Source organism: Rhinichthys klamathensis, unplaced genomic scaffold (assembly GCF_029890125.1).
Source record: "Rhinichthys klamathensis goyatoka isolate OS25496 unplaced genomic scaffold, OSU_Roscu_1.1 h1tg000375l_1, whole genome shotgun sequence".
In the NCBI taxonomy this organism is placed as follows: domain Eukaryota; kingdom Metazoa; phylum Chordata; class Actinopteri; order Cypriniformes; family Leuciscidae; genus Rhinichthys; species Rhinichthys klamathensis.
In genome coordinates this window covers 305761-573418 of record NW_026606882.1, presented here as the reverse complement: position 1 = coordinate 573418, position 267658 = coordinate 305761, and the positions used below count along the sequence as shown (strand labels likewise).

The 267658-nt window shown below is 38.5% G+C and overlaps 15 protein-coding genes and 1 long non-coding RNA gene across 23 annotated transcripts; 12 read left to right on the top strand and 4 right to left on the bottom strand.

Moving 5' to 3' along the window:
* Positions 1-4413: 4413 nt before the first annotated feature.
* On the top strand, positions 4414-22596 carry LOC130069647 (disks large homolog 3-like; the record flags this gene model as incomplete). Its single annotated transcript, XM_056233655.1, has 11 exons — positions 4414-4590; positions 4692-4767; positions 5243-5272; positions 6855-6954; positions 8640-8681; positions 8885-8935; positions 18508-18609; positions 18724-18896; positions 19032-19141; positions 20889-20980; positions 21158-22596. Coding segments are annotated over 11 exons (1060 nt in total), but the record flags the coding sequence as incomplete, so codon positions are not given.
* A 1512-nt stretch (positions 22597-24108) lies between these two features.
* On the bottom strand, positions 24109-34989 carry tex11 (testis expressed 11). Its single transcript, XM_056233679.1, has 29 exons — positions 34889-34989; positions 34594-34709; positions 34323-34407; positions 34043-34122; positions 33773-33853; positions 33506-33625; positions 33263-33343; positions 33055-33140; positions 32352-32409; positions 32062-32157; positions 31883-31964; positions 31716-31794; positions 31465-31616; positions 31242-31327; positions 29575-29712; positions 29386-29488; positions 28502-28626; positions 28266-28351; positions 28110-28163; positions 27987-28027; positions 27840-27914; positions 27674-27744; positions 27437-27553; positions 26546-26618; positions 26286-26435; positions 25601-25709; positions 25356-25476; positions 24851-25018; positions 24109-24499 (listed from the first exon to the last, which is right to left on the bottom strand). The coding sequence occupies exons 1-29, from the start codon at positions 34914-34916 to the stop codon at positions 24428-24430; spliced, it is 2733 nt and encodes a 910-aa protein (XP_056089654.1). The 5' UTR covers positions 34917-34989; the 3' UTR covers positions 24109-24427.
* Positions 34990-37046: 2057 nt separating this feature from the next.
* Positions 37047-84037, top strand: kdrl (kinase insert domain receptor like). The gene is made up of 30 exons (XM_056233654.1): positions 37047-37536; positions 46745-46841; positions 49049-49245; positions 50824-50948; positions 51908-52073; positions 52226-52362; positions 52521-52692; positions 52791-52908; positions 53150-53319; positions 54460-54616; positions 56238-56358; positions 59398-59506; positions 60534-60821; positions 61184-61330; positions 61449-61577; positions 62560-62666; positions 63380-63515; positions 64191-64295; positions 66541-66654; positions 66781-66869; positions 66960-67113; positions 67719-67816; positions 68389-68511; positions 68917-69028; positions 71350-71449; positions 75689-75794; positions 76928-77049; positions 78846-78924; positions 79031-79131; positions 83555-84037. Exons 1-30 carry the CDS (start codon positions 37467-37469, stop codon positions 83730-83732), a joined length of 3927 nt encoding a protein of 1308 aa, XP_056089629.1. The 5' UTR covers positions 37047-37466; the 3' UTR covers positions 83733-84037.
* Positions 84038-93933: 9896 nt separating this feature from the next.
* cdx4 (caudal type homeobox 4) lies at positions 93934-97414 on the top strand. The gene is made up of 3 exons (XM_056233664.1): positions 93934-94692; positions 96312-96457; positions 96564-97414. Exons 1-3 carry the CDS (start codon positions 94260-94262, stop codon positions 96801-96803), a joined length of 819 nt encoding a protein of 272 aa, XP_056089639.1. The 5' UTR covers positions 93934-94259; the 3' UTR covers positions 96804-97414.
* A 1419-nt stretch (positions 97415-98833) lies between these two features.
* chic1 (cysteine-rich hydrophobic domain 1) lies at positions 98834-104753 on the top strand. The gene is made up of 6 exons (XM_056233665.1): positions 98834-98995; positions 100148-100202; positions 101108-101263; positions 101690-101746; positions 102188-102247; positions 103374-104753. The coding sequence occupies exons 1-6, from the start codon at positions 98853-98855 to the stop codon at positions 103422-103424; spliced, it is 522 nt and encodes a 173-aa protein (XP_056089640.1). The 5' UTR covers positions 98834-98852; the 3' UTR covers positions 103425-104753.
* A 1585-nt stretch (positions 104754-106338) lies between these two features.
* On the bottom strand, positions 106339-129452 carry lnx2b (ligand of numb-protein X 2b). Of its 2 annotated transcripts, none has more exons than XM_056233658.1 (10): positions 129238-129452; positions 119103-119652; positions 117621-117814; positions 116297-116493; positions 111941-112342; positions 111649-111783; positions 108979-109153; positions 108640-108883; positions 107986-108144; positions 106339-107392 (listed from the first exon to the last, which is right to left on the bottom strand). In XM_056233658.1, the coding sequence occupies exons 2-10, from the start codon at positions 119495-119497 to the stop codon at positions 107257-107259; spliced, it is 2037 nt and encodes a 678-aa protein (XP_056089633.1). In that variant the 5' UTR covers positions 119498-119652; positions 129238-129452; the 3' UTR covers positions 106339-107256. The 2 variants fall into 2 exon arrangements, with proteins under 2 accessions (XP_056089633.1, XP_056089635.1); XM_056233660.1 differs by lacking the exon at positions 129238-129452 and adding an exon at positions 120534-120835.
* A 13342-nt stretch (positions 129453-142794) lies between these two features.
* Positions 142795-146997, top strand: slc25a43 (solute carrier family 25 member 43). Its single transcript, XM_056233669.1, has 5 exons — positions 142795-143160; positions 144564-144805; positions 144973-145145; positions 146255-146389; positions 146697-146997. The coding sequence occupies exons 1-5, from the start codon at positions 142889-142891 to the stop codon at positions 146910-146912; spliced, it is 1038 nt and encodes a 345-aa protein (XP_056089644.1). The 5' UTR covers positions 142795-142888; the 3' UTR covers positions 146913-146997.
* Positions 146998-148441: 1444 nt separating this feature from the next.
* slc25a5 (solute carrier family 25 member 5) lies at positions 148442-150947 on the top strand. Its single transcript, XM_056233663.1, has 4 exons — positions 148442-148644; positions 149703-150189; positions 150270-150410; positions 150493-150947. The coding sequence occupies exons 1-4, from the start codon at positions 148534-148536 to the stop codon at positions 150648-150650; spliced, it is 897 nt and encodes a 298-aa protein (XP_056089638.1). The 5' UTR covers positions 148442-148533; the 3' UTR covers positions 150651-150947.
* A 3016-nt stretch (positions 150948-153963) lies between these two features.
* si:rp71-46j2.7 (uncharacterized) lies at positions 153964-161353 on the top strand. Of its 3 annotated transcripts, none has more exons than XM_056233667.1 (16): positions 153964-154201; positions 154805-154916; positions 155231-155444; positions 155729-155871; positions 156774-156933; positions 157037-157092; positions 157187-157377; positions 157465-157572; positions 157665-157790; positions 157957-158064; positions 158173-158331; positions 159778-160372; positions 160477-160540; positions 160627-160802; positions 160895-160983; positions 161098-161353. In XM_056233667.1, the coding sequence occupies exons 1-16, from the start codon at positions 154019-154021 to the stop codon at positions 161191-161193; spliced, it is 2580 nt and encodes an 859-aa protein (XP_056089642.1). In that variant the 5' UTR covers positions 153964-154018; the 3' UTR covers positions 161194-161353. The 3 variants fall into 3 exon arrangements, with proteins under 3 accessions (XP_056089642.1, XP_056089641.1, XP_056089643.1); XM_056233666.1 differs by having other exon boundaries at positions 157665-157805; XM_056233668.1 differs by lacking the exons at positions 153964-154201; positions 154805-154916; positions 155729-155871 and having other exon boundaries at positions 155295-155444; positions 157665-157805.
* A 2620-nt stretch (positions 161354-163973) lies between these two features.
* ube2a (ubiquitin-conjugating enzyme E2A (RAD6 homolog)) lies at positions 163974-168006 on the top strand. Its single transcript, XM_056233653.1, has 6 exons — positions 163974-164184; positions 164402-164482; positions 164876-164901; positions 165327-165416; positions 166667-166755; positions 166911-168006. Exons 1-6 carry the CDS (start codon positions 164141-164143, stop codon positions 167037-167039), a joined length of 459 nt encoding a protein of 152 aa, XP_056089628.1. The 5' UTR covers positions 163974-164140; the 3' UTR covers positions 167040-168006.
* Positions 168007-168270: 264 nt separating this feature from the next.
* Positions 168271-174928, bottom strand: nkrf (NFKB repressing factor). 3 transcript variants are annotated; one of them, XM_056233652.1, is made up of 3 exons: positions 174878-174928; positions 173639-173763; positions 168271-170849 (listed from the first exon to the last, which is right to left on the bottom strand). In XM_056233652.1, exons 2-3 carry the CDS (start codon positions 173745-173747, stop codon positions 168634-168636), a joined length of 2325 nt encoding a protein of 774 aa, XP_056089627.1. In that variant the 5' UTR covers positions 173748-173763; positions 174878-174928; the 3' UTR covers positions 168271-168633. The 3 variants fall into 3 exon arrangements, with proteins under 3 accessions (XP_056089627.1, XP_056089625.1, XP_056089626.1); XM_056233650.1 differs by lacking the exon at positions 174878-174928 and adding an exon at positions 173990-174259; XM_056233651.1 differs by lacking the exon at positions 174878-174928 and adding an exon at positions 174022-174136.
* Positions 174929-176335: 1407 nt separating this feature from the next.
* Positions 176336-182494, bottom strand: arr3b (arrestin 3b, retinal (X-arrestin)). The gene is made up of 14 exons (XM_056233673.1): positions 182385-182494; positions 181081-181114; positions 178989-179019; positions 178805-178865; positions 178611-178655; positions 178328-178521; positions 178183-178242; positions 178017-178093; positions 177794-177929; positions 177572-177656; positions 177348-177420; positions 177058-177195; positions 176798-176902; positions 176336-176512 (listed from the first exon to the last, which is right to left on the bottom strand). Exons 2-14 carry the CDS (start codon positions 181086-181088, stop codon positions 176431-176433), a joined length of 1095 nt encoding a protein of 364 aa, XP_056089648.1. The 5' UTR covers positions 181089-181114; positions 182385-182494; the 3' UTR covers positions 176336-176430.
* Positions 182495-189033: 6539 nt separating this feature from the next.
* inppl1b (inositol polyphosphate phosphatase-like 1b) lies at positions 189034-213010 on the top strand. 2 transcript variants are annotated; one of them, XM_056233657.1, is made up of 28 exons: positions 189034-189523; positions 190320-190489; positions 194239-194302; positions 195909-196047; positions 196587-196725; positions 196865-197005; positions 197108-197195; positions 198196-198285; positions 198398-198520; positions 198613-198727; positions 198820-198920; positions 198995-199097; positions 199194-199390; positions 199532-199649; positions 199816-199912; positions 200779-200917; positions 201147-201246; positions 201375-201463; positions 201657-201738; positions 208641-208727; positions 209490-209597; positions 209739-209827; positions 209937-210024; positions 210242-210397; positions 211016-211097; positions 211219-211977; positions 212145-212260; positions 212421-213010. In XM_056233657.1, the coding sequence occupies exons 2-28, from the start codon at positions 190353-190355 to the stop codon at positions 212525-212527; spliced, it is 3654 nt and encodes a 1217-aa protein (XP_056089632.1). In that variant the 5' UTR covers positions 189034-189523; positions 190320-190352; the 3' UTR covers positions 212528-213010. The 2 variants fall into 2 exon arrangements, with proteins under 2 accessions (XP_056089632.1, XP_056089631.1); XM_056233656.1 differs by having other exon boundaries at positions 189036-189523; positions 211219-212026.
* A 4571-nt stretch (positions 213011-217581) lies between these two features.
* p2ry4 (pyrimidinergic receptor P2Y4) lies at positions 217582-220110 on the top strand. The gene is made up of 2 exons (XM_056233671.1): positions 217582-217730; positions 218242-220110. The coding sequence occupies exon 2, from the start codon at positions 218244-218246 to the stop codon at positions 219336-219338; it is 1095 nt and encodes a 364-aa protein (XP_056089646.1). The 5' UTR covers positions 217582-217730; positions 218242-218243; the 3' UTR covers positions 219339-220110.
* An 8127-nt stretch (positions 220111-228237) lies between these two features.
* On the top strand, positions 228238-249989 carry LOC130069658 (uncharacterized). 2 transcript variants are annotated; one of them, XR_008803787.1, is made up of 5 exons: positions 228238-228306; positions 228424-228631; positions 229767-229945; positions 248751-248873; positions 249647-249989. It is a non-coding gene; the product is annotated as an uncharacterized LOC130069658 (long non-coding RNA). The 2 variants fall into 2 exon arrangements; XR_008803788.1 differs by lacking the exon at positions 229767-229945.
* On the top strand, positions 236172-238304 carry sox3 (SRY-box transcription factor 3). Its single transcript, XM_056233670.1, has one exon. The coding sequence runs from the start codon at positions 236463-236465 to the stop codon at positions 237360-237362; it is 900 nt and encodes a 299-aa protein (XP_056089645.1). The 5' UTR covers positions 236172-236462; the 3' UTR covers positions 237363-238304.
* Positions 249990-267658: the final 17669 nt, after the last annotated feature.

Below are 267658 nucleotides of genomic sequence, written 5' to 3'. Positions count from 1 at the left end.
CCCGTGCGAATAGGGCTTAAGATGATGAATATATGACAGCCCCAATCATAGTTATTAATGTCGTACGTAGCCATTTGAGCTGCATGCTCTGAAGCTAAAGATGATCACCGATGTGCTTTACTACAATGTTAATACTTAACCAAATGCATCCTATATGAGATAAATCAGATGTATACATATACACAAAATAAACATAATATTACAATTTACAATTGCACTAACAAAAAGGCTGCGAATGCACAAGCGAACTTGACTGTGCTAGTCATGAAGGTGTACATCGTGGGTGCGCTCTTCCCTATGCGCTAAAAGACGGGCGTGCAAAGTTCACAACATTCTTTTACAGTAGTGTTATCATTATAATTTTATGTAGCCTATATGCCAGACTTCCGCTGCACGTTGCACTTAACTGTATTTTCCTTTTTGAAGTGATTCCAATCATTTTTCAAGCAATTTAAAACCATCATGGCGGACAGCACACATCTGAAGTGGTTTAGCTTAAGGAATTAATCCATTATTTATCGACTTTAAGAAATCGTCCAAATGTTCTTATCAGGTCGATAACAATAACATTATAAATGAACATATATCAGCCGATACCAATATGGTGGCTGATATATCGTGCATCCCTAATTATTGGTAACCGTCGGAAATATTTTTTTACCCTAAATAGTTTTACCAGTGTTTCCAACCTTATTGTACGTATTCCATACTCATTCAGTTTAAATGAAGAGAAGTGCTTGCTCTGTTGTTTTGAGGCACACTGTATCATTATAAAGAAGTCCATGGGACCGTAACCAGTGTCCCTGGACATGGCAGTGAGAGGAAAATTAATTTAAGAAAAACGAAAGATTGTGCAATGGGAAGGGGGAGATCCTAGAGAATCTACAAAACAGATCTAAGCGGAACACCTAGCTCAAGGTCCAACAGTTTAGAGTCCAACCACCTGTCACTGTCTGAATGAACAACGGTAGAACCTTCTACTCACCTTCGTGGTAGAAAATGCAAGAAGACTCTTGTTTTGATGTCTGTTATGCTGCCTCTGGCACTAGGTACCTGGAATCTTTGAATGGCACCATAAAATCATAGATCTATCAAGTCATTGTGGAGAAGAACATTTAGCCCTGTATTAGAGATCTGTACTTCAGTTACAGTTCATGAGTCCTTCAGCAGGATAATGACCCGGAACAGACTACAGTAAGCACTCAAGAATGGATGAAAAGAAAACATTCTGAGGTGGCCTTCTATAGCCGCCTTTCCACTGTACACGACAAGTGGAAGTCATCCATATCGTAATCGTGGATGCGTAATCTTTAGATCTGACTTGAGCTTTGAAATGTGTTAAAAAAACGTTTACTTTGTAATGTTTAAATCCAACAAACACAACAAACTTGAGCGACTATGTCGTATGCGACTGGCCGACCGGATGTGATTTTTCAATCAAATCAATGTGTGCGAGGTGAAATTTAATTTCTACTTTTTTGTTTAACTTTATCAGAAACACTTGATACTTTTAAAAATGCATGGTTATTGATAAGTCATAAATTATTAATTTAATATTTATTATTTTAAATGTATCCAAATGTTTCCTCCAAATTTGTTGGCGGTCATTTGTTCTATATGCATAGCTGTTTATTGTTTGCATTCAGACAGTGTGGGTAAAGCCAGGGACACACCAAGGTCCACACCGTTGGCTCTAGTCGGACGCTGTCAGGTTTATTTTTGGCCGATTCAACATGTATAATCGGCACATTTTCAAAAGAAGTGGTAGCAGTCTAGTAATGCGTTTATTAAATAAATAATCTGTCTAATGAATGTGTGGCCTGCTTCTGATGGTAGCTTGCACCTAAAGTGAGCTGTGCTTAATGAAGCATTCAGCTGCTCTGGGTTCATGAGTCAGCTGACCACACGTGTTAATGGTAGGTGTGAGATCTCAAGGCATTTTCACATTCCTGTGAATGCAGTAATGAGATAAATGTGTGTCAAAATGTTACAGGCATGTCAGTCAGCACTTATCCCACCCTGCACGGCTTTATCTTAAAACAGAGTCCTGATGTTTTCCTCTAGCTGTGCAGCAAACTATGTGTTCGTGTCTCAGTGGGCTTATAATTAGTATTTCCTAGGAGAGGTATGTTGAGAAACAGGAAGGCCTGCTCCACTGGTTTTTCTCCTTTCATTTGGATTTACCTGTCTGACAAGGTAAAGACATTCAGCTTTAAACACAATGCCTGACTGTGTTTCTGTTCTCAACGTCATCTGCCATCTGGTTTCCCTCTCATGATGATACTGGGATCCTCTATCACTATTGTGGCCTTGAGTGCTTAACCACAGGTTGATCTAGGGGGACTGACTGCGAAGGGCATACCCAGCAACAATATGAACAATAATGACAATTATTACTTGTATTCAGCAAGGAATACATTTATCAAAAGAGACTGTAAAGACACTTATAATGTTAAAAATTAAATGTTTTTATTAAAAATAAATGCAATTCTTTTGTAGTCTTTGTTCTATGCATCAAAGAATCCTGAAAAAAAGTATCATGATTTCCACGAAAATATGAAATGGCACAACTGGCTTTAACATTGATAATAATAAGAAATGTTTCTTGAGCAGCAAATCAGCATATTAGAATGATTTCTGATGGATCATTTGGCATTGAAGACTGGAGTAATGATGCTGAAAATTCAGCTTGGCATCACAGGAATAAATTAAAATAATTAAAACAGAAGACAGTAATTTAATTGTTATTAAAACGTCACAATATTACCATTTTAACTATTCTTTAACACATAGCCTAAATGCAACCTTGTACCGACCAGAAACCTTTGAACAGTAATGTTAAAAATAAACAAATGAAAAACTAAATAAATAATCTTGCAAATTATTTCTCAAATGCAGGGAACTACACTAACATTTTCCACTGGTGGCACTTGCGCTACTAACTTTTTCAGTTACTAGCGCAAAACATGATTTGGTCGCACAAATTATTTATATAGTAAGCCGCTCTGGATAATAATGACCAATAGTGAAACTGTATTGCATACAGATGTGCTTTTTATTTTACTCTCCATCTTTTAAAACATATGCCTTCTTGTTTTCTTTAAAAATGGTTGGGATAGATTTACTGCAATAGAAAATACAGTAGCCTACACAATAAAGTGCTAAATTAATTTCTTTTGGATTTCACCATGCTATGGTTGGCACAGATGGGTAGACTTCTGAACTCTTAAGGAAAAGTAAAATAAATATAATATGTCATTGTGAAGCTTCAATGATTCGTGTTTGAATTGTTTTGACGCAGTTACAAATTTGGACAGTCCTGCAATTGAAGGCCCACAGAATTTACAGTAGGGCTGCACGATATTGGTAAAAAAATGACATTGCGATATTTGATTTTTCTGCGATATATATTGCGATATAAAAACAATTTCACCAGATGACTTGAATAGCTCTACTTGGAAAGAATGAATCATTCTAGAATGACTCTTGAGTTCAGTGTTGGACAGATCAGTTGTTATTTTAACCATTCATTAAAGTGAATCGGTTCAAAGGAGTCAGTTCGCGAATCGGACGTGTCATTAACGGACCACGGCACACGTTGTGTGATTATCCAGGCAGTTTAGGACATCGCACAAGATTTGTCTCAACACAGAAAACATTTCATCACCAGATAGATTTTTTGTTTTGTTTATTGAAAGAGTGGTTTATGCCATCTGAATGTGTGGAAAGCTTTTCAGAGAAGATGAGGCAACGTTATTTTAGCACAATTCACAACCAGTGGTAGTTCAGAAAAAAAAAAACTTCGGTCTTCCGACCTTTTACCATCGTGTATTCTCAAAGATATTCAGTCAACTCAATTCATTATTATGAGCGAGGGAGGGAGAGAGAGCGCGCGCGCGACTGGGGCTTTCACTCTCTCTGCTCGTTCTCTCAGTTAAACAAGCGCGAATCCGCGAAGCCAACTTGATGTGTTGAATGCTCAGAGCGCGTTATAAAACGTATTCTTAAAATACACATTTCTGTTTTAATAAATGCTCATAGTAAATCATAGCATATTGCCTAAAACATTAGGTAGGTACAAAAATAATCAAACGGTGATACATTTGCGACCCATTAAAAATTAGGGTCGCAGTGGCATTTCAAAAGGTCGCATATGCGACCATTTTGGTCGCAGTGTAGTTCCCTGAAATGGTTGCTATGTCTTTGGTAAGAAGTGTACTGTAAGTTGCTTTCAATGAGGAAGCATCTGCTAAACAAATTGAAACAACAAAAAAGATGCAGATGTCCAGTGATGTATGTGTATCCCCACACCCATCCTTTACTCAAACACAACAGATGTTTGACAATGAAGTCTGAACATCCACTCCTCTAGCACACTGTTGATGTACGACTTGTTTCATTTGATTTTCCCAGGGCTCTTTTTGACTACGACAGGACCAGGGACAGTTGCCTCCCTAGCCAGGGCCTGAGTTTCTCCTATGGGGACATCCTGCATGTCATCAATGCCTCCGATGATGAGTGGTGGCAGGCACGGCTGGTTACACCCCATGGGGAGAGTGAGCAAATTGGGGTCATACCAAGCAAGAAAAGGTACAGTACTGCCAACAAGCCAAGATACAATTACAACATTTCCCCTGTAGTAATGGACTGTGTTCACTGCCAATCACACATTTTTATTTTTTGATCCACAGGGTGGAAAAGAAAGAACGTGCACGATTAAAAACAGTCAAGTTCCATGCAAGGACGGGCATGATTGAGTCCAACAGGGTGAGTGAGTCTTCGTCGTCCTCCTCCTGCGAAGGAGTCATGGGAGCTGCCCCACTTCCCCTGAGTGTGGGAATTGGTGGCTTCTCACTGTATCCTGGAGGCTCCTTTCTCACAGTGACACACAAACAAAAGCATACAACTACAAACATGTACTGTGCCATTATAATCAGCTGTGATGGTTAGATCAATGCTCCTCAATCCTGGTCCTGGAGGCCCCCCAACACTTTATATTTCTGGTGTGTTTCTCACCACACACCTGAATCTATTGCTCTGCTCATTAGTAGAGAACTCCATGAACTGAATTGGCTGTTGGGGACCCTCCAGACCCAAGACTGAGAAACACTTTTATGTTTAGATTCCCACTCTTTTATTTGTAACCTAAAGGGATAGTTCACCCAAAAATGACAATTGTCATTTATTTACCTTCATGTTGTCCAAACCTGTATGATTTTCTTTCTTTCATGGAACACAAAAGGAGATGTTTGGCAGAATGAACGACATACGGGTGAGTAAATGACCAAATTTTAATTTTTGGGTGAACTGAACTTTTGAGGGTGAAGTGTGTAATGGACTGGTCAGGATGCTCAAACAAACAGCAATGTTTCGAACGTGCATAATGTTGCACCAACAAATGGTGTACTTGTACACTACCGGTCAAACGTTTGGGGTCATTAAGGTAATTAAAGACATTTATAATGTTACAAAATATTTCTATTTCAAATAAATGTTGTTTTTTGAACTTTCTATCCATCAAGAATCTTGAAAAAAAAAATGTATCACCATTTCCACAAAACTATTAAGCATCACAACTGTTTTCAACATTGATAATAATACAAAATGTTTCCTGAGCACCAAATCTGCATATTAAATCCATAACAGTTTTTCTGACCCCAAATTTTTGATTGGTAGTTTAGTTGACTGCACATTAAACAGTGAGGCAAAAACGTGTTTTTAAAAAAAGTATTTTAAAATTACACACTTCACTTTTACATTTTTTTTCCTATTTTTTATCATTAACACCCATGATTTTATGCTGCAATTAGTGATGCACCGATCATGATTTTTCATGGCCAATTCCTTTTTTTTTTTTTTTAAGCAAATGTATTTGTTGTATATCTGTAGCCATTAGAATTTAGAGGCAACCACTGCATTTTAATCACGATCCAAACAAAGAGGCTACACACATGTAGCATGAGCAGTTGTTTTTGATTTTAAATAGATGGTATAATTTCCAGATTTAAAGCAAAAACAGAATGGTCTGACTTTAGATTTGTGAAATTCTGCTACATAAGACACCTACATAAAACAAAAACAGTAGACGGACGGAATGAAAATGCAAATTCACTGTGATCTGTGATTCAACAGTAGCCGTTTCTTTGGGTACCGCTGAACACAAAGCAGTGTTGCACTTATAAACACTACTTTATACGGAGGTAGAGGAAAAGAAAATGCCATCGAAACATTTCTGAAGACAGTCAGTTCCCTTCAGAGATGCATATAAACCCCCTCCCCCAATTCTATATTTATATTTTTCTTCCTATATTTAGAGTATTGTGAACGGTGAGCTTGCTCTGCCTGGTACAATATTTGCTCTGTTGGCGTGTCTGTGTTCTCTTCGTTGCATCCGTCTTCAGCGTGTCCCGTCTCTGGCCTGTGTTAACATCCTTTTTGCATACTACTTAATATTTCCACACGAATGACATTTTCGAAAATGATTACATTGCAGTTTGTGTAGAATAGAGATCGGCCGAAATAAAACTAAAAACCGCCCAGTTCCAATTTATGGCCATTCGACCGGTGCATCTCTAGCTGCAATTTGAAGAAGATATTTCACATCTCTTTTATTGTTCAATTGCGTATTCCCTTTCACATTCAGAGTTAAATTTAACTTTTTTTTTTCTGAATGTAGCTTTGCATCCAAGATACGTTTACATTCATTATCCCCACTTACATTGTTTGTGCAATCACACGTCGTCTTTGGTTTTATTTTTGCATGTGTGTTGTGAATTACATTGAAACCCATTCTGTTTTTTGTGTTTGTTTCATTCCTCATCCCCATTCCCCACCATCGGCTCATCTCCACGCAGCCAGTCAAAGTGAAACGCAAAAAAAGCTTCAACCTATCACGCAAGTTCCCGTTTTACAAGAGCAAGGAGAATATAGTGCAGGAGTTGGTGGAGACCGAACGTGAGTATGAGCGTGTGACAAGGGCTCTGATGCTGTTCTTCATGCTTCATCCTGTCACTGTCACTCACCCTGGAGATGGCTTCTGATTGGCTCTTGACCTTTCTGTGAGAAAACAGAGCCAATCGGGGCCTCTCTGGACTTTGTCTTGCTCTGAGGGGGACCTCAGCACTTCTCACAGGTGTGAGGCTGCACTAACACTCAAATGCTGTGCTCAAACATCAATCTGTGTCAGAGCTGTTTAGAACTGCTCCCTTCAGCAATTGGACTTAAAATGTTGTTACCGATGACTCTGTATGGAAATCCCCTGTACTTAAATTACAATCGGACAACCCAGATTTTTCAGCGCACAGCAAGGTGATGTTAGTAACCCTTCATCCCTCGAGAGTGCAACATCTCTCTTCTACTAGCCTCTCACTAACCTCTTTCTTCTTCCTTTCTGCTCTCTCTCTTTGTTCTTGCTTTCACCTGTCGGGACGCTCAGGACTTCCCAGGGTTAAGCGATGACTTTTATGGATCAAAGAGTTTGAGTAAGTGTGTGGTTCCTTTTGTCAAGCAGCTGTTCCCTAAGCTAACTGAACCGGCTGTGCCACACACCACACACACATTTTATTCTTTCTTTCTGTTCCTCCCTCTCTCTTTCTCACTCAATCTCCTCTCTGGCTTAAGATTCATCTGCCACTTTTAAAAAGTCAGTGTTAATTGCCATTCGCAACTCATTTTAGTGACGCATTTCCAAGTGAAACAGGATGTTTAGCAACTAAAAATGTTGGGCTTGATTGTATCAATCGAGTATTGATTGGTGAAAAGTGTGTGTAACATACCATTATGGGGCCAGACTTAATGTGAGTTTGATAAAAAATAAATAAACTGCTTTAATAGGTATTATCTATTAGTTAACATAATCTAATTATCTGTATGGCTTAAGTGATATCAGTGGAAAAAGAAACTTTTGAAATTACATTTTGAAAGATTACAAAGACATTTTTCTCTGAGATAACACATTGAAAAATCACACACACTAAGTAATGTGCATTAGTGAAGTAAATTCAAGTAAGATAAATTTTGATTTCATATTGAGTTGACTTTAAACGCATAAATCATTCACACATAAATATTCTTAATTCAAAGATCTGTTTACCATATGATACACTAAAGAGAGAGTGAATCAATGGCAGACCTCTTCAGTACCCATAGTGTCTTCAGAACCAGCTCATACTGGGCAGGATGAGTGCATGTTTAATGTTTTAAGGATTCTAGCACTATCATGTTGTCACTGTATCTAAGGGATGTTTGTTATTTGATTCCTGTAAGGAACCCAAAACTGGCTTGTTTACTTTGGCATGAGGAGCAGTATCACTGTCTGATGAACCGAACACTGGCAAGGTCATAGGAAACGCTCAGCACAGAATCTAAGATCGCTGGGGTCGTAGGAAAAGGAAATACTTAATTTCCTATTGCTGCCTCATCCTACCATTTCCCTTCTAAGGAAACGGCAGCCATTTAAGTGCCCAAACGTTCTCTGTGTTTGTTTTCCTCTCTTCACTCAGCCTTTTCTATTCTTGGCATGATGATACGGGAGGGTGTATAGTTTCATCCCGAGCTGTGTTTCATGTAGTATTAATCTTACATATGGCTGAAAGTGTGCATTGTGACATTTCTAAACCTCCCTCATCTTCTATCCACAGAGTGTTTGACATCCAACACCAGTGACAGCGAAAGCAGCTCTAGTGAGTGGCTCTAAACATTCATTAGCCTATGCTTTTCATTACTTACTGCATTAAATCTGTCCCAATGTAGTCTGCTAAGGTGCAGAATTCCATTTGATCAGTGTCATGCTGTTAACCATTTAGAGCTTGGACAAAAAACAACAACTAATTCATAGATACCTTAGTGTTTCATATGAATCATTTTGTCATTTCTCATTATGCAGAGGGTCAGGAAGACACAATTCTATCGTATGAGCCAGTGATTCGACAGGAGAGTAAGTATTCATAAACAACATTCTGCACTCTTTTTTATTTTCATTTATAATATTTGAAATGGTTCCAATTTAGTTATTTCCCAATCTCTCTCTGACCCTTAATCCTAGTTTACCCTACCCACATGACAAAACAGCAAATTCCCCCCAAAAATTTAATTTCTGTATTATTCACTGCCTTGCATGTTCAGTTATAATCTTGTTCTTGCGTGGTCAAGCTACAGTGTCCATTTCACTGTACAAGTATACATGACAAAAGTTGGACTAAGAAAAATTCATAAAGAGACAAATTATTGTTCCAGAAAATTTTAAGTACATGTATACATGCTATGAGCCAGATTTACTAAATGGGGCAAATTAGCATGAGAGCGCAATTCCACAAAAGCACCAATGGGAGTGGAAAGTTCTGCGTGTGATCTACGGAACGATGCACAAATTAAAGAACTCAGACGCAGCCGGATCATTTAAAAAATGACCAACGCAATCTACCAAGAGCAGTGCAAATTTGCGTCTGGTTTAAGTCATGCTTTTTTTGGGATGGTAAATATTGGCGCAAATTAACTAATAAATTGACTAGCAGCACAAACCTTAGTAAATCACCTTGCATGATTGATTTAATACTCTACTCCCCTAAAGTTTTGTGTCTGAAAGGGAAACTCCTACAAATACATATGCAATGAGGTCAGCCGCAAAAAGAACTGTCCACGCCTTTTCCATGCAAATTTTTCACTGCGTGTCTTTAGTAAATCCTGACAGTGTTTTTTTAACGACAAAACAGGATTTGCGCTGGTGCAAGCTGTTAGTGAATCTGTCGCTTTCTGTATTTGTTGAGGCAGTAACAAGAAGTATATGTGCCATAGGTTAAACTATCTTTCATTAGGGTGGGGCAAGGTGTTTAACCCTCTGGGGTCCAAGGTGTTTTCGGGGTCCTTGAGATGTTTTGGCATGCTCTGACATTTGTGCTTTTTTCAGTTGCTTATAAACATATTAATGGCACAGGTGAAATTACACTCTATATAGCACACACAGGGCTACCATAATATGTGAGCAACATGTATGTACATGTTTGTATTTTTGAGAGAATATTGTTTATGCGTGGTTATTGAAAAAAATAAAAAATAAAGTTTCTAATATAAGGCCACAAATAACATACTAAATATCTGTCCACAAGACTTTTGACTAGTGGATGTTGTCGCCTAGAGTATTTGCTTCAAATTGATCTGAAAATCATTCTGCCTAATCATTCACATAAAACAATAGATTGTTTTAAATTGTGAAAAACATTTTTTTGTTTGCAAAGGCAATATGCGGATGGGCGGATCGGCCCAACCCTGCTCATGAATAATTAGGCAGTTCTCACCTGAGCAGACTGCATACTAATGAGCCTTTCATTCAGGGGTGTCACACAAGAAAGAATGCAAGGACAATATATATATAAATAAATAAATATTTATACACACACACACACACATATATATATATATATATATATATGTGTGTGTGTGTTAGAGGTCTGCACGGGCTTTAAACTGAAGCCCGAACCCGGCCCGTACCCGCGATCATTTAACCCGACCCGACCCGACAATTACATTTACACATTAAGCCCGAACCCGACCCGAACCCGAGGTCCATTCTGTTTCTCACAGCAAATACCATTTTTGCAATATGCTATGTTGTATTTAATGATTGCTTGACATATTAAACAAATACATGTAGGCGCAGCGGCCCTATCAGCAGGCAGCACAGCAGTAAGAGAAAAAACTTACCAAGTAATTTTTTGCTTTATCAGACTCATGGTTTGCTTGTTGTAGTCTGCTGTCTCTGTCTGTATTGTGACTGAAATAGCGCGCGAGAGCGGTAGCACATGCACAAAACAGTTTTGTGATATAAATGATATGATAAAATAAAACAAATAATTAAAAAAATTATATATATATATATATATATCATTATCATTATATTTGAGAGAGAGAGCCTGTGTCTGACTGTGTGTATGCACATATTGTACATCTGCGCACGTATGTTCTCTCTCTCGCGTGCCGGTCACCACAACACAGCAAGCAGGCAAAGCACACGGCACGCAAACTATATATAGCCTATTTAGTTTTTCTTAGTTAAACCCGAACCCGACCCGAACCCGAGGCTGTTCATTAAACATTAACCCGAACCCGACCCGAAACCCGCACGTCTTTCGGGACCCGTCGGGCTCGGGTCGGGTAGCAGACCTCTAGTGTGTGTATATAAAGATTTATTTATTTATATATATATTGTCCTTGCATTCTTTCTTGTGTGACACCCCTGAATGAAAGGCTCATTAGTATATATATATATATATATATATACATATATATATATATATATATATATACAAACAAATGAAAGCCAAAAGCACATTTTTAGTCACACCTTTTAGCCATCCACATACCATTTTTAGCCATCCACCGCGGTAAAAATAAACCAGTCTCATTTCAAAGTCGTTCACGAAATGACCGCCAGGTGGCGCAAAGGGACATTTAGCAAAACGTAACTGGGGCTAATGTCTATTAACAGTAGCCTAAGGATGAAATACTACAAGTTATGGTAATTTCCAAATAAGCCTATACAAATTGTTGGTCATACAGATAAGATATAATCTTTTAAAACTGTAAAAGGCTAAAGTAGGCCTACACTCACAGGCTAAAGACAAAACGTTTATTCGCTCATGTGAGAATCAAACGTTTGGATATTTCTCAGTAACAAAATTCATAGCCGAGCGGTAGAACTTACGGTTCATCATCAAGATGACACAGGTTCAAATCCCGCACATACATGGTCTGCTGTAAATTTTATATTTATTATTGCAGAGAGATTTGTCTAGCTCTAAAACTCTGTTACACCATACAGTTTTTTTTTATATAGGCTATATATATATTTTTTTTTTTTATTCCAGGCTCTCACGCCACACCCCCGATTTCTCACGCTGAAGTGTCAACCCGGTCGGTCAAATTCCTGAAAGATATAGTTTATCTATAGATCTACCTGTTGAGCCACTCGTGATCGACTAGTTATACCGCGAATTAGTTAAAATATCCCGTAATCTATCTAGAGCGAGCGTGCATGCAAGACAGATATTGTGCTCCAAACCGTGCGCGCGCATGGCAGAGAGGTCTGTTCCCTACAACCTAGAGTTTTTAAAAACATGGTTTTAAGTAAAGTGTGATTTGCCAGGGGGGACTGGGATTTCCTTCTGGTCTAAACATCCCTACTTCTGCTGAATTATTTTAATCCCCACACCCCTCCCTCCACAGCTAATCAATGCTATAGGCTACTTCACCAATATCAAATATATAAAATAAAGATATGCAACAGGCACGTTTAAACGACAAACAATAAAATCAAAGCCAGCGTTTCAGTTGTTCATTAGTTCCAGTGGCCTTAATGCATGCACGGCTTTTCAAAATTTCACAAAGCGTGTTGAGATTATTTTGAATGAAATATTGAAGTTTATAATTAAGTGTTTTGGCACACCACGCCGAGTGGCCCTATGCATTTTTCTAAAGTCGGGTTTATTCTGGCATCGTGAGTTAGTGTTCGACAAACGCGGCGGCGCGTTCATTTAGATAAATTTATTTATCTCATTATTACAGCTAAAATAACTTAATAGGCGACTCCGTAATTTTTTGGTCATACAGATAAGAGTAGAGTAGCTTACATCGTTCAAAACTGTAAACTTGTATTCATATTAGGCTAACGACAAAAACAGTATATCTGTCCTATCTGTCTCCGGGAACTGCGCGTCACAAAAATGAACCGAAAGCCACTTCAGCTCAGTCACGATAAGAAATCGGCTATGTCTAAAGAATTTAAATGTCTAAATATTTAGGCTAATAAATGTTATCTGATTATGTAGGCTAATCCATATGAAAACGAGAGGTACAGAGGATCTACTCAAACATGCGCTTCCCAATGAGAAAATGACAAGACAAGGGTGAAAATCTCGCTCTAATTAAATGTAGGCTAAATCGCCCTGAATTAAAATGTAAAAACATAATAATGTATTTGTCGAAATGTTGCGATATTGTTTCATTTAAGTTCATATTTATTCTATAAATGTTATTTAATTTAGCAGCATTACCACGAAGCACCGTGTTTCGATATTTATTTGAATACAAAATAAAATAAAAACTTAATTCACAAATTGCATGCCTGGTTGTAAGGATCCAAAGATCCCTGTAGACTTTAATATTAAGTTGAACATTTTGTTCATGACAACAAATTAACAAGCGTTTTTTCAGATTATATTTAGTTTTGCTTGGAAAAAGCTGGCCCAAACCAGTTTTATTTCATTAATTATTGAAATAATGAAATATTTAGTAATAAACTTTTATGACAGAAATATCACTAGGCTACATGTAACTTAAATCATTTAATTCCTTCATTATCAACACTGTCTAGAATAGCGATTTAAGTGTGAATTGCGACTTCTCTTTGTGTTAAGTCAGCCTCAGACTCCGATAGCCTGTGGGGGGTTGGAGGGACATTTGCTGGACAAAGGTGTTAATGTTCCTCTTTCATATGGAGAGTGTCGGATAGCCAGCCTGATGAGCAGGCAAAATTATTGTAAGGATAAATCTGTGTCCAAATGTAGGCCCCATATCTTATTAAATTATAAATATTGTAGTTTATTTATTGTAGCCTATTTTAAGTTTTTTTTCACACAAAATTTCAATTGAAGTTATTGTAAGGTGAATTCAACAAGGCATGCTGTGTCTTTGAAGCAACAATTAAAGGCTAAATAATTATCATGCATTGATCATATCATGCATGCGCAGCGAGGGAGACTAAATAAATTTGTTAAAAAGAGTTCCAGCGCGAGAGAGGCAAAGAAAAACGCATGTTTTTAATTTAATTATGTTTCTTTGGACAATTTTCGTTTTGTACTGTTTTAATTGTTTAATTTAGCTGTAATTTCTTTGGCAATACAAATTTAAAATGTCGCAATAATAAGATTAGCCTAGTGTTTCTTATTTTGCATCGCAAAAGAAATAAACTCTAAACCCGATGCAACCCTGTTTTAAATAAAAAAAACTGTCCCGACACTTTATTTAAACCTTGAAATGTTCGAACTTGGTTTCAAACTTAACCCTTGTGCATTGTTCAAATTCACTACCCTTTCGTTATGTTCGTGGCTGAAAACAGCCACTACTTTAAACTGCTGTAAAAATGTATCAGATAAATATTTTTTTCAATTTTTTTTGCATAAATCTATTAATCAACCTCAGTCCTGTTCAAAACTACTAAATGTTTAAAAAAAATTCAGGATTTTAACTCTTTAATTGCCAAATTCATAAATGATGTCACTGATTTGGGGAAAAAACACACAAAATTACTTATTTTCAATATAAAATAAAATTGTGGACTGGATTTTTTTTTAACCTTTTATCACAGTCTTGGACATGTCAAAGATTAGAAACAACATTGGTTTTGATGCATTGTTAGTTTTTGTGCAGCATCAGATTTGAACTTTTTCTCCCTCATTTACTGTTCGTGGCTGTTTTTGCCCCATTGACTTCCATTATAACCACATTTTTTGATTGCAAAGCCATGACACCATATAATCATGCATTTTTGATTGTTGGTGGTTTTCCCTGTTGGGAAGAGGTAAAATGAGTAATTTTTACTGTTGATAACCAGGTGTCACCATTAACCCTTTAGATAGGCCTGTGCAAAAAAAAGCTTAGTTTCTGGCTTTTACATGGAGTTATATGGAGTATAATAGCATATTAAAGTGTGTGTGTGTGTGTGTGTGTGTGTGTGTGTGTGTGTGTGTGTGTGTGTGTGAGAGAGAGAGAGAGAGTGTGTGAGAACTCACCTTGATGCGTCTGAGAAAATCAAAATATGCACCTCAGCTCTCAGAACTACATGGAGTAAACAAAAACAAAGTAAGTGTATTTATGCATCTGCTGCCTTTTGATGGTGAGAAATGCAGACTAAACAAAAACAAAGCAAGTGGATGTAAACACTTGCATGCAAGCCTGCTGGTCATTTGATGGTGAGAAGAGCAGCAAGCAACATGAGAAAGGGCTTGACTTGTAGTGAAGTTTTAGAGATGATTATGCAGCCTGACCCCTCCAGCGAGCTGCAGGATGTATTGTGTTCTCCCTCTGACACCACAGACTCAGGAGAGTCAGATCGTGATTTGGATGTGGCATCCTCATCATCCTCTCTAGCTTCCACTGAAGGCGAGGAGGATTCGGAGGATCCTGGATCTGGGTGGATTGGGAGAAACGGCGAAGTGTGGTTTTCCACCAACACGGAGACAACTCCCTTTCTTCAGCCTGCCAGAGGCGTGACTCCAGGGCCGACGCGCTATGCCCTCGCAAGGGTCCAGAACATGGATTTTATGATCGCAGTGGTCATGTGATTTTTAGAGCTCTACGGCGAGCTGGTCTCTGCTCTCTTGGTCTTGGTCTGCTGATTTCATGGAATCTTGAGAGGGACATGGTGTCTCTAAAAATCGCACGACCACTGCGATCATCCCACAGGCAACGTGTGGACTCCCCTCTGGACCTGTAGACGCCGGCCAAAATCAGTAGCCCCATGTAGGCATGGAGATCTGTGGAGTCCACCCTGGTCCAGTTTCTCATTGTGCGGCGTCCATGGAGGTTGGTCATGCTGACAATGAGGTCAATCATCTCCTCCGTAAAAAACAGATTGAACACAGAATCCATGTTCTGGACCCTTGCGAGGGCATAGCGCGTCGGCCCTGGAGTCACGCCTCTGGCAGGCTGAAGAAAGGGAATTGTCTCCGTGTTGGTGGAAAACCACACTTCGCCGTTTCTCCCAATCCACCCAGATCCAGGATCCTCCGAATCCTCCTCGCCTTCAGTGGAAGCTAGAGAGGATGATGAGGGTGCCACATCCAAATCAGGATCTGCCTCTCCTGAGTCTGTGGTGTCAGAGGGAGAACACATCCTGCAGCTCGCTGGAGGGGTCAGGCTGCATAATCATCTCTAACACTTCACCACTAAAGCCTTTCTCATGTTGCTTGCTGCTCTTCTCACCATCAAATGACCAGCAGGCTTGCATGCAAGTGTTTACATCCACTTGCTTTGTTTTTGTTTAGTCTGCATTTCTCACCATCAAAAGGCAGCAGATGCATAAATACACTTACTTTGTTTTTGTTTACTCCATATAGTTCTGAGAGCTGAGGTGCATATTTTGATTTTCTCAGACGCATCAAGGTGAGTTCTCACACTCTCTCTCTCACACACACACACACACACACTTTAATATGCTATTATACTCCATATAACTCTATGTAAAAGCCAGAAACTAAGCTTTTTTTTGCACAGGCCTATCTAAAGGGTTAATGGTGACACCTGGTTATCAACAGTAAAAATTACTAATTTTACCTCTTCCCAACAGGGAAAACCACCAACAATCAAAAATGCATGATTATATGGTGTCATGGATTTGCAATCAAAAAATGTGGTTATAATGGAAGTCAATGGGGCAAAAACAGCCACGAACAGTAAATGAGGGAGAAAAAGTTAAAATCTGATGCTGCACAAAAACTAACAATGCATCAAAACCAATGTTGTTTCTAATCTTTGACATGTCTAAGACTGTGATAAAAGGTAAAAAAAAATCCAGTCCACAATTATATTTTATATTGAAAATAAGTCATTTTGCGTGTTTTTTCCCCCAAATCAGTGACATCATTTATGAATTTGGCAATTAAAGAGTTAAAATCCAGAATTTTTTAAAAACATTTAGTAGTTTTGATCAGGACTGAGGTTGATTAATAGATTTATGCAAAAAAAATTGAAAAAAATATTTATCTGATACATTTTTACAGCAGTTTAAAGTAGTGGCTGTTTTCAGCCACGAACATAACGAAAGGGTAGTGAATTTGCCCACAGAGTACTGCTGAGTTTTTGAAAAATTTCAAAGCATTTTCCAAAAATATGTGTCAAAATAAGATATGTCACCAAAAATCATTCCATTTGCTGAAACACGGAGAAAGTTATGGCCAAATTAAGACTCAAAAATACCCTGTAGTGGCTGAAAACAGCCACAACAGCACACAAGGGTTAAGTAATTTTAGTGTTCTTTTACATTACACAATAATTTAGCAGACTAAAGACGAGCTTCTTCATTTTCATTTTCTGACGCAATCGGCTGACAATCTTCCTTCATCAGTTTTTGTCGTTTGTGCAGCGGCTGCGGTTCTACAGGAATGTAACAAATTTATGTTGTAATGATAATTAAACAAAACTCTTGACTTTAAATAAGTAAACAGTTATAAACAGTTAGCTATTTAAGCATCAAGGTGGTAAAATATAAACGCTGTAGGGCAACATCGATTAACAACATGTATGCTACATTGAGATTCGATCTCGGGTCGTTTGAAGCTCCTCGAAGCTCGTGTTGTTGCGTTAACCACTGAGCTATCGTCTGTACGCTGTTTAAGTTGTAAAGCCTCATTGATGTAGCCTAAATGTTTTTATTGCAATGTTTTATGTTGAAATGTTTTCATTATTTATTCAATTACATTTCAGTAGCCTAATTTCAGTATTGTGATTATGAATTATTTTAACTACGTTTCACTTGTTGAATTCTTCTGCTACCAGCTTTCAATCGCTCTGAATCACCGCGGTGCGGCAGCAGATTACGCATTAGAGAGAATAAACCGGAATAAACGAACACTTTTCATAGTCTATGATTGTAGCGCCTCTTAGCGGTAAAAGGCAGCAAATACACCACACATTTTACCACCGCGGTGGAACGGCTGATGTGGGCATTGTCATGGCTTGCCGACATTTGCGTTTGAATAGCGCGCGTCCTCCGTGGGCGTGTCAGATTAACGCGTAATGAAGTGTAATGAGCTGGGGAAAAAAATACTGACAGCACTCTCTTTTCATACAGATTGCATAAACTGAGAATATTTGTTTTTTATATAAATTACTTCATTTAAAAGAAGAGAATTCAAGCTTCATAAAGAAAAATCTCGTGCCTGTATGACAAGTAATCGCGGAGTTACAGTTAATCTTAGGACGCGTTTCAGAATGGACTTCACTGACAGAGAGAACGCAGAACTCGCATCATGTTTGTTTTTCTTTATTTGGTGAAAAGCACAACACTTTGTTTTTATTGTGAGTATCCACAAAAAAAATAGAAACTTAACAGGATCGATTGATGTATAACATTTGCCTGTATGACAAAAATCGACTGAGTTATTTGAGTCTCTTTTGCACTGATAAGAAAAAAAGCGAGACAATCGCGCCGGCGCGATAGCCGACCCCAGGGGGTTAATAAACAAAAGGTGGTAAGCGTTTTAATATGCGTGATATGTGTATTTCATCTGTTAATGTGATCGATTTCTGAATGACTCATGTTTACTTTGTAGTTTAGTTTTCATAAATGGTCTGGGTGGCCTGGGAAGGGAGCTTTATGTACATAGTGCATAGAACACTTGTTTTTAAAAAGAGAAGGGAAAATCCTGCATTTCTATGACATGTCCTCCATAAAGCCAAGAAATTATTCTCAAGGCTGGAAATTTTTGACCAAAATTGATTTGGCTTTCCTTTCAGTCCATTACACAAGGCCTGTGATTATCCTTGGTCCAATGAAGGACAGAGTAAACGATGACTTGATCTCGGAGTTTCCTCACAAGTTTGGATCCTGTGTTCCACGTGAGTGTAATAAGAAAAGGCCACAGAGGCTACATGCAAAACATCTTTATCATGAAATGTTTTGGCAATACTTGTAAAAGTAAAGTGACACAAAAAGTATGCACGATTCCTCAGATACAACTCGTCCTCGGCGAGAGAATGAGATGGACGGGCAGGACTACCACTTTGTGGCTTCAAGGGAGCAAATGGAGAAAGACATTCAGGACAACAAATTTATAGAGGCCGGCCAGTTCAATGAGAATCTGTACGGAACAAGCATCCTGTCTGTCCGGGCAGTGGCTGAAAGGGTCAGTGACTCGCTAGTGTAAACATGCCAGAAGATCTGAACTCCTGTTTAATCCTTAAATATTTTCCCTGTGGCAATCATTGTGTGCAGTGAAAGTGTGACACAGGATGAAAGGGTTTCTTTAATTCTCTTGTAGGGGAAACACTGTATCCTGGATGTGTCTGGGAACGCCATAAAGCGACTGCAGCAAGCACAGCTCTATCCAATCGCCATTTTCATCAAGCCAAAATCTGTGGAGGCACTGATGTAAGTGTAAGATTTTGTATTCAGAAATGACATTAAATTGATAAAAAGTTATTATATATTTATAATTAGGGATGCACCAAAATGTTCGTTTCGAGCCAGGGCCATAATAATTGACCGAATCAGTGGCGTTTTATTATACATTTGTCTGTTCAGCGTCTGTTTCATGCATACAATGTGGATAAACTACAACAGTTAAACGTGTCAGCTGTGTGGACTCTAGGGTTGGGTTGACCATTTTAATCAATACTGGTATTGATTCTTAAAACTCAAGATCGATCTTTTAGTTGATGCTATTTTCTTTTGATGCATGAACAAAACTTCCTACATTAAACATTTAAAGTGCCTGCCATCCAATAATGGCAGTAAGCTTTGCACTTTGTTTTAATATTAAACAACAGTTAACACATCATTTAGAAAAATCGTTTTGGCGCTCTTTAACACTGCGTAACGAAACTACTCGCTGTAGTTTAAGCGGCATTCTCAAGCACACATAAACCGATCATCTCTTTCTTTACTACTAGTTAGAGCACTTAATAAACATCAGAAGGTATGTAGAAAGATGTAGAATGTCTTACTGAAATGTATCATGTAATCTCAATGTGTTTACAAATAAAGCACACAATATGTTCCGTAACGTTACATTTACCTCAAGAAAGCCATTCAGGGGCCGTTTACACAAAGTTTTCCGTTGTTAGTTATTAAAACGGTGTTATGCGATGACGAATGCAAAATAACAACTTTTCTGCTTTTAGTACATAGTTGTTGAGTGAATGTACCCTCAATGTCCATATCTCGTTAGTTAGCTAGAAAAAATAAATCCAGAGAGCAGTATTTTGCTAAATATATATACAGTATTACATATTCATTATATTTTTACTTAACCTGTTAGTGATGTCTTCATAAACCTGTCTTGAAAGCAAATAATTACAGCCACTGTTTACGGCCGGGACACACCAAGTCGGGCAACGCCAGGCCGTTTTTGAGCGTCGGTCGGCTTCGTTTCGGTGTGTTCCGCACCGTTGGCTCTATTTAGAAGCCGCCTGGGTTTTTTGGGCCGAGCATGTTGAATTTGCGTCAGGCTATCGGTTAAAGAGAGAACTCTGATTGGCTGTTCAGCTTAGTGAACGAGAATAAATGCGAAAGCGAGCAAAGAAATCTAGATACAGACAGAAGGCTGTTATAATCATCTTACCTGAGCATTCAAATGCACGAATATTTATATAATAACACGAGCCTACTGGAATGAAGACAGTGATCAGCGTGATTGATATTCAAAAAGGAAAGCAAGCGCAATTTTTTTTTTAATGGTTTGTATACCTGCAGTCCTAGTTTCGGTTTCCCTTTTTAAATGATGAAAATAGACTATTGATACCTGCTGAAATTGACAGATATTTACTTGCATGCAGGCGCAGAACGCACGTGTTAGTTGACTGTCGCCTTTAGGCTTTGATGTGTTCAAGCGCAGCTTTTTTTTTTTTTTTATTTAAGTTTTGATTGTTAAATAAATTTGATTAATTGATTATTAAATAAACTTTCATTTTCTGAATTAAAAAGTCTTATATTAATACAGTTATACAAAAATATATTTTAAAATAAGTAAAAAAAAGTCATTTTTGGTTTTCATCCAAGTTCATCCTGAATTTTCTGTTTTGGCCCAGAATTTTCATTTTAGTGCATCACTATATCTATACTGCAGTATGTGCTTATGCATTGTGAAATAAGTAATGCACTTCTTTGTGTTCAACAGGGAAATGAATAAGAGGCAGACATATGACCAAGCCAATAAAGTCTTTGATAAGGCAGTGAAGCTTGAACAAGAGTTTGGAGAGTTTTTCACAGGTAACTTTGATTTGATGTGATTTCTCTTAACTGTATTCAGGGGAAATCTTTTAGTCTAGCCCCTGTTACTGTTTAACAAGAGTTATCAGTACAATAGTATGATTATTGCCCTTCTCTCTCTCTCTCTCTCTCTCTCTCTCTCTCTCTCTCTCTCTCTCTCTCTCTCTCTCTCTCCAGCCATAGTCCAGGGTGACTCGCTAGACGAGATCTATAATAAAATCAAGCTGATCATAGAGGAGCAGTCAGGCCCTTACATCTGGATCCCATCCGCAGAGAAGCTCTGAGCTCGCTGACTCCATGGAGCCCTCCGCCTGACCCCCTACACCCCCTTCCACCTGACACCTTTCCTTCCCTTTCACTGATATGTTTCATATCAAGTTTTAGTGTCATCATTATGTTACCCTCAAATGAAAAACGTCTTATCACCATTACTGTGACTGTGCACACCCCTGCATGAGTTTCTCAGCAATTCCATTCAAGATTGGAAATGCCATTCCTAAAGAAATTTTTTGTCATGTAAAACAAAAAAGGGAAACCTGAGCGAATCCTTTCATGGCTTTCGGATGGACTTGATTATGAGGATGAGAATGTCTTAAAGTGAGAACGGGGAGTCGGAGATGGTGACACAAGTGGAAACCTTGTATATGTTCATTCGGTTTCATTGAAAAAGACATTTGCGGATGCTGTGCGAGGTTTTCTACAAGGACTAGATACAGATCAAGCCTGCTGATGGTACCGTCACTACTCATATTTATAAGCGGAGAAACTTCAAAACTGACGGTGATCTTCAGTACTCACAAACCAGCTCGCTTTATTCGATTGGCTGCCTGGCCATGGCCAATTTGTATGGCGACACGGTCGGAGACGGAACAAAATGGAAAACGGGGTTCGAGTCTATACATTTATATTACTGACATCACATGGAAAAAATCCTATGGAGAGATTTTATTACATAATATGAAATGATACGGTACACATTTTACACTTCACTAGATTTGTCTACTTGGAGGGCTGTTAGATTTCATTTACTTGTCTTTGGGTTTTTGTGTTCTTTCTTTCTTGTGGTTTTAGCTGCTCTGTATTAAAGATGGGGGTAGAGAGGTGTAACTGGGCTCTCTGCAGAGCACCAAACTGCCTTACGATGAATAAACGCTTCTGTAAAATTCCTGTCAATCGTGGTGGGGAATGACACTATTCAACCGATCAGTGCTTAGCAGGAGACTCGATTTTAGTGCTATTTGTGTGAGTTTCCCATCATCCTATTGGAGGCCTAACTTGTGAGTGCAATAGACTTAAGTGTCTTACCTCTGTGAAATTCTTTTTTGCGAATCTTTTTTGTCTTAAGCGAAATCCAATTTTGGCCGCCATTGGAGTTGTTGAAAAGCAGACAGCCCACTTGCACTTCCTCTGCCTTCCATGACTATACTCTCTTCAGACTGAACGGTAACAAGGTACTGTCCTGTTAGCTGCCCTGGATCGCAGCCTTAAAACGGGTAGAATCAAGACAATAATTGTATTGGATGTCCTTCTTGATATTAAAGCGTTAGTGGAGCCTGAAATTGACCGTTTTCCCCAGAACTCGACGATGGTTTAATTAAATCTGTTCTTTGCTATGACAGCTTTTAAACTATTTTTTTTTCTTCTTCTTTATTTCCGGGCTGATGTTTACTTCACTGTGTTGAGCCTTGTGCTGGGGCGAGCTTGGCGAGCTCAGGAATCTGACGGATATCTTTTTTTTTTCTTTTTTTTTTAAAAGCAACAAAAGGGCCACAATCGTGTTGTGATCGTGTAGAGCAAGTATGAACTCAAAGGGATTTCCTCTCCTCTAACTAAACACCCAGACATGCTGATATATTATACTTGTGTATTCTAAATATTTAGTACTTGTTTTTTTTTTTTTTATACTTTGTAAGCACTATGTCTGTGGCTGCCCTTGGGTTCAGCTGGAGAGAATGGAATCGTGATGGAATGGGACGGTGCTCAAGGATACATTAGTACAGTACTTCCTTCGATCTCTATGCTCCCTCAAGAAGGCGCTTCTTTCTTTCTGTATTGAGAAGTCTGGATCCCGCGGAAAGCAAGGGATGTTCTTGGGCCCACTCTCACCCCCTGCCCCACAGGCATTTTCTAAACAGGTGTGCTCCTGTGCACCTGCCAAGCGTCTCGAAATCAGCTGTCATACCTGTGTCAAAACAAGAGTTCAGGGAATAATCGAAGGGAACAGAGCCATTTATAAACTGCTTACAGACTGTTTTAATGGGTATGATAGCTGTAAAGTGTAAATATCCCCCCCTCACTTGTGCTTCATGCATGTGTGATACAACTGGGACAAACATGTTTTATAAATCACAAATGTCAGGTAAGTAAACTTTGAATTTATTCTGAGATTAATTTCCATACAAATGTGCCGTAATGTTGGTATTTCTCTATAGAAAAAAATATCTACAGCTGCCTATCGGAACTTTTTTTTTAGCGAGTCGGGAATCAGCTTCCCTACAATACGGCCTGTCTACTTGTGATATCTTGTGGAAATTGTCTGAGTGTATAGATGAAAAACAAATGTAAAAATATATATATAAAAAGACATGCGGACAGCAACCCGTAGAGTGATATTAAAGTAAACCAGGAGCATAAATTACTCATTTATCGTAGATCTGGTCCTCCGAGGTGACTAGCAGAACAGCGGCTGACTGTTCGCACCATTGATGCTGGTCAGCCGTGTTGGTGAAGCCCAAAGAATTTTAATTCATTGTACTATATTTCTAATGAAGTGGATTAAATCAGAGCAGCTCTGGCGTACTAATGAGGGTCTCTGCTCCAGAAGACATGAGTGTGAAATGGGGAGGGAAGGGGTCTGGTTTGTCTTTTTGAGTGATTATGAGTTGTTGATGTGACAGCACACCTGTGCAGTAAGTGCTTGCAAATATGAACCCTTTGATTGTACAGTAGTGTCCTCCCCATGATTACAGGTGGTTCAACCTATCAGGACACAAGGAAAACTGCTCTTTTATATCCTGGTCAGGAGGGAACACAGTCCTACCAATTATTATTATTTTTTTGTTTAGTTTTATTTCTTTTTTTGGACTGGACAAGAGTTTATTTGTTTGGAAATAAACTATGTGACTCTGTTACGATTTCAATGCATGCATTTTTATTTGTTTTTGTATCGCAATGCAGTTGTTTTGACTTGAACTAGTCAACCAAGGACAGCTCAAACAAATAACCGAATGACAGGTAATAAAATAATACTGCCAAAAATGATATATATTTCAGATTAAATGAATACAAAAAAATCCATTTTTTGAACATTTCATAACTGTACGAACAAACCTTCAGATGCATTTTACAGCTCTTAGCTTGTCAAAAACATGCACAGACATTCACACTACATATTAAACACGTGCCGTTAGACCTGAGATCTCCATCTGCGATTGAAGCTGCCATCATTCATTCTTCAATAATATGATTCTTCTTTGCTTTATCCAGCCTGCCCAACACCTCACTGTACAGACCCGCCATCTGGGGAGTCACATTTCATGTATTTTATTCACACCTTGGTGCATTTTCTTTTACTAAACAACATGAACAAAAGGTTTTTAATGAATATTATCTTGTGAATTCCTGGAACCCGGATGCGGAATTATTGCCAAATGACACATTTAAACTCTACTAGCTGAGCTAAACCTCCCTATTGTATGCTGCTCGAACTACCTACATAGCTGTAACTACTGCTGCTATAATTAAACCTCCAAATGAGGTGACAAAAAAAAAAGAAAAAGCGCTTGCACACCTGACTTGAGGCAAGAAGAATATGAAAATGACATCCATCACCTTGGGTCGAGTGCTCAAACAGCTGTGGAGCGGCGTTACCTGAGTCTGATAGCTGTCCTGCAGGGAGCCCAGGTACCGGAGGAAGCTCATTCCCAGCCCGCACCACCTCTCTGCCTCGGGGTACTGGGCCAGACTGTACAGCAGGATTCCCGTATTCCACGCTCGGGTCAGCAGCCACAGGATCTCCAGCTCTGGAAAGTCCTCGGGCTGTGTGAGAAGAGAAGACACCTGTTTGTGATGGTTCAAATGGAGAAATCAGATATTTAAATTTAAACACTAGCTGCAAAATTATATAATGCAACTTCATATTGATGCTTATGCAAGCTTTCTGCAACACTAGTCCAAGATAAAGGATACGGGCAATATTTTCAAATTAGCATCCAAATTGGCAGGAAGAAGCTGGTGAATGGAGCATCTGCTAACTGAGGCATAACTAAAAGCCCATTGACAGAAACAGGAGATTCTTTCAAAGATGGGGATAATTGCAGGGCTGATCTGCAGCGGGTCGTGTGTGACGGTTGCTGAGTCAACGTAACCAACTCACTGCAGTGGCTATGATGGAAAGAGCTTGCTCATAGTAGCCCCACACTTCCTCCAACACACAGGGCTGCACCTCGGACACACCGCTCGGCAGGGTCAGCTGAATCAGGCTGTGTAAACAGTTACTGTGACACACACACACACACATGTATAAGGTGTGTGTCACATGAGGAACAATTTGATGTCTTTTTTTTATCTATCAGTGCGGTAACATCATTGTGTAAGTAACAAACACTCGGCTAGTCTGACCTGCAGTGTGTGAGGTCGACCTGTGGTTGTTTCCTGTGAAGAGACAGGGTGATCCTCAGTGCCTTCTTGCACAGAATGGGGAAATGGGCTGGTGGTTCCATTGCCAAGGCTGTAGACACAAAGTACAGGACCATCAGAGCATATACTGTCCTTTCATACTCTACCTTTCCAAAGTTTGGGGTCGTAAAGATTTTTTTAATGTTGCTGAAAGAAGTCTCATATGCTCACCAAGGATGCATTTATTTGATCACAGCACAGTAAAAAGTGTAATATTATTACATTTTAAAATAATTGTTTTCTATTTGAATATATTTTAAAATGTAATTTATTCCTGTGATGCAAAGCTGATTTTTCAGCATCATTACTCCAGTCTTCAGTGTCACATGATCCTTCAGAAATCATTCTAATATGCTGATTTGATGCTCAAGAAAAAGTTTGTATTATTATCAATGTTGAAAACAGTTGTGCTGTATATTTTTGTGGAAACTGATGCATTTTTTTAGGATTCTTTTTTGACCAATTTAATGTATACAAGTATTAATTTCTTTCAAAAATGTTTTTATAAAAAAACGTACAGACCCCAAACTTTTGAAAGGTATAATTACATGCAGTCGGAATTTCACCGTCCATAAATGATTAAAATATGTAATTCTTTAAAATGGGGGTTATGGTTGGAGAAGCTGACCTGCGATCATTTCTAACAGCTTGGGCTCAATGTGATCCAGCTCCAAAACTGATTCGAGCACAGATTCAAGTTTGGCATCATTTAATTTGGCCCGGGCTTCAAACTCATAGAGCAGCAATAATGTGTCTGTTTTGTCTTTAGGGGAAGAGCCTAATTGAGGAAAGAAAGTACCAAAATTCTTACAATCCTTGTTATTCTGGAAAAACGGGGTATAACTTACTTCTGTATTTGTAAAAGAATAAAAATAGTATATGTGACACCTGATGCTCTGATGGTCATCCAGATCTCTTTACAGAGCTGGATGTGCTCTAGAGTCTGGGTCAGCAGCTCAGTCTGAAAGCACAGCAGATATTATACACTGCGCCCTCTGCTGGTTAGTCGTGGTAACATTCAGAGAACATAAGTGCTTTTCAACCAAGTCTACTTCTGCTTGACATGAGAGCAAAAATGCTTGTTTTCATTAACAAAATCTAGGGCTGTCAATATATTAAAATAATCAAGGGTATTATTTTTGTTTTGTAATAATATTATTTTTTATGTACATATTAAATGTTATATAAAAATTATATTTACTTTTTTTTTTTAAACATTAAAATCAGCTACAGCAAGATATTTCTTATTTTAATTCCCCTACTCAACAACTGTTTTTCTTTTCTTTGAAGAATCAGATAAAAGGACAAAAGTGTGATTTATATACCTGGAAAAAATAATGTAAATTAATAAATTGGGTAAAAAATCCACTGACTGGGTAGAAACTGTGAGTAAAAAAATAATCATTTTAAAAATCCTTATTTTATATTAGAATATTAGGTATTCTTATTTTCCCCAATATTCAGAATACCTTGAAGAATATTCAGCTCCTAAAAGTTCTAGAATTCTTACATTTAATTTATAGAAACTAGGTCCTTTAAATATTGTTGTGGACAATGTGGGCCCAAGTGGAGGGTTCGTAGCAATCTTAGAATTTCAAATAGAAACTTCCAAACCCTTGATATTATTGTGCATTTAAACATACAACTTCAGTCCACATTCTGAATTTGTGTAGTGTCAAGTTTCATACTTCATTCTTCATCATGTCCTTAGAAAGCAAGCAAAACGCCTCTTACCTACTGGTTAATGTTTAGTCAGGTGAAAATGAATGTGTGATCCACCTGTTGCTCAGTGTGATCCGAGCTCCTGCAGATCTCCAGAGAGGCAGCAGCAGCCATCAGCAGACACGTCTTCTGCCCCATCAACACAGCTCGGTCTGGGGCGCACAGCTGTGACAGCTGCCCAGCCAGACAGCACATCAGACATCTCACTTTAACTACACCCAACTCATGTGGATTCGTCTTTAGATGGTTATAAACTAGCCTACAGCCTCTAAGAGAAACTGTACTTGAACTTACCTGGAAAGAGAGCAGGAAGAAATCCTTCATCCTCATAGGACTGTGCTCACACTGCAGGGCTGAGTTCCACGCTGAGAGTTAGTAAGACAAAACATACACAGCCAATCAAACGGAACCACCGAATAGTTAAATGTGTCTCAACAGTAGGAGGTTTGAGAATAAGCACCAATTCTCCTGAACCAGTTGGCCTCTTCTGCTCCCTGGCCTTGTATACGGCTGATTTGTGATACTTTTTGTAGAGCTGTAAATGCAATATGCATACATCAATGCAGAGAAACATAACAGCGTAATGAAAGATTATGGTTAAACGTACCTGTCTTTAGGTACGTCAAGAGGGTGTCCAAGTTGGCATTCCTGTTTTAATAATAGATAAGAGTGTGACACAGATACACAGCTTTTGCTGAATGTCAGAATTCTGCACCATTGATCTACTAACCTGTTTTCCTCACTAATGTTTTCCATTGTTGAAAGAACAAGTCGTACTAAACACCTAGGGGAGAAAGATAAAGAAATGATGTTTCTGTACCAAAGATACTTGTGCTCACTGATATAAGCATTATGTGCCTAAGCTCACAGTGAATGTGTGACTGACCTCAAGGCAGTGAGGATTTGAGCAACATCTTGTGAGTGTTCACACACACACTCTAGGGCTTTGATGGCTGTTTCCTGCTGCTCGTGCTGTGGTGAAAAATCACTGCTGAAGTACATTCGAGGTACTAACAATTATGTGGCATATTAACCTCCCCAAATGCACAGTGACTGCTGTCTTGAACCATTATTGTGGAGGAATATACAGAATCAATAGTGAGAGAACAGTCACATGCCAACCTCAAGGGCGATCTGCGCTGCCAGGCTGAGGAGGTTTGCTGCAGCGTTCTCGGTCACTAGCAGTCTGTACTCACTGGCGACTGGAGTCTGAGCCAGAGCGCCTATCTCTCTCAGAGCCACAGCAGCTTATTCACACACATTAAAGATAGACATTCATATCAAATGATCAAAAAGTCATTTTATAGTGATTTCTGGGGGTGATTTCCATTTGTACACTACTGTTAAAATGTTTGGGGTGGGTGGGATTTTTTTTCTTTTATTGTTTTCTATTTGATTATATTTTAAAATGTGATTTATTCCTGTGATGGCAAAGCTGAATTTTCAGCATCATTGCTCCAGTGTCACATTATCCTTCATAATCATTCTAATATGATGACTTGGTGCACAAGATACATTTCTTATTATTATCATTGTTCAAAACAGTTGTTGTTTGATGAATTCAAAAGAACAGTATTTATTTAAAATAGAAATGTATAACATTATAGATGTCTTAACTGTCTTTTAAAAAATAAAAACTTTTGGCCACAAACTTTTGAACAGTAGTGTATGTAAGCTATCAGTCCTTGGAGTTAATATATTAAAATGGTTATATATATATATACACACACACGCAAAAATAAAATAAAATATATATATATATATATTATATATATATTGTACAAATTAAAAAAAGGTATTCAGGTATTCTACACATGTACAAAGATCGGTATGCACCAGATCAATTAACTACAAAAAATGTAAAATTTTATTAACTGACATGACATTTCAAGGCCTGGTGGAAATCAGAGCTGTAAAACTCTGATATTTCTAGGGTTTGCATGATCATTTCAACCCTGGCTATTTTACATTGAGACTCCTGAGACACGCATATTAATCTCCATTACCTTTCTCTGTATTGTTCATCATGACAGCGATCTTGTAGATGTTGAACTGTGTAAAAATGTTGTTTGGATCAATCCTTGCTGCCTCTTCTACAGCCTCTTTTGCCTTCAAAACAACAAACATGTAGTAAAAGTGCTGTACATAAACTTGTGTGCATGTAATGAGATGTCCTTCATTATTTTGCCAACTACCTTGTCAAGTTGTTGCAGGTTCAGGAAACAGGAGGTTCGGTTTCTTTGCAGTTTAGCAAGGTTGTGATCCAACTCACCTGCTTTGTAGAAACTCAGTGAGTAGTTATACCACTCCAGAGCTTCAGAATAATTATTGGCCTATGGAAGAAGACAACAAACACGACAGCTGTCTGACAGAAATCACAACTACTTGATCATGGTGGAAACATACAGTACTATTCCCCTTATTTCGCAATGCAGACTTCCAATTCATTAGCTGCTAACTACAAGAACAACAAAATGCAGTAAACGGTAAAACTATTTGCGCTATGAACCAGTGTGTTTATAATAATGATAAAAAGTTAAAATAATATGATAACAAATACAAGTTCGCGATATAAAGCTGCATAACGGACTATTTTTGTACAGGTAAAATAACTGCAAGCAAATGACACCGGAAGCCTTGCACATTCAAGTTCTTATTTTTACGCTCTTACGTTAAAAATAACGTGGATGTAAAGAAAACCGTACCCACACAAAAACACATTTTCTATACTGATTGTAGGCGAAAATATTTTTATACAAACTACCAAAAAAAGTTTGGATACAGAAAGACTTTTTTACAAAAATATTAAGCAGCACAACTGTTTTCATCATTGATAATAATAACAACTGCAGCCTTGGTGAGCATAAGAGACTTCTTTCAAAAGCATTTAAAAAAAAATTGTATGGACCCCTAAACAAAGATAATAGTACTCTGATTGTTAGTTATTTAAAAAGAGCTATGCAGAGGGAGAGGGGAGGTGTACACATTGGGTCTCATTCATGAAACACGAGCAGAACGAATTTTTGTGTAAATTGTGTGTAAAGTGGTTCTGGCGTAAATTTTCGGATTCATTAAAATGTTCGTATTTTCCAAATGTTAGTTGGTACACAAGAAATCTACACCTGCTCCCAGCCACGCGTAAATAGTGCGCTTAACACCCGAACGTTTTGCTCATTAATAAGGCTGCATTTTAATTCACCTTAATAGGGTACATATTTGCACAGCATTTTGAAAAAATATTATATATAGTAATTACATACGGTTTTTCTTATTATGAGAGCCAGTATAGCATCTGCGATGGTGGTCCTTCTCCAGTTTGAATACTATTTTTCCGAAGTGAACTAATTCGTTTTTTGCTCTCAAGCTTAATGTCGAACCATTTTCTTCTCACTTCTGGGAATGTTCGATTAACAGATGAAACTCCATTAACTGCATCTGTAATATGCTGCCAAGCTTCCTTTATTTAGGACCCGATACGCCACTATGTACGCTTGAAAATAAAATGTGGCGTTTTGAATGAACTTCTGATAATAAAACTTCAATTTCTGCATCTGAGAATTTTTTTTTTCATTCGCATTCATGTCATAATATGATGCCCATATATAGTTGTCAGTCGGATTTAATGGGCGGGATTTATGGTAATTGAGAATGAGCGTGCACGCGCATCCCATTTACGACTGATTGGAGTTCATTAACACACACACACATTTCACTATCACATCTGACGTTTACGAAGTATTTGTGAATCAGGAGAAGAGTTTTCGGGAAGGTCTATTTACGCGCAAATCACTCGCATATTTACTCGTATATTTACGAATGCTTCATGAATGAGACCCATTAAACGTAAAACTTCATGTAATACTTCAAAGTTTTTGGAAGCTCTATCCCACAGCAGAAGGTGGAGAGATGATAGAGTCTGTGGTGCTAGTTGTTTTCCAGTGTAATGTCCTAAAAAACAGTAAGTAAACACACAACTCAGTTAGAATTGTTTAATAAAACAACATGAAACACATTCTTGGTGACAAACATAGAATGAAAACTACTCAGTTACTTCACTGGGTAACAAAATAATGAGTTTTGAGTACCAGTGATAGCATCCTCGATCTTCTGCTTGGCCAGCAGCTCTTTGTCCCGCTGCAGCAGCAGCTCTATATGCATGAGCAGAGCAGAGCCCAGTTCAGGAGACGACTCAAAGTGCTGACACACCCTCTTCAGGAAGTCAAAGGCCAGAGGCTCCCTGAAACAACAACATGTTCAAGTAATGCCTGTTCCTTTGAAGCACAGATTTCAAGAAGATGATTTTTTGGTGCCTGTTTAGAAAGATAAGAGATCATACCTGTTCTCGTTCACAAGCAGTTTTACTGTGCTCAAGCACACTTCCAGAGGAACCTCACTGTCCAGTAGCTCGGACATCCCTGACAGGACGTGGGAAAGGAAGGGAAACATTTGTGGGGTGGGAAAATACTATCCACAAACTGATTTCAGCAGTGTAACTGGGCTCACCAGATTTTACTGCATCATCTGGGCTACAGCTTTTCACTAAGATACGAATCTTCAGGTAGAGGCCTGACAACTGCATATGCTCCTGACAAAAAAAGAAAAGCAGTAAGGTGTGTGCTGCCTATAGACGAAACTGGTGTACTTTGACAAGATCTGGTTGCACTAGAATAGAAATGCTTTACCTTATTAGCCAAGCTCACAGCATGAATAGCTTTCTCCAGGTACTTCTGACAGTCCCACTCCAAATAAACTGTTGCAAGTAGTCTCAAGACTTTGGCCTGGAGGAATGGGAAATAAGATTACAATGCATTCAGTTAATGCAAAAAAGACCACACTGAAAATTTATATTTAAATATTAAATAAACAGACAGTTGTAGGATATGGACATTAAATGTGAATGTTTGTGAATATGTTTTTTTACTCATTTATTTTTTGACCCCACAGTATATCGGTTTTGACTTATATTTCTTACTTGCATCTCTGGTCCTGGTGAGTATTTCACATTCATCTTGCCAATATCATAACTTTGGCTGAAATGCATAATAAGTATATATGTTAAGTGGAAAGAAATCTTACAAAACAAGGAAAAATGTCTTAATGGTAGGGCTGTAAAATCGATTAATCGCATCTAACATTAAAGTTTGTGTATAAAAGTGAAGTACACTACTTCAATGACATTAATACTAAGTATATTGTACTATTACAAAAGTTTGGTGTCAGTAAGATTTTTTTTAAAGTAATTAATACTTTTATTCAGCAAGGATGTATTAAATTTATCATGTGACAGTACAGATATTTATTTTGAACAAAAGGTTTCTATTTCAAACAAATGCTGTTCTTTTGACCTTTCTATTGATAAAAAAAACATGTATCACAGTTTCCACAAAAATATTAAGCAACACAACAGTTTTTAACATTGATAATAATAAGAAATGCTTTTGAGCACCAAATCAGCATATTAGTAGGATTTCTGAAGGATCATGTGACAGTGAAGACAGGCTGCTGAAAATTCAGGCTTGCCATCACAGGAGTTATTTTAAATTGTAATAAAATTTTACAATATTACTGTTTATACTGTATTTTTGATTCTGTTTATACTGTATTTCTTTACAAAATATAAAAAAATCATACCAATCCCAAACTTTTGAACGATAATGTATATTAGATATCCCTACCTGAGCCAAAATGTGCTCTCTTCATGCTTTCCCTGACTGTAAGTGACAACCCCAAAGTTGTAACAGATGAGAGAGAGATTTCCAGTCTAAAGGAGATTTCACAAAAAGTGTTTTTATTTCCTTTTTATAGTCTGTATTTTCTGAATCTCTCTAAATCAGAATAAACCAATGACACCACTAAACATGCTGACGACAACAGTTTGTTCACCTCTTTAGGGAGACGGAGAAGCATTTCTTTACATCGCTGCATGCATGACACTGCCTCCTGATGTTGCTCCTGAGAAACTGCCTATACAGAATACACACAAGATAACTTAAATTTGAGGGGAAAAAAGGTCAACATATTTGTGTAAATTGTAAAAAACAAAAAGCCCTAAACTCTCTCAAAGAAAATGTTAGAAGAAATTTTAGGCTTCGTAGTCACTGCACATTGCTGAACAGTTCTGCTCACAGATTCAGCTTGATAAGACAAAATCCGCAGCAAGTCTTTCTCTATGTCTCCCTTTGGTGTGTTTATATCTTCTGCACAATCTCCATGGGAAGTTAGTCTGCTGTAAAGAGTCTCCAGGCTCTGTGAAAGTAGCATATTCTTTGTTTCTTGTTATTACAGTCCCTAAGAATTTGAATAATATTACGGGTATTTTTAATGTTCCAGTATCCAATGACTGTATCTTTTTTATTTTTGACATACATGTAATATCTATTTTTTCATACGTACATTGACAGCCATGCTCAAAAAAACATCAGCAAGTTTGGGTTGTTTACAATCAAGCCATGTTCTCCCTGTTTTACTGGCCATCTGAGGAACAGAGATTTCAGTGTTTTACTGATATACAATAAAATATGGCAGGAACATGCACAAAGGATGGAAATTAACAAATCTACAGTGTCTTAACATGAACCCCTTCATCAATCCCTGTCTTATGCATGAATGGTAAATTAGTATAGGCTAAACAAATAAAACTGCTGGAACAAGTGAGTGACTAACCAGTATCTGTTTGCGAACAAAAGTCTCAGATGGGTTATTAGGCCCGCATAAATACAGAAGTCTGCATGCCACATGACGCACTGAAACATGAGTTTGTAGTGTATCAAATAATTGACATCTGTGAAAACATCTGGAGATACACTTTAAAACTTTCTTTTGTTAGTATATTACGAAATAAATAGTGACAGAAAACAGACAGACAGACAGACTGACTGACAACCAGATCCATTAATAGACAAACAGAAAGATAGACTACTGAGAGACAGACAGACAGATAGACCTTTGGCCTTTTGCCCTTCTGTAATAGTTGAACCAACACGTTTGGTCACAGCCCAGTTCCACAACTGTATGGCGACTTCCTCCAACTACAAAAATGTAGTCAATATCAATATCTAAGCATAATTACCAGATTTCAATGGAATTTATATGTTAACATAAAAAGAAGAAACATGTTATGTCGAGAAAATTAAGACGTGATAGTGATATAAGACATAAAAAAATAACACATGATCTTTAAGGGCTTCCGTAGATTTCAACTGAGGTTGTCATACCTGTGAATCCTGTAGTTGTGCTGCGCCATCTAGAGTTAATATTTCTTTGAAGAGCGCCTCAATCACTTCATCTAAATTTGAATCGACCTGTCTGTGGAGAAGCTTCTCTGACAGACCTGTGAAAGAGAGTCTATCTTCAAACACGAAACAGCTTCACTTCATGGCAAGGTAAGTTGAAATAATTCAAACAGATGATACTAAAATGACTAATAATATCAATAAGAGATTAATTATTTTGTTTTAACCTGCATAACTACCACATATCTTCATACAATACATTATAGGCTATTCTTACTTTTTACATCGACTGCAAACTGCTCCATATTACTCTCCGTTTTGTGTATTTTAATACACAAGTAGAGTCACGTAATTTAAAATATATTGTGTCAGTAGTTTCTGTGTGACCGTGACAGAAAAGCTCCTCTCGCGACCGTCCACCGCCAAAAATGCGCGCGAGAACCCAGTATGACCTCGCGCGCTGCACTCCGAGTGTAATACTGCTGTATGGCCACAAGGTGGTGTCTCACACACGGTTATATATAATTCACCTCTCCTTCAAATATTTCAGATTCAGATTTAAGCAGCTTTATGGGCGTGGTAAATCAAAGCTTATCAATACAACAATAAAGCTAATTTAGTAACATTGTAGATTACAATTTGCTTTGTGCAAAATATCGAATAAATATAAAAATAATATAAAATGAAATATCCTAAAGGACAGATGTAAGTAATTATTTCATATAACTGAAGAACTAGCCTACTAGTCAAGAGTACATGCTGCTATATATTTAGAATTCTCAACTCTGTCCTTGTTGAAAGGTTTGAACCGTATGGTATAATAGCATTGTTTAAGCATGATATCCATCACCTTGTGGTATTAGAACCTCATTCATTCACCCCAAAGAAAGCATGCGTTGATGATAATGCTGGGGTTTTTGTTTTAACAGGGGAGGTCATTGTTGAGCTGAAGGAAAGAGCTCAAGCTGCGTACACATAATCGGTTGTGAAGTCTCTTATTGTGTTCACTGCTCTAGATTCAAAAATAAGATGTCTTAAAAGCCCACTCCTCTCAGTGTGCGGCTTCCAGCAATTGTTTCTGCCTGAGTCTTATCTAGCCACCGCGCTGGCCTGAGGGAAATGTGTGATCAGTTCAGAGGGCTTGATTGCACAGGAGAAAGAAAAAACAAACATGATCCTTGTGACAAGTGGTCAGAGAGATGCACAAATATTTCCTAAAGTCAGCTACATAAATAATATTAAAATAACAGACATTTATACATTTGTGCCAGATTTAAAAATAGTTCTACTTTGGTAGTGAATTCATTAGTTGCTAGATAAATATTATTTTGTAGTAGATTCAAGAAATACCTAAATCAGATCTCTGTTGCCAAACCATGAAACATCACCAGAAATGTCTTGGTTAAAGGATTTTCCTCAAAACGTATGCATTGTTATATAAGATTTTAAGCTTCTTTAAATAAAACAAGAATACAGGCATTTTTAATTATATAATAAATAATCATTTACATATAAAATAATGCAGAATAAAATGATTTATTAAATATGAATGGCTAAATATATAGCCTAAACCTCATCAAAAGTAGAGATAACTAAAACTGAACATTAACAGCTACCTTCACTTTGAGTCACAAAAGTAACCGGTAAACTGTTATCAGTTACCCTTTAATCACATTATCCTCCAATCAATATTGAAGAAAGAAATCCACACGTAACATTATACCTCATCAGTAGCAAACTGTATTAAACTCTACTGTATTCTGACACAAGACTTTTTGATTTCTGCTCTAACAGATTGACCATCTTATTCTGTGCATTTAAAGTGATATAGATGGAAGGACATGAATGGACAATGTGTTGCCAAACGTTGCGGGGAGCGTGTCCTCATTTGTAGCATCAAAAAGACAAACAGTCTGTGGTGCATCCATTCACCATGGGGTGTTGGAAGGTGAAAAGAAGTCCCGTGATTATTTACATGGATATAAAATTAGCTGCACATCCTGTTTCTGGAGTTAAAAATAAACCTTGTAAATGTTTTTGCAAGGTATTTTTCTGATATGTTATCAGACAATGCCTGTTTACCTTTGAACCTAGATATTTTAGGTACTCTTCCCGGGGGGTCGATAGAGTTTGGTTAAAATAATGCAGTTGAAATATGCCTACTTGCGCAGCGTCTTGACATTCATAGAGCCATTTGGGTGGGACATTTCACTGAGACGAAATACACCTTTCATTAAAGCGGACAAAAAGAGCACAAACATTTACTTCAAGATATTCTGTCTTGTAAGAATCTGAATTAAGCAATATCTTAATTGAGTTAAGTTAAGGCAGGAAAAGTGCGCGCGAAGTGCACTAGGAGTATCGCTGCAGTTACTATGGTGACGTTGCGTCCTTCCGTCCTTGCTTCATATAAAGCCTTCAAGAGGAAAACCCCGGCAGAAAAGCCAAAGGCAGTGGGGTGGTTTATCAGTCGGTTGGCATTATAAGTTCTTTTCATTGTTATATAATTGTTAAACCTTTATACAGTCTAGTTTTTGAAATTTCAATCACTCAGTTTTAGGAAGGAAGCGCAAACGTCGCACCTGCCCTCGGGAGTAGTTTGGAGTTGCTCCACTCGTGTTTGTACCGGGGCAGAGGCGCAGTACCGTCCGATACCTTTACCATCACTGAGAGACTACGAGACGTGTTTTCATTATAGAGGCATCACTGAAAGAACAATCGCTGACATAACGGGAACTAAACGCATATAACTCGACATCAAGAGACATTTCAGTCCAGGTGGACTACAACAACCACATCAAATATAAAGTGACAGTTTACGGAATATCTTTCGGCACGTTATTTTAACTGGCGAAATGACTTCTGTTCAACCCTCAGTCAAAGGCTTCTTCACTTTTCAGCTGCTCTTTAATTTCTTCTCAAGTGGTAAGTGTCGCTTTTTGTAATTTTTCTGCGCTTTAAGTGAAGCTGCACGCGATCATGTCTTGCTTTCTTTGGGCTGCTGTTGTACAGATGCGGCTTGAAGTTCAGTTCTCATCCTGATCTGCAAAGTAAATGGATACTGTAGAAACAAATGCGGATGTAGGCTAATGATGAAAACATTTTAGTGTTGTTCTAGATTCAAATTACATCACTTATGGCATTGAATTAATATTTAGGTTTGTGGCTTGTTCTGATGTTATTTGAAAGTTAATTTTAGAATACTATACAGTATGAGAAATGTCTTCATTAAAATGTTATATTATTTAAACTTGAATGCCATTGACCTTCAGTCATGAGTTCATTGCACTTTTTAAACTATTTAGACTTTAATTACTGCTGAGGAGAAGAAACTGAAAACACATGAAATCTTGTAGAAATTGCATTTATTGTAACAAATTAAATAGATGGGGACAAATATGTTGGTGCACTGATGAAAACAGTTTTCATCATTGTATTAACATATGATGAGTTTTTAAAATAAGGTAGCCTACTTGGATGTCATTTCTCAAAACCCAACGAGCTGCCTACCTATACTCAGATTATTATTATTTATTTTTTGGGGTATAGCATTTTGGAGATCATATGTGGCATCATAAATCTGTTCGGGGTTCCCAAATTTTGGGCAGCTGGGTTTTGAGACTCAACCATCAGCGCTCTGCACTCTGGCACTAACTAAAGCGCTCATTTAGCAAGCAGGAGAGGCTTTATCCTTGCTGGGGCTTAAATGATTTTACTGACATTTACTCAATTATGGGGACCCCAATCATATGGTAAATTTTGTTTAATGGTCCACAGCTAGTTATGGAAGAACAGTAGGTCAGTGTCAGTGTATTCTGACTGACAATTGTCAGTGTCTTTGAATAACTCAACTAGCCCCATGGGACTAGTTTAGTTATTCAAAGAATGAACACATTGTGATGGAAATATCAGGTGTGTTTTTTGATAACATTCAAAACAGTTTATTGTAAATGGGTTGTTTGGGCACATCTCCAGTTCTAGTGTTGTTGAGTTTGAGAAGAGAATATGTGTTTACAAGAGAAAGTATATTGTTGACACTTGGCTGCTTGGTTTTCTGGCTGCAGCTCTTTATAACAAGATGGATAGTAAAAGGTGGATGCCATTGTTCGTTGTGACATTACAGTTGTGCACTACAGATACAGGTCTTCCTCCTGCTGTCCAAACAAACAGAAGCTCTTACTCTCATCCAAACAGAGGAAATACTGCTCCCCCCATGACTTTTTGGGTCTTCAAGCTTTGTCTACAAGGTCTCCAAGTAGATTTCCTTCGCTGTCCTCACGCCGAGCGTGGGAAAGACACATGAAGGAAGCGGATGGAGAGGCAGGAGGCACCCTGGAATTGTTCTGGCAGTAGAGGTCACGGAAATGTGACACGCTACCTGAGTAAAGATTCCTTCCCCAGACTTCTTGCTTGCTCCTCTACTCCAAATGTGTGTCAGTCGTCCCACCTACAGACAATGGTAGAGCGGAAGAGCATGCCATTATATTTTATATGTCAGGGGTGTATGGTTAATCCATTAGTCAGAAATATGGCATGAAGACAATAGCTGTTTGCCACTTCTGTCATGTTAAACTATTTGTGGTGGGGCATTGTGATTATTTCAGATGTTTGTATCAAACATTTGTTAGCTCAACTATGTGAAATTATCCATGTGATTTCTTAAGTATTAACGATTCAACTTTCTAGTTTATCAAATTGAAACTGTTACAGTGCATAAGAAATACGAGGTGAGTCAGAGTCCCTAGTCAAACTCAGCACTAGATCTATAAGTTGAACTTTACACGTTTAGAGAAGTGAAACACATCTTTACTTGACTGTTAGAAGTTACTTACTGGAATGAGACGGAAGTATGTTTTAGAGAAATATTCAATAATCCCACTGTGTAGATATAACGCATCTTGAAACGATCCAGATATTGCCCAAGGCTCTGTTTAAAAACTTTGCTGGACCATTTAAAGGTGAAAATACTCCAGGAATTTTACACATCTGAGAACCCTCCACATTGCATTACTTTTCAGAACGCACTGAATACGTGTTAGCGCACTCGTACTGGCAACTTTAACATCACAACTTTACAGTAAAAAAATATTTGATTACTGGCTTGACAAATTAGGCCTGTTTCACGTTGCATGCATAAGCAGCACATAGGCAAAGGATACAGTAACTGCAATGCAGGCTCACTTTGTGCTTTCAGACTGGATGCATTTATGCTGAGTAACAGAGATAAAGTCTTGAACCAACGAGAACCAACGAAGCAAGCTCAAACGTCCTGCGCAACACAATAATGAACCTCATTGGTTTGCAGGTCAAGCGAACATGCTTGAGCTTCAGTTTAGCACAACTGGTGTATGAGTTGATGAATGTTTGTGAATAAAAGCCTAAATTCAATCTGTTCATCATATAAAGTGATTGTGTCTCTTCAGAAATTGTTTAGTAAACCACTCAATTCCTATGGATTAGTTTTATGATCTCTTTATGAACCTTTTGAAGTGTCAAGGCCTAGTTGCGTATAGCTGTCTATGGAGGGACAGAAATCTCTCAGATTTCACCAAAAAGATCTTCATTTGTGTTCCGAAGATGAACGAAAGTCTTACAGATTTACAGAACTATCCCTTTAATAGTTAAATCTTATTTCTGTCACAACAACTCTCTGGGCCCTATTTTAACGATCGAAGCGCATGGTCTAAAGCGCAGGGCGCAAGTTCACTTTCAAAATGGTCGGCGCTGCACCTGCACCAGGCGCATGGTCGAAAAGGGTTGTCCCTATTCTCTTAATGAGTAATGGGTGTGTTTTGGGATTTACTTGCGTTAAACCAATCAGAGTCTCATCTCCCATTCCCTTTGAATGCCAGTTGTGCTCGCGCCATGGTGGATTCGCTATTTACATGAAGGAATTTAATAGTGGAAATACCGAACGCTTCTCCAGAGCGCAAACGGAACTGCTCGTGCGCAAGGTAAAAGTGCGCAAGCAGATAATCTACGGGACAAGCCGGATTCACCATATCTTTATATACACAATAATAATCTTTTACATTGTTATCCTTTTATTTTAAATATTTGGCATGTTTGTGTGCTGCTGTGTGTCCCTGTGTGTTTAATAAGCAGAGTGTACGCGCGTTGTGGACCCGCCTACAGGCGCACATTACTAACGCGCTCTTTAAATAACAAAAAAAATATATTGCGCCATTGACTTTAGACCAGGTATCAGTTAGTCAATGGCGCAGTCTATTTCTGTTGCCTCAAAATAGCAACGCGCCAACAATGCACCTGAACACACCTCGTTTTCAGACCAGCACGCCCATGGGCACAAATGCATTTGCTATTTAAACAACGTGTCGCAGGACGTGAAAATGATAACTGCGTCAGACTGAAACTAGCAAAAAACACTTGCGTTGCGCCGGGTGTAAGATAGGGCCCTCTTAGTTGTTGGTTATTGCTGCTGCAGAGCAAGTATGGGACTTGCTACTGCCAATACGCGACACACTGCTGTGAGCAAGTAAGACATGCTGCTGCTGTACAATATAACACATGAATTACTTGTAGCAAATCTATACTGGTGGAGCTGGGGAAGCTGGAGGGTTTCTGAAAGCACTGCAACTGCTACAAATGCTGGCCAAGTATTTGAAGGATGAGCAGCAAGCTCATTGGCTACTGATACAGTTCAGCTGTACCCTATAGAGAATGATGTAATTGCAAGATTGAGTTAAGGACCTATTTGTCTGCGCCATCTAGAGTTTCATGACAGAATTTTGTGTTTACACAAAGAAAGTGAAAAACATTTTAATCTAAATGATAATTAATCTGGACAAAACAGAACCTAAACTGTAGCTGTTTACTGCCTACAGTGTGTGCATCAAGCCTGACAGACTTTATTAGACAGTGAAATGTTAATAGTGCATTTAAAAATATATATTTATACACAAATTCTGTGCATTACTCTACAGTCAAAATAGTTTCAGAAACTCTACTTGCACCATCTCAGTGTTCTGCGCATCCTGGAAACTATGAATATGGGTAGCAAAATAATTGTTTGAACACTAGACTGTGTAGTGCCTGGGTTGAACTTGATTACATTTCTGGATTACATTTTATTTTTCAAGCTCAGGAAGAACTGTAGTGTTCCTACTGAACAGCAGCAGTGCATGTTGGGAGAAATACAGTAGGTAGGGGTCAGCCAAGTGCAATTCAAGCTCATCCACTCATCCCACAGAGGTGGGGTAGCACACGAGTATAGACTGTGCAGTGTGCTTTCTTGCTTGCTTTCTTTATATTTGCAATCTTTTTTTCTCTTCTTTTTTTTTCTCTCATGAAACATTAAAAGTACTGCATTAAAATTTATGTTGACATGTTTCTCTTCTCTCAAACTTGTCAGAATTAGTAAGACTGTGTTTTTTGTCATTTGGTATTTCATCCAAGTTGACTTCTCCCTTTGAAACACAAATGTGATGGCTGCCCATGTTGTGTTATATTGCAATTTCAAGGAGAATCTCCTGCATGAAGAACAGCAAAATCCCCTGAGCTCCAAAACATATTGTGGGAGCTTATGGGATTCAAATCCACTTACTATTTCTAGGGTTTGTCATATTCTATTGTTTCAATATTTGACCAGATATGACCAGAATTACCACTCAGTTTAGCTAGATGTTGTTTGTTTAATTAACCATCTTATTTTTTTCGTATAGGTTGAGTGTGTTCGGTTTTTGACTCCACCTTACATAGACCAATCCAGGAACTAATAAAATCTGCATTCTCCATTGCTGTTGTCTTAACCTAGCGACTTGGCAGGGAGCAGTAGTTGTAGCAGAGGGACTTGCAATAAGAGAACACTTCAATGAATGAGAAGGGCAGGCAGCACAGTTGGAGGTGTAGTAGCGACTTTTTTTAGTGGGTGGTCTTTAGTTTTGTGAAGAGTTTACTGTTAAGTCTGCTTTTTGAACGTGAATTTGCTCTAAGTGTTGTTTGTGTGACAGTCCCGACCAATGATAATTAATCATCAAATAATATTATGTAAAATCTTTATAATCAGAGGCAGAATAATCACCTTTGTCTGACCACATGAATTATAGTACATTTATAAGCAGACATATTATACAATTTTATTACACGGCTCTCTGAAATGCTTGATTTTGATTGGTTATTTGTGTAATTTTACTGTCAAATATTTTCTTATACATTCCATGCTTCTTGTGACATCTCTCTCTTCTCACATAATAATAATACTAACAAACTTGTATTATTCCAATGTCATTTATTTACTTGGTAAACAGCCTTAATTATTGGTATAACATACAGATGGACAGTCATTACCGCAAAACAAACAATACAAGACCTGATCTGTCTGGGTTTATTTTGGCAGTAAGAACTAGCTGACATTACCAGACATATTACATGATTTATGATGTAAGCATAGATGACAGTCACAGTTGTTGTTAGGACAGTGTGTTTTGTTATGTGCCATTTTTTTTTACGTCCTGGAGGTTCGTAATACAATAGATCATACAAAACATTATGTTTTTGTCAAAACTCATAGTCAGCTTAAATAGACATGTATAGACATTTTACATGTCCCAAAAGGGTACTTTGTCTTCTTTCGAAAAAGACAGGAAAGAAATGAATTTGCGATTGGTCGCGTTCAAAGGTTCCCTTATGTTCGGTTCTGTGCCCATGGAGATGCTTACTATTGTTTGACGTTGTTTTTATTTGTCAAGAAGCCTTCGTTGCTTGTAAAGCTTTGAAATCATAATGGATTTTGCAGCAAGGTTAAAGGATTCATGAATTACTATTGTTGTGTAAGCCCAAAAAAAGATTCCCCCTGCCCCGTCCTCAGAGACCGCTTTACTGGCACTGTGCATCACATGGGTGGACGGGAAGCACAGGCAGTCTTGTACCAGCCACAGAGTAGGGAATTCCGCATATTATGACCAATGCTTACTGGGCAGCGACAGGATTTCCTCTGTACAAAAGACAGTACACAAGTAAATTGAATTGCATCTGTATAAAAAAAAATCTCTAACATCATCTGACTTCATAAGTTCCAGATTTTTTAACATCCACCAGGGACCAATGACACATTTTGGTTCCTTGTTGGTTTAAATGTTTCCAAGACAATGCTGACATTATTTTTTATAATCTTTAGAAGTCAGCTTTCCATGGAAAACCCACACATCATTTTGATTTAATTTAGAGATTGATGCGCCTCCCATCTCACACTCAAAATTCAAACCAATCGTCTTTGTGAAAGTTCCTCTACTTATTTGGACTTGAAGATTCTCTTGTTCCCTCACAAAACTACAAACATCTATTAGGATGCCATGATTAACTGATTGCATGATTGTGGGAGGTCAGGAGGAACAGAGCCTTCTGACAGTGACATGTCGTTTACTTTTTTCGCACGAGAAAGGCTAATCATGCTGAATATGGCATCAGTGCTGTGTTTTCTTCCATGCTTCTATGGTTGTCTTTTATTTTTAATAGGCTTTAATGGAAACCAGGTCCCAGGCCCCTTGAAGCACCACAACAAGCCTCATTTTTGGCATTTTTCAGTCTCTGTGATGGAGGAATGCTGTACACAGCTGTCGGAGAGGGGGGCAAAGTGCCGCGCTGAGGTCAGCACTGGGCAGACATCAGGGGCAGGTGGGGGTCTGTGTGCTGTGGGAATACGTGGGTGTACAGGGACAGAGACAAGAGGTTTTTATGAGAAAGTGCTCTTCTTAAGTGGGCTGCTGGGGGCCCCTGCTGAACAGGGCAGCTGTGAAGACAGCGAGAGTTGTTGGGTTTTATAGGATGTGATTCAATGTATGTGTTTGCGTGAAGGCGTACATCTGTGAATGCGGCTTAGAGGGAAATACGAATATTTTGGATGTCAGCAGGAATTAATAATTCTCAATAAAATGTATCTGGTATCAGACCAAAGCTACTGTGCGGTAAACACATATTTCAGAGCGGTCAAAACCAGATCGACTCACTCTGACTAAATATCTCTCTTTCAGTACAGTGGGAGCAGCATCATCTTCTAACTCTGATGTAACAGATTAAGATGTACAGTGTTTCTAAAAACATCCCGACGAGAATGAGTGATGACTCTTAGAACATATGTTGAACATTTTGTCCATATGAGATTTAGGAAATAAACATTTCATGATGGATTGTGTTTGTCTGAGACGGGAGGTGGACCAGCATACAGTTACTGTCTGACACTTAATGTGTTTTATTTCATGTGTAAATGTAAATCTTCTACAACTCTCAGAAGATGTCCAAATATCCACAGAACAGATGTGTAAAAAAAGAAGAAGCTTCCAGCTCAATAAGAGAGTCACCAGAGGGGAGGTTATTTTTTGACTAGGACAGCTGTGGTTATGTCTGGTTATGTCTCTTCTGGGCAGAGGGATAATATCAAGCTGATAGAGGTGTGTACTTTGCGTGAAAATCTCTGGCTACATCCGCTCCCCTTAACTAACCTTGTACTGTGAAACAACAATGATGTTGTAGCATACTAAGAGGAAGTTCATATTAAGTGGCAGTGTTGGGGTGGTAAGTTCATTCTGGTGAATGGAGCTGTGTTTTTAAGCCATTTATAAAAACTAAATTTTGCTATTGGTCAGATAATGTACTGATAATGACTTCATGGTATCCGGTATGAGACTGTAAAGTAAGGTGGGTGTAGATTAGAAGAGAACATAATGCAATTATCATCCTGATTGTAATACACAAATCTTTTTAAAAGATCATCTTGTGTTTTGAACGCTGATGCTGTATTACAAAACTTTCCGTTCTAAAATCTTAAGTAAAAGTCTGACTGTTCTGCATGAGATTTTTACTCAAATACTTACCAAAACTATTGTTAGATATTTACACCTCTTTTCATTTGGCGACTTAAAAACGTGACACTCATGCATGAGGCGCTGAAAAAGTCAAGATATCCGTGAAGAAATAGAAAAACAATAAAAACCTTGAAGCTGTCCACAAAAAAAATGTCTTTGCATTCCACTTCACTGGTTTTGAATGTGAAAAAAAAAATGTAAATGTGCGCTAGATGGAAGTCTTTCACATTTGCGCCACATCTGCTTTTTTTAGTGTCTTATGCATGAGCATTGTTTTTTTGTTTTTTTTTTGATTCCGTGTGAGACTGAAAAACTGGTAGCATTGGTGTGCTGGTCCACCAGCATAAACCAGTCTGTACCAAAATACCCTAATCTGGTCTTTTTGTCAGACTAGGTTTCCCAGAAGACGGAAAACGGAAAATCAAAATATCTTTTTTGCCTGGCGACACAAATAACTTGCATTACAGTGCCACAGCACAAAGCGGTCAGGGAGGAGGTTCAAAAGAAGGAAATCACTTATGAGATGACTGTCAACTGTCCTGGGCAGCAGAGGGAATGATACCACTTCCTGTCCCCAGCGTACTCATGGCTCCTATCATCAGCTTTACCTGGCCCCAGACCAGCAGTGAACCTTCACTGTAATAATAGCACACAGAAGAGATCTCAAGAGATCTGAGTTAAATGAAGCTCCTTATCAGAGTATAAAAAGGTGGCATTATGCAGAGGACTGACTGATGTGAAGGATGTGTTTAAGGACATCTGATTCATCTGGGTCTGCCTTGTTCTCTCACACACATGCTGACAGAGGTGACCCCTCTGTGGGGGGCACAGCTGTACATCTGGCCTCCCTCCTCTTGTCCAGAATGTGTACACATGCTCAGACACACTGTTTCCACATCTCTGCCAGCTTAAACCTGTCCAGCACAGACTAGACTGCTTTGAGCTGGATTCTGGAGCTCCACATGGAAGCCGAAAGGCTATTGCATAACATTCTAATTCAGAGTCTCTAAATATCACACTGGAATGTTCTTATAAAGTTGCATCTCGTAATTGCTTAGTGTTCTGGTTTTGGTCCGCTTAACCATAGATTTACCCTTATGCTTGTAGGTGTATTACAGTTCTCCAGGGAGAACTGCAATACCCATCTTGTATGGTTCAACAAATATTCTGTCATCATTCACTCACCCTGAAGAGTGACTTTTTAAGTGGAAACTTGTTAGATTTGACCACATTGTAGCTTTGTGTTTTATGCACTTGTGATGTTAGCGTGTCTCTGATTGACTGTGTGTTGTGCTGTATTGTGTTTTCTGTAGGGTTGGTAGAGGGATCTCATCTGCCTGATCCACAGCTGCTTCCTGCCGAAGACACACACCTTCAGCATGTTGGTGGCACACTCACGCTCATCTGCAGGTACTGTGCCCATCTGCTGTCCTATCTCACACAAACACACACAGAATGTTCTGTGCCTCTAATTGTATTCATTTGTTGTTGTTGTACGCTACCCATCCACAAAATATGTAAAAAATAAAATAAAAAATATTATACTAGTAAGCATTCCAATATTCAGAGAGAATAAATTAAGCTCAATTCATAATAATTTAAAACTACCAACTTTTTTTAATTAGCCCTTTGAAAACCAGCTTACACCTATGTTAATTTCCATGTTGCTCCAAGCATTTTACTGTGACTAGTGCTGGTTTAGTGCTGATGTGACTTGTGGATATTGTCCATGGGTGATGTACAACATTTCACTGCAATTTCCTTTTCACTCTTATTATGATTACACGGGCAAATTATTGATTAATAAGGATGTGTGATTTTTTTTTGATGTAGTAAACTTGTTCGGTAGCACACCTGGTACACTACATTATTGCACTTGCGATGCGGAGCGCTCAGGTAAGAGTCCCATGAAACAAGTCAAGAAGCTCCACAAAAGAGTTAAAGCCTCATAGGAGAAAGCTAAATTGGCATGGTTTCTTCAGCAAATACGTTTTTATCTCACATTTGCTTTAGCTCACATTGTCAGTTAGGTTTAGGTTAGGGTTTAATGTAGGGGGTATGTTCATTTCATTTCGTTTTCATGTAATGTAGTGCCAGTCACTGGACATTACACTTTTGCAATGGAGAACAAAATAATAATACTTATAGTGCCTCTTGTGGATCTGTAACTTGTGCAGCGAAATGTAACCGGAGCAACGCGTTTCATTTTTTGCAGAAAAACTCATTAACCGTCATGGTCTTTTTGGTGAAACTGATCGGGAAAGCTTTGATGTTTAATTTAGTTAAGAAACCTGGTCAGCACCAAAATCTCATACTGGGGCCCAGTATCCAAATCACAACATGCTGTTCACCCAAAAAGAGACATTCTGTCATTATTTGCTAACCTTCATGTCGTTCCAAACTTGTATGACTTTCTTTCTTCTGTGGAACATACAATAAGATATTTTGAAGAACAGTGGTAATCAAACACTGGAAATATTCCACGCAGACATTTCTCATAATATATTTTTTGAACAGAAGAAAGTAAGTCATACAGGTTTGGAACGACATGAGAGTAAATAAATGTTGACATAATTTTCATTTTTGGGTCAACTATTCCTTTAATACTGTATAAGAACTTAAGCGGGAGCTGGTATGTATCCAAATACACTGATCTCACACCATCACTCTTCAAAACTAAACTCATTTGGTTTTGCTTTAACATGGGATGACAGGCCTCAAAGAAAAGCAATATAGGCCCAAAAAAGCCATCATATCCAATTGTTGCAGAAAGAAAAGTGGATGGGGGCTTGTGAAACATACACATCGTTTAGACTTTAAGAGAGCATTTCATGCTATTGCAGTCATGCCAGGAATGCTGACCCCGAAGAAGCTTAACTAATGTAATGCTTCCCTACAAGGTCATGTGAGCAAAAAGCTGATACTGTCTTTGGCTCTGGACAGATTTAAGAGTGAAGTTGCATGACCCATCAGTCTAGAAGCAACAGTGGTGGTATGTGAGATATCTCTGATTCTCCACTGGGATCCTTTTAATGTGCCTTTTTAAAAACAAGCACTGTTTGAAACATGCCATTTGGACACTTCTTTCAATAAATACCTGTTCCCGTGTGAAAGTTGGACACTATTGAATGAATGTTTAAAACTGAAATGAACATGAGAATATGTACAAGGAATCTGACATGCGTCAGACAAGAGTCATTTTCAATAATTCAGAAAGAACTCTTGAAACTTTTAAGACAGATGTAATCAGGAACTGCAGAAGCATCAGTCGATGGAGGATACTTGCTTTCTTGGGTATAAACCCTCCTTATGCATAATTCTAAAGTTATGCTCAGGATGCCAGTAAAAAAAACATCTGCAATTGATGTAGGCTTGTTGAATTACTGTTAGGATTATGTTTGTAATTTCACAGTAAACTGAAAGAGGCTGCAGGATGTGTTTGTATGTCATTTGTGGTATAATTTTCCTGATTTTGTATGTCATGAATAGCTAAAAATCAAAAGCAATAGCAGCAGACACTCTACGCAGTGATTATTTAATTTGGCATAAGCCTGCTTGCCTATGAAATTGTACTTATTTTTGGTGATGTTTTGTTTCTATGGTGTGGTGTACATTAGAGGATCAACTTCGCTGCACTGGAGGCTGGCTAACAGAAATGTGTCATCTGTACTTATTGAGTCTTGTGAGGAGAGAATGCACAAGCACTGCAGCAAGCTGGTCATACACAACCTGAGGCACAGTGATACTGGCTTCTACACATGCAGTTATCATAAGTCCAGCGATCATGAGGTGTCCACATATGTTTTTGTTAAAGGTAAGATTAAGAATACTTTTTTTTTTCTTTTTTTATCATAGACCAAGAGATTGTAGTAAAACAGTTTCATAAAACAAAGCTTGTCTTTGGATAAACAGACCAAAGAGCTATTTATTTGGCATAATACTCATGTACATTACTGTTTTTGGTTACAAATAGAATGATCCTTACTGGATGAACCAAGAAACTTGGCACTTTGCTTCCAATTATTTGCCAGAAGAGAAATTCGATGTCTTCTGTGTGAAACACGACCTGGAAAGACTCCAAGCCATTAGAAAAGCATTATATTAAAAAGGAAATTATGTAATGAGTGGCCCCAGACCTCACCGAAACTACAACAAAGCCATAAACCTGTTAGCCGGGCAGTGGAGCTAGTAACTATTCAGCTATGACTCCACTCACTTAGAAGAATTGAATCACTGAGAACTGGACTGTATGTGCAAGACAGAACCAAACTGTCATAAGACTAGGAAATAGAAAATCAGTGACACAAAAAGGAAGCCTTTATATTATATCCTGCTTAGAGTCTTCCTGTGTTTAGGTTGTTAACATTTTGAGCAAGTGCAGTAGCAGAGTTTTATGAACGTGCCTCAAAAATATACACTACTGTTAAAACGTTTTTCAAGTTAATGCTGTTCTGTTGAACTTTCTGTTCATCAAAGATTCATGAAAAAAATGATTCATGGTTTCCACAAAAATATAAAGCAGCACAACTGATTTCAACATTAATAATGAGAAGAAATGTTGATTTCTTAAGGATCGTAACACTGACGAATGGAGTAATGGCTGCTGAAAATTCAGCTTTGCCATCACAGGAATAAATTACATTTTGAAATATATTACAATTGAAAATAAGTTATTTTATATTGTAATATAATAATAATATATTTAATGTATTTTTTTTGGTCAAATAAATTTAGCCTTGGTGAGCATAAGACTTCTTTCAAAAATAATTCAAAGTCTTACTGACCCTAAACTTTTGAATGATAGTGTATTTCCAAAAAGAGCTGAGATAACTTTAGCTGTGAAAATTACAACAAAGCTCACCAAGTCTCTGGCTTACCTGCTGTTTTGTTTAGCAGACCTCTTCCACTTCAGCCTGCTGCATGTATTGCCAATTTAGTACTTGATAGTCCCCTGGTTCATCTCACTATGTGATTCCACTGTTTATGTGAGATAAGTTTATTTTTAAAAAAAAACATATTTTATTACATGTCAACACACACAAGATCTTGTTTGTTTGATCACGCCAATCTCACAGCATAGCTGTACGGTAACATCCCCTCCTGCCAAGCTGTTTCTTTATCCAGCAGTCTGTGTGGCAGTTTGCTGTTGAAAAAGAAAAATGATCTGACTTGATCTGTGATATTTATTTGCTCCTCTAGGCATTGCCAGAAGAAGTCAAAGAATTAATTGTCAAAATATTAAATGCTTTTTTAAAAAGCCATTCAAAATCATACAGCTCATGAATATATTAATGAATTATTGTATTTGTGATTGGTAAATTAGCTTTGTGTGAAGCAAAGTGTTATTATTTTGTGCTTACTATATTATTTAATGCTTAATTTTAAATCACAGATCCCAATCATCCATTTGTGGAAGCTTTCAGTTCACCGGTCACGCTTTTTGCGTATCGGAACGAACCCTTTTTTGTGGTCCCCTGCAGAACAACGTCCCCGAACCAACGTGTTTTCCTTGAGACTGTGAGTATTTTAAGTTAGTGCCACTGAATGTAAATATATTCATACATAATTTACCGCTGCATGTGGTGGAGGTGAATGTTTTACCTGTTTACCATACCTTAAAAGCCTTGACATGAAAAATAAAAGGATGTTTTGTATGATCTGACATTGAAGAATGCATGGTACCATGGGCGTTTTTGAATTTCTCACACCCATTTAAGCCCTTAGCATGCATATATAGATAGAGACAGTGTGCTTTAGACTCAGGGAAGCTCAAGGAGGCCTGAGGAGTCTCTCTGTCTGCTTCCTGTAAGAACAGGAAGTTCGTGTTTGACTGTTGTTTTTCACTCAGAATAGAAACTCAGGATATTAATAAAACACATTTTTTCTGTTCCAGCTAACTAAAAAAAGACTAAATACCAAAAGTTTGTCTTTTATTTTATTTTATTTTATTTTTCTATGTTATATCTAATGGAACACCACCACATCTTGTTTTAAGTATACAAGCAAGCAGCCTCTTACATAAGTCACGGAAGCAGTAGATTCTGTCCTTCAAACAGCATTGGCAGCGAACTTCAACAGTAGTGGGGTTTTTTCTTTTCATAGTGGTCATGTAGTGGGTCTATGGTCATTTCTCACAGTCCTATGGATAACACTTCTAAGCCAGATGGCACAGATAGTCATGTGACCTTCCTGCCATTGGAAGATCTGTGGTATTCGTCCTTCCTGTTTCCTTCCTTCCCTTCTTTCCTAGCAGGGCACTTGGACCACGAACAAACAAAATAAGTAAAATGGGGTATACAACTTAACTATGATCAGTTTCTCACAGATAAACTTAGCCCTGTTTTACTCATTAATGGATGGGCTACTAATCATGTGCTGTAAAAGCTTCACACAATTTGTTTTCTTCTTCACAGAAAGAACATTTACTTATTTTTAAAGATAACTTGTTAAATAAATCCTCTCCTTTCACTCTCTAGATGAATCCCATGGGAGATCATATAAAAAGTAGGATGGAGGATCTTTGGGATCCAAAGATAGGTTTCACAATCCCCTTGAGACCTTATGACAGCTACCAACTGATTACATGTGTGACCAGAGTGAATGACACACAATTTTCATCGCTCTACATCCTCATAAGGCAAAGTGAGTCATTTTAATTGCTAAAATGCATAGCTCAAAGGTAGCTAAAGAAAAAATCCCAGTTACGCAATTACTTTTTGAAAATCTGTCATTGAAAATTACAAAAGCTTTTTTCATGACATAACCTAGATTCATGTCCTGTTCTCTGTGCCTAGCTTTGGAGCTGAGAAACATTGGCATCGAACCAGAACGACCAAAAGTACTAGTTGGTGACACCCTGGTCCTCAACTGCTCTGCAGAGACCACTTACAATGGCAGAATTGAATTTGAGTGGCAGTTTCATAAGAGTCGGGTGAGTTATTTGGAGCCCTGCTAAAAATGCTTGAGTTTTACCTAAAGACTCACGGTATTTGATTAATACTGTACACATTCAGATCAACTACCTGATTTAAACTAGTGTTATGTAAACCTTGGCCTGACAACCTCTGAACTTCCCCTCTGTGTTTTTAGATCAATCGCACTCACCAAATGAAAATAACAAGGGACCCACCTGGCCAAATCATCGTCATGACTAAAGCATTAATTGTACCTAATGTTACAATGGAGTACAAGGGCACATATGTGTGCATAGCATCAAATGAAGAGAAAAGGCTTCATGTTTCAACTAAAGTTACTGTATACGGTGAGGATGTGATGTTGTGCCACTATCTTAACACATTCATGCTTTTGTAGAACAATTTGAATTCATTTATTGGATTTTTTGTATGTTTGTCTCTACAGAACATCCATTCCTCAATGTGACCCACAATAAACGCAAATTCATTTCTGCTATAGAGGGTAGAAAGGTGCAGTTTGAGCCACGGGTCAATGCCCTGCCTGCACCCGACAGAGTGTTGTGGTAAATTCATCCTTTGCATTTTAAAAATAAGAGATGTGACTCAAAAGCCATAAGAAGAATGTAATGTGTCGTAACCAACTAAATGTACCAGTAATGGATTAATTGTACAATTACTAAATGTATCCTACCAGTAATGGATTAATTGTACAATTATTGTATTGGTGAGTTGTTATTTTTTCTCCTGCCAATTTGTAAATAACAATTGGTGAGTTGTTATTTTTCCTGTTGCCAATTTGTATAGGTACAAAGATGGAGTTGCTGTTTCAGAAAATTCCACATGTTATGAGACTGTGGGCTTCAACCTCACCATAAAACAAGTGAGGCAGAAGGATGCTGGGATCTTCACTATCGCACTGTCAAACCAGGAAAAGGGTCTCTACAGAAACCTCAGCTACAAGCTGGAAGTCAGAGGTAATGCAGAGAAAGCCAGTGTGAACTGCACATGATTATGAGCTTCTGATGGTTTTCTATTCTTCAAACAATATCGAAGCAAATAGGGCTGCTCCAAATAAACATAAAAATGCTAATAAAAATAGGAAACAGCCACATTTCTGTACTGTTTATATGAACAGCAAGCTTAATGAGATTATTGAAAACTTAGCTGTCAGCAATTCATTTGTGTTTTTTTTTTCTTTATTATTATTTATACTTTGACTATTGAAACGGTTTTGTTGCTTTTAAACTGTGATTTGTTTTTTATCTGCACTTCATATATTGTCATTTATATTTTAAACCTATATATTGAAATATGTGCACACATTTGATACTTTTATATCGATTTATTTTATACGCATACTTTTATATCGATTTAAATGTCTACATTGTTTGAATAAAATGTCATTATTTGATTAATTGGGGAATCGAACTAGAAATTAAAGAATTTGTTTTTGTTTTTTACATGTGAGTGAAGACAAACTTATTCTTCAGCAAAATTGCTGATTGCGTTGGGCATTATGGGTTTTTTTTAACTCACAAAGAAAAAAAATCTAAGAAAGCAGAGGAATTGATATGCTCTTCTCTGGCAAGAGCTGTGGAATGTGCTGTCAGAGCTGAAATTTTAGTAATGTACTGCCCAGATTTACCCTGAATTTTTTGAAAACTTCCATCCCACAATGTACACAAGTATAATTACCTCTTCTAGCCTAATATAAAATATTTATTTCAATGCTTCTCTGCCCTCAACCTGAACTGAAGTATATGACATCATCACAGAGCAAAACCAAGGTCAAAAACAACGGAAACAGAATTTAGAGATTTCTGGTTGCAATTAAGAAACTATTTTAGGCATCATTAATCAAATGCAGAAATCCGCCTGATGCTAAATCTTCAAACATGCTGTTTTTCTCCTTCATAAGCACAGACACACTTCATTGAGGTCTATAAAGGCAATATAGACCTCTCTTATTGAAGTTTACATAAACTTCAATATTTTTACGTATTGGAGTTATGAGGTGAAAGTTTTTTAACGTTAGCCAGGGATCTGCAAATGATCTGTATTCTTTTCTAAGACTGACCATTTAAATGACTAATGTTCTGTCAATATGCACACAGTGAAGCCAAAGATCTATGAGGAGGATGTGGCTCCAGTGGGCCCCCAAACTTACAGATATGGGCAGAGGCACAAGCTCACCTGCACTGCATTTGGGATTCCCATGCCAAACATTACCTGGTTTTGGCAGCCTTGTGACCCCAGCACTGATCTTACAGAGTAAGTCAATAACACACACAAAAATACACATATTCAGATTTGCTTTGAATCAACAGGTCTTCTGATTAGTAATTCCACATTAAATTAAAAGATTGCATAACTTCAGGTCACATTTCATTACGTCAAAGGAGAAATATGGGCTATATTTTTTTCTTGTTATTTCCACAAATTTTGGCTTGTGGTTCCATAAACAGTCGTCACCCTCCTGCACAGCATATCTCTTCTCTTGGTGTTAACATCAATGATGAATGTTGGCCTTTACCCATAGCTTTCATTATTCAAATGAACTGCATCCGTTTCCTTGACATTGGTCCAAAATAAAGCATGCCTATTGGTGAAAAATAGCCCCAGAGCTACATTTTGCAGACACTGGCTCTGTAAATGTGAGGACAATTTATTGGTCTCATTCCCCAAGCTTGCATTGTGTTGAAAGCAAGAGTATCCCAGTGTAAATGCCAGTCTTTTAGTGAACCTTTATGAATGCTATGGATGTCTCCTAAAGTTGGTGTGTCATTACAAGAGTTTCTCGTAATTGAGAGTAATTATTTGTCAAAGTTTACTGCCACATTTGCGACAAAAATACGTCAGGCTTTGTCAGGCTAAAATACCACTTTGGCTGTTTTACATATAATCAGTGATGGCAGTAAACACAACAGCTCATAATATAGATAGTGAGAAGGCCTGATTTTCAACAGCTAATGAGCGAGGTACATTGGAGGGTAATTGCAATGCCCTAGTTGGATGAACAGACAAACCCTTTCCTCTTTTATTTTAACATAGTAAAATGAATTAATTTCTTGAGCAGTGACCAAAAGAAAAAAAAGTGGCTATGTTCACACTGCAAGATTTGGGAGTTGTGGGAGCAAATCCCTATATGATCAAAATTTAGTTACGATGTGTACATGGACATTAATTGTCCATAAATCAGTGTTTTGTTGGAAGGGTCCATCGTTTGAGATCGCATTACTGCGCTCATGAAGGTGAGATGTTATCAGTTACCCTTGTTGACCGTGGCGGTCTGGGATCAGCCTTATCTCAGCCGTCCAGAGAGTGGGGGTGTTTCCTTTGAACGGTGACGCATTACTCAGCCCTTCCTGTCACGCTGCGGTTTCCTCTCCGACCTCGAATCTCATTAATCCGATTGTTCCTCCACTCAGATTGATGCAAAACAGGTCTTTTGTCTCCTGTGGCTTCAAGACATAAAACACATGACTTGATACATGGTCCTGAAATGCAGATAAAAGAAACACACATTCATTAGGGTCCATGAAACCTTACTGTCAGTGGCAAAAGATAAACATATCTGAAAGAAATTGTCTAAAAGAGTTAATTTGCCCAACAGATTCCTAGTTTTTTTTTTTTTTTTTTTTTTTTTTTTTTTTTTTACTAAAAGTAGAGGGCCTTCACTGAAATCCCATGGCCGTACGCCTTGGTATTTCCTTGTGGACAAGTACTTCCTGATTGGATGTCAAAAGGCAAAAACTTCCTCTGTAAACTCCAGAGCAGTTTCTGACGTAAACGGGTCAGAAATGCCATTCCTTATTACAATTGCAGGTTCACAACAATTATGATTTCTCTAAATATATGTTGTTGTTGTTTTTTTGTTTTTTTTGTCTGATAGGTGCAGACTTTACACTGATCCTCTTTCTGTTGACGACGCCACTGAATCACACAACCATTATCCTCATAATCTGATTAAGGATATCAACACCAAGGTTGGAGTATTAAAAAGTAAAAACAGGGTAGGTATTATGTGCAATTTTGTCATTTATTAGTAAAAGGTTTTTGCCCTTAAAGATGCATTCAGTATTTTCCCTCATTAATTAAGATTTATATATAAAGAAATGAGTAATATTTTTGAAAAATATGTTAAAACATGTCCAATCGCATGAGATTTCATGAGATTCAGTAGATTAATAAGAAAAGATGTTTTATTTTACATGGAGCGGTCATGTCATTGCAGCTGTCATGTTGAGATGACATGACCAAACAAAATGTTACTTATTTTATCTTGGTAAAACAACTTCTGTCATTGCGCTCAGAGTGGTTAACTGGGAATGCTGCATTTGTACAGTGGAATCGGTAACCGGAAAATGCTACAGCCACATCCCTAGGTGTTAGTGTACTGTCCGAATGACTGCCATATTGCTGAGTCTACCTTTAAAAATTGTTAGTTAAAAATGTGCAATCTGAATGTAAATGGAATAGTTAATTGGAAATGTATTCAAACTCTTATAACTCTTATAACCAAAGGATTTACATAATGCTGAAATTGGGTTGCTAATACAGATTAATGACTATGTCAGCTTAATTTTGGACCAAAATAATAGACCTCAAAATACTGCAGCTTATACGATATGCTCTTGCAAAAATACTGATTTAGAAGTGAAAGGGAACTATCAAAATCTGATGTACAGCTTACATCTGTCTTCCATTTAAACCTCATAAAGTCTATTGAACATTCACATCACCAAATTGCCCTTTTAGAAATCATTTTGAGAAAATATCTCTCAATATAATAAAAACCACAAAAAAGCAACAATCTGCATTGTTTCCAGACAGTGCAATCTGCATCAATAGTCTTTTTGACTGAAGTACTAATAGATTTGTGAGGAATGACATTCAGTGTGCGTGTGACCATGTGTGTGTTCTCCCCTAATGGAACTAATAGCTGAGGCTCATTTAGCTCTGCTGTAAATTATGCCACGCTTCAGTCACCTTCAGTGGAGGACAGAGGCCAGTAAACAGGGCAGCTGCTGCTTTGAGTGGTGCCTCAGGACTGAATTTATACCGATATATCAGACCATCTTACTGAGCGCACTGAAGCCAGTAAAGTCCTCATAAACAGAACTTTCTCCCAAGACTATTCATGCACTGAATGTTGATTGTTTCAGGCCTGTTTTCAAATACATGAGATGACTTTAAATACTACAGGGCAGTCATTGTGGTCCCTCGAATGTGTTGACATCACATAAACATCTGTGGGAAAAACCACTAAGAGCTAAGGACCACAATATAGTTCACCAAGGCCTTGTTTTCATTTGACCATATCACATCAGGGATTAATCCAGACTGCTACAGTGTCACTAGTTGTTTGCTTAGTCAGAGCTTGTATGTCTGTCACTTTGTCATCCTTTGCTTGTGCTGCCAAAAGTTACAGTGAACACTGCAGACATTATGAAAAACATTCCAGGAGGCCTTATTACCAAAACCACTCACCCAAACCTTGGGTGTTGCAATGAAGCACAGGTTTTCATTTGTAGCATTCCTCTACTCTTCGGTGTTACTGTACATGGAGGTCAAGTCTAAATGCAAACCATCAGCTATAAGCTATGAATGATTTTTAGTCACTGCAAAAAATAAAAGCTAGTCTGGTGCTTTATTTACAGCAAGATTTATGGGACAGAATATTCTCACAGTAGGAATGTCATTTGAAACTAATCATGCCTGCCCTCCCTTGTGCAAGGAGTTTCGTTCTTACTATGGAATAGGTGTACATTTTTACGTTTGCTGCATTTACAGGCTCTTGTGACAAATAGATGATGCTTTTCAGGGGTGAAGCACAGCGGTCAGTGATAACAAGGCCTTTAAAAGGGTGGGATTTGTTTAGAGTGAATTCCTTTCTGTCACCTCTTATAAATTTCCTTGCTCTGTGTAGAAGGCCTTGTAACCACAAAATGAGAAAGGGTCGACAAAGCAGGAAGGTCACTCTGAATTTCTGACTAGGTCATAAGATTGAGTCAGATTTCAGTTTTTAGTAGGTTTATCCAAAACATTGTGTGAATAATGTGTGTTCTGTAATGAGATTAATAACATAGAATAGTCTGTCTGCATTGGAAAGTATGCAGATCAGTTTAAATACAGCAGAGCGCTATTTCAGTGCCTGGGTAAACTGGATTGGTAATGTAAATAGAGTGGAAACATGCCCAGTTTCTCAGGTATATTTTAGTGCAACGTGCCAATAAAAATCAGCTGCATGTAAGACTAAACAACGAAATGCCATTGCTCTACAACGAGTCCTCAGATTTACATTAACCAAGCTCCACACCTCATTTCTGTCTGTCCAGCAGCGTAATGTGTTGTGTACAAAAGAAATCCTAACCTTATAAAAATTCTTTTGCGTTAATTATGACTTTTCTGTCTTTCTTTACAAACTATACAGAATTTTTTTTTAATAAAATACGTTGTTCAGAATGTTGTTCAGAGCCAATGTGCTTAAGTTTCAAATAACTCTTATAAACAGTCTGTGAACCCCAGGAAGTAAACTGAAAAATGGGTATATTGCTCCAGAAATACACCCAGAGTGTTTCATACCTTTGATGTGACGGCCAGGAAAACAGATGTCGTTTGAAACTGAAAACAGAGCTCTGGAATCTGGTCTTTTGCCAAAAATCTGCATTATTATTATGTCTACATAGGCTATTAATGAGTTCCACTTGAATATTGACAATATTAAGCCTGGTATTTTAAATGTGTATCAGGAAATGACATGGAACACAGGCACACCTTCTGTGCTGTACTCTCAGTACTGTATTTGGCCTCAAAAGGCCAGATGTAGCCTACTCAATGTGTGAGGCCGAGGAGTGTAAAAAGGTCCAGTTGTAAATTAGCCCTATGACCCTCCTGCTTATAGGAAATACATTTCTCAGACTCAGTTTAATGGCATAGGTTGTCAGTACTACTGAGTTACATGATATTGTGTTATTCTTGTTAAAATAATATTTTGTTAGTTTCTCAAATGACTGATTTACATTCCTAATGATCTTTGTCCACTCCCTTAGACTATAAGCACCCTGCTGGTGAAAACAGCTAATGTGTCTGGGATCTACTTCTGTACAGCAAGGAATGAACTTGGGAACCGGACCATGAGAATCCCTTTCTATGTGGATGGTAAGTGGTCCATTTTGCATTTTACAAATGCCATCTTTATTTTAGTCCAATTGCTAAAAGTCTATAATTACTGTGTTTTTATTCAACGTTGAATTCTGGCTGACTTGTAACTGCAGTCTTGTGCCTATGGTTGAGCAGTATTGGAGTGATTTTTGGTGAAAAAAAAAAAGCTCCTCTAGGCAAAAACATGCAACTCCGCTCCCTGTTCTGTTTCCGCTCCACTCACATACTCTGGAATGGACTATGGTACTGGAATACCAATCTCTGTTTTATAATGAATCACTTTTATATGTTGCTGACCAGGGTCAAATGTTTCTGAAATAAGAAACCCATTTACTAAGTTACGTAATGAAGAGTGTGTCGGCTGTCAGACTATTCAAAGCTGTTTAGATTAGAATGATGAGAAAAAATGAGCTGGAATGAACAGCAGCAGAGATTGGGGAAGCGTGAAAAATAAGAACTGTGCAATAAAAATGGAGACAGGAGATAAAATGGTGGATGTCAAGTGGCAGGTCTCCAGAAAAGAACAAAAAACCCCAGAGAATTTGCTGTGCTATGCATGAGGTGAACATGACTTTGTGCACAGGAATGCTGGTCAGAGGGATGAAATGGTAATAACAGCTGTCTCCTCTGGTGGGACGTATATTGCTGTGAATAAACAAGCGTTTCGCCGGCTTCCTGGAGGCCTGGCCTTAGCCTGGTTCTTATTGTAATGCTTCAGGTCAGCCATCGCTGCAGCCATTCGCCAAAAACGTGCTTCCAATTAGGAGTGATGAAACAGGAAATAACTGCAAATTTGACATTCCTGGCATGGCAGTGTGCAGCTTTGTGTGTAGTGTGGGCTAGAGTATGACGATCTCTTTCAACAGTGCATCTATAGCGTAGTTTCAGGTCCCTTATGAGTCATATGTTTTATGAGTTGGTCATGCTTTGTCTCATTGCCAATTTATAGATTATGCATAACAACATGTCATGCATCGTTGAGTTAATCTTTTTCATCCAGCTTCTTTTCTTCTATCTTCACTAGATCACCCACAGCCATTTGAGATTGAGCCCTCTACAGCTGTTGCAGGAGATGACATTACATTGACCTGCAGAGGCACAAGATACCTCTACGATAGGTTGAACTGGTATGATCCACTGGGCCACATGGTGCCCAAAGCCGAAACCACTCTTCAGATCGAGCCATACGCCATATCGTTGTCCATCAAGCTGCCCAATGTCTCCAGAAACCACACACTGGGTTATGAATGCCAGGCTTTAAACATGAACTCCAACAAAATGGTCAATACAACATCTGTTTTAACTATTGATGGTGAGTTTCATCTACCAAGCACCAAAGAGATCTTTATGTCTTTGTGTACTTTACAAAAGTACTTTACAATTGAAATATTACATTTATCTATTCAATTAATGTATTATATTTTACACATATATTAAATACATTTTATGCAATAATACGTATTGCAGTAATGAGAATGGGAGTTTTTTGCTTTCTGATAATTGGGAGAGCGAAAGTTAAATGTGCTGAAGTGTCATGAGAATAATGCCACAATAATGTTGGGGTGAAATCTCTTGGCAGTTTTCATCCAATTCCCCCTGATGCATGAATTGCTTACATTGATATTTACAATCAAAAATGATATAGAAGTGTGGCATGTTCTGTGTCTGACACAGAGAGGCAAGGGCCCTGGTTGATGCAGAATCTGACCAATCAGGATGTGAACAGCAGCAGCACCCTGACACTGGCATGCCTGGCTTATGGTGTGCCAACACCCTATATCACATGGTACAAAGACGAGACTCCTGTCACAGAAGGACCAGGTGAGAAAGCACTAAATGTATATATGTGCATTCATAAGTGATCCTCCTATCAGACCTGGAACTGTTCTGTATTATATATGGTGTATGTTTTTAATTCATTTATCTATAATGCTTCCAGGAATCACTCTAAAAGATGATGGCACTCTGATCATTGAGCGGGTGAAGAAGGATGATGAGGGCATTTATGAATGTCGTGCCAGCAATGCTGGAGGGGAAGCAAAAACCAGTGCAGTCATTACTGTAGTGGGTGAGTGGGTGTGGTTTCTAGTGATGATGACCAACTCTTCGCCTGCCTTTATTTCTTTATTCATCATTCATATTATAAGGGCATAAATTGTGCACTGTAACCATACAGATTGTCCTATTTTAGGACTTTCACTTCCAGTCAGACATTGTAAGGATGATTCAAAATCTCACAAGCACCGTTCTCAAAGATTCCATAGTAATGTAAACAGGACAAATAGCCTTTTTTGGCCAGACTTTGAATAACTATCAAATGACAACGACACACTAAGGCTGACAGGAATTCCATGCAAATTCCAGATTTTGATGGGGGTCTGGGAGTTAAAGTCAGGGTCCTCTCACAAGGGAGTTGACCTCTACATAGTCTTTGAGGACACTCATTAATGATCGAAGCAACATCTCTTTAAACATGGGCGGGGTGAAGGAAAGTTTAATGGTAAATTAAGATTCTTTCAAAAAAAAAAATTGTCCCTGCACCCTTCATCTCAATAGTGAAATTCTGTTACAATCTATATCCTCTTACAAGAAAAAAAAATCGGCTTGACATGATCCAACAAACCCAGGTCAAACACATTCATTCTAGGAGAGCAGATTGTGCTTTGAATTCTTTCTTCTTTTCTCTTTTGGAAATCAACCATTTGAACAGTTTAGGAGAATGAGTGAAACAGACCCTATCCAGTGAAACACTTCACAAACAATGCAGTGTGCTTTCATGTAGTGTGTACACACTTTGTCAGAGAAAATTAGAAATGGAAATGAAATCATTCCTAAAAAAAAAACAGATCAGACTAAAATTTAGGGGAAATGCAAAAAAAGCAGCACTGGATGACAAATCCAGTTTATATTTAGCAAAATGTGGTTTACATGTAGAAATATTGTTAAAAACATGATTATATGTAAAAAATATCATTTGAAATAATGGCAACAATTTGTGATGAATATATAACAGATGGTTCTCATTGAAATCATGGTGTTTCTGCACACAGGAGAAGACGGTAAACCAAATATTGAAGTGATCATCTTGGTGTCTACTGGAGCAGCAGCAACATTCCTGTGGATAATGCTCATTCTCTTTATCCGTAAATTAAGAAAAGTAAGGAATTTAGGTTACACTTTTTATTTAAGCTGTCCTTGTTACAGAGTAATATTCATTAACTACATATACTTACTAAAGGGTTAGGATTAGGAATAGGCTTTGGTTTGGTTGCTTGTAATTATGCAAAAGTTACCTTTATTACTATAGTAAGTACAGTACATATAACGTGTAATAAGGACACTGTAAAAAAAACAGTATAAACAGAAATATTGTGAAATAGTGTTACAATTAAAATAGCTGTTTTCTGTTTGAATATATTTTCCATATATATTACTCCAGTCCTCAGTGTCACATGATCATTCTAATATGCTGATTCTGTGCTCAGGAAACTTTATTATTAGCAGTGTTGCTTAATATTGTGTGGAAATCACAATACATTTTTTTAGGATTCTTGAATAGAAAGTAGACTTTTGTTAAAAGTATAAATCTTGCTGACTACAAACTTTTGAACAGTATGTTTACTCTGGGAATTTAATGTGCTACACGAATGCTGATGTACAGTTACCTGCTCAACTGATTTATTTCAGTTACTCTATGACAAACACGTAGTCATGGTCTTCTCTCAAAACTCTTAATGATCTAATTTGTGTGAAATTATCTAATCATGGTCCAAACAGTCATGCAGCTACATAGGAATAATGACAAAAGCCCAAACAAGTTATATTTTGTTTCAGTATTCTGATTTAAGAAATATTTAATTATTTCACCAGCCAAGTTCAGCAGATTTAAAGACAGGGTACCTGTCCATCATCATGGATCCCGACCAAATGCCCCTTGATGAGCAGTGTGATCGCCTGCCCTATGATAGTAACAAATGGGAGTTCCCTAGAGACCGCCTCAGACTTGGTGAGTTCAAATATCCTTTTCATTCACTTCTATTAACCAAAAATTGTAATTTTTCTGTTAAAGCAAAGCATGTGATGTAAAAAAAAAGAATGAATTCGAGTCATAACTAAATAGAAGGTTACTCTTTTAAGTATAATTTTTTTTCTCAAATGTTTCTCGTAAATGTTTTTTAACAAATAAAAATAGACACAAATTAGATAGTTGCTGTGATAAAGTATAAAATCAATATAGATGGCATAGCACATATGACTGTTTTTAATTTTTTTTATATATATATGAATTTGAGTTCATATTGAAGTCTCTCTCCCGTGGGACTAAACATGTAAGGAGCCAAATGTACAAAGACAAACTTATCCATACACAGCTTAACACAATTGCCTTTTTTATCTTTAATTGCCTTAATCCTCAGGCCTATTGTGTTAGAATGGTGGGCATCAGGGTCGTGTAAGTTTTCCATGAAAATATGCCTTTATGTATCAGCGAGCCGCTTCTGTCGTTCAGTCTTAACTGCTCCATGAATTCTCAGTGGAGGGTCAGTCAGGCAGTCCCAACCTCACCAGGCTGTTTTAATTACGGCCTCACATCTTTCCTGACAGGGCATTCTGCCTGATTTATGAGCCCCCAGGACACGGCAAGCTCATGTAGACGCTCTCTCTCTTTTTCTCTCTCTGACAGGTAAAACTTTGGGCCACGGAGCATTTGGAAAAGTTGTAGAGGCCTCTGCATTTGGCATTGACAAGATTTCTACTTGCAAAACGGTGGCTGTGAAAATGCTGAAAGGTAACTGTAACATGTTATGTTTTAGTGGGCTCTAAAAGTCATTACAAACTATCATTTATATATGAGTGTAAATTCTTTCTTTCTTTTTGTTTTTGTTTTTGGTATGTCGCCCTTAATGACAGCAGCACTCAAGCTGCATGAACTTCAAAAGTTTGTGTAAAACCTGATGATCATGTTCTCCAGCATGATTTGAGAGTGATCCAAAAAGCATGAAAAACATCTAACCGTTTAACACAATTTACTTATTCGATTATTGACTTCTAAATAGACCAGATCACCATAGCGTTTCTTTTTTTTTTTTTTTTTTTTAGCTTTAAACTTGAGCTCTGTTTATTTTAATTCTCAGATTTTAATAGTGGTTTCAGACTTTTAGACCCCATTGTATAATTCAGATCAGATCAACAGAAACGCAGTGCAAGAACATAAAGTCCTGGAATGTAATCAACATTCCTGTAAGTTATCTCACATCACAAATTTGCTCTTTTAGACAGATACGCTAAGCCTTTTTATGGCAGTATTGAATACATTGATCCCATGTATTGAATGCAAATGTAAATCAAAGATTGAAAACAGAAGCCTGTCCATGTGGATCTTTTGGTTGAGTTCGTATGAAGATATTTGGCAGCTGTTAACGGTATTGCATGCTGCATTTATGTGATTGACCACAGATATGAAACATTGGACAAAAGCATACGTAAGTGAACTGTGCAAATACTCTCGTAGCATTTAGCAATGACTCCTGAACAGATGTTTCTTAGATCGCTCTGAATCAGAACCAACATGGTTCATCTGTTCTAATTGGTTAATGTTTGTTATTATTTTATTGTCACTTTCCAAAAATGTACACTATAACGTAACAATATTGAATCAACACACAGAATTACTGACATGCATTAAAGTAAAACAAATATTTTGGTCTAGAGGACTGTATTACCATGCGGTTGTTTTTGTCTAAACTCTCCCCATCTAGTCAACTGGCTGTAGCGTTTGTTTGGTGATGGTGCATTCTTGCAGAGTGATGAGCGCCGCTCTGGTGGTGGTGTTTTGTCTGTTCTTGATGATGATAAATCTGTCGACTATTTAGATACGCATTGCCACTCTTGTCATTATATGAATCTTCCCTGTGCATCAATCATAGAATGAGAGGCAAGACTGATGCCGCCTCATGCAGCACAGGTCATTTCTTAATAAGAAGCAGATCTCCTTTATTTGAATCCCTTCAAATGATAAAATAAACTGCCTCCAAACATTTTATTTGCAGAGTATGTTGGCCTTGCTAGATAAGCAGTCACGGTTTCATTATTTGCATGTTATTATCACCAAAAACTTGACAATTTTAAAATGCAAAGGGAAAAAATGGTCTGTCCTCAGTTTGACATCATGAATACTCTTCATGCTGGGTTAATTCCTTCTCCTACTTTGAAACAAGCAGTGCCAATATTCCTCTCAGTAAAAGTCTCTGTGAGGTGTCTTTGGTATGAATCATCTACGAATTACTGCACAACGATGGACATAGCTCTCCTGTGTCACTTTGATGGGTCTAAACCACTGGAAACCTGACGTGTTAAAACAACAGCCTCCCAATCTGACTCCATGACCTCAAAAGGTCACCAGGATAATGTTCCTGACCACATATTTCCCTAGAATGATGTACAAACTACTGAGAACTTGGAAAAGTGCTGTTTCTCTCAGACAGTTTATAATAATGTTGTCTCCAGATGTTGAACTGTGCGCTATAGTTTATGGTGTGCATTATGTTGTCTGTTTAAGGTTCCTTTAAACACGATGACAGGCTTTGAACTTCAATTTTATACTTTCCCGTGATTTCCGTGTGTAAACTTGATGAATATCCTGATTATCAAAGTGCTGCTCAAACTCCCATTCAAAAATAGATCATAGATTTAATTATTTTAAATAAATTATATTTATAATATAGTTGATAAATTTTTTTTTTTTTTTTTTTTTATAATAATTTTTTTTTTTATTATATAATTTATCTTAAATATAGTTTTAGTATTTTCAATTTTAAGCCACAATTATGTCAAGACATTAATGAAACAACAGTGATTGAAAGGTCGGCCTTCCGACAGGAGACCAGAAACACAACAGCATGCTTGAGATCACCGTGACATAGTTATACATTTTCCTAACATTTCAAACAAAAATCCTTTCTGACCATGTAAGACATTCCACTAATACGTTTTTTCCTCTTACCCTGTCCTCCAACTTCTTCTTCACTCAACAGTGGGAGCTACAAACAATGAGTGGAGAGCTTTAATGTCTGAACTGAAGATTCTGATCCATATTGGTCATCATCTCAATGTGGTCAATCTGCTAGGAGCCTGCACAAAGCGTGGAGGTAAGAAGAAGTTGACAGAGAGAATTCAACCTTGGTGACATGAGAAATTTGTGCAAAATTTCAACTTTTTCTCTCTCGCCCTCTATCTCTCTTTTTTTTTAAAACATTTGTTTGGTGTACGCTCAGGTCCGCTAATGATAATCGTGGAATTCTGCAAGTATGGAAACCTTTCTAACTACTTGAGAAGTAAGAGGGGTGACTTTGTGGTTTATAAGGTAAGCATTAATGTCTCTTGTTAATTTAAGCAGTGATTTGACATGATGACTCATGATATTGACCGGAGCATGTGATGATAACGTCCACAGTCTCAGGACGGTAAGGCTCTGCGTTCCAGCTCCGGGTGTGATCTGAGCGAGCTCATCAAGCGCAGGTTGGAGAGCGTGGCTAGCACCGGAAGTTCAGCCAGCTCCGGCTTCATTGAAGATAAGAGCTACTGCGACTCGGAGGAAGAGGAGGAAGGTAGCGACTGAGTGTCTTCCTTCCCCTCTCCCCTCCTCCCTCTCAACCCCTGCCTCACCTCAACCCCACCCTCTCAACTCTCAAGGCTCCGCTGATTGTTTTTCCCCCTCAGTCTGATAGGTTGCTTCCTCAGGGATTCATAAATACAACTGATATTTTGTACGAGCCACTGTCACCTACTGTGTACAGAGCTTTTTCTAATTTCCTGCTCCAAGACCAGAGCTAGTCTGCTATGGGTACATTGGGTCGTGCTGTCCCATGCCGGTTATTTCTGGTTTGATAAACTGTTTACTCAGGTGGATGACCCACCCACAAGCCGCTTACTTGAGTATCATTGACAAACTGCACATCGCAGTCTGCTCTAAAAAAAGGAAGCCATGTTTCATTGTGTCTCCCTATCGGATGTGTCTGAAGTAAACAGGAGAATTACAGACTTAAAAAAACTGTTATTAATGGATTAAGAGAACATCAAACTTGATATGCAGCATATATTTGTAGTAGAAGAAATTCTTAGATATTCTATTTCTTTTTTACATACCAAAAATTGCATAACAAAACAATGGTTTTGATTTAGCTGCTAATACTATTTTACCCTTGTCTTGCAGAGCAAGAGGATTTGTATAAGAAAGTGCTTACATTGGAAGACTTGATTTGCTACAGCTTTCAAGTGGCTAAAGGCATGGAGTTCTTGGCTTCGAGAAAAGTAAGAGTCACGCTTTCACTGCTCAGGATTTCATTCTGCAGCTCTAACCTTTGCAATGAATCATTGCATTCTTATTTTGTTGTGGCAGATCATTTTAATACAAATTTCCTTTTTAAATAATTCTTTGGCTTTTTGTTTCATAGTAATAATCAATCTCCTTATTTTGGCAACTTTGAAAAGTTTTGTCTCAAAATCCAGAAAATGAAAACCCAAATGACTTTATTGATCCAAAACACTCATTTACACACATCCAGCAGATGAGATGAATTGCCACATACTAAAGATGCAGTTTAGCGTATGTAGTTTAATCTCACCTCAGGTCAGAGTTTCCCCGATGGCAGTCCCACGTGTTTTACATTATCACAGCTTTCCATCATGTGGTCCATCTGACAGCACAATGCCACACATGGTTCAAATAAGACACAAAACGCATCTTCACTACAGCCCTTTTACCTAGTCAAGACACAGAGAGTTTAAAGAACATATAATTAAATCCTGCTATTACAATAAACTGATAGATGATGAAGTATGTAGAACATAATCTAATAGGATCTCTCTTTTATTTCTCCAAGTGTATTCACCGCGATCTGGCCGCACGAAACATCCTATTGTCTGAAAACAACGTTGTGAAGATTTGCGATTTTGGACTTGCAAGAGATGTATACAAGGACCCAGACTATGTCCGTAAAGGAGACGTAAGTGGGGAATATTATCCAATTAATTCATATCAGTCATGGATACATGGTGCAGTGAGTCTGTATAATGCACACAGTGTTTAAAATCTACTTAGTGTGATGGACACAAATGATAACAGTCCAAAAACCACTGACACTGTGAATGTTCATCTGGAAAAGGATAAAATAATTCTGTTAATGCCAAGAGTCTTTGGCGTGCTGTTAGTCATTTTATAAGCCCTGATAATATTATTCTGGTCAAAGGATCTTTTCTTGTGGTCAAGTTTGAGCCAAGACGTCACACAGAATGTATAATCAAATAGACAGCATTTTATAAGCTGCACGTTTTTGAATGTGAAATAATATTGGGAGTGGTTCCTTTACAGGTGTGAGTGGCACTAACATGGACTGCGTATCTTTTCACAGGCCAGACTTCCCTTAAAGTGGATGGCGCCAGAGGCGATATTTGACAAGATCTATACTACTCAGAGTGACGTGTGGTCTTTTGGAGTGCTCATGTGGGAGATCTTCTCTCTTGGTAAATACCATTGCTGTCCTAAGAGTATAACTCACAATCCTCTTTATTCATCCATTCATTGGAGACCTACACAGCACTGTTGCAACAGTTCAGGAACTTAATTCAATTAGAAGAGTTTAAAAGGCTTTCTAATCCTTTATTCTTACTTTTTGACTATTATCACAAACAATCTTGATTTAATATTTTGGGGAGATTCGATTATGAAACAATCAAAAAATAACTTTAAGCTTTATGAATTCAGGCCCTCAGTTCTTGGAACAATGTTTTCTACCCTGATGTTTTCCATGAAACAAAGTGAAGCTTTTTTCCCCCCTTCCTTTCTTCTATAGAGACGTCTCTTAGACTTTGTTTGTTTGCTTTACTGGTTCGGTGCGTTTTACACCAAAGCAAAAAGCCCAGACAGGATTCAGCACCCACCAAGTTAAACACATGGAGTAGGAAGGCAACTCAGCACATGCTGTGCTGCATCCAAATGGAAATAAAACGAACTCAAGGGTCCTCAATCAAAGACACCTGGCACAAACTAGGCTGCTCATAAGGGTGCCCTGCGTTATCAACCTCCTCCAGATGTAGAGGGCAATAACTGTCAGCTGCTGTTAAATTTTACTTTGGGACAAAATGGAGTGCGTTGTCAGCTTGAAAAAAACAAAACAATTTTCATTCCACTAGTGCAACAACATCTGTGAACTTCAACGTGGTGTTTTTTTTTTTTATCATAAATAGAGGTGGTAAAATAGAGGAATCATCTCCCATTTGATCAGGTTTCATTCCCAACTGGGAATGTAAACCACAGTTACCAGGCAGCATTTAATGTAAATGTCTGCTCCCCGTCCACAAATGTACTATAATATTTAATGGTATATTGTACAGTGTAGCTGTGGCCCCTTTGTCGTTAAAGGCTCTGAGCAAACAATTTTAATGTCACCATTCATATATGTATGCATTTATATATCTACTATATAACCACTATTGACATTTCTACTTTTATTGCTTTAGTTTCTAATTTAATATAAACATTTTCATTACAGATTATTGTGCTTATTTGACCAGTAATAATGCAGAAATAAAAAATGGTGCATCATCTTAAATATTTCTTTGCATCATAACTTTTTTTGGAATAGTGTCAAACATTATAAATAAAAATTCATAATACTAAGCACTAAATTATGTATTTTAATGACTATCATTCTAGAAGTGTGCGTGTGTGTCTGTATGTATGTATGTGTGTATATATATGTATGTATATATATATATATATATATATATAGTTGTATATAATATAGTTGGTTGTATGATGTCAGGGATGATATTTTTTGTGACATGATTTTGGAAGATAATTATCTAAAACTGTCTTACCTTTTCTTAAAATACTTTATTTTATAAGTTTACCTGTCTGCGCTCAATTGCCTTTTATTCTAAGTTTGAAATGCATATTAAATGAACCAGAAACCACAGTAAAAATCCCCCAACTCTACATTCACACTGTTACTGTAATGGATGCAATGAAATCTGTGGGAAAATAGTGGGGCACAATGAAATAAAGCAACATTTAGGAAAACAGAATATAAATAATAAAGTATCAGCGATATTGAAGTAATATGACCTTAACTGATGATTCTGAGCTGTCACTACCACTGAGCTGCACTGACTTAAGTTGGTGTCAAATAGACTAACACGAAAAGTTTAGAAAAATTATTATTGCTACTTGATAGTGTCCGTGGGGGAAAAGTTTGCACCGCACCCAAAGTACACCCTCATGTTTTCTGTTGTGGATTTGAATTTCTTGTCCCTGTTTTTCTAGGCACTCCACATCTACTGCACTATATTTACAAAGTTGCAGGATATTTCGAGTGCTGTTAATTTATTTGTTTTTAAAGACTACCTAATTTATGTCAGAAGGGGGTTTAGATCATAGTTTAATGAAATATTGACCCTTTCTGGGATTCGTTGTTATGATCTGCATATTTTAGTGGTTATCAGATATTATTCAAAGGATTTCAGTCAAGTAAATGAAAATATTGTTCCATGAATCATGGTTTTTGCAAGTGTGCAGCAAAGTCTCAACAGTCTGCAAGTTCATGCTGTCTTAATAATTTAGTGTTTCTGGAGAAAACAGCTTTGCATAGAGTTTCCAAGTTTAGTTGACTATCCTCATCAGCCCCACTGATGCAGATTATGCCGAGGTCTTTCCATTGATCTCTCTATATGCTCCCAACCCACTTCACAGTTTAGTGAGTTTCTTGTCAGCCCCTTTGAAGTGGCCAGAGCTCTATTTCATGGAAAAGTCTTGATAACCCCATTATTCTCTTTCTTCTCCCCAGGTGCCTCCCCTTACCCTGGCTTACACATTGATGAGGAATTCTGCTGCCGACTGAAGGAGGGCACGAGGATGAAAGCTCCTGAATACTCCTCCTCTGAAATGTAAGAATCGCTCTGCTTATGTCACTAATGTCAGACAGTCATAATTTGAAAGGGATTTGTAAACTATGCATGCATTTGTAATTACTTTTCTAAGCATTAGTGCCACAAATACTACCGTATGTGTGTTTTTTTGTGAGAAATGTTCGATATGTTAGGTAAACTATTGTGTAACATAAAATTAATAGCATAAACACATCAAATATCCCTTTAAAATTGTGATTTTGACCTGTCCCACCTTGACTGTATGCAACAATTACAATGTGACGTTGTAATTTTGAAATAATATGTTGAGTTAATATTCAATTTATTGTTGTAAAAGCCATTTTTAATTTACAAATTGTAGTGTTGATAGCATTCATCAGTCTAAAAACAAGAAAACATAATTTAAGTATAACAATTGTATTACATTACATGTCTGTTATCTGTTCTGGCACATGCCACTATACCCAAAGTACGGTATACATTGTTTAGATATTTATTTCATGAAATCTCTCTAAGTAAATTACTTCTGTGTGATGTCTGGACTTTTATAGAAACTTTAAGTGATTTTATTCCTACAAAATTCTGCAGGGTTATTAGCTTAAACCTGCATTCTGGGGAAGAAAAAATCCTTTCCTATCGATACAGTTGAAAAGAGCAGAAGTATCTAATTTCATTGCTTTGACACAAGACTGAAGCCTTAAATGGAAACAGATCGATTATTTACTGAGTAGAAGAAAGGGAGCAGCTTCTGATTGGCAGCTAGTTTATAGTGCAGTTGATGTGTGTTAGGTATCCATTACTAACTTACACCAATGTAGCTGAAACTCAAGCTCACATTAAAGGCTTCGGTCTACCTAGGCAGCGTGGGGTGGCCCAACACAGTGGCAGGACCCCTGGGCATCAGACAGGGAAACCCACCGTCAAGATACTCCCATTGTGGTTACAGGGTTAGAGAGCGAGCCAAACCTAAATCTGACAGTTTTCAGATGTAACAAGATATGAGAAAAGGGGTCATGGTATCAGTTTTAAACGTGGTAAGGAAGTGAAGCGGACAACTTCAAATTAGTGTTGCTTAAAAAAGGGTGCAGAGAACTGAATCCCCTCAATCTGAGAGAGAATATTCACTGCCTGTTCTCAATAAGAACCCCTACTGCTGTCTACGAAGTGCTCTACTCAATCTTCGTTTCAAAACTATGGGCTTATTCAGGAGGGTAGTTTTTCATATCTGACATTCTGTAACTGTATTATACCCTCTGTCTTAAACATTTGGAAACCTGAATGGAGCACTTATTTTTAAAACTTACTGCATAATGCAAGTCTCAAATTTGCAATCACACGCCGTCTGCTTAATTGAACATAACAAGAGGTCATGAAAGATGGTGATTGGAGATGACCTACAAAATGCAGTCCAGACCTCAGACCTGAATTGAATGCGGCACTCGTGAATACAGCCTTTCTGGTGCCAAGACCATTTAGCTTCAAAGAACATGTCAACTAACATTGCAGATAAGGGTCAATTTAATATACTGTATCATTTGAGTGTTGTTTTGAAGGAGGTAGCACAGATAACACTGCTCTTCAAGAAAGCAGATATGTTGATCAAGTTACGTACTAGACTCAGGGTAAACATTACTTTACTCCTGACCCTGAGAGTGACCCTGACCCAAACTTCCCTTCAGAATTCAGAAATCAGATCATCCGTCCAGACTGATTCACCCATTTAATGATGAACTGGTTCCCACCAGCCCACAGGCTCATAATAACTATTCAATACATTGAACTAAATGCTATTGGCTTTCATTAATTTCATCTTCAATTTATCTCCATGAAAAGCATGCCATAGGTGTGAGCACAGCTTGATGGGATAAATAACATCCTGGTGTACCGTTGATCTCAGAGGAACCACTATTCACCAATTTTCTGGACTTCCTGTTAGTGTAAGGAGTCGCTCCATCTGGATTCATTAAAATAACCATTCTAAAGTCCTGCTTCCTCCTGCTACTCTCCTACGCAGCCCACGAGAAGAATACTATCTCTCTGATGACTACCGAATTCAACCCCTGATGAATATATATGGTGATTAGTGTAAGGAAGTAATGAGTCATCAACTAGTACAGTAATTTTTCCATACTCCAAATTGCCCTATGTTGTGCTAATCAGACGAGATCAAAGAGTTTCATGGTTAACAGGCTTTATTTGTATAAGGACCTGTGAGTGCAACACCACAGTATAAACAGGATACAGCTCAATCATCGCCCGTGATCATTTACTCAAATGACGGGTCGGTGCATTGACGCCCCTGTGTTTCACAACTGAACCTTAGCCTTCAGATAAACTTAACCATTACAGACCACTGCAAAATCCAATAAAGGACCCCAGACGTCCCTTGTGGGCAGAGATGCTGACAGCTCGTGTAAAGCAGGAGGAAGTTCCTCTCAGCACAAACTCTCACCCTGAGAACGGTGCTATGAAAACACTCAGCCTCACTCCTCGTGTCACGCACGGAATATTATGATGAGTGTAAATAATTGGATAAAGCCGGATTTGCAGACTAACCTAGAGGTCAAGGCAAAGGGTGTAATTCATGAGGCTTTGTGTAGCTGCTGAAGAATTGCAATTTATGATAATGGCGTATTGAACCAGGGTATCCGCGGGGTCTTGAAAAGTATTAAAAGGTGATAAATCAATTTTGGGAAAATTAAGACCCTTAAAAAGTATTAAAAAGTCTTATCACGGCTTTATAAAGTCTTAAATTTTGAAAGTATTTTTTCTAGGGATGCACCGAATATTCGGCCACCGAAAATAGCCCAAAAGTGCATTTTTGGTTTTCGGCCGAAAGACTTTTATCACCGAAACAATACGGCCGAAATGTTGTGATGACGCAAACAGAAACCGCGACCTGCACGTGCTTGTCTGAAGCAACATGTCTGCGGTGTGGACGTATTTCAGTATATCTGAACCCGCGAGGAGACGGAAGCCTTGTTTATACTCTCGCCTGCCTCCGCAGCGCGAGTCTCCACAGACAGCGCGCGCACCACTCCAAACGGTCGAGGCGTTTATACTTGACGCGCTCGCCGTTGTACTTTTCTTTGAAACGACAGGGGACGACTCAAGTAACTGTCCTCTAACCATCAGGAATCGGTGTAAAGAAGAAAGATAAACACGTGACAATGTTTATTTTTTAGTACCACCACCAATACAAAAATAATCATGTAAAACCCAGTAAACCCTGAGATTATTACTTGTGACATTACAACAAAATATGTATAGGAATATGTACTAAATTAACGCTCTCTTAAATATTTTCTAATTTCACTAAACATATTTCATTAAGTTTCGTGTACATTTGTATTAAACATGGACCTTTGTTCATTAAAATGGCTTTTTATGCTAGTGTATGCTCATTTTTAAAATGTAATCAACTAATTTAGACGTGCAAACTGGGTGCTGGTGTGATGAGAAGTTCATGCTCGGCTTTGTTTTTATGACAGAACATTTAATTTTAAAACCTTTCTGCAGGCCAGCAGATTATTATTTAATGTACACATGAGTGGGGTCAAGTTAAACATTTTAGTTTGAATTTTATTTTATACTGTGCATTGTGCTAAATAAATATTTGCATAATTTGGAATTGATTTATTCTTTGAAAATGTTAATTTATGCAATTGCAATGCCTTGATTTTAGTAAAGTTTGTACACAGTCATAACCATAAATGCAATGGTACTTATAATTGGCATAATTTCTTTCGGTTTTTCGGCCTTGGGTTCCTCTTTTTCGGTTTTCGGTTTCGGCCAAGAATTTTCATTTCGGTGCATCCCTAATTTTTTCTGAATTAGCTGTCCAACAGTTTGAGTCCCAAAAACATCGTAAAAGTGTGTGAATTTAGTCATTTTTATTTTTTTTTAAAACGAAGAACTGAGGCACATGTCAGCATGATTGTTGTTGAGGGTGTAGCAAGCAAAGTTTTGTTTTGTTTTTTAATAAACTTTGCTTTGATTTACTATCCCAGCCTATTTGATTTTTTTTTTTTATCAGAGTGGTCTATAGTCTTTATCACAAACTAAAACTGTTAAGTTAAAAGTATCACTGATGTAAATGGTTACAGCTTGAAGTGGCGGTGAGGTATTAAAAAATATTGAGAAGGTCTTGAAAAAGTCTTGAAAAGGTATTAAAATTAACTTCAAGATTCCTGCATATACCCTGTGAACACAATGTTCAAAGGAAGTTCTTTATCATGTGCATGTTTCTCCTCATAGATATCAAACCATGTTAGACTGCTGGCATGGAGAAGCATCCCAGAGGCCCACTTTCACAGAACTGGTAGAGAGGCTAGGAGATCTGCTCCAGGCTAGTGTGCAGCAGGTACGATCTCATTCACTTCATTATCCTTGAATGTCTTTCCCATAAACTGTACTTGAAAGTTTAAAGACTCCGACCACAGCAAAACCACAAGGATTTTATGGGATGAGAGATGCACTACTATTGCACAGGAACACCATGGCAGACTGTCACTGCAAACTGCTTTTAGCAGTTAGTCACAGATCAAAGATTAATGAGTTATTAATGTGAGTTCACATTAGCGACTGTAAATAAAATTTAAGACAAGCAAAGTCACTCATGAAGTCAAATACATATATACACTAGTTTAGGGTCGGTAAGATTTTTTTAATTCTGAAATATTATTGAAATTTAAAATAACTGTTTTCTTTATATATATTTTTAAAAAAAAGTATTCCTGTGAAGACAAAGCTGAATTTTCAGCATCATTACTCCAGTCTTCAGTGTCACGTGATCCTTCAGAAATCATTCTAACATGCTGATTTGGTGCTTATGAATAATTTCTTGTTATCAATGTTGCAAACAGTTTGTAACATTATAAATGTCTTTACTGTCACTTTAGATCAATTTAATGCATTTAAAACTTTTAATTTCTTTCATAAAAATCTTACTGACCCTGAACTTTTGAAAAGTACTGTATGTTTAAGCAAATAAAAGCATAGACATAAAAATATTACATTGACATACACACATGTAATTGTATTCCCAATTACAAAATGTATCTCATTTACCAAGCAAATTTAAATACTGAAATTGTGAAACTTTTTTGTGAATTCCAATGCCTGTACTAATCAACACGGTATCCAAGCAGAAGAAATGTAAAAATCCACCAAGGAAAGGTAAGGAATGGATTGAATTTATAATATGGCTTAAGGAGAAGATATGGTCTCAGTCAAAGGCTACAATACACAGCACTGAGATCAAAACATATCCTAAGCCGTCTGAATTGGAAGGCATCCAAACTCCCTCTCTCACATAAGGAATCAAGCTTAGTGTACTGCCTGGACTGTCTCTAATAACATCATCTCCATAAAACTTATTCACACATTCCCCTGCAGATTTATGTACAGATTCCTCCAGAAACCTACAATACCATATGCAGGGTGATGTCACAGTTTTAAAATGTGCTGAATTTTTAAACACTTTGTGTCTTTTAGGAGGGAAAGCATTACATTCCAATCAACACAGCCCTGTTGACCAAAGCAGACCCCTCAAACCCGAGCCCCACAAAGGAGACCTCCTCCAGACCTGTCTCTCTTAGAGACTCCGGGATGGCTTGGTAAGATAGCTTTATCTTATCCATTTAGTAGTTATATGCTCAGACTGATCTGTATTTGTATTTCTGATGTTAAAAATCAGTCGGTATGTCATTATGTCTGGGGCGGCAGTGGCTCAGTGGTTCATGTAGGTTGTCTACAAACTGGAAGGTTGGTTGGTGGTTCAATCCCCGGTTCCACCTGACCAAGTCTCAAAGTGTCCATGAGCAAGACACCTAACCCCAGCTGCTCCCGACGAGCTGGATGGCGCCTTGCATGGCTGACACCGCCGTCGGTGTGTGAATGAGTGAGTGAATGGGTGAATGTGAGGCAATATGTAAAGCGCTTTGGTGGCCATTGGGTCTGTGAAAGCGCTATATAAATGCAGTCCATTTACCATTATTCATGAGGACTATTTCAGAAATGTGTTTTTTGTAGATAAAGTTCTACCAACATTTTTCTGGTTTCCATACAGTACATTTCCCTCTTCTAACCAAACATGAACCACACTTCATCCCAATGGCCTTCATTTGAATGCTTTAAAGCTGCATTCTGTAACTTTTTTGGGTTAAAAATTATCCAAAATAAATGTTTGACCAAGTACATAACCAGCCAGTGTTCAAAACTCTCTGCTTGCCTTAGCTCGATTCAAAACGGTAAGCTTGTAATAATGTTTTTAACTCCAGTGGTACTGGTGGATTTCCACGGGAAATTCGAGCATGTCTTTGCGTCATTACGTCACATCTGTACACATAAAGAAGAAGTCTCGGCTAGTTGACTATATTGTGTGTGAGGATGTTGGAGGTGGAGATTTATAGCCTTTTCTCACAGTACTTGATATAATTAAACTTATCAATTTGATGGCGGATCCAGAAAGGTTCAAACAACAATCACCAGTGGCAACTAGAGATTCACCCGCTGTAAAATGCAAAAGACTTCGGAGTGACTACAGAAAAAAGAGACTGCAACCGGACCATGCGAAAACAAGGATACATATCGGAAGGGCATTAAATGTAGTCACGCAATGCTGATGTAGTTAACATGAACAATTTGAGAACAAAGTATAATTTGCATGGTTTGACGTGATATGATAAGCGATCGTTAGATTTAATCAGCGCAATTTACTGCAATGCTTTTTTCCCTTAGTTGGTCAGAACAAAAGTGGATGTTATTTGTTCAAAAGTGACATTTTCCAGTGAAAATTCGGATGTTGGTCATACTTTCAAAAAGTAGAATCTGTGATTCTGAATGACAGTATCCACACTGGCGCGGTGACTGACAGCCGCACATTCTCCTCAAAACATTGGATTCGTCCACGCTGTGCCATGCCGAGGCAATACCCACGTAAAGTTGATAATTCCGCGAATAACTGCAATTGTAGATTTCGAACAGAGATGGCGACAAAGAGGAAAAACTACTGACTGCAGCTTTAAAATAAGGCAAAGGGTGAAGGAAACACTAATTGTTTCTTACTAGGAATGGTCCTCGTAGCATTAAGGGCCCCTCAAGGAATTTCCTCTTGTACCACAAATGCAGTTTCAGGATTTATGCCTACTTAAGATAGTATTTATCCAACTCTTTTCCATGAATCCTTCAAGTATAGAGAATAGTATTGAAATTCTTATTTATCCCTAAATCTGAATTAAAGAGTTATCCCTGCTGCGTAAAATTACATTTAAAAGTATTTTATTCAACAAAGTATTGACCTTCTACATCCCTCTTACTTTAGTATGTTTCATGTATTTGTTTGAATCTGCCAGACATGATGTCATGAGAAACTTTCCATACTGATCTTATGTGGATTATTTTATGCTTTCAGGAACATCAAGATCCGCCCAGCGAGTGTGAAGACCTTTGATGAAGTTATCCTGGAGAATGGAACCAACAAGATCCACGAGGTGAAGAGCTTGATTTTCCGCACATAAGAAATAGCACTTCATTTCCACATTACGCAACAATGCAAAAATGTTGTGTCTGTGGTTAAGTCATCTTGGTTGTTCACAGGGTGGGCAGTCAGATAGTGGGATAGGTCTATCTTCAGATGACCTGAAGACACTGAAACGCCTGGAGTCACTGGCCCGACCGCAGAGTTTCATGGCCCGAGCGTGAGTACAGTATATTCAGTCCTGTTTAGACCTTTTGCCTGGCCACGTCCAGAACCACAGGAATGGGTAGGGCTGCCGGCGTATGCCCTAGAGACCCTCCCACTGGGCTGGAATGTAGATGACACAATTGTCATACAGTTTCTCCCCCAAGCTCCACACGACTCCAGTCACTACCCCTTTTCTTTGAGAGACGTGCCTGCACGAGAATCTCTCAAACAATGGCACAGTGGAGAGATATTGCCTAAGGTGACAATCTCAACAGCCAGACAACAAAAGCAGGGCTGGGCGTGTGACTTGTTAAAGCTGGCTGCAAGGTCTGGTGACTAGCATCTTTGTTTGTGCCGCCTGGGCCTCTGACTCCATCGCTGAAATGGCAGGGCTACAGATATGGCATTTTGCCATTTCAAATAATAATACGCATTGAATTATGGCTTTATTTTATTTGAGGAAGTAATTGAAAGAATGAGTGCTTAATAGTGTTAGAGACTCTAATATATTCCATTTAGACTCCTAGTATTTTTGCTACAGAATGTATAAAACTTAAATATATGGACTGACTGATGAAATAGATGATTAAAACATTGTCAGTTCTCGTCCTCGACCAGCCTAATGATTTATTAACTGCAGACTAAAGTGTGCTGGGGTCTGAGACAACATGACTTGTTCATAAAAGTGCCCCAGGGCAAATGGTGCTGAAAACTAAAGCGAAGGGGGTCTTTTAAGTTATTAATGGAAAGCCATTGGGCTGGATTAGCCTTGTTTTTGTTAAACCGTTTGAGATCTGAGACGCATTTTATGGTCTTCCAGTGTAGCAAAGGCCAGGGTTAATCTACTAAGGTTATCCTCTAAATTGCATTCGGGGCCTCATGGACTATATGGCATCCTAATATTTGAGGATGACAGTTTGCACCACCAATTGCAGCTAGACAAATAGTGATAATCTCTTACTGATTGAAGGTTTATGACTCAGACCTGGAGAGGCAAAGTGGTTAACTAATTGGTCATGCTGTTTAGAAGTGTTCAATTTAAACATGCAATTGGCATTAGATTAGAGTAGTTGGATAGTGGTAACACCACAATGCCAGAGCTATATTATATGATCTTCATCTGGAAAAGGATCTTTCTATATCATGTTAAAAATAAATCTACACTACCGTACAAAGGTTTTGGGTCAGAACTGTATATATATATATATATATATATATATAAATATATATATACACTCACCGGCCACTTTATTAGGTACCCCATGCTAGTAACGGGTTGGACCCCCTTTTGCCTTCAGAACTGCCTCAATTCTTCGTGGCATAGATTCAACAAGGTGCTGGAAGCATTCCTCAGGGAGTTTGGTCCATATTGACATGATGGCATCACACAGTTGCCGCAGATTTGTCGGCTGCACATCCATGATGCGAATCTCCCGTTCCACCACATCCCAAAGATGCTCTATTGGGTTGAGATCTGGTGACTGTGGAGGCCATTTTAGTACAGTGAACTCATTGTCATGTTCAAGAAACCAATTTAAAATGATTAGAGCTTTGTGACATGGTGGAAGTAGCCATCAGAGGATGGGTACATGGTGGCCATAAAGGGATGGACATGGTCAGAAACAATGCTCAGGTAGGCCGTGGCATTTAAACGATGCCCAATTGGCACTAAGGGGCCTAAAGTGTGCCAGGAAAACATCCCCCACACCATTACACCACCACCACCAGCCTGCACAGTGGTAACAAGGCATGATGGTTCCATGTTCTCATTCTGTTTACGCCAAATTCTGACTCTAACATCTGAATGTCTCAACAGAAATCGAGACTCATCAGACCAGGCAACATTTTTCCAGTCTTCAACTGTTCAATTTTGGTGAGCTCTTGCAAATTGTAGCCTCTTTTTCCTATTTGTAGTGGAGATGAGTGGTACCCGGTGGAGTCTTCTGCTGTTGTAGCCCATCCGCCTCAAGGTTGTGCGTGTTGTGGCTTCACAAATGCTTTGCTGCATACCTCGGTTGTAACGAGTGGTTATTTCAGTCACTGTTGCCCTTCTATCAGCTCGAACCAGTCTGGCCATTCTCCTCTGACCTCTGGCATCAACAAGGCATTTCCGCCCACAGAACTGCCGCTCACTGGATGTTTTTTCTTTTTCGGACCATTCTTTGTAAACCCTAGAGATGGTTGTGCGTGAAAATCCCAGTAGATTAGCAGTTTCTGAAATACTCAGACCAGCCCTTCTGGCACCAACAATCATGCCACGTTCAAAGTCACTCAAATCAACTTTCTTCCCCATACTGATGCTCGGTTTGAACTGCAGGAGATTGTCTTGACCATGTCTACATGCCTAAATGCACTGAGTTGCCGCCATGTGATTGGCTGCTTAGAAATTAAGTGTTAACGAGCAGTTGGACAGGTGTACCTAATAAAGTGGCCGGTGAGTGTATATATATATATATACTGTCATGCTCAAAAGTTTACATACCCCTTGCAGAATCTGCAAAATGTTAATTATTTCAATGAAAAAAGAGAGATCATACAAAATACATGTTATTTTTTATTTAGTACTGTCCTGAATAAGAATTTGTCGTTACCGGGAAGATCCACGGCCACGATTATGGTTGTTCTTGAGTCCCTTGTTTTTCCTGAACAGTTAAACTGCCCAATGTTCTTCAGAAAAATCTTTCAGGTCCTGGAAATTCTTCAGTTTTCCAGCATCTTTTGCATATTTGAAACCTTTCCAGCTGTGACTGAATGATTTTGAGATCCATCTTTTCACACTGAGGACAATTGAGGGGAGAGGATTGAAGATTATATATATATATATATATATATACATATATATAAATTAAGCTTTTTTCAGCAAGGATTTAAAGGTCTTAAACTAAAGACTTTAACATTGTTACATAAAATAGAGTAATGGCATAGAGTAGAGCCATCACAGCAATAAATAATTTTTTGTAAATATTTTAAAATAGAAAAGTTATTTTATTTTGTAATAATATGTCATAATATTATTGAGTTGGTGAGCATAAGAGACATCTTTCAAAAAAAAGAATAATTGTACATATTTTGATGATGCCAAGTCAACATGTCATTATCACAAAATAAACCCTGACAAGCGTTTTTTATAATTATAAAATGTATTAATTTTACCTAATAATAAATAATTATCTTAAAGCTTCTGCTAAGAAAAAAATGTCCACTACATTTTACAAAACTTTCAGCCTACTCAGCGCCGTTGCTCCCACCATGCCCATCACGCGCTGTGCGTAGGGCACCAAGTGCTGAGGGGGCACCAAAAGTAGCCTAATGAAAAATAAATCATCATAGTCATAATAATTATAATGCCAATATTATTTCAGTATTGAAATATTATTAGGCACTTTTTAGGCATGTATATAACAAAACAGGCGGAACAAGAGTATTTAATTGCTCTAGAAAGCAACGATGTAACATAAAGGAATTATACTTAGGGCACCAAAATGGCTAGCAGCAGCCTACTGTAGTAACAAGATGAATACTGTAACAATATTACAGTGATATTAATACTAAAGTTAATTTTCACTATAATCAATAATTGAGATGAGCGAGTCCATAGTGTGATATGAGAGACATGAAAGTACTGCCAATACAGCATTGCTCTGGACATCAGCGAATATTAGGAAATATTAGACCGTTGAATGCTGTAATCAGAATTGAGTATTCCAGAGACCTGTGTAGTAAGTTTTAATAACACCACACCCCCTCCTCCTCTACATTACAACATAAATACAGCAGCAGGGAAGATTGCAGAGCTTGGTTGTCTCTTTCTGCTATGATTGATGAGCCAAGATTGACTGCAAATGAACAAAATCTACAGGTTTTCATTAAAAACACTCTGTTTCGCCTCTGTCAGCACTCCCCCATCTTGTCACGTCCAATGCCGTCCACATCCTAGCCCGATATGATAAAAAAGCTGGGCACAGCCTGCAACCATCTAGCAAACCCATGCACAGGTTGCCATGGTCACAGCCATGGGAAAAAAAGCCACTCAGTGTATGTAGAGAATGATGTATATATTGTAAAGAGGCGGCCCCTGCCAAGGACCTACTCAATCATTGTCACCTTTGACCTTCTACAGCTTTACTGCTGTCCAAGAGTCTCCCTCCACATTGTCCCTCTGGATTCCACCTGATACTCCCACATTTAGTATGCACATATGTGGAGTGCTTTGCACTGACTGTGTACAGACCCCAATACATGCCAATCTGTTTCCTATAGATATTTACTGCAAATTACTACCCCTTTAAACTAAAAGCAAAGCTCTCCATGGTGTCTGACCCAATGACCCCGGATGAAGATGTTATTGAAACCCATTGCAACACACAGAGCAAAGTTTGCATACACAGCACAACAAAATAATACTATTCATTAAAACCCATTTGCTCCTCCCACAGGATGAAGAGCAAAAGCAAGGAGTCCGTTCTGCTGGAGGGTGAAAAGGAGAAATACCCAGCGCTTGTTCCCTCACTGGACCTGAGTCTGGAGGACTCCTCTCTTGACCCGGAGCTGGAATGTCACAGCCCACCTCCAGACTATAACTATGTGGTCCGTTACTCCACACCACCCGTCTGAGTTGGTCTGCACTTGTAAGCCACCAGAAGTCTGATTGGTTGGGTGCACATTCTATCAATTTCATTTTTTTCTGTTCCACTTTATTCTGATATTGGAATGGTCATCAGAGTTTCACATTTCCTCTTTCTGTGCATCTTTTCAAGGTAGTGTATGAGTACATGAGTACAGTGGACTGCCACTCATATCACTGTGGCAGTCTGAGATACAGCTACAGACCACCTCAGGTATTCCTGCTGTCTACTGTGAACAAAAAGCACATTTTATTACAATAACGGCGCTGTTTTCCCCAGTGAAATGGCATTCTTCTTACAGAATGGTGGCTAATTATGAAATCATTTGTTCAGTGGTTAGAAGGAGAAGACAAAGGCAATCTTTATTTTATTTCTAGATAAATATTTTATTGAAATGAAAACTGGAATTTTGGTTATGTGATATTTTATTTTTATTTTGCTAAAATTATTATTTCAGAGCTTACTAAAGCTCATTCTTTACTTTTTTAGGATAACAAATATTTTTATTTAGAACAGATTTTACTCGCATTTCACGCAACTGTCAGACAAACTCAAACAAAGACCACAGATCATGAATAATTGAATGTGCGGTCTGAAATTCCTTCCCAAAATTCAATCTGATATTGCAGGACACATTGATCATCAACACTTAGGATGCACATTGTGTTTCCATGTTCCAGTCTGAGGCCCAATGAAGCTAAAATGAATCACTTTTGTTCCTGCATATAGTATTTTTTTTATCTGGCAGAAGATCATAGCGTTCATTCTGGTTCTTTTTTTATTTTATTATTAGTCAAGCTTCTTACATATGGCAAGACAGAGTGGCTTATGGGTGCCTAACATCCAGTCTATCACTGTGAAAGTGGCTTCAGAAGCCTTAGCAAGTAAATTATTCATGCACATTTAATAGGAAACATTTGGTTAATTATTGATCAAATTTGGACCACAATAAAAAGGCCTTGCTCTGTTCAACAATAGTTACACTGCATTGTGTACTTTCCATATTTATGTTGTTTACACTACTGTATACATAACAGCACGTAATATGTTGTGCAGCTAGTAATCAGAGGAAGGTATTCTGTTACTAATTCAGTAGTCTTTTGTGCTAAGATACTACTAAAGCTTGCAGGGCAGGCTATAATATTTTCAACAGGCTGGTCACTATTTAAACGGACATGATAATTATAGTAAAAGCATGTGCACACATGTAGGTGCTATCAGTATTAACTTCTTAACATCTGTATGTAAGTAAACCAACACTATGGGATGGAATAGGTGTGAGATCATTGCATTGGTTAAACCAGATTATATTGACCGTTGTAAAAGCGGTTTGGCCCGTGATTGCTGAAAATGATTGTTTTTAAGTCCCAGTACTAACATTCATTGCTGATGGACTGTCTTCCAAATAATGAAATGTATATACTGCCAAATGATGCTTTCAATAATGTTGTTATGTTGACTGGTATTTGTGAAGTAAAATTGTATGCACTGATATTTTCTACATATATATATATATTTTTTGTATTATAACTGTATTTTAATATTAACCAAGCATAAATAAAGATCTATATATTTATATATAGCACATTTTCAGAGTCATGATTGCATTTGTACTAGTACATGCCTGTATTTTATGGCTAATACTTCTAATAAATAAAAATGCACAGAAATAATTCAATGACACTGTACTGTAGTTTTCTTCCTAAAGCATAATTTCCAATAGGTCCAACTATACATATTTCCAGTAACATTTTGCTAACTATTCTAAGATTGTTGGTGGAGATGGTTAGGCCGTGTGTCATGTGCTCTCTTCCTCCTGCTTCTTGGCCACAGAGACACATTTCCTGAGCGGGCCGAGGTGACGGCAGTCTGTCTGTCACCAGGACAATACCTCTGTGAGCAAGAAAAGGAAGGGCTTCTCCATCATTCCCATCACAACAGGACTCCAAACACCAAACTTCCTAAGGGCCAACAGTGCCCCCCAGCTTTGGCACTAAAACACCAGAGCTGGTTCTGCTTGTCATAATGAAGATATACAGTGTTTACAGTACACTTGGTAAAAAGTCACTGATTGATTGAAGGCTGTGAGACATGTAAACTAATTCAGGAATATGAAGTATAAACAAACAAGGGAAGGATGTTGGGAGGGTTAGGGGTCATCATATTCTGGCTGCGAGCACAAACGTGGCATTCACGCACACCTCATATTTTTCCACACTCGCAGGAAGTACATACAGTCTCTGAGCTCGGTAGTTAATCAGAGTTCTCAATTTCCTTTGCTCTAAATGGACATGAATATTACTGCTCAGTCATCATTTCCATGAGCATAAGTTCCAGTTTATTAACATAGAAACATAAATAACATTAAACATTAAATTAATATTTTTGTATATACAGTCATGGTCAGATTTATTGGCACCCCAGGTAAATATGATCAAAGATGGCTGTAAAATAAATTTGCATTGTTTATCCTTTTGGTATTGCATGTTTTTGGGATTTTTTTGTGCAAAAATGTAATCTCATAGTAGTAAAACAATTGAAAGGGGGGGGGGGGGGGGGGTGTTTTTCTCCAAAACACGCTGGCCACAATTATTGGCACCCCTAGAAATTCCTGTGACTAAAATATACTAAGTAGATTCCCATTCATATTAATTTTTTTTTAGCATACCAGGGTGACTAGGAACATTGTTCAGCCATGACTTATTGTTTCACAGGAGTATAATTATGAGGACACACAAAGGGCAAACTTCCTTAATCATCCATCACAATGAGTAAAACCAAAGAATATAGTTCTGATGTGCAGCAAAAGATTGTTGAGCTTCACAAAACAGAAAGTGGCTGTAAGAAAATAGCTAAAGCATTAACAATTCGGAATTGTCAATTCCCATTTCCACCATCAGGGCAATAATTATGAACTTCCAATCAACTAAAGATGTTACGAATCTGCATGGAAGAGGAGGACGTGTGTCTATATTGTCTTAATGTATGGCGAGGAGGAAAGTTTGAGAGGCCAAAGACTCTCCAAGGATCACAGATGGAGAATTGCAGAGATTAGTTGAGTCAGAAAGCCTAAAAGAAAAATCGAACAGCCTACATCCCCACATGTTGTTTAGGAGGGTTTCAAGAAAAATCCTCTGCTCTTATCCAAGAACAAACTCCAGCATATTCAGTTCTCAGACACTACTGGAACTTCAAACGGGACTGGTTTCTGAAGTCAGATCAAACACACAAAAAAGAGCTAAAAAGTACCCCATTCCCATTGTTAAATACTGCTGGATCTGTGAAATTTTGGGACTATTTTCTGCCGGAGGTCCTTGACATACCAACAGATAAAAAATCAAAACCTGGCCACCTCTGCAAGAAATCTTATAATGGACAGTTGGCTCTACCATCAGGACAATGATCCAAAACAAACATTAAAATCAACAACAAAAAATGGGTCACTGAGCACAAAATGAAGCTTCTGCCATGACCATCCCAGTCCCCTGACCTGAACCCATAGAAAATGAGTGGAGTGAACTGAAGAGAAGAATTTATGGAGGAATGGTCTCTGATCTATTGTCAGGTGTTCTCAAAACTCATCAGGCATTATAGAAGAAGACTCAGAGCTGTTATCTTGGCAAAAGGAGGTTGCAAAAAGTATTGAATAAAAGGCGCCATTAATTGTGGCCAACGTGTATTGAAGAAAAAACATTTATTTCATAAAGAGATTTTTTTTTTAATTAAAGATCAAAAGGATTAACAATGCAAATTTATTTTTACAGGCTTCTTTTTTTCATACTTACCAAGGGAGCCAATAATTTTGACCATGACTGTACATTTTATGTTGATGCATTGATTGCATGTTCATCAACCATTCAGGGCTGTTGAATGCTTGAATCTAATTTGTGGACAAATTTGCAATTATTTTTAGGGAAACGCACGGCTAAAGTAGTTTCAGTGTCTGAGGTAAAACCAAAACGCGCCCCCTCATTAGCATACAGACAAATAAATGTGAAAATAAATACATGTGGAAATAAATAAATGACATTAGTGCGATATTGCCATGACGGAGTGTGAGGTTGAAGATATGCCACCGCTACGTTTACATTACGATGGACTGTTGTTTTGCGTACCTAGTGCAGCAGGAATCAGAATTCACTGATCACGTGACGAGAGTAAGTGATCAGATAACTGACAAGACCATAGCAGAGGATTCCTTGCACAACAGAGCCTTAGCTTCTGATAAATGTCCTGATAAATGAGAAAACTGTTATATTCATTTTTATTTATACTGTTTTTATTTCTATGATCAATTTGTCAAAAGTTGTAGAAGCTCATAAATCATGTAGCCTACAGTTCTAAGGTCTGAAGAGACTCATGAAATCACAGGAGAGAAGCCAGTCAGTTGAGTTTGTGGCAAAACCTTTTACAGTGCTTGAGTATTGTTGTCTTTTACTGCACATGATAATTCATAAGTACTGAAATGATATCCATTACAAGATGATTTAAAACATTTCAAATGCCCCCGCAGACTATTTTTCTAGTCATGCATTTCGTCGTTGAGGATTTCTAAAAAATACGGTGTAAAAATCTCATCTCGTCTCGTTCTCGTGAACTCAATCTCATGTCTCGTCTCTCGTCTTGTGAGCTAACTATCTCGTATCACCCCAGTAGACATAAATACATATTTACATACACAATATATACTGTATACATATATACTGTGGAAATAAATAAATGAAAAAAAAAAAAAATTATAAATACGTATACTCATTTATTTGACATTTATTAGTATATTTATTTATGCATTTTTTTTCTTTTATATATTTATTTATTATTTTGGCAGCTTTGAAATTCCATACTTACAACCTATACAACAGCAAAACCTACAACCCCACTGACAAATTATGTCAATGCTATTGCCACACAATTATGTTTTATTATGTACATTCCGTACATAATAAAACATAATTTTGTGACAGTAACATGGACATAATTTGCACATACTCTCTTTCTCCCACTCAAATGAACACAAACATACAGAACGGACACACACTTGCATAAAAATGTGTTGTCAGCGCTGCTCTGAAGATTTTATTTGTAAAATAGCACTAAAATAGCAACTTAAAAGCCACATAGCATTTCCCACTAGCGAGGTAATAACGCTGATGTTCTTGAAGCATTTAAACATACAGTTTCACTATTTGTTGAGACGCTTCTGCTGAACACACACAGGTAATTCACATATGCTTCATCTATCTCTCTCTCTGAATGAAAAGTTATGTTATTAATTAATAGGTAATGACTGCTAAAAAATTGGTATTAAAATAGAAAACAGTTATTTTAAATTGTAACAATATTTCACAATATTACTGTTTTTATTGTATTTTTCAGACTTAATGAGCACAAGGAAACGTGTGAAAAATCTTAACGACTTACCGGGTCTGCATCTTGAGACAAAACAATGACACTGACATGTTTTAAGATATGCAAGTTGCTTTCAGTTAAAACAGTATAATATAATATGAGATTGTAAATTGTAGTCTTTTTATAACTTCATAGTTTATAATGGAATCTGCTAAAATGATCTCTGAGGAAAACATCATGCATCTAATTAAAGGCTCTCTCCTATTGGGACCATTTTGTTTTTCTTGTTCAACAATGTGTTAATTTACTTCCAGAGTCCCTTCCCAAGGAAAACAGCCCCTCGGTGGCAAGATGCTTCATTAATCACTAAAACAGAGGTGGTATATTGGAGCCTTTGGGAGTCTGCCAAAACTCATTCATGCAATCAGAGACAAAACAGAATGCCTTGAAATCCTATCATACCCCATTCTCCTTCCTCTGTACAATTCCCATTAATGGAGTGGTCTTCCCCTCCGCTCGCACTTCCCACGCTGTGTTCTGGTGAGGGAGAGCAGGGAATAGCAGGATCCGGGTTGGGGGGAACCACATCCGTACCTCTCACCTATAGCTGAGACAATGGAGTGGACTTAATTTAACACAGATTATGCCTTTTGCCCACCTTTTCCCAGAAAGGTAGCACTGAAAATACAAAAAGCCCCAAATATGTTAATAAACTCCCATGACGCCCAAGGGCAGGGTCAAAGAGTTCTGACAAAATCACACAGACTATTTGTCTTAAAAATAGTTGTCTTAGACTTTGGCCTTCAGATCAAAGTAAATTCCTTTTGTCCCCACAGAGCTCCAATGTTTAAAAATAAACTATTTATAATATGTCAAGAATTCTGACATTGTAAACAATTCAGAAACATCTGATACAGCGCTATGAGAAGACTCAAAACTGCTAAAACGAAAAATGGTCTAAAAGATACTCTATGCTATTGGATATAATAGCCAAATATGTTTTATGTTGTAAAGAAAAACAAGATGGGATTACTGATGATGATAAACTCATAAATGAATTAATCTTCAGAATGGAACCAGTTTGAGTACAACCACTGAACTGATCGTGGTATTTGGTTGTAACTGAAAGAAAGCCCCAGAATAAAACAGTCCATTTGGACCAAAAAAATAAGATCTCTCCAGTAAAATCCATGCCTTCGTCTTCCCATGCACATGTAAAGGTTTTATGCAATTGCTCTGATTTCAGACATGCTGTTTTAGCGGAACTGTTCTGTTTTGGAATTTGTTGGATGCATACATTTCAGTGTTTATCTATAGAATTAAAAAAAAAAAAAAAAAGTTTGAGAAGATTCTTCACCCAGACTTTTTATGGCATAAAAAACTAGAGAATGACTGCACCAAAGGCTCTCTGAACAAACATTGTGTAATGACTTTGAAGTTCTTCTTAGTATCATGACCTAATTCTCATTGTGGAAATGAAAATGAGAAAACATATGATAGGTACATAATTGTAACTATTTTGAGCACTGTCTCCAAACCATTTGGGACACACATGTTGTTATTTTCAAGTTTCCAGGAAAGTTGTAAATCTGTCCCACTGGTAGCATTTTCTCCTCAGATAAAACATTCTTCCTTAAGACAGCCAGGGACGAGATCTCACTCGGCTGAATCATTTCAAAACCTCTTCCCTTTCTCTGAAGTTTATTTCCATCCATTGGAGACTCACAGACTTTCAACAGACTCGCATAACATGATGATAAAATGCTAACAAATAAATACTGAATAGTGAATAGCTTGGACAAACCAAGCGAGTGTGATTTCTTGAATAAAGCTAACCATTCTGGCAGACCACTGTAGGCTTTCTTTAGTATGGTATTTTAGTAGGCTAATTATCATGCAGAGGCTTTATTCTAAACAAACATTGCACAATATTTCACATAAATTAACAGAAATGTGATTAGTCTTCAGCTGTTAGACACGACGCAAACAACCAGTACATTACCTAGTGAGTACTGCCCCCTAGAGGTCTTTCTGTAATGGTGCTGATTATTTATAATAAATGCTGGGGATAATTCTTCATTTAATTTAATAAAAGAAAGGATAAAAAAGGAAAAACGTTTTGTGCCATTCATATATGTCAGAAAATGTGTCCTAAAAATGTGTTCGTTCAGCAATACCTTTGAATTCAGACTGAGTCTCTCTTGCAGCTGATCGACCAGCAGAGGGCGTCGCTGTGCTGTGCGTTGAGTCTCCAAACCAACCTGTCGCTTTCTTAATTGCGTACACCTGCATCAGCAGCATGTGCGCGCGGAAAACCCAGATCTGGTCTTCAGCTTGTTATGGTAGGATATGACCACATATTCTGCAAAAAAAAGAAATCAGTATACAACATCTATCCATATCGTATATTACCATAGGTTGTGATATTTAGGCTGGAGACCACTTTTTTTGGCAAATTGTTTGGAGCAGCATTGAAACGGTCTATTATCTAACAAAAAGTAATGGTTTAACCACAGACTCATTTACTATAGTGTGAGTTCACAATAGCAGAACAACTGGAAAATATAGGTCTCATAATTGATTGCCCGGGCAATCAATTATGAGACCTATATTTTCCAGTTGTTGCCAGTTTGAATGACTTATTGGTTTCTCTGATATTTAACAGTGTTAGATATCAGAAGTCATTCAAACTGTCTTTGTCATTCTGAAATTGCGGATGTGTTCATGCTTACATCTTGCTGATTTCATAGGCTTCTATAAATAATATCAGTTATTTATCAGAATATCAGTCACCTAACAAAAACAACAACAGCTCAAGCTGATAGGCTATATCTGATATGTCATATGACATGTTTTCCCCAGTATGGGTATGGACCTAATTTGACATAATCCTAATTGATCAATCAATTTTTATTTGAAAAAACAAAACAAAAAAACCTGCTCTGTTGTTAAAGTAGGCTAGGCCATCGTCTCTAGATATATTTGTTATAAACTGCAGCAGTTTTTATTATCAGTCTCACTGTTGCTGAAACAACAGTTCAAAGTGAAATGCAGTTCCTTACTGTGTTCAAATGTCAGTCATTATCACAGAGGAATCGCATTAAATGTTGATATTTACTTTAGAAGTGTTGTAGCATAAAAACGACTAGCAAAGACGTTTTATCTGTGCACCATCACAAATCTGCCAAAAACTCTCATACTTTTGCATAGCTCTCTATCATTCAGACAGGATCTATTACAATCATGATCCAGAATTTGACATTTAATTTGAACTTTTTTTAGTTCATTTAATTATATATAATTTGTTTTCCATGAAGTCTGAAAATCATTTGATTTATTTAAAAAAACAACACACAATCATTTTCAATCATTTTCAAGGAGGCATTCCATAAATCCATGTCTCATCTTTATCCAAGTCTTTATAAAGTGATATAACTGAACTGCAGATGACTATACTAATTTAATTTGAGCAGTTTGCACTAAACTTTTGATAAACAAACAGCCAAAAACCAGTTACAGCAATTTAATATTTAAAATAAACATATAGGCCTAATAAAAGGGGTTAATTTGAAAAAGCTATTTAATAGTTTTAAGTAGAGCATAATTATGTCACACCATAGGACGACTAGAACTATTTAATGTAAACTAACTACCAATATAGATTTGAACCTAAAATATGTTGAAAAGAAGTTCCATACTTGAATAATATAGCCTAAGCCAACTGAATAAGCATGGCCTACCACATAATAGCCAAGTATGTGGTAATTTAATGCATTTTATATGTGCCTTTTTAAAATGATAAATAGTTTCTGTGTAGTGAACGGATGTAAAATAAATTCTGGTTGCACGTAAACCATGTGAAAATATCTGTAATAACTCGAATCAAAACACTCATTTTGACTTAAAATGTGTTGTCCTTTCTGACATCTGAGACAAGACATTCAAGCCTGAACAAGCTACTGTCTGTAGTTAATGATTAAAATTCCCAAGAAACCTCGCAGTAAAATGAATTAACAACTCGTTAAATCTTTCGACTACATGGCGACACGCACGACACACTGTCGTCGCATGAGTACTGTAGGTGATACCTCGCATTTCCATAAACCGGAATTAGCTGTGAAGTGTGACTCGAGAGTGTCATGGTGTGAGGGATGCGGAATGTGAAAAGTTCGCCTTACTTCAAGACACCTTCTCCCGCTTTGCACCTCTTTTACAAGAGTATCCTTTAACAAATACGCATGGACTCTGGAGGCGAGAAAGTGGCATGGGTACTATGCAGATGTGACGTTCCCATATCCACAGGTTTAGCTTCATTAGAGAGACAAGAGCTGTAAAACTTCAAGCGACCATTAATGGCTGAAGGATGCTGCATGCCTATAAGCACGTCACGGCTTATTTCACTTTTATGATTAACAGTTTTTTTACAATAAAATTGACAGTCGTTTATTATTATTATTATTATTACTATTATTATTAATAATAATATAACTAGGCCTATCGTTATACTTGTATAAATAAATACGATACAATTATAATATAGCCTATAATAAAATATAGGCGTAATTTATTACAATTTATATTAACAAAATAAATACATATATATTCAAAGAAAAATAGTTTAAAAAAAAGTTTAGTACGTTATTTGCTTATTTTTTTGTCTTTTTGAGGGGTTTTATGAAGTCAAAACACGTTTCAAATTGGCTGCTTTGAGGATAGAAAATAATTTTGAAATGAATATGTTTCTCAGATTAATGTAGGCTACTGATTCCTAAAGTCACATAGAGTAAGTATTAGCCTATTCAATATTGTTGAATTTTGCAGAAGGGGAGTCTGAGGTGATGCAGAAACCTGGCGCTAGGGGAATCTGTGAGGACTTGCTGGTGTTATTGGCTGATCATTTGAATGCAAATCGAGAGGTTTTGAAGTCGAGGCTGACGTCAGGAGGGCTTGGTTATACCTTTGCCACCACCACCACCTTGACAACAGAGTCACATCATGTTTGATTGAAGCACGTCAAGGACTACGTCGCGTGACCTGGAGATCATTTTGGACTACCACCCTTGAGAATAGTAAAAGTTTTGAGTCAGGCCTGGTTAAGTGATATTTGGCTTGATGCATGGCTGGCATGTTGCCTTAAAAAAGTTATTTTAGGGGTTTCTTTCGAATCATGTACGTTGGATACCTTTTGGATAAAGAGGGAAGCATGTATCACCAAGGAGCTGTGCGACGATCTGGCATCAGTCTTCCACCACAGAATTTTGTCTCCACATCCCAGTATTCAGATTTTACCGGATACCATCATGTGCCCAACATGGACACACACGCACAGTCATCAGGGGCATGGGGCGCTCCTTACGGCGCGCCGAGAGAGGACTGGGGCGCATACAGCCTCGGACCTCCAAACACCATTTCTGCACCTATGAGCAGTTCATCCCCGGGACCAGTTTCCTACTGCTCGCCTGATTATAATGCCATGCACGGCCCGGGATCAGTGCTGCCTCCACCACCTGAAAACATTTCTGTGGCCCAACTCTCCCCTGAGAGAGAAAGGCGTAATTCCTATCAGTGGATGAGCAAAACCGTCCAGTCGTCATCAACCGGTAAGGGCTAACAAATGTCTTTCAAATAAAAAAAAAGTAATTAAGCTATCGGAAAATATGTAAACTGTTCAATATTTCCAAGGTTCTGAAATCAGTCATTGAAAAAGTGAAAGTACAAATCTACGCTTAGGCCTATGATCTATTTTCTTGCTGCTTTAAAATAAAAATGGCATTATTATAATTTAAATCTGGTAATCAAATTTCGATGCACAGGTTCTACTAAAAATGTAAAAACATTTATAGAAAAAATAAGAACGAAAACAAAAAGAAAAAAAGAAAGTCTAAATATTTGCTTTCAATTATTTTGGTTACTAGCCTAGCTAAAATAATAGAAAAAATAATCATTTACACGAGGAGAAATTGTGCGAAATGCAACAAATATTTGTGTAACAAGTATCAATTATACATTGTTTGCTTCAACTAACTGCACATCTGACAAAATATTACGAAATGGTAGGTTTTTTTTTTTTTTTTAATACAAACTGCCCTTGTCAATTCTTTGCGAAAAACGCGTTCCGTTCCAGAAACGGATTATCTATTTAATATTAGTAGCCAATATTTGTTTCCTTAAAAATGAACGCATGGGAAATACTTGTGGCAAAATTTAGGTGTTTGGAATTGGCGCCAGGGTCACTTGTAATGCTAATTTGCGACTCCCGTAAACAAGATGTGAGGTCTACTTTTCCTGTTACATTGTCTCAGGTTTTGAGGGTTATCTGTCATATTCAGGCGGCGACTTCTTTCAACACCTTCTTCACTTTGATATGCAGCATCGCGTCTTCCTCTGTCTCTGTTCTTGAGGGTTATATTACCTCAAAGAGTGACAAACTTCACAGCAAATAAAGTTCTCCTGTCTCCGGCGCATGTTAAAACAACAGCGAAAAAATCTCAAAGAAAACAATCGCCTTACTGTAAACGCATTTTTATTTCTACAATTGAAATAAATTCATGTTTTGGAAATGACACATGAAGTTAAATTGTCATATTTTACATTAGATGTTAGACAAAGTGTTCGCAGCTAAACCTATATTATAAAAACACTAATTAATTAGCTATGTGTTCGTTCATAGTTTATTTTATCTGTACATAAAACAAGTGCAGCATGCTCGACTTGAGGAAAGGATTTTTGATGTTATCTCCTTGTAATTCGTTGTAAGACGTGTATTGTCTCTTAACACATCAATGGCGTTTGGGTAATGTCTTTGGGTCTCTTTGTTCTGCAGTTTGTTCAGAAACATCTCCTCAAAGAAGACCAGAAGCTCAATTTGAATATCTAGCGACGTAATAGTTTAGGCCTATACAATTTACTAAATATTGGATTGTGATTTATAGTTGTAACATATTAACATAGTTGCACATATTAATGATTGTAAATGGAACAAAAAAGTAGTCATTTAAGTCAATGAAAGAAATATATTTTTTTTTCTAAATTTAGCCTACATAAATTATACAATGCACAAGTTCTTCCTCTGCGTTAAAAGATTATTAATAGCTATATCATGGTCGGCGCGCATTTTACGCAGAATGCACATTTTACTTTATTTCACAATTATCAACTTTTACGACATTGTATGCATCATTTTCATGATTAGCCTATTCGTTCATTTCACTTTTTTTAGGCAAAACGAGAACGAAGGAGAAATATCGAGTGGTGTATACAGACCACCAGAGACTGGAGTTGGAGAAAGAGTTTCATTTTAATCGCTACATCACAATCAGAAGAAAATCAGAATTGGCAGTAAACCTCGGGCTTTCAGAGAGACAGGTAACATTACTTTCATTTAGATTTTCACTTATAGAATAGGATTTAGGCCACCTAACTAAACAATTCGAATTATTTCTTTACACAACCGTATGCTTTGCCTTCACAGGTAAAGATCTGGTTTCAGAACCGCAGAGCCAAGGAAAGGAAATTAATCAAAAAGAAAATGGGTCAGTCTGACGGAAGCGGAGGATCAGTCCACAGCGATCCAGGTTCTGTCAGTCCCCTACCGGTACCAGGGTCACTGAGTCCTTCAGATATCCACGGTTCTCTGTACCCACCCCAAGGAATGAACGCCTTACCATCTATGAGGAACATAGGCCTACAGCAAGTTACTGTCACTCAGTGAACTCGAACTTGGAACGTCCAACTTTAACTGAGCACTCCAACACGCTGAAAGGACAGAACCGAAGCGGGCCACTCACGTGGTCAAAAAGGATTACTTTGTAATCAACTATTGCATGACAAGCATCGAGGCGCGTGTTGTGGATTACAACAGAGAAATCACGTCTTAAATGCAACGAAATGCTGGAGGCTCTTCAAATATTGTTTTAATAGTTAGTTTTTAAAATTAAGAAATAAAAAAAACATACAAAAACCTTGTTCGTCTGATCCAGAGACTAAATATTTTAATGGTTTGTTTGTGTTTCCTCAATTAAGATATAAATATCATTTTCTGTATGTGGTGAGTGAATCTAAATGTTTGTAAATAAAATGAAAAGTAACTACAGGTACAGCGTTTCTCGGGATGTATAGTGATCCTGACTCTGGAACTGTTAGACATTTATTGTCTGTTTAAACCAAATGACCTGCGATGGCAGGCTGTTTTATGCTCCAGTTTGTGTCCAAAGCGCACGTCGTTCACTTTCTTTTCACAGGGGTGATGTGCAGGTGTCACATACCTGAAATGGGTATAACGTTTGATTCCAGCAATCTGTAAATAAAATGTTTTGCAATAAATTTGATCGTGTCGTGATATATCATTAAACGAATTCAAATATTATATGCTCATCTGGTTAAGGCACTCTTGACAGACAGCAGGCATTATATTTTAAACGTGAGACGACCATAAACTCGTTTTTTGGGCTTTAATATGGGGCGGAGCAACCTATAGAAAGGGATTTTAGGCCAAATTTATGTACGAATACCGCGTATTTATTGAAATTGGATTAGTTTTAATTGACCTTTTTTATTTCGTATGAAACATATCAAAACAACTGTTTGATTACAGTTGCGATTCCCCTGCCTTGCATTTATTGGCACATTAATGGCACATTCTGCAAATAGGCCTACATTAGCCTATGTCCCCATGCATGACTTTTCATTAGAGGCACAAATCCCTTCAATATGAGACTTTTTTTGTTCCTACAACAAACTATTACTGTTTAACATCCAATTAACCCATAGCACAAAAAATGTCTGTAAACATTAAAATAGGGATTTTGGCCAATAGGCAATATCTCAGCTCAAAGGTCTTGACCCTCTTGACAGTATCCAAAAAATAAAATCATAGGCTACTACAATGCCATTATTTTTAAAAAAATATATATATTTAATTCATATTCAGTAAATAATTGGAGTAAAAAATAGGCTATTGCATGGCAGTTAAGTGAATAAAATACACCTTTTTTTTTTTTTTTTTTACACATTTCAGTGTTGGTTGCTTTCATCAAACTCAACGATTCAACCAGTTACCCAAGAAATAAATAAAGGGTCAAATAGGCTATTTTCCTTCATTTAGGCCTGGAAATATAAATGATTACAAAACCCAAATTTGTCCACAAACTACCTACAAGAGAACAGATTGATTTAGACTAAATTTGCAATTATAAACATTCTGGTGTTTTGAAAATGTTCCCCTGGTTTCACAGACAATGCTTTAGCCTATATCAGACTAAAGTATGTTTGAGCTGTTTTAACTGAAAGTAACTTGCAGTGACATAGGCCTATCTTACATTGTCAGCGTGCCATTGTTTTGTTTTAAGATGCACATATAGGGTAAATGTTTTCTTCTAAGACACGTATAAAAGCTACTTAAATGTCCTAGAAGAACTAAGGCCTAATCCTAGTCTAAATCATGTCTGTGAAACCGGGGCGTATAGGCTAGTCTATTTAATTTAATGTTTAATGCTAGAAAACTATAAAATCGCACATATCGGTGATAAGATGTCAGTAGACAGATTGATAAGCAATTTGCATTTTGTTGGTAAACACCTCACTTACATCAGTATTTGTAAAAAAAAAAAAAAAAAAAAATGATCTAGTTATGTTCAGGTCAGGAGGACCTTATTTTGTACCATATTCGTGTAGTAGACCTACTGGGCACCGCGTGCGCTGCGATGACGCTGCCTGAACAGCACCAGTTTGATGATGTCATCGGCGCTATGCCAGAGACGTCATGAGCGTCCTACTGCCCAACATGGCGGACTTTGATACCATTTATGAGTTAGAAGAAGAAGATGAGAGAATTGTGAGTGAAGAACATCTCGTCAGATACTGTCCCGAGCCTGTGGTTATGCGCGGGGCTGGTCACATCACCGTGTAAGCGTATGAATGCGACAACAGTGCTGTTGTTCACTGTTAGGTCATGTCTGTTTGTGTAGCCTCCATGCTAAGCTCATTGCATGTTTTTGTCGCCAAGTTGTGGAATCAAAATACACGTAGGCCGTGCTTCTCCAGCTGTATCCTGACAGTGATTTTAAGCGGAAGAATCATCCCTAGTTACCCGAAGTCTTGTTGTTAGCTCAGAGATTTATGGTTTTATTGCTGTCCGTGGATAAAGGCTGCCCCGTAACCACACTCAAACTCATTAGGATCTTCGTTTTAATTTCATGTTGTGTGTAACTGTACAGTACATATGCTGAGGTAACTTAGATATAATACTTTAATTAAATCACTTTAGTGGAACAGCACAAGTACCTCGTCCTCTGCAACTGTCAGTTATGCGCAATTTCAGAAGTCTGACCACTTTAGAGCAAGGTTTGAGGTAATGAATTAATTAATGAGATAAACAACAGGATATCTACACGAAACAGCAGTGCAGCACAGCCTACTACTGCACTGGATTATAAACAGACATAACCCAATACAGTTATACAGCTTTTAGGATCCTTGGCAATTCAAGTCAAATGTAGAAACTGAACTTTTCTCACTCTGTTGTGTCTATGTGCTGCTTATCAAGTCTTTAATAGGTCTAATTCAACTGAACCCAACGTTAATCCAGCTATTTTTTTTCTTACTGTCACAGAGTCTTTGTATGGAGCTTTGGTGAAGCATAATTATTAGTCATGAAAAGGAATAATTGTGACATACCAAGTCATAATTATGAGATAAAAAGTCTAAATTATGACATACTAAATGGAAATTATGAGATAAAGAACATGACATCAAATGTTGATTTTTTTTGTTATTGACATTTGTCAATTGATGTCAATTTCAACTTTTTGTAAATCCTAGTATGTCATATTTTCAATTAAATAAATAATTGTGACTTTTTGTCATAATTTCAATTTCAGCATCTCATAATTATGACACAGTATGTCATAATGTTGACTTATTTTTATTTTATTTCATAATCATGACTTTATCTCATTAATGATTTACCAAAGCTTGCTATTTTTTCTTATGGGGCAGAAATTGGCTTCTGTACTTTTGCACCATATTATATAACCTTTTAAAAATCTGTGTTTGCAGGTTTGGACTAAGCAACAAGTTTGAGACAGAGTTTCCTTCTGTTCTCACAGGAAAGGTAAGGATTTCTAACTCGCATCTACAAAGTAAATCATACTGATTGGTGTGAATAAAATATATTTCCCTGTTGACCTTTCCCCTTACACCATTATTCACCATGGTATAAGCTTTTGATTAATACAGAATCCCCTGATGAAGTCTCTTAAATGCTGCGTGTTTGCCACAGAATCTGTCAATAAGTAAACCGTCCAGGGCTCCAGTAGGCAGGGATCGCAGCGCTGGGAGGACACAGCTCCCAGTGACAAAATAATGAAAGAAAGACTGTGCCGTTCACAAGAATGGGAAGCTTCCTGGGTCGGACGCAGAAATACAAAAAGGCTGCAGGGGGAAGAGCAGGCCGAGGGAAGTGCGGGGCAATAAAACGGAGCTCCAGTATTGTGACCCAGGGTGACATGTGATGGATGAGGTCAGGATTATGATGACTGAAGGGTGCAGATCAGGCCTGCTGGGCTTTATTCCGAGTTCTTTTGCTGTTTGCAAAGAGACCTTTGCATCCTGTCATAAAAGATTACGACCCCGGTTTTATGGCGTACATACCCAGAGAGGAATGAGCAGCCATTCAGGTTGTTTAGACTGCACAGCCACAGGCCACGGGCTTATCTCATCTTTTTGTCCTCCCTTTGCCCTGAGAGTGTCAGAGCTCAGTTGGCAAGTTACAAGCGTGCAATTGCAAGATCACCGGAGAGCATCTGCAAACATGGATGTTTTTCTTTAAAAAAAATTCCAATGACTTTTTATGGAATTCCTTTTATTTCTTCTCAGATTTCTTAAATGAATATTTAGTTTTTATTGTACCATTTATATTGTATGAAATTATATTTGGAACATTTTATTTATTACTGACAATAAACACTTCCTGACATATACTACAATCTCTTTTTGTTTCTCACCCATTTACTCTAGGTTGCTCCAGAGGAGTTCAAGACGAGTGTCAATCGAGTAAACGCATGCTTGAAGAAGAACCTTCCGGTCAATGTGAAATGGCTGCTCTGCGGCTGCCTGTGCTGTTGCTGTACGGTGGGCTGCAGTCTGTGGCCTGTCATATGTCTCAACAAGAGAGTGAGTCCTTCCTCAGACATGTCCCGTCCTTCCCCCATTAATCCATGTCAATTACTTATTGCCCATTTGAACACCTAAGAAATAAATAAACCTACTCATTGAGGAGGCAAGAAACAACTACATCAGTTTATTAACTGAGTGTGAATTTGATATATGTCAGAAGGCATGGCTGCTTGAATTATATGCTTGGGAAGGGTGATGATTTTACAGCTACAAATTTTAAGTTATTGGCCATGATGTGCAGCTTACAAGGTGCTTAACTACGAGCTTCGGTCCATAAATGCCTCTGAAGTCTTCATGCCCTGAGAGTTTTATTGGCATTTGTTAAACATGTGTTTGACAGGTATTTAGCATAAAACCCTGTGTGTGTGTGTCTATTTTTGTTTGTGTATAATGATTTGTTTATTTGTGTTTGTGTGTTTTCAGACGCGGAGATCCATTCAGAAATTGTTAGAATGGGAAAACAACAGATTATATCACAAGGTAAGCTCATTGCAGAACTCATAAAGATAAGAACAGCAGACCATCTCCAATTTAGCTGCCATGTTAAGATGTGTTTAAGTCTTGGTGTGTGGTGGATAACAATCATTAAAATGGCTGCTAACATTTGACCCTGTCAAATGCTTGTTGCCCTTGCAGTCATTTTGGTCTGATGCATTGATATAGTGTAGAGGCTGACCAGACTATGGAAAGGTCAGCAGTAAAAAGCCACGTTCGTTTTGTTGTGTCTCGAAGCTTTGATTGGCAGCCAGTAGCGGCACAGACACGTTAAGGAAACTCCTCTAAGCACTGGCCACCGCTTGACCTCCGCTAACCCTTGTGTGTAAAGTGTGTCTGAGCATCCGAAGTGCTTGAGTCTATGTTGAATATCTACTACCACACACGGCTTTATCTAACCGGTATCTTCCTGCGTCTCGCCTTCAGCTGGGGCTGCACTGGAAACTCAGCAGGAGAAAATGTGAGAGCAACAACATGATGGAATATGTAAGTTCATGTTTTTTTGTTTTTTTTTGATAACAGTTATTAAAAGGAAATAAAGATTCAGTTTTATTTTCATTTCAGGGCTCTAGGCTGCTACCAAAATGAAACGTGATACAATAATTTAAAATCTAGTTGCCATTGGATACTGTCAGGAAAACTTTGTGTGTGTCAAATATTGACTCATTAGAGTGCGTCAGTGTTATCATGCACTCAGTGAAAATGTTTCAGCCTCAGAGCTGCTTGTCAGTTTGTGAAAAGAATCCTAATCATAGTTTTATTTCAATCAATTCTAAAAATACTCTTGGTTATGTTTTGAAATATGAGATCCAATTTTAAGGTTGAATCAGCTGTAAGGGAACATTTGTTTTAGTGACTGTAATCAACTAAATCTACTGTATATATTTTTTGGGGGGGTTAAACAGGCACAAATATACTTTCAGAACTGTGATATTTTATGGCACAAACACAATCCTGTTCATTAGAGTGACGGCATCAAATTGTAACTAAATACATGTACTAAATAAAAAATAAAAAACTAGTTTACGCTACCATGCAAACGTTTTTTAAAGAATTCTCAGCAACCAAGCTCTTATGTTCAGCAGTCATTTCTTCAGTCACATGATTCTTCTGAAATTCTAATATGCTGATTCGGTGCTCAAAAAAAAAAAATCTTATTATCAATGTTGGAAACAGTTGAGCTGCCTAATATTGTTGTGGAAACTGTCATATATATTTTAGGATTGTTTGATGAATAGAAAGTTCAAAATAATTTTTTTTTCTTTACTGTCACTTCTAATCAATTTAATGCATCCTTGATAAATAAAAATATTAATTTCTTTTAAAATATCTTACTGACCCAAACATTTTGAATGTTATATAGTGTATATAATTCACTATTATAGTGATTTATATAAGTGTCATAATCACAGCAGTGACTGCTGTCAAAAGCTAAAGTAGGAAGCTCTGCACATAGTGAACTGAAGCCCTTCTGAACAAACATCATTCATATATAAATATTATTATTTATTTATTTTTTGTCTCGAGACCTACAGACCATAAGGTTGTAAATCATGTGGCTGGTGATTATTATTAGGTGTTCTTTCTTAACTATGTCTTTTTATGTCTACAGGTTATTCTTATAGAGTTTGTACCAAAATATCCTATATTCAGACCTGACTAAAGGACTTCTGCTGGATCCTCGTGGAAGGCCCTTCATTCCTCTCCTTAGTGCCTTGTATATATGTCGTATTGAGGGTCTTCACTGGGTTTCTACAAAGACCCATTTTCCCAGTACCTTGTACAGTAGAATTCGCAACACTGTCACTTTGCTTTAGAGCAGATTTTGCACATTTCCTGATGTAGTAGAAGCGCTCCAGTGTTGCACTCAGACGTTTTGTTATATATATATAACAAGAGTGATTGGAAGAAAGCAAACTCTGATACGGTTTAAAAGTGCATTTACCCCAAAGAGCTATCAAGTCCTCCCCACATACTATATTATGGTATTGTTGTTAAGAACAAGGCACCTTAAGGTGTGAATTTGCCTTATGTTTACGGTCAACCGTTTTTAAATCAGACGTGTAAGTGCAGGAGTCAGAAGTGTGTCGTGTGTTATTGTTTTCAGTGTAATGACTAGCATTGGGGCTTTTTGAAGCTAGTGCAGCAGACATATGAACTAGCTTAGAGTAACAGTCAGCACCTTGATCTTCTGGCACTTTTGCGATTGTCTACTACACGGGGAGTCAAAAAGCTGACTTGTAAATACCATGGACAAGATGTACAGTGTAGTATGCCATGTTTACATTATGTAATTTTTGCTGGTTATTAGTTTTTTGCCAAGATATTATTGTAGCATAGTTTGTTTATAAGCTGTCTCTGTAACTTTACAGTTGATATGGTCCTGTTACCCAGTAAGCCATAAAATATATGTACAAGATGCCACTCGAGTTAGAGCTGAAAATTGCACTTGAGCACACAAGGACAACCATATTGTCCTGGAGGTTTTTGATATTGTTTACAATGTCATTGTGGTGTGTTTAAAAACAACAACATTTGCCAATCAATGAAAATTTGTTACCAAGAACAATGTGTCATTCTTTTCACACAAAGTGAAATTCAAGTTTTTGTTGGAACATTATTTGTACCCTGTATTTTTTCCTTTGTTTTGTTTCTGTTGTTTCAGTTCCTCTTCATCTGGGAGTGTCTGTTCATGGATGCTGTATGCTGTTGTTACGCTCTTCAGTTCACTACAGACGCAGCATTGTAAATGTAGTGGTTAAAACTGCCCCCATGTGTTTTCTATACCTGCACGACTTCTTTGCTCCATATACTGTAGACATGACTGCATTAGTCGAGTGCCTCTGTAGATGGTTTTAAGAGGAATGATTATTTGCCTAGCAATCTAATGGAGAGAAAGGAATCTGCTCTTAGTGCTGGTTCTGTTAAAGTATCTGTAAATGTTTGTCCCTACCAACTCTTATGGAAAGCTTCAATAAATTCCTGATTTTGATGTTTTTGAACATTCTCTATATGCATATGTATACTGTTGCCATATTTACAAATAATAAAATAAGGGAAAACAACACACACACGACCAACAATTTACTTTTTCCACATAATTTTAACCTCCAGTAACAGAATACGGAAAATGAATGGCCACTATATATACATAAAAATGTGTGTGTGCGCGCGCAAGATCTTGTTGATAATTTAATAATTAAATATATTTGTTTATTAATAATAATTAAATAATTTAAACTATTGCTGGTAATTCTTTTTATATTCTTGCAAAACAAAAAAGGTTTTTATTTTTAAGGCTTAATTACTTCGATTACTTTTACTGTCGTTCTAATAGACATAAAATAAAACTTAACTGACTCACAGCACAGATCCTGAACCAAAAGTACAACAAAAAGCTGTAGAAAATCTTTATAGCTTTTAAGTATTACATCAGAGATGAAAGAATTCTCACATATTCATTGATACATGAAATTTAAAGATGTGATATATTACTATATGTTCAAAGATAGAAATGACCCATTGGTTTACATACATCAGGGGTGTAAAGAGGTGAGTGTGAAGAACAAACTTAACTCAGCATGAATGATTCAGATACAAACGGCTGTCCACTGTCACTGGTGTTTTATGTATTTTAAGGTTCTAAATCTAAGGTATTAATTGAACAACAAATTTGCAAGAATATTAAAAGCTTGGGCTTTATATGGCCTCTAGGGGGCAGGCTAAGACACAAAGAAGAATGTGGACCAGTCTAAATGAAAGAAATGTTCACATTTGGTCTAAAATAATATCTAGGAATGTCTTCTGCATTTGGAAAATGTACATTTTTAGCCATTAATATTATTATTTGGTTATGATCTGCTCTGAGATATGTAATCTTAAATCCAATCAAGTTAAACCAACATGTTCTTTTGTGTCACAGATGGAGTTCACATTCTCAGCAGGTGCTTGGTGACTTCTGCACATCTTCAAACAGACCATCAGTTTATCATCATGACGACAATATAATATCTCACATCAAATTCAACAATGAACACCTCACACACATCATTCATGTTATTCTTTCACAGTTGGCAACCTATTGCATTCATTTAGCCTGTCAGCAGGATTTAAAACTATTTAATCCTTGGTTCATAGTTCAAGGCTTAAATTCAAACTGTGCATGGCTGATTTATATCCTCCACAGGTCCCTTGTGTGACTGCACGTCGTTCGCTCGCCCGCCCTTCAAACTGCTCAGATCGTGTGATCCTCAACAGGGCAAAACCACTGTTATCGCCTGAGAATCCCAGAGGGACTATAATGAATGATTTGGAAGATGAGTAAAATATGGGTGTTTAGCATTAACTCTTGAATAACAGAATAAAATCTACACAGTATAAAACCAAACAGGGTTAAAATGTACTGTAGGTCTGGCAGATGCACTGTAGAATTAGCCTCAGCAGATGGTATGCACATTTATATGAAATATTTGGAGATCTAAAAGTGCTAATAAAATAACAGAATACAGTTGGAATCTATTAGGGCTATTATGGATCAGTAAGAAGATTGAAAACAGCCACTGCTTAGAACAATGACGTAATAAAATAAAACAAAATATTTTATTCTGTCATTTTTATAACCCTTTCACATTGCTTTGCTAGTCCAAAGAACATAATTGAAATTCACTAAAATGCATTAAAAAGTAAAAGGGTTAAATGTACAGATATCAGATGAAAAAAAAACAAAGCATTCAAATAAACATTCTTCAGATGATGAAAGGCCAAAGATAACGAATGGCATTTTTGGTATACAGGCAATTAAGGCAGGTGTAGATAAGTGTGTTTGTACACATTTATATCCAAGGCACCTAAGAGATACATTCTTTAAAAAAAAATGTCAAACGAGCCAAGCTGTGGTTTTAAAAAACAGTCCATACTAATCACCCCAACAGCAACTACATAGTTTTACACAAGTGTAACTATTCTCACAACTTATAACAACACAGTAAAAAGTGCCGTTAGAGCGGCCATCAACATAAGACTGTGATATGGTCCAACTCCAGGTAGTCAAAATAATTACTCATATTTATTACCTTACTACTGACCACTTGATGTCAATCATAAACCATCTTAAAGATTATTACTGGTTATATATGGAAACTAGAAGTCTTGAAGTTCCATACTAAAATATACCCAAGCAAAGGGCATGATAAATATCCCAATTAAAACTTATTTTTAAACAGTAAGTCAAGCTTGTCCAGTATCCTTAAGTGCGGTTCACACTTCTTTCACCATCACAGCTCAACAGAAATCTTTGTGAAACACTAAATGCCTACAGTGGATTAAATATCAACCTTTCAGCTTGTTTTTAAATCTAGGTCAATGATTGTTAACACACTTCCCCAATATGCCACCCTGTTCTTAAGAGAGGAGTCAAAACATCCCTTCTCCAATATTAGACTTGTGCATGTATCTTGTGGTAGACCCAGTAACAGCAATAGAGTTCCGGCTAGTCTTTAAACCAGGCTGCCAGGCCAGGAGACCACGGTCAATGTGACTTTGTTCTTCTGCAGTTTCAGCATTGGGATCAATGAGGAGTTATTCATGCCAACTGTAGTGAGTCCATTCACAGCCACAATCTCATCACCACACCTGAAGGAGAGCATGAAAGAGTCTCAGTAAACAAAGCATTTTATTTTGCACACAAGAATGTCTTTCATAATAACTTGTCAATAAACAACAATTAAATTACTTTAAAAAAAAAAAATCTCCAAAAATTAATTGAATCTACACTACCTTTTAAAAGTTTGGGTCTGTATTTTTTTTTTTTTAAGAAGACTCTTATGCTCACCCAGGATGCATTTATTTAATCAACAATAAAGTAAAAACAGTAATATTGTCAAATATTATTACAATAATTTTTTTTTACTTTTTTTATTATATTTCCACATGTAATTTATTCCTGTGATGGCAAGGATCCATTTTTCATTACTCCAGTCACATGATCCTTCATAAATCATTCTAATATAGTGATTTGGTGCTCAAGTAACAATTTTATTATTATTATTGTTGAAATCAGTTGAGCTGCTTCATATTTTTTGTGAAAACCATGATACATTTATTTAGGATTGCTTGGTGAATAGAAAACAACAATACATCCTTGCTAAATAATAAGTATTAATTTCTTTCAAAAACAAAAAAATAAAACTGTACAAATGTTGTTAAAAAGAGGATGGGAGACTCACTTGAGCCGTCCATCAAAGTGAGCTGGAGTTCCAGGCACTATGGTCTTAATGAAGAAGGGCTGCTGGCCATGACTCTCCTCATATCCTCCCACGATACTGAAGCCCCAGCTCTCACTGTTGGTCTTCATTAGCATAATGTCACGACACCAGTGGATGTAGCTTGGATTAAAAGAAATGGTCAAATTATGAATTTTCCCCCATGTTTAAGCCCATACAGCCATTAACTAAGATAAAAATGACAAAAGAGGAAATCAAATTGAATATTGCACTTAATCAGCATATGTAATGAGCAAAAATAAATAAATTAAGGCCCACCCTAGGGATGCACAGATACCACTTTTTCCCGAATGAGTCCATATGAATCATACTAGTTGGCTTAATTATTATAGCAAATAGATGTTTCCTTCAGTTACTTTCATGCTTTTTCATGCCCAACACCTATGAAGAGACTTAGTGTGCTTCACTTATGAGCTCGTATACAGCAACTATACAGGCGTAAATATTGACTTTAAGCTCAATATTCTATTAATTGGATACATTTACTTCATAGATGTCTTTAATCTCTGTTTGTTCTGTTGTCGCAAACACTAACACTGTACAGTTTTTGGTATCGGAGCATTTAATGATACCGACCCACATCCATAGCCCACCCACCTGGGAAGACCCAGCCAGCGCGTCCAGAGAGGAACCCAGTTAATGTCGTCCTCTTTGTGTCCCTCCAGTGTTTCCATGTCTTCTCTAGTGCTGGATTCTCCATCTTGCTCCTCCTCGTCAGTGAAGGTTTGGATGACTCGCAGTGTTACTGTGTTCTGAGCCGTCTGAGCTTTTAGGACGGTCACCGCCTCATTGTAGGTCAGTTGGGTCAGGTCAATGCCATTTATACTCAGCAGTACATCACCTGAGCATGAGTAACCATGGAAACACACAGTTAACACAAGCATTGTGCAAGACTCAGAGAAATAAGCATTTATAAGGAGGCATGAAGTGAATGACCTGTTTTGACGGTGCCGTCTCTGTGCAGGCATCCCACCGGCTGCACACTAGTGATGTAGACGGGCAAACGGCTGCGGCAGTCTCTGCCACCTGCGATGGTGATGCCTAGAGAGAGTCGAGGCTCCTTCTTTAGATTCACAGTCTTCTCTTGACTGGAGAAGCCACCTGGAGGCTCCTGAACCCACATAATGCACATTAAGACAGACACTCGCACAATACAAAAATAGTAAAAACAAATGTGTTAGTGTGGCTTTGTACAATTCTTCCCTGTAGCTGAATAAATTAATAAATAAATATAAATGTACAGTACATGCAATTTAAAAGTTTATTCAGAAATACAGTAAAACTGTATGAATGTTGTTAAATATTGTTACAATTTTAGAAATAACTTTCAGTCAAAATAACTATTTTAGTATATTTTAAAATGTAATTTATTCCTGTAATGGCAAAGCTGAATTTTCATTATCATTACTCCAGTCTTCAGTGTCACATGACCCTTCAGAAATTATTCAAATATGCTGATTTGCTACACAAGAAACATTTCTTATAATTATTATTGTTAATGAAAACAGTTGTGCAGTTTAATAGTTTTGAGGAAACAGTGATACATTTATTTATATTATTGAACTTTCATTTTAAATATTTTTTTGTAATAATGTAAATGTTTTACTGTCACTTTTGATCAATTTAATGATTTTTGTGGAATAAAAGTACTAATTTCTTAAAATAAAAAAATAATTAAAAAGAATAATTATATACCCCAAACTTTTGAACAGAAGTGTATATACAGTAATCGGACTATGATTGGCCTTGCATTGTGAGCATGCTCTAAAGGACAGAATTAATGTTTTAATCCTTCAAATATTTTATCAAATATTGTGTTGTGTATACTTTGACAAGCAGATGAAGTTCGCAGTAGCTTGATTATAACTGTGTATAATAGCAACTGAGTATTCCATACATTTCTGTACTTGGGGGTTGGGTGAAAAGTGAAAGTTTAAGACATGTGACTGAGTCCTGTGGTGAAAACATTTGTAAAAACAAACATCCAAGATCCTGCTGCGAAGCAGAGAGATGTGTTAATGTGACGCGTTGCCATCGTAACTCATAGATTGTGGCAAAACGCTCTCCTTCAGCCATCTTCTCACTGGAGTCCCCAGACCTCCATAGGGGGAGGGGTAGCCTCTTCCTACCCAGCAGGGAGGCTCTTCCTCCCAGCATGAGCTCAAGCTTCAACTCCACAGGTGAAAGCTAACTGTCACCAGCTTTGATCCCCAGCTACAAACAAACACAGTGGTTGCAGCAGTTTAGAGAGCAGCACCCTGGGCCTTTTGATCAGGGACGAGTCCTAGAGAGAGAGAGAGAGAGAGAGAGAGAGAGGGCATCTGCTTTCATCTCCCACTACCCAGCCTGTGTTTGCTGCCTCTGCCTTCAGCTGGTGAGGAAGTGTCACAAAAGCAGGGTGTGACTAGTCTCTGGGCGAAAAGTCACCTCGCACACACACACACACGCAGACTTTGACAATAGTAGCACAAGCATTCAACACATTCTGCATGTAACCATTTTGAAAATAAGTATGTGAAACTAGATCTACAAATACAATTATTTTTTAATGCTCTTTATAATTCTGGGTATCGTATAATAACATCAAAGTATAATAAAGTACCCCATAGTATGCGAAACATTGCAATACATATCATGAATTATGATATCTCCATGCATTGCATTGTATTCAATTGTGACATTCACTGTAAAATGTATGAGACAGGTTTGTTCTGTCTCTCTGACATGCTGAATCTATGTCAGATTTCAATCTCTCTTGTATGGTTTGCTTTAATTTTTTAGATGCAACACTGGACAAAATTATTTAAGTGTAGAATTTTATTATGTGTGTATATATAAATATATATATATATATATAAAAAAAAAAAATATATATATATATATATATATATATATATATACACATTACCGTTCAACAGTTTGGGTTCAGTAAGATTTTGTTGTTGTTGAAAGATTCAAAAAATGTATTCAGAATGTATTCATTAAATTAAACAAAATAGACAGTAAAGGTTTTTACATTGATACAAAAAATTATATTTCAAATAAAGGCTGTTCTTTTGAACTTTCTATTCAAAGAATCCTGAAAAAGAAAATGTAGTACGGTTTCCACAAAATAAGCAGCACAACTGTTTTCAACATCTATAATAATAAGAAATGTTTCTTGAGCACAAAATCAGCCAATTAGAATGATTTCTGAAGGATCATGTGACACTGAAGACTGGAGTAATGATGCTGAAAAATCAGCTTTGCCATCACAGGAATAAATTACATTTGAAAATATATCCAAAAAGAAAAGTTATTTTGAATTGTAATAATATTTCACAATAGTATTGTTCTTATTTACTGTATTTCTGATCAAATAAAATGTAGTCTTGGTGAGCATGAGAGACTTCTTTCAAAAACATTTAAAAATATTACTAACAAATCTAATAAAAATATAATACAAAAAAATAGAGTGGAGGCAGGACAGAAAATAATAGGAAGTGAAAAGGGGAATGGGATTGGGAGCGAGTAAAACTCAAACTTGCATCACCTAAATAAGCTTAACGCTAGGCCACAGCTTAGACTAGTAGTGCCTTTTAACTTGTGATCATTTGCACTTTTTACCTTCATGTATTCGGAGCGTCGTTTGAAGTACTGCGGTTCGGGGACTCTCCTGGCCCCTCGGCTCTGCCCCTCACCACCCTCCTCGGAGAGATCAGGAAGTCTCATTACTACGAAGTTCACGCGCATTTCACTTGCCTGCCACATACACAGAGAGCACAACAATCCCTTACATTTACTATAAAACCTGAAATCCTATATTTAAACCTAGTGTTTAAAAGTAACCTCATTATTAGTAGCATTAGATTGAGAAATCCACTTTTTCTTTCTAAAGTGATTCTGTCACTCTCTGTACCTGTATGATCTGAGCTGCACTCTCCGGGGTGCCATGTCTCAGGTCCTGTCCGTTGATGCCTAGCACTTTGTCATTGTTCCTCAGTTTTCCATCTTTGGCAGCCAGTCCTCCAGGCAGCAGGTCCAGGATGAAGACTCCTGGCTCCTCAGACTTACGGATGAGTTTGATTCCTAACGGCTCAGAGCGCTCACGCTTTACCAGGGTGACCTGGATGACAGTGCCGTGGTTCTGGTTGGGATTGGGAGAGTGCGATGGGGGAGAAGCTGAGGGCTGAGCAAGATGTTCGGGCCGGGGCTTGAAGCCCTTCTCCTGCATGACAGTTAGCCTGAGGCGGGAACATGACTGCCGAAGCACAGCAATGGCACGACTGTGGGGAATGGATGCCAAACTGACATCATTTGCCTGCAAAGATCACACTGTTAGTTTGAGTGTAACAGAAGTAACGGCAGATCATTTCTTCCACATTGTGATGTAAATGCGAGCTTGACGTCAATTGTACGAAAGGGGTGGGATTTATGCAGTCTGATTATTTATGATTGTCTGAGAAGTCTGGAGTATGCCACTAGACTAGAGACAGGGTCTGTCATTTCACCAGAAGATCCAGTTACTGCATTTTCATTAAAAAGATTACAAGCTCAAAAAAAAGAGAGAAAAGAAACATATGTATAGATTATTGTTTACAATAACATTAATTACATATATTTAGAAATTAGATAGGATGATTTCTCATTTCCTGACGACTCTAAATACACTATTTTAAGCTATTTTCTCTCACGTGCTTGACCCTCACTTTTAAACACTCTGTTTTGATAGGTGTGCCAGATTCAAGACTTGGAACACCCTCTGCTATGATTGGGTAATAGTTTTGAATATTAAAATATTTTGCAACGTCCCCGCCATTGCACGTGTGGAATTATTTTGAAAACTTCCGATGTTGAAAAATATCTTGTCATATAGTTGAAACATTTTCCAACAATGTGAAACATTATGCATATTACATAAACTTTATTTGCCTTTATTTACTTGTATTTGTACTTGGAGTTACCACAGTTATAGTTGACAGGATAACTTACAGCGTTTTGTGTAAACAGATCTATGATTTACTGATTGTACCATCTTTTGTCGCACTGTCATTAAATAAAATGAACACGTGTTGTACTGTCTTACTGATGACAAAACAAGATGTCGCTCACTGAAGATTTTATTCAGGATTACAGCAAATGGCTTTGATCAAAACAATAACAAAAGCAGTGCTCGCTACGTGTTTTCTTCCATATCCGGTGTTATACCGAATTATGTGACCGTAAACAATAGTAGTGATGGAAGGGTTAGGATTGGGATTAGGATTAATTTAATACAGCACCTACTAGGGTCACATAATTTGGCACAACACCGGGAACCCCCAGCATTAAATGCAGAAGCAAAGGAAAGAACATCAAATCACAACTATTCACAGTTTGACTGCCGCTACAGATCTTTGTCTGTTACAGATCATTTGATATGTATTGAGTATTTATACAAATACTCAGTACATATCAAACAATCTGTAACAGACAAAGCAATAGTGACACATGGCAAAAAATATTCTTACTCACACTAGTGTGTTGTGACATTGCTGTCGAATCCAATACAGTAGTCAATGCCTAATCTTTTATTTTCAGGTTCTCTAAAAAGCCTTCAAACGAATCCGCAGTAAAAAGAACCAAACAAACCTACGTTTATTAATGACGCGATCTGGAGTGCAGTCTGTCGTCATACTATTCCGTCATAACGTGACAAAATCTAAAACGAGTTGTGAAGTGATAAAACTGATACTGTGAAGCAGCTTTGATACAATCTGTATTGTGAAAAGCGCTATATAAATATATTTGACTTGACTTGTTTTGGCAGCTTAAGGATTAGTTCACATCAAAATGAAAATTTCCTGATAATTTACTCACCCCAATGCCATCCAAGATGTTCATGTCTTTCTTTCTTCAGTGGAACAGAAAAATAAGTTTTTGGAGGAAAACATTTCAGGATTTCTCTCCACACAATGGACTTCAACGGTAACCAAATTGTTGAAGTCCAAATCATTGCAGTTTCAAAGGCTTTGAAGAGCTTCAAAGGGCTCTGTACGATCCCAGCTGAGGAATAGGGTCTTATCTAGCGAAACGATAGGTGATTTTCTAAAAAAAAATTAAAATGTATATACTTTTAAACCACAATTGTTCGTCTTGTGCTGGTCTGCGACGCGCCAGGCATTACGTAATCACGTTGGAAAGGTCACACTCGACGTAGGCGGAAGTACCGCCCCATTGTTGACAAGTGTGGAGACGGAGGATCATTAAAATTTTATTGTATGTTGAATGACATATTTATGTCTTTGGGTCAGTTTATTGTTTAAAATGTTCCTTTCGTGCGAGTATCCTGGATGTTTAAAACAATGGGGCGGTACTTCTGCCTACATCCAGCGTGACCTTTCCAACGTGATTGCGTAATGCTTGGCGCGTCGCAGACCAGCACAAGACGAACAATTGTGGCTAAAAAGTATATACATTTTTATTTTTGGGGGGGAAAATCACCTATCGTTTCGCTAGATAAGACCCTATTCCTCAGCTGGGATCGTACAGAGCCCTTTGAAGCTCTTCAAAGCCTTTGAAACTGCATTGATTTGGACTTCAACAATTTGGTTACCGTTGAAGTCCATTGTGTGGAGGAAAAAATCCTGAAATATTATCCTCCAAAAACTTAATTTCTTTTCCACTGAAAAAAGAAAGACATGAACATCTTGGATGGCATTGGGGTAAGTAAATTATCAGGAAATTTTCATTTTGAGGTGAACTAATCTTTTAGTTTCAATAGTTTTTGGACTAACAAGGAAGTTTTGAGTTTTGAAACTTCCAGGATATGTACAATGACCAAATGTCAAAAGATGAATGAAAATTGTATTTCTTAATGACCCCTTTAAGATCCAACAAGTACATTTTATTCGCTTTATTATGTGCTATATAAATATTTATATCACGTAGTATCTTGGGACAGTGCAATATTTTTTTTTAACGTGGAGCAATCTTTAATCGTAATTTTAAAATAACAATTGTTAGTGTGGGGGGTTGCTTGACATGGGTTTAAGTTGCCCTTCGCTGAATGTATTTTTTAAGGTCTTGATTGTATTTCTTAAAGTCTATTTATTGTGTGTAGTGTGTTGTGTGTAGCTTGCTAGCTGGTTTTCTATGATAATTTTATGCTGACTCAACGAGCTCTGCTACAAAAATTCCTATGTACCTGTATAGCTGTACCGGTAAAAATGGCAAATAAAACTTATATCTATCTATATCTTTAAAGAGCTTCATATTAATAGATCCTAAAATAATGCTGTTTTTTTACGCTTCTGCTTATGACAAAAAAAGCCTTCCTGCCTAAGGCTTGGAACAGCCCTTTGCGATAATCAATGCCGTGTTGAACCAGAAGGGGAAAAGAGAGATTCCATTTCAAGAAATAAGATATGCAAGTCATCCACAGATCTCTTTACAAGCCATAGCTCCCTAAAAAAAAAAAGTCAAAGGAGCTCCGCTTGAGATACAGATCATCCTAGGGCTGTCAGTTGGCCTAATTTAAATTTCCATATATATATGATCTCAGAGAAGACAAGATGAGCTGGAGGCATTCATTCAAACTCAAGGTTGAATTTGAATGCGTCATGCTGGTTTCCTTTACTAAGGCATTGCATTCCCGGACTACCAGGGGAAGAAATCCAAGGAGAGCGTAGGATTGTGGGAACAAGAATGTAAATTTGCTGAACTGAATTGTAATTGAGAAGCAATACTGTGTAACTTAGCTTTTTAAAGGTGGCTTCAGTAGTTTGGTTTTAAATTAAAAAGTCTTACAAAAACAAATGCATTGCGTTTTTGTAAAGTCATCTGAATGGTGTAAAATTACATGAGATGAAGACTGCATTCAATAGTTTTCTATAAAATTCTTTTTTGTTTAATGCGGGTCACGTCGCTATGTCAAAATGACATGAAATGGTGTTTCACTAAATGTCGGAGAGAATCCGTGTGCTCATACTAACTATTTTGATACACTTCCTATGACAGAATTTGCGAATTGCGAACGGTTACATTTTAACATAGTCAATCATGTGCCAGCCAGTAAAAAAAAAAAAAAGATCCCGCTTTCCAGACATTTGGGAAAGAAAGCAGGGTCTGGTGACCTTTATCCAGGGATGTGACTGCAATGTAAACAGAATGACACTGGGGTATGTACACTGACAACATGAGAACTGGATGGAACGACCTGAGGACAACATCTAATGGGTTTAATTCCATAGATATTGATAACCTAAATGGTGTGGCGAGCTGAGATATGCCTCACCTCTAGAATATGATCTCCAGGAGCCAGCTTGCCATCTCGAGCAGCCAGTGAATCACGCACAATCTCCTGAATGACGATGTTGCCCAAGGGTGTGTCCTTCCCTCCCACTATACGCAATCCCAAATCCTCTTCTGTATCCTCTCGTAACAGCTCCACCACAGTTGCCTCTGCCACAAGACTGGACCTCAGGGGGGTGTCTGGGAAACCAACAGACCATCAAGAACCCGATTTAGTGAACAGATGCTTACAACTACTAAGTATTGCAACATATAGCAGTCACTCATGCAGTTTGTTTATGACTGCTTTGGAATGAGTCATTTATCTAAGGAAGCACACAAATTAATGATGTAATATTCCCATGAGATGATGAGATAGTTGCTAGGTAACTTTATGACTAACAGAATTTCCATTAATTCAGAAGACAGGTCCAGACTCCCTCCAGGTGTTTTAGAGCTTTAGGCAGATAAAAGTTGGAGTGAATCTCCATGAGTATACATGTTCTCAGACAGTGACAATTGTTGGTTTTAATGCCATAAAGTATTTCACTGGAATATTAATAACATCCTGACACTCCTCAGCCATCTACTCAAGATAAAGGCCCACATGAAAGATACCCTCTGTTTTGGTTTACCCAAAAGCAAACACAGCTGCAAATCAATTTCCTCTGCTTTTCACCGTCAGTGCTACACTCTTCTCACCTTTCCTTCTGAGCTACCACAAATCAAAAAACTACCGTAAAAAAAACCCCCACCAAGAATGAGCTTTATTCTTTTTTTTTACATCTAATCCTTACCAGATGGTGTACAGAACAGAGAAAACAGAGATATTATACAAATATTATTTATGTAGAGCTACAGCAAGCAATATTACATTTCTAGCCGTTGCAGATAAGCCAATATTTATTTCCATGTGATAACGGATAAATGGATAGCTGACATCACATTTCTATCAAATGCTTTAAGGTGCTATATAAAATTAAAAGTGGATATTTATTGTGACGTTTCCTAAAGATTAAATTTAACAGTGTTAATAAATAAGTGTTAATAAAGATTAAATTTAAGAGAGCATTAGAAGACAGCTAATCTAGGTAAAGGGAAATGAGCATAAACAATTAAATAACCAATATTGACAAACACAAATTAATAAAATAAAAACAAATCTGCAATATCGTTCGGTAACCGGTTTGGTGCCAATATTCCCAAAAAAATTATGTAAATTATTCCAAACACTTGGAATTACACATGGATCAGCTAACGCTATTTACAGGGTTTTGTAATAATACTTGATGGACAGGGTACAAGAAAAACAGAAAGTGATGCTATACCATCTTCACCCTCCTCAAAGGCTGGGTTGACCAGTCCAGGTTCTGAGGGTCCACTGAGTTGAGCTGTGCGTGCAATTGTTGGGGTAGATTTGGCGTCAGCTAAATCTCCATCTGATTTGCTTCCTTTAAACTCATTCCAGGAAGGTCTCTTTTTTTTTTCCGCCTCCTCCCTGAGTCGTTTGAAGGCAGGACATCTGAAAAAGAGGGAAGTGGAGCACAGTGAAAGAGAGAGAACTTCAGCATCATTACTCAGTGACCTGCCGTTAATGAACCTACAAGACATTCCTTACCAGATGGCAACCACAGTAACTAAAAATATCATAAACATGCACCAATGCTGACTACTGCTGTGGATCTGCCATATTCAGGAGTCAGCAGAAAACAGAAGCGAAAAAAACAAATCAATGCTTAATTGTTTCACTGCAAAGCTACATAGCGTTTATCTATTAGTTTAGATGAACATACTTAGGGAGTGGGAATTCTCAGTACAGAAACAAGAGGAGCTATGCAGATGAAGAGATGAACAGGCTTTTCTGCTGCATTGCAGGGATGGTATTGGTCAAAAAATGAGCAGAATCAGGTCTAGTCTGGGTTTCACCATGTCAACACCTCCCTTCCCATCCAACAGCTGCTCTCTCTCTCTCTCTGTTTACATTGGGCCGTTCCTACCCACGTGAATTATCAGCCAAACAACCTTTAGTCCATGCTATATCACAGAAGAGAAATATGATAAAACGGTAAAAGAAAACCCATGTAGGGGAGATGAACGCTGAGGCACAGGGTCATACTAGTGTTCCATTAATGCCAAAGTCATGGATTTTATTCCCAGTGAGTTTTTTTTCTTTTTTGGATACCATATCATCAACTATGGCTTTGCATTAGGTGGAACAACATTTAAGTAAATTCTATATATATATATATATATAATTTTTTTTTTTTTTTACATTCAATCTTATAGGACTGTGGAAAGGAACTATAAGTTAGTACAAGGGAAAGTTGTGCGAGGGGATGAACTCTTAATACTACTTAATTCCTGTAACTGAACGGGCACAAATTAAATATATCAACTCCCATGTGTTCCTGGCAGATGGTGAACAGGATGAGATATCTGCAGACATTCTATAGTAATCACTCATGTGATTCCTAATTAACTCCATTATGTAAAAGAGTCACCCAGTTCTTTCGGGAGTTCAGCCTTCTAGTCATTCATACGGTCCACTTACGTCTATTTAATCCTGTTCAGCTCTCTCAAATCTCTGTTCACATGAAACCTGGATAAGTGGAATTCCACAAATTTTTGAGCAGCTCCCTTAATCGCTACAGTGTGCATATATATCCACTGACTCTTCATAATTGATTTAATTTCATTTCTACAGAATGATATCCGCATTATCTCTGTCTTCATCTCTTCGAGTATGCCTTGGTGCCTTAGTGATATGTAAACATTTCATTCCATTTCAAAAAGTTGTGGCACGCACTAACCTGTTGTGGAGATGGGGCTGCAGCTCACAGCGTTGCATGCTCAGCTGGCACTCGCTGCGGAACGGGCACAGCACAGCCAGTTTGTCCAGCAGGTTACGCACCAGCAGGCTGGAGGCACGGCACTGCTGTAGCTGAAGCCTCTGGCGGTCGACTGGACAGAAGTCTTGGTCGTGCAGGAAGTTGCTGAGGCACTGGAAGCAGTATGTGTGTCCGCATGGCGTGTCCATGGGCTGCAACAGAGGCTGCAGGCAGATGTGGCACACCAGCTCGTCATCCACTTCATCTTGATATTCAAACAGGTGACTGTCATGACCTTCATGACACTGTCCACATTCCTTACACACCCGCACCCACGTTATGCCACCCGCCAGTGGAGCCGCCTTGGGCTCCATCATGGCCTGAAGAAGTTAATCTGGACGTCCACAGGGCTGGAGAGCTTCTGCCTCTTTTTTGCCTCAGCTTGCAAACTCTACATCAGATGAGAAGCAATCAAATATTTCCAATCCAGTAAGAGAACAAACTGCTAGCTGCTTCATCTACACCCAAGTTTCTGTTGGAAAAGAGAACAAAGAAAAACTGAAGCTCATGTCTGGCATTCTTTTTTTGGCTCATGCCGGCTGGACAGGAAATGACATGAATCCACTTAACAGCAACAATATGGGGAGAGGGCTGCAGCTGTATCCTTTCTACGAGTTTCCTCCTCAATAGCAATCGGAGTTTGGCTAACTAACACTATTTAAGTCATTAAACCGGTTAAGCACTGTGAAATGACAGGAGGGCAACAGTCAAAACTCACCTACTAGGTGGAACAAAGAAGCTACTCTAAAAAGGAGTAAGAACTGAAAATGAATAGTGTAAAAATGACAAGCTTTTCAGTAATGACTTCTGCATGCCCGATCTGGAGTGGACGACTTCCCTCTGTGAGCCACATAATCTCTGCTAAATCCATCTACAATGAATGTTTGTTTTGTAACCTTAAATACAACACATTTATGTGGTGCGACTCCCTGAATCCTTAAACAAATTTATGAATGAATATGAATATTCGTTTAAAAAACAACAACTTTCTTTTACTTGTTTACACCACATGACATTTTTAAAGTTAAAATTTTTTTTAAATGGTATTTAACCTTTTCGAAACCAACATGAATACAAAGAAGTTGGTGCATGTGTTTTAAATTAAATCTTTTATCATGGACACTCTTGTGTGGCAGTGTCAGACCCTTATAATAATACTATAAAAAGCATCTCCTTTAGAATACCATAAATATATGATAATTATACAACACCAAAAATTCCTATTCTATAAAAACAATTAATAGCACAATGCAATGACACAATTAACAACCGGCACTTCAAAGGATGAGCAAAACAAACACACTGTCCGCCATTAATGTGAGGTAGTAAATCTCAATCATTATTCCAACCCACCTCAGATGGCAGTGCAGTTACACTCCCCGCAGCCACTGCATGAAAAAAAGAATCTCAAGCCCAACAGCTGCGCTTGCCGCCTGCACCGACTGAAACCAGAGCCCGTCATCTCAACTAGGGACAGAGTGTGTCTGTGCGTGTGAGTGTGTGTATGCAAGGACATGCAGTTAAAGGGGAGCTCAACAGACTGGAGAGAAACGTTCAGAATCCGGCTGTGTCGACCCAGGAGGAGGGGTTGAGAGCGTGCATTTGTGTGTGTGTGTGTGTGTGTGTGTGAGAGAGATGGAGGATGAGGGGGAGTGTAGAATGCTGATGTGGTACTCGTGCAGGCAGAGCATTCTAAGAACCAAGCTCAACCTCTGGCACAGTGTGTTATATGCGTGCATGTGTGTGTTGTCCGAGGTCAAGCAGGACATATTTCTCTCTCACTGCCCTTCTTTCTATTTTACTAATAACTGAATAGACAAATCCCTGTGAGCATTATAATCCACACAAAAACAGTTATTCACACCCTAAAAATTATAATCCTTACCACTACATTTAAATACTAAGTGGCAATTCAAGTAAAATGTATGTATTACTTTAAAGCTAGATAAAATACTTAACAGATATTAGATATATATATCAGTCAATATTGGATATTTAAAGGGATAGTTCACCCCAAAATTAAAAATTTTGTTTCATTGTTTGTGTTTCTTTCTTCTGTTCACAAAAGAAGATATTTTAAAGAATGTTGGTAACCAGACATATGATGGCACCCATTGACTTCCATAGTAAGAAAAAAAAAATACTATGAAAGTCATATAGGCCCTATATATATATATTATACATAATTCATACAGTGCAAAAGTAATGATTATGAATGTGTTGTGAAAAAAAAAGCAAAGAGACCGTCTACATTTTTAAAATTATTGATAATGTTTTCTGTGTTTTCGGCTGCAGAGATTAAGTCGTGCGTGGACACGCCTATATGCACGTTTAATACGGATTACATAATCTGAGAATATTTGTTTTCCACTTAAATTGGTTGACAATCGTTTTACATTTCAAGCTTTCTATAGATTACTATTTCTCATGTCTGTGAGGACACTTTTTTTTTCTTCTTTTTTTTTACACGCTCAAGTTTACAAAGACCGAGATGACAGAAAGTGCCTTCTGTTTGTTTTCTTTATTTTACAAAAACACAACGTTTTGTTGTTATTGTGAGTTTACACAAATAAAAGTAGACATTTTAATTTTGTCATCACACCAGCACCTCCATGTCATGCAGTATTCACAGTATACTTCAACTTCCACACAAATACTTGGATATGCACCTAATAATAGCGCACATTTATCTGTCAACTTTAGAGCGAGTAGCCATGTAAAGTTGCTACTTGCACGATTCAAATGATAAGCCATATTTGATGGATAAAAGGCAAACATTTGGATTTCCTGCCAAATATACTGTAATTACCACAGGACCCATCATTAATGATCTTTCCCTCACAGACTGTGTGACTTCGCCAAGGTTTTTTTTTGCGACTAACTGAATAATAAAAATTTTGGTCGACTAAAAAGCCCTATTCGCACTGGATTAGTATTATCTGGGGACCTCGTGTGATTTAGAAATGACCCACCCACATCTGAATTTCGTGTGGCTCATTTGCTCGGGATAAGCAAAGCCTGTGATTTTACTCTAATTTACTGACTTATCTCCCGGATATGTCATTAGGCAATTGCTTGGAAATGGCTTGTCGTTATAGGTCTAGCTTTATCAAATATCAAACAGAAGAATGTTCTTTACTGCATGCTGCTGTATGTCATCAATCTCCATCTAATCATTAGGGGTTCAAGCACGTAGCACTGAAACCCTATTGTTATTGTTAATTTTCCCATGATGCAGCATTCTCCATTTAAAACTGATCAGGCAGACTGAACTGTAAGGCGTAGAGACTTGAAACTTTGAGGGCTGGCAGTACTCACACTACAGGCTGCGTTTCGACGCAGCGCCACCTACTGCTCTGGAGATAAGAAAAATGGCTATATTTGCTTATCAACGATTTATCCAAAAATCATAAAAGTCTTGTTAGATTCAGGGCGTCATGCAGAGTCGACTGATATCCAAATTTTCCATATCGACCATTTTAGGCGTCGGCCATTTTTTATTTTGTACCAAAATGCGGTATTTTATGAACGCATGATCGTACCGTTACGAAACTCGGTATGTGTCATCAGTACGATGCCTTGAAGGAGCCTGAGAAGTTTTTTTTCGAAATTTTCAAATGCTTATAACTCTGGGTGTGGTTGACTTATTTTCACGGGAGTCATCTCCTTAGGTTCCTGAATCCTTTCAGAGTCCAACAATAACACACATGCTAGGTTTTTACTTATGGTTTGTGTAGAGTTGTGATTTAGCGCTTAAAAAACATTTGGCAATATCTTTCGAAACCGTTAGACCGATCGAGACGAAACCACCGTCAGAAGTTTGGAAACATAGGTCATTGGCTAAACGCTAATGCCCAAATGTCAAAATATTAATGGTAAGTGGCAAGAAAATTCAAACAAAGTCAGGTGTGGGTCATTTATGTGTTTATGCACATAAATGTCTATAACTCTTAAACAAAATGAGATATTTTCACCAAATTTGACACGCACGTATAGGCTCACTCTGAGGACACATAAAACAAAAATAGTGGGATTGTGCCACTTGTTGGCACTATAATAGAACAAAACATGAAATTGCCATTGACTTCAATACAGTATTGTGATGTAAAATGCTATACTTAACGAATGCATTGCTGTAAACATTAAGAAAACTCAGTAGGCCTATGTGCCATCAGCACCACTCAAATTTCGAGACAGCACCACCTTTTGGTCAAAAGTTATAATTAAATTTCCAAAAATGCTAATAACTTTCGAATAAATTTGCCTATTGTAATGACACTGGTCTTAATAGATTCCTTGGTTTATGCCGAAAACATAGATACCAATTTTGCCAGTCAGCAAAACTTCCTGTCCGCCATCTTTATTTTCTTTTAAAACAACTTTTTTTTTCTTCTCCTATATCGTTCGTCCGATTTTCCCCAAAATCGAATAGTATCATCTCCAGACCATGCCGAGTAAAAGTTATGGATTTTGTGTCGATAGACAAAACTGTTTTCGTGTACCGCAGCAGCAAAGTTGAGGCATGATGCCAAAATGACTATTCGAGCTTTATATCTGCAATGCCTTGACATATTGACACCAAAATTGTATGCGTCATTGTCACTTCACTCTGACCACATCACATTGATTTCGTAACTGCGCCACCTATTGGTCGAAAGTGATAAACCATTAAATCATCTTATAAGTTACTGTATATATGATTTTTCAGCCATTTGCCCAAAATCCTCTTAAAATGTCTTTAATTGCTCCTTGCTGCAGTTGCTCTGACACTCCCAGCCATGTTGGCATCTCTTATCGTCTTCTTGCGTTTGGCCCCCCGATAATTGCTGCTTGCAGCTATATTTGTTATTATTATCAGTTTATCTGTATCTGCCATACTTTCAATATTGGTGCAGCCCTGCTGTTGCATGTTTAATAATACTATGCACCGTGAAAAAATACTGACTGATGCTTGCCAGTGTGAAATTAATCGGTAAAATGCCAGGGGTGGGCTAAGCTGTTGATATGGTATTCTGAATGGTAGCAATTCGCCTTTGGCTAAGCCCCGCCCCCCTTAGTTACTGTTGCTACGTCCGACAAACAAATTTCAACTGGGCTCTGGTATCAACATGGCTTATGCTGTGACAGCTCTTCCTGCTGAAATGATCAAACTTTTATACAGCAGCAAATAAAGTGTCCGATAGAAGTAGGCTGAAAGGGGCTGCAATATACGTTCGAAGGCTATATTCACGACATACAGGTGAAACGCAAGGAACAACAAGGCATCCAAATAGAGGCAAAACAAAAGCATACCGGTCACAGTCAAAAAATGACCCACCGCATATCCTTCTAATCGAGACGGAGGCTGGGACTAACAATATCAAAGAGCAACACTGTTCATGCAAAACTGGGTAGGTCTCTATTCACTTCTATAATCGCTATTACAAAGCAAACGGACTACGCGAGTATAACGTTGTATTTTTAGCAGCGTGTGCTAGACGACACTTGTCAGGATTTGACTTCGGTTTGGGAAGGGAAAAAAACAGACACCCCCCTCCAACCTCCCTGGGAAACGCGTATCTGTGTTACAAATGCCCCAGGCACAACGTTTAACCATATTTTTCATAAAACTACGACGGTAATAGCCGGTCAAGACCAAAAATATGAGACGCCTGCTGTGTTAAAGTCAATGGAGCGCTGTGAAAAAGTGTCGGACCACTGTGGGAGCTCATTCTTGGCTGCGCTGTGATTGGTCAATCTACATTCTAGGGTGTGGCTTAGCCAAAGGCGAATTGAATATAACAATATTCTCATCACAAGATAAGGTTTGGGCCATATCAGTGCAAATCTATGATTTCGTTGCCCATTTTTTCATGCCAGAATGTATAACTTGGGGTTAAGGTTTTCAACATAGTAAATACCGGTAGTTAAAAGTGCCTTAGTAAACACCAGTAATTAACAGCAGCCTTGATAAACATTCTATATCATAAAAACTTGAACCTTGTGGCATAGACAGTGATGTGTTTTGTTTAAATTATTTCCACACTTGTCCACTGAAGCTGTGACCCTGGTTAAGATAGATGGACTCACCCCAGCCTCATGGGACTATCTTACACACTAGAGACAAGAAGCTAGTCAATCTCTCCTGTCCTGTAATGATGTAGAGTTTGTGAACCTCTCAAGGTTGAACTCCACTACAAAACTCAACAAACCTAGGTTCACAAACCTCCCTGAGTACACAGTTTGTCACTTACCTGTTTGTCTACTGAACAGGCACATGGACTGTTTCAAAGTCCATAGTGTTTCCAGATGTTAAGATTACCTTGGTGATGATATCATAATAAATGGACTATTCCTGTCCACCGCCTACAGAACAAATGGTAAATCAAATAAAATATGAACACCCAGTCTGAAAAGCTCTTACCTACCCAACTCAACCAGGGGCCATGAATCATTCCCTCAGACACACCTCACAGAATGAATACAAGGGCAATGGCACAGCTCAGACAGAATGACTTAATTTGGAAAGTATGAATACATTGCTATATAGTCACCTGGAGTTTTTTTTATTGTCCTTAAAGCCAATAGGAACCAGTAAGAAGGCTGATTAAACATTGCCTACTCTAACCATTAAAATGGATAGTTCACACCAAAGTGAAAATTCTGTCATTAATTACCAACCTTCATGTCGTTCCAAACCTGTAAGACTTTTTTCAACTTCGGAACACAAATGAAGATCTTTGATGAAATCTGAGAGCTTTCTGTCCCTCCATTGACACCTATGCAATTACCACTTTGACACTTCAAAAAGTTGATAAAAAGATCATAAAACTAATCCATATGAATAGAATGGTCTAGTCCACATTTTTTGAAGAGACACGATCGCGATATATGATGAACAGATTGAATTTAGGCTTTTATTCACATATAAACATTCAACAACTCGCACATCAGTTGTGGTAAACAGAAGATAAAGAATGTTTGTTTGATGTGCGAGAACCAATGACGTTCATTCTTGTGTGTTACGCAGAACGTTTGAGCTTCCGCGAGAACCAAAGAGGTTTGTTCTCGTGTGTCAAGCAGGTTCAGTTAAGCTTCTGTTAAAGGGGTCATATGATGGTTCTAAACATAACATTATTTTGTGTATTTGGTTTAATGCAATGTGTTTTCGGTTTCAGGTTTAAAAAAGTCATTATTTTACACATACTGTACATTATTGTTGCTCCTCTATGCCCCGCCTTTCTGAAACGCATCGATTTTTACAAAGCTCATCATTCTGAAAAGCGTGGTGTGCTCTGATTGGCCAGCGATCCAGTGCATTGTGATTAGCCCGAATACGTGTGATGGAAATGTCATTAGCCCTTACCATATTTAGAACATCAGCTCCCAAAGTAATAATGATAGGTGATAATGTCGGTACTACCATATCAATTCGAGCCCGAATCTGATCCGGAAAATGCAGATGACTAAGCTGATCGATCAACTTTGCCAGCGCGACTGGACTAGAATGTATCAGATTGGTTTTATTTCATTGGGAACACATAGCCTACTGATTACAATGACTTATACTATTTTTACGCGATGCGCCGCGCTACGGGGGGAGAACACTGTGTAAACATAAAACCATGTCTGCATTTTTGATCATAGAAACGACATAGAAGCGCTACTCTATACTGCTCAAAACTCACGTTTAAATAGTCAGTAGCAAATTATTAAAATATGAAAACATACACAGGCTGTGTCTGTGAGTTAGAAGCGCCAGAATGTTCTTGCAAAGATGGAATTGCCCCACTTTTTAGAATCAGCCTCTGTGCACAGCCAGCCTTGTACTCTCCCAGGTTCTGGAAACAGTCCTCTGAAAAATGCGCAGCACACAGTAGAATATTTTGATTGTACTGTTCTGGAACAGTGTTGTAAATAATGCTTAACCACTGTTTTCTAATAGTGTCCTCTTTTGGAAGGCCAAACAAAGTAGTTTGGCTTTCGCAACGAATAACACAGCGTCTCCGCGACATGGCGGGAACATTTATACAGCGAGAATAAAAGTTATGCCTTCTTTCTTTGCGTATACATTTTGGCAGTGTTCTGAAACTCTGCCCCCACATACTGACGTAGATTTGGGCGTGTTTGAATGAAGCGTTTTAGGAAAGCGTGGCTGAACCTTAACTTTTACAAAGAATATCTCTTTGCGTTTGACACTTTGTAACTCTGCAGATCTTATACATGCACAAACAGCTAGCCTACATAACACTCTACAGAAAAAGGAAAACAAGAAATCACATCATATGACCCCTTTAATGTTCGCTGATCAATGTTTAAATGTGAATAAAAGCCTAAATTAAATCTGTTCATCATTTAAAACGATCATGTCTCTTCAGAAAATATGGACTTAACTGCTCAATTCATATGGATTTGTTTTATGATCTCATCTTTATGAACTTTTTTTAATTGTCAAAGTGGTAGTGGAGGGACAGAAAGCTCTTAGATTTCATCAAAGATCTTAATATGTGTCCCGAAGATGAATGAGAGTATTAGAGGGGAACGACGTGAGGGTGAGTAATTAATGAAGAATTTTCATTTTTGGGTGAACTAACCCTTTAATGCATGCACTAAATCAACATTTCAAGGCTTAAAGAGATAGTTCATCCAAAAATGAAAATTCTGTACGACATGTGGACATACAACACAGAAGCGCTGCACTGTTACACTATGTGAACTCACTCGAGCCCCACAGAGAAGGAAATGAATAGTTAAATAAAGTCGTTATTTTTGGGGGGGTTTTGCGCACAAAAAGTATTCTCGTCGCTTGATAAATTTAAGATTGAGCCACTTGGACTATTTTAACAATGTCTTTAATAACTTTTCTGGGCCGGCAAGTTTCAATCCCATAGAAGCCTATGGAGGAGTGATACAGCTCTCAGATTTAATCAAAAATATCTTAATTTGTGTTCCAAAGATGAACGAAAGTCTTACGGGGTTGGAACAACATGAGGGTGATTACTGGCAGAATTTTCATTTTTGGGAGAACTATCCCTTTAAAGAGGCAGTCAAAATGAAAACTGTTTTCAAAATGAAAACTGATTTCAAAATGAAAACTGATTTTACTCTCATCATGCCATAACAAAAATCCTTTTTTTCCTGGGAAACACAAAGGAATAAGGAAAGATGGCATAATACTAGGGACTGACAGCTTCAGTCACCATTCACTTTCATTCCATCTGCATGCGGTCATCTTATTCTTTACTCTATGTAAAAAGAAAGTCATACTGTACATGACTGAAGTAACACTAGGAAGAGTAAATGATGGCAGAATTTTGATTTCAGTACAAATGATCCATTAAATGTTGGACCAGATGTGTAGAACACATCAACCTTCTCTTCTTTAAGAAACAAACAAAAATGAACCAGTACCAAACAACCAGCAGAATAGGATAAACAGAACAACAAGCATCATTTGTTTACCTTTAAAAGTCTGTTTAAGTTATGAAAGCAGACTCCACCTTCTGGAGAGGGGTAACTTCACCCGTTTTATGGAGTCAACTGATAGGCTATTGGTATTAACAACAGCACGCTTTAAAGCACACATTATGTTTTACTTTAACATTTCATACGAAATAAAATAGTATCTGACTTTTCTAACCCTCTGAAATTGGTCTTCGTGGTCTGACCTACACGTTGCAGGTAGATGACACACGAGAAAGAACCCATAAATCATTCATCAATCAGCTGATATGAGATTCGGATGGTAACCTGGACAACCGAGTGCCCTTGAATAAGCCTACGTGTTGGGTAAAGAAAATTCAAATAAAACATGTTTATCTGCGTAACTCAGCATAGTAACCTTTATCTTAACAACGTACCCAACCTCCTAAAAACATCTACAACGTGTCCGAGGTATGTCAGATGCGGTGTAGTGTTCGCTTTCCTATTCTTTAACCTTCAATGATTCACATTCAATGGTAATAAAGCAACAAAAGTAGCTTACAGATGAAGTTAAACAAATATTGTGAGATTAGTCTATTATGTAAGAAAAGAGACGCGTAGGATATTTCGCGCTCAAGACCGAAACTCGTCTTACCTGTGCGGATTTTCCGGAAGTAATAAAACAAAGACGCGGTCAAAATATAAAACATTAAAACCGTCGTGACTTCGTCTACAATCCGAAATATGAATATCTCATCATTTCCATTCGCATGTTGTGATACCTGGACACCAAGCCAGATATTATTAAACCGTAGGCGACGCAATCATCGTGAGTTTCAGTCAAACAAGTCGGATCTGACGCTTCTTTCACAGGAAGGGGATAAATTCACCTTTGGACTCAGCGCGTGGCGTGCAGGTGCAGAGGTGTGTGACGCTGGGAAAATACTTAATCAGTCAAAAATGTGACGTTAGGATAATTCTTAAACGTTGTTTATTGTGTTTATATCCTACTGCACAGAAAGGCACATTTCAGTTTGCCTCAATGCAGGGCATGTTGTCACACCATATGGAGTAAGTTGTCACAATGGGAACCTGCTAAAACATTATATTATAGCAATATTTAAACTTTAAAATATTTACGAAACACCAAGATAGTCATGAAACAGGACAACGCTGGAAAATTTAACATAAAAATAATCAAACCATTGTTTTGGCCGAATATTTGTTTTAGTAGCCTAGGTGCCTGTGTGCAAATTTACCAAACAATGTACAATATACAAAACAATAGCTATTCAATGCACAATTTTTTTACAATACATTTTATAAATGTACAAACTCTAAAACACATGACAACTTATAAACAGTCTCAATTAAAGCGTGATTTGACACTTAGCCAAACACCAGTCCTGAGACCAGTTCACCATTTCAGTTAAAAACTTTTCATTATATAGTTGATACTTATCTGAATGTTTTCCATCTAGTTGTATTGCACTCACTTGTTTACTAAACAGCTATAGCAAAATATGACTTTAATTTTTATTTTAAATTTCATTTCCTAAAAGTAGCCTTTTCTAAATCAAGAGTCTCCCATGTACTCAAATTCTCAATGGATTAAGTTATGCGGCTTTCTCATCTGCAGGACCATCTTATTTGTCTTCTGCATTACTGCAGCTACGGATATTGTGCATTCTCAAAATGTTTTGACAATAGTGTTAATGTTTTGTGTCAGCAATTCATTAGCGGCTGTGAGAATAGCTGAAGCACTCAGAAAACACTTGTATGGGCATCATTAATTTTAGAATAATGCACTTTTTCAAATGTTAAGTGTCCTCATTCAAACAATTCATGTGTATAATTGTTTTATGGGTGCATAATTAACAAATTAATTGCAATGACCTTTGCTATATTCTCTGAGCGGTTTTCATCACAACCCAGTAGGAGTATATCTCAAATGAATCCTTTCATACTAACTATAATTTTAAGTGAATAGCGAACTGCATGTTAATCCTTCTCTCCTACTAGAAATCCAAAAGAGTGGAAAAAAGTCTGCCTAAATGATGTCCAATAAAGTAATAATTCTTTGTTTGTGATCCTGCCAGTTAAAAGGTCTTTGACACTCAGACAGTGTCGGCCTCTACCCCCTGCAGGATGCAAGGGAAGTCTCCCCTCATAAAACCTCTCTGCTGAGGCTTGTTCCCTCTGTGATTTATACCCCTGTAAGTCCAGCACAGACAATGACTATTGCTGATCAAACCAATCACTGTTCAACTACGTTTCTTTGTTTCAGTTATTCCTCAAAATACTGTACTAAGTAGCATATCCGTTATAAACGGAAAAGAATCAGGGTCACACCTACAGGTAGTATAGCATTATGACAAACAAAAGCTATTTTTGCAGTTATTTATATAAATGTGTTTATATTTGACAATGTGACTAAATGTTGAATGAAACCCAACAATCCACATGCACAAACATCACACAACCAAGTTAAATTGATTTATTATAAGCAAGCCAAATAAAATTGTTTTCCTGTGCCGTTGCAGAGATCAGCTGTGCCAGTGCCACATTTGTGCAGCTGTTCCCAGATGTTTACATTCACAATGGATAGGTGACTGCGAGTAAAAGCCGATCATCTGGGCTGGTAAGTGGTAATACAAATTTTCAATTGAAATCTATGTGCAATCATTATTTTATCTATAAACTAATTGGCATTTACAACCATAGTTGTATCTGATATTGGTACAATACATCAAATGTGAATTTAACAGAAATGCATTTTTCAGCATTAGTAGTATCTGTATTATAAAAGGTCATGGAATCTAAAACATTCCAGTTGTGACCCTGGCAGTTGACGGGAAAGTCTGTGTGAATGAAGACACAGCTAACGTGAAAGGACATAAAAACAACAACAATAGCAACAATGAGTAACAGACTGACCCTTTTGCTGAATCAGTCCTATTGGTTCCTCTGTTTGAGCACAACTCCCACAAATAAGAGTGAACCTGTTTGTCTTTCCTGGGATCAGTAAACATCCTCAACACAAACAGCAGTGTGAGAGAAGAAAGTCACACCACCAGGGCAGCTGCACTCTCACTGTATGTGTCTTTTGATGTCTGTAGGAGGGAACTGATAATGAAAGGTCTTACGTCTTAATTCTTTTAATTGTCTTTGTCGTTGGGTCATGAACAGGAATCAAACTTAATACATTTTAATATATATTTTATTATACTTCCATCCATTCATCAATTTTCCAAACCGTTTGTCCTAGAGGCCAGTCCAATAACAGATATTTTATTTTAAGCTTTTTCTTTTCTTTTTTTTTGATAATACAGAGCATGGTTTTACTTTGATTGCAAGAGTCCCTTGTCATCATAGAGAAATGTCTTTGCTAGATTTTTTAATGACAGTGACGACGTGAACATTTTCCTCTGCATTTAACCAATCCAAGTTAGTGCACACACATCAGGAGCATGCAGTGAGTAGACTCACACACACACTGCATTATCACTGATGTGATTTTTGTGTATGAACTCTCTTTCCTGTCACTGTATAATGTGTGCAAGCCAATATACATATTAATTACATGTACAGATGTGCACTCACGATTATCCACTGTAACATCCTGGATCTCACTTACGGACCTGGTGCAGGTGCAGTGAATATTACAGCTCTGTTGCTAGGAGGACCAATGAAAGCACATTAACACCACAGGCAGTTCTCCCGTTTATTCACACAGACTCCCCTCCTCCCTCAGCCAGACAGCCAGGCATCTGTTTCAGGCTGTAGCTTGCACCCCCAGACTTCAGGCTCTGTCTGGCATCCACATGCAGGCCCTAAATCAGTGCCTAGGGAGCACGCAGACGCAGCCCACCCCCGCTATGCTTTAGTTTGACATTCGAGTGTCACTTTAACAATCTCCAGCCTTCAAATTGAGCAAATGTATTTAAAATGCATGGTGTCTTTGATTCAGTCTGCTGTGTTGGTGGAGCATGTTCTTTCGTTGATTATTTTGCCCTGATGTCTGGCAAAGTTGATTTTACTAAAACAAAATTTAGATGAGTCGCATTAGGTAAATGGGAACATGATCTCTGATTTTAAGTCATAAATAATGTCCTCTACTCATGCATAACGTATCTAATTTGAGCCTAAAGTACTTTGCTCAGTGAGGCAAGTGTGCTGTGTTAACTTTTCACTCCACTTCACTCCAAAGTGAAATGGCTAATTGCCCATCTGCCATTCCTCCTGTAGCTATCTGGTTCTCCTTGAAGACATCACCTCCAGGGCTGTGTTTGCTTGTTTGTACCTGTCATGTGGGCCTGCTTGTCCACCCAGCATGCCACTTGGTAACATCTTATCTGTTCCTTAAAGATCAAAGACCCATGGTGATCTTTATCACCCGATATACCTCCCCTCCTTCTTCACTCTGCCTCCATCAAAGTTCCAAAACTGTGTATACCATGCCTTTGAGCACTTTAGCCTTTCCTCTTCTTATCAACAGAGAAGGGGTTTCATTCTTCACAGTCCAATAAGGCCTTGAAACAAGAGAAAGAGACCAGACTGACCTGTGTCTTCACAGTTACATAGAAGAGCCCATTAGGGTTAACTGGGGGGTTAATTCAACATTGTAAATCCGAGTATGTTATGTACACTCCTGGTCGCTCTGTGAAGTGGTTCATGTAATTCTTTATTTACTATGCTATAAATTTGACTACTTTACTTGTGATCTTTCTCCTAGTGGATGTAATGGGTTTCATTCAATCTGGTATAATTTTTTATTTTAAATGTGAGCTCAAATGGCTTAATAGAATTTTTCTTTTTCCATGCTTTTATTCCCCGGTAGGTCCTCAAGGTCCATTTATGCATTCATGGATGAGCAGACAGTGCAGACGGTCTAGGGGTAAGTTACCAAAGTCACGACCTTGCCCTGACCTGGGTTAAGGAAGTGGTCATGCAGCTTTGGACAAAGCTGTGGAGGAGAGAGACTGAGAGGCCAGGCGGTCGTGCCTAAACAATAGCCGCCGCACATTCAGCCTGGGAGTTACACAAAGGCCAGAGCTGCCCCCTTCACCCTAGTCACACCTCACCATAGAGCTGGCATTTCACACTCCTCTGTGAACAGCCATTCAATCAAACTACTGTTTAACTTGTTTTTTTGGGCCTTGTTTTTTTTAGAATTGCGACATCATCTGTGTTAGACCCTGGAGCATACTGATCCGTGTTTTCTCAATTAGCTTGTGGGTTTTGAAAACCTTGAAAAACAAGGAGGCAGGGTAATTGCATTTCCTTGATATTATACAACAGTAGAAATGTTTTTACAAGCCCATATTATGTGCTTTTGTTTGATTACAATGAAAGTAGCATTTGATTTAAATTTAGGTATTCAAATGTAGTGAAGAAAAGCCAATAACCTAACAGTAACCATTTATTAAAGACATTTTTGATTAGGTTTAACATGAAAGTGTTAGGTGTAGTTGATGGGTACAAATAGGTACCGTTCAAAAGTTTGGGGTCAGTCTCATATCCTCACCAAGGCTGCATTTAGTTGATGACAATACAGTAAAAATATGAATATTGTGAAATATAATTACAATTTAATGTTTTCTATTTGGATATATTTGAAAATATATTTTATTACTGTAATGGGAAATTTGAATATTGAGTATATTTTAAAATGTAATTTATTAAAGCTGAATTCTCAGCAGCCATTACTCAGTCTTCAGTGTCACATGATCCTTCAGAAATCATTCTAATATGCTGATGTCTTGCTCAAGAAACATTACTTATTACTATTAATGTTGTTTTTTGTGGAAATCGTGATATATATATATATATATATATATATATATATATATATATATATATATATATATATATATAAGTAAAAAAACCCAGCATTTATTTAAATTAGAAATCTTTTGCAACATGTCTTTACTGTTTATCTTTACTGTCACTTTATTATCAATTTATTGCTTTATTATTGCTAAATACAGACTGACCCTAGACTTTTGAATGGTAGTTTATGGTCAGAATTAGACACTTAAAAAAAAATACCAAAAAGGACTGTTACATGGTGGTCTTGGGAGTATTGTGTAGTACCATGTAAATGATACAGAAATTGAGTATTACAAAGTACCATAGTATAACCATATGATACAAAAATGAAAATATGATTAAAAAAAAGTGGTTAATTTATGATTGATCTGTATCAGTACCAGGCACTGCACGCAAAAGTTCCTTCAGGACCACAGAAAGGCCCACATAACCAGGTACTGGCAGTGGCACAGGCCATTGCCGTGAGCAGAAGATGCTCATAGTTTCATGGGGCCGACTGCTCCGTAGGGAGTCGGAGGCCCTAAAAGATTCTTTGTCTGAGTCGAGTGCCCTACAGCAAGACCTAAGAGGAGGACTCTACAAGCCCCCCCTCCTTGTTACTCAATGGACTACTCCACCCCATTACCTGTCCCGGCTCTGGATCAAGGTGTGGGGGCTGCATATCAAACAGTCTCTGACCTTTGATGTTCAGAGAAACACAAACACTGATCTGACCCAAGTCGTAACAGCTTATTTGTCCCCTTTAGTCATTCATAGCCTCCTTGTTGAATGTCTAAGCCTTCAAAGGCTCTTCTCTATTGGCCTGGCTTACAGTAGCCATGCTGGCTTTGAGAGGTCTGTGACCCACTATACCGAAGGTCTGGAGGGAGGCCATCTGGCTTCCTGCTAGATTTGATATTGATTTATTGGTTGTACATGTGAAGATAGGAGAACACCAGCTGCTAGGAGCCCAGGTCCATCTACTTTGCAAGCCTGTATAACTAAATGGCTCTCCTGAAAGCCTCTCAGTGTTCATAATAATTATTTTTCATGACCTAAATAGCCTATATCAGGGATTCCCAAACTTTTAGTCAGCTAAACACTTTTGACCAAAATATTTACTTATGACTTTTAAAGACCCCTTGAGATTTTAAGTTAATATTTCAATCATTTAACAAAAGTTTAGCCTGTTTTGGTTCTCTGATGTTGGTTAATTTTCTTGCAGGTAAACAAATATAATATTAATATAATTGTTATGTCCCTAACATAGCTGAGGGTGTGAAAGAACATTTAACATAAAACAGATAAATACATTTCTGGATTTTTAAACTGTGGTAGACATTAATATTTATTTTATTTTTTATTTAAAATATATTATCTTTTCTAGAAAGTGTTTTAAATATATTATCTTTTCTAGTAAGTGTTTTATATAGTTTTATTTTAGTTTTAAACTATTTGTTTGTTTAAAATGTTCATGATTTAATTAATTTTTATCAACCCCCAGTTTGGGAAAACCTGGCCTATATCAATCCAGTGCAATTAGACTGTATATTATACTGACATATGATTATTACATATGTACTTTTAAATAGTGTTTATTTACTTAAACATTACAAAACGTATGGCAAAATCCATACAGTCCATACATTAAAGAGATTTTCAGTAAAGCATATTCCCTTTCTGTGGAGTTTGGGTTAGTCAAATATCTGTCTTCCCAGGTGAAGGTTGTCAGATCAGCCCTTTTCTTTTCCAGATTATCTATACAACCCCTCTATCTTCCCCCCTCCTCTCGTCCCACCTGGCAGCAGGCTGTGATGTGGCTGTGTTCTTGATAATGAGGTGAGAACTTTATTGCTCTTGTCTCTGGCCTGGCACCAGTTTGCTAAAGGATGCCTGTTTCCATTACAGCACCGACTGACAAAGAGCGCCCTCTTTTGATGCTTTACATTCACAACAGACTATATCATGTATCAGTTCAGAAAAGGATTGTGGAGAACCCTAAATAGTTTAATGTTCATAGTGAAAAAATATTAAATTGCAAAGAACGTTTAATCGTTATTTATCAGTAGAATATTTTTTAGAGGGTGAGAAAGAGAGCCTAGGTCAGGCACTATTGCTTGAGTCAGTCTCTCTTCCTCCAGCACTCCATTTCAAAGCCAGGGATCAAGGGCAGACTTGCGCATGGCATACAGTGAATGACAATAGCTTTCCCCTCTGCACGCAGCCCCCTTAAGTATAGAGAGGAGCAAGACAAAGGAGCTCTGGAAGTTCCCGGGTTAATAAGTCCAGGACACATCAGTGCGGGAGTCAGGAAGGACACTGTGTGAATTTAAGAGGAAGTCAGTGCCCTATCCACTAGTAGATGCAGATCACAGAAGAGGCAGGCGATGATGGGTTAAAGTGAATAAACATGAGAACATGATTGAGAGACACATTAAAAGGGGCCTGAGAATATATTTTCTCTCGGTAGCAGACAATGTGTCCGTCTTGTCAAGTGGCTCGTCCACTAATTGATAAGATCCAGCACATGCGCACACTTCACACCTGATCTTTCATAAGTATCACTCCATTATCTTGTAATTGGATCTGCATACATGTGACTGAAAGATCAAAGGAGTCCTTCTTGTCACGTACAAAGGAAGTGCCGGGACTTTTACTACTTCTGAGGGCTGAAAAATCACTCATTCTCACTGCGGTCCGATCACAAAGACAGTCAACATGACTGTAAATATTGAAAGTGTAAATATAGTAACTCCATGAGAAGGATGTTTGCAGTTCACCATCTATCCTGCTATATGACATAGAAGTATAACTTAAACCTTGGTTAACTTGAGTGGTGCTTTGTGATTTTGAATTGATATTGAAGCAATATGCAATGATAAATCATCTCCTGCACTGTACCAGCCCCCCCAATACTGTGGCATAGGGGCTCTTTTGAACAGCCTGTCATTTCCTTCTCGGGGCACTGTTATTCCAGTAGCCTTTGTGAAAAAGCCAAGTGGCCCAGCTACAGACAGGAGGTGGGCTCTTCACAGGCAGCTGAGGTTGTCGAATCAGCAGGGGAGGGAGGCGCACATTGCAGGGGGATACAGGCTGAAAACAAACACTGGCCCTAACAGGAAAGGAACTACAAGACCCTGCTGAGATATTAGGGGGACTCGTGTGCTCATTTTCATATAGGGCAACATGCCACAATGTGGCATCCTTTATCGTGTTTGTTGTCGTGAAGGGTCTGAAGGCATGACTGGCATGAAGAAGTTGTTTATGTAACTCAGTGCATTTGAAGATATTAACACAAACAGTATACCCACAAAACTGGTGTCTGCTTTGACAATAAAACCTGATCCCACATTTATGTGTACTTTACTTGAATATTCAAAGTGATAAAATGAAAGCCATAAGATTCACGAACAAGACGGGTTCCGATACAGTTGCAATTGGCAGTAAATACAATCACCTTCAGTGCTTATGTAGTGAAACAATGATTCCACTTTTATATATTGTGAATTGCTCAGGTAATAATAATAATGTGATGTTATTAATGCATTGGAGTAATTACAACATATTATTAACCTTAATAATCTGAATATAAATATCTTCCTCATATACATTTCCATATTAATATTAATACTTTACATGCCTAATTTCATCATAACAGAATAAACAGATGCTATTTCATTTTCTTGTAAATGTACTCTTATACCAACTGTGGTTGTGGGTAAAGACTGCCATCTGCTGGCTGTCTGACTGTGGATCTTCATAAGACATTGTTTGACACCTGATTTATTTATTTGTCTATTTATTGATGGAAAGTATATATTTAACAACTTCTTGAAAAGCAATGGTTTGACACATCTTCTGATGCTTTTATTCCAGTGATGGTAAAGCTGAATTTTCAGCATCATTACTCCAATCTTTAAAGTCACATGATCCTTCAGAAATCATTGATTTGGTGGTCAAGAAACATTTCTTATTATTTTCAATGTTGAAAACAGTTGTGCTGCTTCTTATTTAGTGGAAACCATTATTCTTTCTTTTGTCAGGATTCTTTGGTGAATATAAAGTTCAAAAGAACAGCATTGATTTGAAATAAAAATCTTTTGTAACATTATAAATGACTTTACTATCAATTGTGCACCATTGGCACCAATACAGATCAATTTAATGCACCTTGTTAATAAAAGCATTAATTTCTTTTTAAAAATCTTACTGACCCCAAACTTTTGAATGGCACTGTATATATGCTAATATGTACCTGTGACTGGTAAATGTTTTATATGAAAAATGGTGTGCGTTTCAGATATGTTACGTTTGATTGTATATTTCTATTTTAGAATTTGTAAAATATACTTAGAATATAAAGGAAAATCGCATTTTGCCCAATTCAAAATACATGTGTGATCATTATAGGAAGACTTAAAAACACTGAACCAAAAACTGGACTATTGCAAAGATTTTCAACTGTTTTATATTTTGTTATATATAATTATTTAAGTTGTATTTAAACTGTATATTTTATGCACATAGCTGATTCATTATTTTGTTCAAAGTATGATTATTCAATTAAATTCAACAATTGAAGATTCAACAAAAAGATTCAACAGAACTTGAATCCATATTTTTGGGCCATGACTGCCATCTGCTGGTCACTTTTCTATTGCCACACTACACCAAATTGCTGCCAGTATTCCTAAAATACCGGAGGGTGCAGTTTCAGGACCACAGTTCTGGGACCGCATTTCTTGGACCCTAGTTTTTTGTGACAGCGCCACAAGCCAATTCTACCCCAACAGCGGAGACCTGATTTAAACTAAATATTAAATAAAGTAAATAAGATAATTTTTGTTCAATAAATATACTGTCATTAAAATTTTAATACAAAATATATATATATTTATATCTTTTTACAAAAGATTTTGAAAAAGCATTGAATGAGAGCCCATAATAATTTATAGAATTTACAGTAGTAACAATAAATGATATTTTATTATACCATATGATTAAAATATGATGGTTTCATTATAAATATGGTGATTAACTTTAAGGTGGTCACCTATTTGGAAAACTATAAAGAAGACCCTTTGTCTCAAAATATATTCAATCATTTTATCGATTCTCATTTGCTAAATTTAACATTTTAAAAACCATTAAACATTAGATCAAATTGGCAGAATCAACTTTGCTGTTGTCCGCCTTCGCATAAAGGATCAGCCAAATTTCCACGTGTATCTTGAAGAGCGGATGTTTAGGAACATGCTGCGGAAAGTTTTTGTGGCATCTAGTGGTTTAAAGGAAAATAAAATAAAAGTTTTTTTTTTTTTTAAATCAAAGGTCTGGTTAGCCCTGTTACCCTATCACTCAGTTTTAGCTAACAATGTATTCCATAATTTAGGAGCCAAATGCGAAAACACTCTCCCTCCTTTACTGCGTTCTGTGACCTTAAAGAACGTGAAGTGAATAATGAAGTCAAGTCAAGTCACCATTTATATAGCGCTTTTAACAATATAGATTGTTTCAAAGCAGATTTACAGTGATAATAGGAAATTAAAGGGATAGTTCACTTTGAAATTAATTTTTGGTATGTTTTAGCTTACCTCAAGGGCATCCAAGATGTAGGTGTCTTTGTTTCCGCAGTAGTTTCAATTTTGATATTTTTAGGTCAAACCGTTCTTGTCTGTCAGTCATTATAATGCAGGTCTATGGTCACCACCTCAAAGAGCATGCACAGAGAAGTCCAAATTAAACATGATTTAATGACTCGTAAATGTAAGTACACATTGATGGCCTAAGACACGAAACGAGCGGTTTGTGTGAGAAAACGAACAGTATTTATATCGTTTTTACCTCTTGTAACCACACGTCCAAGTGATCTGAGGGCGCGGGCGCTTCGGTCTGCGCAAGCGCCGGAAGTGATCTCTCGCGCGTGTACGTCACTCATTGTTTACACAGAGATTTCGGAAGTGTTACCTTTCACTGTGAAGATCTAAACATATTTAGATATACAGGAAATCGCAATGGAAGACGATTTCGATATATCAACAGACAACGTTGAATTTTTTCAGAGAGATCACTTCCGGCCCTTTCGGGCGCTTGCGCAGACCGAAGCGTCCACGGTGACTCGCTTGGTTTAGTCCTCAGTTGTAAGTCGCTTTGGATAAAAGCGTCTGCTAAATGACTAAATGTAAAATGTAAATGTAAAGGGAAGGGAAGGAGGCCTTCACAGGGGAGAGACTAGTTGACACTTCAGGACTGCATTGTCGTCTTGTCCAGGCGCAGGTCCTTCATCAGATCCGGATAGGGCCTGGATCCGGCAGACTGCGGTAAACCTCGGAATAAACAGAGAGACTAATATTAGCGTAGACACCATCCTTCTTATGATTTAACAAGTAGCCTACATCAGGATTTATGGAAAGTGTACCCAGTTCCGGCTGGCCTAATCTATGCAGCCTAACATTGAATTATAGAAGTCTATAATGTCAATGTGGTATGTGTATGCTAGATCAAAGAGATGTGTTTTTAGTCTAGATTTGAACTGACAGAGTGTGTCTGCTTCCCGGACAATGTTAGGAAGACTGTTCCAAAAGTTTTGGTGCTAAATAGGAAAAGGATCTACCACCAGCAGTCGATTTTGATATTCTAGGTATTATCAACTGGCCGGAATTTTAAGATCACAATAGACGTGAAGGACTATAATGCGTTAAGAGCTCGCTCAAGTACTGGGGAGCTAAACCATTTAGTGATTTGTAAGTAATCAGCAAAATTTTAAAATGTATGCAATGTTTAATAGGGAGCCAACGCAGTGTTGACAGAACCGGGCTAATATGGTCATACTTCCTGGTTCTGGTAAGAACTCGAGCTGCGTTTTGGACCAGCTGTAGTTTGTTTATTAAGTGTGCAGGGCAACCACCCCATAATAGCATTACAATAATCTATAGCCTTGATGTCATGAACGAACGCATGAACTAACTGTTTGCATTTGTCATTGAGAGCATATGACGTAATTTAGATATATTTATAAGATGGAAAAATGCGGTTTTACAGATACTAGACACGTGACTTTCAAATGAAAGATTGGTATCGAAGAGCACACCCAGGTTCCTAACCGACGACGAAGACTTGACAGAGCAGCCATCAAGTGTTAGACAGTATTCTAGGTCATTAAGTGAGGAAGTTTTTTTGGCCAATAATTAGAATCTCTGTTTTTTCAGAGTTAAGTAGTAGGAAATTACTAGTCATCCAAATTTTTATATCAGCTAAGCATTCAGTTAATTTTGTGAATTGGTGCGTTTCGTCGGGCCGCGAAGAAATATAGAGCTGAGTATCATCAGCATAACAGTGAAAACTAATTCCTAATGATATCTCCCAAGGGTAGCCTGTACAGAGTGAACAGCAACGGTAGTACTGAGCCTTGTGGTACGCCATACTGAACTTTTGATCGATAAGACATCTCTTCGTTTACTGCTACAAACTGATAACGGTCAGATAAGTATGATTTAAACCATGCTAATGCAATTCCACTAATGCCAACATAATTTTCAAGTCTATTTAAAAGAATGTTGTGATCAATGGTATCAAATGCAGCACTAAGATCGAATAACACTAATAGAGAGATACAAACATGTCTCGCACACACGAAGAAAGTAGTCTTTCTTTCCAAGAAAACTGAATTTAAAACCACAATGTAGTTACTCATATATTGAAACAAATGAAATATTTCAAGAGTGTTGCCAATGGGGTAGGCTATGTTTAGGGTCAGGGGTTGGTTAGGACAATATACTAGGCCTGTCAATTCCTAAAAATAATCAAATAAATAAAGAATTGAATAGTAAGTGCCAAAATATAGTATAAACTGCTAATACATACATACAAAAATATATATATATATAGAGTCCTACAAATGCGGTCATTAAACTGCAGCTTGCGGGATTGCAGGAATACCCTCATCACTGCCATGAACAGGTCTTATAGGAAAGATCGAATGGTTTGGCCAGATTTCTCTGGAATAGGCTATATATATTTACACATTTCCATATTATTCAGACATCATAAGCAACCATAATAGAGAGTCATTGTGTGTGAGAGGTCTTTTGTTAAAAATAAAAACATTATGGAGTTCCAGTACAAAATGTACATGATTTCCATATTATCCACGTAATAGCCCTCCAGACGCTATGCAAATTTCATACATAAACATAGTTGGATTTTCTGCATCCATGGTTTAACTTTGTCTGTGGCTGTCTTTAGACATACGATATGGTTTCCATCTATAGCTTTTTGACAGCTAGCTATTGGCTATTATGGAGTGATTTTGCATGCAACCAAACCTGCGCTTGCACAAACTACACCCCGCCTTCCCCAAATATCCTGCAATGTGACTGGCCGCTGAACGACAAGTAGCGCTGCAGCTAGATGATAAACAAAACAGTGTGTTCATTTTCACACGTTTGTTATTTTCCTTCAAAGGCTGGAGAAGAAAACAGTTTTTCTTATGAAGTATGGCTATAGTCAAAAAGGACGACCGACTGACAAGTTCTCAAAGTCTACTGTGCGTCGGTTTTGCCGGGATTTTTAGCAAAACTGTAACGTCACCTCTGGAAGTCGTAAAAATTTTGAGTCAAATAGGAACATTTCACTGTAAACGCGGTTTTCTGCACCGCTTTGTTTTTATTTGTCAGAATGAGGGACTTCGAGCATTTTGGAAGGGTAATATGGTTTCCTGTCTACGGTTGTTCCCCTACAGTGCCATACATTTAGCAACTTACAAAAAGTAAGTATTATACATTTTAATACTTTAATATTAAATAATGAATACTTGATAATTAGCGTTTATGCCCGATACGTTTCGCTGTTTTGTGTAATTCAAGATATGATCAGCTTTTCAATCGGCTGTGATGGTAAACAAGCGAAGTTGTTTCAACAACAGGAAGTTGACGTGCTAGCTTGATAGCGTTTGAAAGTACAAGACTGAAAATAATTTAATTATAAATGTATATACTAACAAGAGAGGACTCATTCAAATGTACTTAAGATGTTTCATTTGCGGATCGTTTAAAGAAATTATTTTCTTTAACCGCCTTGCTTCATTAGCTTAGCTTCTGTTACTTCTATAACGGGGGTTTACGTTAGTTCATCGTGATGTAACACATCACGCCTTCATGTCCTGACCAATCACGTAGCTCAGAAAGCCAGCGCGTTGATGTGGTGTGTCATCCTGAACTGATCCTGAACCCCAGATGGATACAGGCGTGGCCTTAATTATATGAAGTCTTAAAATCTGTGCATTCATAAAACAAGTTCAGTGTCAATTTCAGCTGTAGTGTTTCCATGGATATGAACCATGCACTTGGAAACGCCTATCAGCGTTCAGCTCAGCCTGTGCCTGTCCATAAACGAAAGTATGTCACGTGTATTTTCACATGATGCATGGGTTAACGGGGACACCGGAAACAGTTTTAGAAAGACCTGTACATAGTGTTCCAGTATTCCAGGAAAAGACGAGTGGAGGGTTTCTTTTATTGTTTATGGTGGAGAGTGTATTACGACCTGTTTTGAACGCATTGTTCCTCTTAAAAGAATACGTGTGTACCTCTCGTTTGCAAGTTGATGGTTACGAAGTTTATTTTGTTGGTTAATAATCAAATTTTTAGTAAAGGATATCATTTTCTAGTAGCCTACTGCTATTAATACTATATTTTTAATAATTACGTAATAATTAACAATAGCCTATATGCACATATATTAACACCAAATAAAAATACTTAAGAAATTGATAACTTTTTACAATTATAATTTACATTATAGGCTATTTATATTTGTAAAATTCATATAAACTTTTTAGTAATTCATACACTGTTAGCAAAAATTGCACTGTACTGTGAAATGTACTGACAGAAAATTAGTAGTACCTTTTCTGTTAATTTTGTGACACAATGATATATTCAAAATATCAGTAAAACTGAAAATCCCTACATATTAACATAGTACATTGTGCTGTATTTTTGCACATTTCTTAAAGTGTATATAGCCTCAAGTTATGTGTATTAAGTTAAAGCATTTTAGCATTAGCCTTTAGATCATGAGAATATATCAGTTAGATGTGTCTGGTAGATATGTCTGGTACTCTACACTTATCAAAAATGCTTACTATTCATTTTCTTCTATTTTTGGCAGTATTGTCCACCTTCATATTGATGAACTGGGTGATATCTCACAATGGAGAGCCATAGTAGCCGGTGGGCTGGCAGGCATATCTGCCGCTCTAGCAACATATCCATTGGAGGTGGTTGAAACCAGACTTATTGCTCAGAATTGCAAAGAACCAACTTACAGAGGGTTGCTGCATTCTCTCTCCAGCATGTACAGAAATGAAGGACTTCAAGCTCTCTACAGGGGTTTTTCCCTCACAGTGTTAGGTATGTATTAGTTCAGACCCTGTTTACACCTCAGAATCATTACACTAAATTACACTAAATCTGAATTCAAAAACATTAAAACCAAGCTCATAACCTTCTAATTAATAAAAGTTTTACAATTCAGCTTAAAAAGTTGATGGAACTTTGTTTGGATTTCTGTGGAATAGGCGCTGTTCCGTTCTCTGTTGGTTGCTATGCGGTCTATGTCAATTTGGATAAGCTTTGGCAGGAGCGTCATGTTCGCTTCACGTCTTTGCAGAACTTCATCAATGGATGTCTTGCGGCAGGAGTCGCTCAGACTCTCTCCTTCCCCTTCGAAACTGTTAAAAAGAAGATGCAGGTGAGAATAGGTGTAGTGCTATGTCTCACCACAAGGGGACACGATGGTACCAGTGTCACAGACTTGGGTCTCCCTAAAGTTGTAAAATATTGTCGATTATTGTCAAGAACTAAACTATGCAAAGACTATGCATAATTATATATATATATATATATATATATATATATATATATATATATATATAAAGAATTATACATAGTCTTTGCAACAGGTCACAAAGAACAATGCTGGACACCATTATGAAGGACACAAGGCCTTGCAGCAGCTGAGAATGTACATAGTGTCCAGTGTCTGCCTATGCCAAAGATAAATTGTCTAAAGATAGCTGACCTTTCACACACTCACAACAAACATGGTATATCTGATCTAGTTCCTATATGTTTTGATTGGCTCTGCAAACAGCCAAACTAGAAATGAAAAGTTCTGCCTTATCTCTTTTGCAAGTTAAATTGCATTGTCAGAAATAAACTGACCAAAGCTGCTGAATATTCTGTCAGTCTGGTGCTTAAAAAAGTATTGGTATCACTTTACAATAATGCTACTTAACTACTTTCGTTAACATGAACTAATAACTAACAATAATTCTACAGCATGTATTAATCCTAGTTAATGTTAATTTAAACATTTACTAATATTAATACGAATCACATTTTGTATTTGTTTACATTCATTATTGCACTGTGAACTAACATGAACAATCAATGGACAAAAACCTGGATTTTTATTAACTAACGTTATTAATAACAAAGATGAATAAATACTGTAACAAATGTATTGCTCATTGTTTGTTCATGTTAGTTAATATATTAACTAATGTTAACAAATGAGACATTGTAAAGTGTTACCAAAGTATCTATTGACACAATCAACACAGCCTATGGAAAACACAGAGGGTTTAAGGGTAGGTAAATGTTGGAAAATGTGTTACAGTAAGGCAATCAGTTCAAAACAAATGTACATGAATTGAATAAAAACCTAAAAAAACAACATATTTGATAATCTAAACTAGACAACGTTTTGTATATTTTTTCCTATAAACAATAATGTCAGTATTCTCTTATCTAAGTATTTCTTAATGATCAGGAATATTTCTTAAATCATTATTTTAGGCCCAGAGTCTTCTTTTGCCCCATTGTGGAGGAGTTGATGTCCATTTTAATGGAATGATAGACTGCTTCAGACAGGTCATCAAGAACAAGGGTGTCATGGCTCTTTGGAGTGGCCTTACAGCCAACATGGTGAAGGTGACGTCTGTTTTATGTACTTAGGTGGTGACGAGAGATAAAAATAACCCAAGCACTGCATGTTTTCTGTGTAAATGGTCATTCAAATTTCGATCTGTCATAAAAAAAATCGGACATGGTTGTATATTACACAAACATGCATTCTATGAAATTAATACAACAAATAGTAACATGAGTTTCTGGAGCTGGCTCCGCATGAAATAGCATGCTCAAATGTTTTCAGTGGTTGTTTCTGGAAATACCTTATATAAATAATGCATTTCCACTTCCTTGTTATTGATATTATGTTTTGTTTTATTCATTACAGATTGTCCCATATTTTGGTCTGCTCTTCAGTTGCTTTGAGATGTGTAAGCAACTCTGCCTTTACCGGAATGGCTATATCATTTCTCCACTAAGCTACAAACTTAAACCAGGTGTGGACCAAAGTCTGGGCCCATATGAACTGCAGGAGTTTAAGCGCTACCTGAGAAACAGAAAATCACACAAAGCACAAAGTTCATCCATAGGAAACCGCTGGTAACTAATCCCAAGATTTATCAGGAATAAACGGTACTCTGAGAAGTGCATTGATATTAAATATTTGTACTGCTCGAATGCACAGTGTATTATTCAAAGTGGTACTTTGCGAAGCATATTTGATTATTATGACTAATGTTTTACCTCTTGTTGCATTTAACTTCCGATATGGTATTTTAAGGATACTGCACATACATACTTGAAGCACAGTCCGTTACGTACATTCTACAGTACCTCAAACGCATCAGACATGCCCTTAAAGGAAATAAGTGTGTCTATGAGGTATTATTAAAGGTGCCCTTTCTTTTCAACATTGACATATATTGCTTTTAGCTTTACACTCCACTGAAATGGTGTTTTTAAGATCTGTCTAATCACTTCTCAGGAAAATATGTTGAACATCATTTCAACAGTTTAGAGCAATGCCTTTGTCAAACAAAGTATTAGTCTTTTACAGGATTTTTAGCTCTTTGACCTTTTTAAAGGTCTTCTGTTATTTATGAACCACGTGTTTTAAGGTCATATTGTGGTGCAGTTATGGCATTGGCTTTTTTGATCATACAGTATATGATGATTCTGAATCTGCATTGTAATGTAATATATACATATCCTGCTGATCTGGACACATGGTAACCCAGTAATTAACGAATCTCATTCGGCTGTAAAAAAAAAGGACAGGATCTGTTTAATGAAAGGTTATTTGTGGTTTTCGATGATATCATTAAGACATTTTTAAATGTTGCACATGTTAAGATAAAATCTTCAAGCACATTGTATAAAATCTTCAAGCACATTGTAAAAAATGATTAAGTATAAGCAATAAACATCTTAGACCTTGTTGTCAACGTATTGTATTATACACTCGCCATATTTTACTATTCGTTGATTGTTATATAATACAAACAACATTGGATTGCATTAGTAGAAATGACAGTGATTCAGATAGTATTGATTTTGTATTGCCTTCTGTAGTCACATGTTCCCAAAATGGATCACTGGCTTTGCCACAGTCAAAAGTCGTGTGAAGGACTTTGTTCTGACATGTTGGCCTTTTTCCTCTCACACACACATGTCCTTGGAGATCATTAACTGAAGGCAGGCAGCGATCTAGCTAGTAACAAACATGCATGCTATGTCACCTTGGAGAACTGCTTCTTAGCTTGACAGCTGAAAGGAAAAACTGGACAATCCTGATTCTTTTGATGTATTGGACTGTCAGTGTGTATCAAAAACTGTTCAAAAAGTGTGTGTGTTTTGTTACGTTTTAAATATTATTAGTCATGAATTATTGGCTACTTGGAAACAAAATTGTCTCTGTTTTAAAAACTTCCTGTTGTCATTTACGCTTTCCACCTTGAGAAGGCTTAAGGTTACTTTACTTTGAGCCATTCAACTCCGTCATCACGCGAAGACCCCGCCTTTTGGAACCTGTGACGTTTGGTCTACAGTCCAATCAAATCTTAAAGCGTTGGGTACGTATTTCTCTCGCGAGACGAACCTTTTAAAAACGTTGCTTCAACTTTTCAATCGGCCATTTCGAATCAGCCGGCATTCCACGCTGTTCCTGCGGCAGAGCGGGATATAACTTACCTCTTCAAGCTACACCTCTCTAAGAACATCCGACAATGAACGAGACCGCCGTTTCTTTCGCCAAGGACTTCTTGGCCGGTGGAATTGCCGCTGCTATTTCTAAAACCGCCGTGGCCCCCATTGAGAGAGTCAAGCTGCTGCTTCAGGTAATTTAACGTAATATATATTCGCAATGATATTATCGGAATTAAGTTATATAATCCCGTAATACAAAAATTTTTTTTATTCAAAAGTTCTGTATTGAGCGAAAGGTGAATACAACTAGCATAGGGTAACGTAAATCCTAGAACAGTTTATGGTTAAAATAAAACATAATATCCTTTTTAGATTTTTTTTCTTCATTTAACTTAACTTGCATGTTTAATTGAACCTCGAATGGAGATTCGCCTAACATAATAGTAACGTTGGACGTCTGACCAAACGAAAACCTCAATGTGTAAAATAACGGATGTTTCTATTACATGTTGAGCCGTTTTAAAACTGAGCTGGTCGTCAAATATTTCGTCAAAGTATCGAATAGCTAGCTACTAACGTTAGGCCTTGAGTGCTTGTAATTAACCTTTAGCAACCCTCCTCGAGAGAACAACTTGAGAAATGCCTCGATCGACAGCAATTGGCGCCCAAACGACTAGAATTTAACAGAGCTCAATGAGCTTGTTGCTTTACTAAGGTTTTGAGAAGAATCTTTTTATCTCTTTTAAAACACTTCCGTGAAACACGGTTAACCAGCATCCTCCCTCATCTCGCCAAGGTCGCAAGAAGGGGAGGCCTATGAATAGCTAGGCCTTTATTGCTAGCTTGCAAGCTAACGCTCTCGTCCTAGGACGATGAAGTCTCCGCTATTGTTTAAGAGGACACGTTGCTCTATGGGCGTATCATGTGTTAACATTTTGATTGAATGTTAAATACTTATAGCTCGTACACCATTTTACACAAATGGAAGGGTTTTCGTGATAATTCCAGTCGATTTTACAGGAACCTCTTACCGGAAGATATCGCGTATTTTTCGCGTTGTCGGCTTCTTTCGTTTCGCATGATCACGTGTTTGTTTCCTCGATTTTCTGTTAAGCCATCGCTATTTTAAACTATTTCCGCTTAATTTAGTTTTAGTTGCTTCAGTTTAGGACATTTGTAATCTCATTGACTTCTATTTATTGAATGACTTTTATTGTGTGCCTACATTGACTTCCTCCTGTGTTTACAGGTGCAACATGCTAGCAAACAGATAACAGTGGATAAGCAGTACAAGGGCATTGTAGACTGTGTGGTGCGTATTCCCAAGGAGCAGGGCTTCATCTCGTTCTGGAGAGGAAACATGGCCAATGTCATCAGGTACTTCCCCACCCAGGCCCTCAACTTTGCTTTCAAGGACAAGTACAAGAAGGTCTTCCTTGATGGCGTGGACAAGCGCACCCAGTTCTGGAGGTACTTCGCTGGTAACCTGGCCTCAGGTGGTGCTGCTGGTGCTACATCCCTCTGCTTTGTGTACCCCCTCGACTTTGCAAGAACCCGTCTGGCCGCCGATGTCGGCAAGGCTGGAGCAGGAAGAGAGTTCTCTGGCCTGGGTAACTGCTTGGCACAGATCTTCAGGTCTGATGGCCTCAAAGGATTGTACCAGGGCTTCAACGTTTCTGTGCAGGGTATCATCATTTACAGAGCCGCCTACTTCGGCATCTATGACACAGCCAAGGGTGAGTCCACGTTGAGTTTTAGGTATGATCTTCAGTGTGTGCTATTGCTGCATTCTTTATATCTGCTCTTTTGTCTTTAGGTATGCTGCCAGATCCCAAGAACACCCACATTATTGTCAGCTGGATGATCGCTCAGTCTGTGACTGCTGTTGCTGGTCTTGCATCCTACCCCTTCGACACAGTCCGTCGTCGTATGATGATGCAGTCTGGACGCAAAGGAGGTCAGTTGCTGCTTTACTTAAACTTTTACAGTACAAGTTGACTAGTTCAAGCAGTGGATTAACTTTTTATTTTCTATTGCAGCTGACATCATGTACAGTGGCACAATTGACTGCTGGAAGAAGATTTCACGTGATGAGGGTGGCAAGGCTTTCTTCAAGGGAGCCTGGTCCAATGTTCTCAGAGGCATGGGTGGTGCATTTGTGCTGGTCTTGTATGATGAGCTGAAGAAGGTCATGTAAATGTTTCCTGTCCACCATTCAATGTGAGATGTTTAACTGTAACATATCTTGTAAATTTGGAAGGACTCTCAAATTCCGCCTTATTTATAGGGACCAACTAGTATGTCAGTACTAGTTGTACTGGGGGAATTGTTTTTTGCGGTTTTCTTTTGCCCCATCTTATTTTTCCTCTTTTTGTTCCACTCACCATACTGTCATTCCCAGAAAGAAAGAATGCCGGGTACTAAAATCTACCTGTTTTCCAGCCGGTCTGTTTTTAGTCGATGCATCAATAAAGACCCACTGAATGAACCTAAATCATAACTTGTCTTTTTTTTTTCTTTTTTTTGTTGCGTTACAGGTATTAAATGATTCACTCACTTGGATTGCTTCTGCCCTGTTCCTTAATTCAGAGTCCACACCCTTTAAAAAACCTGTCCACAAACTGAACTAGCAGAATTATTCTAGGCATTTTTGCACTTAAAAGATCCTTGGCTTGTCAGATCAATGTGACCTAAGGCATTCATTTTTTACATGGTATTAAAATACATTTCTTGCAGCATTTGTAAACTGCACCACAGAGTTGTCACATAGAAGTGTCCAAGTGTTTATTCAAAGGCTAGACTTCACACATGCCTTTAGAGGTGTTCCTGGATGGCAGGCAGTATTTTATTTCTTAAGATGCAACCTCATACCCTGTTGGCCCTCCAGAGTTGTGCTTGAGTCTCAGCCAAGGACAGCTGAGGGGACTCTTGTGCCACTCAATATAATTCAGTCCTTCAAAACTGTTGTGCATGTTGCTGTATAATCTAAATATCAAAATGGGTCGTTCAATATGCTGTTTTATATGCTTCTGCATCTTTACATTTGAGGTGTATTTTGAAGTTTTGGTTTACCAAAGAAATGCATATCTGCAAATTGAGTTAACTTTTAAGCCTGCAGAATAACATGAAACTAATTGAAATAGGGGGAATTTGCTGAATCTTGAGATGGTCATAGTGGTGCAGGTGACCTAATGTTAGCAACAATGATAAAATTTAACAGTTGTGAGGCTAATGGCTCTCCAGTGTGATCCACTATTGGAGAAGGTGGCTCATATATGCCCTCTTACGCTAAAAACTTTGGTGACCTCTTAGTAGACATCAAGCTAGTCGTGAATTAGCTCACTAATCTGTCCTTGCATCACCTTCACTTCAAGCGTGGAGTTCTTGAGTGTGGTATTACAGGATGTTAAGCAGGGATAAATAGTGGATGGTGTTGATAATAGAATATGGCCTTCTGAATGAGTGCAATTAGTTTTTGAAATAATTTCTCAGGGACTATGGGGCAGTTCAATTTTAAGACTAAACTGTTTTAGAACCGTGTTGATTTAAGTCATTTTGATTGCTTCACATTCCACACTAACACAACTGTATGGATTAATAAATATTTTGAGATTAATGTAATTTTCATTAGCTACGCAAATCGTAGCAAAAGAAATAAAGGAAAAATGCACATCACATGGATTTACCACCTGTCCTGGCTCCTGTTTCGGCACTGTTAGGTGAGAAATGTGTTCAGTTTAGTGGAGCAAATGACAATTTCCCTGCTATATCGTGTTATGCATTAACATGATGAGCAGCAGATTACGCAACACGCCACTGCATGTTCGCTCTTGGACGTGACGTAAATCCTGGAAGGCGGTTCAAACTTGCGCTGGCTGGCAGCAGGCGCTACTCGCAGCAGATCACGTGACTGGATTCGGTCGTATGGTGCTATTTTTATGGGTTTAATCTGGCTGGCAGTGGCACTGGCAGTAGGCTCTATTCCATCATGTGACTGTAGAGGTTTAATCATATGCTAGCTGCCTGAATGAACCTGTCCAAGAATAATCAATTTCTCTTCTGCTAACTGGATTGCTGATCCTGCTAGGAAAGTGGTGGTACTTAATAGCCTAGCCATGAGGCTTTTGATTAATCTCAGAGACCCGTTCACAAAAAAAGATTCATTGATTCGTTCAGTGGTCCTTTTTACAGACTAGAAGGTTAACGTTACGACAGTAGACAGAGTAATGAATTTGGAATATAATAGTAGGCTACTCTATATATACCATGGCAGAAATGTTGGCATGATAGTAGGGTGAATGCCGGTAAAGTGGGCCGTTTAAGCTGCATTGTACTTTGCTCAATGGGTTTACTATTTTAGAGCACAACGATGGTCTTTAATTAAAGAGACACTATTTCTTTAAATGATAAAATAGTTTTGGTTGATGCAATATGACACTGGTGGGTGGCCCTCAAGGTGAAATATATATGTTTTTTTTTTTTTTTTTTTTTTTTTTTACAATATTACCATAAATGTTTCTTTTAACTATGTGTTAATCATGTGTTTTTAATTAAGATACAGGATAATTTTTGATAAATCAGGGATGGCCCACTTTACCTGAAATTTGTCTGGAGTGCATGATCTAAAATGTTTATTGGTTTATACCTTACAAATAACATATTATATGAACTGTATTAAAAAAATATTATAGCTGGACCTTAAACTACTGGTAGCCTATTATCAAACTACTGAAGACTACAGCTTATATAAGAGCTAACTTCCTTTCATCGACCATGTTCATTTTGTATGATTCGTTCAGTTCTATTCGTCCACGATCACACTAAAGTGTTAAAACTTAAACAAGTTACAACTATAAATCATATTTTCCACAGTTATATTTAGCCGGTAGAATGACTATAATATAATTAGCCTATAGGCTATACTATACTATAACTATATAACTATAATATAAACAATAATAATAATACATTTAATTTAGTAGGCTACTATACGTAATAAATGTAATACTGTTATGTTATATTTTTGTCATATCACCCAAGTTCTCACTTCCTGTTTTTACAAAGACATTAAAGAAGTGTACAACGTGTGCACTGTGCCACCCAGCGGCGAAGAATGTTAATGTGGACTTTCACTGTATGCTTGATATTTTGTGTCGCATGGTGCCTGCTTTAATACAGTAAGCAATTTAGTCATTTCATAGCCTTCACAGTAAACTGTATTTCGTAATATATTGCAGTGAACGATTCACTTAAAGATCGTTTCGTTCATAAAGTGTAGGTACTGAGAACTGCACCATGCAGTTATTACATACAGAGAGCAGATTATAGAAAAGATAATCAGACGTTCCAGGAAGGGAAAAAATACTAGGCCTACGACATCTTCAGGTGCACCAATCACATTACAATGGCAAGTTCCTCTTACCATAAACACTTACCTTCCGGTTCTGCGGTATGATTCTGGTCTGGATGAAAGCTGAAGGGAGGGATAAAGTGTAGCGTTTAAAAGGACGAATGAAGAACGCTAGTGAAGGAATTTCATTCTGAACCTGGACCTTTTTTAAAAAAATGTACAATTGGCGATGCTTTCTCGCTATTATATTTGTACTTGTTTGGTACTTCTCAGAGTTTGGACAAATATGGACACAAGCGTTCTTTTGTTTTTTATGCTTTTTAAATTTCCCTTTCAAAAAGCAAGACCGTGAAACAAGCACTCAAACGGATGATACACCCGAGGAAACAGCACGACAGGTAACATTGTGTTCATGTATATATCTATGTGACTTGAGAACATTAACAATAGTTCTGCCGGACTGTTATTATTATTAGGCTATTATTATTATTACTTTGAACAAGTTCATGGAGTGATTGACACTGTCCTGTTGGAAAAACTAACGTAGCTGGTAACTGTGTTTCTGGTTGACCAGACGACCAGGTGGTCTAAGATTTTCTCCCAACTTGCACCAGCTAAAGACTACTCGTGAACCAGCTAAACCAGCTACTGTGTCCCAAAACAAAGCTGCTAGCTTATGTTTTTTTTTTTTTTTTTTTTTTTTTTGCAGTGTAATAGAAGACATATCTGTAATGGTTATTGTAAATGGATGCATATAACAATAAAGTAAATAACTTTTTTAGACAGAACTGTGGGAAGAACGTGGAAAGCAGCATCACTTCATTATTAAATGCTTTAGACTTGTGCCGGTTCTCACGTCCAGAACACTTTTTGTTCCTTATTTTTGTATGTAGGGTCTTCCAGAAAGAAAAAAACCAAAGCTCATGCTGACCTAATTTCTGTATGACTCTGAAATCAGACATCATCCGTTTAATATCTTGCACCTTATCCTCCTGTTTCAGTCAAAGAAAGGTCACAATGTTGGTGCCATTGATGAGACTGATGCCGCCAGAACCGGACAAATTGTGTCTCAGACAAAGCAATTTCCAAATGTACAGAGGTCTCTCCTCCGGGGTAAATAATAATTTTGTTGTTCACACGCTTCACCCCCGTTATGCCTATCTAGCATGTCTGGAAATTACTGAGATCTTGTTTTTTTTCTTGATCCCATGACACATTTTGAAATTTGTTCAAAAGATGACATACAACAGAAATGCAGGATCAGAAAATATGATAAAAGAATTCTCATAGGATTGTGTGCCTCTCTTTTAGGAAATGTCATTTTATATCCTTCATTTCCTCATCAAAAGTGATAGACATGTATGGCATTAAAGTGAGATCACTGCAGTTGTGCATGTCATGATTACATTTCGTTTTTTCTTTTGTAGTGTTTAAATGTGCCTATACTCACCTGATCCAGCCATGGTACACTGTCCCAGAACTTGGCGACAGTCAGCCCCTTTATAGGGCACTACAGGAGGAGTATAGTTTTGTTGTCGAGAAAATTATTTGCAAGGCCAAGAACTTTGATCTGTCTGCTACAAGTGTGGGTTGTATTAGGATCTTCACTCACCACCTGCATAATGCAAAACAGTCAGACAGGTGAGCATGTTTGTCTGTAGCCTGATATACTGCAAAATATTCTGGCGTGAGTGACACCACTGTATTGTTATGATTTCGTGAACTTCCTTTCTTTTCTATTTTATTCGTAGTTCTTTTTAGAGACCATAAGCAGAACTGGGTCTTATGATTCTTGAGCTTGTGTTTTAAAAGCTATGAATTTCTGCCAAAAGTGATGGACTTTCCATCCTCACCTATGATTAATCACCTGATGCAGTTCCAGGAATACTGCTAGTGAAATGCAAATTGGCCTGTTTCTGTTTCAGATCTCCAGTGTTCAGTTCAAGGTCAGAGGAAATGGCAGTCCTCAGAACTTTCTCTGAAGCTCTGGTGCGAAACCTTTTCCCTGAGTACCTCTGGGAAGCAAAACTCTACCAGTCTGTCCTAACTGAGATTGTAGCTACAAAAGGTTAGCCCTACTGACCTTTGTGCTAAATACTTTCTAATGATCTTTCTAGTGATCAGAACTTTCCAATCAGCTATCTGGCATCAACATTTGTAGCATTCATTCTTAAGGATAGTATCTCTGAAACAAACATTACTTTGTCACTCGTTGCTTCAAGGATTGTCTCAGCATGTCTTCACTGCTTCTACAGACTTGTTTATCCACATTTTTTTCTGTGCCTAAATACTCAAGGCCATCAAAAGAAACTAATATCTTCACTACAAAGAGTGTTTTTTTCCCCTCAATTGTCTCCAATGTCATATTTAATATAATTTCAAAATGAAATGTTTTATAGAATTAATTGTTAACTAATACGAGTTTAAAAAAAAAACACCAATTCTTGAATGTTGGTGCATTTAAATTGTCTGTCACAAAAACATTTACTGTCTTTCTTAACTCACACTCTTGGAAAGATTGCGGGGTCAGTGTGATTTTTAATGCTTTTGAAAGACGTCTCTTTATGCTCACCAATGCTGCATTTATTTGATCAAAAATACAGTAAAACAGTAATATGAAATATTATTACAATTTAAAATAACAGTAAAATGTAGTTTACTCCTGTGATGGCAAAGCTGAATTTTCAGCATCATTACTTCAGTCTTCAGTGTCACATGAGCCTTTAGAAATCATTATAATATTCAGATTTGGTGCTCAAGAAACATTTCTTCTTCTTATTATTAATGTTAAAAATATTATTTATGTCAATATTTTTGTGCAAACATGCGATACATACTTTTCAGGATTCTTTGATGAATTGAAATCAATCCTACTGACCCCAAAAGTTGTTATTTTTGTGATATACCAATTGTATTGTTCATTTTCTACTAATACACTGATTCTTTGTTACTCCTGCTGTCCATGTCTAGCACTTGATGTGCTTGTGACATGCCTCTGTAATCCAGACAACCTGAATCAGATGGTGGTTTTGCAGTTGGATAGAGTAACCCCTAAAAGCTCAATGGGAGACCTGGTAAACTCAAATAGGGAAGGCACACCATCCTCTATGGGAAGTGAAGAAGCAGAAGAGTAAGTCATCTCTATACATTTAGTCTAAGTATATTTTCATATCAGTCTCTTTTTCATATCAGGCCTCTTTCTGCTTTCAAACTTGTGGATTGAAATTCCACAGATTGACAGATGAAGCAGAGGACGGTCGGTCTGAAGACATTAAAGGAAAGAAGAAGGGTGGTGTATCTTTCTCCTTTATCTCAGTCATTTGATTTATGTATGTGTACATGAATAATATAATTAAGTAATTGTTTTTCTTTTTTCTAAGTAGGCAATAGAATCAAAGAACAATTTTCTAAATTTGTTGATAAGGTCAAGTTAAAGAAAGCCAAAAAGAACAAACTCAAGAAGGAGCAAGAGCTTTTTCAGAGGGCTTTATCAGCACGTAGATCTGCTGTTATTGAAGATGATGGTGCATGCAGCAGAGAGGGCTCCATCAAAAGCTGCCTGGACTCTGATTATGTATGGAATATACCAGCAAATGTTAATATTGAATTGATTTACAAAGTTTTCGGTGCAATTGACGCTGTCTGTGCTCTCTTTTAAAAGGACAGTGAAACGGATGTTTACCTAACAACTCTCCAAGAGGATTTGATGGAGTTTAAGCTTTCCTATGAGATGTGGCGGGTGGGGAAATGGGCAGTCCGTGTCACAAATGTGAGACATATTTTAAAACAAAGAAAGCTAAACAATGTGCAATCTTAATTGAGTTTAATAATTTAATAATGATGATGAAAACAACGTCTTAGGTTCAGAAGGAAAGTGAAGATCTGTGTTTCACGGTTCACCTGGAGGAAAGAAATAACCCTGAGAATCTCCACTGGGATGTGAAAAAGACCCAGTCAGATATACTTAATTTTTATAGCCTCTGGCAGGTGAGAGGGGAAATGGTGAGGAATCTTCCAAGCATCGTTTCTATTGAAACCTGTAGTATTTTGTTTTATAGTCATTAATATTTGACTCTTATTATTAATTATTCTTAATAAATAATTGTAGTTGCTCGCTTTTAAAACGTTTTTTTTCTTCTTTTTTTTTTCTAAGGATACTTCCACTTTACCCTCTATTTCTGCAATAGTAGAAAACACAGAAAAGGAACTTGATGACGCAAACACAGAGGAAGTGAGATCAGCCTTTGAGCACTTTTTACAGGTAATGGCAGTCACACACTCACTGTCTAAAAAAATGTAAGAGGGAGTTGCAAGTAGAATGTCAGTAATTATACATACCTGGAAATGTTTTCCCCTTATTTCTCTAAAGGAGCTGGTTTCTGATGCGCAGCTTGGTCACACTCAGCCTGTATTCCAGTTCTTGGGCCCTTTTGCAGGGCTGCTGAGTGATAAGGAACATGAGGGAGGTGTGTGGAGTCTTCTAAATGGACTTGCAAGCTTCCTCACTCCTAGCCACGATGAGGAAGAGGTAAGAACAGATTTTAGGTCAATAGATTAAAGTCCCCCTGTAGTCAATCATTTTATCCCTCATAGTTGATAACCAAAATGACATATTTATTTAATTCTTCATGCCTTAAAATAGCTTGAATGTTATTCGACACCCTTGCTTCATTTAGTATATGCGGATCCAACGATATGCAAAGTAGTCTCCGTCTCCGTACAATCACTCAAGCTTAGAATACCTGATCCACTCGCTCAACTTTTCTGTAGTAAACGCTTCACAATGGCAAGTGGAAATACTGGTTTAATTCAGCCATATATGTTTGAACCAGAAACTGATTCAGAAGAAGAAGAGGGAGAGTGAATTATAAAGGCTCGTCTTCAAAGTTGATGTATCAGGATGGTAATGCGTTTTAAGTGTTGCTAAAACTTCGGACAAATAATGATAGACATATAAACAACATTAATAATGTTATTAGATTGTCTTTAAAGACCATTTGATCCATTTGACTTTTTGTGAGTTAGCTTTTCTTTTTTGTTTGTTTTGACCCCATACTGGGCAACAGATATAGATCATCAGTTTCATTATTAGATTGAAGACAATCTAATAATGAAACTGATGATCTACATCTGTTCAAAAGTTTGGGGTCAGTAAGATTTTTTTAAAATTAAATTAATACTTGTATTTACAAGATAAATAATTAATCAAGTTACAGTTTACATTGTTACTTTTTTTTTAATGCTGTTCTTTTCTAACTTTCTATTGATCAAAACAGCACAACTGTTTTTAACATTTATAGTAATAAGAAATGTTTCTTGAGCAGTAAATCAATGATTTCTTAAAGATCATGTGACACTGAAGACTGGAGTAATGATGCTAAAAATTCAGCTTTGACTTCACAGGAAAAAATATATTCAAAAAGAAAACTGTTATTTTAAATCATGATATTACTGTTTTTACTGTACTTTTTATCAAATAAATGCAAAAATGTAAATTGTCATTAATTATTCACCCTCAGTTAATTGTCATTAACTATTCCAAACACATAAGGTTTACTACCTTTCTGGGCCTTGAAAGTGGTGATTGCATTGCAGTCTATAGAAGGGTCAGAAAGCTCTGGGATTTCATAAAAAATTTCTTAATTTGTGTTCCAAAGATAAACAAAGGTCTTATGGGTTTGGAATGTAATTAATGTAATTAATGACACAATTTTTTTCAGTTTCAGTTTTTGGGTGAACTGTTCCTTTTGAACGGTAGTGTATTTCTATCAATATTTTATATATTTGGATCAATATAGCCTACATACTCCAAGATTTGATATCTTGTCCAAATGTAGATATGGTTTGTTGTTGATTTACAGTACACGTTTAGCTTGAATTGGCTTCAATTACCAGAGCACAGTGTCAATTATTGAGAATACCGCCACCCTCTGGTGATACAGGTAATTGAATGTTACTATGTTTTTTTTCCCAGTCCCAGAACTGTAGAGGAGAGGATAAGCTTGAAGCTGAAGCAGGAGCCCCAAAACATCACGGTGGACCGACAGCACAGCAAGCCTGCATTGATACACAAGAGCCAAAGGGGGGTGTTGTAGAAGGGCCAATGGCTACAATCGTACGGTTTTGTAACCCCCATGAAGAGACTGACCCCTTTAAAAGTAAAGAACCAGATATACAAGACAACGATCAGATCTCTGAGGATGCTGATGTGGTTTCTGATGGGCAGGAGAGTCTTGCTGAGAGCGTGGATATCTTTGTTAATAGGTCAAAATTAGTCATTCCCACAGTATACTCCAATGATATCTCAAGCTCAGTCATGAGCCATACTGAAGGCTTGCAGTCTGACTCAGTCGACGGCGTTAGAATTGCCCAGTATGGGGTCAAAACAAACAAAAAAGAAAAGCTAACTTACAAAAAGTCAAATGGATCACAAAAGTTCAAAGTAAAAGAGAAAACTGGACAGTTCAAGGACGAGATGACAAATCAGCCTCAGAAAAAGGAACCCCAGACCAATTGGGAGCAGGTTGAGGCCACCAAAGCCATATTTGATTTATTGAAGGAAATAACCGGTATGTAACTCCTTGTTCTGTTTGGCTTTTATGATGGGCAAGAACTGAAACTAAAAACTAAAAAATTTTCTTTGCCCTTTAATTTTTGTCTTTACCCTTTTCAGGTAACTCAGTCCTCATTAATATTGTTGATGCCATTCTAAAACCAGTCCAGCCTTTGGTAAAGAAGTAAGTATTTAATAGTATATTTATTCAAATACCAAGGTTGTTTAGCTGTAGATGTGAAAATAAGCATAAGCTTTCGTTCCATGCAGGAAAATAAACAACTTTTTAAAAAGGATGCATCCTACCAAAGATCAGATTGCATCCTACATTGACATTTTCCGGGAGAAGATATGGCCAGATGGAAACGTACCCCAACAGCCGCCACGGGACAGTGAGGAGAAAAAAGAGACCAAGGAAAAGGCTTTGCAGCTTATAAATTCAAAATGTACGTGCAATATTTTCCCATGCTGTGATGAGCCCTCTCACTTTTTAAATGATTCCTTCATCCTTGTAATTGTCGTGACATGGTGGTTTTAGATTCAAACTCTCTAATCTTTAAGAAGACTGATGTGGAAGCGGTGTTTAAGATATTCCAAGACACGGAGGAGAACAAGAAACTGGTCTATGTGAGAACTCTAGCTATGATTATTATTTTTCTTCTTACTTAATTAAAATCCATTTTTGAAATACATTCAAAGGTTAACCAGATTCACATTTATATTCTTTGTGTGTGTCCGTAGAGGCTGCTTTCGTATGTTCTAATGGAGTTCCTGCCTGGAGAACCTGCCTTCAGTTCAATAGCTAATCTAACTGTGAAGGATTGTTTTTCATTATAGAAAAAGGGTATTTTATTTTATTATTTTAATAATTTGTTTTTAAATGTGCATTACTTAATATTTTATATGAATATTCTTCAAAGATGCATTCTGATATTCCTCATTGAGGCCATGAGCAGCATGAACACTTGTTTATTGATTTATTGATATTTTATATTCAATAAAAATGTTAACCTCTGTTTAATTTAGCTTACATTTACATTTACATTTAGTCATTTAGCAGATGCTTTTATCCAAAGCGACTTACATCTGAGGACTAAAGCAAGCGAGTCATCGTGAAGAGGGAAGAACGACGCAAGAAGTGCTCAAAATACAAAGTTCAGGCATTGCTCAGAGTAGCAAAAGCCAGACAAGGGAAGATTTAAAAGAGAAGGAAAGATTTAAAAGAGAAGATTTTTTTTTTTTTATGTTAAGTACTCACGGAAGAGATGAGTTTTCAGTTGTCTTTTGAATGCTGTCAGGGATTCTGCATTACGGACGAGGGTGGGGAGTTCATTCCACCAGCATGGAACCGTGAATGAGAATGTTCTGGAGAGTGATTTAGTGCCTCGCTGTGATGGCACCACGAGCCGCCGATCGTAGGCTTCTGGTAGGGACGTAGACTTGTAGTAGGGAGTGAAAGTAGGACGGAGCTGAGTCTGTGGTAGATCTGTAAGCAAGCGTCAAAGCTTTGAATTTGATGCGAGCAGCGAGTGGTAGCCAATGCAGGGAGATGAACAGCGGAGTGACGTGGGCCCTTTTGGGCTCGTTGAAGACAAGGCGGGCTGCAGCATTCTGGATCATTTGTAGAGGTTTAGTAACACATGATGGAAGTCCAGCCAGAAGAGCATTGCAGTAATCAAGCCTAGAAATAACCAGGGCCTGGACGAAAAGTTGTGTTGCATGCTCAGTTAGGAAAGGCCTGATCTTCCCGATGTTATACATTGCAAACCTGCATGATCGAGCTGTCTTTGTAATGTGGTCTGTGAAGGTCAGCTGGTCATCATATTACTCCAAGATTTCTGACTGACCTTGATGGGGTGATTGAGGATGACTCTAGCTGGATAGTGAAGTCGTGCTGTAGAGACGGATTGGCAGGGAGGACGAGAAGCTCAGTCTTTGCCAGGTTGAGCTGCAGGTGATGTACCTTCATCCATGCCGAGATGTCCGCCAGACAGCTTGAGATCCGTGCAGCTACTGTGGGATCATCTGGTTGAAATGAGAGGTGGAGCTGTGTGTCATCAGCATAGCAATGGTAAGAGAAACCATGTGCCTGTATGATGGATCCCAATGATGTGGTGTAGATGGAGAAGAGGAGTGGTCCAAGAACTGAACCCTGAGGAACCCCTGTGTTCAGTTGATGTGCTTTGGATACCTCGCCTCTCCATGTAACCCTGAAGGACCTACCTGTGAGATAGGACTGAAACCAGTGGAGGGAAGTTCCTTTGATGCCCAGTGATGAGAGGGCGGACAAGAGGATCTGATGATTCACAGTGTCGAAGGCAGCAGAAAGATCCAGCAGAATGAGAACTTAAGATTTGGAAGCAGCTTTTGCAGGGCTTCTGTGACCGACAGTAGTGCAGTCTCGGTTGAATGGCCTTTCTTGAAGCCAGATTGGTTGACATCCAGCTGGTTGGTCAGAGACAGGAAAGATGGTACTTTGTTGAAAGCAACTCGTTCAAGTGTTTTCGCAATGAATCGTAGGAGAGAGACAGGTCTGTAATTCTCTAAAAGTGATGTCTAATGTTGTTTTTTTAAGCAGTGGAGTTACCCGAGCCTGCTTGAATGCTGTAGGGAAAATGCCAGTGTGGAGGGATGAGTTGATGATGTGTGTGAGTGCTGGTAGAAGTGTGGGAGAGATGGCTTGTAGAAGGTGTGAGGGGATGGGGTCTAGAGGGCAGGTGGTAGGATGAAAAATCATAAGCTTTTGTGCTACTGTGTAAGCTGTGTAAGCTACTGTACTGTGCTACTGTGTAAGCTAGCCGTTGTAAGCTACTGTGATTGTTGACAAGGTCAAGTTAAAGAAAGCCAAAAAGAACAAACACAAGAAGGAGCAAGAGCTTTTTCAGAGGGCTTTATCAGCACGTATATCTGCTGTTATTGAAGATGATGGTGCAAGCAGCAGAGAGGGCTCCATCAAAAGCTGTGATTACTGTGATATCACAATACCTTTGGTGTAAATTTTAAACTTTTTAAAAAAAAATGATCACTGTATAAGTTCACTTTCTGTTTTGTTCCTTAAAATTGTGCACTGTGAAGAACTTTTTTTTTTTTCTATTTTAAAAACAGCACAGCTTACTCAGGACAAAATAGATAAAGTCATTAAGCTACTGATTATGATTTTACAACAAGACTTAATACAGGGTATGTGAGGAATGTATGTGAATAATAATATTGCTAATAAATCTATTTTACTAATAATTGCGAGTCGTTTTATTTCTTGCACCTTATTAAATTGAAATATAAAGGAAAAAAATGAACAGTTAACATTTTCTGTTTCATATTATTCTACTCGACTGCAAGGTTACAGTATTAAATGTTTGCTCCTGTACCTACTGTCAAACCCATGACGTAACTGTTAGTCCGCTACAACTGCGCGTGTTCGGAGGGGTTTCTGTAAACTACCTTAACCATATTTATGCTTATTATTAAACAAAACAGTCTAATTATTAATGTCAGTACTCTTACATCTTCTTAAAAAAAAAAAACGAATAGGTTTATGGGTTTGTGAACGAGCTAATTTTTATTTGAGCCGTTGTTTCTCCCCCACTTTATGTTGGTATGGTCCAGTCCCAGAGAGACGAGCTTAGTAGAGAAAACAGGCAGGAGGATCCAAGCAAGCGAAAGGCTAACGTCGATATTTAACTGAATCGACCAAACCGACGTCCGCTAAACTAAAATAATTTAACCTAATTCAAAGTAACGACGTCGATACCTTATGTTTACGTCTCGGCTATCCAATTAAACTATGTCAACCCCAGCAAGACGGCGTCTGATGAGAGATTTTAAACGGTAAGCGACAGAGAATGCTAAAGGCCCCTGGGTGCTTTATGGACACCGGCTACTCTCGGGGTTTAATATGGCGACTTTCCCCCCATAAAATACATTTAGTAACGACACTACCCCTCTCCGATAATGTATTTTGGAGGTCATCTGTGCGGTATGAGGTGTTGTCGTAATGTAGGTACAGTATATGTAATGTAACTTCTAAAGATAACTTGTTTTTCAGTCTCCAGGAGGATCCTCCAGCCGGAGTTAGCGGAGCCCCGTCTGAAAACAACATCATGGTCTGGAACGCTGTCATTTTTGGGTTTGTATCATTTGCTTTTCTTGACCGCGATAAACCGTTAACAGAACATATTGACACTTGTTTATCTCAGACCAATTCGAGGTCTATGGGATTCAGGTTAGCGGTAATATAAGCAGTTTTAAATAGGCCAGATGGCCAGTGGACCCCATAAGAGGTGCTGGTTATTTGATCTTTAAGTGACGGTGTCCTGAATGGAGCAGTGTTTTGTGTTGTCTTGTGGTGAAGGAAGCAGGTTATAATGTCATATCCGTAGACTGTTGTGCCTTGTTATTTTTGGATTAGAGTAATGCGCAGGGCTCTTGCACATTGGCCAGTGGTTTTGGCTTTGTTTCTTGCTGTCATGCCAAGTGTTATGTGTAACCTGACATGTTGACCCATTTCTTCTACCTACAGCCCTGAAGGAACACCATTTGAAGATGGTAAGTCAAGAAAATACAAGCTTCAGTCTTCATTGTCACATGATCCTTCGGAAATCATTCTATGTTGATTTGGTGCTCAAAACCCTTTCTTATTATCAATGTTGATAACAGTTGTGCTGCTTGCTTCTTTTTGTAAAATAATAGTTTTTTTTTCAGTGGTCTTTGATGAATATAAAGCTTTTGTAACATTACTTTTACTGTCACTTTTTAAATTTTATTGTCCTTTACTTTCTAAATAAAAGTCATTTCTTTCTTTAAAAAACAAAACAAAACAAACTACATTGACAGCTGAGTAAGTATTGAGCTTTGGGTTCTAAATAATATTGTTGGCAACCGCTTATACATGCCATTTGGAATGGTGTAATTCTTTTGTTTACATCTGGCAAATGGTTTTGCTTCATATTTTCTTTTTCTGCTTGTCATAGGAACTTTCAAACTCACAATAGAATTTACAGAAGAATATCCAAACAAACCTCCTACAGTCCGGTTTGTCTCCAAAATGTTTCACCCTAATGGTAAGTTTTAGAAACTTAGTGATTTTTGTATTTATAAATTCCTTGGACTTAAAGCTGCAGTCCGTAGCTTTTCCTCTTTGTCGCCATCTCTCTGTTCGAAATCTGTAACTGCAGTGATTCGCGGAATTATCATCTTTACGTGGGTTGTAAATCGGCATGAAACAGCGTGGATGAACACAGTGCTTTGAGGCGAGTGTTGCTGTCAGTCACCGCGCTGTGTGGATACTGTCATACAGAATCACAGATTCACTTTTTGAAAGTTTGACCAACATAAGAATTTTCATAAGAAAATGTCTTCTGAACAAGTAAGTAACATCCATTTTTGTTCTGACCAACTAAGGGGGAAAAAGCATTCGACATGATAAGCTTCGTTAGATTTAATCAGCGCGATTTACAGCAACCGTGCAAATTATAGCCTACTTTGTTCTCAAATTGTTCATGTTAACAACATCAGCATTGCGTGACTAATGTTAAATTTAATGTGTTTTATGATTACCTGTTTAGTTCAGAATTCATATTCTCCATAATAGCAAAACGAGAAAGGCACAACAAAGGAAACTCCATAACTGTGTGAATTAAGAAAACGCACTGTTACACGATTGAACTATTGAAATGTCTTAACTTACTTGTTCAGCAGAAAAAAGCCGTCTCTTCTTCCGTTTTGAACCCCTTCAAAACACGGAGTTCACGCACTTTTCAAAAGCCCCGCCAATGTTTAAATCCTTGTGTTCGCATGAGACGGTTTCTTTCTCTTTCTCTAGCCACCTTAAATCCGAAGTACGAAGTCTTTTGGGTTTTATAACTGCTGAATCTCCAGTTGACACTGATGATTGTTGTTTGGATCTTTCTGGATGCCATAAGTTTAATTATGTAAAGTGCTGTGAGAAAAACCTATACATCTAAACATCTCGTCACGCGCAGTATAGCCGGCTAGCCGAAACTTCTTTATGTGTACGGGTGTGACGTAATGACGCAAAGACATGCTTGAATTTCCCGTGGAAACCCACCAGTACCACTGGAATTAAAATCATTATTACAAGCTAACCGTTTTGAATCTAGCTATGGCAAGCAGATAGTTTTGACCACTGGCAGAATAAGTTTTTTTTAATATAATTATTTTGGATTATTTTTAACTTAAAAAAAGCTACGGACTGCAGCTTTAAGATTACTTAATGTGCACATATATCAAATGCTAGAAATAAGTATGTGCCAATGGACCATAAAATCTAATTGTCTTTCTTTGTGTTCAGTTTATGCAGATGGTAGTATATGTTTGGACATTCTTCAGAATCGCTGGAGTCCAACATATGATGTTTCTTCAATTTTAACCTCAATACAGGTACATGTGTGCACTTCTTTCTGCTTTTTTGCACAGACTAAATGTTTTAATTAACGAGATTTTTTGAAACTTTTCTTTTTGCTATTTTGATGGTACCATTAAAAAAAATGTGAGGACATTATTCAGGTTGTTAACATGCCTTTCACTTGTCACAGTCTTTACTGGATGAGCCGAACCCAAACAGCCCTGCCAACAGCCAGGCAGCGCAGCTGTATCAGGAAAACAAGAGAGAGTATGAGAAACGTGTGTCGGCCATTGTGGAACAGAGCTGGCGCGACTGTTGACCCTCCTTACAGTTCCCATACGAACAATAGTCCGCCTCAGCCAATGAGAGGAAAACCACCTTGCAAAGCATAAAATAAAACACATCATGATTTGAATCATTCTCCACTTATTCAGTAGAATTGTCTGTTCTGTAGCTGTTGCAAGATTAGAGTGCTGTTGTGTTGTGGTTTCCCTCTTCATGCAGAACCTTATCTTGGAGGAGGATAAACCTTAATTTAACAAAATATTGTTGCCAGGGTTACTTGCTTTTATTTGGCCAGCCCTCATTTTGGTCATCTTTATTTCCTTATACACTGTGGGCTGATTTCATTTGGGTTATTAACATGTTGGTTGCTGTTTTCAGTATGATATCTTTGTTTGAATGTAGAGATTTTGTTGCGCCTCTGCAAAAGTGTCATACTATTCAGAGTTCCAAATTAAATGGCAAGGACATTAAAGATGGTTGATACATTGTCTGGTATGGAAAGCGTACATGTTTCGGAAACATGCCTTTATAACTGCACTTGGAAAACCTGACTTTTTAAAACCAAATGTGGGAAGTGGCCCTTTTTATCAAGTGAAAGTGGTTTGTTCTTTTAATTCAGCAGTTCATATTGATGTTTAAGGTGTTGCCTATTGACACTGACTGCATGCTGTTGTCATGTCAGCAGTAATTGTTTGAAGGTACACAGTGATCTATCTCAACATAACAAATTGGCATCTTTAAGTGTTTTCTTTAGTTCTGTGTTCACTATTTTCTGTCTGTCGCACATTCTTCTTGCTTTTTTAAAATTCCATTAAAAGGACAGTTTATTTTTGACATTGAATTGCTCCTCCAAACATATGGATGTGATGCTGTCATGCAGTGTCTATTTTAGCAAATTAAAATATTAATTTTTCTAATTTACCAAGAGTGTCCGATTTGCACTAGTAACCCATGTAAGAAACTACATTTTCTCACTTCTTGTAAATAAACAGTAAAATAAACTCTATGGTGTTTTTTCTTGAACAAAAATAAGACGAGCAATTAAGTGAACTGGAAAATGGACCATGACCAGACTAAATTTAATGCGTCAAAACAAGCAGGCTGGTTGACGGTATTCACAAAAGCAAACGGCTTCACAGGGATTGCTGCTCGGGCATTATCGTTTGAAGATACATACTTATACAATCAACAACCAGAAAATAAGAAAAATATATGTTCTGTAATTACTTCAAGGATATTTTTGTATTTCAATTGTTTATCTTAAAACAGAGTGAACGATATATTGTCCATTTTGAAAGCATAATAAAACAGAAAATGGAATGTCATGTGCTGCCAAAAGGCCCCACTTCTAATAGCCATGTCAATAAATATTCATAAGATACATGATATTACAAAGTTTAGTGAGTAACATGATTTGTGTTCATCATATGACCTTGACCTAACCTACTGTAAATCTGGACATAATTGGACAAACTGGTAAAGGGAAGAAAAGGGTACACATTGTAGACATTGAGAATTATTATAATGTTTTTTAATTACACTCTTCGGAAACAAATTAACAGGAAATGTAACAAGTAAAACTGCTTTTCTTTTATTAATAGTCATCTCAGAGAACCTGTTGAGCCCAGTCATTGTGAAGCCTGAGGCTTCACCAGTTCATATCGTCCCACCTGCCCTTCCTGTAAAAGCTGACCAATCAGCTGTTCCTTCTGGACTCTGCGGCTAACAACAAGAAAGCGTAGTCGGCCCTGTCCGTACGACTTGCTGCGCAGCCCGTACCTTTGGGATATCTGGTGGATCTGCCGGCGCTCTTCATTGTTGAGCTCCGTAGAGAAGCGCAGTTCATCTTGACGGTTTGAACTCACATAATTCCGAATGATTTCCTCAATATCACGCTTAGTCAGATTACTTTGCCTGTCCATGCCAAGTCCTTCCCTGTTATACTGCTCTTTGACTTTGATGGGTTCAGCAATGCCCTCTCCTTCTCTACCCAAACCACCACCCGTCCAGCCCATCTTACGGAGTAGCTGGTTACCAATGTTGTCCTCCTTGATCTCCTGCCGCATGGATTCCTCGCCAGAATGAGCAATGATTTGATTTCGGGAAATTGCATCCACATTGCCCTCCTTCCTGAGGTTGGACTTCACCACAGCCTGTGTACATCGAAGTGTGGCAAGGGCCTCCTCTGCTGCAATATGTTTCACCGTCTTTTTAGGCCCAACGCCTGCAGCCACGTACTTCCCATCTAGGTAAACTTCACACTGCCAGCGATGGTCCGGCAGAACCGTGAATTTGTATTCAGCAAGCACTTTATTAAATTGAGCAGTGTCATTTATTATGCAAATAGCATTATCAGAGTTTTCAAGAATCACCAATTCACCCAGATGTGCTTTCTTGCTGCTTTGCTGGGTGTATCGACCACTGGGCTGGTCCAAAGTGTGGTTCCCTCCAGAAAAACACTGCTGCTGCTGCTGCTGCTGCTCTTGTTGGCGAGCAGTCTGGTTCATTCGTAACTTCCTCACCGCCTCCTCCGCCGCTGCGTGTTTTGAGCTCTTCTTGGTCCCTCTGGCTTGTGCCACCAGCTCACCCTGCAAGTACACACTACAGAGCCATAAATTGCTATTGTGAACCGGGTCAAATGTGTAATCAACTTTCATGCGGTTGAAGGCAGCCGAGTTGTTGAGTATACAGATGGCATCGTGTGCGTTCTCCATGATTACAAATTCTGTCCAGTGTTTGCTTTGGTCAGGCTCATACTGGCCCTTGGTACTTGGGGACGGCTTGTCCTCCGGGTTGCGAAGAGGTGGGGGGAGGGTAGGGTTTGGAGTGTTAACTTGGCACACCACCATGTCATTGACGCAAGTACGCTTGTACTGCCGTTGCAAGACACGGACTTCCACCGGCCTCATAAACAGCTTGACAGCCTGTTCTGATGCTCGGTCTCTGGCACCGTTTTTACTCCCAGAGTACCCGGTGGCAAGGTACACACACTGACACCTCAATTCACATGCATATCCATCAGTGGGTACTTTTCTGTTCTTAGGAAGGTCAGCGGGTGGAATATCTCTTAAATTGACATAGATGTACTCTGGGTTCGTCTTGCAGGCCTGAATGCTGCGGCTAAGTATGAAATTGTAATTTGGGCCATCGGGCCCACTCATGAACATAGGATTTCTGAGGGTGACGGCAACGGCTGATGACACTCTAGTAATAAGCCTCTGTTTTTCGTTAATTATTTCTGGAAGTATAGAAGTCGGCAGAGAGGGTGTAGGGAGAAGGCCAGCGCCGCCTCTGCTTGGACCGTCGTATACCCTGCTAAATGCCTTGCTGGAAGTCGGCCTATCCTGATGTCCAAATCCCAGTCCACACCCTCTGCTAACCCAGGCTCCAGACCGTCCAGCACCTCCGTATCCCTCAACTCGGACTGCCTGTGAGAATGCTTCAGAGTTTTTGGCATGATGAGCCTCATAACTAGCAGTGTATTCCTGCTGCACTTTGCACATGAAGTTCTGGGTACTGCTGCCATAGCCAAGCCCACTTCTGCCGCTCGCAGCCACTTCTTTGGTTCTGTTCTCAGGCCAAGAATCATAACCGTACCTCCCCATCTCAAGGCAGCCAGAGGAGGAAGAAGGGCCATTGTCATGGTTACCATTATATGGCTGATGATATGGTTCCTTCTGTCTTACTTCATTCATCTCACCCCTCCTGCGCTCCTTCTCATTCTCTTTTTCGTCAGTTTCTCCATTTCCACTGCCGCAACTCCCACCACTCACAAAGTGTACTGGCTGAAATCGAGGTCTGGAAGTGAATTTTGACACAGGCATCTTTCTCGTGGGCTCTTCACCTAGAATATGAAGTCATATATGATTAAAATATCCATTTACATGCAAATATGAAAATGTATACTGCTGTTTTGTTTACATACAGAATCAAATATTTTTTAAGTCCCCCTGTAGTCAACAATTTTATCCTTTAAAACTCATCTTTGATCACCAAAATGGCATATTTAAAAAAGAAATTCCCGTGACAAAAATGTCTTCATGCCTTAAAATAGCTTGAATGTAACTCTACACCATTGCTTCATTCAGTACATTTGAATACCACTCACTCGCCTCCACTCACTCATACAGGCTCGTCTACGAGTCGACGTATCAGAATGGTAATGCGTTTTATGTATCGCTCTCTACAAGGTCGGACACATAACGGTATTTAATATGATTAGCCTTTTGCTAATAATATATTGCTAATGTTACACAAACCATGTTCCCATTCACCATCTCAAAGTCAGACAACTAAAAATCAGCATCCTTAGAAACGCTTTGAACAAGAATGTCAGTGGAGAAAGGCATATAGTTCATCATAACATTGTAATATCATATACATAATTCACCCGCTATATTGCTAAATGTACCCGATTTTTCATATCAACAGAAAAATATACCGGGATTACCTGGCTTCTCTTGAGCCTCCCCTGCTACAGAGCAGTCATTGTTAATGACAGTGGCGGGCCGTGCATTTCACACCTAGGCCTTCAGTGATGTCCAACCTGAATTAATAACTTTTAATAGTGTAGCAGCGCACGCACATACTCTCTATAATTGTTGTGAATTCCTGTTTTTATTTTGCACCGGCAGTTATAGGGTTAATTGCGGTGAGTACGGGAAAGGCCGGGTAGAGAGAAATGAGCGAGTGAGTTCGGCTTTTGTGTTAGTGTACAATGGTTCTTGCGTTCCGTTTATAAATTCAGAAACGGATCTTCCTTTTTCTTATCCTTAAATGGTTACAATAGTATTAATGTTTGAAAAAAGAAGTTGCTTCGATCATAAATTTACAAGAAATATTAGGATGAAAATCATATTCACCACGGACAAAAACGGGGGCAAAAAATGCATTATACTCACCAAAACTACTGATTATTTTTTTTTACACAAATCCATCCTAATTTCTTTCCTCAAAAAGACTTAAATTACTTGGTTGTACAGGTTGTCTGTGCGTTTCTTCTACCTTTTCTATCGCCATCGAGGCTAATGTGCTGAAAGTCGAATCTGTCCCGTCGTTTTTCTGGCATAAGTTTTAATTCGCTTTAGTGCTGAGAGTGTCTGCTCGACAGAAGCAGTAAGTTAAACAGGGAAAACACCTCAAAACATGACGACGTTACAGCTGACACAAGCACTCACGCAGATTTTTGAACGATATCAATGAGATCAGCGGGACTTTTGCCTTTAAAATCAGTCCTGGCATTTACAGTCAGTTCTGTTCTTACCCCGGACAGATCGATAAAGTTCCGTGACTCTGCGTATTAAAAAGCTGAATAAGGGATTTTTTTCCGGTAGGTTTGAACCTGCTGGTGGTCGAGGAATGAAAGAAACATTCATTTGTGGGTTGAAAAACTATTAAATCTACAGGAATATATTTTAGTTTAGTTCGTTACAGATGTGGTTAGCTAGCTCTACCAGTAATAGTAGTACACGGTCTGACCATCCAATCAAAGGACGTGAGAATGCCGACGTCATTGTACGCATGCTAGATGGCCCCGGTGCAGTCAACTCGAAATCTGATTGGCTGATTAAATCTGACTGATTATCTGATTGGTTAAAGCAACAGTTTCATTGTCATTCATTTTAAGTTACAGGCGCCCGCACTGTCGATTCTGAAGGCAGATTTATTTGACCCTGGCAACACATGATGGCTGAAATATGATTGGATAAAAGCGCTAAAATAAATATACACTGGAAGCAGCGCAACCAAGAGAAAAGCTATTTAAGAGAATGGACTATTGGAAATAATTTAATACTCATTCATACAATAAAATATATTAAAGCGCAAGTCAGTGATTCTGATAGTGTTTAGGCCAGCAGAGAAGGCCTTGCTGGCCCTGACGGCCCACCACTGGTTAATGATATGCTAAAGCCAGCATGTTGACGTGATTGGTAGTTTGTGACGTAAGAAACACCATCGATTTCAAACCGCGATTTTGAGACTGAGAGTTTTAAGGAGAAAATATTCAGCAATGGTGTTGACATGAATTTGCACATGGTTTGTCCTAAATAGTTGTCAAAAAGTACCGACTTTGGTACTGAACTTTGGTTCTTCACTTACATAGATACACACGGGAGCATTTAAAAGCAGGTGTCTATCAGCGGATCCCTAATATATCCGCTGATATAAGATCCACTGATATAAGATCCACTGATTGATGCCGCTTTCAAACATCCCGTGTGTATCTGTGTAAGCTCTCGATGAAGAGCGTCAAAGATGTCATTGTTGATCATTGTAGCCAATCACAGACATATATGGTGAGCGCCTCAACACAATGGCCAATCAGAGGTGTTTAAGAATCCGTTCAACAGCGCTCAAAATGCTAGAGGGAAATGCTGGTATTATAGTCAACATTTTTCAAATTTCAGTACCGACTTCACTTTTGACAACTCTAGTCCTAAAACATATTAAAATCACCACAGACATATAAACAACATTAAAAACTTTTCACCACAGGGGGCCTTTAATTGATGCCAAGCACCCACAAAATAACTTTTCAAATGCAGATTAATTTAATCACAAAAATGTATGTTTGTATGTCAGATAGATAGATAGACAGACAGACAGATAGATTTCAAGCATTGACAGACTTACTTCCATCAGATGAACCTGGTCTCTTTTTTGATTCAGCATTCGGGACTAGTTCATATGAGGGCATTTCACCAACATCAATCCCTTCTGCCATCTCAAGCACCTTGAGCATTAGATGGGAGCCATATCTGCCCGCCAAAAAAAAAAAAGGACAGCCATAGTATTGGTTGGCATTACAAATGCATAACTTTACAATTAGTGTGGTATGTATAAATAAGACATACACACTTGTATGCAAAATTAAATATGGTATACAATTAACTTGCCCAATTACTTACACTAAGTATGCACTCAAACCCCTACGAAAAAAAAATGGTTAAACAGCCTAATTCTCATGATATATTCAATCCCCACCTGCATCCCAGGAAAACGTAGTTCACCCATACCATCGACAGGGCCAGTAAATTATCAAGAGCATTTCCCTCGTAATCTTTAACGTGTTTCACTATGAACTGACGTCTAGCGGACCACTGCTTGTCACTCTCGAACTCCTGACGGTATCCATCGATATTACAGGTCCGATTACGCGGACCAGCGGGTTTACGTGAAACACGCGGGCCCGTTGAATGGTGTCTGATCATCCCGGTATCTGACCAGTGTCTGACGACGATAGCGAGCAGCTAACCGGAAACAACGTAGTGCGCACAACATTGCATGCTGGGCAGGGTTGCCAGGTTCGCTTCAACCCGGGGAATACAAAAACAACCCGCGGAAACAGTGTTAAAGTAAGTAGCAACACTTGGCAACATTGATGCTGGGAACGTCACACTCTCACACTTAGGCCTACTATGTAGAACGGATTATGTAAGGTAGCTAATGCTTCTAACAATCACGCAATTACGTCTAAAGTACTTTTTCGGTTTGCGTAACGTAAACTTAACAAATCAATATGATCTGAGATCTGTACTTGCCCAGTTCATTTACTATGACATTTAACATGATACAGACCTCGCAACAGTCTGTACGGATTCACAACAACTTTAGCCATATTTCTCACAAAGTTTTTATATTTTAAATAGCACACATGTAACGTAAACTCTTTAATCTACAGCGTCGGTCAAGCATGCAATTTGCCATAAATTTGTTGTTCCCTTACGGTTAAGTCTCTTTGGATGAAACTAAAAACGACGCAGTAGCTTTTCATTCTCTCACACTATTCTTCAGTTTTGTCATGCTAATTATGCGCATTTATTGTGAACTACACGTCGATGTACATAGCATAACACTATGTGAGAAGCTTACCTTTGTCGTACAGCAGCTCTGTTTAGGTGCTCTTGAGTGTAACGTTTTAAAGCCGCTGCGCTTTGAGGCAATTTTAGACGCACAAATTAAACTGACAGTCACAGTGCTAAAGCTAATCCACTCAGGAAAAGAGAAACGCATTCATTTATACTGCTCAAGAGACACATTTGATAACATTTAAGATTTGATTTGAGGTCAGTAAATGTAAATAAATGTCTTCTTTCTTAACACTTCTAAAGGCCTAAATATAAGGGTAACACGTCACAATAAGGTCCAGTTATTGCAGTAACGATTAGCATTTGGCTAACTAATATTAATCAATGCTTTAGAAGTATTTTGGTTACATTTTATTTTAAGGTGTCCTTGTTACAGTGTAATTACATTTAAGTACTGAGTAATAATAATTTACAACATATATACAATAGGGTTAGGAATAGGGCTTGGTTTATGGTTAGTTAGTTGCATCTAATAATGCATAATCTACTGTTACAGTAAGTGCACATAACAAGCACACTCTATATTTATAGGCCTTTGCAAAAAAAAAAAACTGCTCCACTGCATCTACATAAAGTCATGATGAATGATGAGGAAAGACTTTGGGAGTGGTCCAAATAACAGTCAAATTTTTATTGATTTCCACCATCACCACAGCCAGACAAAAAAAAAAAAAAACATTCAACAACAAAAATTAAATTAAATATACAATTATAATAATAGAATTAAAGTAAATGTATTACTCCCTGATATTTTACATATCTAATTCACATACAAAAATAACCTAAAACACTATTAAACTGAGTTTCCATGATAAAGGCAGAAGAAATAAACATGACAATTAAAAAGCATCAGATCAATGCTTGATTTCAGTGTCATTGAGTTCATCTTAGTATACAAAGCCTTTAGGCCATGTTTAACATTATACAGATCATAACTTTTACACAGTTATTTGCAACAATTATAGTCTATGGCTCATGAAATGGGGTTGTTTGGTATCTGCATCTATTCCTGAGTGTCTCTCGTCCTGACTTGCTCCTCACCGTCACTGGCTGTAGAATCTATTCGAGGTTGATATCAGTCCTGGAATAAAAAAGACATTACTTTAACAATGGCTTTAAATATTTATATTATGACTATATATATATATATATGAAGATCATTTTTGTTAAAGGTTCAAAGTCTAATATTTAAAACGAAAAGCACATAGAAGTTCAACATTCTGTCTGAACATTAGAAACAAGTTTACGTTGATACTTACACTTCTGCTCAGTTTGAGAGTGCACAAGGATGCAGTAAGAAGACAAGAAAATTGTGGTCTTTAGTATGTTTCATAGCAGTGTCAGTTAAAAAAAGGGTGTAATGTTTATTATTTTAAATTTTGAAAAAGCTATGGTCACAAATACAGAACTATCCTTGGAAAACTGGGCTGTATATACACCACACACACACACACACACACACACACACACACACACACACACACACACACACACACACACACACACACACACACACACACACACACACACACACACACACACACACACATAGGATCCTCATTTCAGATATCGAAGAACAGAAATCTCACCTGCTGGTTTGGGTGACATTAGAACCAGGGGGAGTTCAACGGTAATATCACTGTGAACAGAAGATAAACATGACTTGACATTAGTCTCACTGTTCACAAAGCTAAAACACAACACATCATGTACAGTACTACTGAATTTATTTTCACTGTTGTTTAATGACAATGTAACTAAGCAGACTGTTCCTTGTCAAGTAGTTGTGTTTGGGCATCATCAATGGAAATATATAATGGCAGAACAAAAGTCATCAGAGAAAGAAGAAAGTAAAAGACTCTTCACTATGACTCCACTGAGAGTCCAATGACATTGAGTTGAAAGAAAATATGAAGATCTAAACCTTAATGTGAGGCTTCCCAAGAGACCACCTCCCATCATGAGGGTAACCTTTATTTTGTAGGAGACAATGACGCCTTGGATTTGCTTATCCATGTCGGGTTGCAGACTGCAGAGAGAGAGAGAGAGGTGCAGATGTGTCACCTTGTTTTTCTGTCATTTAAAAAAAGTGTTGTTTTTTGTAATGTATAAAAATACAGAGCTGTTATTTGGACTATGAACATGAAAATCTGTCTAATGCTTTTGTAATGAAGATTAACTGACATTGTTGAAGAAGCCAAGTTGGTATCTTCATCTTTCAGTTTGCCATCCAGTGCGAGGCCACGTTTCTCTCTGTTATTGGCCAGCAGAGGAATGACACTATATTCCTTCTCAAAGGTGGAGTTTGCATTAATTTGGTCCCTGTAACAAAATATCTCAGAAAGTTCAGATCTCAAAAACAAGTAAAAACAAACTTATAGAAGTTTTTTTTAATACAACGTATAAAAGATCTATAACACTAAAATATTTTGAAGATACTCGGACAAATGCGATGTGGAGGTCTTTGCACTCACCCAAATTCTTCATTCAGGACACATTTGTGGTATTTGTCGGCTGAGTAAAGCACTACATCTGTAATTTGGTAAACTGAAACACACAATGAGCTAAAGTTTATTTTGGATCATTGTGGGCAACACTTACACTTCTACTTAAAGACAATAACAAATCATTCTTAAGTAGCTTAAATGGATGAAGACAGGCTGTTTTGTTTATTGATATGAATTATAAAAATACTTACTACTGATCTTGACTTTCTTCACTACTTTACTGGTCTCATTGTTCACTTTGACTTTGATAGGAATGGGATCGCCGTGATAGTAGAGCTGAATGGATGAGAAAACAGCAGTGAATAAAGAAGAGACACAAAACTGCATATGATGGAATATATATATATATATATATATATATATATATATATTATTCTTAAATTATCTACAACAGGCATTTAAAAACACTGTACCTCCTTCTCCATGGAGGCTTCCAAGTGAATTGGTTTGTCTGCTGTGATAAACTGTTTGTTGAGATCGGCCTTGGGTCCGGCTGTTATCTCATTTGGTGCATATTGGATTTTGCGGATGATCAAACGGCAAGTGTCCCTATATTGGTAGAGATACCAGAATCAGAGTGAAAATGTATTCATTTCTTTTGATAGTATCTTTATGTTAAAATAGAGCAGTACATACTTCTTTTCAATTTTCTCATCTATGCTGTCTGCTTCATTTGCAATATAGGCTTTGACTTCATAGTCAACCCCGCAAGGCTGCAAAAGTAAACATATTACATATTAGAGAGACATAGACATCTGTGATTGCATTTGTGTGTGTTCTTCATGTATTTCTGCAATTGTACCTTCCCGGCATCCTCTGGTGCTGGCTGAAGGGACACTGAGCATGGAAGACGTACTGGAATCTGAGACAGAACAGGAGAGACACAAATGAAGGACGTCCTTGATTGTTTTCTCAATGCTTAAGCAGATGCATAAGTGTGGATTTACATCAAAAGTGAAGGGATGTCCTTGATCTCCAGCTTTCTTCAAAAGCGCTTCCTGCATTGGTGTATTTGGGGGCTTGGTTCCCTCAAAGGGATACATCTGTATGCGCTTTATCCAGATGTCTTTCCTAAAGGAAACTCCAATCACATCCAGATCATCTTTTCCATAGCGGAAGGCACATGCAATCTGTACCCACACTGAAAAAAATAAAATGTAATGTTTAGATGAAGTGTCTAAATGAACTAAGTTACCGACAAACTTTTCATGATATTATATTAAATCATACCTTTCCTTCCATTGAGATCTGAAGGATCAATCTTGAGCACCCCATCTGAGAGGGAAATTACAGGTTGATTGAAATATTGCACATGAATAGAAAGGTGGTGTACTATATAAATATACATACATTTATACATTTAATCAAAAAAGAGACAACATCATAATCTTGAGGAATAATACAATTTTCAAAGTAGAACGTACCAATTGAATCAACACTTTCCACATGGTCCACAAAGTCTCTTTTCCCCAAATAAAGGCATAACTGTAATAAATAATGACTGAAATGATTATCGTGTGCTTGTGTTTTAAAAAGATGTTGAGAGCATGTACATGTGGAGCAGATGACAAGTAATGTGAGTTGTAAACGGTATAAATGGAACCTTACCGAACCATTTCCACTAGTCTTCTTGAAAACCCTGTAGAAAAAACATACAGTCTTAATATTATAATCATTGTTATAAGCTCAATTTACTCTTTTAAAGGGGATGTGTGTAGTTTTTAATGTAAAACAAAACATCGCTTTTTGCTGAGACACAGCAACATCTCCATTACAGTATTTCTTAACAAATGCAGCTCAAGTTTTGGGGGCGGGGCTATATATTAGTCTGACCAATAGCAGATAGGGAAGTGTTTGGGAAACATGTTTGAAAACATTTTTTGCAATTTTGTCTATTGTCTGATTTTAGTGTTGGCACAGAAATGACATATTTCACCTTTAAATGCATATAATAAGAGTGGTAATTATCAACAGTGGTGCAATGGTTTGAAAAGTAGTATTCAATCTAAAATCCACCTAAAATCAAGGCAATTCTTTTGTTCATGTGTTACTATCAAACCAGCCTGTGCTGCGATTAACCAGCACTGTCCCGCTGTCATGTCCTGTTACAGTCTGAAGGCTACAGCTCTACCACCTCTGCTGCTTAGACTAAATTAGTGGCAAGTTGTTTCATTTGAGTTTTGTATGAAACAAAATTTCTCCCAACTGGTAATAACATTTTACGCAATCACCAGGACATATTTACTGTTTATCGCAGATAATATCCAGTTATTAGATAGAAGCTCGTTTCACATGGAACAGGATGCCTTTGAGGCAGAACTTGATTTCAGCAAGTGCAACATGTTCCTGGATCAACATCTTTGTTAATCTTGGAACAACATTCCAATCAACCAATCAGATTTGAGGGACAAGTTTACAGTTTGTGTCAAGTTTAGGCTTACAACTAGGGTTAGGTGCTTCTACATCAGTGTTATTCACCTATCATTTCCCTCTGATTTTAGGGATAATTTATGGGTAGGATTAGGTTTAGGGGTATAGGGGTATGGTTATGATTACATTTTTGGACAGGAATATTGTTCCAGGATCAGCTAAATATGTTGAACCAGGGACATGTCTAACTCGGCCAAATGAGGACGTGCTGCTTTGAGTCTATACTGAATTAGTTAATGTTAAATGTACAACTTGTAACGACTGGAAATAAGGTGTGGCCCCTTTAAGAGCTGTGCGCTCCCTGTTGAACTGTCGGCAGTTTTGTATTGTATGTGCCTTGGGCCTCGAACACCCCTTTTACTGTCTATGCGAACACCCCATCTATGCGGGTAATTTCTGTTTGATGCTAATTTTTTATCTTATTTTGTTTATTAAGTAACGATGTGGACGGTAGAACGTGTGACAGACAGTTAGGCTACACGAGTTCGATTTGGGAATAAAGTGCGAGTTGTGAGATGCCAATCGCCTCCGTGTGTCTGTCTGGCCTCTGCAAGCAATAACTTCAGTTGTGAGCTATCCCTAATCTTCCTGAAGCAATGCGTTACAAACTGTACTTCAGTTTCATTGCGGGGACACCACCTTCACCTGCCATCATGTCTATCGGCTCGCTTTCGGGTTAAACTTTCCGCGACTGCGCAACTGGGTTATAGGTTGCCAGGTTGAGGTGACAAACGGGTTTGAAATTGTAAATGGTCTGTGGATTGGGTGAATATAATGCATTTAATACAATCTGGCAACTGGTCAACAACATATTGGTCCGATTATTCATAAAGGAGTTTGGGCCATGCAAGGGGAAATAACAAACCGGGAGGGGTCCGGGAGATAGGGCTAAAAACGGGAGAAACCCGGGAAAAACGGGAGTGTTGACAGGTATGCTGTAGGCTTTGCTAAGCTTTGCACTGTTACTTTTAAACTCTTGTGGTAATCCTGTCAATCCATTCTAAAAGGGATTTCTTATAATCTGGTAATCCACTAGGATTGAAGACCAAAAAGACTTCTACAGATTTAATACTGAACAGAGTGTAGGAGTATTACACGAAGGCTGCTTAAGAGGGGTCATGAATATTAATAAAATATTGAATAGTCTGTAGGATATGGCGCAATTATGATCTTAAATGCCTTTAATTTGCCTGTTTGATGTTTTAAATGTTTTTATGCCTCATTTAAGTATTTGTAAAATGTTGGGATAAATTATTATGCACAAACTTACTTTGTCATGGTTATGGAAAGTCAGTTGAAGCTTTCTGAAATGAGAAGAGAAGTGGTTATAGTGTGTAAAATGTGCCAGCAGAGGGCAGTCGTTTGATTTAGCAACATTTAAAAGAACCAACATCCTGCCCTGAATTGAGTACAGTGTTTGGAAAACCATTCATGTTTATATATTGTCCTGCTGAGATTTCAATCCACTAGGGCTAATCAGGGAAGAGGAGATTAGCATAACGATAGACTGCTTCATAATCCTCCACAGAAGCCGCACTCAGGATTAGCTCTTATCTGTTTATAATTTGCCTCTGTGTATGAGGCCAACTATTTCAAACCTGGGAAGAGCTAGCAAAACATCTGTGATATATTTTTAAGGAATTGCAATGAACATTAAATTACTATTTTAAATGTGGGACTGTTGGGCCTTTGGAAATATTTCAATATAAATATATTACATAATATTTACATATATAAAAACCTAAGCAGGAGCAGTTCAGTAAATTAGAGGAATTAATCACAATTTATGTGTAAATTAGTACAAATAAATCACATGAAATATAAGACACTTATTTGCCCACCAAAACTCAGCTGTCATGCTCTTGTTTAAAGTGTGTGTATCTTCTGTTAAATATATTTGTTTTGTGTGGTTCCAAAGAAATATAAAATGAATATTAACCTTTTTGTTGTAGCTACATTCTTGAGAAATTAAACACAATGAACACAATAATCACAATTTTATATCAAGATGCAAATTCATATGTTGACTCTTATCGTTCTCATGATCAATCTGGGATATTCTTGATATAGATTACCTTATTTTGTCAGGTTAAGGTTATGCTAGTTAGCATCAGGATTAGGTTCAGGAATAAACTTCTGACCATAAAAACAACCGATACTCCTCAGGTCTCTATTGTATTTATTATGACACATTTCAATCTCCCTAAAGCAAGAATTAGACAAAAAGTGCACAGACACAGCAGGCGCAAATCTCAGAGGGTGCTCAACCACAAAAAGAAAAAGAAAAACAATCACAAAAAGGTAAAAATCGGCACACCACAGTTACATTTACAGAAAATGTATTTATTGCATGTTCTCACCAAAAGTGACATTTTGAGCCATGTGGCTCTTCATCAATCTAGTGTGTAAATTTTTTCCTTTTTGTGAATCTTCCTAAAGAAGACATGAATGCTATTGTTCACACTGAACAATCTCATATAAATTGAATCCAAATCAGCTGTCTCATGCTCTGTCACTTTCACCTCAAAGTCTATGTGCGTTTTTTCAGTGTAATGACAGTCCAGATCTTCTTACCTGTGTCCAAGTTCCTGGAGGATGTCCTCTGCTTTGCTCTTGATTGTTGCACGTGAGCACCGTTCTGTAGCTGTTGTTGTTGGTTTGCTAGTGTGTTTCCCAGTTAGTCTTGTCCGCCTTTATAGTGCAAACTCTCCTCCCTCATTTTGGTCCCAATCCTCTTAGTTCATTAGTCCTCATCTTTTTCTGGCTACAATGTGTATAAAAATAAACACAGAATTGGACTTACGGATTAGCAATTGAGAAGTACATAGTATGAATGAGAGTGTCAGCCTCGGGGGCATTTGGTTGGACGACAGAATTGTAATAATATGGTTACATCTCTCATCAAAGCTCCACCTCTAACATAGCATGTGTCCATTTAGGGCATGTACTCACCGTGGCCTCAGTTTCCAAGTCATGAGGCCAGAATAACAATAACAACTGCTTCTAAAGCTTCACAACACAGTACTTTCATCTTTAGATGATGAGCATGAACAGGCATCAAAGTACAATCAGCTTTAAAAGTTCTGCTTGCATTGCCAGTGTGTCATAAACATTCAAATGGTTCTCTTGGCATTGGTCTTCTAGGGTTTAGAGAGAATGAGGAGGGTGTGAGACTATTTTAGAAAAGCAGTTAAGGGACATTGTCATTGTACCCTCAGGGGGATTTGTGGCTGCAGCATATACAAACAGCTGATTGGCTGTTACTACAGTATTTGCGCCAACCAATACACGACGACACTCATCATGTCTTTGAGATAATTATCAGAAATTGACAGTGAGAAACTAATATCAAAAATAAATAAATTCATTCACACTATTACAGTATATGTAAAAAAAAAAAAAAAAAAAAAAAAATTATGATACTGCATCCATGCCACTAGGTGACGCTATTAGTTGTTTTATATGGTGTGTAGCATTCCTAAAACACAAATATCTGTCATTATCTGTCACAACTTTCCCCCTAACAAAAACGTTTTATGCAATTATAACAAGGTATTATTGTTTTGTAATTAAAAGGTATTGAACAGAAACACAATTTTGAACATACACTCACCGGCCACTTTATTAGGTACACCTGTCCAACTGCTCGTTAACACTTAATTTCTAAGCAGCCAATCACATGGCGGCAACTCAGTGCATTTAGGCATGTAGACATGGTCAAGACAATCTCCTGCAGTTCAAACCGAGCATCAGTATGGGGAAGAAAGTTGATTTGAGTGACTTTGAACATGGCATGATTGTTGGTGCCAGAAGGGCTGGTCTGAGTATTTCAGAAACTGCTAATCTACTGGGATTTTCACGCACAACCATCTCTAGGGTTTACAGAGAATGGTCCGAAAAAGAAAAAACATCCAGTGAGCGGCAGTTCTGTGGGCGGAAATGCCTTGTTGACGCCAGAGGTCAGAGGAGAATGGCCAGACTGGTTCGAGCTGATAGAAGGGCAACAGTGACTGAAATAACCACTCGTTACAACCGAGGTATGCAGCAAAGCATTTGTGAAGCCACAACACGCACAACCTTGAGGCGGATGGGCTACAACAGCAGAAGACTCCACCGGGTACCACTCATCTCCACTACAAATAGGAAAAAGAGGCTACAATTTGCAAGAGCTCACCAAAATTGAACAGTTGAAGACTGGAAAAATGTTGCCTGGTCTGATGAGTCTCGATTTCTGTTGAGACATTCAGATGTTAGAGTCAGAATTTGGCGTAAACAGAATGAGAACATGGAACCATCATGCCTTGTTACCACTGTGCAGGCTGGTGGTGGTGGTGTAATGGTGTGGGGGATGTTTTCCTGGCACACTTTAGGCCCCTTAGTGCCAATTGGGCATCGTTTAAATGCCACGGCCTACCTGAGCATTGTTTCTGACCATATCCATCCCTTTATGGCCACCATGTACCCATCCTCTGATGGCTACTTCCACCATGTCACAAAGCTCTAATCATTTCAAATTGGTTTCTTGAACATGACAATGAGTTCACTGTACTAAAATGGCCTCCACAGTCACCAGATCTCAACCCAATAGAGCATCTTTGGGATGTGGTGGAACGGGAGATTCGCATCATGGATGTGCAGCCGACAAATCTGCGGCAACTGTGTGATGCCATCATGTCAATATGGACCAAACTCCCTGAGGAATGCTTCCAGCACCTTGTTGAATCTATGCCACGAAGAATTGAGGCAGTTCTGAAGGCAAAAGGGGGTCCAACCCGTTACTAGCATGGGGTACCTAATAAAGTGGCCGGTGAGTGTATTGTTATTAATGGAAGTAGTGACCGATGTAATCCATTTTCTGAGGATGAAAGAGAGAGGGGATCAGGCTAGGACCCGGTTCTTACCACAACTCACACCTGCTGTAACAGATGGTCTAAGGTTATAGGACTTGTGATCTCTGTTCGGGTGGCGTGTCAAGGTGTTTTTTTTATTACTATTATGCTCTGTTAACTCTGTCACCGACTAGTTAATCATGTGAAATCTATGATTACTTAATTTAGGTATATTCAACACATTTGTCAGCTGAATGGACAATAGTAATCATAAAACAAAAGAATAATATAGCTGTAAATAAACATGCTGACTTTGATATGTTCAACAGGGCATCAGTTAGATGTGATCTCCTTAAACACAGCTGCTCATGTCTCTAACCCTGCTGGCCTGAACAGGCAGATATTGACTGAGAGGTCACAAGCACCAAGCACTTCCCTGCCATTCACTACCACACTTTCCAAAACATGTGTGGACCTCCACATCAGCATGATCAAATTAGGTTCTAAAACACTTCAAGTATAAGCTGTTTTTAAGAGTTAGACTTACTGACTATACACTAAACAGATATATAGGCCTACACTATATTGCCAAAGGTTTTGGGACATCTGCCTTTACATGCACATGAACTTTAATGACATCCCATTCTTAATCCGTAGCCAATTTGGAGTTGGCCCACCCTTTGCAGCTATAACAGCTTCAACTCTTCTAAGAAGGCTTTCCACAAGGTTTAGGAGTGTGTTTATGGGAATTTTTTACCATTCTTATAGAAGTGCATTTGTGAGGTCAGGCACTGATGTTGGACGAGAAGGCCTGGCTCGCAGTCTCCGGTCTAATTTATCCCAAAGGTGTTCTATTGGGTTGAGGTCAGAACTCTGTGCAGGCTAGTCAGTCCTTCCAGAAAAACGTGGATTTTTTTGTGATTGTTGTGGGCAAAAATCCTTGATTATGCGGCCCGTTTTCTTTAAAAAATGCGATGAAATATGCGGGATATTTATGCAATTTTTGCGGGAACTTGCAAAAACTGCAGTTTGATGAAAAAGAGAGAAAAAAAGTGATTCCCCAACACCCTGTTCTTACTAGGCTACATCCCTTAATGTAAAGAGTCATTTCTTATTACTCGATAAGCAAGTATACTACATAACAGAAAGTGCTGGGAATATTTAACTATTTAAGAATTTTTTGCAACGAAAATGCGAGGATTATGAAATCATGCAAATCCTGCATATTTTGCACGGAAATCTGCAATTTATGCGGTGAAAGTGCGGCGTATTTGAAAAAATGCGGTCCCCGCATAAATATGCGGACTTTGGCTGATTATGCACTAAATCATGCGATCGCATAATCACGTTTTTCTGGAGGGACTTAGTCAAGTTCCTCCACACCAAACTTGCTCATCCATGTCTTTATGGACCTTGCCCTGTGCACTGGTGCGCAGTCATGTTAGAAAAGGAAGGGGCCATCCCCAAACTGTTTCCACAAAGTTGGGAGTATGAAATTGTCCAAAATGTCTTGGTATGCTGAAGCATAAAGAGTTCATTTCACTGACAACCCCACAACCAAAAACAACCCCACACCATAATCCCCCCTCCACCAAACTTTACACATGGCACAATGCAGTCAGGCAAGTACCGTTCTCCTGGCAAACGCCAAACCCAGATTCACCCATCGTGAGGAAATTTCATGAAAGGACTTATTGCACAGGTGGCAACCTATCAAGTTACCACGCTTGAAATCACTGAGCTCCTGAGAGCGACCCATTCTTTCACAAATGTTTGTAGAAGCAGTCTGCATGCCTATGTGCTTGATTTTATACAACTGTGGCCATAGAAGTGATTGGAACGCCTGAATTCAAAGATTTGAAGGGGTGTCCCAATACCTTTTGGCAATATAGTGTATATTTTTTAAATGTTTTAAAATTCATGATGTTACCTTTAAAACCATTTCATTAAGAATTTACATTTAGGAAAAGGGCACATAAGTTACTTTTTAATTGTTGTAAAAAAACAAACATTTAATGATAATTGTTTACTGCGACTTTCTTATGTTTTTGGTACAAACCAATTTATATTCAAAACGGGTGGTCTAGGTGACAACACATGACTTAGCTATCTCCTTTTACTAAGATATACTTTTACTAAGGTCCACATCTCAACCAAATTCAGTTTTCGACTAAGAACTAAACATCTTGGTTTCATTTCCTGTAGTCACAAACGCTCACTCCCCATATGACTAATTTAAATGACTTATCTGGAGAGTACAGACATGCAATCTGTTATTTAAAACTCAATAAGAAATCATGTTTGATTTGAGAAAATTTAATTACCCCCCCCCCCCCCCCCCCCAGTAAAACAGAACAAATTGGTTTATCTTTAAAGGACCGCTTGTTAATGCGCATGTGCTTGGCTTGTACACATAATCCTCTTTCCTAATGTCTTAGACCTTTTCTTATCTCCTCACGGTGTAAGAACACTGTTTTGGATACCCGAACACCAGAAAATTGTCTCTTGTGTTTATCTCAGAATTCAAATATTTATTTTAATACTCACTACTCACTTACTCAAATAGAAACTAGATTACTAGACCATACTGTATATTGTACTACTATTTTCATGAGGGTTTTCAAATTAAACAAGCAATTTAATTAGCCATAAATTTCTATTTCAACACCAGGGATCTATCTTTAGAGAGAGCAAATCCTCTTCCATCACCTGTTTGTTTCTCATAATACTTTGGAATAAGTAGGTAATGCTCTTTGCTAGTCTGATCTTTGCTGGTCTTAATGGCTCACTCTGAATTAGCGGCCAATGCAGTCAAAAATTAATGTGATTAAAATTAATCTCGAGCTCTGCTTGTACTAGGATTGGAGAGTTTTAGCATGCGGTTTAGGTCATGATCCATCTAAATAGTGTACGTTTGCCAAGTAAAAACTCTGGAAACAGTTATTTTTCAACAGCGCATGTTCGGTGCTAACAAAAGCCAATTTTCCCTCAGGTGGAATAGAAGCAACACATTCAGTAACTGTATGAAATGCTGGCCACTAAGAGCATGTCTTATGGCTTAGCCTGGGTTAGAGATGGACTGTAATCCATTGTGTGTTTTGTAAACATGACCCGGGGGTAATTGGATCTTCAGAAAAGAACAGAAAAACTGTCAGGTCCCACTATGTGACCCTCAGTTATCCATGATCACATATCTAATATATGTTGTATCACAGACAGATATTAATACCAGGTGTACACTAAAAACATTAATCTTTTTATTTAAAATATAAAAAAATTCTTCAAAGAAGATCAAATTGCTTGAGAATCAACATTGCATAAGATATTAAGAGAATGTATCTTTAATACAAGCATATTTAGTCTTACAGCATTGGCAGATTTCTTCACTTGTTTTAAGTGAAGATGATTGTATGAACAAGTAAAAAAAGTGAAAAGATCTGCGGGTGCAGCAAGACAAACTATACTTTTTGTATGTAGTCAGTGAAAACAAGTCCTGAAATTTTATGTAAAGTAAGTTCATTTAGCTTTATGGGTTTTTAGATATTTTATCAAGAAAAGTAAATAAGATAAATGTACTCATTAAGAAGATTTTTTTTTGCAGAGTGAATGGGGCCTAAGCACACTGACATTAAGGGAATGCAACATATTCACAGTGAAGTCAACAAGAATTCAAAATGACAAATGTTTACTTTCTTAATGCACATTCCACAGTTGTCTTATTGTGAACAGTTCACCAGTGCATGTTATTCCAAAAGGAAAAAGTTTGTTTTTGTAATCTTGTAAATTGCTCATCCTCTGAAGTGACGCTTTTTTTCCTGCTGACATCACGTAGGCTATTTGATAATGTTATCCTCCCTGAAAAAATAGCCATTTAGGCAATGTTTTACAAACTCACATTCAATTGCTCCATTCTTTTCACCATCTATCCATTTGCAATTAATACAATAATTATATTCTGAAAGTATACAGTTTGCGAACAGCCTTTAAATGCAAAATTTTAATGCATATCAGAAACATAAATCTACAACAGAGCAAAGATGGGAAAGTGTGCAACTTGATTTAAATATTTATGGGGATAAAAATAGAGATTATTTACATTCCATTATCATTTGTCTTCATTAGTGCTTCACAACAGAGGTACTGTTGGCACTCTAAATGCTGGTACCTCTGAATACTCCTACATGTTCAAAAACCTGTACCCTCATATGACCTTGTGATCTATTTCCAAAACACTGAACAGTCAACATACGGATAAAGGGTGCGGTAGAAACTTCTTGGGACCGTTTTACTTCCTTCATTAATAGTGGAAAAACAATGACTTTTTATAGCCCACTCACAACATACAGAGATTTGGGGGTGGAGTTCTCTATTTGTGTGTGGTGGAGAGGTTTGCAGACTGTTTTTGCTGAGTAATGAGGGATGGTGTTAGTCAGGCATCTGGAAACAGAAAGAGCGAAGAAAAAGAGGGCAGGAGCAGGAGAAGAACAAAACAAGAGACGCAGAGAAAGGGGGATGATCGTATCCATATGGTGGAGCTTGTGTTCTTCACTTCCTGGACAGAGAGAGGGAGACGAAGAGAGAGGCTCGAGGAAGAGAGAGAGCTGGGAAGCCAACCAGGAGTGAGAGAAAAACAACTGTAAGAGTAGCACAGTAACCTAGATGATCTGAAGCTGTGAGCATATGACCGGGAGAGAACTGTAGAGACCGATTCAAAGCATGTGACCATGATTTAGTTACAATGTTTTTGTGAATGGGAAGGGATGGCTTATTCTGAAGTTCACCGGGAAGGATAGAAAGACAGAACGAGAGAGACTGAAAGTTCCTAAAGTGCTGTGCTCAGGTTCATGCACCACCAATGATGTGTGGTCACTTAGAGGAATTCAGGTTAGTGTTTTCATTTTTTTCTGCTCTTTCTTCCTCCTCTGCCATCTGGAGCTGTGAAGCACTTCCGTCCATTTGCTGGGGGTCCATACATTCCGATTTTACGTCTGCGTGACGGCCCTCGTGGTTTTCCCTTCACAATCATCTTTGCGTATGGTGCAGGTCTGGTAAAGCTTGTTGGCCAACCTCTGGCTGTAGTTAACTATTCTTTACTGGAGTTTGCAGACATCAGCTGAAGTTCTCAGAGGGGTGTTGCCTTGCCTTTATGAGGCGAAACCAACCGAGTGCAAAAGTATTTGAATTTGTGGTGGTACTACTTCACTGCCTTTTCATGTCTGCACGATCTGGAGCTGGTGCTTTTTCTTTACTCTTGGTTCCTCTTCTTGGATGCGTTTACACAGAGGATGTTCGCTGCCAGACAATAGGGTGCTTTTGTCAGGGGGTGAGCAGCATGTGTATGGGCGCTCTGTCATGAGCTCTCACAAGTGGAGTCAGAACAACTCACGAGAGGAGGAGGCCGGTCCTGGATATGCCCTTTGGCCAAATACGCATCCTGCCTTTGAAATGCACATGCTCATAGGAGGGAAAACTTATTAGACAGTGTAAACAAGAACGTTTTTTGAGGCTGTAATGCTGCTCAATCTGACTTTGCATGCTCAGCTTCTGAAGAAGAGGGGATGACAGTGTGGACCTCCGGTTTTAGCATCACTGGAGATCAACAGCAACAGCATGAGATCTTTCACCTAACTTGTATTCAACAGGTCAGATTCAAACCTGTTTTTTGAAAATTAGACTGTAGGACACTCTGCTAGAACACTCTTTTGAAAGCACCATGACAGCAGCGACTTGGTACCATCGGGACATCAGCCGTGTGCAAGCCGAAGAGCTGCTGGCCCGTGCTGGGAGAGATGGCAGCTTCTTGGTGAGGGACAGCGAATCTGTGCCTGGAGCCTATGCCTTGTGTCTGCTGTAAGTACAACACCTTAATGCTGGAATACACTACACGACTTTTGCCTAGATTTGCTGTCTGATGAGTCGACACTGGTTGCCAAAAGTCAGAGTCAGTCTGCAGATTTCAGGTTGAGAGAAAATCACGTAGTGATTGGCACAGACTTCATTTTTATAAGCTTCAGACTATGATTCAATCCAGTCAGAGGATATCAGACATGGTTGATATTTTGAGCTGATTTTAGAACACATTGTTTTTATTTGTCACGCATTTCCTAGCAATTGGATGAATTTACCCAGAATGAGTTTGGCACCACACCCAGCTGTCTATCTGCAGCACTTCCGGGTGATGCACACTGACAATTTCATATAAATCGCAATAAGTTACCAGGTATTGTCAAGAAGTCAATGAGCTATTGTAGTCCTTTTTATAGTCTGTGCTTGTGAGATGGATTTTTACAGCCATGTGTCTGCCTTCCCCATCAGGTTTTAGCAGAATTTTGGCAAGACCTTTCAGATTGTTTAGTGCTGTCTATCTCAATGCATATGAGCTCCAGGTGATACAACTCTACAGCAGCCCTTAGGCCCCACTTAGGCCCCATCCACACTACTGCGTTTTAGTTTAGAAACGGAGAATTAAAACGAATACGATCTCCGTCCACACCAGCGTTTTAGCTGCGTATTAGAATTGATCTCCGTCCACATTAAAACGACTGAAAACGCGGATCACGTGACCATTCACCAACACTGGGCATGCGCGTGCTGGTGTAAACACAACTTCATTGATAAAATTATCCCACCATGCTCTGGGTTAACCCCAAACCGACGCTCCATGTACGGTCAACGCCGCCGCTGCACACGGGAATTGTCACAGATCGCTCGAATAATAGCTTGACTCCGGCGCATGTAGGCAGTTATAGCGTTGTAAAATGCAGAATTTACTTGTACAACAGTTGCTAGCAAAGATATACGCCATGACTGATGACACCCAATCATAGAGCCGAGCGTGAGCCTCTACTACGTCATCGTTTCTAAAGTTCTCCGTTTTGACCCGTCTACACTAAAACGCCCTCCGGAGATTCAAAACGAAAAACGGATCGGCAGCGTTTCTAAACTTCTCCGTTTTGGGTCTCCGTTTTTTCCGTTTTAGTGTGGACGGGAGGTGCAAACGTAGCAAAAGGTCTCCGTTTTTAAACGAAAACGCAGTAGTGTGGACGGGGCCTTAGTCAGCTTTGTTCAGGCCTCAGTTTCCCCTGTTTTCCTCCTGTCTCTGGCCCCTGTAGGAGGGAATAGGCTCCAGTGACCGCACTGCTCTCTCTCTACTGCAGCCCACAGCCAGACACATTCCTGAAGGCTGAGCCCTACAGCTTCAACTACTCTCCCTACTTTCTTGCTTTCATTCTCTCTCATTTATTCTCTTTTTTGCTCATTGTCTGACTCTGGTTCATTCTTTCCCTTGCTCTCTACCTCATCTCTTCTCTCTGAAACAGTTCACATGCAAATCATCTAATCACACAGTCGCAGCCCACTTCCTCTCAGTGCTTTCTTCTCTTGTTTTACATTACCTGGAAACAATGAGGTTTCTAATTGTGTCTTCATTGGGCTTAGTTGAATATGTGTTCCAGGTTCTGTGGCCAAATGGTTTTGTGAATGAGCACAAATTGTGGTTTATCTAACCTCTGATGGGCACAGAAAAATTATCTCTTGTATGATTTTACATACTGATGACCTCAGTTACCACATTAACAGGTGGAACTTTATTTTACTGTGTCATTGTCATTGAAAATGTTGATTTAAAGCTGATGAACTTTATATATGGTGATATAGAACAGTTTACATATTTCTTTGATTAGATGTTTCTGAGACAGTTTTACTGAAGATGAGAGCACCTCAAAATGAAAATATCCTGATAATTTACTCACCCCAATGCCATCCAAGATGTTCGTGTCTTTCTTTCTTCAGTGGAAAAGAAATTAAGTTTTTTGAGGAAAACATTTCAGGATTTTTCTCCACACAATGGACTTCAATTGCAACCAACTTTTTTGAAGTCCAAATTAATGCAGTTTCAAAGGGCTATGAAGTGCTTCAAACGGCTCTGCACGTTCCCATCTGAGGAATAGGGTCTTATCTAGCGAAACGATCCGTCATTTTCTGTAAAAAACTAAAAAACATTTATATACTTTTTAACCACAATTGTTCGTCGTGCTGGTCTGCGACGCGCCAGGGATTACGTCATCACGTTCGAAACATCACGATTTAATTTTTTTTTTTATAATAAATTAAAACAAAGATGTCAGACGATTTTGAAGTTGGAGGAGAAAACGGGAGAAAATTAGATGGAATTTTTCGCCCTTCCCTGCCTTTTTGAACCGGAGTACACAGACAAATAACTTAATGCCGCGTTCCAGGCAACCTGTAACCCGTGTTTTTCCAACTCGTAACTGGGAGTACATCGTTCCAGGCAACCTGTAACCCGTGTTTTTCCAACCTTATACCCGTGAAAGTGCACTGGAACGGCAGTCAAACCCGTGACTTCCCACCCGTGAATTCGTACTAGATCGATGTACTCCCAGTTACGAGTTGAAAAAACACGGGTTACAGGTTGCCTGGAACGCGGCATTAGATAGATGACGTGACGCGTGACGTTTCCAACGTAATCCCTGGCGCGTCGCAGACCTGCTCTAGTCGAACAATTGTGGTTAAAAAGTATATAAATGTTTATTTTTTTTAGAAAATGACCGATCGTGTCGCTAGATAAGACCCTATTCCTCAGCTGGGAACGTGCAGAGCCGTTTGAAGCACTTCATAGCCCTTTGAAACTGCATTGATTTGGACTTCAAAACGTTGGTTGCAATTGAAGTCCATTGTGTGGAGAAAAATCCTGAAATGTTTTCCTCAAAAAACTTAATTTCTTTTCCACTGAAGAAAGAAAGACACGAACATCTTGGATGGCATTGGGGTGAGTAAATTATCAGGAAATTTTAATTTTGAGGTGAACTAATCCTTTAAGAAGATAAGAGAAAAGTTGTATGAAGAAGTGCTTTAAAGGGGTAGTTCACCCAATTTTTTAATTGTGTCATCATTTACTTTCTTCTGAGGCATTTCTCAAAATATCTTCTTTTGCGTTCCAAAAAAAAGGTTAGGGTGAATAAATAAATTCATTTTTTGAATGAAAACACAAACACAATTTATATTCAGAATAGCTTAATGAAACTAAAACCCTATTTATCTGGTCACAGATGAATAATTGCAGAAAATATTATTCTTTATCTAAACAAATTCTGTCATCATTTACTCACCCTCATATTGTTCCAAACTTGTATGACTTTCTTTCTTCTGCTAAACACCAATTGAGAAGTTAAGCAGAATGTCTGAGCTGCTGTCTTCTGTACAAGCTGTCTTCTGTACAAGCCTAAAAAGGAAAAAGCACTATAAATGCAATATAAAAGCCTGAATGTGGTCCATATGACTTGTCCACTATTTTTTAAAGTCGTATGAAACCATATGATAGCTTTGTGTGACAAATAGACTGTCATTTAGGTTGCTAATCACTGAAAGTCTAGCTTGACAGTCATGGTTACCATTTACTTTCATTGTATGGTAAAGAGCAGCAAACATCCTGCCTAATGTTTCCTTTTGTGCTCCATAGAGGAAGACAGTCACTACATTTTGATAGACATGAATGTTAATTTTTGGTTGAACGATGGCTTAAAGAATATTAATTTTACTGTATTGTCTTTGATTCAACAGTCTGTCTGTTTTGTACATAGATTCCAGCGACATGTTCATACATACCGGATCCTCCCCGATGCAGATGGATTATTGGCTGTGCAGGTGAGAAGACAAAGGATCTGCTAATCATATCCTGGCAGGATTACCTTTTAATGAATTTTAAATTTCACATGCAAATTGCTTGACAACATTCATTGTTACTTTCACTTCTTCAAAAAGCAAAAAAAAAAAAGAAAAAAAAAGAAGCAGTCTTGTCTGCTGTCTAGAAGCATGCAGCTACGTGGTTTCAAAATGACCTCAGTGGCATTGCTGTCAATAAAATGTTTCACACAGATTCCTCCAGCACCCACGCTTCAGATCCAGTGAAGAATGCCTGGAATGGGTTTGTCTGTCTGTGGAGATAAAAATATGTGTGACATAAATGTTTCTGGGCATGCAGCAGTGTGGGTCTTTTGTACTAATTCTTTACTGCATGGATAAGGCATGTTGGTCTGTTTCATATAGAAACACTCTTCCAAAAGTGTTAGTGTTTTTAAAGGCGACTTTAAAATGTCGGTTTCCTAAAGCACATAATTAATACAATAACACAGACACAACTCATATTAAGTTGTTTAAGTGTTGTTTAAGTATTTCTATTGTAAAACAGTCATTTTCTGAATTTTCTCCCCCTCCCAGTGTCTGATTTCTTTTAATCGCTTTTCAAGAGCTGTACTCTTGGAAGGAAAACATTCTGCTATATAGAGATTTTAGGGGAAATAATTGAACGTTTTTGCCAAAATAGCTTCATTGACCATACTTTGAAAATACAAGCTTCTAAAAAAAAACATTCAAAGAGCGGGTTATTTTATTTGTCATGATGCCTGATGGTTTAAGTGTGTGTGTGCGTGTGTGTGTGTGTGTGTGTGCCCTTGTTTGCACAGTGGGTAGCTGGCCAGTGGCTGTTTGTGGTATGTAGAGTTTGGCAGACGCTAGAATGAGAGCATCATAATATAATTGTATCTTTGGTCCATAAAGCGGAAAAACTTACATGTTTTGGGAGTTACCCTACCTAGACCAATTTCTTGTTGTGGCAAACCTAGCAATTCTGCATTTTCTGCCTTCCTTTTTAGGATATAGTGTCTCAAATAATTTTTTGGTCACACTTTAGATTAGGGTCCAATTCTCACTTAACTACCTATTAACTATGACTTTTGCCTCAATAAACTCCTAATTACTGCTTATTTATAGTTAGTAAGGTAGTTGGGTAGTATTGGGTAGGATAAGGGATGTAGAATGGTCATGCAGAATAAGGCATTAACATGTGCTTTATATTAACTAATATCCTAGTAATATGCAAGCTAATAAGCAACTATTAATAGTGAGAATTGGACCCTATTGATCTGTCAGAATTCCAAATATTCGTAGTTTAATAAAAAGTTTGCCAATTCTGAAATATAAATAAAATGTGAAAGGTTGTGATCAAAAAAAGTATAAGATTTTAAAAAGTTTAGGATCTCTCATCATATACAATTTGTCACAAATGTTTTCATGCTTTTGATGATACAGTTATTCCTGTCAATCTTTTACTACACCACTGTTCCCTTTCCAACCTCCCTTAAGGATAGAATTGTGAAATGATGTACTGCACATTTCAAATCATCATGCTGTCCTAATTGATCTGTGAACCTGTTTGCTTTTATGTGTTGGGTTGTGTGTGTTTTTATTTCAGGCCACGCAGGGAGTGCAGGTGAATTGTTTCCGTACTCTTGGTGATTTAGTTGTGGGGTATCAACACCCTCACAAAGGTCTGGTGGCCCCTTTGCTGTACCCTGTTTTGCGTGAATCAGAGCCCAACGATGAGAGCTCAGGTAAGATGGGATAGGAAGCATAGTGGACTCCAGACACTTTTTAAAATTGACAAATACAAGAATAGTTGATAAAGATGTTTGTTCAGAAGCTCATAATTTAGAATTGGACATAAATGAAAAATCACTATTTGAAGGAGTCAGATCGCAGAACGCAGTAACAGTGCAGCTGTGAATGATTCACAGTCCAATTCAAACCACGAGTTTGAGGCTGCTACGTAAATCTTTTTTGAATGGTTCATTAAAAAGAAGCGGTTCAAATGAGGCTTAAGCTATGTTTGTTGTTGCAGAAAATACTGTGGTGCGCGGCTGATATCTGGTGAAACCGCAGGACTGACACAAAATTTTCTCGACTAGATTTAAACTTTTTGTCAAACATTTTTATTTTTTGTCGCATTTGCAACCATTTAATCCACAGCCTGCAGACCTGTTAGCAAAGTGTATATTATATTTTGTGTGATATTTTGCTGTGACACAGTTCTACCCACAGGCACACAACATTCAAAATTTTAAGCTTACATACAGGTGTCTTCTCGTTGAAGATGGTGACGATGAGAAGCCAGGTTCAACATTTGCCACCCCTCCACCACGAGCAATGTCCCCTGCAGGCCACCCTCCACCTTCCAGTTCAGCAGCCCCTCATTTACTTCTGCAGAGGCTTCAGGAGCTCCGCCCAAATAGGTACATTCATTCACACCTGACCTATGGATCAATATCAAACTTTTGGATCACATCACAAAACACTGTCTGTGCTTGTAAAGAAATGTGTGAACACTATTGCCACTTTTACAGCTCATTGTACCAATGTTTACCTCTGCAGTTTAGGCTGCGAGATCATCCCATTACTAGATGAGTATCTGCATGGCAATGTGTGTAAGGACCTGGAGAATGTGAAAGGGGGCGCGTTAGGACTGCAACACTTTCAGTGTATCCTCAGCCGTGCATGTGACAGTCTGCACAGGTGCTGTTTCTCTAACATCACATGTCCTTATACACACTGAACATTTGAAAAATGACTGTTACATGTCCTGGCAAAACGTTATCCCTGATTTGTTTATCACAGTGAGATTGACCAGACACTGTCTAGTTTGGAGACTTTGGCGAAAGTGTTTGATCATCCTAGCGGCCATCTTACTTTTCCCACAATGCAGGTAGGCTACATCCCATTGTGGTTTTACACATACATAAGGCTAATATAGTAAGCTACTATGTTTAATCAATCCTATATGTCTTTAGTTTAAGAAGTGTGCTTCACACGTAACATGTTTTATAAAGGATTGCACAATGTGTAGCTTATATATGGAACCAGAACAACAAAGTTGTATTACATGTTCAAACAGGAATGGGATCTTTACTGGTCTTTGCAAAAATAAACATCACCATTACTATTGCTCATACTTCTTATTAGAGATCTGAACAAAGCCCTGACCCTAAATATAAAAATTTTGTGTATAATTTGTCCTTCGTCGTTTGTACTACAGACATAAATAATTGCTCAAATCATGCAGCTCGTTGAGGAAAGGTTTCCGATTACCTTTCTAAGTGATCTGACTGACTTATTTTTGCTGGTGGATGTTTAAATCAGGTGAAAAAATCCCTTAGACCAATGGTTCTCGACATTTTTTATTCGAAAGTCCATCATCGTCCTACACAATATTCATTGATTTTCATTCAGGATTCATTAATTCCTCTGATATTTATACTGTAATTATGAAAAAGTTGCTTGTTTTCAAACTTTTTTATCAACAGAAACTGGGGGTGTTATATTAATTAACGACAATTTATTTTGTGTTTTGAGGAAAGACTATAGTTTACTGTATATCCTGATTGTATGTTTTTATCATTTCAATTAAGTTATATTATATTAATATATTGATAAATGTTAACCAATTGTGTTATTATTATTAATATATAAATGTAAGTCATCCTGCGGCCCCTTTGAACATTTTCTGAGGCCCCCTAGTGGGCTCCTTATTATGCAGCATAATGCACAAACCACAGCACCCTAGACTTGTGTATAGGTGATTTCTGCATGAGCTAGCAGTGCAAAGACAACAGTATCCTCCAGGAAGCAAGTTTTGGGTCTAATGCTCTGCTTCTCCACCTTTTCCTCATATATTCCTGTTTTCTCATGAACTCTCTCTTCATTAGAATACAGGAACGAGTCCTGAAGAAAACATGGATAATCTACTTCACAAGCTCACTACCCTCTGTAATCTGTTGTCTTCTCTGGAGAAGAGGGTAGAGACACACATGAAATATAAAAACAGCATGCACAAGCACACACAAACCACATACATGTCATCTTTCTGCATTTCTTGTAATAATGATGGCAATTTCATGTCTTTTTCAGGTTCTCAAAGCTTTGCAAGAAGCTGTAGCCAATCACAACTTATCTTTGCAACCAGCCACTCCTCCTGAGGCAGTAACAGCTAACAAAAAGCATGCCCGACCCAGTCCCGTCCACAGCTTTCAGGTAGCACAATGTCTATGTTCTTCCTCAAAGTGCTAATATTTTAATTATGAAAGCGTGTGCATTTATTTATGTGCATGTGTTTGAATGTCAAGGTCAAGGTGGTCAGGTATGGCAGGCAAACAGTGTCGGTAGATATAGATGCAGGAGTGCTGGTATTTGACAAGAAGTCTGTCTCATTTGGTGTGGAGACTGTCACACACAACAGGAGTGAGTTAACCTTGTCTTGAAAACATTACTTACTTTAGTCTCTATTATTATAATGCAAGGCTAGTAAATGCCGTCTAATGCTATTGTTTTAGTCGTGCAGTTGGTAAAGTTTCAGAAAGGCCCTGCCAAACTGAAGATGGTCGTTGACAGTCTTCACAACCCACCGAGAGAACTGGTGTTTGAGAGCATAAAGGTGAGAGGACAAGACTTGAATTGGCTTATCTTAAATGTCCTATATGTCCTAAAGTACTGATGTATCTTCACCAGAAGCGTGAAGCCTTCTGTCGCCTGCTGCAGCTTATGAAGGCTGCTCACTCTCAGCAGTCTGAGCTTGATGTCATCTCTGTGTTTGTGGGCACCTGGAATATGGGTATCAATATACAATATATAATTAGTCATAAAATATATTATGGCTTCAACACCTGCAACAAGATATTTTATTGTTGTATCTGTATTTTGCCTGCAGGGGACACTCCACCACCTGCTTCACTGCAGACTTGGGTGACTTGCTGTGGTCTGGGTCTCACCCCAGATGAGTCCATTGCCTCTCTGCCTCATGATATATATGCGGTGGGCACTCAGGACAACCCGCAGGGCGAGAGAGAGTGGGTTGAACACGTCAGAGCCACGCTTCGGAGTGCAACCAACATCGACTTTAAACAGGTCTAACATTATAAAAATCTAAATCTTCATAGACCAGAACACTGTGTTTCTTCTTCTTAAGTGATCATGTATCTCTATTACTCATTTGATTAGATTACATTTGAGTGTGTTACAATGGTGTTTTTGTGTTTCCTCCTGTAGGTGGCAGTACAGTCCCTTTGGAATATCAGACTGGCTGTGTTTGTAAAACCAGAGCATGAAGGATGCATCAGTCAAGTAAACACGGCTAGTGTAAAAACTGGCCTGGGGAACACGCTTGGTACAAATCTTCCTTTTTAAAACAAACAAACAAACAAACACACTTACTAATGAACTAACTCTCCTTTCCCCTCTTTTCTCACCTCCTTTGTATTTTCACTTGGAAAACAAACCAAGTGATAAATAAATATGATAAAGAATAATTTGTTTTGTCTTGACGGTTACAGGAAATAAGGGAGCAGTAGGAGTTTCTCTTCTCTTTAACGGCACCTCAATGGGCTTTGTGAACTGCCATCTGACTTCTGGTAGTGATAAAGCACTCAGGTATTCACACACACATATATTTAGAGCGGTGGATCTCAAACTTTTACAGGTAGCAGACCACTTCAACAGAAAAACAAATTGCAGACCACATAGCAGACCACATAACAGCCCAGCATTTGTGTACATATTATCTTTCAGGATAGAATACACTTTATGACTTTCAAAATCTGATCAGTTTTTAAAACACTATGGTGTCATACACTTTCTGACTTTGCAAATGGTGAAAGAGGAAAAAAACTGGGCATAATACAATAAACAAGGATCCCAACCTGTCAGACATTAAGGTCGTTCAGAACACAAACTTGTGGCGAAATATTCACCTTTTAGCATAAAATTGGACCAATCTACATTTTTATGTAACCATTATGGTCAACTTGAAGAAAAAAATGTGACTACCTTTTAAGACTAGTCTAAGCAGTTTATGCAACGGATAACGTACTTGTGTTTACTATGTATTGTGCACTCCTGTTTAAAAGTTTGGGCTCAGTTAGACTTTTTAAAGAAATTAATACTTTTATTCAGCAAGGACTCATTAAGTTGATCAAAAGTGACAGTAAAGACTTACATTGTCACCAAAGATTTCCATTTCAAATAAATTGATAATAATAATAATAAATGTTTTCTTAAACACCAAATCAGGACATTAGAATAATTTCTGAACAATCACCTGATACTGGAAAAAAAGTGTTTTTAAAAAAAAACAATATTACTGTTTTATTGTCGTTTTGATCAAATTAATTTAGCCTTGGTAAGCATAAGAGACTTTTTTTTTTTAAAACGTTGAAAAAATATTACTGACCTCAAGCTTTTGAATGATAGCTTAAGTGAGAGTGTCTATTTTGCATTGTTCCTCTTTATTTTCTTAGGAGGAACCACAACTTCCAAGACATCCTCAGACTTTTGTCTCTTGGAGAAAAGCAGCTCAGCACTTTTGACATTAGCCTTCGTTTCAATCATCTCTTTTGGTGTGGAGACCTCAACTACCGCCTGGACCTGGATGCACTGGTTACACAGCTTATATCTGCTTTATTTCTGTGTAGATATTAGTCATTCCAGCTTTACTTATTCCTGTTCACTGCTTTTTATTAACTGTGATCTATAGCCATTCAAACATTGCTCCAAGGAGAACCCATTAAGTGCATTGAATCATCTTAGTTGTTCTGTGAATACTTGTTGCTCACTTGTATAATATATTGAAGGTCAGCTGTCTCTGACCGAGGCCTCTCTTTTGCAGGACATATTGAAGCATGTTTCAAAGCGAGAATTTGAGGAGCTGATGTGTGCAGACCAATTGACTAGAGAGCGGCACAGAAGAAAGGCCTTTTTTAACTTTAGTAAGAACAACGGCTGCTCTTCCACTCCCATGGACAACACACATGAAATCAATCAACGAGGTTACACAGCAACATGTGGGCCAAAAAAAACATTAACAGATACTTTATTTCTTGCTCTCTCTGTTAAGAGGAGGAGAAGATTTTGTTCCCCCCCACCTATCGGTATGAACGTGGTTCTAGAGACTGTTATCTGTGGCAGAAATACAAGTCCAGTGGGGTAAGACTTTCTATTTCATTTATTCTGTTGCTTCAGTTGATACTGAAATTGCTCAAACATCCTATTTACACTCTAAATGCCATTTGAATCAAAATCGGTGATATGATTGGGATGATCATGTGTGACAACACAGATTACAATTACTAATCTTAATTACTAATTGTGTTTTTAAAACTATATAAACTTTATTTAGGTGCAAGTCAACGGGCCCTCATGGTGTGACAGAGTTCTGTGGAAGTCCTACCCAGAGTCTCACATAACCTGTACCTCATATGGTATATTTCATTTCTTTCACTTCTTATTCTCAAGTGTTTGTCAAATCATATAAAATAAGAATAATGTAGCAGCTGCAGCTATAATGTGTTGTTGTGTTTTTAGTGCATTAACATGTATTAATAAAACATGAAGTGGTTAGATAAACTCCTTTGTTGGTTTGCACTTTAGCTTTAGGGGAGAAATTAAAACATTGGATTGCTATTTTTGTAGCATTTTGGAATGAGATGTGTATAGCTACTCTGCACAGCAAAGATTTACTTTGGGTATGATTGTAGGTCTGTGGTCAATGATCAGAGTCATATCCTGTCTGTCTGTCTGCTCTAAACATGTGAATTCAGCCTCCTCAGTGAAAGCCTCACACATATGATGCCAGTGTATATGATCACAGCCAACTGACCAAATGCATTGCATTTTATAACTACCTCACATTAGTGTTTTAATTAAGTTTTTTAATGGCAGCATTTTATGTGATGGGAATTTGATGTACAATTCAGAGGATGGTTTGTATGCAAGCCTCATTAAGACACCAATTGTAGCATTAAGAATTGAATTAATTTTGTAAGCATATATCACAAAAGGGGACGTGTTGATAATAACAGAGATGACAGAGTTGAATGAATAGACTTTGAACCGATAGGTAGGACTTTTTGGCATGCCCATTCAAATCTTAGGCCCTGCTAACACTTATATTAAGATCCGTTTTGATCGATGGGATCACAGGTGGACGAGGGAGACATTTTCGTTTACACCTGGTGTTTAAATCTGTCTCTTTTGCCCACTTTACAACCACTTATGTCCTTATTTATTTGAGGGGAGGGTCAATCTATGGGTGGGTATATATATGGGCTTTTTCAGATCTTTCGATCTAATGGATGAAATAAGTTTGACGACGGGAAAAACACAAGGAGAACAGAAGCTATAATTTTTGCTCTGATAGCTGCAAGACGACACCGAACGCTGTGAGTGTGTGTTAGAAATCAGGAATGGTGAGAGAACATTGCGCTTGGTACGTTTTTCGTCTCCATACCAAACTTGGGTCTTCAGCCGAAAAAGTTTAAATCCCGTCTGGCTAGCGCGCTTCCCATAATGTTTACGCATTCTCAGTAGGCGCAAAATAGTTTTTTTGGAGGGGTTTTTCAATGCATTCGACTACATGAGCGACTACACAATGCGTTTTCGACTACCTCTAGAAGTGGTAGAAAGTTGACAAGCTCAAAACGTTTTAGATCCTGTTTACACCTGCATTTACCATCGTCCACATGTAAGGGTGCTTTCACATGGTGCGATTGCCTGGTCCAAACCCTAGTTTGTTTGCTGTCCCCTCCCCCCGCCCACGCGGAATTGTGTTCAGAATATATTAGTTGGGTGCTTTTACATCATCAAAGCAGCAGCTACCCCTATTGCTTTGTAACAGTGATGCAGGATAATGTGGTAAAATGCATTGCTTTGCTCATCACACTTTTATATTTTTCAAAGCATCAGCACATAATGGCACTTGCGTCACGGAAGGTGAGCAGAACTGATTAGGTATGTCCCAATCAAGTTTTTTATGCCCCTGATCCGATCCAAGTAATTTAATACTGAGTATCTGCCAATATCAAGTCCTGTGGCCAGTTGAATAAACTGCTTAGACTAGTCTTAAAAGTTAGTCATCCATTTTTTTCTTCAAGACTGGTCGGAATTGTTTTAAAGTCAGTGACATAAAAAGGTAGATTGGTCTAATTGGTACTTGACACTTGTATTTTCCTAGTGCTTGGTGCACACTTCAAGTACATTAAGTAGTGCACCAAGCACTAAGAAAATACAAGTATCAGATCAACGTGTTATGGCAACCATGTCTCAAGTTCGGAAAACAGCGTTCATATCATCCAAACAAACTGAACTCTGACGTCAATCGAACTCGGGTGCGCACCAAAAGTGCTACTGTGAAAGCACCATTAAGCTTTATCTCAGAAACTATTAGGATACTATTAGGACCAGCTTTCCAACAGGAAACACAATGAAAGTAATGCCTGATTCACACTGCACGATTTTTCAAAGTGGTCGGATCGCTGTTCTTCTCACACTACACGACTCTCTGGAGTACTATAGTTGCTATTGTGAGTAAATTACACAATGGATCGGCAAAAGGGGTGTCGCACATTATACAACATTTCAATAAGTTGTTATCTGTACACTGATTTGCAAAAAGAAAAAAGAAGAATAGGAAAGAGAGAATGGTTGCTTGCAGAAGCCATGCTTGCTGATGTTCTGTTGCTGGTTTATGTAATAATGTCCACTGAAGGCAAGTTTGTAGAGAAGTTTATTTATAAAATGTGATCGGACTCAGACATGTACATGGCGTTTACCACAGTGGTTACAGGGAAATAATACTTGACAAGGAACAAGACAAACATGAGGGCTTAAATACACAAGGGTAAATGACAAGACAAGCGACACCTGTGAACATAATCAAGAAAATCAACCAATCAACACATGACACATAAGGCAAGGGAACACATGGCAGGATCACATGACTAAAACAGGGGATCACATGATAAGACATGAAACATGAACCAAAACAAGATGTGACAGTTTATGACTCCTCCCTCTGAACTTTACCTTGCCCAGTATCTTACTCACGCATTGGCTGTAGGTTGTCACCGATGTATTTTCCGGTCGAAATACATTTCACACTCAATTTAATTCAATTCAAATTTCTTTATTCAGTCATGATGTTATTACAGACACAAAAACAATCACAACAACAAAAAAATAATAACATTCATTTCTGAATAGGAGCATAAGGAAGACATAGTCTTATAAATTAATGCCCCTTTTTTCAATAATCTGAGCTAGTACAGAACAGATGGCTCGCCGTTTTTTAATTTTTTTATTACTTCAGTATTACTTCACATCTAAATAATTGACAGTTTCCAATTTTGGTAAAACATTGGTTCTTATGCTTCACTTCCTTCATATTTTTCAATTTTCAATTTCATATTTTTTTTTATACATTTTAGTAAATTGAACAATCGCGTTACATGATTTTTGACCCCTGTCCAAAGAGTTCCATAAACTAATGCCAGTTACAAGAAACCCCTTTTGTTTTTGTGAGGTGCGTCAATAAGGTACACAAAAATTGCCTTTTCTTCTGTTGTTACTGTCTGTGATTAGCATGAATTTGTTTTTAGTATTGGCACCAAATAATTTTTCACTCTCCACATAATTTGTAGTATTTTGAATTTGACCAACTCTTTAAATTTCAAAGTCTGCAGTTTTATAAACACTTGATTTGTGTGGTCTCGTAAACCTTGTTTAGTCACAATTCTTATCGCTTTATTCTGGAGTAATGGTGCGTTCACGTGCTATGGAAAATATGATATTTTCCACTTGTGAACTGGTATTTACCAGTGTGTTGCGTTCAAGTGCTTTTGTTGTCGTAATGTGGTAAAAAGATGGAGATCCAGACCTGTTATTTAGCTAAAACTATTTTAGATTGCTTAAGTCATCTGCTACAGCAAGAAAATGATTTATCAAAACTCAAACGTAAATAATATATGCTGTATATTTTCTAGATCATGAATAGTACATATTTTTACCATTCACAACTCTTGCGTTGGTCTCCACCATTTTGAAAAGGTCAAAGGTAATCTCATCTCGGCAACTCGTGCATCAAAATATTCTACCAGTTGCCCAGTGGAAAATACCACATGAGGGGGTGTTCATGTGCATTTTCCATGTCGGCTTTTGGTATTTACCATAATTACCATAGCACGTGAACGCACCATTAGAACAACCTATCTGTATAACTGCTGCATGCATTACCCCACACTTTGGTACAATATGTTAAATATGGAACAACTAAGGTTAAGTATAGAAGCTGTAATGAAGCTTCATCTAATGTGTGTTTAACGTTATAAAGAATACCAATATTTTTTACTAATTTTACCTTTGATATGCTCTATATGAGGCTTCCAACTAAGTTTGCTGTCTAGGATAACCCCCAAAAATTTGATTTCTGGAACACATTCAGTATTTACATCCTCAATAACTAATTTTGTACAGTCTTTTTTTTCCTAATTTCCAAAAACCATATAATTTGTCTTATCCCAATTTAAAGCTGCAGTCCGTATCTTTTCCTCTTTGTCGCCATCTCTCTGTTCGAAATCTGTAACTGCAGTGATTCGCGGAATTATCATCTTTACGTGGGTTGTAAATCGGCATGAAACAGCGCGGATGAACACAGTGCTTTGAGGCGAGTGTTGCTGTCAGTCACCGCGCTGTGTGGATACTGTCATACAGAATCACAGATTCACTTTTTGAAAGTTTGACCAACATAAGAATTTTCATAAGAAAATGTCTTCTGAACAAGAAAGTAAAATCCATTTTTGTTCTGACCAACTAAGGGGGAAAAAGCATTCGACATGATAAGCTTCGTTAGATTTAATCAACGCGATTTACAGCAACCGTGCAAATTATAGCCTACTTTGTTCTCAAATTGTTCATGTTAACAACATCAGCATTGCGTGACTAATGTTAAATTTAATGTGTTTTATGGTTACCTGTGTAGTTCAGAATTCATATTCTCCATAATAGCAAAACGAGAAAGGCACAACAAAGGAAACTCCAACTGTGTGAATTAAGAAAACGTACTGTTACACGATTGAACTATTGAAATGTCTTACTTGTTCAGCAGAAAAAAGCCGTCTCTTCTTCCGTTTTGAACCCCTTCAAAACACGGAGTTCACGCACTTTTCAAAAGCCCCGCCGATGTTTAAATCCTTGTGTTCGCATGAGACGGTTTCTTTCTCTTTCTCTAGCCACCTTAAATCCGAAGTACGAACTCTTTTGGGTTTTATAACTGCTGAATCTCCAGTTGACACTGATGATTGTTGTTTGGATCTTTCTGGATGCCATAAGTTTAATTATGTAAAGTGCTGCGAGAAAAGCCTATACATCTAAACATCTCGTCACGCGCAGTATAGCCGGCTAGCCGAAACTCCTTCTTTATGTGTACGGGTGTGACGTAATGACGCAAAGACATGCTCGAATTTCCCGCGGAAACCCACCAGTACCACTGGTATTAAATCATTATTACAAGCTAACCGTTTTGAATCTAGCTATGCCAAGCAGATAGTTTTGACCACTGGCAGAATAAGTTTTTTTTAATATAATTATTTTGGATTATTTTTAACTTAAAAAAGTTACGGACTGGAGCTTTAAAAACAATTTGTTACACTCAAACCATTTCTTTAATTCTGACATTTCCCTTTCAATAATGGCCATTAATTCATTTAAATCTGTCCCGGACTTAAACACAGTTGTGTCATCAGCAAACAACAAAAAATGTATATCTTTGGAAGCCTCAAATATATCATTAATAAATAATATAAAAAGTTTAGGGCCAATTACAGAACCCTGGGGAATTCCGCATACAACAGTCAGTCCGAGTTATGGTTTTTAAATTGAACATATTGGCTTCCATTACTTAAGTAGCTTTCAAGCCATTTATATGTCTGACCCCTTAATCCGTAATGTTGTAATTTTGTCAACAGTAGTTTATGGTTAACAGTATCAAACACTTTCTGTAAGTCCAGGAATATACTTACAAGATACTGTTTTTTATCCATTGCAGCAAGAATTTCTTCAGTTAAATGAATTAGTGCAACGGTTGTCGATCTATTCGATCGGAATCCGTATTGATAATCAAAAAGTAAATTGTTTTTTTCCAAAAATAGATCTAATTTATAAGTAAACCATTTTTCAATTATTTTAGAAAACTGTGAAAGTACTGATACAGGTCGATAATTATTAAACTCATGTTTATCTCCTTTTTTAAAAATAGGTATTATCTTCGCAATCTTCATCTTTTGAGGGAAAACACCTGAACTAAAAGAAAGATTGAAAATATAAGTTAGAGGTTGAAGTATGCAATCTACAGTTTTTTTTTAAACAATTTTCATATCTATTCCCTCACCATAACAAGAAGTTTTAGTTTTGCACTTACTCACAATATCTAAGATTTCAGTTTCGGTGCAATCATTAAGAAACATTGACTGCAAGATTCTACTACCTCCTGTCGCACTATGACACCCTGCTTCATAATTGGATTTTTCAAGTCTTTTCGCAATATTAGGTCCGACATTGACAAAGAAGGAGTTAAACTCATTTGCAATATCTATTCCACTATTAATTACCTTTCCTTTGTGTTCAAAATACTCAGGTAAATTTTTACTCTGAAAATTTGGCGTCATAACCTTATTTAAGATTTTCCAAGTTTCTTTAATATTATTCTTATATTCATTTAATTTGTTTTTATAATAATCTTTTTTTTGGCCTGTCGCATTATAGTTGTTAACTTATTCTTATATCTTTTGTATTTAATTTCATGATTACTAGACTTGTGTTTGATAAAATCTCGATATAGTTTATTTTTCTTTTTACAGGCCTTCTGTAACCCACTGGTTATCCGTGGTTTTTTATCAAACTTATTCACTTTGCCCATTTTTAAGGGACAATTTTTATTATAAAGGGTTACAAATATATTCAGAAAGACCTCATAAGCACTATTAACATCCTCTACAAAAACTTTACTCCAATCTTGGTTAATCAGATCCTTCCTAAATGAGCCTAGGACTCTTGAGTCACAGACAGGTCCAGATATTTATCATGCCAAATATCTCAATGGCATCGGCAATGGATTGGCACTTCTCTCAGATTGCGTCTTTGATAATACACATTAAGCGATGTGAACAATGTGAATAAGCACCGATTTGCTTCCTTTCAGGCACTGGTCGGCGATTTCCACAAAACTGCTGGAAAATGAAAATCAGGGCTAGTGTGTACCTGGCATATGGCAACAAATGCATGTAGTAATAAAACAAATATTTAAAATTGATTGTTTGGTTCTGTTCATCAGGATGCACAGACGACATCTTCACTAGTGATCACTCTCCTGTTTTTGCAACTTTTGAAGTCGGTGTAATATCACAGTTTCCCAGAACAGGTATGGAGTCTTTTCAGCTTGTGTCTCTGATAATGAAGTTTTTGACCTTTAGGTCATTTCATAACTCAAGGAGTTATATTAAGGGTTGCTGAACATGCATTTAATTAAGGAACCACCATTTCCCTTTACCACTAAACACATACTTTTCGAGGCTGGATCCAAGGCTGGTTCATTTTAACAGCACCAAGATGAGAAAGCCCTAAAACTATTTAAGCTTTTAGAAAACAAGGGTTAGTGGACCCAAAAAGTTAACTTCTGTCATTAGTTACTCACCCTCATGCCATTCCAAACCATATTACAAACACAAATACAAATATTTTAATAAAACCTGAGAGCTCAGAACAAACCTCAGTGGTTCTCACACATCAAGCAATCACATTTTAGCTTTCATTTACCATATTTGATGTGTTTGTTGTATGTTCTTTGATCAGTGTTTATTGAATAAAAGCGTAAATTAAATCTGTTCTTTTACAATATCTTTATGAACCTTTTTGACACATCAAAGTTTTAGTGTAATGGACTTTTTAATTGAGGGACAGAAATCTCACATTTCGAAGATGAACAAAAGTCTTATGGCATTTGTAACACTTGAGGGTGAATGATGATAACAGAATTTTATTTTTTTAGGTGAACTAACCCTTTAACTAATACACATCAGCTATCAAAATAGAGCAAGTATTTTTTTTAATTGAATATTTGTTTACTGTTTCACTTAGTGTCATAACCCTGTCACAGTCCTTTTTTCCATCTCTGTGGATGTAGACTCAGGTTCAGAGAAAGCCATCATTGAGCTGGAGGTGATTGAGGCCATAGTGAAAACAGCTAGCAAGGCCAAGTTTTTCATCGAGTTCCACTCCCGCTGTCTAGAAGGTATAAGGTATCTTTTGTGCAATCAGGCTAGCGATCATGCAATGCTTTGTTGCTAGTCTGTTTCCTTTTGAAATGTCAGGGGATCATGAGATAATTGTGACAGTTCTTTTTTTGTGACTTTATGCTTCTCCTTCTGTTCAGAGCCTCGCCGTTCTGCCGAGAATGACTCACAGTGCTGTGAGGTGCCAGGATTTCTCAAACTTGGCTGGTCTTCCAAACAGTTTCCCAAGGTTGTGATAAAGATCATTTGGCTCAGTGTGATCATTTGAAGCTATTAATAAGGATTTGACAGTTTTGGTTGGTAAATCAAATATCTCTTTTGCCTCTCCCTTTTCTCAGTTCCACCCAGTTCTCTCAGATTTAGAGCATCTCCGGGATAAGCACTTGCTGTTGTCTGTGAAGTCATGTGACGGCTTTGAGTCATATGGTAAATGGTCAAGCTCATTATGTCTGTTTATATGAAATTTCTCTGAAACAGTGTTTTTATTTTATTTTATTTTTTTAGAAACCATTACCTCATAACAAACTACATAACACATACTCTTATTTATGGTGAATTAAGGGCACTTTGTTGAACTCCTTAATTCTGTTGAATCAATGTGGTAATATTGATTAAATATGTAATGGGAGTTATGCCATTACAGGCGAGTGCTGTGTGCCTCTTCGCTCGGTAACAGGGAAATCATCGGATCCATTTGAGACATGCTTGACTCACAGAGGAGAGGAGATGGGCTCTATTCGAGGACGAATCAGGGTCTATGTACCACCAGACCGCCGAAAGATCCGGGAAAGGGTCTATGGTGGGTTAACCACATGGCCTTACAATATCACTTCTTTAAATATGCCCTGGACACCTTTTCCCCTTAAATTTCTTCCTGCTTTAGTTCCTCCTCTGCTTTGGATCTGTTTTTACTTTTCTATCTACCATGGCTTCTTCTTTTGGCTCCCTGCTGCTTGATCTTGTCCAGATGCATCCTGACCTTCACTGAAATATGACTCTTAAAGGGATACTCCACCCAAAAATGAAGATTCTGTCATTATTTACTCACCCTTAAGTTGTTGCAAACCTGTATGAGTTTCTTTCTTCTGCTGAACACAAAGGAAGATATTTTGAAGAACGATTCAAACTTTGGCACCATTGACTTCCATAGTATTTTTTTTTCTACTATGGAAGTCAATGGTGCCAAACAACTATTTGGTTCCAATCGTTCTTCAAAATATCTTCCTTTGTGTTCAGCAGAAGAAAGAAACTCATATAGGTTTGCAACAACTTGAGGGTGAGTAAATGATGACAGAGTCTTCATTTTTGGGTGGAGTATCCCTTTAAAGTGATGCACACAAAACATCCAGTGGCTCTGCCACAGACGTCTACAAAATTTAAACAGTTTGACATGAGCCATGTCTTCTGCACATTACAGAGTGGCTCTGTATTGAGAAGGATGAGAAGGAAATGATGAAGGACCAGTTGTCTCGCCCTTCGTCCAGTGCATTCCCCACCCAGTGAGTTAAAAATAAGCCCTAAGCTAATATTATTTACTACATCTATGGTAAAGCATTTTTATTCACACACTTCCACTAGCCTTTTCCATTGGATGACTTACACTTCATGTTCCCACTATAGAGCACCATCAGCCCCGTATATGTCAGCTCCAAACAGCTACACCAATCCTGCATACTTCATCTTTGAGGGGTTGCCTGTGTTGCAGAGAGTCGAAGAAATTCCCTCATCCAGCAAAGAATCACAATTAGTACGGGCCAAAGACAGCGTGATACAGCTCCCTAGAGTGACTGGAGGTCACAGCCATGGCAAAAGGTCTGCTCGGAGATCCGACTTCACAGAGATTGATATTCCTGGCTCCTTAGCACCCTATAAACCATCTTGTGAGACTCAAAATGAACTGTCATTGACTGCGTCCTCTTATCAGCTTTTCCCAGGTCCAGATGTTCCTAATACATCCCCAAATAAAAGACACACCACTTCCTTAAATCCATCTTTACAATTAGAGTCCCATAAGATCAATATGAGACAGGGTCCAGTATTGACAGTGAAAAAACTTACAAACTCCTACATGAACCATTCAGTTTTTTCCTGGGACATACAGACACCACTCAAAGAAAAAGTCAGAAAGGACTATCACAGGCTGCATCAAGGCAGGCCCATGCCAATGCAAAATGGACCAAACCTAAACCCCTATGTGTCTACAAGGGTTCCCGTCCATGAATCCTCTGTACCCTGGATTGTAGAGCAGCCAACTACAGCTTCAGGAGACAACTCACTAACAGCTCTCCAAATTGCTAAATCACTAAGTGAGGTGGATTTTCAGCCAGTAGACAGAAAGTACCAATTTCATGAAATGTCGTCTCAGCAAAGGCATCATGGGTATGATTATGGTTTAGCTAATGAAAGAAACTACAGCTGGGAGAAAGAGGTGAGCTGGGTAGTTTTCAGTAATGGATTATATTGTTCAGTAAACCATGTAAATATGGACTTTAGGATTAGCTTTCTGGTTTAGCTTTGATAAATACAAAGCCAATGTGTGTCTGCAGGTGTCAGTCTTACATGGAGCCCCAGAAACAGTGCGGGAGCTGCTCAGTACTCTGGGTTTGCAGCGTTACACCCTGGACCTCAGCCGCAATGGTTGGGATGATCTTGATTACTTCAGGTAAGATTGATGTTGATGTGATGTGGTGAAATTTTTTAAATAGATTGTCTTCCTCATTTTCTTCTATTCTCACTGCTTTGTGCTTTAGTTAATGACTCTAAGCAGCAATGGTGCTTTGTGAACAAATACGTTGCCAAAAGTTTGTTCTTTTGTCCTGCAGTGGTATTACAGAGGAGGAGCTGTGTACAGCGGGTGTGTCTAACCCATCTCATCGACGAAGAATCTTGGAGAACCTTCCCAAGATCTGGGACTGAACACAGATCCTGAGAGACTATCAGGTGTCATATCAGGAGACTATCAATGACAAGTTCAATATTTGCATTCCTAATACATTTATTTTTTTACTCTCCTTTGTAATTTAAAAAATGTAATTCCTTTCATAAAAAAGCTGATCACACCAAGTGTTCATTCTGTCCCTGTGGTCCTAAACATACAGTGTGGAATAAACTACAGTCCAATACATGCTTCTAACAATCCAAACAAATCATATATATTATTAAAACACAGACTCTTTAATTGTTTATTCTATGTTGAGCGTCTTGATACTTATACGTAGATACTGTGTATATAATAGCAAAGTCCTATCCTTGTCTTATCTAAGCATTCATTGTTAAATGTTACTTTGAGGTTCAGTACCTTGTCTGGTGACTGTAACACAGCTTGCCTATATCCCTGTTTTAAGCCTAGTTCCTGTATTTATTGATAAGAGACCCCAAGCTATATACTACCTTCTAAAAGTGCATAAACAAACTGTTTGCTAAAGGAGTCAGCTGGTCCTTTTAAGAGGAATACCTATTTTACTGTTTACCCCAGGGATTTAATTGCTATTCTCCCCTTTACTTAAGGAGATAAGCTCATGGAGGTTTAATGCTTACTTGAACAAACATAATGATTTCCAGTGTAGTCTTACATTGCTGGATCAACTGTAAATATTACCTTCAAAATCAGGTAACAGAATAATAACTGTTCACATTTGTTTTCTGACCATTGAAAGTGTAACCTGATTTTCCACAGAGATTGAATACAAACTGTAAAATTCAGTGTGTACATATCATTGTATTTGCTTTTTATTCTTATCAAACTATGAAACTATTAAGGCAAACTAGCTATACTCTAATTTATGACGTTAACTTGATGTTAAGTGCATTCTTCCACCTCCACAGTCCTATCCTCTTTTTAGACAAGTAGTGCTTTATACTTGCATTTATCTATTTGTAATTTGATCAATTATGTAATATTATCTTTGGATTAGAATGATGGTTTTATAAAGTCACAGAAAAAAGTGATTAAAAGGTGTTTTTGAATCTAAGTCAAATAGTATTCAGTGTCGATATTCATCTTTAAACTTGAACAAATATGGTACAGAAGGTTGTTTGTAGAAACAGGATCTTTGAGGACTATGCTTGCGTTGGGGTAGTAATAATGACTCTCAGACATATCAAAGGGCCTGTTTACACCTGGTCACTTCATGCATTTTCTGTGATCGGATTGTGAAAAGACCGGGTGTAAACGCATTCGAGGTGGATTTAACCCTCATGTTGTGTTCTGGTCATTTTGACCCGGAGAAGATTTGTCACCTTGATACACTTGTGGTGTTCCCGGTCAAAAATGACCAGTCTACAAAAAATAGCTTATAAATCACTTGTTATGCTATGTTATCACCCAATATTGGATTCAATCTAGGGGTCGACCGATATGTGATTTTCAGGGCCTATGCCGATACCGATTATTACAGGTCAAATAGACCGATAACCGATATTTTAAACCGATATATATATATATATATATATATATTATAGCTACACTACCGTTCAAAAGTTTGGGGTCAGTGAGAATTTTATTTTTATTTTTTGGAGGAAAGAAATCAATACTTTTATTTATCAAGGACAGTAAAGACATTTATAATGTTACAAAAGATTCTATTTCAAACAAATGCTGTTCTTTTGAACTTCCTATTCATCAAAGAATCCAAAAAAAAAAAAAAAAACTGTACAACTGACAGACCAACAAGTGTTTCAACATTGATAATAATAATAAATGTTTCTTGAGCATCAAATCCTCATATTATACTGATTTGTGAAGGATCATTTGACACTGAAGACACTGATGATGCTGAAAATTCAGCTTTGATCACAGGAATAAATTACACTTTACTATATATTCACACAGAAAACAGCTGATTTACACTGGAATAATATTTAATACTATAACTGATTTTTGTTGTATTTTTAATCAAATAAGCGCAGCCATGGTTAGCAGAAGAGAATTCTTTTAAAAGTATTTAAAATCGTACCGACCCCAAACTTTTGAACGGTAGTGTATGTCTGGTGTAAAACTGTAAATTAATGTCAAAATTAAGAATAACAAAGGGTTTTGACAAATACTTTCTTTAAATGATTTTAAACATATCTTTGAATCTGAGAACTGTTATTAATAATAATAATAATTACTTGTTGTTCGGGCTCGGTATGCGGCCCGAACCCAGAGTAGGCCTGCCCTACTCCCACCGTATTCCTGACTGTGAAATAAGCCAGGGGTGGTGGAGGGATGCTGGAACTGTCAAGGAATGTTAGGTGAGTTGACAGAGAATATATGCTTCCACTTGTGCTGATAGGGTAGACATTGTTTGGTGACGAGTTGATTGGAATGATTTATTTGAACGTGCTCCTCCCGAACCTTGTTTATAAAACATCATATATTGTAATTTTCTGCTCGTCTGGCACTTTGGAACAACACAGCCTTGTTTCGGCAGCGACTTTCAGCATGTTTTCTAACAACATCATTCTGGATTTCCAGAAATGTGATTTCAAACCACATGGGTGTATTGAAACAGATTTGTAAAAATCGCATTTCATGTGATTTTTTTCCATTCATACTAGCTAAATCTGATATGCACAAAAATCAGATTTGGACTGACAGTCTGAACGTAGCCTATTGCTAAAAAATAAACGTGTGAGAGCGTTACGTTACATGTTATTGCCAGCATATGACGGCGCTACTGCAACACGCATCGCCGCAGATGAGCAGCTGAGTAGGCCTAGCCTATCTTCATCAAGCCAACGCGCAAACTATCACAAATAAAACTGAAAGTAAGTAGCAGACGCTCAACACACAATCATCTTCATTAAAAATAAAGAAACTATAAATGATCTTACAGTGCCGTCGCGCTCTCTCCTCTTGCGGTCTTTGACATTAGCTGATGATCGATAAAATGCAGCTCATAACTGTTGCTTTCGGTGTATTATAGCACGGCACGGGAATTGAAGATCGGATTTATATCCGTTTTGCGAAAACACATTTATGTGATAAAGTGTAAATGGAATCGTTTTGATAAATCAGATAGCTATGTGATCAGTAAAAATGCATTAAGTGAGCAGCTGTAAACAGGCCCCAAAACAATGAGTTTGGATAGTCTGTTGACATCAACATGTCCTAAAAATGTCCATAGACATGTCATAGACAGACAGACAGACAGACAGAGAGAGAGAGAGAGAGAGAGAGAGAGAGAGAGAGCTGGAGAAAGTGCAGCATGAGTTCACATCCTTGTGTGGTCTCTGTTGGAGAATGCATCTGTGAGTCTGGTTATTACGTCATCTTAGCTTATCACAAATACACTCCACTCTTTCCACTCTCTCAAAAAAATTGTCCTTCCAATAGTTTGTGGCTGATCTGGACTCTTTCTATCTATCATGCTTTGTCATGACGCAAATGAAAGTGGGTGGAGAATAGGTGTGTATTCTGCACTAGCTTCCCCGACTTCACCTGTCAGTCATTAGATTATTATGTAGGCCAGAGATGAAGAGTGAATCTTAACTAGCTGTATTTCCGGTGACCAGTTCACATTACTGAGTCATTGTCCCACTCAAATTCCTGTACAATTTTATGCACTTTCTCGTAACTCCCTCTTGGACTAACCATCAGGTCAGCATTGCAAAGGAAGTGGGTCTTACCGTACCAACACCACAAACTAATCTCCCCAGCTTTCACACAGCTGATATATATATATATTGCATGACACGACATAAATTGTATTTTATTATGCTTTTATTACATCCTTGGTGTCAGCAATATAGGCAACAAGGCTACTAGCGCATCCTGATATAAGTCAAATGGATTTGAAAACTATTTAACAATCACAAACTACTCAGTTTATTACTGCAGCCAACATCATAAAGCCATTGTGTGAATATTCAATGTGAACTTTAACTCAGAGAGGCAAAGCAGTCATGCACCCTTATGGCACTCTAACTGATCACTATAGCAGATAAAGGTCTCTCTTGCAGTAACCTTTTGGCCTGTTCATTTAGCTTTCCATACATTTGCTCTTTGATGTTCATGGTAGTCTGCCCTAACTAAACAGTAAAAACAGATCATATTATTTAGTATTTACCATCACATATGTGTAGTCTGATATAAATGTGTGTGTTACTGATTATTTTGAGTGTAGGCCTATATGTTGCTAAAGAATCAGTTCTGGCAAATGAGCATTAGCTTCTGTGATAAAATCTTGCACTTCCAACCACTCATTGGTCAAATAGGAATGTGTTTTAACTTTTTACAAAATATTAAATTTAGTCTACAAAACAAATAGCCTATGCATAAACTCCCCTAGAATGGTTGGGACATTTTTTTTATTTTACTAGATACTGAAAAATACTGTCACTTCTTTGGAATTGTATTACATTATTTAGGGATGTGTGTACACACACTCATTTATGTCACATGGTGCTTGCTAAAAGTGAAATAAAATAAAGGAAGTATCATAAAACCATCTAAAATATCCTGGAATCAAAAGATTAAGAGTGTCAAATGTCTGGAGTTGCTAGTATCTGGTATAAAACGGAAAGACAACAGCACCATGTTTGCTTTGGGTTAAAGTGTCCTATAATTTAGCCTAACATTCAAGGATTTTATCATAAAAACTGGGCTGTATCATTTATGAGAGCCAACATGTTTAAAGGGCATGAGATGAGCTTCGACTGTAAATTACTACTGTCTGTTTGATGGGCAAAGATGGCAGCAACTGATAAGGCGAAGGTATGATACTGTATCCTACTGAGGTGATTTTAAGCTTCACCTCTCAGAAATTAGAAAAAGGGGAGTTCCTCTTTAAAAATCGAAGATTTCTAAAACCAACTTCTTTTAATATTGTGGTCGGTTTCTCGTGGTATTTAGGAAAGGTGATGAGATATTAAGCAAGTCAAACCTGGTGGATTCGTCTCGACTCTCGAAGCGTAGCAGGAAGAAACTAAATTTGGCGCCGATTCCCCGCCCCTCAGCTCACGCGCTCACGGGCTCACCTACTCCAGCGGGACCATATCAACTCGAGCGCTCCCAATCCGATAAGTCTGGATCCGTAAATCTCTTAAACAGGCTGAATGGTTTTAACCATTAGCGTCAAATTATATAAGTTCGTGTTTTGACCTGTGAAGGGAGTGGGACATGTTTACCTTGTTCAGCTGAGTGAACGGTAAGTTTTAGTGTGTGGAAACAGTTCCGCGTGCTCCCCTTTATTCTCTCTGTATTTCTGAAAGATTTACCCATCATGTGCCTTATGTGTACAGTTGTGTCAGTGAGTTTTTGTTTGTTTGTTTTTGTATTTCGTTTTGCGATTTATTATTAAGTGTAATAGGCTATGTCTGAGACGGGGATAGTTTTACAAGATATTATTTCAGTGCTAAACTCTTGAGTTAATATTAGGTTAGTTTTCTTTTTGTTTGGGTATGGTGTTAGACTATTGTTTTTGACCTAAACTCGTGAAAGTGAGTTAAAATGACACTTGTTGTGAGAACAAAAGAGTTTATTCTTTCTTGACACTTTTAGTTCATGTTGATTTTATAGCTTGTGTTTTGACAATGTAAAACAGTGCTTTGAAATCTGTTTTAGATTGCTTTACAATGAAATGTATCATGTGTTTACCTATAATATCTCTTAAGTTTCTAAAATTGCTTTACATATATATATATATTTTATTTTAACAGAAATGAATTCATTCTCAAGGAAAGGTGTCTCAGGGAATTTGTCCCTTCCTTCCACCACACTGATACCAATGTCTTCCAAGGAAGTGAATTTCAGCTGTCTCTTCAATGAGGAGTTCAAGTATATTCTGCTACCTGTATCATACTCACTGGTGTGTTTCCTGGGACTGATACTGAACTCTGTGGCTCTGTGGATGTTTATCACTAAGATGAGGCCCTGGAAACCCAGTACAGTGTATATGTTCCACCTCGCCCTGTCAGATGCACTCTACGTGCTCTCCTTGCCAATGCTCATATACTACTATGCAAACCGCAGCCATTGGCCTTTTGGTGTTTTCCTCTGTAAGATTGTGCGGTTTCTTTTCTATGCCAACTTGTACTGCAGCATCCTTTTTCTCACTTGCATCAGTGTGCACCGCTACCTTGGCATCTGTCATCCCATTCGTACTCTGACTATGGTGAAGCCACGCCATGCCCACATGGTCTGTGGTTTTGTCTGGACGGCAGTGATAGCCTGCTTGGTGCCCAAGCTGATTTTCGTCACCACTTCTCAGAGGGGCAATGACACTTTGTGTCACGACACCAGCCGTCCAGATGAATTTCATAACTATGTTACCTATAACTCTGTGGTAATGGTGCTGCTGTTTATTCTGCCATTTCTGGTCATCATGGTTTGCTACTGTTTAATGGCGTGGGCCCTTTGCCAACCCAGAAAGGGCCTGTCCCAAAGTCAACAGAGTTCATCCCGGAGGAAGTCCATTAAACTTATCATATTGGTGCTGGTTGTGTTTGCAATCTGTTTTGTACCCTTCCACATCACTCGTTCCCTCTACTACGCCTACCGTATTCTAGACGCAGATTGCAAGTCCCTTAATATCGTCAACTTTGCTTACAAAATCACTCGCCCTCTTGCCAGCATGAACAGCTGTTTGGACCCCATCCTCTACTTCCTGGCAGGGGATCTCTACCGCTCTAAACTTATAAGAGTTTTCACTAGGCAGACGCCGAACACTCGTTCTACAGCGTATGTACATGAAAACAACATTGGACTGACCTTTAAGAACCCAGATGCCCAAGCCAGCAATGAGTCGAGACTCTAGACCCACATACCCAGACATTTTGGGTAATAATTTAAAAAGCTGTTCTGAAAGACTGCCTCAAATTGTAGAATGTGTTCTGTCAAAATCCATGTCTGCTAAGTCACACGTATACCCAGAAGAATTCAGAACAGTCTCGTTGTAAACACTACAGCGTAGATAAAAGTGAAGGAGTCTCTTTGGAGAAAGGATGTGGTTTGCTTCCTTTGTGCACTCCTAAGGTTTTTTCCATTCGGTATGATTGCTGGTAATGTATTTAAGAGAAACTTCAGCTCATAAAAGCACTGATGGCCAATCACTCCTATGGTTACTTGTAATGTTGAAGTTTCTCACTGTTGTTCAAGGACAGAACTTGGCAGTGTTGGGAATCTGTCAACACTGAAAACAAAACCCACTCTTTATCCCAGAGATGGACTCTGGCCTTTGACTGTTACTACAGAAATGCCAGCACAAAGCCTTTTGTGTGTTCTGTTATGTCTGAAGGTCCTATGGTAGGAAATAAAGGTGCTGTTAAAATGTCATTTATTTGAATTAACCCGAGAGGTTGGAAGCCTTTTGAGGCACTTTTAGTGAAAAGGTGAATGGTTGTGGGGGAGGCTGAACGTCAAGCTGCAGTTGTGCAGATATCCCCTCTTGGCCTGCTTCATTCCTCGTACAGCTGTTTTTGTCCTTTGGTGGAGAAGATCTACAGCTGTGTTGTACATGTGTTTGTGTGTATTTGTGAGTAATTGCATAGCAGGGCTGAGTGAAGAAAATAAAAAGATGGAAGAAATCAGATCCGTTTTGGCGTAGTGAGAGTACCACCCCCCTCCCCGGATATAACCTCTGTGGGAATGTTTGTGAGTTTGTGCATTTGATTATTTCATGTTTAGTGTTGTAAATATTTAGTGACATTTATCTGGTTACGGTATTTGTTTAATTTCAAATTGCATTTACATAATGTGTTTTGTATTTACATTGAAGTGACTGAGTTTTCCTAGCATATTCCGTCCATTTTATATGCCCCTCTCTCATACAAAAAAACAAAACAAAACAATGACTAAAATAAAATAAATCAAAAGGAGAGACTATACCACATTTTTGTGAAAAACTTGTTTACATAATAAAATAATCTATTTTATTTAGAACATGCTACAAATGTGTTGTAAAGCTGATCATTTATGTTGTCTTCTGTGTGCTTTTTTATACAGCAAAACAGTTCCCACTTTAACATTTTTTTTTAACTGTGTATTGAAATGCAAATTTCTTTTGTATTTATATCCAACCATATATTCTTTACAGTAGAAAATTGTGTGTGCCATTTAAGGACACTGCACAAAAGTTATAATTGCAATAGTTATAATTGCATATATTTTTTTCTATTTAAAATTGATTTGAAAAGTGAATACTATTTATGCTTGGAACAATTAAAAAGGACATTGATGTAATTTTGATGTTGTCATTATTTAATCATGTTTTTTTTGTATTTGATATTGTGAAGGAGGAGGGTTGGTCTTGGGGCTCTCAGGGAAAAGCTTCATTTTTTTCTTTTGGTCAGTAGAGGTCCCCAGAGCTGTTTTTAATGAGTGCATGCATGGACTTCATATCCTTAAGATCTCTGTCCAATGACTTTGACTATGATAAATAGACCTGTTGGCTGCTGCTTTTGCTGTGGGGTTGTTGAGGTCATGAATAGTTTAATATGCAAAGCACATGGAGAGTTCATGCCCCCCTTCTTTTCTTGCACTACAATCCCTGAATATACGGAAATAAATGAAATCAAATAAGCCAAAGCCAATGTACACAATACATGTATATAATTAAGGAAAATTGGCAAAAATGATGACTGTGGCCTAAGTTTAGTCTTATGGGTCTCTGTTTAAAATGGGGGGAAATTCTAAACCATTGTAAATCGCTGTGAAAAATACAATTAAATCCAAACAAACAAGTGTTTGAGTGTTGTCAATTGCAAGTTTTGTTTTTGAACTGCTAAGCCTGCTTCTTTGTAGTAAATATCTCTAAAGTGTAGTGATATGTTTTTGTTAAAGAGGATGGGTGATATTCTAAGACTAATATTCATTTCTCTCTAGTAGTCCTAATCTTCCCTCCCCTCCCCCTTCACGGTCTCAACTGTTTCATCCTCTCATTCTTTTGCAGGGCCCAAGGACATGGGGTTAGGATCACTGCAATAAAATACTCATAAAAGACATTGAACAAGAAAAAAATATATAACTGCCGGAGAAGCATGATTTTTCCCCATCAGTTCTTGCAATAAGTAACCTTTATGTGTCTTGTTTGTGCTGTGCACAGAGGTAAATGAGAGAGGTAAACCACATAGTCTAAAGAGAATTGATCTCTGTGGTCACAGAAGCATGTTCTGTGTTCTATGACAATAATAAGGTGTTCATATTCTATGAAACAACAATACAAAAAATTGTGTGTCTGTGATTAAATATATATATATAGAGAGAGAGATTCCTGTAAACCCTGGCCTGCAGTTCATGCTTGTGTTTCTTTTAGGAAGAGATGACCTATGATCCTTAGGCAGCCAATCTTGTCTATCTAAAAGGTATGGTGAAAACAACATACACATTTCTCTATAAATGACTGTGTGAGTTAATTGCCTTTTATTTTTTACATTCCCACATATGTTGCTTTATTGTATATAAAGCAACATATAAAATATATATGCAGTCAACAACATTTAAACAAAAACATTACAAATCATTTAAAAAATGTTCATGTTAGCATTAACACTCGAGGAGGAGTTATGGTTGTGCTTTCCAGTCACACAGACATTCTGTTTCTGCCTACTGAACCGTACTTTTTATAAGCAAACTGATCAACTTGGGATGCATGATGACTTTACTTTCACAGTCTCTCTGCTCTGTTGTTTGTCTCATTCGAGAATAAACGAATGATTTCAAGGATGTGGACAAGGACTGGGATGCTGAGAGTGAAGAGGAAGAGTGACATAAAGAGGAAAGAAGTTCATTACCCAGCTGAATAGGAGGCAAATGGCTTTTATAGTCACCATGGGAACAGGGCTTTCTGTCCCTGACAAACATATAATAAGGTACTTCACCGGCCTAAACACAATTATTGCATGCTAAAAAGGGAAATATTGCTTTCCAATGTAGTAGGTGGTAGATATTGATTCACATGGTTGTTTGAGCAGACCTTCAGTGTAAATGTTTAATTTGCCTCTTTATTCAGATTTTGGCCACATAAACATTTCCACAAGACACTTTTCTTAATCCTATTACCAAGTTGACATCAGAGACAAAGCAGTGAATGAAGGGAAAATCTATAAGAGCAATTGTTTAAACGTTCATTCAAGGCTAAAACCAAACAACCATATAATGTGAAACAAATGTGAAATTCACAATATCTCTTCCTTGCCATGCGTTTATGCTCTCAGAAAAATCATTGATTTTGCTGTCAGGAGTTCAATTATCACACAAAATGCAAAGCCATCAGCAATAAGTATATATGTATATACTTGCTTGATTACATAATGATAAATGTGAATGTAGAATGCTTTTATCTAGGGTTTATAAAAAGATTCCAGAAATAAAAGATTTTTAGAACATAAAACAAGTACTTATTAAAATATTTTCATTTATTAATTTACAAGTGCATGAAACAATCTATATGATTTTAACACTATAAAATATTGGAAGTGTTTTAAAGAAATCACAGTATTTAAAAAAAAAAAAATTTAAAGTGCCTACTCTGTAATGAGTGATAAATTGTTAATAAAATCTTAGCCCTTATTCTTTCAGAGGGTTACTGATCAATCTGCTCCGGTACAGCAGGGATGCAGGAGGCTTACGGCAGCGCTCGAGGCCCGTCTGCATGTGGCTGATGATCACACACATAGCGCTGGGAGCTATGTGTTAGGGTTACTGGGGATTAACGCAGCCCAAATCAGCTGGGCCACCCCAACGTAGGCAAATTGTTTTAAACCCCATTACAGCAGCCACAGTATTTCCTTCTTATCAAGCCCCCTGCAGCTTCTCATTAATATTCCAGATATATGGCCGTGCACTCTGTATCATTGTCTATTAATGAGACAGATAATCATTCATTCAATTATTAGACCGTCAGCCCACGGCCGTGCCCACCGGGTTAGCCTTGTTTCTCAGTCGCTGGGCAGGCTGGAACAGAGGGGTGCTAGTCAGGAGGTGAGGTTGATAGCAGGGATTACACCATATTAAAGCCTTTAATAAGACAAACAGCTCAGGAGGGTTAATGCAGAGAAGGTTTTGGGAGACCAGATATCTGGCTTGTGTTTTTTTTTTATGTGGAGGCCCAGCGTGCTTACGGCAAGAAACTTTTGAACAAGAAAAATGTTTCTGAGTAAACAGGAACAGCCAGCACTTTTTAACTAATGATGATGTGACTTGTGCATTGATGTGTAGTTCAATGAATCCTTTCTCATCTGAAGGTTGACCCTGACCTCTGTTGGTCAGAAGCTGCTGAGAGATCAAGTGCATTGTTGATTCCTGCTGAGCACCAAGATCTGTTCTTCTGCTGTGAGGGCAACCACCTGGGCCACGACAAACTACTGAGGACAGTGATAAGCGTCCGTTAATTGACATACACACAAGTAAGTATACATCAGAGCAACCAGCAAGTCTGCTCACTCTCCTTGAATGAACTTCACTGCTGTTTGCACCAAGCTTTTGCTGTTAGTGTAAGACGGTCTGACGCGGTCCGAGAGGGTCAAATGAGAATGTGGAAAAGATAGGAGGTGAAATGTTAACAAAATCATAGAAAATCCTGAGCTAGATAAATTCCTGCATTTTAAATGAACAGAGGCAGCCGCGGCAGTGGGAGAGCTTTGTCGCCGGCCCATTTTCTCGGCACAAGGCGCGCAGTCCCGGGGTCAGCAAAGTTACGAAAGTAATTAAAGCGGCTTGATTCACCGCCTGCTGCAGAGAAAAGAAAGCAAGCTGTCATTCTGATTTAGAAAAATAAATTACAATTTTAATAAAGGGGTGTGGGATGGGGGTGCTATGCTGTCTGGGAGCTTGCTTGCTTGCTTAGATGGGGAAAGGTAACAGGAGGGGGTGGTCTAAGGGTTTCTAGCTGCCTACTTATCAATAGTTGCAATTTTTTGAAACCACATCGGTATTACATTGCGGAAGCACAAGTGCCCTTAAAAAAGAAAACCCGGAGAACATTAACATACTGATTTCATGCGCGTGGCAAAGGGTCTGTGCCAATATCAGAGAGGACTCAGCACTCCTATTGTCTGCTAGAACTCTGGTCTTCTCTGATATGAAAATTCAATTATATTATAACTAGATCTCGCGCTGCGTTTTGACAGTCAAGGGTAGCATTTTGCCAGCTGCATCAGTGTGGGGGACCAGAGGGTCCTGATAGCGCTGAGGCAGCCTTTCAGACATTGACATGTTTTCGGGGGACAAGATTACTTAAATGTGTCGCATTTAAGGAAGGAGAGTTAATCTAATGCATTGCCATTATCTCTCTCAGGTAATTCCAGTACCACCCCCAATCTGCGTGTTTACGCGCATACACATCCTCTCATATTCCCAATTACACTACACTGCCATCAGATTCTTCGCAGTCTCTCTGCTCAGCACAATGCATGTTTATTTATTTTTTATCTAGTCATTGCCTGTAAATAAACAGGAAGTTTTGGCTGACGGGAATCGTTTTCTCAGTGGCAAGCAGTTTTTAGGTGACAGCTTTCATGGGTCTCTGAGAACTCAAGTTATTCAGTCTGAATGCCTTGAGAAGTGAGTTAAGTTGTCATTGAATTGCTTACATTCATTAATTCTTTCACACAAGAGGAGCAGAGTGTGGAACTGTACCTTGTTAAAATGTATTGAGATTTTAAAATATATTGCTTCCCTCATTTAACTAATCCCTACTGAGAAGGATTCTTCAGAATATGTAAATCTCAAAAAGTGACTTTAAAGAGCAAAACTCTGAACTTTTTACAATTCCTTTGCAGCAAATGCTTTCACTGCTGACTATAGGAAGACGAATCATGTTTGTATGTTTATCAGTGTAATGTTTTTTCTTATCCCCTTGTCATTGGAAATGAGATAAGATGTTGTTATAGTGTTCCAGGAAACAGCTAAGACTAGTCTTACAACTTGTAGATTGGACAAAAAATGTAGATTGGTCTAATTTGATACTAGAAAGTTAGACTGATTGCCCCTTGACTCAACACTACTTGGTCATATTAGTAGTTAAGACACATAAGGGCTTAATATAAGGGCTACGTTTATGCAACCGTCCCCAGGTCAGCTTAAGGCTTTAAAGAGATTGTTCCCCTAAAAACATATTTTGTCATTACAACAGAAGTCAGTAGGGTCTAGTGTCATTTTGGCCCCTATACAAACTTCAATTGCATGGACAAAAACAGTCAAAATATTCTACAAAATATCTTCTGTGGCTTCACAGAAGAAAGAAAGAAAAACAAGTTGAGGATGGGTAAATTAATTTTCATTTTTGGGTTACTCTCCCTTAAGATGTGATGGTTATGTTTGAAAGTATGAGTTTTAGAGGGATAGATGAAGTCATGGATGGATGGATGGGGAGAGAGAGAAAGAGAGAGAGAGAGAGAGATCGCAAAGTGAATTAGAGAATATTTTGGAGTGTAAATATTCCAGAAATCTTGGAGTTTCTTTCTTTCACTGGACTTCAGTCCTCATTGTGTGTGTGGTTCTATGTCAGAGAGGCCAAGACACAGGAAACGCCCCCCTCTTCAGCCCACAGCCCTGAGACCTGAGAGTGGACCCCCCATTAACCCAGCACACAGCACACACATACCTGCCTCCCCTCATTAGGCTGTGTTGAAGTACATGCTCTCCTAAAAGGAGAATAGAAACCCTAATTAGTATTCTCTGCAGGGCCACAACCATTAGCACTTAATTAGCACAGAGAGCACCCCTCTTTCCGGGTGTGGGGTGGGAAGTGGGGGTTATGTTGAGTACAATATTTCTGCATATTCGCTGTATGCCTTGGCCATAAAGAGTTTTTGGTTTTGCACGTTTGCTTGTATTTGTATGCACATTTCTGCTCAGTGCCGTATTTCAGTGGTTTGGTTGCATATAGTCTGTTGACTAAAACGGTTGCCTTTTCTTTCAGTGGCCTGAAGATAATATAACCATTAAGGATTGTGTTCTAAAACTATGCAATGAATGTAATTGAGTCAGTGACTCTTATTTTTTTGGTCTTATCTATTCATTTATTTGAAAATATAATAAAAAGCCATTTATAGATACAATTCGAATACACCTGTTCTAAGATTTTAATTTCAGTATTTTTATCTTTTTTTTATATCAGGGTGTTACAACTATCAGAAAACAAAACAAAAATTATATACAATCTGGTTATTCTTAAAAATCTATTTTGCCATGATCTTTAAAAATTTTTTTTTTTTACTATATTAAATATTTGAAAACTCAAGTGGTCCGACCATCATACAAGGGAAAAAAACATCATGATACAGGAAATATCCAACGCATTCTCACAGCGACAATGATCCCTGCAGACCCTCATGACTGTTTCCAGGTCAATAAGTCTCCTAAAATATCAACTCATTTGACCCTTTTTTTATTTATGAATGAATCATTCATAATATTTTATATGAATATTTGATATGTAGTGCACAGAGTATGCTGGGGATTAGTTTGTGGTATTTTATTCTCCTTTCCTGTTCCACCTTCAACTTCTTTTAGTCCTCGACTCAGCCCAGGGCCGGTGCCACCTTTCACTTCCTGAAACTTTAGAGGCGGAAAGCCATCATTTGACAATTTGGCCTGAATGGGGCGGCCAGCAGATTGAATGTCGTTTTCCCACCAGGCTTCTCCATCCAGTGCAGCATGGAGGGGGTTGGACGAGTAGGATTGGGTGTAATGTGCAGAGTAAAATAAGCTCTTTGATGGCAGTTAATGGTTTGAGATGAGTGCCACTGACGTATATTTCCAGGAAGATCTCTCTTTCTCCCTGCAGCTTGCTCTCTCTTTCCCTACACCCCTGTAAGATCAGACTGGGCCGGCCTCTGCTGTCAAGGCTGTAATTTGCCCCTGATCAATGTAATTATGCAATTCTAGTGGCCTCCTCCCGCTCAGATGGCCAGTTTTCCAGGTGACTAATCCCATACTTTAAACCCTTGGAAATCACACAGAATGGATGCGGAGCACACCTCACAGCAGTCCAAATGAACTTACTTGATTATAGCATAATTACTGGAAAACAAATGTGCAATGTAAGTGGCAGCAGTTAAATTCTCTATTTTTATATTGTGTAACAATGTAATCTTAGTGAAACAAAACTGCCCCCTGTGGCATGTATGGTAATGATGTGCTTAACAGCCGCCTGTGGTCAGTAGGGTGTGAATGCGTTGATGGCCCTTAGATGGGGCTAAGGGTGGGGTCATGGTAGTAGTGTTTTTAAAAAAATCTTTTTTCTAATTAAATGAATGATGTCTCTTTGGATAGACAACACAAATACAACAGAAATTCTTTACCTCACACATACATAATTATGCAGTCAAATTAATCTATGAGAATTCCCTCTGTTTATGTAAGCCTTCTATTGCCCCATGTTGCATATTGACAGATGGGTTGTGAGGGCTGTGTTAAATGTCTTTATTAATCTATGCCTGTCATTTTGACAAAGATGGAAATAAAACACCATTTACAGCCAGGAGCCATCAAGACGATCAGAAAAACAATTAAAGGCTGTAATGGATGAGCACAGAAAGGTCATCATTTATATAGCAAGTTAGGAACACGTTTGCATTGCTTTGAATTGGTACTGTTGTGTTGTGTTTGCAACTAACTTTAAAAAAAAAAAGATTAATCGTTCAATTATTTCTTAGATTAAAACCCATGTAACAAGCCCCAGTCCTGCAGCAACCCTGAGCAATAACATTCTGTTTTGTTTTATTTCAGACTCTCTCAGTCGTTTCTCTGTCATATGCCGTGGTGCTTTTCAGGAGCTCCAGGTCAGTTTCCCTACCAAGTTTTGTGGTCTGCCATGTTGTCCATTCTGCTCAGCTATTTAAAAAATGTTGAATATCAACAATGGCTTTCACTGGGGCATTGTCAACTTTTGTATGAAGCAATCTTGGCTGAATGCGATGGTGCCCAGTGCAGGGAGGGCTTGGCTCAGCACTGAGCGGAAAGGAAGACTGCAGCTCGCCTGCCCTTCTCTCTCTCGTCTCGGCTCAAAGCGGCATGGTTTGAGAGTCTTACCCGACTCTCTTCAGTGGAACAGTATGCAGGACCTTAAATGCAGAAAGAAGGATTGAGAAGAGCGACTGTGCAGCGGTGAGTGTCTTTCTGGAAAACTGCAGCTGTGGGCTGGAGTACATTTGGAGGGGGGAGGGGGGGGGGCTAGTTCAGGGGTAAGGGGGGGGGGGGGGGGGGGGCTAGTTCAGGGGTAGGGGGGGGGGGGGGGGGGTGTTGGATTTTGCTAGCATTTCAGTTCAGTCCAATGGCTACACAGAGTAAAACGGTTTGATTTAAAAACTTTTTATTAAAACAAATACACTTAACTTATCTGTGAGTACTCCTGTTGTAAAACTAAGTCATAGGCTGTCATTCTGTTGAGTTATTTTTTGTTAAAGCGGTTGTTCTCATTCTGCATCATGAATTAATCATTGGATGATAGTACTCCCTAAAGAACATTCATGACCATTGCCCTATTTCATTATCAGTATTGAGTGTTCAGATTAAAGACTTCAAACTTCCTAATATTCAGCAAGATTCTAGATTCCAAAAAGTTATTCATTTTTTAGTTAAATTTTAAAAACGTTAAATGTAGGCTATCATATTGGACCTGTTGAGATTACGATCTCATTTCTTGCCCAATATGTTGGCAGGCAAATTTTGACAAAAACAAATTCAATATTATTGATAAATGATGACACAAGCCACTAAAGATATGGATCAGTGCTCTGTCTGTGCCATATACACATGATGTGTGTAGCTCTGAAAGGTAGCCGAATGTCTTTGTCAGGCTGTCGCCAAGAGGAAGCAGTTAGTGTCTGCGACGTGTCCCCGCCAGTGCAACCGCAACAGCTTGGATCTGCCATTGACATGTCAGTTTCCAGGGCTTTGAGCTGTCAGCCCTACTGCGCCCTTCTCACCCCAGCAGTAGCGAGAGAGCGGAAGAAAGAGTGCGTTTGTGTGCAGGATGGCAGACTGCCATATTAGTGGCAAGCGCGTATACATGATAAAAAAAGATAAAGGAAGTAATGCACATTTGCTCTTGAAGGACCCTTTAAATGGGTCATTTTGGGTCACTGTTCAGATTACAAACAGACTTTCCTCCCTGCCAGGTCAAAGCAGAGCAACCAAAGTAATGAGTCTAATAAGTATACAAATGTTAGTGGACTAAAGCTATGATGTAATTTTTCAGGATTAACAATTATCAAATATTATGGACCGTGTCCACCTATAGGGGTCCGGTGTAGTCCTCTGTGTCTCCTCTGTGTCTCTCTGTGCCAAGGTGAACAGATTCATCCCCAGGCACCCAATCCATTATCCTGTCAACAACAGCAGGTCCCTGCCACAGTTAGCAGCAACACTGGCCGTAATGAAATCATCAGTAATCCCAAAACTCATCTCATCACACCCAAGGTAATTAATGCATTTGGAGGGCGATGGCTAACTCTTAATTAAATTATGCTTATTTTAATGAGGCCTTTATGTAGAGTAAATTTATAGCCAGTATCTCCATTATCAAGTGCTCGGCGCTCAACAGAGATTTGTCATTTTCACCTCAAATCACTCGCAGATTAACGTAATGAAGCCCATGATTAATATATCAATTTATACTTGTTTGTTTCTTTCCTCGAGATTCAATAAATTACCCTGCGTAATTAGTTCTTCAGGATTTTGCCACAGCCAAAACCTCAGTTCTCGCTAATAATGCATAAAGTATTATCGCTACGTATTAATTTTAGAATAATTTAGAGATAACAACTTGTGGCATTAATCATATTACAAAATTGGGTGTATTTAATTAATTAAAGATATAGCCTGCAAATTAATTGTGCATTTCCACAATATTATCTTAACTAATGAAGGCCTGACGAAGCGACTGTTTCATTTTTAAAAGGCACCAGATTAGTGGGATCTTAATTATGTTTAAAACAAAAGCCATCTGCTTGCCACATTTGGTGCAAAGCAAAATCAGACAACTCAGCATTCTCTGCTAAACAAAAAAGGAGAAAGTTTCTATTGTTTTGGAGAAACTGTAGAACATGGAAATGATTCAAAAGATACATGGAAAATAATGAGGTTTGTAATTAGCCTATAGCAGCCAATGATGGCATTTCAATGATGGCAATTCTTGTCCATTTCTGCAAGTCTGACTGATAAAAGACAACATGGAGTTAACAAAAATGCGTGCTGTGTTTTGCTCAGGATGCTCACTATGATATTTTGAAAAATTATGTTTTTTATTTAAATTATAGAAATGAATTTTCTCATTTTAAAATAATTAAACAGCTCCAGTCATGACTCACATGATACCCTAATCGTTTTTCTGACAGGCACTTAAACTAGAGACATTATAAACATTATCACATGCTGATGTGCAGGAGACAGAGACACCGCTTTAACACTTTGAAAAATTCCTTCACAGATACATTCAGCCAAATCTAATAACACCTCTAAACTCAAAGACAATTGCTTGTGCTATTAGAATTTGCTCAGTGATTTAATCAAAACTATATTTATAGTAATTTTCTGCTAAATTAAATCAGCGCTTTAATTGAAATTAGCTTTCACCGGGTTAGAATAAATGTAGTTAAAACTATTTTCATTTAACGCATCATGTACTAAATGGGGTTTTATTAATGTTTCGCTAAAATTTTCCTCCTGAAAGTTAAAGATATTGTAGAAAAATGTTGTCATTGAGGAGCAAATAGGGACTGTGTATTCACAGCATGTGCTGCATGTCTTAATGTCCCAGCAGATGATGTGTGCACATTAGCTTCATGCTGCATTAGATCACAAATCCTATTTATCATCGACTGGGCTAAAGAGCTTCTCAAACATGCCTTGATTCTTCTGTTGCAACGCACTTCTCTTATATATTGTGTGCTTTGCGGTGAAAATGATCGTATTCTTTGTAAATGCATATTAACAATTGCCATATACATCTGAACAATTTAAAAAGGGTAGTTGAAAAGAAAACCCCACATCTGTATTTGTATGTATGCACAAGCTTTAGGTGGTCATGCCTCGATTCTATAGTAAAGAAAGACATTTAAAGTGCAAAAACTGTAAAAAAAAAAAAAAAAATTAATAAAAAAAAGGCTGCCTTAAATTAAGTACAATCAACGTTTAAGACATTTCAACTTAAATTAAATTAAACTGACGTTAAAAAATTTGTTGAATCTTGCATAACTAAAAAAAAGTTGAACATTTCTTAACTTATTATAACTGATAAGTTAAAGCAATGTAAAAACATATTATTGTCATAACTTATTGATCATATAATTTAATTTTACAGTGCATAAACACAATAGGCGTGCATTGGAGGGACTTTAGTTTGCTGTATTCCATGACAGACAGGACTACACCATCTCAACTAAGATGGTATGTCTTCTGCATCAGTGATGCCTTTATATCCTTTTAAATCTTGAGTGTGATGGACATTTCTTCTTTTTCAGGTAACCGTGCTTATCTTTTCTCAGACTGTATATACCAAGAGACAAAACAGTTAAATAACAGGCTGTGGACATCAATGGATCATGTGTTCTAGTGTTCAACAGTGCCTTACCTGTGGTTTACCTGTACATTCCCTGCAGGTACTGAATCTGACTTGCCTTTAATGGTGAAGAAACTCAATGAAACGGATAGATAACGTTGGAATATCAGTGAGAAAAATGTTTCAGTCTCTAATGCTAAAACAATTTCATTCTGATCTAGTTTTTATTTTCAGTATAAAGTCTGAAATAGGCCTAGTTGGGAATTTAAATGAAATGAATATCGTTCACTCATTTAGAAATAGAAACTTCAAAAAAAAAAAAAAAATTTTTTTTTTATTTTATTATGACAATGAGGGAAAATTGGATTGATTGTGATGTCTAAATTTGGCTGTCGCATTAGTGGCTTTGAGTCCCATGTTGTTCATTCGATAGTCGGTAATTGTCCACAGCAAGTGACAGAGCAACAAGCTCTGGACAGACGATGTGTGTGAGGAAGCAAGACTTGTAATAGCTATGTATCTGGAATCTAAACCAAAACGAACATTAAATTATTTGTTTCGATTGCAAAGGTGTTGTAAATTATCAGAAACGCGCACATTAACTTGTTTTTCGATTAAAATAGCCTAAATGAAAAGTTTAAAATGTAGCCATATAGGCAATAATTTGACAGACAAGCAGCGCATTTGCGTTAGTGACTCAAAATGCTTGTGATAAATTCAAGTAAGATAGGATAGGAAACAAAAATTGCGTTGTTGTTTCTCTTTTTCTTTTGCATATTCAGCTTTACAGCAATGATCACTGTTGGCTTTATTTTAAGGACCGGACTCATATGTTTCAAGTATAAAACGGGATATCATTCCTATAGTTCACAGTGACATCTGAAAGAAGGTCAGATCCAAGCCTCTTTTCTTTAATTGACCAGTGAATATTATTTTACCAGTGTCACAGAACCAGAGGGGACGCAACCATTCAGCGAAATACAATAGGAATAACAGACCGTGGTGAAATTGCATCTTCATTTGCATATTCGGTTCAAAAATCATGCAAATCTCAATGAGACGGTCTTTATTGTGCCTGCAATTGAAAAATCATTCTGTTAACCATGGTAACTCTGTCCTTATTCGTAGCCAGTGAATTGAAACAAAAAAGTTATTAATTCATGGTGATGACATTCAAATGGACTCCAGAGAAATGCTTAATGTTTCGGGGACATTTGATCTCAAAAATCGGAGGTGAAGATTAGCTATAAAGACTTTTAAAATATCTATATTTTAGTAAGCTACCTACTATTGTTTTTTGCTACAGGCGTCGTTTAACGTTACAGTTATTGTGCTATTCATATGTTGTAGACAAATACTATTATTAAAAATTAGTATTTTTTTTTACACTTAATCGGGATAATTTTATAGCCACCCTATAGCCATTTTTAAAGTGCAAATAATAGGCAACAAGTATTCTTGTCTACCTAAATGGTAAATAATCCCATTTTAACCCGTAAAAAATCATTTAATATTCATAGTTTTTCCCACATAATTGTGGCTCGAGCTATTATTATTTTTAAAGCGGGTGTGTCGCGTGCAGGCTTATTTGACTACCTAGGCTATATCAACATCAAGTGCACTTATTTGAACTTATAGCCTACCAACCTTAGTGTACTAAAAATACTCTGTAAAAATACTTGAGACTCTGTGTGCGCTTATTATTTATTTCCACTTTAATTGTTAAAGTTGAGCTAATTAACAAGTGAATAGACACGGATTCGAGAAAAAACGGTGATAAAGAATAGAAGTCCTGTGGTGATTTGTTATGGTATTGTGGGTCTCTCCCAATAGTTCATCAAGACAGAACGAGTTGTTAAAACGTCCAGCTAATAAAAACTATTAATTTCTCAGGTCTGATGTGACATATTAGACAATAATTAACTGTAATGTATTAATTTTCCATCTTATGCTTTCAATAAAAATCACATGCTGATTTGTGATTTTTATTTATCTGCTACACAGTGGCAGTTTTAGTCTATTCTGGTCATTTGAACAGTCGCTATTGCCTACTACACTAATGGACAATTCACTGCCACCATCATACACGTGAGTGATTTTCGGAAGCCTTCGGAGCTCAATGATGTTGAACACTGGAAGGCTTTCCTGGTGGTCCTCGGCCTTAGCTCACGTTAATTAGGAAATTTGGAGAACAGAAGCCATCATTACCGAGCTCCGGGTAACTGGGAGTTTTCCTATTCCCGCTGTCTCCACACATTTCCATAAGCAGATTACAAGAGGATATGTTCCTGAAACCACTCGGATAAATCACCGGTTTCGTGGAATAAGTCTCTAATTAGAACTTTTGTCATATAAGGGCTGGTGCACAGCTATTCATATTAATGTAGCCTGAAGTGACTAATGATGTTCCAAATGACACATTTACTTTGTCTCTCTAATGAAACTGAAAGCGACTGAAAAAAAAAAAAGATCCACTGGTTTCCCGTTTTGGATATGGCTGTTTCTCCATGATAATTTTTCAGTGAAACTTTGTTTTCTAATCACGAATGCTAGCTACTAGTGTTTTATTTGACGTTTCAAATTAACTTGACCACCCACAATCGTATTTATAATTGGGCAATGTTTTATTTTATTTTTTTCTCTATATCAAATAACCCGATCGCTCTTTTAAATTGCGCTATATCATGAATTATTATAATGCTTTGCATAATGTAGGCTAAACCTCGGGCTTGAATAACTGCATTGAGTAGGCCTAACAACACTTGCAAGTTGCACTTGTTAAGACCAGTTTGGAAAGTAAATAACGGAGACATGGTGTTGGTGTTCGTGTCCAAATCGGTCACACACGGTGAAACTTCTCTAAATGGTTGAGTCGTTAGTGTGTGGTGTTAAAAGCCCATCGTGAATATTCAGTGCTGTAATCGTTCAGTCTCAGTGGCGATGAATGTGTTAAATGTCGATGTTCTTCTCGATGGACGGTGTGCTAATAGGCTACTGACCCTTTCGAAGGTGTAATTTCTCCCCGGGAGACTGAAAACCTCTCCCAACCCAACACGTCTTACTACTCGAGTCATTTAAATCATATAGCCGATAAAACGCGCAATGTTTGCAATTAGCAATAATTGGTAATGCAAAAATAAATAGGCCTAATTAACATACACTCCAAATTGACGTGGCAGTTCTAAAAAGTAGTTGTATGTAGATAGTCACATCACATCACATAGTTTTGCTTCAGAACATTACAAAATTCATCCACAGGGGGGCGTTACTGTATTAATTTTGTATTTGCACTTTATTTGTAGACACTTGGCAAGATTTGCGACGTGTGTTTTTAAAACTCAAAACTATTTTGTTTAATGTTTTTTTTTTTTAATTAAAATTAGCTTGGCGTTATTTTCAGCTCAACCTGTAAACCTGCAAATTATAGGCTATATGCTACTACTGAGATGTCAAATGAAAGTTAGAATAAATTGAGACAAAGAATGCAAATAGCTTCTTCAGTAGTTTATTATAATATTTACTATAGTTGAGTAATTTTACAAGTGTTAAAAAGTCCCTTTAATCAATGTCAGTTTTAAGAGCTTTAATTCCCACTGTCTAACTCTGTGCATAAGGCAGGGCAAAAAAAAAATTAGCCAACCAAAACCCAAGCTTGCATTAGCTCATGGTTGTCATGTCGCTTAAGATCGAACTTTGAATTAAATTATTTGATTCTTATTATTTGTGTAATTACTAATTATTATCGTGCCTTTGTCGTGCCAGTGTAAGGCAAAGTTTACAATAGGCTATCCTATAGCTAGGCAACGTTTGATTTCATTAAGTAGAATCTAACCGGATTCTTGCCTTTAATTTAATTAAATTCATGCTTCTTTTTCTTTATTTTTTACGTTGAACAGTTTCCGCATTTTCCGTATGAAAGTTTGGAATTCACAATATTTATTTAACCCTATCGGTAGGCTACAAAAGTAGGGTAAGGAAGGCTAACATTTTCCATTAAATAACGACCGCTTTAAAACAATATTTGCAAAGTGATTACTGTCAAAGTGCAAAGATGCCACTTATGTATTTTATCCCACTTAAAGTGCATCCCGAAACACAGCGGTGCCCGGACAGCGAGCTGCTTGGATGGCGGAGTGTGATGCTCTCTCTGATTGGTCGGCGCTGAGCTCATTGTTATGCTGTCAATCCAAATCACATGGCCGAGCCTCTATTAACAGCTGAGCTTAGCGCACAACTTTTCAGAGTTCCGTGGCAGAGCAGAGTGAGACTCACGGGACTGGTGTGGAGACATTTGAAACTTTAGTTTGGTGCTTATGTGACTTGAGTTTTTGCTCTCTGAACTTTTGACTGACTACCGACTACTTTATTTTGTGAGACTCTTTAAATTTCAGCGTTGTCTTTCGAGTGCTTTTAAGGCACCACTTTTAAGTAGTTTGAATGTATAACATGATGGAAACCGAGATTAAAAGCCCCCTTCCGCAGTCCAACACGGGCTCGGCGGCCGGCGGCAAAAACAACAGTGCCAACGACCAGGACCGGGTGAAGCGGCCTATGAATGCTTTCATGGTGTGGTCTCGCGGTCAGCGGAGGAAGATGGCACAGGAGAATCCTAAAATGCACAACTCTGAGATCAGCAAGCGCCTCGGTGCTGACTGGAAACTTTTGACTGACGCCGAGAAGAGACCCTTCATTGACGAGGCCAAGCGGTTACGAGCCATGCACATGAAGGAGCACCCGGATTACAAATACCGTCCCCGCAGGAAGACCAAGACCCTGCTGAAGAAAGACAAGTATTCCTTGCCCGGAGGACTCTTGGCGCCCGGTGCCAACGCTGTCAACAGTGCCGTCTCGGTGGGCCAGCGGATGGACTACACGCACATGAACGGCTGGACGAACAGCGCGTACTCCCTCATGCAGGACCAGCTGGCCTACACTCAGCATCCCAGCATGAACAGCCCCCAGATTCAGCAGATGCACCGGTACGACATGGCTGGACTTCAGTACCCGATGATGTCCACGGCCCAGACCTACATGAACGCGGCGTCCACGTACAGCATGTCACCAGCATACACGCAGCAAACTTCCAGTGCAATGGGTTTGGGCTCCATGGCTTCAGTGTGCAAGACGGAACCCAGCTCTCCTCCTCCGGCCATAACCTCTCACTCTCAGCGTGCTTGTTTGGGAGACCTGAGGGATATGATAAGCATGTACCTGCCCCCCGGAGGAGACAGCGCCGAGCACTCCAGTCTACAGACCAGTCGGTTACACAGCGTTCATCCGCACTATCAAAGCGCAGGGACTGGCGTGAACGGAACGCTACCCCTAACCCACATTTGAAAGACTCCTAAAAAGACTAAGTACTTCGGATACTTGAACATTTTGGTTTGCAAAAAAGAATCGAAGTTCAATTTCGTTTTTAAAAAAAGAAACTATTTTTAATCTCAATGAGTTGTCCGTTTGAAAGCATTTTATGACGACATATCTGGGACTTGAGAATAAATTGCATTGCAGAGGAGCTTTTGTCATAAGCTGTAAAGCAATCAACGTAGAAGAATATTGGACTTCTGACTTATTTGCCGCCAGAGTTTGTCTTTATGAAAAAGGCACGTGGCTTCGTGAAGAGGCTGTATTTCAAAAACAAAAAAAATAAAGAAAAAATGGAGGGAGAGAGTATGTTCACTCATAAATGTTTACACTTATTTTTAGAATGTCGATTTTGTCCAAATCTGTGTAGTCTTTTTGTTGTTCATTTATGAACTAGGTTTTATTGAAATGAAAGACTGTGCTGGTCGCAAGCGCAAAGTTTGTTTTATTTATAGTGAGTTTTTTTTTAAAGCTTGTGAACCACTGTACGTCTTTGCTGAAATGTTCCACTCTTGTTTTGTGAATCTTCCTTTTCTGTGATGTTATGGCAGTATCATGTTAATCCATTGTGTGGGACTGAGAGTTTTATTTAAACTGACGTTTCTACTTAAGACTAAATGAATAAATTTGTTTTACAAAAAAAGTTTATGACTAGATATCAATTTTTTTTTTTACTTCAGGTTTTAATTTGGTTGTTCAAATCGTTTGTCTACCGGGAAACCAGTGACTTTGTCAAATTCGCTTGAACCCAAATGTGGTAATTTGAGGCGATCGGTTAAATGAAGAGTAAATTTGCGAATTCAGACACGCTCGCTCGCTACCAAGCAGATGTTAATACGCGTGAATTGGTTTTAAACATTCTCATCAAACAGCCAATAGCATATTTTTATGCCTCTCAAATGCTTAGAAATACAATTGTTCTGTAAATGACTCTATAAATATTATTCTATAAATAATTTATGTTCCTAAATACCGGATGGCTTTCTCCCCTAAAGTTCGACCGGTGTAGCCTATATTTTTGCCGTAGTCCCGATAATAGCCTACTATAGGCCTACTAACCATAACATAGAACTTATATTCGTTGTTTAGATACACTTTACTGATGAGAGATTTATAATTTTAAAGAATATATAGGCCTAATACACAAAAATAAACAACGTGCAAAATCATAAACGCTTAAAAGGGGCAAAAATTAAAAAAAAATTTACATGAACTGTCATGCAAATATTTTCTAAAGTGTGTAATTTCCTCCTGCATTTTCACTTGTTGACTCGTCTAGGTACACACAGTTCCTCAAAATTACTTGTATAATTATGGTTAACTATAAATATATTTAATCCCTTGAATTTGTCAGAACCAGACGATGAAACTGCGGATGAATTCTGATAATTATGTTCATAATAAGAAATTAATTAATACAGGGATAATTTCTCTGCCATTTCACTTTATGAGTTTCCAAGTGTGGCCGATTTTTTGTGGGGTCAGACAGAGGTTAAATATTTGAGTATCTTATTTTGTGCATGATTTGAATATCACACCATATTGTCTTTTGGTGTGTTTGTCAAGGGACCGTTTTGTCCATATCTGTTTTGCTGTAGTTGGCCAAGGAGAGGAGGAACATACAAGGCCGTTTCGGACTGCCTTTTGTAATTTAGGGTGTAATTTCCATATTGAGTCCTCAATATATAATATGTATAGTAGCCTATATGTACTGTGTACCATGCACTCATAAAAATAAAGCTTCTTCAATGGCTCTTTACAACATCTTTGGTTCAACAAAAATTATCTTATAAAGATATAGGCCTATACATTTTATAGGAGATTAAAATATAAATGCATTTTATAAAATGCATTTTTTAGATCAATGTGTTGGTTTTTAAAATCATAGATGATTTTGTAAAGAACTAAAGAATAAAGTTCTTAGTGATAGTAAGTTTTCCAATAACATTAGGCTGAAAAAGTGGGTGTTCCGATATGGATTTTCCAACTGAGGATTTTGGATGCTTGATTTAACTTGTCTTTGAAATATCACTTGTTCATTTACATTCAATAATTATCCATTCTGCAAAGCACCCTACATTTTCTGAATCAAACCCACTGATTTGCAACAACTTAACTTTAAAAACTCTCAGGACATATTGCATTATGAATAGCCTGCCGTTGTAAAATGACCCTTCTTAATTTAATCTAAGCTATTTACATTTTCACCCAAATGCTCAAGCAAGAGATATATGTCCACTCTTAAAAATAAAGGTTCCAAAAGGGGGCTTTTGCAGCAATGCCATATAAGAACCATTTTCGGTTCCCCAAAGAACCTTTGAGTGAACAGTCAGATCAATGAACCACATGAAGAACTTCCAATATAAAGAACCTTTTCTGCAAGGAAAAAGTTCCACAGTTGTTAAAAGTTCTTCATGGAATTGTAGAGGCCAATAAAGAACCTTTGTTTTTAAGAGTGTATAAGGAATACTTTAAGAACTCAGATTCTGATGTCACTTCAGTATTTTTGCACTATTTTTTAGATTATTTTGAGATTTCTCATAACAGCTATATGAAACGATATTTTTAAATGATGCTGTCACACTTTGAAAGTGTGCAACAGAAATCTCAAGCATCTCAAGGCATTTATTCTCCTGAGCCATTGAGTGCACTGGCTGCTGTCTTTCCCACATTCACTGACAGGTTTGATCCATGCCTCATTGCTGTGCTTGGATTAGCCCTGTGCACCTCTATGGATGCCAACAGATTAAACGGACCTCCCTGAAATCAGCGGCAGGGTCTTAAGTCATTCTAGTGTGTCTGAGACTGCGTATCAGCTAATCATGCTTCCTAATTCTTAAAAAAAAAATTAAAGAAACTATGTGAGAAGCAGTGGTGAATATGTTGCATATGCCTGATATGAATATGCTGGGATTTTTTTTTTTTTTTTTACATTCACAATCACAATATTTTTTAACTTGATGTATCCAATTGCCAGTTAAAAGGAAGGAATTTATTAAGTACTCATATGAGTGAAGCGGTAGGCCTGATAGCATAATGCATTAGGTCCCAGCAAAGAGTGGGGCCCTCTCTCTCTCTCTCTCTCTCTCTCTCTCTTGCTCGCTCAGTCATGTGGAGCACTGTGCCCACTCAGCAAGTGCAGGCATATCCCCACTTCCATCTGCTTATGACCTCACTGGAGCTGTTTGTTTAACCCTTTTCCCAAACTAACATAATTGCACCCTACTGCAATCATGCACGCTGGATTTGCAGTGAGTTAGATAGGAGTAGAGTCAGAAAGCTTTCTCACTTTCTTTCTGCCAATGGATAATTTTGATATATTTGTATATAATCATTCATACCATATACCTTCCTGTTTTTTCCTGATTGTTATGGTTATTCCATATACATATGTGCCAATCTAAGAATAAAAAAGTGGCAGAAGCCCTGTATCAATTTCATTCACTGAACCTGCTCAGCAACTCTCATTAGGAACTCCTCATTCCAAATCTCTAGTGGGTGTTTTCCCCCCCAGTATTGCTGTTAACGAATGTACACAGATTACAGTATGTCAGTTGAAGAAATGGGTGTGTTTGAAAAATAAAGTGAACAGGCTCTATGGTATTTCGGTGGTGCCAGACTGGACTTGCTGTGGCGTTGTGTTCTAAAAAACAAAATATCCTAGTATTGATTAGCAGGCTGGCTCAAGGCATTGCTGTTGGGCCTGTCCACTGGAGTGAGTCTCATGTGGGCTGTGGGGACAGAGTGGAGTCGAGGTGTGGGGGTGAATTAATCTCCCTGAACTGGGGCAGATGTCGTTGACGAGCCCCTTTTAGATCAGCTCTCGCCGTGGGAAAATAGCATCCAATCCTTACGGGGTCAGGACTTTGAGCTGACCCTCACGGTCTCATCCCACCTCAGAGATCTGTCCATTCTCCTGCACTTTATCTAAGAGACAGGCTCACCTCTCCTGCCTATGGCTATTGTCTCGTGGTACTATTGTATGTTTGCTGTTCTGGTACCTCATTATTCACGTAAATCTAACCTCTTCCTCTTCTTCCAGCACGTGTCACAATTTTGGTTCCTCTCTGCGTTTTAAGTTCATGTGCTAAATAAGTGTTGCTGCCTTGTTCACTTTAGTTTCACTTTTCACTTTAGTTTACATCAGTCTCAGCATTGCTTTACTCATTCCCCCCAACACTCTTAAGGCTCTTTTCGAAGTAATGCCATTAAATCATCTTTCAAGAATAGTTCTTAAAATAACTTTTTTTTTATTTGTGTGGAGAACTTTATTAATCTTAAGAACATTTTTCCATATGAAGAATCTTTTGTATATTGGAAAGGTTTCATAGATATTTATTGAACCAGATTCTAATTAAGAACATTTCTCTTTAAGAGTGAAGAAGCTCCAAAAGGCTTAACAGTGACGTGTATTTATCAGATATAAACATTGTTATAGATTTCAGATATGAATAGTGTCAGTTTTATTTGACATTTAAAGATAATCGCAAATCTAGTGTAGGGGAATGTGCCAACTTGCTTCTCTTCTCCAATTATTCAGATTTTTGTTGGTAATTACAGCCATGGTTGGATCTCTGTGGCATTACACAACCACAAAGAATGTAGAATGGGAGGTTTAAAGGGCGGTTGCCGCTCCAATTCAGGCTTGGCCCTGCAGTCCAGGTGCAAGTGACTTGCATTGATGTCAGTGTAGAGTAAATAATTCTAATTAATAGAGTCTTAACACAAGGGGACAGACCCTTTTAATAAAAGACTGTCTCTAATGCGATGCATACAGAGAGAAGAGCAGTTTAGACTAAAATCCTTTCAGTGATATTATATTGTAATATGATCTCTGTTAAAGAGTTTTATGTAATGTTTCACAGTGTCGTTCTTGGGACTATGTGCCCTTTGACTTGCAAAATGTAATATTTTGTAGAGGTTTAGGACATGAATGTAGTTTAGTTTTGTCCAACATCAGGACATTTCTTTTCCATGTTTCATAAATTCCTGTCAACAAAGTTCTCACAGCTAACCACCAATTATAATAACACATTAACATTTCTCTTGTGCAACCAATCAAGTCTTTCCTTTATCTATGTTAAACACTGCACATTTATAATATCTGGGATAGAGTTTATTCTTTAAATATCTCCCTAGAGCTTCTCTTGTCAACCGCAGCGAGAAGTAGTGGCCTTAAGGGGAATTGCTCATTACAATATTTGAGTGAAACCCCTCGTAGAGTCGTGGAGCCTTAAAATGAGCGTGTGGAAATTTCCCTGAACATGGAACTACCCTGCCCTTAACGCTCTCTTGGGTGGAGCAGGTGCTGGGAGTTTCTCTGACGCAGGATGAAAACAGGTTTTAGGGTGCCTATCTCTAGCCCATCCTCTCCAAGATGGAATTGGGTGGAGTTTGAGTGACATTAGGGTAGATGGGACTGTTTTAGGGACATGTCAACCCTGGGGAAAATGACAGATTGTCCTTTCAACCTATATATTAAGTTGTATTCAACCCGATCTCATAACTATTTTATTAGGAAAAACAAGATTTTGAAAAACAGTAATGAAGTAAAGATCCCCTTAATCTCACCTCTACACCTAACTGTCAGTGGGGCGTAAGTATATCATACGCAAATGGATTGTCTGAATTAGCCACCAATTCGCCAAAACATACAAATTGCCATGAGAGTGTTGGTTTTATTGAATGATTTGTTTTATTGATTTATTTATTGGTTTTATTTATCTACGTTGTCTCAGATGTTCTCCTAAAATTCCTTCAGAGATATAAAATGGACTAGAAAGCTTTTGACGTACAAGAGTATACAGTTTAAAAAAAACGAACATGAATAGCTTAGTTCAGATAGTGGTTGGAAATATTTAAATAAATATTGAAACTGGTTGCAGATTTAAGTGTCTGAGCATAGTATCAGACATTGTTTTTTAAGAAGCACTTGAGATATTCAACATCTAATTAGGGATTGAGTCCACATATGTTTGTAAATAGTGCAAGGAGAACATGTTGATGGAGTGATGAACAACCTATATGTGCAAGGACAATGAAAGCAGGAAAAGTAGAGACAATAGATGAAGTACAGAGGTTATGGAGTTGGGGGCAGGGCTGTGAAACAGGAGATTAGGACTCTCATCTAGGCCACAGATATTGATTAGTGTAGGTTTGGGTCATCAAGAAGAAACAGAGATTGACAGATGAACAATGGTCTTATATCTGCGTGATGTCTCCTTGTCATGTCTGTAATGTCAGGGGTTTTGAGGATGTTTGGACAGTAGGTACATTAGTCCAACTCACTAGACATTCTCTTCAATTACTCTCTCTTTTATCCTCTGCGTTATTGGTGAATGTCTTCACTCAGGTGAACATCTTGTAGAAGTTCTCCATGCACATAATAAGACCCCACGCAGAAGTGGCTCACTTGTTTATTGATTAGTTGCCATTGTCATTCAGCCAGTTCTCTGAGATATGTGCATTTGTGGGCCAAAGGCTCATATTAGGACATGTCTGGAGGGGTGTAAAAATGTAACGTGTTTCCTTTTGTAGGCTACTTCTTTTTATGGAGTGTCCCACTCTAGTTTCTTTACTTTCAATCAATAAAACAATGATAATGAGCCCCACTGTTTTCTTGTTTATTCTGTATATTTTCATTTTATAATGTAATGGTTAAAGGGATCATTTACACACCTTTTTTTTCAACTTTTTTGTTGTCCCAATTGAGTCCCAACAATTGAGTCCCAAAACAACATAGGGCCCCATTGACATTTTTCAAAATATTTTCTTTGGTGTTCATCAGAGGAAAGAAAGTCATAGGTTTGGAACAACACAAGGGACAGATATAATGACAGAATAATGACAGATGTTTTTTTTGTTTTTTGTTGTTGTTGTTGAGCAAACTATCCCTTTAATTCATTAGATGTGAAGCACAATAGCATTACGAATTCCATTTAGACCATAATACAACAAAACTTAACAAAATACATATGTATTTGTTTTGGTATTTCATGTCATAGTCAGTCACCCGCTATTGTGTCCTGCTTTTAAGTATGGTACTCTTTGGTTCTCCCCTATGTTTAGCCTGCAGTGTCTCAATCACTATTGCATAATATGATATATTTTGAAATTCTCGCATACATCAACAGCCTTATTATTTTGTCCACTTCAGCCTGTCACTCACAGCAGCAGTCCAGGGTCTATTAGCATGTGAGTGAGCTTGTAGAAAGATCAGTAGCTGGTGTGACTAGCTACTTGCAAGGGTGAGAAGGAACATCAGCTAATGAGCAGTAGTCGAAGATAACACAAAATAAACAAAACACAGCGTTAAAGCGCAGAATACCAGCTTTTTTCCCTCTCTTTGCCCCTCTTTTATCACACTGAGCGTTGTGTATGCCGATGTTGACTGCGCCTAGGACCCACTTGTCAAAATAGTATTTTTGTGGTTTTTAAAGCTAATTAAAATGTCAGTTTCGTGGGAAACCAGTCTTGGCTTTTAACTGCGGGTTAAGGTGATATCCTTTTTACCAGTGCCTTGAAAATGTGCTATATAGGGCCAAATGAGACGAAAAGCTTTTTTTTTTTTGTGCACTTTGTCCTCCAAGTCGAACCCAAAAAGTTAATTCGCATCCCTCTCTCCAAACCCCCGGCAAATATCACACCTCGGATGCATAAACATGCCTGAGCTCCACACATCAAGCCACGCAGGGGGCCTGGCCGGCTATAGAGCCGCACTGTGACACCAATCAGGAATGATGGCAGCCCTCTTTGTCATGCTAACAGGAATTGCCTCTTCTCTTATTCAAATGCTCTCCTTCTCTTTCTCCCTCCCTTCATCCCTCTCTCCTTTTCTACCTCCTCATAGGCCATGTAAATCCATACTTAGAGAGTTTGAAAAAGAGGGTGAGCGAACGAGAGAGGGAGTGAGAACTCCCTGTCCCCAGAACCGTTGATCGGTGGGCCTCTCTCCTGGGGGTCAGCGTGGCCCTCGCAGCGCCGAGCTGTTTCCATGCCCAGCCGAGCGCATTTCATATTCAAATGCTCCAATCAGGACTGTGACCCACGGGGGGCTTTTTTACAGCCCGGGCCTTGGGTCAGCGGGTCAAGATGGTGATTTAATAGCCAGGGCGATGGGATAAAAAAGGGAAAGGAGTGATTTAGTGACTGAATGAGTCATAAAAAAGCATTTTTCTTAAGTTGTCATGTAAATGCGAGTAGCCTGCATCAGCTTTTCCTTTTCCTTTTCCTCGTCACCTGGCTTAGGCACCTGCTTGTGCTGTTTAGACTAAAATCGCTAAAGACGTGTCAGAGTGACAGTATGAAAATCAAAGGTTTATGGTCCTTCTGGTGTGGTGTGTTATGGGGCAATCTTACCTGAGCATCTTGTTATTCATGTCTCGACAGGTGTGTTCGCTGCAAATTACATAGAGCTGGTATGTACGTGTAGGCTGGTTGTCATGTACTAATTATTCTGGAGACTGCCTTCGCATGTGAACAAACACTGAATAAAATTGATGTATAGGCCTAGTTGTCTTTATTATGTTTGCCCTCTGGCACACACTGTGTGAACACCTGTGGAAGCTACCGATAAAGCAGTTATAGCTTTAAGTAGTAATGCAACATACCAAAATGATCTATAGATTAATTCACCAAGTAGACTATAAGTTTTTCGTTTCAGTGCAGACAGAAACATGAATCGGACGAAACTGAATGAATCAGAAGCAAAGCAAAACTGTCAAGAAATGAGAAAGTATTTGAATGGTTTTATTTGATTTTTTAAAAATTATTTAAATTATTTTGAATTAATTTGATAACACTTTACAATAAGGTTTCATTTGTTAACGTGTAACTAACATTAACTAACATGAATGATCAATTTTTTACATTATTTATTCATCTTTGTTACCGTTAGTTAATAAAAATACAGTTGTTCATTGTTTGTTCGTGTTAGTTCACAGTGGATTAACTTATGTTAACAAATATACCTTTGATTTTAATAATGTATTAGTAAATGTTAAAATTATCATTAAAATAAATGCTGTAGAAGTATTGTTCATACTTAGTTTTTAACAAAAGTAGTTAACTAATGAAACCTTATTGTAAATAAGTGTTACCATTAATTTGAACTATTTAAAGTTTTTTCCATTAAAAAAAGGATAATCATGGCTAACTGTGCATTAAATAGAAGGCAATGAACCGCCCAACGTAAAGCGGAGGCAAATTTATTATCCTGAAAACGAAAACAAAGTGCCTCTCGGTTTTTCCTAATCGTCTCTAGACTGTCCTAAACACGCTGTAATATGCGAAGTGCTGATGGTGATGGGTGTTTAGACGTCTCTTGATTGGGAGTCGTTAGTATTTAGCTTAAGTCCGTTGAAATGTAAAAGAGGCCTGTGTGTGAGAGGCGCTGCGCTACCCGCAGAAGCTCAGTAGCAGTGCACCTCAGTGACTGACAGGTGGGTCAAAGTTGGGGATTTAAGGTGGCTCGGGGATTTGTGTGAGGCCCAATAGCCAGCCTCCTCTTTTACACTGATGCAGTGAAGTTTTCAATGCGTGATGATGTGTGTGAGAGGAAGGGAATTAAAGAAAGAGACTTTGCTTAATGTTGTGTGTGTGCATGGGTGAGTTTTAGCACAACCTTCAATGAGCACAGCTGTGTTAGTGCCTAGATGTGTTGTTCTCGTGTCTCACTCTTTATGTCTGTCTTTTTTTTTGGGGGGGGGGTGGGGGGGTCCAAGAATATGACCAAGAATATGGCGGATAATATAGGGATTGTTCCTGTTCTCTCTTCTCCTCAAAGTGATGTGCATCAAGACAACCATAATGACAAACCCATTTAATGTCAATTTTCTTTTACGTTGCATTGTTTTTTCATGGTTTTTGATGATGAATGTGTGACAAGCAACCTGTTTATGCTGGAATCTGCGTCTAACTTCTACCTACAGATACATTATTGTAACAGGAGTGTTTGATTGGATGCTCAACCTTTTGACATCAGCAAAATATAGTTTTCTACCCATTTTAAAATGATTATATGTTGCATTTTATTATTTGCATTTACATTATTTGCATTTTTCTTTTCTTTTTTACTTCTGTCAGAACATGACTGTAACCAAATTTGAGTATGAACTCACCAGTTGAGAACTACTGCACAACAGGTACATGTTTATTTCACTGCTCATGCAAATTAGCCCTTAATAATTACTAGAAAGACTTTCTTAATAATCCTTTAGTACTCCACAAGCAGCATATTGAGGATGTAATGCAGTTTGACAGAGCTCAAAGGATTTGTGCTCTAGACCCTCAAAGGCTTCCTGAGTGTCATAACCCTTTGTGTAGACCCTTCTAATGGAAAGGGTGGCATTGTAAGGCAGGGGAATCACTGAACACTCAGGGGAGGAGAGCCTGATTTTCAGTGACTCTAAGCTGAAAACCACCAAATTGTAAGAACAGTATTACTTTTGGCACATTACCTTTAAGATCATGAATATACTTCTTCTTTCTACATGAAATGTATGATATAACAATATAGCATTTGGTTTAGACACATTAGTTTGGTAACACTTTATTTTAAGATGTCGTGTTACAGTGTAATTATATATTTAAGTACTGAGTAATAATTATGTACTTGCTATAGGGTTAGGGTTAGGATAGGGTGTTGTTTGGGGTTAGTTGCATGTAATTATGCACAATTTATAATTCTGGTTGCACTTTATTTGACAGTATACGTGCTCTTACAGTGTACTTGCCTAAGAAAGTACTGGGTAATATAAGGTAACTACATGGGTTAGGGGCAGGTTCAGGGTTAGTACCCAGTTATTACATAGTATGTACATTGGGAACAGGGCTGTAAAATAAAGTGCTACCGTAATTCCTATAGTAACTACATGTAACGTGTAACAAGGACACTGTAAAATAAAGTGTTACCAGTTTTTAATATTAATAAAGCACATTTAAAAACAGTAGAATTTGCCAAATCTAAATGTAAAACAATGCAAGATTTCAGAGCTTAGATATATAAGACATGGACCTTAAACTTTTTGAATGGTAGTGTGTATTTATTATAAATATAATGAAATAGTATCAAAAGTATAGCTATGGACATTTGATCTCTACCTACAATATATTTAATAATACTGAATCTTAAAAAAATAAAAATTTAAGGTCAGACTACAAACACTTCTCTTCAAAATGTTCCCATACCACTAGCTCAGTGTAATCCTAAGATCTGTCAAAAAGATTTTTTTTTTTTTTTTTAGCTCTGTTACATGCTAGACCTCCCACGCAATAATACAGTTTTCTCATTGTGTGGTTTTCTCCAGAAAGCCTGTAAAGTCTGAGAAAATCGATCCAAACAAGCCTTAATTCTGTCATTAGGTGAGAGAGAGCCATTCTGTGATTGGCTGCCCATCTGCTCCATATTCAGAGGTGCTGGATGAGGCAGAGGGCCCGCTGGGAAAATGGTGTTGTAATCAGGAGCCGGCTGTGCTGCCTGATCAGGTATGAAGTCTGCTTCCACCTTCCTCAAAATCCTTCCTCATCTTCCTCTCGTCTCACTCGTGTGGTTAGCAGACCCCGATGGGAGCCTGTTCTCTGGTACTATTACACTATATGACCGTGGGCTGTTGATAGCTGGACGAAGAGGGGAGAACTGAGGCTGTGAGAGAGTGTATGTGTGGGCTTTGGGGGAGTATGTGATGTTAGTGCTAGTAAGTTGGGTGGGGGTATTTTTTTGTTCCCACATTTGATTATTCAGGTTGGTTGAACTAAATTTCTGAACCCATAAAATTCGGATCCCCTTTGGGGGCTATTTACATATATTTCAATCCCCCCTCCTACAGTCTCCCCAGCTTCTGTCTTTCCCTCCGAATGTGAAAAAAGAGGGCAGAGCAACCAGGCCTGTCTGGTCTTTAAGATGTCACTGTGGTGTGAAATATAGGCGAACAAGCAGGGCTTTGAAACTCAAACTTAACCCACCCTCCAATCCCCCCTCCCCTTCCACACACACACACACACACACACACACACACACACACACACACACACACACACACACACACACACACACACACACACACACACACACACACACACACACACACACCTTCTGTTCCACCCTCATACACATACTTACACACAGAAACAACAAACCACCCCTCTCCCTCCATGCCGTCTTAGTTGGTGAGCACTGTGCCCACTGAGACAGATCCATCTCTGGGGTCGCGTGTATGTTCTTGTGAGCACATGTGACAGTGTGTTTGTGTGTTCAATAGGCTGGTGGGGTCCAGGCACCAGGCGCAGATGTTCGGGACGGGCTGGCGAGGATGCACCTGTAGTCACTCCATCATGTGGCAAAGATTCTGGCAAGTATTGGACAAAACAGGTCATTTAGCATTTTATCTTCACTCAAAATAATAATAATAAAAAAAAAAACCTGTTATCATTTACCCACTCTCATGTTGTTCCAAATCTTTATTTTATCTGTGGAACACAAAAGAACATATTTTGCTAAATATATCAGGGTTTTTTCTTTGTCCATATAATATATGTCAATGGGGTCCACTTTGGACAACATTGTATGTGTTTTGTATTTTATTTTATTCCACGCTGCGAAATATTTTTATGGTTTTAGTTAACTATTATAACCATGGCTTAAATGTTTACATTCTAATTTAGATTTGAGTTATAATTATTTTAATATATTAGTAATAATTCATTAATTTAAGTACCTTTAAGCCATTTTGAGGCTCCTCAGAAGTTTGCTGAGGCCCCCTAGTGGGTCCCGGCCCCCTGGTGGAGAACCACTGGCCTATAGTTACACATTAAGTATATATACTGCTTAGAATAGGTTAAACCCTGATATGAGTGATATGTTGCATTGTTATTATTGGTAAAGCCAATGCTTAAGTCGAAAGTTACTTTTTATGGATGTTTGGAAACTGTAACTTACCGTTAATTTTGCATAACACAAACACATGTCTCCTTAGATTGATTTGTCAAGGGGGCGTGAAATAGTTTAATTGTTTCAAATGAACACACTCAAGCCCCCACGTTGTGGATTAATTTTCTGACCGAAGTCTCCGAGGGACAGGTCTTAAAATTCCACATGGGCCCAGTGCCTGGCGCCCCGCTGGAGAGATAAAGAGAACACATATGTAGCCAGGCTCATTCACGCTCCAGTTGAGCCATCCCAGCACAGAGAGTTACAGCTGGCATGATGGGAACACTTGTTTGTTTAGGGTTGTTTTTCTGCCGAGTGCCATGGTTTGGTCGGATGACACTTGTTTTGTGCGCTCCATCTGTGTATGTGTGTATGTGTTTGGTAAGTATCAGGAGGTTGGTGAGGGTGGGGGGTGGGGGCAGAGTGGCATTTAGTCAAATAGTGTTCCTGGCCCCCATGTATCACCCCTCCCCCCATTTCGGCCGTGTTCGCTCCCCAGTGCGCAGGCAGAATGCAGCGTCAGGAGCCCAAGCACTGAGCTCCCATTGTGTATGCTAAGCAAAGCGGAATGGCCGGGTGACAAAAGAGGGAGGAGTGGGGCTGAGGGCATACAAAGCCCGGGGTAGGGAAGGGATGGGGGGGGGCTAAATAGACCCACTCTGCCCCCCAAACCCCACCCATAACCCCTGTCCCCACCTCCGACCAACACCCCTCTTTCCTGTCCCAACCCCACTGGAGAAATGGGTGGCCACTCCTGAGAGACGGCAGAGTAAACTTGAGTCATATTTAAGAGAAATATGTTTTACTTTGTAAAATGTGTGAATGCAAGAAGCTTGAAATGCATAAAAAAAATTTAATACAAGATGACTGACATGTGAACTAATTCCGGTTTTGTATACAGTTCTGTTTATAAGTATTGCAACTTTATATATCACAATTACTACTTTATATTTGACGGTGTGACTATATCTCACAATTTTGTTATTTCTTGACTATACACTACCGATCAAAAGTTTGGGGTCAGTAACATGTTTTTTGAAAGAAATTAATTACTTTTATAATTTTTATTCAGCAAGGATGCATGAAATTGATCAAAAGTGACAGTAAAATATTTGTAATGTTCCCAAAGGTTTCTATTTCATATCTTCAAAGAATCCTGAATTATTTTTTTTCTCATGGTTTCCATAAAGCAGCGCATTATAATGATTTCTGAAGGATCATGTGACACTGAAGAGAAATGGTGCTGAAAATTCAACTTTGACATCACAGGGATAAATTACATTTTAAAATATTGAAGTGTAAAAATATTTTACAATATTACTGTTTGGACTGTATTTTAGATTTAAAAAAATGCATCTTTGATGAGCATAAGACACTTTTTTATCAAAAATATGACAATTTGTATTCAACAGTAGCTCATAATCACAACTCAATTTTATCATAATTCAGATTTTATGTCTCACAGTTATGACTATTTTGCATACTTATGTTTTATAACTGTTGGTGTTACTGTCATGTGTGCAGTATGTATTGTTTTGTGCTTTTGTGTTTGTCATTCTGTGCACTGTTGTTACTCTCTTTAAGTTTGGAATAGTTTAATGTAGAATTTGCACCAGGGTTTGTAACAAATGCAATTTCATTTCCCAGTGTATATATAAGGTTTAACTGAGAATAAAAGCTGATCTGACTTTATATTGTTTGGCTCGCAGAGGCTGAGACTGGGTGAGTTCCAATATACCATTTGGACCATCCTTTGGGCAGATTTGGATGCTTTTCTCAATGATGATGTTCAAGTTAACATCCGAATGGCCTGCAGTCATGGAGAGCTCTGATTCTGCCCTGTGGGCTGGAAGTTCACAAAGCCAGGGGCTGGTCTTTGAAGAACCCTCTTCCTCGTTCTGCCCTTCCTCTGCCCTCTCAGATGCAAGGTAACCTCAGCACATCAAAGAGAGGCTCCATACAGAGTCCACTTGATGCTGTTACCCTCCCACCCCCAAAAACAGCTCACAGCACCACTCACAGCACCACCTCCCCTTACACACATACTCCAGCCATTGCATAACACTTTACATAAAAAAAAAAACTAAAAAAAAAACTACAACCAAATCACCAGTCCCATCTGTTAACCTATTCACCTGCCCTCTGTTTGTCCTGGTGTTTTAGTAAGTGGCTCGCCAGGTGACTTCCCTCGCCTCTGTGATGTGAAATGAAAATCTAATATGCTGCTGTAAGACCCTCAGGGCAACAGGTCAGGTGCCCAAGACAATATTTGACAGAGAAAGATGCCACCACCCAAATGTGAGTGTGCGCGCCTGGCCAGAGGTGATCCTGAATGTCGCTCGTCAGCAAGCCCAGCGTTCTCTCGGCAGGCATGACCCGTGGAGTCATTATCCCTCCAGGTAAATCACCTCGCAATCAGTGTCTGAAGCCCCCTGCTCTCCAGATGATTCCCCTGCTGATTGGCCTAACTGGACTCCTGTCTGAGGAACGATTACCCTGCATTGTTTTCTTTATGGCACATAGATTGAGCTGTTGTTAGCATCCGCTTGATGGGTGGAGGCAGCATGCGTGAGGCCGGGATGCGAGGATGTGCTCTGAGGTCGCTCTCATTGCGCTTGATAAGAGTAACAGGAAAAGCATAGACAAGATTTCATTCTAATGATTTTGAATGAGCCCTTTAATTTTAAATGGCAAACTATGATTTCTTGAACAGGAAATTGTAGCCAAGTTGGTCGAGGTTACGGCCAGACTCATCAACGCTGAGACTGGAGAATGAAATGATCAAGATATAGTTGGAACATTTATTATTTGGCATTGACACTTGACACTATTTACAAATGATCTTTTATAAACTTGAGTTCCAGTAGTGGTCAAGCCTTATTGTATTGCCGTTTTTGGCTTTAGACCTCAAACACAACAAGATGCTCTACATTCTCAATGGCACAATTCCCCATGTTAAATTTCTCTTTTATACTGGTAAACTGGATGAATTCATGACCTACTGACAATAGTATTGTTCACACAGTATTGAGGATCTCTTACACAGTGTAACAATCTACATACAATCAGCACAGCAAAGTTCTGAGTGTTGCTGTAGATATTTTCATTAAAAAAAACATTGGCATATCGACATTGTGGTTATCTTTAGGTTAGTGGCTAACAAATATGGTTCTCTTACGAGAACGAGGTTCTCTCGTATTGCGTAAGTTGCTTACGCTACGGTTAAAGTCATCTTTTCTCGTTATCTGAAGCCAAAAGTTATCCTTAATTTTGTATTTGTCAACGCAGTGCAGCGGACAGCAGACCATAGCAGACTGAGTAAGTGTGCTCATTGGCTGTCCTGCGGCAAATGCACGTCAGCCCAGCGTGACGACGCGCCCTCTACGCGTTACAGCCCGCCAAAGTGGGTGTGACCAACGTGTATAAAAGAGGGGCTCAACAGGCTGAACTCTGATTTTCATCTCTTCAGCAAAGCTCTCCGCATCGCTGGATCTTGAGAAGCTGCCGCCGTCGAAGCAAGCGACCAGCAAGCTCAGGAAGCGTCTGAAGAAGCCGGCCGTCTTCACCACCTTCAGCAATCCGTGCCTGCTACGATATCCGGCAACAGTATCCTTTTAAAGCCTTCTCTCTGTGTGTGCTCGCCGCCGCGACACACACACTCTTATATCTAAAAGAGCGTGAGGCGTTTTTATCAAAATGCCTCGCTCCACCTGCGGCTCGTGCCGGGCCCCGCTCATCGCTGGAGACCGCCATCTCATCTGCGCTCTCTGCCTAGGCCGTGAGTGCCCAGAGTGCGAAGAACTCTCAATGTCGACCCTGCAGGCTCGACTTGAGCTCTTCAACGATGTTGCTCCGCCTGTCTCTGCTGGGCCATGCAGAAAGAAGCGCCACTCCCAGAGACCACCGGAGACCGACTTGGCGCCCAGAAGCCCGCCGGAACCCTTCCCTCGAGCTTCTCTCTCGCCTTCCCCGCCCCTCCTCTCTGACTCGCAGCCGCCGGTTCCCGCCTGCGCCGCTGCTTCAGAGGACGAGGCGGATGATCTGAACATGGACGCCGCCGCTGACAGCTGCTCTCTCTTGGCATCTTGACAGCGAGGAGTGGTCCGGTTCGCACTCCTCAGTCCAGGAGGCCGGCCGTACTCGGGCTGGTGTTGACGCGGAGCTTCTGCGCCTCCTCACCAAGCCGGTCGAACAACCCGGCCTCGAGAAGTCGGCGCCTGAGGAGCCCGCCCCGAACAGGCTCAACGGATACTTCCTCCATCGCCGCCGCCAAGCGCCCGCATCCAGGACTGCACCCTTTCTTCCGGAGCTCCACGCCGAACTCTCCAAGTTGTGGAACGCCCCTTTCTTCGCGAGAGTCCGCTCGCATGCCGCCTCGAGGCTCTCTCAAGTCGACGGCGCCGCGGAGAAGGGGTATAACTCCATTCCTCTGGTGGAAGAAGCAGTGGAAGCCCACCTTTGCCCGCCCTCTGGATGGCGTTCAAAGGCTACCCTCCCCTCTAAGGCCTGCAGGACCACTTCAGCCCCTTGTCGGCCGCGCTTTCGCCGCCGCCGGACAGGCCGCTTCAGCCCTGCACTCCATGGCGGTTCTGCAGATTCTCCAGGCCGATCTTCTCCGTGAACTGGACAAGAAGAGCTCGAACCCATCCGCCATCACGGCTCTTCGCAGTGCGACGGACCTTTCCCTTCGCGCTACAAAATCCGCGGCCCAGGCTCTTGGATGGTGCATGGCTTCCCTGACAGTCACAGAAAGGCACCTTTGGCTGACGCTCGCTGACATGAGGGAATCTGAGCGAGCCGTCTTCCTCAACGCCCCGCTCTCCCCCACCGGCCTCTTCGGCCCAGCTGTTAGCGGGATTGTGGACCGTTTCTCGGAGGTGCAAAAGACCACGTAGGCCATGAATCTCTTCTTGCCGCGTCGTTCAAACACTGCTGCATGCCGCCTTCGGAACCAGCCTGCACGGAGCTCCGCCCAGCCCAGCCACCGCCTTTGCAGCAACGACAGGGCGGCCGCCCTAGATCGCGCTCAGCCAGCAGTCATAGGCCGCCTCCTCCTCCGCGGGGACTGGCTTAGGCCGGCTAAGATCGCACTAAAGCCCGAGCCCGCGAAGTCCTCCTAGCAGTTCAAGGGAGGAAAAGACGGTTAAGCCCCGCTGCGGCCGGGCCGCCGTCAAAACTCTCCACTCTGTCAGTCCCCGAAGCCTCGGCTACTGCAGATGTGTATTTCGCAGCCAACGAGCCGGTAACGCAACCCGCTCGCCTGCACACAACCGCCGTTACGGCGACCCAGAGAAATCTCAAAAAGAGCATAATGTCTGGTTATACGGCTCACGCCGCGTGTGTTTCAAGTGTAGAAAATGTGCCCACGTATGTAGGGGTGAAAATGTTCACCCCTACATACAAGCACCATACCCCCCGTGTCCCTCACAGAGCCCACTCTCATAAAGCTGGCGAAAGCCGCTCGAGTGTTAAATGTAGAACATGTGCCCACGTCCCCGTGCCCGCACATACTCACTGCCCGCTCTGTCTCACGGCCGCGCCCCGCCGGTCGCTTTGCAGATGTAAGTCTGGTGCCCGCTCACGAGCGCTCACGCTTAAAGAAAAGCATTTTATCCCCGGCTACACTCTCGTGTCCCGTTCCCCTCACGATTTGCTTCCTGTCCAAAGACACCGGGACCTCGTGTATAAATCGGCCGCCCGTCGCTATAAGCGAGCCGCCGTTTTCCAGCACCGAGAGCGCTCGCGCTGCACCCGCGCCCCCGACTCAGATCCTCGAGCCCACGGTTTGCGGCGATCAGATCCCGGAGGCCATTCGGCCCCTAGCTCTACATGCAAAAGCATGGGAAGCTATCCCGGGCGCTTCAGAATTGGTGCTGAACACCAGTGCTTTAAGTGGCCCAAAAGAGGTGGCGGTACTCTATTATTGTTTATTATTTATTTATTTATTTTTTGCTGACTCCCCTCCTCCCCTGAGGTAACAACAACTATATTGAAGTTGTTTTTATATAAATAGCAGTCAACAGACGACCTTATATTTAAATCCTTTTATTAGTTTGTGGATTTGCTTTAGCTAGAAAGAGCTACTGAACATAAATAAAATGTGCAAAATGGTATTGAAAAAATACCCTTAGAAAGAGCTACAGTAGAAAGAGCTACTGAACATAAATAAAATGTACAAAATGTGGATATGAATCCAACTGGAAAAAATTGTGAAAAGATATATTTTGATTAGTCAAATAGCAAATAGCATATAGTGAAGCTCTATAGCCATCTAGTGTTAAAGTGATTTTTATTTTATTTCAAAACGGCATTTTCCAAAAAATGGCCAAAAATCTTACATTAAACCATGTAAAATTATCCATGTTATCTCCATGAATGAAAGTTAGAAATCTGGGTCTTTTATAAAGTGAATTTGACATAAAATGCTGTTTTTTTTTTAGTAAAAAGCCTATTTAAATAAATATTTATTTATTTATAGAAATTTAAAAGATATCATAAATCCTCCAAAAACTGCACAAATGTTGAGTAAAAACATTAATAAACAGAGTAAAATTACATTTGTAAAAAAAAAAAAAAAAAAAAAAAATGTTATTCTGTTACAAAATTAAATGTTATTGTCTGGGGATCACAGTCCCGCCCACAGCCCGAGAGAGCTTCGGTGTCGGAAGTAAATTTCCCATTCATTTCTCCCATTGACGTTTTGGAAAAACCGTATCTAAAGAGTTTTAGAGCATGTCTGAGGATAACCAGCTACGGCTGAACTCATAAGCATACAACATATAATTTCGAGTGAAAAAACGAAGAGAAAATCCAAATAAAAACAAAGGTACAAGACTGTGTACATATTTTCATTTCCGAGCGAAGGAACTACTCATCCCAAAAACCACCGCGCCTCACTGAAGCCGACTGAAGCCACAACCGCAAAAGAGCCTTTTGAGCGACTTCCAAATCTGACGACGGCCACGCGAACTTTTTCCTCCAGTGAATTTTATATAGTGAATGTGCAGGGAAACTCCTTTTCTGATTTAATGAAGCTTATATGTAAAACACATTGAGCATCTGGCTCGCTCATAGGCTGTACTGCGGCAACTGCACATCCAATGGCGCGGGCGCCTCTGACGTGCGACCAATGAGCTAGCCCTACGTCATTACACGATCTTCAGTCTTCACGGACCTTCGCGGGGTTTAGGGTTTAACCAGACACGGCACGCACTGTGATGCTCTATTTGTATTTTAACAGAGCAGCTAAGGCCCAATCCCAAATGGCACACTTCATGTGCACTTTCGGTCTTGTGGACTTACAATGGCTGCCGCGTGCGCGTGTCCGTTAAGTCCGTGAGACCGTAGTGTGTCTCATTTGTCATTTTTAGATCTTAGAAGCGTGCTCGCGAGCGCCCCGTGTGGTCGATTTGCGCCCTTGATGCGCACTTTTGCCGAGCCCGTGCTGATGCGGACTCCACAGCAGACTTCTTCCCGGCAGTCAAAGCGGCATTACGTTACGAAAGTGCGGACTCAGAGGAAGACCGCGAGTGCTTAGGGTTCCATTTGGGACAGGGCCTAACACTGACAGCGGCAAAAGCGACGCATGCTCTTTTCACTTGTAAAACTCAAGGGTGTATGGGTAATGTAGTCTCTGCTCTCGGTGGGACGAATTAGGAGGCGTGCATTGTGAAGGGAGCTCTGAAAAGCGGCAGCGCAGCCAAAGGATTAAAACAGATGTGCAAATGAGCGTACCGGTACGCTAAAAGCACGTTCTGGGTGCACGGAGAGGTGGCGGTACGCTCAAGAGCTATATTTGGAAGTGGCGGTACTGAGTACCGGTGCGTACCGGCCCACTTAAAGCACTGCTGAACACAGTAAAGAAAGGCTATGCATTGCAGTTCGCTCGCCGTCCCCCGCACTTTCAAACGCGGATCGAGACGACAGTGAATGGGGAAGTAGCACATCTACTTCGTTCAGAAATAGCGAAACTTCTGTGCAAGGGGTCCATAGAGCCAGTACCTCCTTCTTTGAGCGAGTCAGGCTTTTACAGCCGTTACTTTCTCGTACCCAAGAAGGACGGAGCCCTCAGGCCAATTCTTGATCTGAGATATTTGAACAAAGCTCTTATGAGAAGACCGTTCAAAATGCTCACGACCAGGCAGATCCTTGCGCAAATTCGCCGTGGGGACTGGTTTATTTCCCTCGATCTGAAAGACGCATACTTTCAGATTCAGATAATACCCCATCACAGGCCATTCGTGAGATTCGCCTTCGACTGTCAGGTATATCAGTACACCGTCCTGCCTGTCTTTAGCACCCCGTACGTTCACGAAGTGCATGGATACGGCTCTCGCTCCCCTGAGGGGTCAGGGCATGCGAATTTTGAACTATTTGGACGACTGGCTGATTCTGGCACAATCAGAGGAGGAACTGGTTTCTCACAGAGCGGTGCTTCTCAGCCACCTGGAAAGCCTGGGTCTCATGGTCAACTGGACCAAGAGCTCGCTACTGCCCAGCCAGTCAGCCTCTTTTCTGGGCATAGAACTGGACTCTGTGGCAATGACGGCATGGCTGTCGACACAGCACGTGCGCCATGTCCAGCACCTGGCCGCGTCTTTTCCAGATAGACAGCGTCGCATCTCTGAAGACATTTCAGAGGATGCTGGGTTATATGGCCTCAGTTGCGGCAGTACTTCAGCTGGGTCTTCTGCGCATGCGACCGCTACAACGCTGGCTGATCGCTCGAGTGCCTCGCCGGGCCTGGGCTCAGTGTTACTCAGGGCTGCGTTTCAGCGCTGAAGCCCTGGCCAGCGGCCGGTTGGTACCCAGCAGGGAGTGACAATGGGAGCTGTCTCACACCGACAGGTTATCACGACGGACGCCTCCAACTTAGGTTGGGGCGCTCTGTTCAATGGCAGACCAGTCTTTGGCCTGTGGTCAGACCGGGAGAAATGCCTTCATATAAACTGTCTGGAGATGATAGCAGTCGAGAACGTGCTGAAGTGCTTCCTCCCGCACTTAAAGGGCCACCATGTTCTAGTCCGCTCGGACAACATGTCTGTCGTGTCCTACATAAATTACCAGGGCGGTGTCAGATCCAGAAATCTCTGCAGTCTGACGGAACGCCTTCTCGTGTGGGCCCATCGCTCGCTGCGCTCGCTGAGAGCCTCTCACGTGCCGGGCCACGAGAACATCGGCCCGGACAGACTGTCCAGGGACAACATTCCCCCGGGAGAATGGTCCTTACACCCCCAGACGGTCCAGTCGCTAAGGCGCCTTTTCGGCAGAGCGGAGGTCGACCTATTTGTGTCAAAGGACAACGCTCATTGCCCAAGATTCCTTTCAAAGAACGAGGACGCGCTGGCCCAAACCTGGCCCAGCTGCCCGCTGTACGCTTTTCCCCCAATCTCGCTGTTACCACAGGTAATCAAGAGGATCAAGGAAATGGGCCACTCAGTCCTTCTCGTAGCCCCACGATGGGAAAACCAGACCTGGTTGCCAGAGCTGGTGAGGCTGTCGCACATAGCCCCGAGGCCGATCCCGGTGAGGAGAGATCTCCTCTCTCAAGCCGGCGGATCGGTGTGGCATCCCCATCCGGAGCGCTGGTCTCTGCATGCGTGGATAATCAATGGATACCCGTTGCATTGCCAGAAGGGGTCATGAACACGATCTCGCAGTCTAGAGCTCCTTCTACGAGACAGCTCTATGCGTCTAAATGGTCAGTGTTCTCCGAATGGTGCGCTGGTAAAGGCCTGGACCCACGCACTTGTGGGGTCCCATGGGTGCTCTCCTTCCTCCAAGAGCTGTTGGACAAGGGCAGGTCCCCTTCCACGCTCAAAGTATACGCAGTGGCTATTGCGGCGTTCGCAGAGTCAACGCGCGGCCGCGCGATAGGAAGGAACGAGCTCATCATCCGCTTCCTCAGAGGAGCCAGGAGGATGAATCCTCCGCGGCCCCCCTAGGGGAAAGCCCTGAAAGCTTTCCCCTTCGAACCACTAGAATCTGTGGGTTTAAAATACCTCTCGCTCAAAACCGTTTTTTCAGATAGCCCTGTCATCAGTAAAACGTGTGGGGGATTTACACGCGCTGCCTGTCAGCCCTGCGTGTATCGAGTTTGGACCAAATGACTCTAAAGTCATTCTCAAACCAAGACATGGTTACGTCCCCAAGGCGATTGGCACGCCTTTTAGAGCACAGGTCATCTCCCTATTGGCTCTGCCAGCATCCGATAGCGAGGGCAATGGTAACCTTTTGTGCCCAGTCAGAGCGGTGAAGCTTTACATCATGCGCTCCGCAGCCTTTAGGCGCTCTGGGCAGCTCTTTGTTTCGTTTGGTGGGCGCACCAGGGGTCTCGCCGCCTTGAAACATAGCCTGTCCAGATGGATAGTGGACGCTATCGTAGCAGCTTACGCATCAAAACACCTGCAGTGCCCTATGGGCATCAGGGCCCATTCCACTAGAGGCATGGCCTCGTCATGGGCTTGGTCCAGCGGGATTTCTATTCACGATATTTGTATGGCGGCAGGCTGGGCCTCCCCCTCTACATTCGTAAGGTTCTATAACCTGGAAGTTCCCGCCTTGCAGGCAAGACTTTTGTCAGTCTAAAGGAGATGTGTATGTTCTGCCCAGTTGTCATGTGCAGGCCACTCTCATTTCAGCGAGGCGTATGTAAGCCGGCTGAGCCCGTCCGCGTTTCCCTATGATGCGTCAGTATGCATATGCGGGCCCGCGTTGCTGGCCGCCTATTTCCCTAAACAGCTGCGCGAAGGGGTTTTTCGCTTACATAGTCCAGCTAAATCTTGCTTGATTATGTGCTTGTGAACTGGGTTGGCCCGCGTTGCTGGCCGCCTTTACTCTAAGTCTATACAAAGAACGGCAGTGCCGCTCTGTGCTCATATCAAATGTCTATTGCATGTGCTGGCCCGTGCTGCTGGCCGCCGTTGGTCTGCATGTTTGTTTCACGGGTCTCCCCGGGTATCATGCAGCGGATGCTTGGCGCGCACGGCTTTGACAATGGGTTCCCGTAGCGTAAGCAACTTACGCATTAGAGAGAACCGCTCGTAAGAGAACGTACTCGGTTACCTAATGTAACCTTGGTTCTCTCTAGAAGAGGGAACGAGTATGGCGTAACCTGCCGTGCTCACGCCGCGAGCTTATTCGCTTCAGTCAATGAAAACCAGAGTTCAGCCTGTTGAGCCCCTCTTTTATACACGTTGGCCACACCCACTTTGGCGGGCTGTGACGCGTAGAGGGCGCGAAGCTGGACTCACCGATAGGCTGCTGCATTTGCCACAGGACAGCCAATGAGCACACTTACTCAGACTGCTATGGTCTGCTGTCCGCTGCACTGCGTTGACAATAAGTAAAAAATTGAGAATAATTTCTGGCTTCAGATCTCGAGAAAAGGTGACTTTACCCGTAGCGTAAGCAACTTACGCAATACGAGAGAACCTCTTCTAGAGAGAACCGAGGTTACATTAGGTAACCGAGTACGTTTTTCAATAGCTGATTCTTACCTCTAATCCTAAATATATGTTGCAGCCTTGCAAACTACCAATAGTAATCCTAACTCTAAAGTACTAAATTATTTCAGCCTCACTACATTTAGATTGTAATGTATAAATATTTATAATTTGAATTAAGAACTCTGCATTCCTTGTATAAAATAAATTCACACATTATAACTGGGGGGAAAAGCGTAGGGCAAACTGGCACACACAAACAAATCAGACCTTACCAGATTAGCTAATACATTACTTTACTTTATTGTCCTTGAAAGGCAATTTTTATGTAGACACCAGTATTCATAAACATACAGCAACACAACACACACAAAATAACACACATCTTCTAATAAGTTATCACACACACCATACCATCACACCACATTATTCACAGTCAGCTTTTTGTACTGTCTGCCAATAAAAAATTTATATATTTAAAAAAAAATCCTGATCACTGTGAATTGTATTATCAGCCATGCAGTGGAAAGCCTGAAGAGCCATTACTTCATTGGAGTGTAGGTGTGTGCTATTTTATATAGGCCTATATACAGTATATACTGTGTACAAAGTTCTGTCATGAAACTAGATGATAGGTCCTTAACTCGATCTGCTTGCAATCACATCATTTTCTATAGGACACACCTGATTGGTTACTGCTGTCATGTTGCCAATGAACTTGTTTAATCTTTTCTGTAGCAGTTGCAGAACGCAGAAACTCTCCACCTTTCCCAGTATAGATCACTGGGATCCCCTGTAGATCACCTGTATAGATCTGCTACAGGTAATTCATGTATGCTATTTTGTACAGCAGCAGCATTATTTGCTCACAGCAGCAGCAGCAAAAACCAATTGCAGCAGTGTAGATCTATTCTGCCAAGATCAAATATATAAATATTGTCATACCCATTACCATACCAAACACTCAGAGTTGTCATGACAGAAGTATGTATGTATAGAAATATATATATATATATATATTATATACAACTTTATTGTACCTGTTCAACTGCTTGTTTACGCAAATATCTAATCGGCCAATCACATGGCAATGCCACAACTCAGTGCATTCAAGCATGTAGACATGGTCAAGATGATCTGTTGAGTTAAGTGACTTTGAATGTGACATGGTTGTTGGTGCCAGACGGGCTGGTCTGAGTATTTCAGAAACTGCTAATCTACTGGGATTTTCATGCACAACCATCTCTAGGGTTTACAGAGAATGGACAGAAAAAGAGAAGATATCCAGTGATCAGCAGTTCTGTGGGCGAAAATGCCTTGTTGATGCCAAAGGTCAGAGGAGAATGGCCAGACTGCTTGGAGCAGACAGAAAGACAACAGTAACTCAAATAACCTCTTGTTACAACCGAGGTTTGCAGAAGAGCATCTCTGAACACACAACACGTCAAACCTTGAAGCAGATGGACTACAGCAGCAGAAGACACACCGGGTGCCACTACTGTCAGCTAAGAACAGGAAACTGAGGTTACAATTCGCACAGACTCACCAAAAATTGGTCTAATGAGTCTCAATTTCTGCCGCAACATTTAGATGGGGTCAGAATTTGGTGTAAACTATATGCAAGCATGGATCCATCTGCCTTGTATAAATGGTTCAGGCTGCTGCTATTGGTGTAATGTTGTTGAGGATATTTTCTTGGCACACTTTGGGCGCCGTAGTACCAATTGAGCGTTGTTTAAACACCACAGCCTACCTGAGTATTGTTGCTGACCATGTCCATCCCTTTATGACCACAGTGAACACATTTTCTGATGGCTACTTCCAGCAGGATAACACACCATGTCACAAAGCTCAAACCGGTTTCTTGAACATGACAATGAATCACCAGATCTCAATTCAACCTTTGGGATGTGGTAGAACGGTAGATTCGCATCATGGACATGCAGCTGACAAATGTGTAGCAACTGTGTGATGCTACCATTAATATGGACCAAAATGTTTCCATATAGATATACCTTTAAACACAGCCTCCTGTAACATGGTTTCATATTCACAGTCAACACTTAAAACGAGGCTTATAATTATGCTGAAATGTAATTATCTGCATTTTTCTCGCAGGTAGATACGCCACAGGACAGGGTGTTTCCGCACAAGAAGTAACGGCAAAGAAATGCTTCAAAGAAAGAGGGTCTGTAGATTATTATTAGGAGTGTGTATACATTATGAAACTTTGTAGCTCTTCCGTCTTTCATATACCAATGAAAGTGTGTGGAAGGGTCTGTGTGTATGTGTGTGTGTTTGTATGTTAAGGGGCGGGTGGCCGGGGGCATTAGGCTGGCTGTGTGAGAGAGTGTGTGTTTAAGGGGGGCAGAAACATGAGGCCACTTTGAAGCTCTGGAAACAAAGGAGATCCACGTGAGACTCAGGCACATGCAGGCTTGGCTTACCTGCTCTACCTCCTCCATGAACTTTTGGCCCGGAGAGCACAACCTGCAGCCTCTTGCCACTGCAGGCCACACCCTGTCTCCCTCACTTCCTCTCGCCCCCTCCGTTTCTCCCCTCCCATCTCTCTTCTGACCCCTCTATTCTTCCGCTCCATTCACCCCTTCATTTCCCAGCCACTTCTCTTTCCCTCGGCTTCTCTCTCTCCGTCCTCTCCGTTGCGTGTTTCTTTGTTGGGCCGTCCCTCTGTCCACTTCCCTCAGTATTCTTCCTCCTCAGTCAGTGAACCTCACACTCTCTTTCTCTTTCGTAATACGCAGTTCCCCAACTTACCGCCATCCTTCACTGTTGCGTTCGCGCCACACTGGACAAACCAGACTTTCAGGTCTCATTCATGGGCAATATCAACTGTAAATGTGCGAGAGAGAGAGAGAGAGAGAGAGAGAGAGAGAGAGAGAGAGAGAGAGAGAGAGAGAGAGAGAATTTGAATTTTAATACACCTTTATTGTAACAATTTAGTCTTGGATTATTCACACTTCATCCAACAAAAGTTTTTTTTTTTTTTTTTTATATACCCATGTACATTTTAAAAAGTCAACACCAATTCATTTCTCTCACATAAAGTACACAATACCTCATTAACACACCAGATTTCTACAAACTTTGGTAAACAATCCACCAACTTGTAGTATGCAAACTCTACTTTTAGTCTAGCTGCCACAAGCCCCAAAAACATAGGAACCACATTTATTGCATCCTGCCCTAGAAGTTTGTTTTTTCTTGTTTTCCAAATTACTAATTTTGCAGTGCCTGATAAAAAATTTATTAAAACCAAAGTCCTTTTCCTTTGAACGGAATACCTAGGACCATAAACAAACAATTTGAAAGAAAAATCCTCATCTAAAGATAAAAACCAATTGCTTAAAAGGGTAAAAAGATCCCCTAAACGTAAGCACTGCACAAATAAATGGAACACTGATTCTACCTCTGAACAAAAAGGACAACCCACCCCAACACTAGGATTAAGATGCGCCACATGTCTGTTCGTAGCTATCGCTCCATGTACAATTCTCCACTGGAGATCACCTGTCCGCTTATTAATTGGACATTTGTACAGAGCACGCCAGCTGCCTTTAGGGGAAGAGTCAAGTCCAAGAAAGTCCATCCATTTTGTAGAAAAAACACCAGTCAATAAATTGGCATTTGACACTTTTAAACAGGTCAAGTACAAGGCCTTCTTCCCAGTTGACTCGAAACAATCCAAAACGGGGGTTTTGAAAGTCAACAAACAGTGATCATCCTCTTCCCAATTCTCCACAGCAGCCTTTACTATGAGTGAGGGAAATACATAATCATGCCCTTCTGTCCACTCATGAATCACCTTTGTGTTGTCCAGAAAGTCTCTGTACTCCTCTCCTAATGCCCCACGTACTTCTGCAATGAACTGCTGTATCACTCTTGCAGATTTCACTTCAGTCCTTTGGCTTATAGCTTCCACACTGCTACTCAATACATGGCCCAACTTCATATATCCAGCAGCCAGCAACCGTGAACGTAAGCATGCAGATGACAAAAGTCTTGAAGAGAGAAGAGGGTTAAAAAACAAAGGTTCCTCCAACAGCCAAGGCCCAGCTGACACATCAGGTGATCTTGACACAGTAAAAACTTTCCAAGCTTCAAGCATAGATTTATAATATGGGGTAAGGTCTACCAGCTCAGACTCTTGTAAATCCATAAGAAATAAATGTTTATCGAGGCCCATTCCGCCTACCCTCCGCAAAAGGGCTATTGCAGTGTCCATCCAAGAAAAACTGCTGTTGTATAGCAGTCTTTGAGCGGTTTGTAAACGAAAAGTCATTAGTCTTGCCTTGAGATCCACCAGGCCCTGTCCCCCTTCTTGTATAGGAAGATACAGTGCAGCAGATCGAACCCAATGGTATCCAGACCAGAAAAAGTTCACCAAGTGCCTCTGAATCGCTTTAACTAGACCCGCTGGTGGTTGCAGTACATTGAATTTATGCCACAGAGTGGATGCCACCAAATTATTGGCCACCAAAACTCTTCCCCTGTAGGACAACTGGGGTAGCAACCATTTCCACCTAGACAATCGTGTGCACACTTTTTCCTCTACGCCCTCCCAATTTAATTTTTGAAACTCATTAGAACCAAAAAAAATACCTAATATCTTAAAACCTTCTAATTTCCATTTGAGATCTCTAGGCAATGATGGGAGGTTCTCTGAAATGCCTTGCCCTACCCAGAGGGCTTCACTTTTATCCCAGTTCACCTTGGCTGTTGAAGCCTTCTCATAAACACAAAGTGCATCAGACAAAACCTTAACATCTTGAGTATTTTTAACAAATACGGTAATATCATCAGCATAAGCACTTAAAACTGTTCTTGATGTCTTAAAAATAACAGGTATATGTAAGCCAGACATTTTATCTCGTAATTTGCAAAGTAAAGGTTCAATTGCTATACTATTTAGCTGCCCTGATAAAGGGCACCCCTGTCTTATGCCCCTTGTTACAGAAATTGGACGGCTCAGTCCACCTCCTACCTTAACAATACAAGAAGCCCCTGCATACAACAATTTCACCCATTTTAAAAAACCTTCCCCAAACCCAAATACATTCAATACATTAAAGAGATAGTTATGGTCGACACGATCGAACGCTTTTTCTTGGTCCAGGGAGATTAAACCCATTTCTGTTTTAGAAACTCTGCAAATGTCCAAAACATCCCGTATCAAAAACAAATTGTCCGATATTGTCCTTTCTGGAACACAATATGTTTGATCACTGTGTACTATTAGATGGAGGTACTTTTTAAGCCTGTTTGAAAGGCATTTGGATAAAATCTTGTATTCAGTAGTCAATAGGGCGACTGGTCTCCAATTCTTCAAAAGAGACAAATCCCCCTTCTTCGGCAACAATGACAAAACAGCCCGTTGACAGGACACAGGCAACATATCATCCTTGTTACATACACAAAAAACTTCAAAAAGATCCCGTCCAAAGCAATGCCAAAAATGTCTATAAAATTCAGGTTGCAAACCGTCAATGCCTGGAGATTTTCCTGAATTGAGTTGGCCCAAGGCAGCAGTTATTTCTTGATAGGATATATCTATATCCAAATCAGTCTTTGAGTCAGAGTCTATTTGAGGTAAATCTTGAAACAGTTGTGCAGAACAGTTTGCATCACAATGCTCAGCAGTGTAAAGGTTTGAATAAAAATCCACAGCGTGACGACGCATATCTTTTTTATCATACGTCATCCTTCCATCAGGAAGACGTAAACAGGCCATCTGTTTGTGCTTTGCCGCTTTACGCTCCAAATTAAAAAAATATGTACTTGGTGCATCCATGTCTGCAACAGAAATAAAACGAGACCTTACCAAGGCCCCTTTTACTCTCTCATTTAAATAAGATCCCAACTCCATTTTTTTCCTCTGTAAC

What these genes read in the sequence shown, in the direction of transcription:
- nkrf (XM_056233650.1), bottom strand. Translation starts at nt 174,216, where the DNA reads ATGATCAGACACCATTCAACGGGCCCGCGTGTTTCACGTAAACCCGCT. An exon ending in TACGTTTTCCTGGGATGCAG is followed by an intron (nt 173,764 to 173,989) that starts GTGGGGATTGAA and finishes TTTGGCGGGCAG; the next exon opens with ATATGGCTCCCATCTAATGC. An exon ending in ACCAGGTTCATCTGATGGAA is followed by an intron (nt 170,850 to 173,638) that starts GTAAGTCTGTCA and finishes TTCATATTCTAG; the next exon opens with GTGAAGAGCCCACGAGAAAG.
- kdrl (XM_056233654.1), top strand. Translation starts at nt 37,467, where the DNA reads ATGACTTCTGTTCAACCCTCAGTCAAAGGCTTCTTCACTTTTCAGCTG. An exon ending in TCCTGTCACAGAAGGACCAG is followed by an intron (nt 61,331 to 61,448) that starts GTGAGAAAGCAC and finishes TAATGCTTCCAG; the next exon opens with GAATCACTCTAAAAGATGAT. An exon ending in TAGAGACCGCCTCAGACTTG is followed by an intron (nt 63,516 to 64,190) that starts GTGAGTTCAAAT and finishes TCTCTCTGACAG; the next exon opens with GTAAAACTTTGGGCCACGGA.
- chic1 (XM_056233665.1), top strand. Translation starts at nt 98,853, where the DNA reads ATGAGCGTCCTACTGCCCAACATGGCGGACTTTGATACCATTTATGAG. An exon ending in GGGGCTGGTCACATCACCGT is followed by an intron (nt 98,996 to 100,147) that starts GTAAGCGTATGA and finishes CTGTGTTTGCAG; the next exon opens with GTTTGGACTAAGCAACAAGT. An exon ending in GCAACAACATGATGGAATAT is followed by an intron (nt 102,248 to 103,373) that starts GTAAGTTCATGT and finishes TTATGTCTACAG; the next exon opens with GTTATTCTTATAGAGTTTGT.
- p2ry4 (XM_056233671.1), top strand. Translation starts at nt 218,244, where the DNA reads ATGAATTCATTCTCAAGGAAAGGTGTCTCAGGGAATTTGTCCCTTCCT.
- inppl1b (XM_056233656.1), top strand. Translation starts at nt 190,353, where the DNA reads ATGACAGCAGCGACTTGGTACCATCGGGACATCAGCCGTGTGCAAGCC. An exon ending in ATGGATTATTGGCTGTGCAG is followed by an intron (nt 194,303 to 195,908) that starts GTGAGAAGACAA and finishes TTTTTATTTCAG; the next exon opens with GCCACGCAGGGAGTGCAGGT. An exon ending in GCATGTGACAGTCTGCACAG is followed by an intron (nt 197,006 to 197,107) that starts GTGCTGTTTCTC and finishes TGTTTATCACAG; the next exon opens with TGAGATTGACCAGACACTGT.
- lnx2b (XM_056233658.1), bottom strand. Translation starts at nt 119,497, where the DNA reads ATGATGGAGCCCAAGGCGGCTCCACTGGCGGGTGGCATAACGTGGGTG. An exon ending in CAGCCCCATCTCCACAACAG is followed by an intron (nt 117,815 to 119,102) that starts GTTAGTGCGTGC and finishes CCTCTTTTTCAG; the next exon opens with ATGTCCTGCCTTCAAACGAC. An exon ending in CGCTGGCTGGGTCTTCCCAG is followed by an intron (nt 108,145 to 108,639) that starts GTGGGTGGGCTA and finishes TTTTAATCCAAG; the next exon opens with CTACATCCACTGGTGTCGTG.
- si:rp71-46j2.7 (XM_056233666.1), top strand. Translation starts at nt 154,019, where the DNA reads ATGTACAATTGGCGATGCTTTCTCGCTATTATATTTGTACTTGTTTGG. An exon ending in GGGCAGTCCGTGTCACAAAT is followed by an intron (nt 157,573 to 157,664) that starts GTGAGACATATT and finishes ACAACGTCTTAG; the next exon opens with GTTCAGAAGGAAAGTGAAGA. An exon ending in GTCCAGCCTTTGGTAAAGAA is followed by an intron (nt 160,541 to 160,626) that starts GTAAGTATTTAA and finishes CGTTCCATGCAG; the next exon opens with GAAAATAAACAACTTTTTAA.
- tex11 (XM_056233679.1), bottom strand. Translation starts at nt 34,916, where the DNA reads ATGGAGCAGTTTGCAGTCGATGTAAAAA. An exon ending in TTGTTCGCAAACAGATACTG is followed by an intron (nt 33,854 to 34,042) that starts GTTAGTCACTCA and finishes TCTGTTCCTCAG; the next exon opens with ATGGCCAGTAAAACAGGGAG. An exon ending in AGATGATGCAGTAAAATCTG is followed by an intron (nt 31,795 to 31,882) that starts GTGAGCCCAGTT and finishes ACGTCCTGTCAG; the next exon opens with GGATGTCCGAGCTACTGGAC.
- sox3 (XM_056233670.1), top strand. Translation starts at nt 236,463, where the DNA reads ATGTATAACATGATGGAAACCGAGATTAAAAGCCCCCTTCCGCAGTCC.
- slc25a43 (XM_056233669.1), top strand. Translation starts at nt 142,889, where the DNA reads ATGGCTATAGTCAAAAAGGACGACCGACTGACAAGTTCTCAAAGTCTA. An exon ending in CATTTAGCAACTTACAAAAA is followed by an intron (nt 143,161 to 144,563) that starts GTAAGTATTATA and finishes TATTTTTGGCAG; the next exon opens with TATTGTCCACCTTCATATTG. An exon ending in CTGTTAAAAAGAAGATGCAG is followed by an intron (nt 145,146 to 146,254) that starts GTGAGAATAGGT and finishes TCATTATTTTAG; the next exon opens with GCCCAGAGTCTTCTTTTGCC.
- ube2a (XM_056233653.1), top strand. Translation starts at nt 164,141, where the DNA reads ATGTCAACCCCAGCAAGACGGCGTCTGATGAGAGATTTTAAACG. An exon ending in CTGATGAGAGATTTTAAACG is followed by an intron (nt 164,185 to 164,401) that starts GTAAGCGACAGA and finishes CTTGTTTTTCAG; the next exon opens with TCTCCAGGAGGATCCTCCAG. An exon ending in TGGAACGCTGTCATTTTTGG is followed by an intron (nt 164,483 to 164,875) that starts GTTTGTATCATT and finishes TTCTACCTACAG; the next exon opens with CCCTGAAGGAACACCATTTG.
- cdx4 (XM_056233664.1), top strand. Translation starts at nt 94,260, where the DNA reads ATGTACGTTGGATACCTTTTGGATAAAGAGGGAAGCATGTATCACCAA. An exon ending in CGTCCAGTCGTCATCAACCG is followed by an intron (nt 94,693 to 96,311) that starts GTAAGGGCTAAC and finishes CACTTTTTTTAG; the next exon opens with GCAAAACGAGAACGAAGGAG. An exon ending in TCGGGCTTTCAGAGAGACAG is followed by an intron (nt 96,458 to 96,563) that starts GTAACATTACTT and finishes TTGCCTTCACAG; the next exon opens with GTAAAGATCTGGTTTCAGAA.
- arr3b (XM_056233673.1), bottom strand. An exon ending in AGATCTCAATGGAAGGAAAG is followed by an intron (nt 178,522 to 178,610) that starts GTATGATTTAAT and finishes TATTTTTTTCAG; the next exon opens with TGTGGGTACAGATTGCATGT. An exon ending in AACTTGGCTTCTTCAACAAT is followed by an intron (nt 176,903 to 177,057) that starts GTCAGTTAATCT and finishes CTCTCTCTGCAG; the next exon opens with TCTGCAACCCGACATGGATA.
- slc25a5 (XM_056233663.1), top strand. Translation starts at nt 148,534, where the DNA reads ATGAACGAGACCGCCGTTTCTTTCGCCAAGGACTTCTTGGCCGGTGGA. An exon ending in GAGTCAAGCTGCTGCTTCAG is followed by an intron (nt 148,645 to 149,702) that starts GTAATTTAACGT and finishes CTGTGTTTACAG; the next exon opens with GTGCAACATGCTAGCAAACA. An exon ending in CATCTATGACACAGCCAAGG is followed by an intron (nt 150,190 to 150,269) that starts GTGAGTCCACGT and finishes TTTTGTCTTTAG; the next exon opens with GTATGCTGCCAGATCCCAAG.